The sequence below is a fragment of the Sus scrofa genome, chromosome 13 (assembly GCF_054392235.1).
Source record: "Sus scrofa isolate SSC_HxYL_T2T_F1_AM1 chromosome 13, Sscrofa_HxYL_maternal_Yorkshire_Landrace_v2.0, whole genome shotgun sequence".
NCBI lineage: Eukaryota > Metazoa > Chordata > Mammalia > Artiodactyla > Suidae > Sus > Sus scrofa.
Window position 1 is genome coordinate 48,615,356 of NC_139395.1, and position 252,981 is coordinate 48,868,336.

A 252,981-nucleotide genomic window follows, 5' to 3' on the forward strand; every position below is an offset into this window, starting at 1 on the left:
GATGTGAGGGTCGAATATGTTAATAGCTCTAAAATGCTTATATTTATGCTTGGCATGTCTTGTTCATATTCCCAAGCATCTAGCACAGTGCCTGGTACAGTGAAATTGCTGAATGAGGAATTATTTTTTCTTTTTTGGCTGCACCATGGCATGTGGCGTTCCTGGGCCAGGGATCAGATATGAGCCACAGTTGCAACCTATGACAAAGCTGTGGCAACACCAGATCCTTTAACCCATCGTTCTGGGCTGGGGATTGAACCTGCATCCTTGTGCTGCAGAGACACAGCTGATCCTGCCGTGTCGGATCACAGCAGACACTCCTGAACAAAGAATTTTATGGTGCAACAATTTTGCCAGGACCTCATTAGACATTGGGGTGGATTTTTTTTTAAACCTTCAAGAGATTATAATCTAGTATAAGAACAGTTATATACAAGCAGAACGTTATAAACTATCTTAAGAATAGGATGGCTATTAAAGAAAACAACTGTCACCTTGGAATCTGGTTCAGAGTATCATGGCTTTGGCATCTGGAAGTGGGGGTGGGTTGGAAGTGTGGATGGTGGAAAAAAGACTGAGCTGGCTTTCATGGAATGAGGTGAAATAGGTGAAAGGACGAGGGTGTTTTCCCTGGTATGAGTTCATAATGATGAAGAAGGCCTAGTTCCAGGGATTTTTGATTGTTGTTGTTTGTTTTGTTTGTTTGTTTGTTTTGCTTTTTGGGGCTACATGTGCAGCATATGGAAGTTCCCAGTTAGGGCTTGAATCAGAGCTGCAGCTGCCGGCCTACACCACAGCCACAGCAATGCAGGATCCAAGCCGGGTCTGCGACCTACACGACAGCTCATGGCAATGCCACATCCTTAACCCAATGAACAAGGCCAGGGATCAAACCTGAATCCTCATGGATACTAGTCGGGTTCATTACCACTGAGTCACAATGGGAACTCTTAGTTCTAGTTTCTGATTAATAAGTCACTGAGTCTTAACGTAATCCAGCAGGAAGACCCCATATTTTTAAACTTCGCTTGAAGGAAGCTATGCATGTTACTCACCCTAAGGATTCCTTCCTAACATAATGCATTTTCCGGCAGGTGAGTTAAGGGTAGCATCATCCCCAAAGGTGGCTGTGAGAACATAACATCATCTAAGTTGTTAGGGAAGCTCCTGGAGGGCAAGGAAGCAGTGATGTCACAGAAGGGCAAGGGCATCTTGAGAGGAGGGAGTGGAAGAGGCTTTCATCACCAGGGGAGCCAGCCTTAGCCCTTGTTGCTCCAATGTCAGTGACAGGGGACAATGGTAAATGTGAGTGTTTTCAGTGGTTGTACATTGTGTCTTTTAGGAGAGGAGTGGGAGATAAATAAAAAACTCTCAAGTTTTTGCCCATCTTAACTTGTCTCTTTTTCCTCTCTTTGGTCATCTTCAGGGCTTTCGCCTGAACCTGCTTCAACACTTGAGACCAAATCTGCTCTATTTGTCACAGGGGTAGTCCGAGCCAAGAGGCCAATTGGGGAAAATGCAAGGCTTGGAGCAGGGAGGGATGGGAGTGCTGATGTGACTTCAGGATTTTTATTTATTTATTTATTTTTATTTTAAGTGAGAATTGCAATGATTTTTACTTATTTTATTTTTTATTTTTTGGTCTTTTTGTCTTTTTAGGGCCGCACTTGAGGCATATGGAGGTTTCCAGGCTAGGGGTCCAATCGGACCGCCAGCCTATGCCACAGCCACAGCAACTTGGGATCTGAGCCGTGTTTGCAATCTACACCACAGCTCATGGCAATGCTGGATCCTTAACTCACTGAATGAGGGATTGAACCCACATCCTCATGGATGCTAATGGGATTCACTAACCGCTGAGTCATGATGGGAACACCTGACCTCAGGATTTTGAGAAAAGTGAATCAGTTTTTGAAGCACCAGGTCCTTCAAGATCATAGGATGAAGTCCCCCTACTTGAGGGAACAGAGAGCCTCCAGAGGTTTTCAGCATGCTGCTTTCTAACTATGAGCCTGCTGTTTCCAGATGGTTACCAAAATGCCATCAGCCAGTAAGGAGCTCTTTCCTTACTTCCACGGGATAGTCTAAATGGAAATCCAGGCATTTATACGTGTGACACAGTGATGAGGTTTAAGTCCAAGTGACTGATATCAGAATCTTTCTAGAAAGTCTCTTCAGACAAGGGAGAAGTGTATCAAAGTAAAATTTCTTGCATCTCAGAAGCCAAGGGGCTAAGTAAAAATGGATAATTTGAGGACATGTGAAAGCTTATACTTTTAGAGCACCTTATGCACATCTAAATTCCCATCGATAGTTTGGAATAGACACTTTTATTTTTATAACCTAATTTGCTCCGAAAATAACTGTCATATATCTAGAGGTGTGAAGGACCAGAAGAAAAAGGGAGTGGGAAGGAGAAAGAATTTTTATCCTGTTGATTTTGTGAGGAAAACGAAACCTGCTTTCAGAATTTTTTCGTTTCATCTATGTTCTAGCAGGAGGGAGAGAGGAGGGGGATGAGGAGGAACCCAGGACTGTAGTAGAGAGAGCTGACACAATTCACTCTTCTAAACTGGAGCCCACAAGGCAGTAATTCCAAACTTGAGGGAGGAGAACTTGCATCATTAACCTCCCTCTGAGTGTCAGTGATCAAGAAATCCGTTTCTTTTCCTTGCTTCTTTTCCAGCTTCAGTCAACAGGAAACCTGAAGGGAGGTGGGGGTGGAGGGGGGAAAACTTAGAGTTACAAAGTGCGCATCAATTTCAGCCGTCACTGAGGGCTATGCCCAAACTCTGTAGGGGGCGATACCAGTAGTAGCAGTCATCATTGGCAGCATCAGCAGTGCCCGACCCCTAATGTTGAGCCCCTTATCTCCCCGCCAGGTACTTTGATCATCTATTCGATCCTAACAAGCCTCTGAAGTTATCCCCAAGTAAGGAATGAGGAGGAACCGAGGCTCAACTGAAGCACTGATCAGCTAGCGTGCCTCTCTGGTGGATAGCGGGGTGCAAACTTATCCTGTCGGATCCACCACTAAAATCATTCTCAGGTTTCTTCCCTGAAACTTCCGCGCCTCATTCACTCCTGAAAAAGTTATCTGTAGCATAGACAGCTCTGTTGAGGGAGGAATTGCGGTTCACCCGGTACCGGGAACAGCGGCCTCCGCTAGGCTCTCAGCGGAACTTTCCTGTCGGCGGCGCGTGTTCCCGTCCGGGCGGCCGGGCGCGCGGGCCGGGAAGGGGACGCTTTCTGGCGCGGACCGCCAGCGGAGGCTGCGAGCGCCGCCGCCGGAGAAGACCGACGCTCAGCTAGAGCCAGCCCGTGGCGCCCGGGCCTGGCCAGCTGCTTTCCTCCAACCCCGCCGCCGCTGCTGCAGGCACTGCAAAGGCGGGCACAGCGGAACGCTAGGCCAGTCGGCCCTGCCCGGCCCGGCGCGGCCCGGAGCAGCGGCGCGGGAGGTGAGTGCTGCTGCCTGCCCCTGGCTCCCTGCTTGGGCCGCCGGGACCCGCAACAATGGGGGCCGAGTGGGGAAGCGGCCCGGGCTCCTGGCGCTCAGCGGCCTGGGGTAGCAAGCTGGTCCCGGTGGCCCGGGCCTTGGGACACTGGATCCGACCTGGGAAGCAACAGTGGCCTGAGGCTTGGCAGGGGTCTTGGCCTCTACCCGGGGCCTTGTTGGCTTTGGTATTCAGGGTTTTTGTAGCCGGGAAAGGGAGTCACTGGGGCACGAAGACTTAACTTTAGTGGCGTGCGCTCTTGGCGCCTGATGCAGACGCCCTGGAGGCTGACCGTAGCGGGTGGATGCGGGGGGGCGGGGGTTGCGTTTGGAATTCTAGGGGCTTCAGTGTGCCTGGTCCCTAAGGCGAATGGAGATGCGTCTGTCCCCCCTCCCCCGCCCCGCGCAGGTCTGTGAACTTGGCAGACCGGGGTCTGGCTGGGGAGAAGGGTAGGGTATTGAATGTTTAGCTTCTCTGAGGTAACCGGTGATTATTTCCTGGAAAGGCAGGAGCTCAGTTGGGCACAAGGGAGTTGAGCAAAGAGCTGGATTCTCTAGGGTCCTGATGCTCCTGGCTTTGAGTGGTTCTTCGGCAGGGAACTTGTTACAGGGTGTCACTGTGAGTAGTGTTGGCTACCTTGGCCTTAGGGTGAAGCCAGAATTGTGAATTGGAGAGTATAGAGAAGGGTTGGTAGGCTACTGAGGTTGGAGAATTAGTTTTTTAAGGGCCATGGCGATGGCAGCCTGTGAGTCGAACAAGGGGCCTTTGCAGAGTGGGCTTCCTGATAGAAAATGACCTCTTACTGCGGGGGAGGGGTGACTCAGATCTGCTAGAATTCCTGTCGCTTGCTAGTGGATGTGGCTGACTGTGTTGGTGGCTGGGCACTAAGGTAGATGGAGCTGGAAGGGGTGTTTGGGGCTGAAATGAATTTGTTCCTGAGAGGAAGACAGTGTAGACCATTTCTTCTCACTCCAAGTCAGAATGATAGCTGCCATTGACAGTATTTTAAGTAAAGAATTTCTTTGTGGTATTTGGATTCAAAGCCTTTCTCTGTTCATTTTTTTTTTCTCCTTTGTTTCTGAATTGTGACTTACACTTTCTTTTCAGCATTATGGCTATTGTTTATGATGTTAGGTAAACCTAGACACCATAATATATGTAGATTCTAGGGATTTTCAATCCAATTCTCATAAATTAAATTACTTTAAGCCTCTTTTCACTAATTTCTGTGTCATTGTTTAATGTGAAAACTCTAACAGTTTATGTTGTTAAAAACTAGTTATATCCCTATATCCATGAAGCTTCATTTTCTCCTACTACCATGAAGTCATTACATTGAATCTGTTAAATCTTAGTGACTTTTATTTCAACTCTCCCAGGACATTATCTTCACTGGAAGTGTTGTCTATCTTCACTGAATTTGATATGTACACTGGATGCGTCTGTATCATTAAAACGCAGTGTGCAAACTCCAAACACCTGAACTATGCACCAGAGATCTGTGTTCAGTATTCAGGCAAAAGTTGGTGTGGTCTCTGTAGATGAGATATCAAATCCTATATGAAAAAAAAAAGTGTCCGAATCATTGCACATTTCGAGTTTGTTTAGAGCATTAGGAAGTGTGTTGCTTCATTGGAGTATAGAGTATAAATTTTTAGATTAGATATGAGGTAATACTGGCCATTTCTCTCTGTTGTACTGATAGTTCTGGGGATTGGTTTTTCCCTTAATCATTAAGAAATCACATATTTCCCTTAAACTGTATTCTTTCTCTCTGTATGTCTCTCTGTCTCTTTCTTTTAATTTTTTTATCTTAAATACTTTATTCTTTCATAAACCAATATCTATTGACTTATGCCAGGCACTGTATTGGGCACCACCACAGTGGTGATACTTTTCACGTTTTAATAGTAGTGGTTCATATTTTAGAAATGGCTATAGGTCTATGAAGGAAGAAGTGATTCAGGCATATCAAACTTTTAATCTGTAAAACCATTCAATAAAGTTTTTATAAAGTATTGATTTTGACTAGTGACAATTGATTATCTTCATATATATTTCCCTGGGTAAAATTCGTAATGGTATGTGATTGTTTTTGCATTAGTATTTAAACACACCTGTTTAAGTATGCCTGTAGACACACCCCAAGGTAAACACTTTGTTTCTGTGTGTGTCTTGGTAAGCTGTGTTTCACAAATACTATATATGTGCTTAGGTTCCCCAGGAAGCCTTTCCTTTCCACTGTGGTTTTGGGAGCATGAAGGTGTTGCTTACTCCTTTTGTCTGGTTCACTGTGTGTAAGATGGGAGTGTCTGCTGATGGCTTGGAGTGCTGTCTGCTAGAATAGGAAGAATAAAATTAAGGTAAGACTCAGTCTATTTGAAATTCCTTGCCTCTTAATTTTTACTGCATAAATTATATTTGAATGCTTTTTTTTCTTTAATTGTTAAACTCCATTCTGATCTAGTTAAATGAAATTCTTGCCTTTGCTCTCTCTCTCTCTATTTTGGCCAGAAAAAAAGGAAGAAATTTAAAATCAAGGCATTTAGCTAATAAATTATTTGAAGTATCTCTTAGTATCCATCTGGAAAATCACTTGATCAAATAAAATAAAAACAGCTTTAATTGTTGCTTTGAAGGCAAGGTGATTGCTGAAAAATGTTTTTGACCACCTTTTAGTCAGATGGAGCCACCTCAGAAACTCCTGGAAAGAAGGCTTAGGGTGTTTGATTTCTTTGGAGTCATCCCATTGCTACCTCTTGCTTGCTTTTTGACCTGCATAAGCTCTTAACCTCTCTGCACCTTGTTTTTCAATTTTTTTTTTTTTCAGTGTGTAAAATGGAGCTAATACAACCTTTACAGGTTGTAGTGGGGACTGGTGGTGATGAAGACCTAGTGCTTCATGGGTGGTTAGTAATTGCTGTTAGTAGTAGTGTATATCATTATGTAGAGTGTACTTTACTTTTCTTTCTTTTTTTTTTTTGTCTTTTTGCCATTTCTAGGGCCGCTTCTGCGGCATATGGAATTTCCCAGGCTGGGGTTGAATCGGAGCTATAGCCACCGGCCTACGCCAGAGCCACAGCAATGTGGGATCCGAGCCACATCTGCAACCTACACCACAGCTCACGGTTAACCCACTGAGCAAGGCCAGGGATCGAACCTGCAACCTCGTGGTTCCTAGTTGGATTCGTTAACCACTGCACCACGACGGGAACTCCTAGAGTGTACTTTTCTCAGTAGTATCAGTAATAGGAGTGTGGCTGGCTGCTATTCATGGATGAGAGGTTCAGTTTCCTTGACTTGTAAAGAAGGCAGCCTTCTGTGTGTACCTTTTGGCACAATGGACAGGTGAGAGTATTGTTGAGGTAGTCTACCCAGGACTGGTGGGCAGGAGTCCACATTATAAAGTCCAAGGTGACTCCTGGCACTGGTAGGTTTTTTTTTCCTGGCAGTTTCTATGGGGAAGCCAGGAGGTAACTGTTTGGTATGTCTTTGTTTTGGGAACAGTGGGCATTCCCAGTGACACTGCTAGAGTATGCCAGGCAGCATCATGTATTGTGTGGCCCCTGATGAGGATATTTCTCTAGTTTTTTTTCTGTTGGCATCAGATACCTGACTTTAGTCTTTTTGCCTGGAAGGCTCCAGATGCTGGAGAGATTTGTCATCTTTCTCTAATTTGGGCTAGTTTGATAGAATCTAGCACTCTGTTCAGAAATGTTTCTGATGAACAGAAGGTTCACAGGCTTTGTTATAGAATTGTTCAGTTTTATTTTTTCCCTGTGAGAGGGGAAAAAAAAAGTCAAGAGAAAATAAGTATGAGCCAGACAGAAATGATTCAAAATAACTGGCCCTAAATCTCTTCTAGTCTTAGTCAAATCCCCCCTTCATTCTGGGTGGTTATTAACTCCAGGTAAAAGTATAATATTGGAGTTCTCACTGTGGTGTAGCAGATGAAGAATCTGACTGCAGTGTCTCAGGTTGATACAGAGGTGTGGGCAGATTTGATCCCTGGTCCAGCATAGTAGGTTAAAGAATCCATTGTTGCTGCACTTCTGGCATAGGTCACAGCAGCTGCTCGGATTCAATCCCTGGTCTGAGAACTTCCATATGCTGCAGTTGTGGCCATTAAAAAAAAAAAAAGGGGGTTCCCTGGTGGCCTAGTGGGTTAAGGATCCAGCATTGTTGCTGCTGTGCCTCAGGTCCCTGCTGTGGCATGGGTTCAGTCCCTGACCTGGGAACTTCCTCATGTTCTGGGCATGGCAAAAAAAAAAAAAAAAAAAAAAAAAGTAATATTCCTCTGGCCTCAAAATACATGAACATCTAGATCCTGGTATATCTCTACTTCACCATCTCACAAGGACCTTTATGACTTGGCCTCTTTGGTATCTTTTCTTTTCTTTTTGTCTTTTTAGGGCCACACCCACAGCATATGGAAGTTCCCGGGCTAGGGGTCGAATCGGAGCTGTAGCTGCTACCTACACTACAGGTCATGGCAATGCTGGATCCTTAACCAACTGAGTGAGGCTAGGGATCAAACCTGTATCCTTATGGATACTAGTAAGATTTGTTTCCGCTGAGCTATGGGAACTCTGGTATCTTCTTTTCTAATCTCCCTTCTGCCACTATTCCTGTCACTTGAGGCTGTATAGTGAGTTCTTTGAAGATCCCAGCATGCTCTAGCTATTCCTTCTGCTAATTTTCTTCCCCATTCTAGTGCTCGTTTGACTCTTAGGCTTGAATTTACTAGGAATTCAGGCACCACCATCACTTAAAAGTCTTCCTGAATTCTTTCCAGCTTAAGCTGATTGCCTTTCCTTTGTATGTCCGTTGCAATCTGTGAAAGCTTCTTTCATAATCACTGTACTCTTTGGATTATTTTTTTGTGTTTTTAGTGCCTACATTGTGACCTACTTGAGGGCAGGACCTTGGGTTGTTTAACTTTATATCCCATTACCTAATCATTTCTGACATAGGAGTAGCTATTCAGTAAATATTGAGTGAACAAGTGAATGATCTTTGCATATGAAGTGACATGAAATCATTCCTTGTGGAGCTGGTGGTGTGATGAGTGTTCTGACTTCATGGCTGCAACCGATCCTGGCTGAAGTAGTGCCTCTGCCTTTTTAATTCCAGGTTACTAAAAATGGCATTCAGTTTTGCTGTGAAAACGTGTTGCTTATTCCATACAATTCATGGTTTTAATGCTGGGGAGCTGTTTTTTTTCTTGCAATTTGCTATTTAGGGCTGCACCCATGGCATATGGAGGTTCCCAGGTTAGGGGTTGAATTGGAGCTGTAGCCCTGGCCTACGCCACAGCCACATCCATAGCACCAGATCCTTAACTCACTGAGCAAGACCAGGGATCGAACCCACAACCTCGTGGTTCCTAGTTGGATTTGTTTCCGCTGCACCACGACAGGAACTCCCCAATGCTGGGGAGCTATTACTTGGTTTCTTTGGGTCTGGAAAACGTTTTCTTTGAAAGAGAGTGTGACCATTCTTTGTGGGTATTATCTAGACCTTCCATTGGCCATTTACTGCTCTGAGCACTTTGTCCTCATGTATGAAAACCAGTGAGCAGTCAATTTGGGCTATAAAGTCTCCGGACAATCACTCTCCAGGCTGGGAGTGGGTAATGGCTTTTTATTTTTTAATTTAAATTTTTTTTTTTTTTTTTTTTGTCTTTTTGCCTTTTTAGGGCCCCTCCTGTGGCATATGGAGGTTCCCAGGCTAGGGGTCGAATCGGAGCTGTAGCTGCCGGCCAACACCACAGCTCACAGCAACGCCGGATCCTTAACCCACTGAGCAAGGCCAAGGATCGAACCTGCAACCTCATGGCTCCTAGTCAGATTCGTTACCCATTGAGCCATGATGGGAACTCTGGTAACGGCTTTTTTATTTTTTGTCTTTTTAGGGCTGCACCCATGGCATATGAAGTTCCCAGTCTAGGAGTTGAATCAGAGCTGTAGCTGCCGGCCTACGCCACAGCCACAGCAACACAGGATTCAAGCCACATCTGCACCCTACATCACAGCTCATGGCAACTCCATATCCTTAACCCATTGATCGAGGCGGTGGATACAACCCGTGTGCTCATGGATACTAGTCGGATCTGTTACTACTGAGCCACAATAGGAACTCCTGGGAATGGGTAATGGATTTAATACTAGAATGTTGTGACTTTTGTCAGCTGATGGACCTTTTGAAGACCCAGTTGAGCTCATTGTCACCATATTCAGGATATTAAGATCATTTGCCCAAACTTAATTTAGGAATTTGAACTCAGTGATTATGAAATTATGTATATTAGTTCTTTGTTCAGCCTAATTCTGCACTAACACTGAAACTGATATATTCTTTGTTGGGAAGCTGTGTGTTCCGAATTATCACCCTAGAAGTAATGGAATTGTGCCAATTCATTTAGTTACCCTCTTGGTTCTTCTTAGTGGTAAAATAACTTGAGAATATACTGTCTAAATTACTTTGATTTAATTTTCATGGTTGTTCAGATCACATAGCAATCCCACTGGCCAGGTGTGAGGAACTTTATTGAAACCTACATAATGCAGTTATTCTTTCATGCAGGTGACTGCAGAAAAGGAAAGCATGAAAAGTTAACTGTAGTTAGATTAAAGATAAAAATTGATGTGAGATAAGACAGAAAACTGAGACAAAGTGTAAAGCACTTTAAATGTGGCAACCATCTGTTAAATTGAAGACTTTGTGAGCAGTGTTAAATTTTTTTTTTTTTAATAATCTTCTCTCTTTTATTTATTTATTTATTTATTTTTTGTCTTTTTTTGTTGTTGTTGTTGTTGCTATTTCTTGGGCGGCTCCCGCGGCATATGGAGGTTCCCAGGCTAGGGGTTGAATCGGAGCTGTAGCCACCGGCCTACGCCAGAGCCACAGCAACTCGGGATCCGAGCCGTGTCTGCAACCTACACCACAGCTCACGGCAACGCCGGATCGTTAACCCACTGAGCAAGGGCAGGGACCGAACCCGCAACCTCATGCTTCCTAGTCGGATTCGTTAACCACTGCGCCACGACGGGAACTCCTTTTTTTTTTTTGCTTTTTAGGGCCTCACCCGCGGCATATGAAGGTTCCCAGGCTAGGGGTGGAATCAGAGCTGTAGCTGCGGGCCTACACCACACCCACAGCAATGAGGAATCTGAGCCGAATCTGTGACCTACACCACAGCTCGAAGCAATGCTGGATCTTTAACCCACTGAGCGAGGCCAGGGATCAAACTGGCATCCTCATGGATCCTAGTCAGATTCGTTAATCACTGAGCCATGACAGGAACTTCACAGTGTTGAAATCTTGAAAAGAAGCTGTTATACTATAGGTTAAAAGCAGTAAAAACAGGGACAGTTTCAGCCAGTATAGGCTCATTGAAGGTTCTAGCATCCATTCATGGTTTGATAGTACCATTGATGAAAGTCATATATAGGTAGAATTGAAAAATGTTTGCTTTACTGTAGTATACTTCACATATTATGATATTATAGTTTATAAAACACTTTCGTATGCATTTACTGCATCCTCCCAACAGCCCTATGTGGCAGATATCCCCATTTTATAGATGAAGAAGCAAAGGCCAAGAGGTGAAGTGACTTGCTTTCAAGTGCACAAAGCCAGTAAGAAAAGCTGGGACTTGATGCTAGGTTTTCTAAGTTTAGGACCCTTTTTATTTATTTATTTTATTTTATTTTTTTATTTTATTTAAATTATTTTTTATTTTTTATTTTTTTGGTCTTTTTGCTATTTCTTTGGGTCGCTCCCGAGGCATATGGAGGTTCCCAGGCTAGGTGTCGAATCAGAGCTGTAGCTGCCAGCCTACGCCAGAGCCACAGCAACGTGGGATCCGAGCCGTGTCTGCGACCTACACCACAGCTCACAGCAACATCGGATCCTTAACCCACTGAGCGAGGCCAGGGACCGAACCCACAACCTCATGGTTCCTAGTCAGATTCGTTAACCACTGCACTATGATGGGAACTCCTAGGACCCTTTTTAATGTTCCCAGGAAATAGTGTTAGGGCTTCAGTTTGGGGTGACAGTCTTCCCTACTACAGGCCTCTGGCTGGTAGAGGATATCCATACCCATAAAGAAGGTAGTAGTAGAGCAGCCTAGTAACACTGGAAGGGCTGGATGTGAGGGGAACCAAATGGAGCCCTCACTTTCCTCACAGATCCCTTAGTGGTCATGAAAAACACCCAGAACTAGGTGGGAGATCCTTTTGCACTTGAGGCCAGTGATGCAAATTGTGGTCTTCCTCCTAGTATGATAATGTATAGAAATTGGGAACAGAAGGGAAGTTTGGGAAAGAATCCTCTAGGTGCATTTCTGGATGGAGTTTTGGCTCTTTGTTCTCATTGTGCTTTCCAGTCTGTCTCCTCCATCCCATCTCTCCATCTTTCTCTATTTCACTTTTTTTTTTTGTCTTTTTGCTATTTCTTGGGCCGCTCCCGCGGCATATGGAGGTTCCCAGGCTAGGGGTCAAATCGGAGCTGTAGCCACCGGCCTATGCCAGAGCCACAGCAACGCGGGATCTGAGCCGCCGCGTCTGCAACCTACACCACAGCTCACGGCAACGCCCAGATCCTTAACCCACTGAGCAAGGGCAGGGATTGAACCCGCAACCTCATGCTTCCTAGTCAGATTCGTTAACCACTGCGCCACGACAGGAACTCGTCTTTTTTACTGTTTGATCCACCTCCTACCTTAATTTGGATCTGGTTTGCCATGGTTCACAGTTTCAGTGCTGCCCTCCTCAGGTCTGACAACCTGCTTGACTTTGCATTTTATCTGCTCTGCGAGTTGCCAACCCTGAATTCTCTTTCCTTGCTTCTTTTGCTGCCTCTAGATTGCCCAGTGTTGCTGGGGAGTCAGGAAAATGGACTGCTTTTGTTGTTAGCACTTCCCACTGCCTCACTTGTGTTCTGCTCTCTCTGCCTCTCCAGGTGCTCTTGGGTTGCATTCTCAGGGTCCCAGTTCCCACAGCAGCTGCTTGTATGTTTACCAAGGCTCACTTTTCCCTCAGGCCTTAGACCTGCTGTCCATCTCCCTTATCCTTGACCTGTGACCTCAGTTTAGGACTTGTGCTCCTGATTTTTTTCCCCCTTTCCTGTCATGACACTTTTATCATTCTTGCTTTTGGAAAGTCCTTGACTTTTTTTTTTTTTTCCTTCTGATTATGCAGTTAACATAAGAGGTAAAATTTAGGCATTTTTAAATAAGGAGAGGAACCCATAATCCCCTGTCTCAATGTTAACCACCATTATGAATTTGGTTTATATTTAGCCACACTTTTTTGCACTGTGTATGCTAATAGGTATGTATTTGTGTTTCCGTGTGTGTGTCTGTGAGATAAAGTAATTCCTCTTTTTTATGGAAATAGAATCACAGTATATCTACTTTTCTATAATTTGCTTTTTTTCTTCAATTAATGCTTTTATCTTGGGCATTTCCCCATGTTTAGGGCACATATCTTTTTATTTATTTATTTATATTATGGTTGCAGCCATGGCATATGGAAGTTCCCAGGCCAGGGATTGATTGAATTCAAGCCACAGCTGCAACCCACACCACAGTTCTGGCAGTGATGGATCCTTAAACTCACTGCACTGTGCTGGCGATTGAACCTGCATCTCGGGGCTGCAGAGATGCTGTCCATCCTGTTGCACCACAGTGGGAACTCCTATTGTATCTTTTTAAGTAGTTACAGGTAAGATATATTTGTATCAATTTTCCTAGTCCCCTGGTGAGAGACATTTGTTTCTGTTTCTTTGCAATTACAAGCATCCTTGTGTATATATCTTTGTGTACCTCTTTACATACATTGTATACATCTTTCTGTTCTTTGTATATGTCTTAGGATATATTCTTACAAGTGGAATTTATGCATCAAAGGTTATGCATATTTAAAATTTTACTAACATTTACCACATATCTTTCAAGAGATTATTTCAATTTATATTTCTCCTCTAACACTGAACATTATCAATAACTTTAATCTTTGACAATTGAAACCTAGTTAACTAATTTTTTTTTTTTTTTTTTTTTTTTAATGGCCGCATCTGTAGCATATGGAAGTTCCTGGGCCGGGGGTTGAATCGGAGCTGTAGCTGTGGCCTGTGCTACAGCCATGGCAACACCAGATCCAAGGCACATCTGTGACATATGCTGCAGGTTACAGCAACACTGGATCCTTAACCACTGAGTGAGGCCAGCAATTGAACTTGCATCCTCACAGAGACAGCAGTGGTTCCTTAACCCATTGAGTCACAATGGAAATTCCTAGTTAACTAATTTTTATTTACATTTCCTTATGGAGGGGGATCAGCATCTTTTCATGTTTTTGCTTCATATATAGATTGACCAGTTAATTGATTACTCAGTTATCTTTTTCCAGCACCTTCTGTCCTCCATCCTTCCCCTTTTTGTTTTTACCTATATACAAGGTAGAACTATAGTAACTTTGCTTAGCTCTTGGCCTCTCCTGCTACCATAGCCCTCTCTTTTCTCCACATTTTTACATTAAAAATCAAGTTTTGTAGTTACCATCATGGCTCAGTGGTTAACGAATCCGATTAGGAACCATGAGGTTGTGGGTTCCATCCCTGACCTCACTCAGTGGGTCAAGGATCCGGTGTTGTCATGAGCTGTGGTGTGGCTATGGCGCAGGCCAGCAGGTGTAACTCTGATTAGACTCCTAGCCTGGCTGGGAACCTCCACATGCTGTGGGTGTGGCTCTAAAAAGAAAAAAAAGAAAAAAGAAAAAAAAATCTGTATCTCTTAATCCTTTTCGATCTGGCTTCTGGTCCTGTTTTTCTCCTGAACTCTACATCTGAGGTGAATTCTTTGTTGCCTGAACTCTTCATCTGAGGTGAATTCTTTGTTACCTGAACAAAGATTTTTTTTTCTTGATGTTTGTTCTCCCTTGTATTGACTAATTCCCCATTCCCCATCATCTGTGCAGGGAGGGAAGCTGCATGAGTGGATTTTTTTTTTTTTTTTTGCCACATTCGTGGCATCCAGTTCTGGGGCTAGGGATTGAACCTGTGCCATAGCTGCAACTTAAGTCACAGCAGTAACAATGCTGGATCCTTAACCTGCTGCACCACCCAGGGAACTCTATGAGTGGACTTTTTATTATGGAAAATTTCAAATATAATACAACAGCAGGGAGTATAGTATATGAACCCCATACACTCATCACTCGGTTTCAATAATGACTAATATTTCCCCAGTTTTTTCTTTTCTTATTTATTTATTTATTTGCTTTTTTGGCTTGCACCCCTGGCCTATGGAAGGTCCCAGGCTAGGGGTCAAATCAGAGCTGTAGCCGCTGGCCTACAGCACAGCTGAAGCAACACCAGATTCTTAACCCACTGAGTGAGGCCAGGGGTCAAACCTGTGTCCTCATGGGTTTGTTACCATTTGAGCCATGAAGGGAACTCCAAGACTTGATTTTTTTTTTTTTTTTTTTTTTTTTTTGTCTTTTCTAGGGCCATACCAGCAGCATACGGAGGTTCTCAGGCTAGGGGCTGAATAGGAGCTACAGCTGCCAGACAATGCCAGAACCACAGCAATGCCAGATCCAAGCCACACCTTCGACCTACACCACAGCTCACAGCAACACTGGATCCTTAACCCACTGAGCAAGGCCAGGGATCGAACCCGCAACCTCATGGTTCCTAGTCAGAGTCGTTAACCACTGAGCCACAACGGGAACTCCACGACTTGATTTTTTTTTTTTTTTTTGTCTTTTTGCTATTTCTTGGGCCGCTCCCACGGCACATGGAGGTTCCCAGGCTAGGGGTTGAATCGGAGCTGTAGCCACCGGCCTACGCCAGAGCCACAGCAATGCGGGATCCGAGCCGCGTCTGCAACCTACACCACAGCTCACGGCAACACCGGATCCTTAACCCACTGAGCAAGGGCAGGGACCGAACCCGCAACCTCATGGTTCCTAGTCGGATTCGTTAACCACTGCGCCATGATGGGAACTCCCTCACGACTTGATTTTTAATGTAAAAAAAATCCTACTGTTTAACGTAGGATGTTGAACATCTTTTCATGTGTTTTTTGGTCATCTGTATTTCTTCTTTGGAGAATTGTCTGTTTAGATCTTCTGCCCTTTTTTTGATGGGGTTGTTTGCTTTTTTTGGTATTGAGCTGCAGAAGTTGTTTATAAATTTTGGAGATTAATCCCTTGTCAGTTGCTTCATTTGCAAATATTTTCTCCCATTCTATGGGTTGTCTTTTTGTTTTGTTTAGGGTTTCCTTTGCTGTGCAGAAACTTTTAAGTCTCATTTTTTAATTTTTGTTTTTATTGTCATTACTCTAGGAGGTAGATCTGAGAAGATATTGCTGCTGTTTATGTCAGAGAGTATTTGGCCTATGTTTTCCTCTAAGAGTTTTATAGTATCTGGTCTTATATTTAGGTCTTTAATCCATTTTGAGTTTATTTTTATGTAAGGTGTTAGGAAGTGTTCTAATTTTGTTCTTTTACATGAAGCTGTTCGGTTTTCCCATCACCACTTGTTGAAGGGTCTGTCTTTTCTCTATTGTATATTCTTGCCTCCTTTGTCGTAGATTAGTTGACTGTAGGTGCGTGGGTTTAGTTCTGGGCTTTCTATCCTGTTCCACTGATCCATGTTTCCCTCTTTGTGTCAGTACCATATGGTTTTGATGACTGTAGCTTTGTAGTATAGTCTGAAGCCAGGGAACCTGATTCCTCCAGCTCTGTTTTTCTTTCTTTGGATGGCTCTGGCTATTCTGGGTCTTTTGTGCTTCCAAACAAACTTTAAGATAGTTTGTTCTAGTTCTGTGAAAAATGTCCTTGGTAATTTGATAGGGATTGCATTGAATTCGTATATTGCCTTGGGTAGTATAGTCATTTTGATAATATTGATTCTTATAATCCAGGAGCAGGGTATGTCCTTCTATCTGTTTGTGTCATCTTTGATTTCTTTCATCAGTGTCTTATAGTTTTCAGAGTACAGGTCTTTTGTCTGTTTAGGTAGGTTTATTCCTAAGTATTTATTCTTTTTAATTTGATGGTAAATGGGATTGTTTCCCTAATTTCTCTTTCTGAGCTTTCATTGTTAGTATATAGAAATGCAGTTGATGTCTGTGTATTAATTTTGTATCCTGTGACTTTGCCAGATTCATTGACGAGCTCTTACAGTTCTCTGGTAGTGTCTTTAGGATTTTCTAGATATAGTATCATGTCATCTGCAAATAATGATAGTTTTACTTCTTCCTTTCCAATTTGGATTCCTTTTATTTCTTTTTTTTTCCCTCTGATTGCTGTGGCTAGGACTTCCAAAACTATGTTGAGTAGTAGTGGCGAGAGGGGACATCCTTGTCTTGTTCCTGATCTCAGCAGGAATACCTTCAGCTTTTCACCATTGAGAATGATATTAGTGTATATACACAATGGAATTCTACTCAGCCATAAAAAAGAACAAAATAATGCCTTTTGCAGCAACATGGATGGAACTAGAGGCTCTCATACTGAGTGAAGTAAGTCAGCAAGAGAAAGACAGATACCACATGATATCACTTATATCTGAAATCTAATGTATGGCACAAATGAATGTTTCCACAGAAAAGAAAGTCATGGACTTGGAGAATAGACTTGTGGTTGCCAAGAGGTGGGGAGGGACTGGGATGGATTGGGAGCTTGAGGTTAATGGATGCAGACTATTTCCTTTGGAATAGATTAGCAATGAGATCCTGCTGTGTAGCACTGGGAACTATGTCTGGTCACTTATGATGGAGCATGATAATGTGAGAAAAAAGAATGTATACATGCCTGTGTAACTGGGTCACCATGCTGTAAGTAGAAAAAAAAAATAATGTATTAGGGAAATTAAAAAAAAAAAAAAAGAATGATGTTAGCTGTAGGTCTGTCGTATCTGTACTTTATTATGTTGAGGTAGGTTCCCTCTATGTCCACTTTCTTTCTTTGAGGGTTTTTATTAGAAATGGGAGTTCGATTTTGTCAAAAGTTTTTTCTGCATCTGTTGAGAGGATCGCATGGTTTTTATTCTTCAGTTTGTTAATGTAGTGTATCATACTGATTGATTTGTGGATATTGAAGAATCCTTGCATCCCTGGGATAAATCCCACTTGACCATGATGTGCAATCCTTTTAATGTATTGTTGGATTAGGTTTGCTAGTATTTTGTTGAAGTTTGTTTGTTTGTTTTTGGCCTTGGCTATTTTATTGACCTCAGAGCACCCTTTGGATGCAGTTAAAAACAACAAACATATACAACAAGAACCAGAACTATAGGCGGACTGGTGCCACCTGACTCCAGGAGAATATCCCCAAAGTGGATTTTTACAAAATGCCAGAGGAAGAAATGAGGCAATCTGGTGCTGAGTCCAGGAGTAGCCAGTTGGCAGGAGCAGCTGAAGAAGGGATGGGCAGGTCATGCTCCTTTCTCGTAAGTGCGAGTGCAAACTGCACTGCTTTGGGTGAATGTCAGGATGAGTTTCCCATCAGCTAGTTCCCAAACAAGTGTTGTCTTTTACCCATTCCACTTCTGCACATGGACATGTTTGCCTCCATCCATTGTCACAATAGACTTGACCTTCCTGTCATCTGCTGTTGTCTCATCAAACTCCACTCCATGCTTGAGCTGATCTCTGTGCTCTTGAAGGTGCTTTGTGTTTTTATGGTAATTGTGTCCCCATTCACTTTGATAATTGTGGTAGGCTTGGTCATGTTGGTCACCTGCCTGGTGGCAAAACCCACAACAATTGACTTCATGTAGTCATGGAAATTCTTGCTGTCTAGTAGCTTCCAGGTGCCCATGAAGGCGTCTGCCATGGTGGGGCTGGGCTATGCTGAGAAAGAGATGATAGAACAGGCATGCAAAAATTCCGGGACCCTGTTGAGGACTTTTGCATCTATGTTCATCAGTGATATTGGCCTGTAATTTTCTTTTTTTGTAGTATCTTTGTCTGGTTTTGGTATCAGGGTGAAGGTAGCCTCATAGAATGAGTTTGGGAGTGTTCCTTCCTCTGCAATTTTTTGAAAGAGTTTCAGAAGGATGGGTGTTAACTCTTCTTTAAATGTTTGATAGAATTCGCCTGTAAAGCCATCTGCTTCTGGACTTTTGTTTGTTGGAAGTTTTTTTTTTTTTTTCCAATGAATTTTATTACATTTGTAGTTGTACAGTGATCATCACAACCAAATTTTATAGCATTTCCATTCCCAACCCCCTGTGCATCCCCCCCACCCTCCAACCTGTCTCATTTGGAAAACGTAAGTTTTTCAAAGTCTGTGAGTCAGTATCTGTTCTACAAAGAAGTTCATTGTGTCCTTTTTTTAGATCCCACATGCAAATGATAGCATATGATGTTGGTGTCTCATTGTCTGACTGACTTCATTTAGCATGATAATTTCTAGGTGTTGGAAGTTTTTTAATCACAGTTTCAATTTCAGTGCTTATAATTGGGCCATTCATCTTTTCTATTTCATCTTGGTTTAGTCTTGGAAGATTGTACTTTTCTAAGAATTTGTCCATTTCTTCTAGGTTTTCCGTTTTATTGACATATAGTTGCAGGTAGTAGTCTCTTGTGATCTTTGGTATTTCTGTGATGTCCATTGTAACTTCTCCTTTTTCATTTCTAATTTTATTAATTTGAGTCCTCTTTTTTTTCTTGTTAATTCTGGCTAAGGGTTTATCAATTTTGTTGATCTTTTCAAAGAACCAGCTTTTCATTTCATTGATCTTTCTATGGTTTTCTTTGTTACTATTTCATTGTTTTTTTTTTTTTTTTTTTTGTCTTTTTGCCTTTTCTTGAGCTGCTCCTGTGGCATATGGAGGTTCCCAGGCTAGGGGTCTAATCAGAGCTATTGCTGCCGGCCTACACCAGAGCTACAGCAACGCAGGATCCGAGCCGCATCTGCACCCTATACCACAGCTCATGGCAATGCCAGATCCTTAACCCACTGAGCAAGGCCAGGGATCGAACCTGCAACCTCATGGTTCCTAGTTGGATTTGCTAACCGCTGAGCCATGACAGGAACTCCTATTTCATTGATCTTTTCTATGGTTTTCTTCATTTCTATTTCATTGGTTTCTGCTCTGATCTTTATGATTTCTTTCCTTCTGCTAACTTTAGGTCTTGTCTGTTCTCTCTCTAGCTGCTTTAGATGTAAAGTTAGGTTGTTTATTCGAGCTTTTTCTTGTTTCCCGAGGTGGGCTTGTATTGCTATAAATTTTCCTCTTAGAACTGCTTTTGCTGCATCGTGTAGGTTTTGGAGTGCCGTATCTTTGTTGTCATTTGCTTTTAGGTATTTTTAAAAGTGTTCTCTTTGATTTCTTCAGTGATCCATTTGTTGTTTAGTAGCTTGTTGTTTAGTCTCCATGTGTTTTTATTTATTGCAGGGTTTTTTTTTTGTCTTTTGTCTTTTTAGGGCTGTACCTGCAGCATATGGAGGTTCCCAGGCTAGGGGTTGAATCAGAGCTGTAGATGCTGGCCTACACCACAGCCACAGCAATGTGGGATCCGAGTCATGACTGCGACCTACACTATAGCTCACATCAATGATGGATCCCTAACCCACTGAGGGAGGCCAGGGATTGAACCCAAGTCCTCATGGTTGCTAGTTGGGTTCATTAACTACTGAGCCACTATGGGAACTCCTGAATTTTTTTCTTGTTGTTGATTTCCAGTCATATAGCCTTGTGGTTAGACAAGATGCTTGATATGATTTCAGTTTTCTTAAAGTGACCAAGGCTTGATTTGTGGCCCAGAATGTGATCAATCCTAGAGAATGTTCCATGTGCACTTGAGTAGAATGTGTATTCTGCTGCTTTTGAATGGAATGTCCTATAAGTATGTATTAGGTCCATCTTCATTTAGGTCTAATGCTTCATTTAGGGCCTGTGTTTCCTTATTGATTTTCTGCCTGGATGATCTGTCCCTTGTTGTAAGTGAGGTATTAAAGTCCCCCACTGTTAATTGTGTTATTGTCAATGTCTCCTTTTAAGGTTGTTAATTGCCTTATATATTGAGGTCATCCTATGTTGGGTTCATATATATTTACAATTGCTCTGTCGTCTTCGTGAATTGATCCTTTGGTCATTATGTAATGTCCTTCTTTGTCTCTTATAATGTCCTTTATTTTAAGATCTATTTTGTCTGATATGAGTATTGCTACCTCAGCTTTCTTTTGATTCCGTCTCCTGCTGGTCTCTCCCAGGAATCCAGGCTTCATCCTCCGGCTCTTCCCTCTCATTTGTCCTCAACATAGGGCCAGTTATCTCGTGGCTAGTTCTTCAGTTAATCCTGACTCCTGGCTATTACTGGAACATACCTTTAGCTCTTTTCAGCTTTGTATATGTATTCACATTGTTTCCCCTGAATGTGTGTTCTGGCCAATTGAAATTCTGACCATCTGACTAGACTAAGTTCAGGTGACAGCATTATCCGCATTGGAAGTGAGTCCTCTCTTTTCTGACTCTCATGACTGGCAGTGCATCAGTGACATTTCACAGTATGCCTGGTACTTCAGCTATTTGCACATGTAAGTTTTTCTTACCTTCTAGAGTAATCTCCTTGAGTGTAGGTACCACATTTACACTGTGTGTAATTTTGCATTGTACAGTGTTTAACAGAATTCTTTGTAATAATAGTTTTGCAATAAATATCAATTGAATGAGTGTCTGAGCTAAGGTAGACTTTGCTTCACGAACACTCAAGGGGGAGTTCCCATCGTGGCTCAGTGGTTAACGAATCCGACTAGGAACGATGAGGTTTCGGGTTTGATCCCTGGCCTTGCTCAGTGGGTTAAGGATTCGGCATTGCCGTGAGCTGTGGTGTAGGTTGCAGACGTGGCTCAGATCCCATGTTGCTGTGGCTCTGGTGTAGGCTGGTGGCTACAGCTCCGATTAGACCTCAGGAACGTCCATATGCCACAAAAGTGGCCCTAGAAATGACAAAAAGACAAAAAAAAAAAAAAAAAAGAACACTCAGGTGTTCTAAGGATATGATAACATAGTCAAGAATGAAGAAGGCCTAGCTTGTGAAATGGTACTAAATCAGGTACTAATTCCTTGATCTCAAAATTCAAAGAATCCTTTGCTTTCTTGTCCTGTCTCAGAGTTGGGAAGATACAGTAATACATTTTTTTTTCCCAAAGTGTAACTGGTTATACTACGTATTGCTATCATGGGGTTGATGATCATAAAGATGAATGCCAACATTAACTGAAAGCTAACTTACAGTGTTCTTGTCATGGATCAGTGGTTAATGAGCCTGACTAGTATCCATGAGGAAGCAGGTTTGATCCCTGGCCGTTCTCGGTGGGTTGAGGATCTGGCATTGCTGTGGGCTATGGTGAAGGTTGCAGACATGGCTTGGATCCCAAGTTGCTGTGGCTGTGGTGTAGGCTGGCAGCTATAGCTCCAATTCGACCCCTAGCCTGGGAACCTCCATATGCTTCAGGGGAGGCCCTCAAAAGACAAAAAAAAAAAAAAAAAAAAAAAAAAAGCTAACATCATGTACTGGGCAATGGGATAATTATTTAGTTTATTTTTTCACTTAATTAAAAATAATATTATATGAGATATGTACTGTTGTTCTTCTCATTTTAGATGTGAAGACATCTAGATTTAGATGTAACTTTTTTAGTATCCCTTAGATAAAAAGTGGCAATGCTGGGGCTCTGATCCAGGCCATCTCATCCCAGAGCCTGTATTCTTAACTTGTATGCTGCTTTCGTGTTTAAAATATGTTTACTGCCAGTTGCCTCTTTTATGTTTATTTTCTAGCATTTATTAAATATCTTGCATGGAGTTTTTTTCATTTCTCCCCACAAACCAGCTATCCCTCAATTGTTCTTTCTGATATTGGTGAAGGGTATGCCATAGTTTTTCCAGTCACCCAGACTTCAATCCTCAGAGTCATATATAATTTTTCCCTTTCTTTCCTGTGACTTTTCCTTGGTGATACCTTACCCCTGTTCCATTCTTTCTGGTTTCTTTCCTCTTAACCCAGTCCCTCTGGTCTAGTCTTGGATTGTGACAGGTGATTTTCCTTCCTTCATTTTCTCATTTTTGCAGTCCTTCTGAAAGGGTTGCCTTTTACTCTAGTTAAAAATCTTTCTGTTGTTCCTGATGCTGGGGTTCCTAAAAGCCAGTTTTCAAATAGTGTCATAATAAACTGGGGCTTCTTTTCAAGTATATAAAGTCCTCACAACAATATTAGGAAGTCGATGCTATTGTTGCCATTTTAGAGATGAGAAAACAGACACTCAAAGAGACCGAGTCACTTGCGCAAGATCACTACTATTGGTGGCCTTTTTTTTTTTTTTTTTTTTTTTTTTTTTTCTGTTACTTTTTAGGGTCTCACCTGTGGCATATGGAAGTTCCAGGCTAGGGGTCGAATCAAAGCTACAGCCACTGGCCTGCACCACAGCCGCAGCAACATGGGAGCCAAGCCTTGTCTGTGACTTACACCACAGCTTATGGCAATGCTGGATCCTTAACCCATGAGCAAGGCCAGGGATCAAACCTGCATCTTCATAGATCCTAGTCAGGTTTGTTAACTGCTGAGACACAAAGGGAACTCCTTGGCCTATGCATTTTTAACAAGCCTCCCGATTCTGTTGCCCTGATAGATTTAGAAAACACTAGGCAACCTTCAACCTCTTAGAATCCCTCCCCTAAATACTGTCTTTATCTGTGATCTTGCCTCCATCTAGTGGATCTGACATTTCTGTAGCATTTGAATCCCAATCATTTCCTCCTTGCTGATGTCTTTCCACATAACAAACATACTCTCTAGCTCACTGTGCAGACTCCTTTTCTCCATTCCCTCATGTTTTGACCCCTTCCCCTACTACGTACACTCCTTCAGTATCTTCCATGTTTAAGGCTTCAGCTGTCTGAATGTGGCAAGAATATCCAAATCTGTTTATCTGACCCCAATCCATTTTCTAGCTGTTTCTGGCATTTCACCATTAACATTATTACCTGCTCCATTGTTCAAGCTGGAAACCTGGGCTATGGATAAGAGCTTGGAGTTCGGAGTTAGAAGTCTAGGTTGGAATTGAATTCTACCACTCTCTAGCTGGGTATATTTCGGGCAGGTCATTTAACCTCTCTAAACCTTAGATTCCTTGTTTGTGAAATGGGGACAACATTACTTTCTTCATGGTATTATTGTGAAGATTCAATAAGAGAATATAGAAAAAACAATAATTTGATTACTATCTATGGAGCCGTTCCTGTGTACCAAGTACTGTGATGGTGCTGGGAGGTAGTTGTGAGTAAGGCTGCCCTCATGGGGCTCTGGCTGGCTACTGAAGTTTTATTGTTTTGCCTCCTTAGTCTCTCTTTCTCCCTCTTTTTTTCTTTTTTGGCTATCCCATGACATACAGAGTTCCCAGGCCAGGGATCAGATCCAGAGATCCAAGCCATACTTGCAATCTATGCCAAAACTGTAGCAACATCAGATCCTTAACTCATTGTGCCTGGCCAGGAATCGAACCTGTCTCCCAATGCTCTAGAGACACTGCCCATCCTGTTGCTCCAACAGTGGGAACTCCTTTTTTTCTTTTTTTAATTTTATGGCTGCATCCACTGCATATGGAAGTTCCTGGGCCAGGGATTGAATCTGAGCTTCAGCCATGACTTCCATCGCAACGGCAGCAACACTGGATCCTTAAAGGTGTTCCACTGTGACACTGCATTTCTGCAGTGACCCGAGCCACTGCAATTGGATTCTTAACCCACTATGCCATAGTAGGAACCTTCTTCCTTTTTTCCACTTCTTTTAAAAAAATTATAGTTGATTTACAATGTTGTGCCAATTTCTGCAGTACAGCAAAGGGACTCACTTATATGTATATATACATTCCCTTTCTTATATTCCATCATTCTCTATGACAAAAGACAGGATATAGTTCCCTGTGCTATACAGTAGCACCTCATTGCTTACCCATTTAATAGTTCGAATTTACTAACTCCAAACTCCCAGTCCATCCCACTCCCCCCCCCACTTTGCCCTTGGCAACCATAAGCTTGTCCTCTATGTCTGTGAATCTGTTTCTGTTTTGTAGATAGGTTCATTTGTGTCATATTTTAGATTCCACATGTAAGTGATATCATATGGTTTTTGTCTTTCTCTTTCTGACTTAACTCAGTATGAGAATCTCTAGTTGCATACATGTTGCTGCAAATGGCATTTTTGTTCTTTTTTGTGGCTGAGTAGTATTCCATTGTATATATGTACCACACCTTCCTAATCCATACATCTGTTGATGGCCATTTAGGTTGTTTCCATGTCTTGGCTTTTGTGAATAGTGCTACAGTGAACATATGGGTACATGTATCTTTTTGTTTTGTATTTTGTCCAGGTAGATGCCCAGGAGTGGGATTGCTGGATCATGTGGTAGTTTTGTCTTTTTTTTTTTTTCTCTTTTTGCCATTTCTTGGGCCACTCCCACGGCATATGGAGGTTCGCAGGCTAGGGTTCTAATCAGAGCTGTAGCCACTGGCCTGTGCCAGAGCCACAGCAACTCGGGGATCCGAGCCGCGTCTGCAACCTACACCACAGCTCACGGCAATGCTGGATCCCTAACCCACTGAGCAAGACCAGGGATTGAACCCGCAACTCATCGTTCCTAGTCAGATTCGTTAACCACTGAGCCACGACGGGAACTCCCATATGGTAGTTTTATATTCATTTTTCTGAGGAACCTCCATACTGTTTTCCATGGTGGCTGTACCAATTTACATTCCTAACAGTGTAGGATGGTTCCCTTTTTTCCATAACCTCTCCAGCATTTGTTATTTGTAGACTTATTAATGATAGCCATCCTGACTGGTGTGAAGTTGTTCCTCATTGTAGTTTTGATTTGCAGTTCTCTAATAATTAGTGATGTTGAATATTTTTTCATGTGCTTGCTGGCCATCTATATGTCTTCTTTGGAGAAATATCTAGGTCTTCTGCTCATTTTTTGATTGGGTTGTTTGTTCATTTGTTTGTTGAGTTGTATGGGTTATTTGTATATTATGGAGATTAAGCTCTTATTGGTTGCATCGTTTGCAATTATTTTCTCCCATTCTGTAGGTTGTCTTTTTTTTTTTAATTTTTTATGGTTTCCTTTGCTGTGCAAAAGCTTATGTTTCTTTAGATCCCATTTGTTTAATTTTGTTTTTATTTCTATTTCCTTCAGAGACTGAGCTAAGAAAACATCTGATGGTTTATTTCAGAAAATGTTTTGTACTATGTTCTCTTCTAGCAATTTTATGGTGTCATATCTTGTGTTTAAGTTTTTAGGCAATTTAGGGAGTTCCCATTGTGGGCCAGAGGAAACAAATCTGACTAGTATACATGAGGATGCAGGTTCGATCCCTGGCCTCACTCAGTGGGTCAGGGATCTGGCTTTGCCATGAGCTGTGGTGTAGGATGTAGACTTGGCCTGGATCCTTCACTGCTGTGGCGTAGGCCATCAGCTGTAGCTCTGATTTGACCCCTAGCCTGGGAACTTGTATATGCCACAGGTGTGGCCCTAAAAAGCAAAAAAAAAAAAGTCTTTAAGCCATTTTAGAGTTTATTTTTGTGTATGGTGTGAGGGTGTGTTCTAGTTTCATTAATTTACGTGCAGCTGTCCAGTTTTCCCAGCACCACTTGCTGAAGAGACTCTTTTCCTTATTTTATATGCTTACCTCCTTTGTCAAAAATCAATTGACTGTAGGTGTCTGGGTTTATTTCTGGGCACTCTATTCTGTTCCATTGGTCTGTATGTCTGTTTTTGTACCAGTACCACACTGTCTTAATTACTGTAGCTTTGTAATATTGTCTGAAGTGTGGGAGAGTTATACCTCCTGCTTTGATTATTTCCCCCCCACTGGATTGCTTTGGCAATTCTAGGTCTTTTATGATTCCATATAAATTTTTGGATTATTTGTTCTAATTCTATGAAAAATGTCATGGATAATTTGATAGGGATTGCATAAAATCTGTAGATTGCTTTGGGTAGTATGGCCATTTTAACAATATTAATTCTTCAAATCCAGGAGCATGGGGTATCTTTCCATTTCTTGAATCCTCTTTAGTTTCTTTAAGTTTTATAGTTCTCAGTGTGTAAGTCTTTCACCTCCTTGGTTAGGTTTATTCCTAAGTATTTAATTTTTTAGTGTGCAATTTTAAAAGACATTTTAAAAATATTTCTTTTCTAATATTTCATTGTTAGTGTACAGAAAGGCAATCAATTTCTGAATATTAATCTTGTATCCTACTTTGCTAAATTGGGAACTCCTTTTTTACCGTTTCTTTTTACCTCCTTAGTCTCTAATGTTTCCTTTTTTATCCTTTCTCAGTGCCACTACCATAGTTCAGGGTCTCCTCATCTTTTGTTGAAACTGTTAAAAAAGCTTCCTACCTAATCTCCTTGCTTCCACAGAGCTATGGAGTGTTCTTTTAAAATTGGGAATTCAGGAAGTTTCTTTATAGCACAGTGGATTAAGGATCTGGCTTTGCTGCAGCAATGTGGCACAGTTTTGCTCCCTAGCCTGGGAATTTCCTCATGCTGCAGGTGGAGCCAGAAAAAAAAAACAAAAATTTGAGGAATTCAGATGATGCCACTTCCCTGCCTGAAATCCTTTAGTGGCTACCACTGAGGCAAATGGACTCTGGGGAGGATTGCATGGAGTTAGATACTGAGTCCACTTCTGAGCTCAGTAGTGAAGGGGTCAATGGCATAATAGTTGTGTCCGCCAGAGGTGCAGACACGAAAGTGGTACCAAGTGCCACATATTTGCCAATCCTTGTGTAGGACAAAGGGAGACACCTTAGCAAGTTCCTCAGGACCCTGCTGTATCAAGATCTGGCCTGTCTACTTCTCACCTCTTGCAATCTCCACATTTACTCTCCCCAAAGTCTAATCCTTTGGAACTGTACTTCTGTATATGCCATTCCCTCTCCCTGAATGACTTCATCTGTCTCTTCTTAAGGAAAGCTTTGTTTGTCTTTTGACATTCAGATCTGTTGCCTCCTCTGGAAAGCCTTCACAAGCCTTCCTAGGCAAATTTATTTTCTTCTCTGTCCTCTAGATCCTTTGCTGTCTGTCTTTCTTTCAAAATATAATTCACATACTATAAATTTTCACCATTTTTAAGTGTTCTATTCAGTGCTTTTTAGTATATTCACAAGATTATGCAACCATCACCACTGTATAATTCCAAAACATTTTTTTTCTTTCTTTTTTTATTTTTCTTTTTACATCTGACCTGCAGCATATGGAAATTCCCACCCTAGGGGTCGAATTGGAGCTGCAGCTGCTGGCCTACACCACAGCCACAGCAATGCAGGATCCAAGCTGAGTCTGTGAGCTACATACACCACAGCTCATGGCAACTCAGATCCTTAACCCACTGAGAGAGGCAACCTCAGATCCTAACCCCCATCCTCATGGACACTTTGTTGGATTCTTAACCTGCTAAACCACCACAGGAAATCCCATGTTTTTTTAATACAAAAAAAAAAAAAAACAACTTGTTCTCATTAAACAGTTACTCCCCATTCTCTCTTTCTCCGACTTCCTACTAATCTGCTTTCTATTTCTATGGATTTGCCTGTTCTGGGCATTTCAGATAAATGGAATCAAACAATATGTGGCCTTCTGTGACTGGCTGTTGCACTTAGCATGTTTTCAAGGTTTACTCATGTTGTAGCATGTGTCAGTATTTTATTCCCTTTTATTGTTGGATAACATTTGGATATGCTGCATTTTGTTTATCAAGTCATCAGTTGATAAAAGAAGACCTTTAGTCATAAATTGCACTTATCAAGTTGCTCAAGGTATATATGTTTACATATCTGTGTCATTTGACTGATTGATTCCTAGAGGGCTCCAATCATTACTCTGTGACCAGGGTTCCCTCATCTGTGTATCTTCAGTATCTACCAGTACTTGTCAATAGTAGATGCTTAATCAGTATTTTTTTTAATGGTGATTTTTATTTTTTCCACTATAGCTGGCTTACAGTATTCTGTCAGTTTTCTACTGTACAGCAAGGTGACCCAGTTACACATACATGTATACATTCTTTTTTCCCCACGTTATCATGCTCCATCATAAGTGACCAGATATAGTTCCCAGTGCTATACAGCTGGATCTCATTGCTTATCCACTCCAAAGTTAATCAGTATTTATTGGTGAATCATTTTACGTCCCTTTCCAGAAAACCTGATACTTTCTGCCTTTTCAGTGTTCCTCAGATCCAAGCCATGATTACTGTGTGGAATGTCTTCTCCTTGCCTCCTCACTTGTCTAATTAATTCTGCCTTGCTTCAGGGATTGTCTAAAGGTCTGTCTCCTCCAGGAAGCCTTCCAATAGAATATAATCCTCAGACTCTATTGCTTTTTTCTTTGAACTCCAGTGTATTTGGGGGGTCTATCATTCATTTGGCATTTAATAAATGTAGTCTTACCTGTGTCCTTAACTAGATTGGTAACTAAGCCCAACAACACATAGGATTCCCTTTTTGTACTCCCAGTACAAAGGTGCTCTAATTATGTAATGGGATTATATCAAACATATTACCTTGCTTAAATTCAGTCAAACATTTTGCAAAAGTAAGAAAAAGACAGAAATAATTATTTAAATAGTGAAGTAATTTTTACTTCACCATTTTACTCATCGAGTGAATACCCAGTCATTGGGTGCAGTCAGTGTTGATGTGGTTAATATGATTGACAAAACCAATACATTTAAAGAATTCTTGACCATTGGCAGAAGAGAGATTGTTTGGGTGGTGTGGCAATGAGTTGTTAAGTATTCACCTGGGGACAGGGAAAGGGTGGTGGGGGCCAAAATTTGAGGGCCAGTGAGGAATTGCTGGACTGATCCAAGCAGAAAGACACATGAGGGGTTTAATTTCTTTCTTCTGTCTTTTTTTGTCTTTTTAGGGCCACACCCGCAACATATGGAGGTTCCCAGGCTAGGGGTCGAATCAGAGCTACAGCCACAGTCCTGCATCACAGCCATATCACTGCTGGATCTGAGCCATGTCTGCTACCTATACCATAGCTCATAGTAACACCGGACCCTTAACCCACTGAGTGAGGTCAGGGATCGAACTGGTGTACACCACACCTACAGCAACTTGGGATCCGAGCCATGTCTTCGACCTACACCACAGCTCATGGCAATGCCGGATCCTTAACCTACTGGGTGAGACCAAGGATCGAACCAGCGTTCTCATGGATGCTAGTCAGGTTCATTAACCGCTGAGCCACAACGGAAACTCTGAGGGGTTTAATTTCTGAGAACTATACCGTTTTGGAATTTTTGTTGTGTATATCTATAGGAATACATGCATAAAATGATGCTGTACTTATGGATAATTGAAAACAAGGGTGACTTTGATTGTGGATGGTCTTTTTTCATATGCCGCATTTGGCCCTCATGTGAGCCCTGGCTAAGATGGGGTCCTTTTTTTTTTTTTTTTTTTTTTTGCTTTTTATGGCAGCACCCGTGGCATATGGAGGTTCCCAGGCGGCTAGGGGTCGAATCAGAGCTACAGCCACAGTCCTGCATCACAGCTACATCAATGCTGGATCTGAGCCATGTCTGCGACCTACACCACAACTCATGGTAACACCAGATCCTTAACCCACCGAGAGAGGCCAGGGATCGAAACCGAAACCTCATGGTTCCTAGTCAGATTTGTTTCTGCTGTATCATGATGGGAACTTCTAAAATAGGGTCCTTGTAGTAGATACGCAGAGAACTTTTGTTGGCAGTATGAGAGTTTGCCCTGCTGTTGTCTGGTTGTGGCTACAGATGGCGTAGTCATAGCCTGAAAAGTATGATGCTGCTAATAGGGGATGAGGCTAAACAGGATTTATTCACTGATGGTTTGACTCTAGAGAGAGAATATGTATATAAAATACTGATTTTACAATTATAAAGTTAAATCTATTTATTAAAACAAAAGAATAAAGAAGAAAATACCTTTTTTTTTTTTTTTTGTCTTTTTGCCTTTTCTAGGGCCGCTCCCTCGGCATGTAAGGTTCCCAGGCTAGGAGTCTAATCGGAGCTGTAGCCACTGGCCTATACCAGAGCCACAGCAACGTGGGATCCCAGCTGCGTCTGCAACCTACACCACAGCTCACGGCAATGCCAGATCCTTAACCCACTGAACAAGGCCAGGGATCGAACCCGCAACCTCATGGTTCCTAGTCGGATTCGTTAACCCCTGCGCCACGATGGAAACTCCGGAATCTTGAATCTTAACGTGAATAGAGCATTTAGTGTGTAATGCTTACATAAGTTTTATCTCTGGTATAACGGAGAATATCTTTGTCCTAGATGCTTTGCATTAGTAACTTTGGTGTCTTACATTTGGTAACTTTTGCCTCACCTGACTGCCTCAGATCTTACTGATAAATTCTAGAGCCTTCCTTCCTTTCTTTACTATGGGTTGGCCTTTTAGAGTTATTTTGACACTGTGACATGGAGTGGATACTGTTTTATCCACTCATAGTTTGTAGACTTAGTTTATCCAGTTTTGTCTGGAAAGAATGCCTGTTTTTTGGGCTTGGGGCCAATTTTTACATAACTTTTGGGTAAAACTACAGTATCCCAGCTGCTGTTTCCAGAGATGAGCTCTCTGAAACCAGTTTTATTTGTTTAGAAACCAGATATTACATATTATGGTGGAAGATAATACACACTTTTTGGAAATAAAAACAAGCTCTCCCTTAAGGGCATGGGTTGCATATATGAGAACTAACACTGACTTGCACTGGATGGTCTCAGCTACCAGGGCTTCCAAGTTGGCTGGAGCTGTGATTTAATGAGAGACACTGTAAAATAAGCTTCACATCTATGTAGGATTTCTTTGTGTTAAGTTATTGAGTCTTTATATGTTGCCAGGTCATATACTGCAAGAATGCTCACAGTACCTGAAGTGTAGGTACCATTACCCAAAATGAGGAGAAGGTAAGTAATTTCTTCAGTTAAGTGGTGCCCATTAACTGGGGTCTCTCTGATACCTAAGAGCACCCACTCTATGATGTACCTGCTGCCTCTTCGGGAGTGCTGATAATAAAAGCCAGAATGTGTCATGACATCTGTCTGTAGTCTGGGCTGGTGTCTGAGGAGGAGGTGACAGCAGATCATAGATCCTGGTTAGGGAAATCTGGAAGAGAAGCCTTGTGTGTCTTTTACTCTTTCACCGAAGCTTGAAAAACAGTATTCCATTATCTCTGTTTATTTTATCTCCTAAATAGTTCTCAAATCTGGCCTTTCCTTTGGCTTTTTAACTGGCTATTTCCTGACTCTTCTTATTCCACCCTACACATTTCTTCTAGCAAATATTTCTTCCAGACTATGTTTTGAATATTTAAAATGTGCTGAATACTGAGCCGTGTAACTTTGTAGTACACTTTATATTTATATTCATTCACTACCTCATTGTCTTAATAATTCTTGAAAGTAGGGGTACTTCTGTTTTATGGGTGAGTAAACTCTGGCCCAGAGAGATATACTTGCTCAAATCAAGGTCACAATGAAAAATGAGTTGGGATTTCATTTTGAAATGGCATGTACCTATGCTTTTATCCAATATTCTGTGGTGCAGAGTGATCCTTATAAAAGACACATTTGATCATGTCATTTTGATCTTCCTTGTAGGATAAAATCCATTCTCCTTAGCATATTCAGGGTGTTTCATGATCTTGGTCCTGATGCCTTTCCAGGCTCATTTTCTGCTTTTCCTCCATACTTCCTACTATATGCACTAATAATAAACCTTCTTGGATTTCTTGAAACACATTCTGCTCTTTCTTAGGTCTCAATTATTGTTGACAGAATTCTCTATCTTTGAATTCTTCCTTCCTTTTCTCCAGTCATCTCCAGCATCTCCAACCCCTGCCATTATCTAACTCTGTCCAACTTTTGCTTCAAAACTCACTTTGGGGCTTATTCCTCTTAATGCTTGATCTGACCTGACCTATATTTGTCCCTGGTAGTTGGTAGTTGTTTTAATAAATTTTGTTTAGCTGAGGAGAATTTTTGCAAGTGTGACTCTAAAAAGAGGCATTCTAGAGAAGACCAAAGCTTTGAGAGTGGTGAGCTGTTTTGTCAAATTTAATAACTTGGAGTAGGTAGGTGTTGATTTCTGACATGAGGAAATTGTTAAAAAAAAATACAGCATGGTGTTTTTCCAATTTTGGCACTTGGGTGTATTAGAAATATCTTTATGAAACCATCTTTTCCATCCCTTTAAAAATTGGACCTGTATTACTATTCATTATCTTTGAAGGATAGTGAGACTATCCTAGGAGACTGAATCCTTAGATAATGGCTTTGGTTTCATATAGTGAATGAGCTTTCTAAGTGTTGGTTCTCAGTCATTGTCACTTGTGCTGTTGAATAGAACAGCCTGATTCAAGATCTCAGAGCCTCTTTATGTTAAGGTGAATACACAGAATGTGCATTTTAGTAAAAAACCTCTTGGGTTGAAAGTCATCGTTTTCACACATTTGACCCCCACCCACACCCCATGAGTTTATTGAAAACCACCAGAATCAGCAGTTTGAATGTAGAATACCTTAGCATTTGCTTCATCATTTTGCTGAGAAGGTTTTATTGCTTTTTAACTTTTTTTCTGTGTGCAAGCATTCACTAGTACCTTTAGTAAGTTTTAACTGATTTTAAGTCTACAGATAAATGTAAGTATTGACTTTCTCTGACATTGGAAAAGGCCCAGGTGGGAGGGTTAGTTACTAGGTGGGAGAGTATCAGCTTGTCCTTTGCAAATCATAGTCCTTTTTCTTTCACTGAAGTTCTTCTCATATAATTCTCTAAACATGCTGTAGTTATTTTCAAATCTTCCTTAAAAATTGGTTACTTCCTATTATTTATTCATTTATTTTTGCTTTTTTTTTTTTTTTTTTTTTTTTTTGTCTTTTTGTCTTTTTGTTGTTGTTGTTGTTGTTGCTATTTCTTGGGCCGCTCCCACGGCATATGGAGGTTCCCAGGCTAGGGGTTGAATCAGAGCTGTAGCCACCGGCCTACGCCAGAGCCACAGCAACACGGGATCCGAGCCGTGTCTGCAACCTACACCACAGCTCACGGCAACGCCGGATCGTTAACCCACTGAGCAAGGGCAGGGACCGAACCCGCAACCTCATGGTTACTAGTCGGATTCGTTAACCACTGCACCACGACGGGAACTCCTATTTTTGCTTTTTAAGGCTGCACCCGCGGCATATAGAAATTCCCAGGCTAGGGTCAAATTGGAGCTACAGCAGCCAGCCACAGCCATAGCAATGCCGGATCTGAGCCACGTCTGCAAACCTACACCACAGTTCATGGCAACGCCAGATCCCTGACCCACTGAACAACGTCAGGAATTGAACCTGCATCCTCATGGATACTAGTAGGATTCGTTTCCACTGCGTCACAGTGGGAACTTCCTACTTCTTGTTATTTAGAGGCAGCCCAAGAGAAAACCTTTGGAAAGCAAAATTAAATAATTAATTCAGCTACTAATGGGTTTTTCAGGGTTTTAAGTCATCTGGCTGTAGCATCTTTATCCTAGTGTTAATGCATTGTATAGATATAAGCTTTCTTTTCTTTTCTTTCTTTCTTTTTTTTTTTTTTTTTTTTTTTTTTTTTTGTATTTTTAGGGCTTTGCCTGTGGCATATGGAGGTTCCCAGGCTAGGGATCAAATTGGAGCTGTGGCCACTGGCCTATACCACAGCCACAGCAACTCAGGATCTGAGCCTCGTCTGCGAGCTACACCACAGTTTAGGGCAATGCAGATCCTTAACCCATTGAGCGAGGCCAGGGATAGAACCTGTGTCCTCATGGATGCTAGTCAGATTTGTTTCTGCTGAGCCATGGCAGGAACTCCAAGAAACATCTTTCATTTGAAGATCATGTGTTTGATTCCTTTTTTACAAATCCAAATCCAAATGAGGAAAGCTTTTTTCTTCCCATTTTGTTGATGATAACAGAGACACTGTAGGCAGTATCTAGAGATGAGAACAAAAAGTACGTTTCACTCTAGTACACTATTCAGTCTAGTTGCCAGTCTCAAATGCTTTGGGAAGCCTACAGGTTGCCAGAATTTAGCTTCATGAACATATATAAAGATTGAACCTCCTCATTTTCTCAGATTATTTTCTGTTGAGATTCAGACCTTGTGTTTATAGGGTTGCTTAACACGAGTGCCCATGGGCCCCACTTCTCTTGTTTTTAGGAAAGGAAGCCTTGAGGCAACAGCACTACTGAGGTGACCAGCCTCCCCAAGAGTAGTCCCCTTGTCTAGCACAGGCTAACAAGCAGAGGAGAGCCTTGATGTTGCATCCTGTAAGGATATTCTTCCTTCACAGTATAGGTAGATTATTAGGAGTCTGACCTTGGCTCTTGCACTTTTTGTATGATGAATCTTTTTTGTGTTTGTACTTTTGAATTGTGAGCTAGTCTTCAGTAAGGCTTTATCTGTTGGAATCTTATGTGGTTAAGGTTGAATTATATCTTAAGAGTTTTTTTTTTTTTTTTTTTTTTTCTTTTTTGGCCACCTCACAGCATATGGAGTTCCTGGGCTAGGGATCAGATCCAAGCTACAGTTTTGACCTATACTGTAGTTGCAGCCATGCAGGATCCTTTTAACCCACTGTGCTGCCGGGCCAGGGATTGAGCCTGCAACCTGGCACTGCAGAGACTCTGCCAAATCCAATTGTGCCACAGCGGGAACTTCTCAGACATGTTTTATATTTGCTTCTAGGCAACTAAGATGTATAACTTGCTTGGGACCACTTTAGTTTGGGTTAGTTTCTTGGGCCATGTAGATAAGTGTATATTGGAACCTCAAATTGGTTTGAGGGCAGACTCCTGATTACAGACCTTTCTTTTTTCCTTTGATCTAGATTGACACAGATTTTATGTTCTCTTCTGTGTTGGTAGTTAGATCTTTTTCTAGATCACTCTTTAATGAGAGTATAATTCTTCAGGGTCCAGGCTTTATGTAGAGGTCGTAGCCCCTTCTTTTTAGCTTCCTTGAGCACAAAGCATTGTCTTTTATCCCCACCGCCACTATCCCCTCATGTAAGATTGGCACCTTCCTCTTTCCCAGGACTGCTGTAGTGTCAGCCCTCGAGAATATCTGTGTTTTCAGTTTAGCTTTCATTCTTGATCCTTGGGGATTCCTATTACTTTGTGTGTGTGTGTGTGTGTGTGTGTGTGTGAGAGAGAGAGAGAGAGAGAGAGAGAGAGAGAGAGAGAGAGAGAGCTAGAGAGGGAAAATAACTACATTTTAAATGGATGCTTATTATAATTTTACGCATATTTCTAGGTGATTTTCAGGGTCTCCCCCCTTGCCAAGAGGCCAAGCAAGAAGTCCTTGTGCAACTCATTAGATGTACTTTGTGCACTGTGGTTCTATCTTGTTGGTTTCTTTCTTTTTTTTTCTTTTTGTCTTTTGTCTTTTTAGGGCCACACCAGTGGCATATGGAGGTTCCCAGGCTAGGGGTCTAATCAGAGCTGTTGCTGCCGACCTACACCACAGCCATAGCACTGCCAGATCCGAGCTGTGTCTATGACCTACACTACAGCTCATGGCAACACTGGATCCTTAACCCACTGAGCGAGGCCAGGGATTGAACCCGCAACCTCATGGTTCCTAGTCGGATTCGTTTTACCATGGGGCCACAATGGGAACTCCAAGTCAAAAATCTTAAGTAGAGGCCTGCCTACTATGTCATATCCAAGCTGGTGCAAAAATAACTTAATGAGAAGTTCCCACTGTGGTGCAGTTGTGTTAATGATCTGGCATTATCTCTGTGGAGGCATGGGGTTTGATCCCCTGCCAGTGCAGTGGGTTAAGGATCAATTGTTGCCACAGCTGTGGTATAGATGGTAGTTGTGGCTCAGATTCCACCCCTGGCCTGGGAACTTCCATGTGCCACAGATGTGGCTAAAACAGATTTACAAATAAAATAACAATGATAAGAACTTCATCAAGAGCAGAACTGTCGTAAAACAGAGACATTTGAATGTGAAGAGGCCCACCTGTCAGAATGTTTTTGGTTATGGAAGCCAGTGTTTTCTGTTTTTAGTTAATAGGAGGGATGATGAGGAGATTCTGAAAATAGCTGTGATGTGGGTGTTCAGTAGTTTATCTATTAGCATGGCCTCTAACCCTGGGTTTATAATGCTCTGCAGATGCCACCATTGACTCAGCTGGGCCTTTTGTTCAGCTTCACTGTTACATAACAGTGAGTTGCATCCTCATTCTTGTATGCTGTGGTGAGGAGGCGGGGAGGATTAGCTCCTCATCCTGTCCTTTTTCTGCCACTCACTCCCCTTCCCTTTTGGGGACATTTTTGTTTTGGCTACAGTGCTGGGGCAATGTCCACTTGAGACTAGGTCACATGAATATTTAATGTCTTCTTGTTGACTGAATGGCCAGAAGATTGGAACTTTATTAACCCTCTTTCCCAAATGCAGGCCTGGAGTCTTTGTCCTTGAGATTTGACAGCTGTCTCTAGGTGTTCCACTTTTATTCTTCACTCTCAATCTACTAGATTATTCTTGGATGGTTGGTTGCCAGCTGTTGGCATGTGATTGCTGATGAGGTAGAGGTTTGGGATTTAAATCTAGGGTACAGCCTTAGCCTGGTTAGAGAGAAACCATGCAGCCCCAAACTGTACCATTAGTTGAATTAGGGTGAATGAGTATCTCTGGGTACCAAGGGACCATGTGAGAGAGTGTAGATATGTTTAGGGCAAATGTTTAGTATAATTAGAGGAGGAAGATTCATTGTACATTTCCTGGTGGGATAGTAATGTCATTTTTCATTTTCGTGTTTGGGATATATTTTAACTTATGATTAGATTTGGTTAGGTATTTGGTATTTATTCAAGTGGTACAGGCTTCTTTGGTGTCCAAAAATGAATTTTTGTTGTTTTCATTTTGGAGTCAGATAGTCTTAGGGCTTCTTGCTCTACATCTGAGTTTTTTTCATTGGGGCATATATTTATTATATCACCCCCACAGTGCCTGGCACAGTGTCTTTATCATAGACGGTACCTAAGTTTGGGACCGAAAAAGTTTCTAGCCTTTCTGCCTTTCCCTTTGACCATTCTTTCTTCAGATAACTGTTAGCCACTTTTTTCTTTAAAATATTTCCTCGAGCTTTTAGTTCATCTCAGCCTTCTCCCTTCATCCCCACTATCATGACATTATCTCCTGCCCATAATGTCCCTGTGTATACTATTTTGGTCTCTTCATTATATCACGTCTCCTTTGATATACTGAAGTTTGACCTTGTCTTCATGGAATAGCAACTTTTATCTGAAGAGTAATGGGAGGTACATGGCTGGGTATGCATATACACCACAGGCCATGTTCCAGTCTTTGACAGATGGCCCTTCTTCCCAAGGGTTTGCATCTATTATTTTCTGCTTATGAAAAGGAGGTTCTCCTGCAGGTCCTCTTTTTACTTGTAAAATTTGTAGCCTTAGTAACATCCAGACTCCATATGCTTTCCCCAAGAGACATTATAGGAGTATTCATTTAAAAGAAGAAACCTCTTTTCTACTTTACTATATTGGCTTTAGGTCAAGCACACACTTGCTTTCTTACTTATCTTTGCTAATGTTCTTATGTCACTGTTTTCTGCAGTATTTATGTTCAGTGTTAGACTAGGGAGAAGTATAGCACAAGTTTACATAAGTTAACTCTGATTGGCTCAGTGATATGAATCTTAAACTCCTTATTTCTACAGTTTGAGAGAGAGAGAGAGAGAGAGAGAGAGAGAGAGAGAGAGAGAGAGTGTCTGTGTGTATGTGTATAAGATCCTAAGGAAAGTTCCCCTTGTGGTCTGTGGTAATGAAGCCGACCAGTCCATGATGATGTGGGTTCGATCCCTGGCCCTACTTAGTGGGTTAAGGATCCCCCATTGCCATGAACTGTGGTGTAGGTCACAGACACTGCATAGATCTGGCATTGCTGTGGCCGTGGTGTAGGCTGGCAGCTGCAGCTCTGATTTGACCCCTAGCCTAGGAATATGCTACAGGTGCAGCACTGAAAGAAAAAAAAACAAAAACAAAAACCTAAGATCTGGGCACAGGTTGAATAACCTTGGCCATAAAGTAACAGTGAAATACATAACCTAGATAGAGTACTTAAGTCTTCTTAGAATTCTGTTCAGAACTGGGCCACATCTACACAAACAGGGAGGGCAAGCTAGTGAGTCCAATTTGTACCTGCCTGTGAGGTGCTGTTTGTTTATGACATTGATCAGACCTAGAGCCTTCCAGAGGGAACCCAAGGGAGATTTGTTTCAGAGATTGTTCCAATTCCTGCTGGGCTCAGAGGAAGAGAGAGGAAAGCCTATCCCCAAGCTGTGCATGGGGATGCTGGGAGGCTTAATTAGCCTTTTAACCCTAAGTTATTGTGTCTTAAAGGAAAGGAAGTTTATTACTAATTTGTTATTAATTACCTAAAGAGAAAAGTAAGCTAGATAATTTTTCAAATTTGTACTTTGACGTAAGATTTTTTTTTCTTTATTATTTATTTATTTGCCTTTTCTAGGGCCGCTCCCACGTCATATGGAGGTTCGCAGGCTAGGGTTCTAATCAGAGCTGTATCTGCCAGCCTATACCACAGCCACAGCAACATGGGATCCGAGCCGCGTCTGCAACCTACACCACAGCTCACGGCAACGCTGGATGACATAAGATATTTTTGTACTCAAGTGTTTAAACCTTTGGAGAACCAGGAATAGATGATTTTATTCTCTGTTAACTGTCTTTCAGAAGGTTATTTTTAACTTCTAAATACTTGATTATATTTTTCCTAAAGACATTTTCTTATATAACCACCGAACAGTTCTCAAAATCAGAAAATAATAATTGATACAATACTGTTAGCCAATCCATAGTCCATATTCAGGTGTATCAGCTATTGTCCTCAGCACTGGCTTTTATAGCTGTTATCTTCCCCAGGTCCAGGATCTAATCAGGATCCCGCATTGAATTTATTTATTTTTATTATTTTTTTATTATAGTTGATTTACAATGTTTTGTCAATTTCTGCTGTACAGCACAGTGACCCAGTTATACATGTATGTACATTCTTTTTCTCACATTATCTTCCATCACAAATGATTAGATATAGTTCCCTGTGCTATACAGCAGGATCTTATTGGTTATCCACTCCAGATGCTATAGTTTGCATCTACTAACTTCAAACCACATTGAATTCAGTCTCCTCTAATCTAAAATAGTTCTTAGAGAATTACTTTACATTTATGGTATAAAAAAAAAAAGATTTTGGGGATTGTGTTTGAACGGAACTCCTTAATGTAATTCACTTCTTTCACATTTTAGCAGCTATTAATAGGTTTGGTCATCTAAGGGGGTGTGTTAGCTAAGGGAGGGGCAGTATCTAATAGATGATGGTTAGACTCTATATGTATTTTGAATTGCTTAGATCACTGAATGATCCTTCTTGGTTCTGCTGGTTTTTTTTTTTTTTTTTTTTTTTGTCTAATTCCGTAATCATTTTTTATTATCCACTGAAAATATGGAAAGCAGTGTTGGAAACAGATTTGGTTTATCTGTGGTTGTTTTCTTCTTTTGTGATTTAAGGGGGTGAACCCACTATGGATTCCCACTTAACAAATCCATATGTCATTTAATTACTAATATAAGTCAGCTGGAAATGTGACATTTAGTATTTTAAAGGTACAGGTACAGAGTTCCCTTGTGACGCAGCAGATTAAAGATCCGGTATTGTCACAGCAGTTGCTCAGGTCATAGCTGTGTCATAGTTTCAGTCCCTGGCCTGAGAACTTCCACATGCCATAGGAGCAACCAAAAAAAAAAAAAAAAAAAAAAGGTACAGGTACCAGCTGCATTGAAATAAATGCCACAATTTATTTTTCTATATAAGAAGTCAAGAAATAATTGAGCTTTATATTTTCCATTGTACTTTGCAGATGTAAGTTTTTCCTGTGATTTATCATTTTTTTTAATTCTTTTTTTTTTCTTTTTTTTTGTCTTTTTGCCTTTTCTAGGGCCACTCCCATGGCATATGGAGTTTCCCGGGCTAGGGGTCTAATTGGAGCTGCAGCCACCGGCCTACTCCAGAGCCACAGCAACTTGGGATCTGAGCCGCGTCTGCAACCTACACCACAGCTTACGGCAACGCCAGATCCTTAACCCATTGAACAACGCCAGGGATTGAACCTGCAACCTCATGGTTCCTAGTCTGATTCGTTAACCACTGCACCACGATGGGAACTCCGATTTGTCATTTAAATCCTTGTGGGCACTGGGATGTTCTCCAGCTTCAATAACCAATTACCTGATTCTCTAGATATTAACTGGGTATCCAGCAACTCATTTCTGATACTGATTACGCAGAGTTAGTGCAGACTCTACAGGTTAAGGCCACAGTCCCGGAGTTCCCGTTGTGGCTCAGGGGGTTAAGAATTCAACTAGTATACATGAGGATGCAGGTTCGATCCCTGGCCTCGCTCAGTAGGTTGAGGATCCTGTGTTGCCTCCAGCTGTTGCATAGGTCTCAGATGCATCTCGGATATGGTGTTGTTATGGCTGTGGCATAGGCTGGCAGCTGCGGCTCTGACTTGACCCCTAGCCTGGCAACTTCCATATGCCACAAGTACAGCCCTAACAAAAAAAAAAAAAAAAAAAGGACTGAGTGTCACAAGACTGTCCCTCCTTCAGATGCCCATCTTGAAACCTTGACTACCTATACTTCTGACTAACTGACTATAAATCAGAGATTCACATGAGCCTCTCTTGAGGCTCAAATATTTGTAAGAATGACTTAAAGAACTCAGGAACATACTTATATTTATTGGCTTATTTTATTTATTGTATTTATTTATTTTTGGCCACACCTGTTGGATGGAAGTTCCTGGGCCAGGGATTAAATCCAAGCTGCAGCCTCAGCCTATGCCATAGCTGTAGCAATGCTGGATCCTTAACTCATTTCATTGGGCTGGGGATGTAACTTGTGCCTCCACAGTGACCCAAGCCACTGCAGTTGGATTCTTTACCCACTGCTCCACAGCAAGATCTACTTTACTGGTATATTTTAAAGGATACAACTCAAGAACAGCCAAATGGAAGAGATGCATAGGGCAAAGTATGGGGTGGGGGGTTGTTGTGGAGCTTCAAAGCCCTTTCCAGGTGCCACCCTCCCTGCACCTTGATGTGTTCATTGACCCCAAAGCCCTCTGAAATTCAAGGTTCAGGACTTTTTACTTATAGAGTTTAGTCTCCAGCTTCCTGCCTGTATCTTGGAGCTTGGTGGGTAGGCCTGAAAGTTGCAAGCTTTTAGTCATTTGGTCTTATTGGTGACCAGTCCCATTTTGAGGCTTTCTGGGGACTCCACCCTAATTCACTTCATTAACATAAATTCAGGTCTGGTCACAAGGGGCTTGATTTGAATAACAAAAAGACAGTCCTATTACTTAAACAATTCCAAGGGTTTGGGGAGCTCTGTGCCAGAGACCAGGGGCAAAGACCAAATATATTTTTGTATTGTACCATAGGTACCATAAGGGCTCTACCCCAACTAGCATTACCATTCATTTTAGAATTGTGAGAAGCAGAGCCAGAAGAGTTTACCTATGTTGTTAAGGAGCTAAGGGGCACAGAGTGCCTGAGTGACTGACAAAGCCAAAAGAAGAACTTGAGTAACCATAGAAGTACAAGTATATATGAGTATATATTGTAAAATAGTATCCATTAGAACTTTTATTTATAGTAAATAACAATTCAGGAAAAATCATAGTATATAACCTGTATACTATGTAGGTATAGATAGCTATTTTAGAAGAAATGATTATTGAAAATCTAAAGTGATCAGCATCATCTCAGAATATCCGTGGCTATTTGTATTATAGAAGGATTTATGTAAGGGGACCCCGCTATAGTTTTATTTTTAAAAGCTTTGATTTGTTGAAATGCTACTTACATAGAGCTTTTCAGGATTGTGTCTGGTGGGTAGGTTAACTAGATACAGAAAAGTCTTTACAAAAGTTCATGCTGAATATTTCCAGGGCTATGAAGGATAAACCATCCCTTCTGGGTTTGCAGGCACCCAGACTGAACTCCATGGCTTCATGGTAGATAGAACTCCTAGTGGAGGGAGGAGCTTAGAGGATTTGAGGAAGAGATTGGTAAGAGGAATGAAGATGATCATGGTGGGGCGTTAGAGGGATGGGAAGCTGAGCCCGATTTGGCTTCTTTCCAAGCCTCTTCAGTCTCACCATCTAGTGATAAGCCTGACCTGCCTTTAGGCTGATCTGGACTTAGAGCTGGCTTATCCTCTAGGAAGCTTAGGGAAAGTGGTCCATCCATGTAAAGTGGGCCCTTATCTCTGTAATCCCCATTTTAAGAATTTAGAGCTGTGTGGAAAGAGATACAGGGTTCACAGTTGAATGGTAACATTTTTTTTAGCCAGATTTGCTTTTATTCTTGCCTTATCTTCTGTATTTAGAGATTCAAGGATGCTTTTTTTTTTTTTTTAACCATCTTCAGATTACATAGATTTGTTTTAACATATGTGAGGTGTGGGGCGAGTGGTGGGGGGCGATTTTTTTCAGAGCCCAGATTTCTCTGGGGAGCAGTGGCTATGTCACACAGGCTTCTATAGCCAAAGCTGTCATCCCTGCTTAAGCTCAAGTCTTCCTAGCTCAATTGTTTGTTCTCTCTCTCTCTCCTCCCTGTCTCTCCCCCTTTCCCTCCCATCCTCTCCTTTACTCCCTCACTCCCTCCTTTTTTTTTTTCAGCTGACTCCATGAGAATGAAATGAATCTTTCATTTGCTCCCCTCAGCAGTGGCCTTCTAGAGCTTTACTCCTACTTATTCAAAACTCCTGGGACTGACTCTGCAGGGATGTACTACTACTCAGTGACCTCTTGGATGGAGGGCCTAAGCCAGAGGAATTTTTTGAGGGTGAGGGAGGTGGGGTACAGAAGGAACTTCAGCCCTTGGCCATTTTAAAGGCGATGTGGATAGCAGAAATTCAGTGGTAAAAGTGAAAATTTGACTTTACAAATGTAGTTTTAACTTCAGTCATTGAGAAAGTTTGCCCTTGATGGTTATTTACATTTATAAAATAACCTGTGTGTATATCATTTATGTATCAGCTTAAATTTGTAGTTTTTAAAATTTGAATGTAGTATGGAACTGTTCAAATGTTTTATGATGTCCATGTAATGCGGTCCTCTGCTTGCTACATTTTTAAAATGCCAAGTTTTCTTTCTTTGTGATATCTGAAAATCTGGGGGGAAGGGCCGCAGATCTTAGAGTCTTATTATCTTAGGATAGCAATTCTCAAACTTTTTGGTCTTAGGATCCTTTTATACTATTAAAAATTATTGAAGACTCCAAAGAGCTTTGTGTGTATGGGATGTATTGGTCAATATTTGCTGCATTAGAAATTAAAACTGAGAAATAAAGATATTAATTCATTAAAAATAATAAAATAATTATGTTAACATAAATAACTTTTTAAATGAAAAATAAATATATTTTCCAAAACAAAAAAATTAGAAGAGTAGAATTGCTTTATACATTTGAAAATTTGAAAATGAGTTAAGTAGAGACAGCTGGATTCTCAGATCTGGTTCTGCATTTAGTCTCTTGTGACATTGTTTTGTTATTGACATATTGTTGAAGTACATGAAGAATGTAATTAGAAAAGGGAGGAGTGTTTTAACATCCTTTTCAGATAAGTGTGGGTATTCTTTGGTACTATACCAAAACTCTAGTGATAGTTTCTTCAAGGTTAATTGTTACATAGATTTTGATAGAATATCCAGGAACTTTTTGTTTCTCTTACATTAAAATCCATTGGTCTATCTTGCACTTTGAATGGCTCTTAACCCATGCGTGATTTTGACTTTTTGCTCCCTCAAAAGGGTCTTGAGTCCCTGCTATGGTGCAGTGGGTTAAGGATCAGGCATTTTCTCTGCATTGGGAGCTGGGTTGCTGCTGCAGCTCAGATTTTATCAGCTCAGATTTGATCTCTGGCCTGGAACTTTCATATGCCGTGGTGCAGCTGAAAAAGGATAAAGAAAAGGGTCTTGAGAACCCCCAGGTATTCCTGATCACCTTTTAAGAACTGCTGTCTAGAATCTGGAAGAGGGGAGTTCCCATTGTGGCACAGTGGAAATGAATCCAACTAGTAACCATGAGGATGAGTGTTCGATCGCTGGCCTTGTTTAGTGGGTTAAGGATCCAGCATTGCTGTCAGCTGTGATATAGGTCACAGATGTGGCTTGGATCCTGAGTTACTGTGGCTGTGGCATAGCTGCAGCTGCAGCTCCAATTTGACCCCTAGCCTGGGAACTTCCATGCTGTAGATTCAGCTTCTAAAAGCAAAAAAGTAATAAGAAAAAAAAAAAGAATTTGGAAGGGATCGTGAAGATGAAATCCGGAGGAAGCTGAGGGAGACCTGATATGCTGAAGGCGATGTAGCTAGCTTCCCATAGAGCTGTGACTAGAATTTAGGTTTCTTGACTGATTTCTTTAAATGTGGCTCCAATGCCTCTGCAGTACTGGGTTTCTGGGCCTGGCCTCACTGCATTGCCTTTTGGGAGAGTTATCTCTTGTAGCCCTGCTCCTTGGAGTCTTGAATGTGTTGGTTCACCCTTCCTTCCTTTTCTTAAGTTCCTAATTCCCAAAATTCTCATTAGATTTCCAGATAAAATATTTTGAGCTCTGTCAGTTTAGCTATGTGGCTGCTTCATGTGTATTAAATGTATTAAGTAACTGAAAGACAATCAAAAGGCATTTGGGCTACATGGAAGTTTGAAGTACACAGTCAGGTCTTTATCTTGCATTGGGAAAATGAAATTACTTTAGAGATCCACAGTCAATCTCTCACAGCAGACTTGAGAATCTTGTGGGTACCCAGTGAGTAGTACGTATGAACTGAACTTTTTTTTCCTCTTTGAATTATGTAAATTATTTGACTAATGGTTCTTTGAAGAGGTGTTGCTTAGTTTTGGGCTGAATGTTTTCTTGCTCTTAAAACTTTCCTCCCCTTGTAAATTAGCATAAATGCACAGTTTTATTTATAAAACTTTTTTTTTTTTTTTTTGGCCACACCAACGGCATGTGGAAGTTCTCCAGCTAGGAATCAAACCCATGGCACAGCAGCAACCCTAGCCACTGCAATGACAATGCTGTATCCTTAATCTGCTGCTTCACAAAAGAACTTCAGTGGTTTTTTAATATTCTTTTTTTTTCTTTTTAGGGCCACACCCTTGGCATATGGAAGTTCCCAGGCTAGGGGTCGAATAGGAGCTGCAGCTGCTGGCCTACACCACAGCCACAGAAACTCAGGATCCCAGCCACATCTGTGACCTACACCACAGCTCACAGCAATGCCAGATCTTTGACCCCCTGATCAAGGCCAGGTATCAAACCTGCATCCTCATGGATACTAGTCAAATTCGTTTCTGCTGTACTGCAATGGGAACTCCCTCTTATATTCTTAATGGACAAAAGGTGTGCATGCCACTAACTGTTGAATTTCTTTGAGATCATTTGAGTAAATTTAATATTATTCAAGGTCGCCAAAATTAATGAGAACATGGCAATTTGGGATGAATTATTTTATTTCAAAGATGGGATCAGGATGCTGCTAAGGTGCACAAGGGCATCTCTGAAATTGTACCGCATGCCCTGCATTGGTGAGCAGTATGTGCTTGCTTTTTTTTGATTTCAGGGTGAACTCTCCACACATGGTCTGCTTTGTGAACAAAGGCTTTGTATGTGTGTATGTTTGTATGTGTCTCTGTGTGTTTATTTCCCCCTGTATATCCCCACCAGGGTATGTCCAGCATGATTAGTTCTGTTGATTCTTGGCCAGACAACACACTACAGACAGGTGTCATTGTCTTTGAATTCAGCAGGGCAGAAGAATCTTTTCCTTTACTCTCAAGATTTCCATGAGGAGATCAGCTGGGATTGGCTGTGTGTTTCTTCATAATTACAACCTCTTTTTAGCAAAACCAATATATTAAACTATAGACATTAACATCTTACTTACGGATTGAATATTTGCCTTTCAGAGTGGTTCTCTTTGGAATTCCTTTAAATAGCTAGTTCTCCAGTTTCATTAAAATAGAATTTGATTCCCAGAATTTGCTTTGTAGAAATAGAGTTCCCTCTTAAGGTGCAGCACATCCATAGTCACTCTCCTCGTTTCTCTGTGTCTTAGAGGCAGGGCTTGTCTTAACTGGAGGTTGAAGCAGTGTTTCACATGGGATGAAGAACAAATGAGGAGGTGCATTTTTTTTCCTTATCCATGTTTTTCTCATGTCCGTCTAACAGTTCTACTGAGAGCTGATTTCTTGAAGCAGGGTTGCCTTCCCTTCTGGGAGGCTGTGCCCATATGGAAGTGTCTATGGGGGTGGGGTGGAGCCCCTCAAAGACCAAGTATAATTGACTGTGCTGCTGCCCCTCAAGATCAGCTTTTCCCCTGCCATTTTTCCACTTGTGGCTTTTTCGAAGGTGATCAGTAGCAGCAAAACCTGCCCTTTATGTAGTTAATATGGATCTAAAGAGCTGAGAAAAAATTTCATTTTGTTATCTCTGTAAAGAAATTTAGTGGCTCCTAGAAGAGAGGGAAAGAGAAAAACAATATTTGATGGGACTTAAGAAATCAACCACTTTCCAGTTTCTTCTCTATTATGGGCATCTGGTCTATGTACTATTTTAAAGTGTACTCTGTTTTTATTTGTTTTTTATCTTTTTTTTTTTTTAGGGCCGCACTCACAGCATATGGAAGTTCTCAGGCAAGGTGTCGAATCAGAGCTGTATCCGCTGGGCTACACCAGAGCCATAGCAATGCAGGATCTTAGCCGTGCCTGCAGCCTACATGACAGCTCATGGCAGTGCTGGATCCCCTACCCACTGATCGAGGCCAGGAATTGAACCCATGTTCTCATGGATACTAGTCAAATTTGTTTCTGCTGCACCACAATGGGAGCTCCCTGGACCACTGTCTTTCATATTCTAATAATATGTATGATTCTTAAATGTATAAGTGATATTTGCTTCTGCCTGTCTGAGTTTGTTTTGAAGATGTCTGTTAACTGGGAATTGACAGGAGGACTTTTGTTGTTAATTGTTTACATCTAAGTGATTGCCATTTTTCCACCACCACACAATTTCTTCTCTAAAATGATTGGCATTCATTTATGTAAAGGTACTTGCTAATTAAAAATTGTTCCTAAAAGCCACTTCAGAGAGTTCCCATTTGGCTCAGCAGTTACGAACTCGACTAGTATCCATGAGGACTTGGGTTCTAGTCCAATGGCCTCACTCAGTGGGTTAAGGATCCAGTGTTGCCGTGAGCTGTGGTGTAGACGTGGCTCGGATCTGGTGTTGCTGTGTCTGTGGTGTAGGCCAGCAGCTACAGCTTTGATTCGACCCCTAGCCTGGGAACTTCCGTATACCGCAGGTACAGCTCTAAAAAGACCAAAAAAAAAAAAAAGAAAAAGAAAGAAAAAAAAAGCCACTTCATAGTCTGCCAGGCACACTGTAAATAAAATAGTTGTTTCAAGCAGTCTAGGATAAACTGGGATTTTGCTGATTGTGAACACTGACTTCCAAATACAGAGTAGTTGCTGATTAATGATCATTATACTAATGTTTAGAAATAAATTTCACTTCTAAACCTGCTAATATTTAATTGTGTTACTACTTTCTTTCTAAAACCTAATGAACTAAAAGCATAATGAAACCAAAAACACCTCTGACTCAACCCAGCCAAAAGCCAGATTGGAACTTGAACCTGTGGTGTTTTGTTTTGTTTTGTTTTGTTTTGTTTTTTTGCTTTTCAGGGTCATACCCGCAGCATATGGAGGTTCCCAGGCTAGGGATTGAATCAGAATTACAGCTGCCAGCTTACACCACAGCCACAGCAACACAGGCTCTGAGCTGTGTCAGAGACCTACACCACAGCTCATGGCAACACCAGATCCTTAACCCACCAAGTGAGGCCAGGGATCAAACCCACAACCTCATGGTTCCTAGTCAGATCCATTTCTGCTGTGCCACAATGGGAACTCCCATGGTTTTTAATTAGAATCATTCACCTGGTGTCTGGACTTACTGAGGTTCAGGTTCTTTGTGTCTCAGTGCAGAAGGAATCCAGCGAGAGACACAGTGATAGGCAAGAAATAGATTTATTAAGTTAGGATGCTCGTGAGAGATACAGCTGGCAGGCAAAGAAACTCTGCCCTGGGGAGTAGGTTGGCTACATTTTTATAAATTCAAGGAAAAGTGGATTCCTTCTTCCTCTTCCTTTGTATGGAGTAGACGTTCAGACTCATATCATTAGCTCCTCCTTCACATCCAGTAAGAGAGTATTTGACCCTTTGAGGTCAAACTAGAATTGTCATGATGCTTATTCAGATCAGCAGAAGGATGATAGCATATGCCAAAATATGTTGAATCCCCTCAGGTTTCTGTATAATGAGGGTCTCCTACTTTGGAATGTTATCTTTCCTTTAAATTCCAGTCCGTAGTCCTAAGGATCATTATCTTGCTGAACTTGATTGCAGGCCTTGTTTTATCTATCACTTAATGACTTGAGGCATATCTCATGCTTTTATTTATGGTTTTATAGTTAAGCAAGGCTGCTTCATTCTGATGGCTTTCTTGAGGGATTATTAACTTATAGTGGTCTCCCAAAATTTCCTAGGTTTCCCTCTCTATCTATGATCCCCTATTAGGACTTTGACAACTCCCTGCTTAACTATCCTACTTGATCCCCATCAATAGGATTCCCTCAGAGATTTGCAATCTTCTTTGTCAGTGAATGGTTGCTCAGCTTTAGGTATATGAATGTGTATTTGAGGATCACTTTTCTTCCCTGTACCTTAATGACCTTTGTAAATGCTTTTGGAAGTGTATTATTAATGCACAGATTTAAATTTTGTTACTAAATCATTTCACAGTTGTTCTTTGATTTAGTTGCCTTGAGAGGCTGAGTATATGACCCATCAGGACACATTCATAATCGCTGTGGGTTTTTAACCAAGCAGTCTTAAATTCTAGTTTTCCAAAACTCTAAAGGATCCAGAGTGCTTTGTTTTGTTTCTGTTTCTGTTTGAGAGAACATAGAAGTTCTGTTTCAAATTGTGTTTAGACCTTAATAAGAGATTTCAATTCTGGAATAGTATTTGTGTTGAATAATTAGAGACTTGGGTTTCCCTGTTTTTTTGGGGAGGGGGGAGAAATGGGAGGAATTTTAGGATGACCTGGTTCTTCTTCTTTTTTTTTTTTTTTTAATGATTTTTTTCCCATTATAGCTGGTTTACAGTGTTCTGTCAATTTTCTACTGTACAGAAAGGTGATCCAGCCACACATACATACATACATTCTTTTTTCTCACATTATCATACTCCATCATAAGTGACTAGATATAGTTCCCAATGCTACACAGCAGGATCTCATTTCTTATCCATTCCATGACCTGATTCTTGATGTGGTTATTGACAGCAACTTGTCTTAAAGATTATTTATCTTTGCCCCCTTCCTCTACATTTTATTGTAAAAAAAAATATGAAATATACCAAAAAATTGAAAGAATTGGTGAATCTAAATGTTAATATTTTGTTATATTTGCTTTATTATAGAGCAGTCCATCTAGCTTTATCTTATTTTTTCTTTCCTCTCAAGAAGAAATGACCTTGCTGATAGTAAAATGGAGAGGAAGAGAGACAGATGTGTGTAGTGCCTGACACAGAGTAGACATAATAGAGCAGGTTAGCAAGAGAGGGAGTAAATGTGATTGAATTAATGATTTGAATAGGACATGCTTCTAGCTCCAGGATACAAAGAAACAATTCCCAGCTAAATCCCTGCCTAGGGCCCTCTGTTGGGTCAGGAGGTGAGAAACCAAAGTAGGCAAACCACTTTGCCTAGTCGGTCATAGGAAGCCTTCAGTGAAGATCAGCTTGGTCAGCATGGCTACTGGCATTCAGAAGAGGGAATAGGATCCCAGAAGTCTAGGGCAGTTGACAAAGGCTCCTTGGAAGAAATGGAGCTGAAAGTGGGCCAAGAGGTAGGGCAGAGCCTGAGAGCAGAGATGTTGGCAAAGGGCAGGGCAGATTCTGAGCCACAAGGAACCTGAGGCCTGAGACTTCTTCCTACATGCTTGGGAGGTATGACAGTGTGATGAGCAGTCAGTTGCCTAGAAGCCCTTTATTTAGTTGATTGGAGAATAGACCATTTTCCTTGTAGTGCTCCAAGTCAGGGTCCACTCCTTTTTCCCTGAGCACTCCCAATTACTTCCACTCCAGGGCCACCTTTGCTACTTACTCTGCATGGACACAGTCCTTCCAAATGATGTCTGTGTGGCTCCCTCTTGCTTTTGGTCTCTGCTCCCCCTGCCCCCATAGAAAAGAGTAGCTCCTTGTGGCACACACCAGTCTCCTAGCACCCTCTAGCATGCTTTTTTATGCTTTCTACTGTGCCCCCAAAGCCTGTGATTTTATATATATATATATATATATATATATATATATACATATATATATATAAAATTATAGAAATATAAATATTATTGTATTTGTATAATAGTCATATGACCTACTAGGCAAAGTAATTTGCCTTCTTTGGTTTATTGACCCAACAGCAAGCCTCTAAGGGCAGGATTTATGTAGAGAGGGGGAGTGTTAGTTGGTACTCAGGAAACATTCATGAAGGAATGAACAAATGGTAATTCTGAGGTGCATAGTATGTTTGGTCAAGAAAATTTCTTAAAGTGACCATACAAGTAGCTAAGAGAAACTTGAGCTGGGCAGAGTCACCAAAATATGTCTAGGACCAGCACACTTGTGGAAAAGATTGAATTTGGGTTTGGTTAGCTGACCTGCTTAGAAAAGCTTCAGAAAATTCATCCTTGATATTTTTTTTCTCTTTGAAAACTTCATGCTCCTAAGTGAATCTTTGAATGATTCTAATGTCTTTTGTCCTCTTCCTAGGACCTCTGCAGTGGACCATGAGACGGTAATGTCCACTGAGGACTTCTGGGAGCCATGTCAGACGAATCCGCCTCAGGGAGCGATCCAGACCTGGACCCAGACGTGGAGCTGGAGGATGCGGAAGAGGAGGAGGAGGAGGAGGAGGAGGTGGCAGTGGAGGAGCATGGCAGGGATGATGAGGAAGACCTGCTGGATGGTGAGTAACTCCAGTGAGTGACAGAGGTTGCCTTATCTTTCTTCTAATGGAATTTTTGGTGAGAGGGCTTGGTGTTTGCCGTTGGATTTCTTACGTGATCCATTGTGAGAAGGCAAATACTGGGAACATAGCAACAGTGAACTCATATACTCTTCTCCAGGAAGTGGATTGCTGTTCCTCTACATAAGCCTCTCTTGAGTGCTGAAAGGACCTTTAGCATTCAGCTCGTCTTTGATGATGTGCAGACTTAGTTAGGTCCACAGAGTGTGCAGACTTAGGTCCACAGATTTGAGAATGGAGCATATACTTGTTTAAGTTGTGGAGGCAGTTAGTGGCAGAGCCCCTGTGGTGAGTCTTTATGTGTGGTTATGGACCCATCAGGTGGCCAGAGGTAGGTGTGGGGGTAACTGTGAGTGGTCTGTGAGTTTCCTAAATTACATTCATAATTCTGCTTCAGTGGACATGAGGAAATTATCTAGGTAGAGATTCTTAGATAGGTTCACAACTCCAGAAATCTTATTGCCTCTTCTGCAGTGCTGCTCTGCCTTCCAGCCAGTTCCAGTGACTATAAATTGCTCCTACTGGAAGAGAACTGCCCTTCTATAGCTGTTAGACCTCTTCTGGACTCCTATTTGGTTTGCTTGGCTCACTCTTACTTTGCTCCTACTTGTTGACGTGTCATTGGACTTTTTTTTTTCATCTTTTGTCCAGTGTTATGTCATCTGGCCAGCCACAGAGCTTCTCACTTAACTCTAGCCTTTCACAGGATAGGATTTAGTTGTTTGTAAGCTTTCTGTTGACTTAGGAATAAAATTTTTGTCTTTTGTTGTTGTTGTTTGGCTGTACCAATGGCAGACAGAAGTTTGATTGAACCTGAGCCAATAGGGGTGACGAAGCCAAATTCTTAAACTGCTAATCTACCAGGGAACTCTAATTTTTGTCTTTTTATAAAAATTTTATACCTGAACATTGTATTAGATCATACTTGCTTGGATCTGCTGGTAACCTAGGAAGACGTGCTCCTACCATTCTCCAGATTGTAAGAGAATGAACATCTGTCTTCTTTCTTGCTGATGTTACTATCTTCAGTTCTTATTCATCGTAACAGCCGCCATATGGTTCAATAATAAATTTTCTGTCATTTATACTGTCTAGAAGTCTCTACTGCATTTCTAGTTCACCACTGACACTTTTTCCCCTCTGACATTATTATAAAAGTTATCCACTGCTACCCTGTTCACTTGGAGTCTCCCCACAGCTAGGTCTGTAGTTCCTGTCGATAAAGTAGAATGAGTGGAAATAATGATGTAAGGGTATATCGTCAGACTGTCTTGTTTGCCTCTCATGGTTCTTAAGATGGCATTAGAGTCCCTAGGTTTTCAGACTCCCCTAGAACTCTCATCAAGTTTAGATTGAGTTTTAGATGCTGCTGGTGAGTATGATGGAGATATGCACACTGTCTTCCCTCTTGGCTTCTTATAATCCTTTGCTCCTTGTTACATTTTTATTTTTTATTTGTTTATTTATTTACTTTTTAGGGCCACATATGCAGCATATGGACATTCCCAGGCTAGGGGTCGAATCAGAGTTGCTGGCCTATGCCATAGCCACAGCAACACAGGATCCAAGCTGCGTCTGCAACCTACACCACAGCTCACAGCAACACTAGATCCTTCACCCACTGAGCAAGGCCAGGGATCCAGCCTGCATCCTCATGGATACTAGTCAGGTTCATTAGAACTGAGCCACAATAGAACTCCTCCTTGTCAGATTTTTAGAAGTGGCAAGAATTTAATTGTGATTTGTCTCAGAATAGTATAGCTATATACAATTGGAGGTTTTTTTTTTTGTTTTTTTTTTTTTGTCTTTTTGCCTTTTCTAGGGCCGCTTCCCGCGGCATATGGAGGTTCCCAGGCCAGGGGTCTAATTGGAGCTGTAGCCACCGGCCTACGCCAGAGCCATAGCAACTTGGGATCTGAGCCGTGTCTGCAACCTACACCACAGCTCACAGCAATGTCGGATCCTTAACCCGTTGAACAAGGCCAGGGATCAAACCCGCAACCTCATGGTTCCTAGTCAGTCAGATTCGTTAACCACTGCACCACACGGGAACTCCACAATTGGAGTTTTTTAAAAAGATATTTATACAGTCCTTGATGAAATAACTTTTTAAAAATTTGAAATGATTTATTTTTATTGCTTGTGAATTTCAGAGTGCTAAAAAAAAGTTTCCCATAGGTACTGCCTCCTTCTCTTGCTCTCTTAGGGTGTCCAACCTCTTGGAATTTGATTTAAGTACCATTATTATATTTCACTCTAGTGTTAGATTCTACACTACCTCCCCACCTTTGCCCCCCTGAAATAAAGGTGATACTTCTGTTACTTATGGCAACTCTGCCACTGATTCAGTTCTTACAGCTTTCTTGGTCCTCTCATCTTGAACACTCTCTGCAGTTTTGCTCAAACGTCCAAGTCCTGCCTATGTCTTCAGTCTTGCCTTTGCTGCCTTGGCCTGCTGGTTTTCTCACAGTTGTGATGGTAGAGGAGCCAGCTATTCTAAAATTAGGAATAGCTATGAATAGTCTAGTCTTAGCTGATACAGTGTGATGTGCCCCTTTTGTTTTCTTAGAATAGTGGTTCTCAACCTGGGATGATTTTGCCTCCCAGCGGATAATTTACAACGTCTGAAGACGTTTTTGGTTGTCATGACTCCTGGGAAGTGGAGTGGGGACAATTGCTTCTGGCATCCTGTGGGTAGAAACCAACGATCCTGCCAAACATCTTACTTTGCATAGGACAACTTCCTCCTATACACATTTATCTGGCCCAAAATGTTAGTAGTGCTGAGGTTGACATACCTTTTCAAAAAGGAAACTTTCTATTTGAAGTTTTATCTCTATTGGATAACATTACTTCACTTGTATAGTGCTTCCTTATAGTTTACACAAACATCTGAACAATCTTTTTTTTTTTTTTTTTTGCTTTTTAGGGCCGCATCTGCGGCATATGGAGGTACCCAGGCTAGGGGTCCAGTCGGAGCCGTAGCTACCCACCTACACCAGAGCCACAGCAATGCCAGATCCGAGCTGCATCTGCAACCTACACCACAGCTCAAGGCAATGCCAGATACTTAACCTACTGAGCGAGGCCAGGGATCGAACCCGAAACCTCATGGTTCCTAGTCAGATTTGTTTACCACTGAGCCAGAGCAGGAACTCCCATCTGAACAATCTTATTAAAACTTTTCAAATAAATGTCTTTTGGCCTTGGTGATTCCCTATTTTGTGTTTGTTTTCTTTAAAAAAATTTTTTTTATGGCCACACATAAAAATACAGAAGTTCCTGGGCCAGGAATTGAATCTGAGCCACAGCTGCCTCAACACCAGATCCTTTAACCCTGTGCTGGGCCAGGTATCGAACTTGTACCTCTGCAGTGACCCATGCTGCTGCGGTCAGGTTCTTAACCCACTTTGTCACAGTGGGAACTCTTTTTTGGGCCACGCCCCTGGCATATGGAAGTTCCTGGGCCAGGGATCAAACCCACACCACAGCAGTGACCTGAGCTGCTGCTGTGACAGTGCCAGATCCTTAACCTGCTATGCCACAAGGGGACTGCCATGTTTGTTTTCTTTGTAATTTCTACTTTATAATATTCTACTTTTTGATCTCTTTTGTATTACTTTCAAACTTCTTAAGAATATGCTTAGCCTATTTTAGCCTTTTTTCCCTATAGCATTTAAAGCCATACATTTTCCTTTAAGTACTTCTTTATCTCTGTCCCCTCACAAGCATGTTTTTTTGTGGCCACACCTGCGGCATGTGGAAGTTCCCAGGCCAGGCATCAAGTTTGCACCATAGTAGCAACCCAAACCACTGCAGTGACAATACTGGATCCTTAACCCGCTGTGCCACAAGAGAACTCCCCCATCATGAGCATTTTGAAATGCTTTGCCTTACTTGATTATGTTAGTAATCCTATGTGTTAGGTAGGGCAGATGCCTTTTACAGATGAGAAAACTAAGGCTCAGAAAGGAAAGTGCCTTACTCAATGTAATTTAATAAGAAAGTGGCAAAGCTTGGCCTTTGGTTTCCAAGGTGGTTCTCCTTTTTCAAACCCATGCTGCTTCTGAGACCATAGATTCATATTGTTCCCTTGCTTGTGATCTGTTTGCTTTCTTTTTTGTCTTTTGAGGGCCGCACCCATGGCATATGGAGGTTCCCAGGCTGGGGGTCTAATCAGAGCTGTTGCCCCCGGCCTGTGCCAGAGCCACAGCAATGCCAGATCTGAGCCACTTCTGTGACCTACACCACAGCTCACAGCAATGCCGGATCCTTAACCCACTGAGCGAGGCCAGGGATCAAACCCTCAACCTCATGGTTCCCAGTCGAATTCGTTTCTGCTGCGCCCGATGGGAACTCCTGTTTGCTTTCCTTCTTAATTTGTTCTTTGAGGGAAGAAGTTGTTTGGTGATATTGAGCAGGGATGAGAGGACAGGTAGAACTAATTGCATGAATAAAGGCAAAGTAGAATGGAAGTATGGCATATGCTAGAGAATGATGCGCTCTCTTGCTTGATGTAGAAGTGAACACATTGGGAGAGTGACCAGAGTGTGCTAGACTAGTAGCCTGTGGTCAGATCATAAAGGAGTTCAGAATTTGTTTTATAGGCAGCATGAAATTGATGGAGGTTTTTACTTAGCATTCATTAGGCCTTGTATTTTAGGAATGTTATTCTAGCAGTGTACAGCAGAGATGGCCTGTAGCTAGGGGAGACCAGTTAGGTCTGTGGTAGAGCATAATGGGAAGGGTTAATTAAGATTTGAACTGAGTCAGTTGATCTGAACAGGAGGAATAAATAGATTTGTTGCAGTAGAATTTATAGGACTTGATGACTTATTGGATATGTGGGGTAGGTTGAAGGTATAATTGGTAAAGCCTGGGAAGGTGATGAAACCTTTGCAAAGGTGGAAAAAACAGAATAGGGAGTGGATGGGGAGTTTAAGATGTTTTTAGCTTTGCTGCATTAAGTTGGGTTATTGTTTCCCTTTTGATACTGATTGACTTGTGAGATACGAGTCAGAGAATTGTCTATGATAAGACATGGAGGCTTTGGCTTTGGGGACCATGACTTTGTTTTCAAAAAATTAGGAAGAAAATAGTGCTTTTTGTTTATACCATGTTAGGGGATCCCTGGCATGTTGTCAAACATTTTGTCTTTTTTTTTTTTTTTAAGGGCCACATATGGAAATTCCCGGGCTTTGGGTCAAATTAGAGCTGCAGCTGCTGACCTGAGCCACAGACACAGCAGTGTCAGATCTGAGCCACATCTGAGACCTATGCCACAGCTCATGGCAGTGCTGGATCCTTAACCCACTGAGTGAGGCCAAGGATCCAACACATGTTCTCATGGATACCACTCGGGTTCATTACTGCTGAGCCACAATGGCAACTCCGCTGTGAAACATTTTGGATTGGTGTTTCATTCCCCTGCTTTTCTTTTCTGTATTCTTTTGGAATGGTGGGGAAAGTTGGATATCAGCCCCTTTGGGGTCTGTTATTATTCGAGGCAGAGGTTCAAAACATGGCGTCTCTGGGAGATTCCACTGTGGCACAGTACGTTAAGGATCTGGCATAGTCTCTGCAATGGCTTAGGCTGCTGCTGAGATGTGGGTTGAAATCCTGGCCTAGTGCAATGGATTAAGGGTCTGTGGTGTAGGTCACAGCTGTGGCTCAGATTCAATCCCTGGCCCAGGAACTTTCATATGCCTCTAGTGCGGCAAAACAAAACAAAACTTTGTATCTCTGGAAATTGGCTTTCTCTATGCAATTTTTTTTTTTTTTTTTTTTTTTCTTTTTAGGGCTGCACTTGTGGCATATGGAGATTCCCAGGCTAGAGGTCTAATCGGAGGTGTAGCCACCAGCCTACACCACAGCCACAGCAACGCCAGATCTGAGCCTCGTCTGTGACCTACACCACAGCTCACTACAACACCGATCCTTAACCCATTGAGTGAGGCCAGGGATCAAACCCACAACCTCATGGTTCCTAGTCAGATTTGTTTCTGCTGAGTCATGGTGGGAACTCCCAATGTTTCTTTTCGTTTTTTTTTTTTTTTTTTTTTTTTTTTTAAATTGGCTTATTATTTTCTTTTAGCTCAGCATCAGGTCTTAATTTTTGCTTCAAAGAAAACATTTAGATGAAGAGAACTTGTAGAATAATCTAGCCTTTACAAAAAAAAAGGTTGTTTTCAGTTACTTTTAAATGTATGTTCCAATGAATGTGAAAGTATGGCCTGGCTGCAGCATGTCACAGCGTCTTATGTTTTCATGTTTGCAGAAAGATTTTCTTGTATCTTGCTTGTTCATTGATATATTTGTTTTTCTTAGTGTCATTCACTCTTTAAGTCTACAGTAGATTCTTTCTTTCATGTTCTTGGCAACTGTAGGTGCTAGAGTGTCTAGACCAAGGGATGTTTCCAAGGGTTGGTCTGTCTGTCTCTAAAAATGGCAAAAATTCTAACATCATTTCCCCAAGGTTTTTTTCTTATCCCCTTGCAGCAAGGAGACATGGGAGAAAAATGGAAACCTGGGCCTAAATAAACACTAAAGGTTGGGGGTGAGGGAAATTCTTAGAATTTAATATGTTTGTTAAACAAGAATTCCATGTGTTTCTTTTTTTCCTTTTTTTTTTGTTTTTGTTTTGTTTTTTTTAAGGCCATACCCATGTCATATGGAAGTTCTCAGGCTAGGGGTCGAATCGGAGCTACAGCTGCAGACCTATGCCACAGCCACAGCACACCAGATCCGAGCTGCATCTTCAACCTACACCATAGCTCACAGCAATGCCAGATCCTTAACCCACTGATCAAGGCCTCTTGGATACTAGTCAGATTCGTTTCCGCCGAGCCACAGTGGGAACACCAGAACTTCATGTGCTTCTTATTAACATTAATCTGGATTAATGAATTTAATTCCTGGTTTCACTCCAAAAATTTCAGTTGTTCTCCAGGTGTACAATAATAATCTTAGTTAATAATGAGATTTCCCCCACCCCCTCACCTCCACTGCTTCTTTTAGGCTACCGTTTTTCTTAGGGAGTATTTGCAAGGAAAAGCCAGATGCCCCACTTCTTTTCCTCTGGTATTTTTTACTTCATTACCTGTGTTGGTTTCACTGATATTTTCCTGGTTCTCCAGCAGGGGTACTGGGCCCACCGCACTTTTCTTCTGAGAGTCCTCTGTTCATCCAAGCCGTTTGGCCATTGTAGACAGCCTTGTTCAGCTAAGACAAGAATAGAGTTTTTCTAAAGAAATTTTACTGTAAAACAAACTGAAGCCCCAGTCAGAAACTACAGACTTAAACAACTTACTGGTTATTCTGAGAATAATTGTTTACCAAAGGGTTTTATTTCCAAACTTAGTTCCTTAGCTTGTCATAGGGATACTGGGAGTTTATGAAGCTTCAAGACAAACATGACACTTGTTAGAGTGTCAGCTTTATTGGAAAATTGGTGGAGTAGTATCAGGGCTTTGGGGGTTTCATACTTTAGTAAGGATTTAAAATTTTTTTTTTGTAATGAAAATTAAGACATAAGAAATCAGAGCTCACATGAATTTTTAAGACAAAATAAGATTTTCTTTAAATAAATTTCAGAGTAGAGTTTGAATGCTTTGGATGGTGCCCTATGAGCCCTGAAGTGATAAGAACATTTTCTGAGGGAATTAAGGACTCCTCAGTGGAAAAGTATAAGAAACCCTGGTTTAAGTTAATTAAGATTTGGACACTGACTTGATGGGCACATCTCTTTAGAACAAATAGACCTTTTTTTTCATTTTTTTTTTTTGTCTATTTTACATGGCATATCAGGATACTAGGATCCTAGAATTGCAGCTAGATATATGGCATGCTTTTTCCCTTTTGGATCCTGCTTTATAGCCATCCTGTTGACAGAAAGCTAGCTTCCTTGATGTCAATTTTGGCTCTAGACTGAGTCTTCCCTCAGACTACTGGGTAAGGAAAGCTGGTCTCCTTCCTAATCCCTGGATCTCTTATTTTCCTGTAGGGAGTTTGGCTTTTTTTTTTTTTTTTTTTTTTTTTGTCTTTTTGTCTTTTGTCTTTTGTTGTTGCTGTTGTTGCTATTTCTTGGGCTGCTCCCGCGGCATATGGAGGTTCCCAGGCTAGGGGTTGAATCGGAGCTGTAGCCACCAGCCTACGCCAGAGCCACAGCAACGCGGGATCCGAGCCGCGTCTGCAACCTACACCACAGCTCACGGCAACGCCGGATCGTTAACCCACTGAGCAAGGGCAGGGACCGAACCCGCAACCTCATGGTTCCTAGTCGGATTCGTTAACCACTGCGCCACGACGGGAACTCCGGAGTTTGGCTTTTGTTATTTCTCTGACCCCCTTTCATTAGCTTGCAGTATAAAGAATTAGGGGTAAAGTGTTCTAGGCAGGACCCTGGGGCTTTTGTTATTTCTCTGACCCCCTTTCATTAGCTTGCAGTATAAAGAATTAGGGGTAAAGTGTTCTAGGCAGGACCCTGGGGTGGGAACAGCTTTGCTTGTTTGGAATCAAGAAGGTTGAGCCCTTCCGTGGTGGCTGGAGCTCAGAGAGCAAAGGGCAGAGTAGTCTGGGATAAGACAGACAGGGGCTTGAACATATAATATGAGGCCAGTGGTGGCAGTTTGAGGTATATCTGGAACCCTGGGTTTATTTGCCTGAGTTCTGACAGCTGCTATTTCAGACTTTCACTGTGAGTTCTAACATACCAGTAAGTAGCAGCAGTCTGCAGGAGAAGATATGCTCTCTAAGCCATTGGAAGTGGAATAAGTGTAGGGGAGCCTCCAGAGGCAGAATGGGTGGCTTTTGTTTTATGAAGAATTGCATCTGGGAGGATTAGAATTAGCAGTCTAATGGGAATCTTAGCCAGTGTGCCCTCCCTCCTGTGAAAGCCCCCAAGGACCTTCACAAGACAGCATAGGTTATGGAGATTGTAGTTGTCACCATTTATTATGGTTTTTTGGTCACATTAGACATCTGTATTTTGAGCCTAGATGTCTTCCTCTTCTAAGAATAGTTTTAAATATATGTTATGAACACTGAGATTGCCTAATGTCCTAGATCCTTCATTTGAGAGTGTGTCTGGAGTTTGGATAGTATTTCAAAATGTGTAATGCCGAACTGCTTGTTTACTTTACCATTTAAAATAACTTTCTGATTATGAATAGTATGTATTTTGTTTGTTTGTTTGTTTTTTGGTCATGGTGTGCAGCAGCTTGAATGGGGTCTCAATTCCCAGGCCAGCAATTGAGCCTGGGCTACAGCAGTGAAAGTGCCAAATCCTAACCATTAGCCCATGAAAGAATTCCTTATGTGCTTATTAAATAAATTTTGGAAATACAAAACATTATAAAGAATGTAAAAATTACCTCTGATTCTATCAGCCAAAAATAGCAGGAGTGTTGATATTTTGTTTTTCTAGTTATCTTGCTATTGAAATGTATATTTTTACGAAACTGGAATCTCATGCTGTATCTTTTTTGCAGATGTCATTTAAAAATTTTCAAAATCAGAATTATTTTATAATTCAATGGTGTTTCATTTATTTTTACTTTTCTAAGTTTCTATTTTTTATTTTTTTAATTTTTATTTATTATTTATTTTTGTATTTTGTATTTTTATTTTTTGCATTTTAGGGCCGCACCTGTGGCATATGGAGGTTCCCAGGCAAGGGGTCTAATCAGAGCTACAACTGCCGGCCTACACCACAGCCACAGCAAGGCCACATCCAAGCCACGTCTTCGACCTACACCACAGCTCATGGCAACGCCGGATCCTTAACCCAGGTATCAAACTCTCAACCTCATGGTTCCTAGTCAGATTCATTTCCGCTGCACCAGGACAGGAACGCCTCTTTTTATTTTTAAAAAATAAAAGTAAAAAGAAAAGTTATTACCAGAGAGGGAAGGAGAGGTGAATTGGTGGAGCACAGAGGATTTTAGGGTAGTGAAACTTCTCTGGATGGTACTATAATTATGGATACATGTCATTATACCTTTGTCCAAACCCATAGAATGTACAATACCAAGAGTGAGCCCTGATGTAAACTGTGGACTCTGGATGATAATAATGTGTCAGTGTAGGTTCATTCATTATAACAAAGGTACCACTCCGGTGGGGAAGGTTGATAATGGAAGAGGCTGTGCATGTGTAGAGGCAAGGGGTATATGGGAAATCTTTGCACCTTTCTCTTAATTTTGCTGTGAACCTAAAACTATGGGAATATCCATTGCTTACAGTCTTTCACACTGTTTTCAGCTTCCATTTATCATTCTTGCCTGACTCAGTTATTAAAAAGGTGGCTGCAAAACGATGATCTCCCCCCCCGCCCCCGATTTTGTATTTCTTCTATGTTTATTTACATTTGGGGGGTAAAAATGAGCTTTCCCTCCCCCCCTTTACTTCTTCTTTTTTTAATCAGTAAGGTCTTAGATTCTCTTAAAAAATTCTTGTGATGGAATCCATTCCTATTATTTGTTTTGATGCTCAAAATGTCCCAGATTTGGGAAGCAATATTTTTTTGGATCCATCTCCTAAAGTAAAGGAAATAAAAGCAAAAATAAACAAATGGGACCTAATTAAACTTAAAAGTTTCTGTACAACAAAGGAAACCATTGACAAAATGAAAAGACAACCTGCTGAATAGAAAATATTTGCAAATAATATGACCAATAAGGGATTGATATCCAACATATATAAACAGCTCATATAAGGTAACATAAAAAAAGATTAAAAGCTAGAAGAGGAGTTCCCACTGCGGCACAGTGGATTAAGAATCCAACTGCAGCACATCAGGGTGCTGCAGAAGTGCAGGTTCAAATCCTGGCCTGGCACAGTGATTTAAAGGATCTGGTGTTGCTGCAACTGTGGTGTAGGTCGCAGCTGTGGCTCAGATTTAGTCCGTGACCTGGAACTTCCATATGCCATGAGTGTGGCCATTTAAAAAGAAAGAAAGAAAGAAAAAAGAACTGAATAGACATTTTTCCAGAGAGGAAATGCAGATGACCAAGAGGCACATGAAAATATGCTCAATATTGCTGATCATTAGGGAAAGCAAATTAAAACCACAGTGAAATATCACCTCATACCTGTCAGAATGGCTATCATCAAAAAGTACACAAATAACATTTGTAAACAAATAAATTTTTTTTCTTTTTAGGCCTGCACTTGAGATATATGGAAGTTCCCAGGCTAGGGATCAAATTGGAGCTGCAGCTGCAGGCCCACACCACAGCCATGACAACACTAGATCTGAACCACATCTGCAACCTATGCTGCAGTTTGTGGTAGCACTGAATCCTTTACTTACTGAGCAAGGCTAAGGATTGAACCCACATCCTCACGGATACTAATCGATTTCTTAACCTGCTAAGCCAAAGCAGGAACTCCTAAGTTTTTTTTTTTTTTGGTTTTTTTTTTTTAAGTATACAAATAACAAATGTTGAAGAGGATGTGGGATTGGTGGGAATGTAAATTGGTGCAACAGGAGCTCCTGCTGTGGCACAGTGGGTTAAGGATCTGAATGTAGTGGCTTGGGTCACTGCAGAGGTTCAGGTGTGATCCCCAGCGCAGTGCAGGATTAAGGATCTGGTGTTGCTGCAACTGCCTCATAGGTTGCTTCTGTAGCTCAGATTTGGTACCTGGCCCAGGAGCTTGCATATGCCAGGGGTGTGGCTGAAAAAGAATAAATAAATAAATAGGAAAACAGTATGGACTTTTCTAAAACTAGAACTACCATGACTCAACAATTCCACCCCTAGAATATCCAAAAAGAAAACAAAAACAATGACTAGAAAAGATACATACACCCCAATGTTCATAGCAGCATTATTTACAATTGCCAAGACACAGAAATAACCTAAGCATCCAGCAACTGATGAGTGGATAAAGAATGGTGTGTATACACACACACACACACACACACAGAGTTGAATGCTACTCAGCTATAAAAAAGAATGAAATGGGAGTTCCCGTCATGGCTCAGTGGTTAACAAACCTGACTAGTATCCACGAGGACGCGGGTTCGATCCCTGGCCTTGCTCAGTGGGTTAAGGATCCAGTGGTGCTGTGAGCTGTGGTGTAGGTCGAAGATGTGACAGTTGGCTGTAACTCCAATTTGACCCCTAGCCTGGAAACCTCCATATGCTGTGGGTGTGGCCCTCAAAAGCAGGAAAAAAAAAAAAAAAAAAAGAATGAAATTTTGCTATTGCAGCAACATGGATGGACTTGGAGGGTATTAGGCTAAGTGAATAAGTCAGAGAAATACAAATACTGTATGATATCACTTATATGTGGAGTCTAAAATATACAACAAACTAGTGAATATAACAAAAAAGAAGCAGACTCAGTATAAAGAACAAAGTAGTGGTTACCAGTGGAGGGAGGGGCAATATGGGGTGGGAAAGTGGAAGGTACAAACTATTGGTTGTGAGATAGGCTCAAGGATATATTGTACAACATGGGGGATGTGGCCAATATTTTTTAATAACTATAAATGGAAAGCAACCTTTAAAAATCTTATAAAAATTTAAAACATAAAAAAGAAATTCTTGGAGTTCCTGTCATGGCTCAGTGGAAACAAATCAGACTAGTATCCATGCAGATGCAGGTTCAATCCCTGGCCTTGCTCAGTGGGTTAAGGATCCAGCGTTGCTGTGAGCTGTGTTGTAGGTTGCAGATGCAGCTCAGATCTGGAGTTGCTGTGGCTGTGGTGTAGGTTGGTGGCTATAGCTCTGATTCCACCCCTAGCTGGGAACATCCATATGCTGTGGTGCAGCCCTAAAAAGACAAAAAGACAAAAAACAAACAAACAAAAAAACATTAAAAAATTGTCCCAGATTTGGCTATTGAGAGCCCTTTCCAGCTGACTTTGTATTCCTTTGACATGACCCCTACAATTTGTAGGGTGGGACTTCCTTTTTTTTCCTGGCACAACATTATGTTCCAGACCCAGTTTTTATTTTCTCTGTTTCAGCCTTGGAACTGACCTTTTCTCCAAGGAGTCCTTGTTTCTTTTAGAGGGGAATGGTATTTAGAAAGCAAGATCTGGGCTATATATGTGCTCACAACTACTGAGTACTATATCATTGTTGTTGTTATTACAAATAAAGCCACTATGAACATTTATGTATAAACCTTTGTATTGATATGTGCTTTTATTTTGCTTGGATTATGGTTCTGTCATCTCTATTGGCTATTCAAATCATGAGGGATGATGGAATCAGATAGAACTAAGAATAGAACATGGTTATGTTTTGCCAGAGACCTCCCTTTATATGAACCATTAACATCCAGTAAATTAGATTATTCATCTGTCTATGAATCCAAGTGACTATTATCAAGTCCACAGACCAGTGTTTATTTACTTCTTTAGACTATCAGAAGTATACTTTGTCTCATGCATTGTTCAAATCAAGGTCTTATTAGAAAGGTACCTAATAGAATCTATTCTGGGTCAAAGTTGCTTAAAAAGCTGTGTAGCCCAGTGAGTATTAGTGCCTAACAGAATGGCAGGTCTCAAAGAGAGCATAGAGCATCAGGGAAGCAATACCAGTGTTTGAGAGTGGTAAGGGAAAGGGATGCATTCAATCATTCAATAATATTTACTAAGAATCTACTCTTTTGCTAGACATTGTCACGGCATTAGGAATATAGCAAAGAGTAAAAATGCCTCTCCTCATGGGATTTTCATTTCAGTGGGTAGAGACAGATGATAAATAAGTACATAAACAGTATGTAAGAAATTGTTAAGTGCTATGAAGAAAGGGGAACTGGGTAAAGTATGAGTGTGGGATGATACTTTTTATGTGGAATGGTCAAGAAAGACTTCACTTTGATTAGGTGACTTTTTTTGTTTGTTTTGTTTTGTTTTGTTTTGTTTTTTGTCTTTTTGCTATTTCTTGGGCCGCTCCTGCGGCATATGGAGGTTCCCAGGCTAGGGGTCGAATCAGAGCTGTAGCTGCCGGCCTACTCCAGAGCCACAGCAACACGGGATCCGAGCCGCGTCTGCAACCTACACCACAGCTCACGGCAACGCCGGATCATTAACTCACTGAGCAAGGGCAGGGATCGAACCCGCAACCTCATGGTTCCTAGTTGGATTCGTTAACCACTGCGCCACCACGGGAACTCCTGATTAGGTGACTTTTGAGTTGAATCGTGGAGGAAATAAGGGAGCTAGCCTGGTGGTTGTCCAGGGAAAGAGTGTCCCAGGCAGATAGGATAGCAAGAGCAAAGAGCCAAAGGCAGGAACTTTCTTGGTGTGTGGCGAGAACAGCAAGGAGCCAGGGTAGCTAAAGCAGAGTGTACCAGGATGAGGGTAGTAGAAGAGAGGCCATGGGGTCTGACTGTGTGGGGCCTTTTCTGTGACATGGGAGCCACTGGAGGGTATGAACAGAGGAATGGCACAATCTGCCTTAGGTTTTAAAAGATCACTCTGCCTGATATGTAAGGAATAGGCGGTGAGGGAGATAAGGGCAAAAGCAGGCAGACCAATTAGGAGGATATTGAAAAATTCTAGGCAGGAGGGTTGGTGGATTGAAAGAAGTGGTAGAAGTAGTTGGCTTCTGGATATGTTTTGAAGACAGAGCCAATAGAATTTTTTGATGAAGTGGATACAGACTGTGTCTGAGTAAGAGGGCCAGTAAGGATGGATTTCAAGGTTTGCTTTTGGGGAGTGGGGGGCGGGGGGCAGGAGGCCATGCCCCCAGCATGTGGAAGTTTTGGGCCAGGGAACAACAGTGACAATGCTGGATCCTTAACCTGCTATGCCATCTAGGGACTCCCAGATTCCAAGGTTTTTACTGAGCATTGAAGATGCCATTTTCTAATTTTGGGGAGATTAGGTTAGGGGATAGGTACAGACTGGGGATAGACAGGAGTTAAGTTTTTGAAACGTGTTAAATTTGACATGTCTTATATCTCCAAATTGAGATGTCCAGAGGGCAGTTGATCTATTGATTTGAAGTTCAGAGGAGAACCTTTGCTTTGGAGATTGAAAAGAAGGCTATGTCTGTGTGTGAATGATACTTAAATCACAGGACAGGAAGAAATTATTCCAGGAATAAGAGAAGTAAAAGAAAAGTGGTTTGAGCAACTAAGCACTGGGAATCAGAATTAGGGAGGGAATAAGGATGATCTAGGGAAGAGAACTGAGCAGAAATGACCACTGAGAAACAGACTGAGAAGAAATGACCACTTCCATAGAGAAAAGTGCTATGGAAGCCAGATAGAAAAAAAAAAAAAAAATTGTTTCAAGGAGGAAGTGATCAACTGTGTTAGTTAAAGGTTACCAGTAGTCCTGGTAGTATGAAAACTAAGAATCAATCGTTGAATTTAGCATTGTGGGGGTCTGTGATGCCTTTGATGATCAGTTTTAGTGTAGTGATAGAGGATCAGACAGGAATGGGTGGAGAACAGGTTTTATCTTTTTAACTTCTTGCTCGTGGGACTGATAGGGAGAAATTGATGATGCAGGAGAGGTTGGGGACAGGCCATACTAGCTAAAGCCAAGCTGTAACTGTGACCTGGCAAAGCCTTTGACTCAGCACTTCAGTGTATGATAGAGAGAGAAACACCCCTCAAGCAAGGCAACTATCCTCATCTAAACTTTTGTGGTCTTGGGCAAGTCCTTACTGAGCCTTTGGATTCTCTTCCACAAAATGAAAAGTCTGCAACCTGAATTCTAGATCTGTTGTTCTCTTGTTCTAGATGGAGACAGGGAAGAATGGGCATGTTTTTAGGATTAAAAAGGAATTGCCAACACAAAGAAAAGGGTTATGAGTCAGCCTTGTGACCATGTGACTGAATGCACTAAGACAGACAAGACAGTGTTAATAGCATTCTATTGCCTTTCACTGTTTTGTTGTTCTCAACATAGATGACCAGCAGCATTCCTTCAATTATAGCTTCAAGCCAGATCTTTTTATTCTTTTTTTTTTTTTTTTTTTTTTTTTTGTCTTTTTGCCTTTTCTGGGGCCACTCCTGTGGCATATGGAGGTTCCCAGGCTAGGGGTCTAATCGGAGCTGTAGCTGCTGGCCTACACCACAGCTCACAGCAACGCTGGATCGTTAACCCACTGAGCAAGGCCAGGGATCGAACCCACAACCTCATGGTTCCTAGTTGGATTTGTTAACCACTGAGCCATGACAGGAACTCCAGATCTTTTTATTCTGTATTTCTATTTTCCTTTTCCTTGTCCCCATAAATTTGTATCACCTTTTCCTGAGACAACTTGAATATCTGTTGTTGGGCTGATTTTCCAGAAGAGCCTGTGTCAGAGTTTATGGGTGACCTCCTTGTTAGAAATGAAGTAGTGCTGATTTTGGTACTCATTCCTATCCTTGTTTTTTGTGTGCTAGGCTTAGAGACCAAAGGGGCAGAGAGTTTGGGTGTGCTGGAAGAAGATTGTTTTGTAAACCTGCATCAAGAAAGCATGTCAGGGAGTTCCCGTCGTGGCTCAGGGGTTAATGAACCCAACTAGTATCCATGAGGATGCCGATTTGATCCCTGGCCTCACTCAGGAGGTTAAGGATCTAGCGTTGTCGTGAGCTGTGGTGTAGGTCGCAGATGCAGCTTGGATCCTGCATTGCAATGGCTGTGATGTAAGGTGACAGCTACAGCTCCGATTCAACCCCTAGCCTGGGAACCTCCACATGCCGTGTGTGAGGCCCTAAAAAGACAAAAAAAAAAAAAAAAAAAAAAAAAAAAAAAGTATCTCATATGTAGCAAAACCTCTACTAAGTAGAGACAAAAGGTTTATGGGGAAGGAGTAATTGCTATGAAAAAAAAAAAAAAGAAGAAGAAGAAAGCATGTCAGATATTGACCCAGTTGTTCAGAGTGACTTTGTAGGATCTTTAATATTCCTTCCCACGAGTCCAAGGGGTGGGAGCATCTGACTGTGGTTTTAATTTGCATTTCCCTGATTACTTCAGATGTTGAGCTCTTTTCCAGGCTTATGATCATTTTCACTTTGCAGAGTGCCTGAACGCATGTTTTTGACCATTTTTCTTTCTTCCACAAATTTCTTATTGATTTATAGAAGTTTTTTACATCTGGACATAAATCTTTTGGACACACACATCTTTCTCATGTATATTGCTTGATTTGTCACTCCTTAATTGTGTATTTTTGGCAATTTTATAGTCTTTTTAAAATTATATTTTTGATGGTCCATCGATGTTTAGATTTTAATGAAGTCCAAAATTAAAACTTTTTCTCTTTTATGTTTAGTGCTTTTTGTGCTTTAAGAAATAATTGTTTACTCCAAGGTCATGAAGGTAACCTCCTGTTATCTTTTAGAAGCTTTAATGTTTTACCTTCACATTTAGGTTTAGGATCCATCTGGAATTGATTTCTGTTTGGTGAGGGGTCAAGTTTTATCCCCCACCTCTCCCAGTACGATTACCTAATTGATTCAGTACTCTGCATTACGTTTTTTTTTCTTTTTTCTTTTTGCATTACATTTTTGTTTTACCCTTTGTTGTAAACCAAAGCACAGTACATATGTGGCTCTGTCTGTAAACTCTGTCTTCTTCCCTTATAACTTTCAGGGAAATGTGGATGGGTGGGAGATTGTGTAGTATGGTGACTAAGAGCGTGAACTCTGGAACCAGATCAACTTCCTGGGTTCAAATCCTGTCTTTACTATTTATAACTTTGTGAGGCAGTTTTTCTCACCATCGGGAATATTTGCAGTATTGCTACTTAATAGGGCTGTTTCAAGTACTGAATAAGTAATATTTGTAACACAAATAAATTTAGCTGAAGGATAACAGGCATTGCTGGTGGGCTGAGCCCCAGTGCTTCTGGGAGCAGAGCTAGTGACTGGAGCAATTTTAGGTGGACTTTGGCATGACTGCTGATGGAGAAGGGTCCATATCTTGCAGGGCTCACCACTGACCTATGCTGGGACTGTAGCTACTCCCCAGTTGCTGTGCCTGCCTTGACTTCAGAGTTACCCAGGAACCCATCCTGAAGGAAGTTCTTTTTTTTTTTTTTTGTCTTTTTGCTATTTCTTTGGGCCGCTTCCACGGCATATGGAGGTTCCCAGGCTAGGGGTCTAATCGGAGCTGTAGCCACCGGCCTACGCCAGAGCCAGAGCAACGCAGGATCCGAGCCACATCTGCAACCTACACTACAGCTCATGGCAACGCCGGATCGTTAACCCACTGAGCAAGGGCAGGGACCGAACCTGCAACCTCATGGTTCCTAGTCCCGCCACGACGGGAACTCCCCTGAAGGGAAGTTCTTTCAGTATTTTTTGAGTCATCTTCTGAAGTCTTCAAATAATCTTTGGTCCAATTTAGAATACAGAAGCAGGATGTGCCAGGTTTGAATGAAGCTCCATAAACAGCATACCAAGAGAGAGAGCAGCAGCTATTAACTTTTTGTCCACAGCTATATTGACAGGCACTGCAGCTGAGCAGTTGGGCATATGCTGAAATAAAAAGGCAGAAACCTAGAGAAGGCTTTCTGGAGGCTAATCTTTAAGCAGAGACCCCCCCAAAGAGAGTATGAGTTATGTGGGAAAAGAATCTGAAAAAGAGGAGTTCCCGTCGTGGCTCAGTGGTTAACGAATCCGACTAGGAACCATGAGGTTGTGGGTTTGGTCCCTGACCTTGCTCAGTGGGTTAAGGATTCGGCATTGCCGTGAGCTGTGGTGTAGGTTGCAGACGTGGCTCGGATCCCACGTTGCTGTGGCTCTGGTGTAGGCCGGTGGCTACAGCTCCGATTCGACCCCTAGCCTGGGAACCTCCATATGCCGTGGGAGCGGCCCAAGAAATCGCAAAAAGACAAAAAAAAAAAAAAAAAAAAAAAAAAAGAATCTGAAAAAGAATGGATATGTTTATATATAACTGATTCACTTTGCTGTACACCTGAAGCTAACACAACATTGTATGTCAACTATTCTTTAATAAAATTTAAACAAGGAGAGAGAGTATGGGTTAGAATTAAATCGTTAAAATCAAAACACAGCAATTCAGCCAAGGCCCAGAGACCCTGAGGGCACAGTGCCTTTGAGGCTAGAAAGCAAGGGGTAGAGGGTGTGTGGATGCAGGTGGTTGGAGGGAAGTACTTGGTGGTCAGAGGGAAGACTGCACACTAGCAATCAGAAAAGGCCTTAAGCATTTTAGATTTTATCCTAAGGGCAGAATGGACAGTTTTAAAGTATTTTAGAAGATTATGGGTGGTGGAGACTGTGGAGTGATCAGATTCAGAAAACTTAACTCCTCTGCACCATGGATTTGAGGGGGAGTAATCAGAAGGCAGGGAGACCCGTGGAGGCTCATGCTGGAAGCCAGGCCAGGTAGTACAGTAGCGTAGAGAAGGAGAGTGGGATATTTAGGTATCTTCTTCAAGCACAGAATTTGTGATTGAACGTGAGGAGAGGAGAGAAGGCAAGGTTGACGGGTTTTTTTTCCTTAATGGTGACCATATATGGTAGAGGTCTGTGGAGTTGCTACCCTGTGGGGTGTAAGGTCCTGGGAGAGCCACTGCTGAATGCTCTTACAGTTTAGAGATTTTATACTTATGTTCCAGCCACTCTTTTGTTTGTTTTGTTTTTTAATTGAAGTATAGTTGATTTACACTGTTTCAGGTATATAGCAAAGTCATTCAGTTTTGTGTGTGTGTGTGTGTGTGTGTGTGTTTGGCAGCAGCTTGCAGTGGCTTGATGTGGAATCTCAGTTCCCAGACCAGGGATTTAACCTGGGCCACAGCAGTGAAAGCACAAAATCCTAACCACTAGATCACCAAGGAACTTCCTCCAGCCATTCCTTTTTTATAAATTTTGTTGAACTTTAGGTGACTTAAATTTTGTTTTGTTAGTTTCACGTGTACAGCAAAGTTAATCAGCCATACCCATACATAATATATTCCATTCTTTTTCAGATTCAGATTCACAGAGCACTGAACAGACCTCTATGAGCTACATAGCAGGTCTCTGTCACAATTGATTTTTGTATTTAGTATTGTGCACATGCCAGTGCCAACCTATCAATCCACCCCTTCCCCCAGTGTTTCCCCTATGGTAAACACAAGTCTGGCCTTGAAATCTTTGAGTCTACCTCTGCCCTGTGAACAAGTTCTTCTGCATCACTTTTTATTAGACTCTACATTCTAGTGATCTCACATGATATCCATCTCTCTCCATCTGACCCATGCTACCCAGCATGACAATCTCTAGGTCCATCCAAGTTGTTGCAAATGGCATCATTTCATTCCCCTTTATGGCCAAGTATATTCTATTGTATATATGCACCACCTCTTCTTCTCTTCTTTCTCTCTCTTTTTTTTTTTTTTTTTTTGTCTTTTGTCTTTTGTCTACCCGTAGTGGCATATGGAGGTTCCCAGGCTAGGGGTCAAGTTGGAGCTGTAGATGCTGGCCTATGCTGCAGTCTGAGCAACTCGGGATCCGAGGGGATCTATGACCTACACCACAGCTTGAGGCAACACCAGATCCTTAACCCCCTGAGCGAGGCCAGGGATTGAACCTACATCCTCATGGATCCTCGTCGGGTTCTTAACCACTGAGCCACGACCGGAACTCCGCACCACATCTTCTTTATCCAATCCTCTGTCAATGGACATTGAGGCTGCCTTCATGTCATGGCTACTGCAAACAGTGCTTCAGTGAACACTGGGGTGCATGTATCCCCTTGAACTATCAACCAATCTTTTAAACAGGAGGCAGGAGTTCCCTTCATGCTCAATGATTAACGAACCTGAGGTCTATGGACTAGGATTCATGAAGACGCAGGTTTGATCCCTGGCCTCAGTGGGTTAAGGATCCGTTGTTGCTGTGAGCTTGGTGTAGGTCGTAGACGCAGCTTGGATCCCGAGTTACCCACAGCTGTAGCTCTGATTCAACCCGTAGCCTGAGAACTTCATACCCCGCAAGTGCACCCCTAAAAAGCAAAAAAAAAAAAAAAAAAAAAAAAATCGGGAACCAAAGCTGCCATGTGCTCCCAGATAGATGCATATTTTCTTTGCATTTTCTGTGGCCCTAAGGAAAGGACTCGTTGTTTTATTTCTAATATGGTCAGTCAAAGAGGGCTTTACCTTGCTTTTGTCTGGCCACAGTTGACTCTCCAGCCTTTTGCGTTCATAGAGTTAACATTTAAAGTTTAAGTTAATGAAACAGTTCAGGAAGTCAGTGACATGCCATAGTTTATTGTTTTGCCAGGGCATGACTTTAAATGATGCTTTCTGGGGTATGGGAACTGATAATTGAGCCCTGCCCACCACAGCATCTGCTTCTCAACCTACCCTGTTATCTGTTCTCAAATCAGAAATTCTTATCATCAACAGTCTGAAGGTATCATTTAAATGTTTCAGTTATATTTGAACGCTTTTTTTTTTTTTTTTTTTTTTTTTTTTTTGTCTTTCTGCCATTTCTTGGGTGGGCTGCTCCAGCGGCATGTGGAGGTTCCCAGGCTAGGGGTCCAATCGGAGCTGTAGCCACTGGCCTATGCCACAGCTACAGCAACGCAGGATCCAGCCACATCTGCAACCTACACCACAGCTCACGGCAACACCGGATCCCTAACCCACTGAGCAAGGCCAGGGATCGAACCCAAAACCTCATGGTTCCTAGTTGGATTCGTTAACCACTGAGCCACGACGGGAACTCCTATTTGAACGCTTTTAGTGAAAGAAATTTTTTGCCCGAGTAGTATTCTCTAATTTGGGGATTTTAGGTGTTCCCATCATGGTGCAGTGGAAACTAATCTTACTAGGAACCATGAGGTTGCAGGTTCAATTCCTGGCCTTGATCAGTGGGTTGAGGATCCAACATTGCTGTGAGCTGTGGTGAGCTGTGGTGCAGCCCTAAAAAAGACAAAAGACAAAAAAAAAATCGGGGGACTTTGTAAAGGTATCTTCCCTCTTGCCTCCTGTGCTTTCACAGCATGATGTCTGCTATGAGGTCTGATGCTATGCTTATGAAACCCCTTTGTTCACAACTACTGGTGCCGTACCCCTTTTCTCAACTTACTGAATCCTTCTAGAAAGTGTGTGTGTGTGTGTGTGTTGTGATTAATAGCCTCAGTGCTTCAAAGTGTTCATCAGTAGAATGGAAAAATAAACTGAGTTATATTGAGTCTCCACTCCCCCCTCCACAGAGTTTACTAGCATAACCTTTTGCTTATTCGTACTATTTATTCATAGTTTTACTGTTTTCTGCTTTCTTAGGTTAATAGATTCAACAATAATAATACATTTTGGAGGATTATCACCTTAGCGGGTGTACCCAGGCCCTCTCTCAAAGCAAAGCGGTAGAATGAACTGTTGGGTGTTCTCTTTGACCATTCCCTCTTAAAAGGAACAGTACTTGTGCCCTCCTTGCTTCCTCTTGTTTGTTGTGGACACCCTTGTATGAGACCCAGTGGAGTTTACATGTTAATGGGAAGATCCGTGTATTATTCTGTGCTTCTGCAACCATTTAAAATGGATTTCCAGAGGGGGAGTGGGGCTTTACCTGCCTGAGCTCCAGAGGGAAGAAAGCTTCCCCAGAAGCTGCAAGCAGGTTTGGTCTCATCATTCCTCTTTTAAAATTTTGAGTTTTCTGGTACAGGGATGCTGTTAATTCTAAGCCCTTAGGTTCACTGGAGATGCCTTCTAGCCTCCTTGAGAGAGGCTGCCAGTTGGAGCCCTCAAGAAGGAAACCCAGCGTGGATTGACATGGCCCTTAAACCAGCTCGAGCCCTAGAACCTCTCTCTGATGTTATATAACATCAAGCAGCTGCAGCATCCAGAATCACTTTATTCCCTGCAGTGCTAAATGGCAGGTGGAGGAAGCACTGGCCCTTTAGTGATTCTGAAGTTTCCAGGAATAATTTGATTGCGTCTTTAATTCTATTTTTATTTTTCCCATATTTGGATCACTCATGCTTTGGGAAACAAGCAAGAAACCATTTTGTTACCTCTGTCTTCCCATTCATATCCCTAGCCACTTCCTTCCTCCCTCCCTTCCTTCCTTGTAATTGGATTTAAAATGTTGTGCCAATTTCTGCTGTACAGCACCTAGCCTATTTCTTTTTGGCTGTCCCACGGCATATGGATTTCCTGGGCCAGGGATCAGATCTGAGCTGCAGTTGCAACCTAAGCCACAGCTGTGGCAATGCTGGATCCTTAACCCACTGTGCCAGGCCAGGGATCGAACCCACATCCCAGTGCTCCCAAGACACTACTGATCCCATTGCGCCACAGTAGGAACTCCTTTTTTTTTTTAAGGAGACTTTCTTGATTTACAATATTATATTAGTTTCACGTGTACAGCATAGTGATTTAAAAATGTCATAGGTTATAGTTACTATAAAATATTGTTTGTATTCCCTGTGCTGTACAATATATCCTTGTAGTTTATTTAATCCATAACAGTTTGTACCTCTTAATCCCTCCCCCTATCTTCCCCTCCCCGCTTCCTTCTCCTCACTAGTAGCCACAGTTTTGTTCTCTGTATCTCTGGGTCTGCTTCTTTTTTGTTATATTCACTAGCATATTTTTTAGATTCCACATGTAAGTGATAAAACGTGATAGTTGTCTTTTTTCTATCTTATTTCACCAAGCATCATACCCTCCAGGTCCATATATGTTTTTGCAAATGGCAAATTTTCACTCTTTTTTATGCCTAGCCCATTTCTTTAAAAAAAAAAAAAAAAGTTCCTAGAGAATGGAGAGAGTCTTGGAGAATTCTTGAGGAAAGAGTGACCAGCGTATTGTTGCTTGAGGCCTTGGGTGGAGTTTGGAAGAAAGGGATGTCCCTGCTGGAAACTGGCTACAGGTTGCTAGATGCCATGGTCACCAGGTGCCTTAGTGGTGTGTTGCTCCTCGAAGGACTGCAGCCATCTCCAGAGAGGAGTTGTCTCTCTCCACCTTCTGTTCCCTGGGCAGCAGTAGAGTTTCTCTTCCTTAATGTGTGGTGCTGACTAGCTTTGGAGTTGCTTCTGAAATTCTGGGGGATGGAAGGAATGGGGAAAATCAAGCTGAGTAGGTGATTCAGCCTTAATGTTTGACATAAATACATGGGTTAAGGACATCAGTGGGTTTTTTCTTATGGCTGATGGAATAATAAAGTCGAGTGATTGGAAAAAATGGGGAAATACTTCAAAAACCAGCTCAAATTTCTGAAGTAATGATGTCAGTTTTGCTCTTTGTGGTCATGTTGTTTTTCATATTTAATTATTCATATTTGTCAGCATTATATTCTAGATATACTAATCCTTTGTTATCTATATTGTTAATAGTATCTAGGCTGCAGCTTATCTCTTAACATTATTCACATTGTTCTTTTTTATTAAAAAAATCTGTAATTTCATTGTAGTCAGTTTAAGCAGTCTTTCCAATTGTTTGATAGTCTTTTTCATGAGTGAAAAAGCAAGAGGATATAGGAGAGGCATATTTTAAAGATTGGAATACGGTTTTCATCAGCATCTTTGGGTTTAATTTAAATTAAAAAAAATTTTTTGGCTGCAAACCTGCCATGTGACAGTTCCTGGGTCAGAGATCAGACCCATGCTGCAGTTGTGGCCTGCCCCATAGCTGCAGCACTTATCCTTAACCTGCTGTGCCACATGGGAACTTCTAAATAATTTTTTTTTTTTTTTTTTTTTTTTTTTTTTTTTTTTTTTTTTGGCAGCGCCTGTGACATGTAGAAGTTTCTGGCCCAGGGATCAAACCTGAGCCACAACAGCAGCTTGAACTGCTGCAGTGACAACACCCAATCCTACTGAGCCACAAGGGAATGCTTGGATTTTTAAAATTTTGATTTTGTGAAATTATTCTAGACATTACTTTGTCTTTAAGGTTTTAGTAGAGCCAAGCACTTGCTTTACATTTTTTCATAAGTCTTTCAATCTTATTCAGAAATTAAACTAGAATCCTTCAAGGTATCAACTTTTGTCTTTCTACCTTTGCTCAGAAGTTCCTGCTTGTGTGGCTGATTTGCTGAGAACTTGGTAATTCTTGCCTGTGGTTGGCCAAAAATCTTTACCATCATGCTGAGCAGAGTTAAAATTAAATCTCTCTGCAGCATAGGGCTAGAATTTCAGATGGGCTTACAAATGACTTTTTTTTTTTTCATTTGTTTGTTTTTCGGCCTTAATTGTGCTAAAAGCACTGGTTCTCTACAGGGAGTGATTTTGCCCCCAAGGAGACATTTGGCAATGTTTATAGAGACATTTTTGGTTGTCACAATTGGGAAGACGCTACTAGAATCTAGTAGCTACAGGGTGGGAAATGCTGCTAAACATCCTATAATAAAGGATTTTCCGGGCCCAAATGCCAGCGTTGCTGAGATTGAGAACTCCTGTGCAGTCTTGGTATCTTTTACAAACAATTTGCCGTTGTTCCCCTCCCCCTCGAGAGCTAAGTGGAAAGGCTGGCCATTTCTTTTTTTCATGTCTTAGGTTATTTCATGAGTTAGAGTGATATTGGTCCCCTTGCTCTTAGATCTCATTTTAAAAGATATGTTTAATTTAGAATCCACTGGTACCTTTTAGTATTAGTGCTATGAAGATTTATTTCTTCCCAAGGAGCAACTATGATGAGAATTTTTTTCCCCCTCAAACTGGCTTCCACGACTATTTTGGAGGTGAATCACATTTTGGTTTGCATGAGTTTTTTTTGTTTTTGTTTTTGTTTTTTTCAGCTTTTTAGGGCCACACCCGTGGCATATGGAAGTTCCCAGGCTAGGGGTCAAATTGGAGCTACAGCTCTTTCTGCAGCTCTTTTTCATCAGGGTTTATTACAGGTTATTAAATATAGTTCCTATGCTTACAGTAGGACCTTGTTGTTTATCCATTATATGTATAATAGTTTGCATCTGCACCCAAATTCCTAATCCAAACCTCCCATGCTCACTCATCTCCCTTGTCAACCACAAATCTGTTCTGTATGTCTGTGAGTCTGTCTGTTTCCCAGAAAAGTTCAATTATGTCATGCTTTAGATTCCACACATAAGTGATATCACATGGTATTTATTTTTGTCTGACTTGACTTAGTATGATAATCTCTAGTTCATCCATGTTGCTGCAAATGGCATTATTTCATTCTTTTTCATGTCTGAGTAATATTCTGAGAAGATTCACACCATGTCTTCTTTATCCATTTATCTGTCAGTGGACCTTTAGGTTGTTTCCATGTCTTTGCTGTTGTAAAATAGAGCTTCTATGAGCATAGGGATGCATGTAGCTTTTCAAATTATAGGTTTGTCCAGATACATATCCAGGAGCTACATTGCTAGATCATATGGCAACTCTATTTTTATTTTTTTTTGAGGAACCTCCATACTATTTTCCATAGTAGCTGCACCGGTTTACATGCCTACCAACAGTGTATGTGAACTCCCTTTTCTCCTCGCCTTTGCCAGTGTTTGTTATTTGTAGACTTTTTAATGATGGTCATTTTTAATGGTGTGAGGTGGTATCTCTTTGTCTTACTCCTTTCTTTGGGTTTAGTTTTCTGCTTTTTTTTTTTTTTTTCATCTTTTTAGGGCTGCATGTGCAGCATACAGATTCCCAGGCTAAGGGTCTAATCAAGCCGCAGCTGGTGGCCTACACCACAGCCATAGCATCACGGGATCCAAGCTGCATCTGCAACCTACATCACAGCTCCCTGCCACGCCAGATCCTTAACCCACTGAGCATGGCCAGGGATTGAACCCATGTCCTTAAGGATACTAGTTGGGTTTGTTACCACTGAGCCACATTGGGAACTCCTCCTGTTCTTAATTTTTTGAGAAGTTTTATGATTTTCACTCTCAGTTATTTTTTGACATATTAATTTAAGACTATGAATTTTTCTTTAAGAATAACTTTAGCAATATCACACAATTTTAAAAATCAATTTTATGGGAGTTCCCATTGCGGCTTAGCAGAAACGAATCTGCCTAGTATCCATGAGGATGCAGGTTCGAGCCCTGGCCTTGCTCAGTGGGTTAAGGATCCAGCATTGCTAGGAGCTCTGGTGTAGATCAAAGACAAGGCTCAGATCTGGCATTGCTGTGGCTTTGGTGTAGGCTGGCAGCTGCAGCTCCAATTCTACCTCTAACCTGGGAACTTCCATAGGCCACACATGTGGCCCTTAACAAAAAAGGATTTATTTATTATATAATTTATGTACAGTGAAATTAAAATATGCTACCTATGCAGATCAATGACTCTTGACCGATCTATATACCCTGTTATCATCACCCTGATCAAGACAGCAAAAATATCTCTCATACCACTTTGTAGTCAATTTTCCAGGCAACCACTAAACTGATTTCTGTCATTATAGGTTAACTTGGCCTGTTACAGAATTTTATATAAATAAAATTATGCATAACATATTGTTTTGATTTGGCCTCTTGCTTGGCATAATGTCTATGAGATTCATTTGTTGTTGCATGTGTCCATAGTTTGTTCCTTTTATATTACTGAGTAGTATTCCAGTTGCATGAATATATTACCCCTTATTTATATGTCCATCATATGTTAATGGACATTTAATCTTATGAAGAAGGCTTCTTTGAACATTCCTATAAAGTTGATTTTTTATTTGCTTTTTAGGGCCACACCTGTGGCATGTGAAAATTCCCTGGCTAGGGGTTGAATTGGAACAGTTGCCAGCCTACACCACAGCCACAGCAATGAGGGATCCTTAACCCACTGAGTGAGGCCAGAGATTGAACCCAAATCCTCATAGATACTAGTGGGGCTTGTTACCACTGAGCCACAATGGAAACTTCCAGTTTTTTTTTAATTAGAGATATGTTTTCATTTCTTTTAGATACAATACCAGTAAGTGAATTATTGGGTCATGTGGTAGGTATATGTTTAACTTTATAAGAAACTGCCAAAGTGTTTTTCAACATGATTGTACCACTTCACACTCCTGTCAATAGTGCATGAGAGTTCCAGGTGCCCCATATCCTTGTCATCATTTGGTATTGCCAGTCTATTAATTTTAGCCACTATAGTTTATTCATCTTGTCTGGAATCTTAGTCCTTCAATTCCTGGTTGTCTCAGCATCTCTTCAATTCCTTCAAAAGGTTTTATTGTTGTTGGTAGTTTGTTTAAATTTACTAAAACATTTCTAGGTGTTTTTGGTGCAAGCTTTGATTTGCTGCAAGCTATTTCATCTCAGCTGGAAGTAGAAGCACCAAGCCAACCTAAAAATATATATACGGAATTCCCCTTGTGGCTCAGTGGAAATGAACCTGACTAGTGTCCATGAGGATGTGGGTTTGATCCCTGGCCCTGCTCAGTGAGTTAAGGATCCAGTGTTGCCACAAACCGTGATGTAGGACAAGGCTCAGATCTGGTGTGGTTGTGGCTTTGGCTATGGCATAGGCCAGTGGCTATAGCTCCGATTTGACCCAGCCTGGGAACCTCCATAATGCCTCAGGTATGGCCCTAAAAAAAAGGACAAAAAAAAAAAAAAAAAAAAAAAAAGAAATATCAAACATAATAAAAAAAATTAGAGCCATAGTGTTTAAAAATGGTAAAATGAACTGTGTCCCAGTGCTCTTTTCAATTGCTATGAATACAGGGCTTGTCTTGCTTCATCTGTTTCCCCGGCCTTAGGTTATTTGGATGTGCTAGTTCCTTAACATTGTACAAATTTATCTGTAAAAACTTCAGAGGGAGTTCCCGTCATGGCGCAGTGGTTAACGAATCCGACTAGGAACCATGAGATTGCGGGTTCGGTCCCTGCCCTTGCTCAGTGGGTTAACGATCCGGCGTTGCCATGAGCTGTGGTGTAGGTTGCAGACGCGGCTCGGATCCCGCGTTGCTGTGGCTCTGGCGTAGGCCTGTGGCTACAGCTCCAATTCAACCCCTAGCCTGGGAACCTCCATATGCTGCGGGAGCGGCCCAAGAAATAGCAACAACAACAAAAAGACAAAAAAAAAAAAAAAAAAAAAAAAAAAAAACTTCAGAGTGTATCTACTGTATTGCCTAACATGTAAAGTACCTGAAAAACAACAAAGCAAAATAAACACCATGCTATTATCACACCTAAATTTTTATTTTATTTTTTTATTTATTTATTTTTGTCTTTTGTATTTTTGGGGCCACACCCCATGACATCATGGAGGTTCCCAGGCTAGGGATTGAATCAGAGCTGTAGCCCCTGGCCTACGCCACAGCCATAGCAACGCAGAATTCGAGCCCATGTCTGTTACCTACATCCACAGCTCACAGCAACACCAGATCCTTAACCCGCTGAGCGAGGCCAGGGATCAAACCTGCGTCCTCATGGACACTAGTCAGATGCATTTCCGCTGAGCCATGACAAGAACTCCACACACCTAAATTTTTAAAAACAGTAATCCCTGATATTATAAATATGCAGATAATCCCTGATTATCTTAAATTATTTTTATGTTAATTTATTAAAATACCTACTATGTCCACCTTTAGTTGATTTGTCTTTTAAATCTTTCTAATATATAAGCTTTTTAAATAAGAAGAAATAATAATTATAAATAAATAATTTTAAAAATATAAGCTATGGTAGAACCTATCTCCTTTTTTTTTTTTTTTTTTTTTTTTCTTCATTTTTGGCCACCCCAAGGCATTTGGAGTTCCTTAGCCAGGGATCAGATCCCAGTCACAACTGTGACCTAAGCCACAGATGCAGAAATGCTGGATCTTTAATCCACTGTGCCAGGCCACGGATCGAACCTTCGTCCCTGTGCTCCCAAGATGCCACTGATCCCATTGCACCATGGTGGGAACTCTTTTCTGAGACCTATACAACAAACAGCTCATAGCAACACCTCATAGCAAGCAACGCTGGATCGTTAACCCACTGAGCAAGGCCTAGGATCAAACCTGCAACCTCATGGTTCCTAGTCCAGATTCATTTCCGCTACACCACGACAGGAACTCCCATAGTGGGAACTCTTAACCTACCTCTCTTTTGTTTTCTTTTTTCTTTGCAACTCATTCATAGAAGAAAAATATTCACTTGTTCTGGGTTTTGCACATTTCTAGATTTTGCTACTTGCATCACCGTGGTCTTATTTATCAAGTTTAATGAGGTCCTTTGTCCCTGTATTTTTGCAAACTGTGAGTGAGATATCAAGGTGTGCTCAGATTCATGTTCAGTGTTTTGACACACACACATCATAGGTTGTGGTGTATATATCCTATCATGTGATGTCAGGAGGTACCTGGTAAGACTTGGAGTCCATCGATCTTTGTTTATACAGATGTGATTGAGCAGGAAAATATGGAATAGCTGGAGGAAAGGACCCTGGACCCTTTGTACTTTACACTGTCTAATGAATGAAATGTAGGGTTTTTTTTTTTTTTCAAAGCTCTTCATCTGCCTATCATATTTGTTGTGTTGTAACTCATTCCTCGAAGCTTATGTCAGTGTTTGTTGGTGTTTATATAACTCTGGTGATTACTGCTCACAGCTGGTTTCCATGAAGGAGAAAGTTCAGAAGTATTTGTCACCAGATCTGACTCCATGATTCTGAGCTTGGGTGGTAATGGTCACTGAATTAAAACATGCCGATAACACTTTTCCTTTGTCAAAGCACATGTCTCTACCTCCTTCTTGAATCTTTTATATTTTTTCCTCAGTTGTTTTATATTCTAAAATTTTGGGATGGGCTATTTTTTGAAGTTAAATTAATTGTTTTGGTTAGGTTGTAAATTCACATGGTTCAATATTCAGAAGGTACAAAAGAGCACAGTGAGGAGTTCCCATCGTGGAGCAGCGGTTAGCGAATCCAACTGGGAACCATGAGATTGCGGGTTCGATCCCTGGCCCTGCTCAGTTGGTTGAGGATCTGGCATTGCCGTGAGCTGTGGTGTGGGTTGCAGACACGACTCGGATCCCAAGTTTCTGCGGCTCTGGCGTAGGCCCGCAGCTGCAGCTCCGATCCGACCCCTAGTCTGGGAACCTCCATGTGCCTCAGGAGCGGCCCAAGAAATGGCAAAAAGACAAAAAAAAAAAAAAAAAAAAAAAAAGCACAGTGAAAAGTTATATTTTGATTTAGGGAAAATTTATTAATTTTGAAATAATTTTATTAAGAATAGTTTAAGATGTGGTATGTATCATACAACATTATGTAAAAACCAGAAACTTCACCGTAAGCAACAAGAAACAGTAAGGAAGCACTTGTAAAACACTAACTTACATGACAACATACTTTAAATATTAGCACATCCATTATCTAAAGCCCCTTTAATAAGCAAACAGTAGTTGTTGAACACAGAAACTAAGGATTCATTCAAAGAATGCTAAGTTGTAAGGAGCTAGTTTAGACTTGTGTCCTGTATATAGGAAAGGGGAAACCTGTGTCTGAACTCACTTTTCATGAGAATTGTATTTGCTATGTCTGATTCTTTAATAATTGCTGCTGTGCTTGGCTATATTCAACCCATGCCAGACAGAAGTTCACATCCAGACTTCACAAGCTGGAATATTTGATATTGAATTTGTGACATTGAAAGACTGTCAGGTTCTGTTCTTCCTCTTCCCAGGAACAGCCCACTCTGCAAGGTAGAAACTGGAAGAAATAAATAGTTGTCAACAAGTTCTTACTGTCCAACAGATCGAGTTCAAAGCCTTTGACTTGACATTCATAGCCTGCCCTCTATACTTTTCAGTCCTGTCTGCCTACTTTCTAACCTTGCCTCCAGCTGTTCCTCCAAGTGGTTACCAAAAAAATTTGCTTGTGAGGAGTTCTTGTTGTGGTGCAGTGGAAACGAATCTGACTAGGAACCATGAGGTTTCTGGTTTGATCCCTGGCCTCGCTCACTGGGTTAAGGATCCGGTGTTGCTGTGAGCTATGGTGTAGGTTGCAGATGCAGCCAAATCTGGTGTTGCTGTGGCTCTGATGTAGGCTGGCAGCTACAGCTCAGATTCAACCCCTAGCCTGGGAACCTCCATATGCTGCACTTTCGGCCCTAAAAGGACAAAAGACAATCAATCAATCACTCAATCAATAAATGCATGCATGCTTGTGAAATAGAAAGACAATAGAAGGCCTTAAGGCCAGGAGAACATCAGAGGTCATTATCAGAACCAGGTCAGAAGACCTAGCAAAATAACAGATTGAAGTGTGCCCACCCAGCCCCGAGTTGCTGTGTAGGTCAGCTGCAGTTGTTGGTGGAAGTGGCCAAGTTAGCAGTGGATCATACCTCCCCTCTTATGGAGTCTGCTGTCTAACCACCTGTTCCTTTGGGAGGAGTAGTTTGATGGCCTCCCTTTTTAGGAGGGAAGAAGTCATGGCTCTGAGTTAGGAGGAAGGTGTCAGTAATACTCTGTGACAATGGCATGGGAGTATTAGCTCTTTGGAAGGATGGGAGACCTGAAGGAATGATGGTCTTTAAGAAAACTAAGAGTTGCCGAGCTTTTCTCTTTTTTTGGTCTTTTTGTCTTTTTAGGGCTGCACCCGCGGCATATGGAAGTTCCCAAGCTAGGGTGGAATCAGAGCTGTAGCTGCCAGCCTACGCCACAGCCACAGCAACGCCAGGCCCGAGCTGCATCTGTGACCTACACCATAGCTCATGGCAACACCGGATCCTTAACCCACTGAGCGAGGTCAGGGATCAAACACCCAACCTTAGGGTACCTAGTTGGATTGTTTCCGCTTCACCCAACGGGAACTTCTAAGCTTTTCTTCTTGTAGTGCTTCAAATGGAAATGGAAGAGTACTGTTTAAGGCGGGTAGTGAATGTGGGAGGATAGCTAGTCAGACTTGCAGTTCCACTTTGGAGCTTCCATTCTGTTCCTCATGTTTGGCTGGACACAGGAGCAGTGGTACCTTGCTTTCTCAGCAGGTGAAATATGTCCACGAGCTAAGGCTCATATTGCATTCTCAGTGCCCACTTGCCGCCCTGGACTCTGTTGCCTTTAGGGGATCTTTTATAATTGTGAGAGGATTGTGATGTTTCAATCTCTTGTTCGTGTTAATGATATTACAGCGTCCTATCAGGAACTTTCTTTGGTGCCTTCCTTGGCCTTATCCCTTTTGCTCTTCAAAAAGTAAAGGTTATACCTAAAACTTTTACTGGGTTCTAATGTAAGGGCCAGGAAGATGCTTCCAGTGCTGCTGCAGGAGAGCAAATCAACCTGGACATTCACTTTTGAGTGTGTGTGCATGCGTTCCCACTCTTGTACATTGGACCCCCAACTTTTACAATGGACAGCTTAGCTTCCCCCCTCCCCTAAACTCTAGGCAATGGGACATAGAATGCTAGGAAGAAAAGGCCTTTGGAAGTAGTCCTTCTTAGAACAGGGGTTGATGTCTGTGCTAGAATCTTGAGTCTGCACTTAACTTTTCCTTGGACAACAGTCTCCTGGAAAGAGACTGGGCAGTGGTTGTTGGGTTGGAAGGGCACTCCTGCTGCTGTTTGCTTAATTTGTTTTAGTCAGTATTGAACTGTATGTGCTTTCCTAATCATTCCACCTTGTTTAGAGTCTAATAGACACTTTTGCTTATGTTCCTCTGTTTAGAATGTTCTTTCTTTTCTTTTTCTTTTTTTTTGCTTTTAGGGCTGCACCTGCAGCATATGGAGGTTCCCAGGCTAGGGGTCGAATCAGAGCTACAGTGGCCAGCCTACACCACAGCCACAGCAACGCTGGATCAGTAACCCACTGAGTGAGGCCAGGGATGGAACCCTCAACCTCATAGTCCCTAGTTAGATTCGTTTCTGCTGTGCCATGATAGGAACGTTCTTTTCTTCCTTTAATATCTGCTGTCTACTCATTCTGTTAGGCACCTAGCAGAATGCCTAAGGTGTTAGTTTCACCTTTCCCCAAAACCAGCAATAGGGAAGGCTGGATTAGATGTCCTTTCCCTAAGTGTTATAGCTATTAGGCACTCCATTGTATACGTGTTTTCCCACATGGACCATTCCATTGTGCCTTGGCACAGGACCTGGTACATAGTGAATACTTGAATGTATGTTAGGCTAAACTAAAAGCGGAGGACAGGAGAAGAAAAAGTGGTTAATTTGTGGCAGTCTCAAGTGAAAAGGTTTAGAATGTGGAGTGTGTGTGTATAAGGAACATTCATTTTGTAAAAATAAAATGCAGTTCACATTGGTCATTTCTGCTTCTCCCTTTTCTTCTCTTTTTTTTCTCATCTTTTCTCTTCTCTCCTTTTCTTTTCTTTTCTCTTCTCGTGGCTACACCCATGGTATATGGAAGTTCCCAGGCCAGTGATTGAATCTGAGCTACTGAGGTAGGGTTCTCAATCCACTGCGCTGGGCCGGTGATTGAATCTGAGCCACTGAAGTAGGGTTCTTTTTTTTTTTTTTTTTTTTTTTGTCTTTTGTCTTTTTGCCTTTTCTAGGGCTACTTCTGCAGCATATGGAGGTTCCCAGGCTAGAGGTCGAATCGAAGCTGTAGCCGCTGGCCTACGCCAGGGCCACAGTAACTCGGGATCCGAGCTGCTTCTGCAGCCTATGCCACAGCTCATGGCAATGCTGGATCCTTAACCCACTGAGCAAGACCAGGGATCGAACCTGCAACCTCATGGTTCTGAAGTAGGGTTCTTAACCCACTGTGCAACAGCAGGAACTCCTGAAATCTTTTTTTTTTTTTTTTTTTTTTACTGTAACAATATTTTTATTTTTTATTTTTATTTTTTTAAATAATTTTTTTTTATTTTCCCACTGTACAGCAAGGGGGTCAGGTTATCCTTACATGTATACATTACAATTACATTTTTTCCCCCACCCTTTCTTCTGTTGCATCATGAGTATCTAGACAAAGTTCTCAATGCTATTCAGCAGGATCTCCTTGTAAATCTATTCTAAGTTGTGTCTGATAAGCCCAAGCTCCCGATCCCTCCCACTCCCTCCCCCTCCCATCAGGCAACCACAAGTCTCTTCTCCAAGTCCATGATTTTCTTTTCTGAGGAGATGTTCATTTGTGCTGGATATTAGATTCCAGTTATAAGTGATATCATATGGTATTTGTCTTTGTCTTTCTGGCTCATTTCACTCAGGATGAGATTCTCTAGTTCCATCCATGTTGCTGCAAATGGCATTATGTCATTCTTTTTTATGGCTGAGTAGGATTCCATTGTGTATATATACCACACCTTCCGAATCCAATCCTCTGTCAATGGACATTTGGGTTGTTTCCACGTCCTGGCTATTGTGAATAGTGCTGCAATGAACATGCGGGTGCACGTGTCTCTTTTAAGTAGAGTTTTGTCCGGATATATGCCCAAGAGTGGGATTGCGGGGTCATATGGAAGTTCTATGGATAGATTTCTAAGGTATCTCCAAACTGTTCTCCATAGTGGCTGTGCCAGTTTACATTCCCACCAAGAGTGCAGGAGGGTTCCCTTTTCTCCACAGCCCCTCCAGCACTTGTTATTTGTGGATTTATTAATGATGGCCATTCTGACTGGTGTGAGGTGATATCTCATGGTAGTTTTGATTTGCATTTCTCTTATAATCAGTGATGTTGAGCATTTTTTCATGTGTTTGTTGGCCATCTGTATATCTTCTTTGGAGAAATGTCTATTCAGGTCTTTTGCCCATTTTTCCATTGATTGATTGGTTTTTTTGCTGTTGGGTTGTATAAGTTGTTTATATATTCTAGAGATTAAGCCCTTGTCCGTTGCATCATTTGAAACTGTTTTCTCCCATTCTGTAAGTTGTCTTTTTGTTTTCTTTTGGGTTTCCTTTGCTGTGCAAAAGCTTTTCAGTTTGATGAGGTCCCATGGGTTTATTTTTGCTCTAATTTCTATTGCTTTGGGAGACTGACCTGAGAAAATATTCATGATGTTGATGTCAGAGAGTGTTTTGCCTATGTTTTCTTCTAGGAGTTTGATGGTGTCCTGTCTTATATTTAAGTCTTTCAGCCATTTGGAGTTTATTTTTGTGCATGGTGTGAGGGTGTGTTCTAGTTTCATTGCTTTGCATGTTGCTGTCCAGGTTTCCCAGCAATGCTTGCTGAATAGACTTTCTTTTTCCCATTTTATGTTCTTGCCTCCTTTGTCAAAGATTAATTGACCATAGGTGTCAGGGTTTATTTCCGGGTTCTCTATTCTGTTCCATTGGTCTGTCTGTCTGTTTTGGTACCATTACCACACTGTTTTGATGACTGTGGCTTTGTAGTATTTCTTGAAGTCTGGGAGAGTTATGCCTCCTGCTTGGTTTTTGTTTCTCAGGATTGCTTTGGCGATTCTGGGTCTTTTGTTTTTCCATATAAATGTTTGGATTGTTTGTTCTAGTTCTGTGAAAAATGTCATGGGTCATTTGATAGGGATTGCATTGAATCTGTAGATTGCTTTGGGTAGGATGGCCATTTTTGCAATATTGATTTTCCCAATCCAGGAACATGGAATATCTTTCCATTTCTTTACATCTTCTTTGATTTCTTTGATTAAAGTTTTATAGTTCTCGGCATATAGGTCCTTTACCTCCTTGGTCAGGTGTATTCCAAGGTATTTGATTTTGTGAGGTGCAATTTTAAAAGGTATCGTATTTTTGTATTCCTTTTCTAATAGTTCATTGCTGGTATACAGAAATGCAACTGACTTCTGAATGTTAATCTTATATCCTGCTACTTTGCTGAATTTATTAATCAGTTCAAGTAGTTTTGGGGTTGAGTCCTTAGGGTTTTCTATGTATAGTATCATGTCATCTGCATATAGTAACAGTTTTATCTCTTCTCTTCCTATATGGATGCCTTTTATTTCTTTTGTTTGTCTAATTGCTGTGGCTAGGACTTCCAAAACTATGTTGAAGAGCAGTGGTGAGAGTGGGCATCCCTGTCTTGGAACTCCTGAAATCTTAATTCTGATCCATTCTGATATATAATTGAAGTTCAGGTTCTCCACACAAATCAATACTGCTACCCAATATGGCTGACCAAGCCCCACAGCTTTGTGTGCTCCTGGACTGTTGAATGTGGTTGGGAGAATGGAGTTCGGCCAACCAGGGTTTAAAGAATAACATTTTCCATGAGAGAGCTGTTTACATCCTCATTTTACAAATGTGGGAACTATGGCTCAGAGAAGTGGAACCCATGAACATAGAACTAGTAAGTGACAGAGCCGGTATTCAACACCAAGATTGCCTGACTACAAAGCTTTTTAACTGTCTGCTCCTGTTTTCCTGCTTATTTCCTATATACCCATAGGTAAACATTTTTAACCTTTTAAGGTTTCAGTTTATCATATTTAGAATGAGGGGAGAAAAAACTCACCTTGTAGTTATTGTAAGAAAGAAGAAACCAAACCCATTCTTTGTAACTGGAATAGTGGTAGTCACAGTAAAAGTAGCAGCTGTTTTTCATATCATTTACTATGTGTCAGGCATCATCCTAGTGCTTTATTTAGCCTATCTCATGTAATCACTACCACAACCCTCTCAGGTTGAGGAATAACACTACAAATGTTATTTTATAATTGAGGAACAGAAAGGTTATAAGGGCAGAACTGACTTTCACACCGCACAATCTGACTTCAGTGTCTGTACTGAACCCCTAAGCTCTGTTACCTCTTGAGACATTAGTTTCCAACTCCATGCTGTTCTAGAATCTAGCATCAATATGAAAGAGACCACAAGGAACCCAGAATGGTAATGGGGCGGGAGGGGCTACACCAAGCCATGGAAGGTGAGCAGTAACAGAATATCTGCGACAGTCATGTTCTCAGTGATGAGATGACCCTTTGGTATTTTTTGGTGGTTGAGTTTATAGGATGATGATCTGTGATATGTTTTTCTTTCAGCTTGGTAGTATCAGCTTACTGGTTCATTCACTGAGCCCTGGTCTCCCTTTACCAAAGTCTACAGGGTTGAATGTTTCTTCCTGACTCCATACTGGTATTTTTTTAAAATGTTGACTGTATAAATGAGAAAAAAGGGACAACTCTCCGTTACAGAAAAATTTCAGATAATTAAATGTGGAAGCAAAAGAGAGAAATAGAAAACCACCATTAGAACACCACAGCAATAATTACTCTAGGTAAAACCCACTGATGAATGTTGAAATTAGTAGATGAAACTTTTAAGCATTCTCCAAGCGTCAAGTACCCTCTCCCCCAAACATTTTTTTGTATGTGGTTTTAACATATATCCAGAAATTCTTCGGTGTCTCTCATTCTAGGAAATGGAACTTAATTCTCTTCTCCCTGAATGTGTGCCAGGCTTAGTGGTCGGCCTCTTGTGAATAAAATACGGAAAGGGAAGATAGTGATTTTATAGTGGAGAGATATTGCAGACATCATTTCAAGGTTAATGTCACCAGTAACAAATCATGTTGATACCGTGTACCCTGATAAGATGTGATGAGAAGGGTGCCTCACCTCTGTGGTATTTTTTTCCTAAAAACCATATCCCAATCCAGTTATCAAGATTGGGGGACAGTCTTCAAAACACCTGGCCAGTACTCTTCAAAAATGTATCAATGTCACAAAAGACACTGGAATTGCTACGATCTAGGGAAGACAGAAAAAATATGAAAGCTAAATGCAATATGATATCCTGAATAGGATCCTATAAGAGAAAAAAGACTTTAGTGGAAAACTGATAAATCCAAAATAACACACAAAAATAATTCCACAAAAACACCAATCTTCCTGAGTCCTTCCTTCCTGAGGATCAAGTGACACTGACCAGAGCACCTCAATTTCGCCATTTCTGTTCTAGTTTTTCTCTTACCTTTGGGAAAGACCTTTTGGTTGTGTAGTACTTGTATCTGGGAGGCTCTGGTGAACTTGGGGACAGGTCTGTGTGCTTTCAAAGCCTGCCCATCCAGCAAACAGAATGCTACTCAGCACATGAAGTTGAAGCATGTGTATATGGACTTTCCTACCCCAACCCCAGTCCTTGCTGGTGGTTGATATCACGATGGCACTCCCTCTGCCAGGAATCTTTTCCCTTTTTCCTCCTGTCCCAAAAGAAAAACCTTTAGACATTTTGTTCATCTTTTAAGTTCTCACAGTTTACCTCCCATGTAATTCCTTGTGTGATCATCCCACGAAGCAGTACATTTCATATTCCTGTGGCCCTAACATAATTATTCTTGGTTTAGCTAATTACCTCTGGCTGAAAAATGATATTTTAAACTTTTAAGTTCTTTTGGTCAGTTGGCCTGCCCCTCGTGTAGTATTTAGCCCATCTTGTCTTTTATATCTAGAAAACAAACTCCTCGAAGGAAAGAGTCTTATAAATATTCCTTGAAGCATCAAGAATGCATGTTGTAAGCTCTCCTTAAATGGTGAGTTGAGTGAGTGAGCATGTTAAACACTAAAGGGAGGAGCGTTCTCCCCGTTGGCAGAAGAGACTTGCTTAGAGTTACGCAAGTGAGTGTGAGCTGCATTTGGAACCAAGTTGTCCCTTTCTGAGTAGTCTGAGGCCATGACACTTCCTCACTCTGATTATAGCACTAAATTATATCAGGAGTAATGGCTTTCCTTTCTTGTGAGCCTACTTAGAACCAGGCTTGGTTCTAAGCATGCACACTATTTAGTCCTCACAACAGCTCTGAAGTGCGGGCATTACTGTCCTCATTTTATAGATACATCCATTGAGGTTCAGAGAGATGTAACTTGCCTTATTAGATCTCCAGCTAGTAAGTTACTGTGTTGAGATTTGAACCCTTTCAAGTCTGGCATCAAAACCCACATTTCCTCTAGTAAAGTTTGGTCCCTGACACCTCTTTCCCATTGTCTTTTCAGACCCATCCCTGGAAGACATGTGTGGCACTGAGTGTGCCCAGCTGGGGGAAGATGGGCAGCGGCCACCGCGGTGCACTTCAACTACCTCATCTCAGTCTGAGCCTTCAGAGCAGCTTAGGCGCCACCAAGGCAAGAGCCTAGCCTCCGAGGACCCCAAAAAGAAGAGAGCTCAGAAGCCCTCCCACATGCGGAGAAACATACGGTGAGCTGTGCTCTGGGGAAGAGGAGAAGGGAGGGATTAGAAGCATTATCTTCAATGCGGGTTGTCAGTAGCAGAAGGACTGGTTTGAGGAGAGTCCTGTTTCTTTAGAAGAAAAGTGTAAGCTGGGTGCCCCAATTAATGGTAAAGATGAAGGTGTTCCCACTGTGGAACTTTACCTTGCCCATTGCATGGATGTAGTGGGACTGATGTGGTTTCTCCTCCCACTTCAGCTCTCTGACCTCAGCAATGATGGTTTCTCTCTTCCGCTTGACATTATATCGCTCAAATCTCAAGTGAACCCAAGTGTTCTGTCTTATTTTAATGTTTAGAAAGCTGCTCCGGGAGGATCAATTGGAGCCAGTTACCAAAGCGGCACAACAGGAAGAATTGGAAAGGAGGAAACGCCTGGAGCAGCAGAGGAAGGATTACGCAGCCCCCATTCCCACCGTTCCCCTGGAGTTTCTTCCCGGTAAGCAGTGGACATGGCAGGAATAATCCTGTGCTACAGGGAGTTGAGGCCCTCAGTACCCACAGTGGTCAAGGACAGATCTGGAATAAGACCATGGCCTCTCAAGAATCCTTTCAAGTCGTTCAGTTTTTAGAAGGATCTCATTTAAAACGTTAAGATGGGGAGTTCCTGTCGTGGCACAGTGGTTAACGAATCTGACTAGGAACCATGAGGTTGCGGGTTCAATCCATGGCCTTGCCCAGTGGGTTAAGGATCCAGCATTGCCGTGAGCTGTGGTGTGGGTCGCAGATGCGGCTCGGATCCTGCGTTGCTGTGGCTCTAGTGTAGGCTGGTGGCTACAGCTCCAATTAGACCCCTAGCCTGCGAACCTCCATATGCAGTGGGAGCTGCCCTGGAAAAGGCAAAGAGACAAAAATAAATAAATAAATAAATAAATAAAATGTTAAGATGGGTAAAGAAGTACCTCCTCAAATTGCTCTTATTTAGATTCCCCCCCCCCATAACTTTGGATCTTAAAATATCAAGGGATTAGGACCTTTTCTAGTCCTCAGGTTCCTTTTTTAGTAGGATGTAAGAGCCAATAGAGAAAAGGGAATTTGGAAAGAGGTCTGGGGTTTTTGAGATGTTTTCTACTTCTCTCCTCAGGGGATAGTTCCCCTGAGAACCACAAAGAAGGATGGCACATCATTTTGGAAAATATGTTTGAGCTAAATGTGGTTTTGACATTCCCTTCTATCTTTTTTCTCCCTAGAGGAAATTGTCCTAAGAGCAAGTGATGGTCCCCAATTGCCTCCCCGGGTCTTGACCCAAGAGGTCATTTGTTTGGACAGTAGCAGTGGCAGTGAGGATGAAAAAAGCAGTCGAGATGGTAAGATCAAGCCAGAGGTTCCCCTCCTTCCTCCTTTCCCAGTGTTCACCGTGAGAGATTGGCTATACCTTTGAAAAGAAAAGAGTTCAGTCCATCTTCATTCAGTTTGTGGTCATGGTCTGACTCTGGAAAATTTCTTTGAGTTTTCTTGGTAAATATGTTTTCCCTTTATCTTAACTTGATGTTGGAAGTGAAAAATAATAAAAATCAAAATTTTGGAGTTCCCATTGTGGCTCAGTGGGTTAAGAACCTGATTAGTATCCAGGGGATGTGGGTTCGATCCTTGGCCTTGCTCAATGGGTGCAGTGTAGGTCGCAGATGCAGCTTGGATCCTGAGTTGCTGTGGCTGTAGTGTAGGCAGGCAGCTGTAGCTCGGATTCGACCCCTAGCCTGGGAGCTTCTGAATGCCACACATGTAGCCCTAGAAAGAAAAAAAATTTTTTTTAGTAAGTGATAACAAGTTCTAAATTTGTTTCCATGCCCTCTTGCTTCAACAACTGGCAGTAAATTATGTCTTCTCCCTGAGTTTTGGTTTTTGTGTTGTTTTGTTGGCTGTCTCAGAGGTGATTGAACTGAGCTCTGGAGAGGAGGACACTCTACACATCGTGGACAGCAGTGAGTCTGTCAGTGAGGAGGATGAGGAAGAGGAGAAGGGTGGCACCCATGTGAATGATGTCTTAAATCAGCGCGATGCTCTGGGGCGGGTCCTCGTCAACCTGAACCACCCTCCGGAGGAGGAGAACGTCTTCCTGGCCCCACAGTTGGCACGGGCAGTGAAACCTCATCAGGTACAGCAAACCTAGACTCTCCTCTTTGTCTTCTTTCAGCTTTCTTGCTGTGGACATTACCTGCTGGTGGTTGTTAGCATCACAGTTTGTAAAGTACTTGTTTGGTACTGGCAATAGCTATTGGAAAGGCCTGATTCTTCCTCCTAGTAGTTGATGCTTCAGGATTCCTGATGGATGGGAAGGGACAAGCCTCCAGTTTGCCCTATCATGTAGAATGTGCTGATCTCTTGGTTTATAATCTTGAGCCTCCTCCTATGAGATCTGCAAGATTGATTGAGATGTTCCCTGGAGAGCAGCACTTTAAGAAGTCGTGGCTCCAGGAGAGAAGGGACTTTATGATAGAAGGGATCAGAGTAGTTTGTGTTGACCCAGAACCTAGAACCAGGACCAGTGAGTGAAAGAGCCATGAAGCCTAAGGCTGACTCAGCATAAGAACTCTACCAATAAGAACTGCTCCCTGTGGAATGGGCTGCCTTGAGATAAGCCTCAGGCCAAGGCTGAGTGAAAGATCCTGTCAGGAATTTGGTACTGAAGATTCTCACCTCAGATGGGCAGCTGTACTAGGTGAATGCTTTTCTGTGTTTTCTCCAAGAAGCATGTCACTGGCCAGTAAACTAGTCAGGGGACAGGGAAACTTCTGTAGCCATCTACACCAGCTCTCTGGTATAGTATCTGCTCAATTATTTCATTTTGGCTAATTCCAGAGTAAGTAGTAAAACTAGACTCCTGGTCTTTCCCAGCCAAAGATAACTGTCTCTTTGTTCCCTGTCAGATTGGTGGGATCCGGTTCCTATATGATAACCTGGTTGAGTCCCTGGAGAGGTTTAAGACCAGTAGTGGCTTTGGCTGTATCCTGGCCCACAGCATGGGTTTGGGGAAAACTTTACAAGTGATCTCTTTCATCGACGTCCTCTTCCGCCACACGCCAGCCAAAACTGTCCTTGCCATTGTGCCGGTAAGAATTTGGGAAGGCACTGCTTAGTCATCCCTCTGCAAAGCTCTGGGAGTAATGCCTTACTGGGTGCTAAAAAGCTTGATGAACTCAGCTCTGAGCTTGTCCTCTAAGACTCTCTTTTTGGACTTGACTTTCTGACAGGTTAATACTCTTCAGAATTGGCTGGCAGAGTTCAACATGTGGCTCCCAGCTCCTGAAGCCCTTCCAGCTGACAACAAGCCTGAAGAAATCCAGCCTCGGTTCTTTAAAGTTCACATCTTGAATGATGAGCACAAGTAGGTGGCCTGCCCTCTCTTCTATGTCCCTTTCTTTTTAGACTTCTTTCCAGGATCTAGATGTCAGGGCAGTCTGTCTGGGTATGTGCCTTGTCCTCCCAGATTCCTTTTGGTTTCTTGATGTGTCCTTCTCTTTCTTCTTGCTAGTCATTTTTTCTCTACCTTGTTTTTCGGTAAAGTCAGAATTAGGTAGCCTGGGAAATTTCTTGTGTTCTGCTTGAAAATGCTTTCATATCCTGAAAAATCTTTGTGCATGGTCACATTTTCCCATGTATATAGTAATATAATAAAAATGAAACTTTCCATCTTCTAACTTGTCACGTTTTATGTTTATCTTTTCTTAGAAACCTAGTCATCAGTCTCTTAAGTACCAACCTATAGTTGACTTTAAACAGTACAACTTCCAAGCATTGAAAGGTGCAAACCTTTTTTTTGTTTCAGATTTAAATAAAATTATTTATATTTCCATTCTCTAAATTCCACCTGATTTCCAAAAATCTAAAGCTTTTTCTTGATCCAGGCCAGTTAGCCATGTTACCCTTTCCTCTCACTGATATGTGTAATTGAGAAGGTAGGTTTTCTTTTTTGAAGAGCCTGTCTTTGTTTGATGTTTGGTCACACACATCAAAATGAGGAGACTCCAGACAGACAAAATCCCCTTAGAAAAGGAAAAGGCCCCACAGGTGGCTGAGTGGCCCCACAGGTAGCTGATCACCTGCTCTTCTTTCCTAGATTTCAGGCCTGTTATTCCATATGCACTTAATGAAATACAGCAAGGGCACAAGTTGCTTAGGAGTAGAAGGAATGTGCTCAGTGTCATCTGGTCTCTATTGTTCTTTTTCCTTTACCATGTATCCTTGTTTCTTTACTCACCAGGGCCTGGGCTGGTGGAGTGCAAAATACTGCCCTTGCTTTTACTACTTTGTATTTATTATGGGAATAACGAAATTCTCCCTCAAATGTAATGTTGTAGTCATACATGTATATCCAAGGGAGTTGTCACTTTTGCTTGCCTTGTGCCATTGAATTTCTGTTTTTTGCTCTTTAACCATCATCAGTGACCTAGTTCATCCCAGTGCAATTTGTATTTCTAGGATAGTCGAAAAGTCCTCGGGCAGCTGGCCAGGCATGTGATGCTGCAACCTGAAGTCTTTAGCAATCAGGACTTCTGAATGTACATCAACATAGCTGTGATTGTAGAGATCATTTCCGAGAAGCAGGGGAAGCAATATTTTCTTTCTGTTCACTCTTGCAGGACAATGGCAGCTCGTGCTAAAGTGATGGCTGATTGGGTGTCAGAGGGTGGGGTGCTGCTGATGGGGTACGAAATGTACAGACTCCTCACCCTGAAGAAATCCTTTACCACAAGTAGACCGAAGAAAACCAAGAAACGTTCTCACCCAGTTATCATTGATTTGGATGAGGAAGATCGGCAGCAGGAGTTTCGGAGAGGTAGGCAGCCTCTCTGGGTCCTCCTAGGGGTGATTCAGGGGTAAAGAAATAGTGTCTGCTGTAGCACCTAGTCAAATGGGAAGCATTATTATTATTATTATTATTATTATTATTATTATTATTGTTGTTGTTGTTGTTTTTTTAGGGCTGCTCCCACGGCATATGGAGGTTTCCAGGCTAGGGGTCCAATTAGAACTGTAGCCACCGGCCTACACCACAGCCACAGCAACACAGGATCCAAGCTTCATCTGCAACCTACACCACAACTCACGGCAATGCCAGATCCTTAACCCACTAAGAGAGGCCAGAGATTGAACCTGCGTCCTCAAGTATGCTGGTCAGGTTCTCTAACCACTGACCCACGACGGGAACTCCAAGAAGCATTATTAATGTGAGTTGTATTGTCAGGAACCAGAAATCCTGGTCCCTGAGATGGATGGGATGACCTACACTGACTCTCAGAAGGTACTGCTATCTCTGTAGGCAGTGGAATTCTGGTGAGGCCAGGCCTCAAACCAGCTTGGGAAAGACTCCCCTGTGCCTTTCACAGAACAGAGTAATTTCTCCATTTACCAGTTCCTGGAGATATTCTGAGATAGCATTAAGAAAATATTTATGAAGTTTTTAAATCACTAATATACAGAGTAGTAATAATATTGTTTGTGAATTTATAAAAGAAGAATTTGTCCCAGTTTTCTTTTTTCTTTTTTTTTTTTTTTTTCGTGAAAGCCATTCTTCTCATAGTTCTTATTCTTTCCCTTTTCTAAGGAGCTTTTGTCTATCTGGAGAAGAAAATTTTTTTAGGGTTCAGAGACTTTTTCATTTTATAGGTCTCTTCTCCTATGATATTATGTTTATTCTAGATTTGCTTCTGTGTTAGAGCTGAGATGAATTTGTCTTTTAGCAATGAGTAACTCCAGGAAGACCTTGTCCTTTAGCTAGTTCCCTCCAGCCAGCCCTCAGAGGGTGCCAAGACAATGGTGAGAGCAGATAGAAGTGTGTGGATTATTCCCATCCATATCATCCAAACTCATGTGGGTTTTTTTTTTTTTTTTTAGGTCTGCACCTGCGGCATGTGAAGGTTCCTGGGCTAGGGATTGAATCAGAGCTGCAGCTGCCAGCCTATACCACAGCCACAGCCACAGCAGCCTATACCACAGCTCATTGCAATGCCAGATCCTTAACCCACTGAGCGAGGCCAGGGATTCAACCCACAACTTCATGGTTCCTAGTCGGACTCGTTTCCGCTGCGCCATGATGGGAACTCCCAAACTAATTTTTAGTCTTAGGCTGGTTCTCTGTAAACTCATACTCCCTGCTGCCTAGTTAGTGTAAGCCCTAGGAATCCAGTTTTACTCTTAGCCTAAAGGGAAAAAAAATAAAGAAAGGAAAGAGGGAAAAGGGATATTTACCACAAGAGTCAACAGGCCAGGTTAACATGTCACACAGATGCGCAGGTGCTTGGATGGCTGGCTCCCTTTCACCAATGGGGGCTGACTCTTGCTTTCCTGCTTCCTTCATTTCTTCTGTCTCCTCCAGGGTGCACCCCTACTTCTCATATTGTTGACTAAGAGCAGGCCCTCTCACCCTCTTACTCCGGATCCTCTTCCCTCCCTAGAGTTTGAGAAGGCCTTATGCCGTCCTGGTCCTGATGTGGTGATCTGTGACGAGGGACACCGCATCAAAAACTGCCAGGCCAGCACCTCACAGGCCCTGAAGAACATTCGCTCTCGCCGCCGGGTGGTGCTGACCGGGTACCCCCTACAGAACAACCTCATCGAGTACTGGTGCATGGTGGACTTTGTGCGCCCAGACTTCCTTGGCACCCGGCAAGAGTTCAGCAACATGTTTGAGCGCCCCATCCTGAATGGACAATGTATCGACAGCACGCCTCAGGATGTCCGCCTCATGCGGTACCGGAGTCACGTCCTGCACAGCCTCCTGGAGGGCTTTGTGCAGAGGTGAGCCAGCCTCCAAGCTCGGTTTTCTGAATCCTTGGAGCTCCCTGATGAAACTGGCATACAAAGGCTTTTCTTGAAGGGGAATGGTTGTTACAATGGGTTGGGGTAGGGGGCTTTCTAGTAGGGCTATAGTAAAACTTCCCTTTTTCTGGATAGCTTGCAAATGGTGGATATGCAGTACTTCACTCTCTGAAAGTTTGACCCAGAATTGCTTCTCCCAGAAGTTAATCTTGGAAGTTACTAGGGATACCTGCCTCACTTGTTAAGAGAAGCAGGAGATAGCTACCATTCTAATGACTTGAGTGAAAGAATAAAGTGGTAGTTCTATGGGGTATGGCCTCGCCAGCTTCAGCATCTTAGAAGATTAGGCTAGTCTAAAGCATCCCCTTGTTTTTCTTTGTTAATGGGGCACGTGTGCAGAAAGCTCAGAGAAGCAGTCCTGGATCAGGGTAAGCATCTGGAGTTCCCCTGGTCTCCCATTCAGTGATTTGGGGCGGATCACTGGCTCTTTGCCTTAATTTTTATCTTGAATGAGTTTCTTGGTTGCTGCTGAACCAATCTTCATTATTGCAAGGCTGCTGTGAATGTCGAGATCCTAAAGAAGGAGGTATAGCAGAAATGCAGGGTTGTGTTTTTATCCTGCACTGACCCCTCCTGGCCACAATGCCTTGTCAATTCTGATTTGTATCTTTGTAGGAGAGGCCACACTGTGCTGAAGATTCATCTCCCTGCCAAGGAAGAAAATGTGATCCTGGTGCGACTCTCCAAGATCCAGCGCGATTTATATACGCAGTTCATGGACCGCTTCCGCGACTGTGGTAGCAGTGGCTGGCTGGGGTTGAACCCCCTCAAGGCCTTCTGTGTGTGCTGCAAGGTGTGTTGAAGCCTTGGGGAATACTGAGATACAGACCAAGGATGCACGTGATCCCGAGGGAGTTATTTCTGTTGGGAGTACCTGATAAAAGAAAATAAAGTGAGAGGGGCCCCCTCAGTTCACTGCATTGGGGACTCTGAGGTCATTCCTGAGAGTGCCACTCATAGATTATAATATGAATGGTGCCCATTGCAATTGTGCAACTCAGCTGCACAACTCGTTATAGGAAACTTGAGAAATCACTTCCCTTTACACTGATTTTTGTTTGTTTGTTTGTTTGTTTTTGGCTGAGCCCATGGCATATGGAAATTCCCAGGCCAGGGATCAAACCTGTGTCACAGCAGTGACCCAAGCTGCTGCAGTGACAGCATCGGATCCTTAACTCACTGAGCCATAAGAGAATTCTTTGCTATTTTTTTTTTTTTATTTGATAAATGGAGTGATGGAAGAACATTGTGGGGCAGAGTTTTTGACAGTGTGATTAGAATTCAAGAAATATATAGCTTAGAAAAGTTATTAGGGGTACCTTACATTTGATTCTATATTTAATCAGATCAAGATCTCTTTCATTCTGATAGTGCTTGAACTGGTTAGGGGACAGGAAGGCTGGGGTATCTTTAACACTAAGCCTCATGAGCAAGTTAATGAACCCTCATGTGTCTTTGGCCAGATGCTGTTTGTTGCCTCTCAAGGGACCTGTTTCTTTGACAGCTCTCAGCCAACCTGTTGGATATTATTCCTGACTGATTACTGCTTTAATAAATCTGGGCATAGATGGGGTTTCAAAATATTTCTTTTATAGCCACAGTCCTAGATGAGGTCCAGGGAGCTAAAGCAGACATAATCTGTGAAGATACTGTAGTGCCAGCGTACACCTCCCTCCACCCCTTACCCCTTTCTCCTGCAATTCTCAACTCCTGCCAGGAATAGTCCATGAAATGACTTATAACTGATCATCTATAAATTAGATATATTTGTCCATAGGGAGGTTGGTCTGTTTCATAGTTTCATACAGTAGTTGGCTGTAGCCATAGGGAGAAATAGTAATGTTCTTGTTCCTCTTTAAATAAGAATGCAGAGTTCCTGTTGTGACTCAGTGGTAGCAAACCTGACTAGGATCAATGAGGATGTAGGTTCAATCCCTGGCCTCACTCAGAGTTAAGGATCCTGTGCTGCAGCGAGCTGAAGCTCCGATTGGACCCTAGCCTGGGAACCTCCATATACTGCACTAAAGAGATTAAAAAAAAAGAAAAAAAAAAATCCTTCTGAGTCAGAGGCCAAAAAGTAAAATGAATAAATCTTTAAAAAAAAATAAATCAATAAATAAGAATGCTAGGGTTGCAACGCAGCCTTTCTGGTTGTGTACCAAATATACTGGCATGGTGTGAATTCTCCCATTCATGTATTGTAGCAATCAGAGTTGGTTATTGAAAAGTGATGTATATAGGCTCTTTGGCTATGAGGGTTTTGGGGAGACTTTAATTTTTGATATGACAGTGTGTGTTGTGGAAGATGAGTGTTTGAACAAATGCATGGTTCCAAACTCCCTAAGACACCCTTAGATTGTTCTCTACCCTGTGCTACTTCTCCTTTAACTTGAACTTCAGATCTGGAATCACCCCGATGTGCTCTATGAAGCCCTTCAGAAGGAGAGTTTGGCCAATGAGCAGGACTTAGACGTGGAAGAGCTTGGTTCAGCAGGAACAAGTGCCCGCTGCCCATCACAGGGAACAAAAAGCAAGGGAGAGGATAGTACCTTGGCCTCTGCAGTGGGAGAGGCGACAAATACCAAGTTCCTACAGGGGGTTGGCTTTAACCCTTTCCAGGAGCGAGGCAACAACATTGTCACATATGAGTGGGTGAGTCAAGCTGGTCCTTCTGTGGCCATAAATCACTGCTAAGAGAGGATGGTGCAAAAGCCTTAGTGGGGAGTGGGTGGTGTGTGCTCAGTGCAGTATCCTGCCAAGGTCTTTGGAGGGAACTATAAAGGTTGCCTGTGAACTGCTGCCTTGGAGGGAGAGAATTGTATTTCTAGTGATCTGACCATGGACCTGTTCCAAGCCGCTTCATTTCTCCCCTACAGGCCAAGGACCTTTTGACTAATTATCAGACAGGTGTCTTGGAGAACTCTCCCAAGATGGTACTGCTTTTCCACCTGATTGAGGAGAGTGTGAAGCTTGGTGACAAGATCCTCGTGTTCAGGTAGGAAGAGAAATTCCCGAGTGTGTGTCTTTGGTAAAGGGTGACACAGTCCCCACGGAGTGAGACCATCTGGGTCACCCCAGCCTCCTTTTCTCTCTCCATGCTTCTGCAACCAGTGCTTCTTATGAGGACCTTCTTGTGTTTCATCTCTCTCAGAGTTTCTTTCTTTGTCCAATGCAGTTTCTCTCAGGGAACAGTTTGAAAACCTAGGCTAACATCCGAAATCATAGTCTAATTCTTCTAATTGTGACCCAGGCCAAATTTTGAACAGCCTGTGGCCTTTTTGTACAGCCTGAGAGGTAGTTTTTACCTTTGAAAAGAGTTTTTTTTGTTTGTTTGTTCGTTTAGTTGATTTTTGGTTTCTTAAAAGAAGCACATGTGGCAGAGACTGTGTGTGGTCTGCAAAGCTTAAAAATATTTACTATCTATCTGGCCCTTTATAGAAAGCATTTGCTGACTCCTGGTCTAATCTGCTGCTGTGCCTCCCCAGCAATTTTTTTTTTTTAAGCTTTTTATAGAAGGCCAAGTAAGTGATGTGATTTGTTTCAGAGTCACATTCTCAGTCTCGTCAGAGCTTTAAGTCCCATCAAGGCCTCACTCTTCAGCGAAACAGACATAAAATAGTTCACTTCTCCTTTGTTCTGACTAGATTACGTGCCAGTGAGAGCTAAGTGACAGGAGGCTGGCTTGGGAGTCTCAGAGTGAGGGTTTCCATGTGTGACATACTTGGAGAGGAAAGCGGTGATTCTAACTTGGGAGAGTCTAGTGTTCCATTGGTTTATGGACTGGCTCTCCGCATAACCTGGAAGCAGCTGAGTGACCTTTCTCCTTAGTAAGATCCATAATATTGCCTACAGCCTATAATTAGCTCTGATATGTACTCATGCAGTGTTGGCTTTTAATGCAGATGCTATTTGTTACTATACACTGAGCTAAATCCCAGAATTTTTCAATTGAAGAAGTAGTAGGAGGGAGTTCCCATCATGGTGCAGAGGAAACAAATCCGACTAGGAGCCATGAGGTGGCTGGCTTGATCCCTGGCCTCACTCAGTGGGTTGAGGATCCGGCATTGCCGTGAGCTGTGGTGTGGGTCGCAGACTCGTCTCGGATCTGGCATTGCTGTGGCTGTGGCATGGGCTGGCAGCTACAGCTCTGATTAGACTCCTAGCCTGGGAACCTCCATGTGCCGGGTGTGGCCCTAAAAAGATAAAAGACAAAAGACAAAAAAAGAAAAAAAAAAAAAAAGTAGTAGGTTAGAGAATTTTTTGGTGGGGTGGTGGTGATAAGTGTGTGGATGATTCTACTCTCTCATGAGCTAGGGAGAATACCTTTAGTGGTTCTTTGTGGGGTACCATTTTAGGATTAGGGTATTGGAGCTCCTGCTGTCAGAATGGAGCCTGTTGGGGTGGGCCTATTGGGGGACAGAATTCCCTGGGGTCTGGGAGCCTTCTGAACGAAATGTGTCCCTTTCAGCCAGAGCCTTTCCACCTTGGCTCTAATCGAGGAGTTCCTAGGGAAACGAGAAGTGCCCTGTCTACCTGGTGCTGAGGGTCAAGGAGTACAGAAGTGGGTTCGAAACGTCAGCTACTTCCGTGAGTTCATTGCGTCTTTATTCCTGAAACCTTAGCAAGGTCTGCCTATGGGTTTCCTTTCCCTTGCTCTCTTTCTCTTTTCCACTCCTTTCTCTATCAAATCCATAAGAATATCTGATTAGCTAAGGAGCAGAGATTCTGAGATCAAGCTGCTGTGTGTGAAGCATTATACTGGGGCTGGGGAGCTTAGACCAGATGGGGGAGTACAGAGATGTAGAAGTCATATGCCTTGTCATCATCTGAAATGCAGCAACTCAAGGACAGATTCAAAGTAGCACTGATTCTCCATGGTGAGGACAATTGGAGAAGACTTCCTAAATGAGGTGGAACGTGCACTAGTCTTGCAGAGATGGGGAGAATTTTAATATACAGAGCTAGTGTGGTTTGAAGATTATTCTAGGCAGAAGGAGCAAAGTGAACACAAGCCTAGATCATGTATTCTCAGTGGGGGAGGTAAGTGTCCTTAAGGGGTCAAAATCAGTTCTTGAGGATATGAAAAAAACTTAACTTTTTAAAAGGATTAAAGCACAAATGTGCATACAGTAAATAAATACATAGTATATCTGTGGTATTAAAATTTTATGGGAGGCATGATAAATGGGGGAAAAAATGTATAAAAAGTCTCCTTACAGTGGTGGCAGTGAGAAGAAAAGAAATGTTGATATTAGGTACTTACATTACTTCTCAAATATTGATATTGACTAGATATAGATATTTGGGCCAGATAATTGCTTGTTGTAGGGGGCTATCCTATGCATTGCAGGATCCCTGAGTTCTACACACTAGATGGCAGTAGCATCCACACAGTTAGAATAACCCAAAATGTCTCCAGATATTGCCAAGTGTTCCTTGTGGGGTAGAGGGGTAGGGAAATCACCCTTGTTGAGAAGCCCTGGTCTAAGGGAAGGATTTAGAGAAATAGAGATTGAGAGGGTGCTGACGAGATCCCAGTACAGGATGTATGTAGCCTGAAGCCCTTTGTTGGCTATAGGCTTGCCCAGTGAGTCAGTGCTGAGCTGTGCTCAGAAATTGTGGGAACTCAGGTTGGAAAGGTAGGTTGGGGTACTGATTGATTGGGCCTCTAATACCAGACAATTAAACTAATGCTTCCTACCATGGTAATTCATTTCTCCATGTGGTATTTCATACCCTTAGCTTTACCCTTTTCTCTGCTTTACTCCAGGTAACAAATGTAGTCCCTTCTCCTTTATACATGCTTCTCAGCTGAAGCTTATTTTCTTTTCTTTTTTTTTTTTGGATCATATTTTTATTGAAGCTTATTTTTTCTCTTTTGAGCTTCCCTCTTTTCACTCATATGCCCCATCTCACTGCTCCAGATCTATTTCTTTTATGTCTCCTTCTAGCAACTTCTTAGCCTTAGGAGCTTGTTAACAATGCAGATTCCTGGTGGAGGAACATCATCCACATCAAAACATGAAACTTTTGGTCCTTTAGTACTCACTAGTATTCATAGGACTGAGAAGAATCTTCTTGAGCAAGTGTTTACCAAGCTTCCTTAACAAGGGTGATTCTTATGCACTCTGAGGTCTAGGAACCCTGGCCTTAGAATTGACCCAAGATGCTAAAGAGAAGAACACAGTTTATAGTCTTTGTTGCACAAATGAATCACCTGGGGGTATTTTAAAATTATAGATGCCTGGGTCTCATGGTAGGTACCCACGGAATGTTCAGGGTGTGGAATCTGAGCGCTGTTTTGTGTTTGTTTTGTTTTTAAGACACATTTTCCCAGTGATTTTGCTGTGTACCCCTGCCCTTATCTGTCCATTTCTTGTGTTTTTCCTTTTGTCCTAGGACTAGATGGTAGCACCCCTGCTTTTGAGAGGGAACGCCTCATTAATCAGTTCAATGATCCCAGCAACCTCACCACCTGGCTGTTCCTTCTCTCCACAAGGTGAGTGGATCCTGAGAGGGGAGGGAGATCAGAGGGCTGTGTTCAGGGCGTATGGCTACATGGGAAGGTGCTACAAAAGCTCATCCAAATTCTATCAGAAGAGATATCCTTAGGTTTGTGTCTTTGAGGTCAGAGAGGGGACCCCAAAAGGAAGTTGTATTAGAAGGACAGTTATGATAGTGTCATGAATTTCTGTGAGAATTTCATTCGCAATGGTCATAATTAACTTTTCTCTCAGGACTGTTTTGAGGCTTAGACTATGTGATGAATGTGAAAGTGCTTTAAAAAGTAGCAAGTGTGGGAGTTCCCTGGTGGCCATGTGGGTTAAGGATCTGGCATTGTCACTGCTGTAGTGCAATTCAGTCCCTGGACTGGGAACTTCTGCATGCCATGGACATGGCCAAAAAAAAAAACAAAAGTAGAAAGTGCTACCTTTTTTTCCCCCCGCTATAAAAGGCTGATGGCATTATTTGTCTTGTGCCAAGCACCTTGAAGGCTGTGCTTTCTCCTGCCAGCAAAATGCCCTTGAATAGGGTATGAACCAGCCATTCTCCTAAGCTGTTTGACTAAACACATCAGAAACATCAGTATGCATGTCCCCTCACCAAGTGACATCATTCATTGCAGAGGGGTGGAGAGTGGATTTTCTTTCTGAGGTGGTAGGCATTTCCATGTTGAACTTTCAGGGCATACTTTTTAGTGCTTGAGCAATGTGTTGTTCATCAGCAGAATCTTCCAATATGTTTTGCTTAGGATAAAGAGAATAACATTGTGGTAGGAGTCAGAGGGTAAAACCGATTTTGAGAACCATCTTTAAAATTAAAAGTTGTGTAATTATTGGCTTGTGTTTTAAAGAGCTGGATGCTTGGGTGTAAATCTGATTGGTGCCAACCGAGTGGTGGTGTTTGATGCTTCCTGGAACCCTTGCCATGATGCTCAGGCAGTATGTCGGGTATACCGTTATGGCCAGAAAAAGCCCTGTCACATCTATCGCCTTGTGGCTGATTTCACCCTTGAAAAGAAGATCTATGACCGTCAGATTTCCAAGCAGGGCATGTCAGGTAGGCCATTTTCCAGGCTCAGAAGAGGCACATTTATACAGGCTACCATTCTTATTGTTTCAAGGGTGGAGGAGAGGGAAAGGAAATGGGAACACAGGCAGGCCTTCACTCATAGAAAGCCAGCAGTTCCTTCCATTTCATTCTGATTCAAACAATTGCTTAAGAGGGAATTTACCTTAAATTGTTGAAGATGGGTTTACTGATAAGAGCTCAGCTGGTTATGCAGCTTTCTCTTAAGATATTTTTGTTTCATGAGGGCCTCAGACCTGGTCTTGGACTTTTAAATATAGGGTAGCCTGAGGTGGTTTATTAGTGACAAGTATGCCACCCACAACCTCTCTCCTCTCTGCCAGTCTTTGTAGCTGTGCTTTTATAGTCTTCTTTGCCATGAACTGACTTCATCCATGTCTTCTCCCTTCTAGATCGGGTGGTGGATGACCTCAATCCGATGCTGAACTTTACTCGGAAAGAGGTGGAGAACCTACTGCACTTTGTTGAGAAGGAGCCAGCTCCCCAAGCGTCCTTGAACATAAAGGGGATCAAGGAACCAGTCCTGCAACTTGCCTGTCTGAAGTACCCTCACCTCATCACCAAGGTAAGACCCTCCTATGCATGCATCCAGGACTGCACTCTCCACTGAGGAAGGGTTGCTGGGCAAGCTTGTTTCCTTCATCCAAAATTTTGTTTCATGCAGGTGATTTGAATTCAACGATTTCTTTTCCGTGCCCCATACAGTCCCCCTCCCCTCTCCCAACCACCCATCCCTATCATAGTCTTGTCCATAGGAGTGCTGAGCTCAGCCACGAGAATAATTTGGCCAGTGTGAGTTTTCCTAGCAGAAAGAGAGGGGAGAAGTTCTAAAAATGTAGTTTGTTAATTCTCTGAACTCTCCCATCCCTTTTTTTTTTTTTTTTTTTAAAACGGCCGTGCTTGTGGCATATGGAAGTTCCTGGGCTAGGGGTTGAATCAGAGCTGCAGCTGCTGGCCTACACCACAGCCACAACAATGCTGGATCCCAGCCGAATCTGTGACCTACGCTACAGCTAGTGGCAATGTTGGATCCTTAACCCACTGAGTGAGGCCAGGGGTCGAACCCACATCCTCACAGAGACACAACAGGAATTCTTTTTTTTTTTTTTTTTTATGTCTTTTTGTCATTTCTTGGGCCGCTCCCTTGGCATATGGAGTTTCCCAGGCTAGGGGTCTAATCGGAGCTGTAGCTGCCAGCCCACGCCAGAGCCACAGCAACGCAGGATCTGAGCTGCGTCTGCGACCTACACCACAGCTCACGGCAACGCCGGATCGTTAACCCACTGAGCAAGGGCAGGGATCAAACCTCATGGTTCCTAGTCGGATTCGTTAACCACTGCACCACGACAGGAACTCCACAACAGGAATTCTTAACTCCCTGAGCCACAACAGGAATTCCTCTCCCATTCTTTTGATACGGCATGCAGACTTAGGCTGTCTAAAGCTGGTGGTAGATTAGAGTTGTGAATTTATACTCTTGGCCGAAAGACAATAAACTTGCCTCTGTGTCTGTGAGGAGGCTCTTTACTAAGTGCTGGAGAAAGCCAGCCCTTTCTTGGTTTTAAAGTAAGGCATATTGTGTATCAGTCACATTGCCATAAAGACTGGTAATTAAATCAATGTCCTCCTGTGTCCCCAGGAGCCTTTTGAGCATGAGTCATTGCTCCTTAACCGAAAGGATCACAAGCTGACCAAGGCTGAGAAAAAAGCAGCAAAGAAAAGCTACGAGGAAGACAAACGTACATCGGTCCCCTACACCCGCCCATCATATGCACAGTATTACCCTGCCAGTGACCAGAGCCTGACCAGCATCCCCGCCTTCAGTCAGAGGAACTGGTGAGTCACTGAAAAGGGAGAGGGGAGAAAGGTCTGCTGCTGGGCCAGGCCTAAACCTTTCAACTGGTTCCTTTTTTAAACAAAGGGAGAGCCTGCAACTTGTTCTTTGGCTGCTGTGAACTGACAGGTTCTGCTCTTGGATGACATGCTGAAGCAGTTCAGCAGCCCTGGGTGCTATAAGGGGCTCTGGTTAGAAGAGTGAGCTGTTGGTCTTGCGACTCGGGAGAGTCCTTCAGGACTCCCAAGGAGGTGCAGCTTCTCATAACACAGATGCACAGCTCTCCCACCCAGCTCTCTCCTATCTGTAGCCCCTTAGTCCTAGACCTTGCTTATGGAAGTTCACGAGGGAAGGCCAGCTCTTCCATGAGTCTTAAATTGTACTCAGGGAATGCTGCTGTTCCTCAGGGGATTTCATTCTGTGTCTGTGCCATATTCCTGAGCAAGAAATCTTTGAGTACAACTTTCAAGATGAAAGCCAATTGCTAAGCAGGGAGAGAGGCTCTTTGTAGGAAATTACAAAATAATTGTCTATGCTTTTTTTTTTCATGACAAGACAAATTACTTCATAGCCGTTATCAGATCAGCTTCCTGATTGCCTAGTTTGCATTTTTACATTGTTTGATTATCTTGAATGAAGGAAAATTATTTTATTTGAGGGGGCAGATTTAAGATTTTTTTCTTTTGAAGATTTCATGTTTTAAAAAAAAAAAAAAAAAAACTTGCCAAATGAGCTTCTAAAGGAACTGAAGCCATGTACGATTTTGTATAAGACTAATTTTTGCTGAGTAAATTTGCTACTTTTTATAAGATGCTTTCAAGTAGAAAATTACTATCTTTCAAAGACTTCAGACTTTATTTCTGTGTCATTTTTCAAGATATTGTTGCCTGAGAATGTTTTCCTCTCTTGTCCTCAACCCCTTTTTTCTCTTTTCTGGGCTTTTCCTTATAACACAAGAATGAACTAATTATGAACCCAGTGGGAGAAAAGCCTTATAGGGGGAAGATGCGACAAATGGGCTGGGCTGTGAGGAGATGTGAGCTCCTTTTCAGGCCCTGTGGGAGGCATCAGCCTCTCACAGTATTTGATGAGCCATCCCGTGATCCTGCTGATTTCTTATCCTGTCTGGGTACATGGAGGGGGGCTTCCCACCCAAATTCCTAGCCTTAGCACCTTCAGAGTATAGGGCTTCAGCTAGATTCCTGTTACCCTTCTAACGCCTTATCTCCCTCTTGGCATATCGGGTTAAGGATCCGATGTCATCACTGCAGTGGCTCAGGTCACTGCTGTGGTGTAGGTTTGATCCCTGGCCCGGGAAGTTCTACATGTTGTGGGTGCGGCAAACAAGCAAAACAAAAAAGAGTCCTGTTGACATCTAAGCAGGGCCCCCATCTCCTGCAAAGCTACCATGAGCAGATATTAAAGAAATGCCTCCCCAAACCCTGGTGAGCTTACTGTGCAGTCTGGCCTGACTGGGAATGTGGGCATTCACAGAGCCCCAGGGGTTTCCCAAAAGGGACCTTACAGCAACCTGAGAACAGTGTGATTGAGGAGTCATGCAGACCTACTCTGACAGCAGAGTGGTGTACAAGTGTGTCTTTTATGTGCCATTCTTCAGTCAGATGAGAAATAACATACCAATCCAGGAGGGTCTGTTTCCTAGGACTAAAGACCAAAGATGCAGACATCAGAAAGCTTACAGACAGGGACTTAATTTCAGAAACCTTAAATCAGGAGTGGCTTTCTCAAGGTGCCAACATTCAGTTGAAAGGAAGGTAAAGAGTGTAGAATTTGTCGTTTGACCATGGCATAACATTTTGGCATGCATATTGGGTAGTAAGATTTGCGTGACTGGTACTCAGTCTGGCCATGGCCATGTACCATTTAGAAGACCAACTTCTGTGCACAGCATTTTGCCTGCTGGTGCTTTTGTGGTGGCTGTGACTAGAGGGGCACTTTGGGGACTGGCCTGAGGAGAAGCCCAATGAAAAGTAATGTAGAGGAGAGAGAGGCGTATGCATTACTTTTTGAAACTTGAGATTTCAGAGAGTAATGGTTAAAGTTGGGCAGATGGCCTTAAGATCACCAGAACATGTGGCATCACATGGCCCTTTTTCCTTGAGTAAGTGGGAAAATTTCATCCATTTGTCTTCAAATTGGTATGCAGTATATTCTGAAGAATTTTACCCCCCTTACTGCATCTTTGCCTCCTAGCTTCCAAGGATGAATTCCTAATGTATATAGACAGACAGTCCAAATTCTAGAGGAGCAAATGTCACCTCACATTTCCAAAAAGATACTGTTCCACTGGCATCTGATTCTTCTTAGACTCTGAGAGGCTTTATGCCTCACTGTCTGTCTCCTCTCTGCCTCAGCCCTGCCTCTAGTCTCCTTTTGTTTTCAGGGGGGTTTTGTTTTTGTTTTTGTTTGTTTGTTTCTTAGGGCTGCACCCGTGGCATATGGAGATTCCCAGACTAGGGGTCAAATCGGAGCTGTAGCTGCCAGCCTACACCACAGCCACAGCAACGCCAGATCCAAGCTGCATTTGCGACCTATACCATAGCTCACAGTAATGCCAGATCCTTAACCCTCTGGCGAAGCCAGGGATCGAACCTGAGTCCTCATGGATGCTAGTCAGATTCGTTTCCACTGAGCCACGATGGGAACTCCTAGTCTCCTTTTGAATTTACCATACACTGCAGGTTCTTCTGATCCTTCTTTTAGCAGCATGAGGCTATAGGATGGGGAAGTCTGGAAGGGCTCAGCAGTCTTTGCAGAAAGGTAAGTTGGGCTGTTCTGGCAAACTCTCTCAGGGTGCTTGTCTTTCTCTCCTAGGCAGCCGACACTGAAGAGTGACGAGAAGCCTGTGGCCAGTGTTCGTCCTGTACAGTCCACCCCCATCCCCATGATGCCCCGGCATGTCCCACTGGGAGGCAGTGTAAGCGCTGCCTCCAGCACAAATCCAGCTATGAACTTCCCAATCAACTACCTGCAACGCGCGGGAGTCCTTGTGCAGAAGGTGGTCACCACAACAGGTTGGGAGCTCCTGGGTTCTCTTCCAGGGCTGCTGGTCCGTTTAAAAATTACTTTGCGGGAGTTCCCATCGCAGTGCAGCGGAAACGAATCCGACTAAGAACCATGAGGTGGTGGGTTCGATCCCTGGCCTTGATCAGTGGGTTAAGGATCTGACATTGCCGTGAACTATGGTGTGGGTTGCAGACGCGGCTCAGATCTGGTGTTGCTGTGACTTTGGCGCAGGCCAGCAGCAGCAGGTCTGATTAGACCCCTAGCCTGGGAACCTCCATATGCCACAGGTGTGGCCCTAAAAAGACCAAAAATAAAATAAACTAACTAAATAAATAAAAATTTATTTGGTCATTCAGGAAGTATTTATTAAACAATGTTTGCATTCTAGGCCATATAACATTGGCACTCCAGGTAAAAACAGAGAAGGCAGCAGTCTTAAAGGATTTTCATTCTAATGAAATATCTTAACAACACAGAAGTTCCTGGATTTCCCATTGCGGTGCAGAGGAAACGAATCCAACTTGTATCCATGAGGATGAGGGTTCAATCCCTGGCCTCACTCAGTGGGTTGGAGATCCGGTGTTGCCATTAGCTGTGGTGTAGGTCACAGACATGGCTCGGATCTGACGTGGCTGTGGCTGTGGCTGGCACCTGTAGCTCTGATTTGACCCCTAGCCTGGGAACCTCCATATGCCGTGGGTGCGGCCCTAAAAAAAAAAAAAAGGAAAGTACTCTTCATTCTTTACTTAAGTGTGGAGTAATGTCAGCAAGGAAGAAAATGAGGCCTCTTTTGGAGCCTAAAGTGAAATGGAGCAGATACATGCAAATAGTTTATAGAAGAGAAAAGGAGGAAAAAAAACTATTTGAATTAAAACTTTCTAAACAAAAAACTCTTTATTTTTTAAATTAAATCAGGAAAAATTGATCAGAAAGATGATCACATTTCTAAAAAGTTTCTTGTGTTCACAGTGTTTTTTGTTTAGACAGTTGTGAGAGATCCTGCTTGCTTCACCTTCCTTGGTTGTGACCTCTACTCCACTGAGACCCTTTAGGAAAACCACTTAGGGAGACACTTTAGGAATGTGGACTTTGCGTCTTCTTTTCCTTCTTCAGTCAGGTCCCATGTAATCTAAATCTGAGGTCTGTGTCTTCACTAGATATTGTTATTCCTGGACTCAACAGCTCCACAGATGTACAGGCAAGAATTAATGCTGGTGAAAGCATCCACATCATCCGTGGAACAAAAGGTGAGAGCCTGACCAAGGGGCTCATCCCCTAACTTGGGTTGAGAGTGGTGGACTAGCAAACAGAACAAATACATATGACTTGAGATAGAGAGGGGATAGGAATCATGCTATAAGAGTGTCACATGCAGAAGAAATGAGAAAAATGACATTTCTGGGAGCTTAGCTGAGTTGAAATGGGCCCAAAGGATATTGTCAGTGACTTAAAAGAAAGGCATTAGGGTCCCTGCATTTCTATATTTTGCCATTGTTTTTATGGAGAATCTTGGGGTGGATTTGGATAGACAAATGGTTTTCTGTTGGTCTCAGCCTATCGATAATACTGGCCAAGAATGCCTGGGACATTCATCGGGTCCTTTACTGCTTGTACATTTCCCAGAGACGTTTCCCCAGAGCCAGTGTTGTAGCTGGACCAGTCCTCATGGTTTTTATTATGACTGCAAGATGCACCCCAGCAACAACCATCAGAGAACTTTTGAAAAACAAGGTTGATTACCCACAGGTCCTATAGTGGGGGCACACAGGAAGGTTGTGGGTAGAGAGAGAGTGTGCGAAGCTGGATCTCTATCTTTATTAGGGACCAAAAGTAGGGTGGCTAGAGTTTCACAGGCTCACTCTTTAATGGTATTTAAAACAGAGTGAGAGTTAGGGGGTAGGAAGAGAAAAGCAGGGCTCTTCACCCTCAAGCCACATAGGGAACTCCCATATTTTCAACCATTTTCAATTGGTTGGAAAAAAAAAATAGTATTTTGTGACCTGTGAAAACTATATGAAATTTACATGTCAGTGTCCATAAATAAATATCTTTGGAGTACAGCCACACCCAGCTGTCAGGCTATAGCAACAGAGAGACTTTATGGCTCACAAAGCCAAAAATATTTACTAACTGACCCTTGAAGAAAAGTTTGTCGACCTCTGAACTAGAGGTAGCCATGATACCAAGAAATAGATCAAAAGACATGCCCAAGACCAAGAGAAGTTTGACTAGTGTTGTGTGGGAATAGAGTGCCCATCTTGGGAGTTCCCATCGTGGCTCAGTGGTTAATGAGCCAGACTAGGATCTGTGAGGATGCGGGTTCGATCCCTGGCCTCGCTTAATTGTTGCTGTGAGCTGTGATGTAGGGTGCAGACTTGGCTCGGAACTATCATTGCTGTGGCGCTGTGGCGTAGGCCAGCAGCTTTGATGCCTAGCTTGGGAATTCACATATGCCACAAGTGCTGCCCCAAAAAGCTTAAAAAAAAAAAAGAAGAAGAAGAAGAAGCCCATCTTGAATTATTCCTACCGAGGGAGGGTATTGAGGCAGTAAGGCTCCTTCCTCCCAGATCAAGAGGAGGACCGAGGCCAGAAGAAAAGGCCTTATTGGCATTTCTTTTTCACAGAGAGTTGGCACTTACTCTCTTTCACAGAGCACCCTGTTTGTTTCTTCCATTGCATTTAACCTTTTCTGATATTTTCTAGTATAATTGTCTGTCTTCCCTTCCAGAGTTAAGCTCCACGAGACAGGTCCCTTTTCTTTCTTGTGTACTTCAGTATCTAGAACAGTGTCTGGTTAGATGGTAGTAATGCAGTCAGTATTTGTGAAATAAATGAGTAATATTGGGTTCACAACTCAGCCGCCCCACTGCTCATTTCAGGGGTATTGAGAGAAGATGTGAGATTTAATTTTATAGCTGTTTCTGAGCCCACAGGGCCTAGACCTGGTGTTTCCCAGAGTTAGGTGTATTGCATGTCTGCTCCTAAGAGCCTTCCTCATGTTTCCTCTTAGGAACATATATCCGCACGAGTGATGGAAGAATCTTTGCTGTCCGGGCAACTGGCAAACCAAAAGCCCCTGAGGATGGTCGGATGGCTGCCTCAGGTATAGTGGCTTCTACTTTTACTTTTTTTTTTTTTCTTTTTAGGGCTGCACACTTGCGGCATATGGGAGTTCCCAGGCTAGGGGTGGAATGGGAGCTACAGCTGCCATCCTACACCACAGCCACAGTAATGCCAGATCCAAGCCTTGTCTGTGACCTGCACCAGGACAGGAACTCCACTTTTTTTTTTTTTTTTTTTTTTTAATTTGGTTTGGCTTGTAATTATTTGTTGAGTAGATAATGTGTACGTGGTTCACAATCAAAGGGTACCAAAGAGGGTAAAGTGAAAACTTAAATTTTTCCTCCCTCATACTTCCAGCTATCCATTGTTCCTTCCTGGAGGTGCTACTCTTGGGGTTTTTTTTGTTGTTGTTTTTAATAGATATCCTATACATATATATGGTACAAGATCATGTATGTGCATGTGTGTGCCTGTATATTTTATATATATATTTTTAAAATTGTGTGTGTGTGTATATATTTGTACTTTTAAAACAAATGCTAATTTTAATATATTGTTTGCTCTTTTCTTTATTCACTAGTATATCTCAGTGCTTGTTGCTTATCCTTTCTTTAAATATTCCAGAGAAGGTTTGTATGAGATGCCGTTGGATATGTTTAACACAGTGCATTACTGAGTCTCTTATCTCTGGACGTTTAGATTGTTTTACTCTACCATTATAGGACTGGTTCACAGTCATACATGTGTATCTATGGGATAAATTCCTAGAAATTGGATTTCCAGGTCAAAGAGAATAGGTGTGGAACATTAACAGTGTTAGGAACTCTTACAAAATTCCCCTCTATGAGAGTTGTTCTCATTTATCTTCCCACCTTGAGGTATGAGAGCTGGACTGCTCTTATTCTCAGCCTTTTTTTTTTTTTTTGTCTTTTTGCCTTTTCTAGGGCCACACCCGTGGCATATGGAGGTTCCTGGGCTAGGAGTCGAATCGGAGCTACAGCTGCTGGCCTACGCCACAGCCACAGCAACGCGGGATCCGAGCCACGTCTGCAACCTACACCACAGCCCACGGCAACACTGGATCCTCAACCCACTGAGCAAGGCCAGGGATCGAACACGCAACCTCATGATTCTTAGTTGGATTCATTAACCACTGAGCCACGACGGGAACTCCTATTCTCAGCTTTTATGATGGAAATTATCAGACATGCACACAAACTGAAAGAACATCACTGTGAGCAGCCACAAACCCTGCACCTAGATCCAGTGATGCTCATCATTCTTATGAACTTCTTTTTCTTTCCCTTCCTATTTCCTAAATATTTTAGCACACATTTGCTAAGATTAAGGATTCTCCTCCTCCCAGTCACAACATCATTATCATACTAAAAAAAGTAACAATTCTATAATATTTCCTGCTATCCAGGCCATATTCAGATTTCCCAATTCCTAATCATCTTTCATAGCCATAGATTTTATTTTGTTTTTAACCAGGGATGGACTGCTTTTTAAACTTCATTTTCCTCTTTTTTTCCCATCATGGTCACTGGCTATCTTTGCCCCCAGAAAGAGTTTAACCAAAAGAATGATCTTTTATGGAGTTCCCATTCTGGCTCAGTGGGTTAGGAACCCGACTAGTATCTATGAGGATGCAGGTTTGATCCCTGGCCTTACTCAGTGGGTTAAGGATCTGGTGTTGCTGCAAGCTGTGCCGTGGATCGCTTGCGGCTCAGATCCAGCGTTGCTGTAGCTGTGGCATATGCCGACAGCTGCAGCTCTGATTCGACCTCTAGCCTGGGAACTTCCATATGCCACAGGTGCATGCCTAAATAGAAACAAAACAAAGAAAAAGAATGATCTTTTAGCATTTCATATCCATTTTATAGGATTCACTTTGGTGGAGTTTCATAGGGAACTGAGCTACAGAGAAGTTACGTGTCTTTCCATGGATAGACTTGCTTCCTAGATCAGAGGACTTCTTTCTTTGACTAAAAAAAGTTGATTGGTGATGTTTGCACATCAAACTATTTAAATTTGAGGGGACCATAGAATACGATTTTTCTAAATGAAATCTTTTCTTATACCCTCCTTTTCTCCCTGGCCATTCTGGTTCTCAGTTACCTACATTTTGTTTCAGGTTCCCAGGGGCCTTCTCTCGAGTCCACAAGCAACGGCAGACACAGTGCCTCATCACCCAAAGCCCCCGACCCTGAGGGGCTGGCCAGGCCCGTCTCTCCAGACAGCCCGGAAATCATCAGTGAGCTCCAGCAGTATGCAGATGTGGCTGCTGCCCGGGAATCCCGTCAGAGCTCCCCAAGCTCCAATGCCACCCTGCCTGGCCCCCCGGCTCAACTTGTGGACAGCAGTACTGTTCCTGGGACAGCTCTCGGGACTGAGCCTCGACATGGGGGTCATTGCCTCAATAGTTCCCTCTTGGGGACTGGCCAGCCCTGTGGTGACAGGCACCCAGTGTTGGACTTAAGGGGCCACAAACGAAAGTTGGCCACACCACCTGCTGCCCAGGAGTCAACCCGCCGGCGGTCCAGGAAGGGCCATCTGCCAGCCCCCGTGCAGCCGTATGAACACGGGTATCCAGTTTCTGGCGGGTTTGCCATGCCACCCGTCTCCTTAAACCATAACCTCACCCCACCCTTCACCTCCCAGGCTGGGGAGAACACCCTGTTTATGGGCACTACCCCCTCCTACTACCAGCTGTCCAATTTGCTGGCAGATGCCCGCCTGGTATTTCCAGTGACTACTGACCCTCTGGTGCCAGCAGGCCCCGTCAGTTCCTCTTCCACGGCTACCTCAGTCACTGCCAGCAACCCCTCCTTCATGCTCAACCCCTCTGTACCAGGGATACTACCCAGCTACTCACTCCCATTCTCACAGCCACTCCTGTCCGAGCCGAGGATGTTTGCGCCTTTTCCTTCCCCTGTCTTGTCCAGCAACCTTTCACGGGGCATGTCTGTCTACCCAGGCTACATGTCCCCACATGCAGGCTACCCAGCTGGCGGCCTTCTCCGGTCCCAGGTGCCTCCTTTTGACTCTCATGAGGTTGCTGAGGTGGGGTTTAGCTCCAACGAAGATGAGGATAAGGACGATGATGTGATAGAGGTCACTGGGAAATAGCTGGGGAGCCCCTCTCCACCTCACTCAGGGCCCCCAGCAGGTTGCCCACCAAGATGGAAGGCAGCAATCTGGGCTTTCTGAGAATGGCGCACTTGGCAGGAGGGAAAAGGAGGAGAACAAAGAGGGGTGGTTGACCATAGGTAGCAGGGCTCTGTTGCTGTTTAATGAAAGAGGAAAAAAAAAAAAATCCAACAGAGCAGCAATAGTGGGAAATCAGGGACCTAAAACAGGAATGGAGGGGCAGGGCAGCCTGCCTCTCTTCCTGCCTGCCTTGCTAATACTGTCTGCTTGCTTGCTTGCCCATCTGAGTGTAGAAGCTCACATCCCATTTCTGTCTGTGGGAACATTCTCTCCCAAGAGAACTGCCTTACTGGGTGACTTAGCTTGGCCTGGAGAGGGGAAGGGAGGGAGGGGTGGGTAAGAGAAGAAGGGTGGGCAGACTGAGATTCCATGTGATGTGGAATCTTTTTAGGGGGTGGGAAAGAAGCAGACCAGGTATGTGTGTTTGTGCGTGTATGTGTTTATGTATGTATGTATGTGTATGTAACAGATCAGGGGTGAAGGTGGGTGGGAAGGGAGGGAGGGAGGGACTAAGGGGGAAACTAAGAAATGAATTTATCTTTTGTAAAATGGAAATCAGAGTGTGGTGGTTCATGGCAACTATTAGCATAAACACCAGGGTGAGCCCAGGAGAAGAGCCATGGAAACCACAAGTTTCCTTCCAGTTGGGTGAAGAAAAGGCCCAGCTAACCCAAGTCCCTGGTTTTCAGAGCCACATTTGTTTTAGAATTGGGGGAAATTATGAGAGAAAATGGGCATTACCAAGCTCTGTCTCTTTCCCCAGTGGCTGTCTCTAAGCAGATCTCCCTTTCCAGGGCATGAGATTATCTGTGTGCAGAAGCTGGGAGAAGCACTGTGGTGTGTGAATGAGAGGTCATGGAGTTGTGGCCAGAAAAGACATTCTTCACAAGGATGGAACTGAGTTCAAGCTGCCTGTTCTGGTGGCTTTTCTTTCCTTTCCTTCCCCATTAGAGAGCTCCATGTTAATTTATTTCTTATGGGCAATTATTTATTATTTGGACTCTTCATGTGTTTTAGTTCTTTTTGGGGGGTGGGTGGGAGGGGAGGTTAGGGTAAGGAGGGTAAGAGATGGGAAGAGAAATGTTAAGATATCTCACACCCCATAGCTGCTGGTGAATAAATCCTGGGTAGATGATGAATTGACCAAGGAATGAGAGTTAGTCTTGACAAAGGTTTACACTAAACAACTATGTTTTCAGGAAATGGCCTCTCAGGATGATCAGGAAATCCTGTGACTGGATAGTTAGTAGGGGTGAGACTCATTCCACAGTTATCAGAACTTAGGATCATGGATTTGCAATGGGGAGGTAAGCGACCCCAAATTTGGAGCTGTGTCCTCCTGGGGTAAACTTGGAGGCAGTCTCTGTATGCTGAATAGTGAAGCTATGTATAGGTGGCGCTGGGTTGAGGAAACAGACTTTTGATTTCCTGCTGGGAAATGTCTTGGCCTCCTCAGCCTGTCAGATAATCAATGTGGGTCTGGTGTCTCCTCCCTCCATCCTTCTTTTTGAAGGAATGTGGAGGAGGCATTCCTCTGTAGGCCTTAAATCATCTAAAAAGAATATATCAATCATTCTGGGTCTCCCCTTTCTTGTTGCCAGTGCTGGGCACAGAGGGGCATCTAGTCTTTAAGCATAAACAATGGCTGTCTTCCTATTGGTTCCCCCACTACTGAGACCTTGCTGGGCAGTTCTTTATGATGAACAAACCCTGTCTGACTTTAGAGCTTTACCACCTACCCATGGGTCCCTCTTCACTGGGCAGCTGTTACACCTGCCTCTTTTCAGCCCTTGGAGACAGGTTAGCCAGCTCACCCCTTGTAGTAGCTGCTTCTTCAACTCTTCTGACCAGCCATTTCCATGGTTGGAGGGCCTTAGAGCAATCTGGGGTATTATCCCCAAAGAAGAGACAAGGATATGGCTGGTGTGTGTGTGTGTGTGTGTGTGTGTCTATGTGTCTGTGTGTGCGTGTGTGTGCGTGCTGTTCACTTACACCAAAAGTGGAACTTAAGGAGCTTGCTTTCTGTTTTCATAAGCACCCTGTCAAACACTTAACTCTCCTACTCATAGAAGCCTTAGATCTACAATTTAGCTATGCAAATTATTTTAATAATTTAAAAAAGCAGTTCCAACCAGTGCTTTCTCTTTCAGATGCATCCCAAGAATGAATGGTAAATGGATTAAGTTGGAGTGGGCTTTCAGGTTGAGGCTGGTGCAATAGGAGTAAGCTAGCCTGGATCTCCAATTTGCAGAGCCCACTCACAACCTGGGCTACCACTGATGCTTCTAAGGCCCCAGAGCACTGGGATCCCAGAGAGAGAGAGAAAGAGAAAGAGAGAGAGAGAGAGAGAGAGAGAGTGTGTGTGTGTGTGTGTGTGTGTGTGTGTGTTTAGGGAAGGAGAGGTATTTCTGTGTTCACCTCTAGGAATTCACAGTAGCAGGCTCTGAGAATCCAAAAACTATCCCAGCAAGGAACTGAAACCAGTCACTGGAGGGGTGGCCTTCTGAAGGTATCAGGAAATGAATGGGTGTTCTGAGAGGCAATTTGTGCTTGTTCTCTACCCACTGGTTCCTTGGGCTGGTCTTGCTTCAATTCAGGAGAGGCCATAGTTTTGTGAGTCTGATCTGGCTAGACAATGTGTACAGCTTATATTGTGTAAGGGGGTAAGGGTTGGATCATGGAAAATTAGATTCTACTGGTTCCATGGTTTGTTTGGGGGTTGTTTGTTTTAATGAGCCTGGAAACATTTCTCTGACCTTTCTGCTCTCTGTTTTTGTGTGCTGGTAGGTAAGCGTGCATGCACACCAAACATGAGCATATATGTGAGGAAAGCAGAAAATGTCTGAGAACCTAAGAACCATGTTCTATAGTTTTTTTCATCAGAAACACTTGGTGGTGCCTTCCACCAAACACACAGGCCTGAGTAAGGAAAGGATGGTGATATGAAAGAGGGCAAAAGATTAGGCCTAGGTATTTTCCTTCACTGTTGTCTTACACAGAATGTTTTCAAGAGCTGGATTAGCCTAAATCCTCAGCCTAGAAAGTATTTAATGATTCAGGATTATCATTTGTAGTAATGTTTGATTTCCTTTTCTCAGTATCTTTTTAGATAAAAATTCAACAGAGATAAATTAGCCATTTATGTGAGAAGTGACCATGTTGGATTCAGAGCTGTTTCTTCAGATTAAATATCTGCAAAATTCTCCGCCCCCCCCCCCCTTGAGTTCTGCTTCTTAAGATAGAATCTTAAGCATCTTCTGACTTAAGGATAACTCTGGTCTTTGGAACTCTCTTCCCTAGGAACTAGTGCATGGAATCTCTATATACTTGTGATTCACAATATGAAAATTTCCCGCTCCAGGGAATGAAGCAAATAGTTGGGGTAACAGTTTGCTGATAGGTTGAAACAGTCAACCAAACTTCAGCAGTCTGGGTGGGACTGTCACTCCCAAAGCTGTTAGCAGAGCAAGGCTCTCTGCTTCAGTCTGTTCCTGCCTGGCATTGCTCTGGAACTAAGTCCTCAACCCATGGGGAAGTTCTTCTGGGGCTTTACATTCCTCGTCCCCATTTTTCCTGGCCATGACCCTCTCAAGCTTCCCGGTTCCCTGTGATTCCACAGAAGACCAGCTTCTCCTTTCTGAGCCATTGCCTCCTCTGCACCCAACTCAGTAGCTCTTCACCCACCAAAATTCCTGAGAGAAGAGCTCCTTCCCCCAGTGGACCCCCAGGAGACTTACTGGCCCTCTGCTGACTGTTCCCAAGAAATCCACACCTTGAGGTCTGTCTGAGAATACTGTGCTCTCCACTCACCTTCAGACTCCCCTCCTACTGACTCTTTGCCCTATGTGTTCTGCCGTAACCCTTAATGTCTGTTCTGTGCCACTGGCTTGGTCCTAGGCCTTTAATGAATACCTGACTTACGATGAACTTCCTGAGCAGGCAGTATCCAACTTCTTTGCTCTTCAGGGACCTGAGTCTACTCCTTTTCTCTCGAGGGTCTATTTGATACAGTAATCTAGTGCACTGGGAAGAGGTGGCTAGGCAGGCTGCAGAGTCTAGTGCCTGGGGCTGGGGGAGATTTAGGTACTCTCTGTTACCACTACTGGGAAAATATTCAGAAGAGAGGGGACCTCATACTGTGACCTGACCCAGGACCGTCCTCCCCTGGAAGAGAGCTCAGCCCAGGTTTTGTGTGGGTGTGTGGGTGTGTGGGTGTGTGTGTGTGTGTGTGTGTGCGTGCGGCAGTGTATGTGTGTGGCAGTGTATGTGTGCACAGGTATTCTTATGTGCACGTGGTGTAAACTGACTTATCTGGTTGTGTTACTCAGGGTGGGCTGGGGACTCATGGGAAGAATCCCCTCAGCCTGCCCAAGACTGTTTTTTTTCCTGTACCCTCTCCAGAGGGGTCAGGGGAAGGGGGTCCAGGTGGGTAGAGGGGGTTGCAATGGATAACCACTAAGGCCACACTGTTGCCAGGAGGAGTGGGGGGAGATGAGGTGGCCCCAGGGACCTGGCACCTGGCTTTGGTTTTCCGTCTTCTTTCCTCAGGACGCCCCCTGAGGCTTGGGACCTGCGCCTGGCTTTGAGGAGCATCTGTAGCTGGGTGCTCCAGCTGCTGGTGTGATCATGGGCTTCCCTCCTCTCTCAGCAGGGCAGGTGCTCCTGCCCCAGAGACTGGGCAACTGGCTGTTTCTATGACGTATTTATTTTTACTTGTGTTTCATGTCACTTTTTTAAAAAAGCAAACAGAACAATTGTAAGTCAGTATAACTGCCTATCAGTTTTCTTTATTTCTCTTTTTGTAAAATAAAATTTAAACTGAAGAAGGCAGTGTTGTTTGATCAAGGAACTGTCTGAGCAGCTGTTTGGCTGGGTGGTGGTAAAAGGAATATAATTTAGAGCATAGTGGATGCTGGATGGTACCTGTGGGGGTAGGGGGTGGGAATAAAAGGCAGATTGCTGGCAGGCTTTTTATGCAGTGGGGTTCACTTTTTTGCCTTTGCCTGCCTGAAGAGGACTACATTTCCTGGCTTTAGAGGGAACAGTGAGGCTGACTCAGAGTAGCCTGAAGCTAGCTCATCCCTCAGTTGTGGCAGGTTCTGCAGGGGCAGCCCTAACTAGGCTGTGAGTACCCAGGGATTGGGCACAGCATCAGTGCCTTCAGAGGGTGGGAGACGGCTGGTGGCAGGGTTTGCAGAGTATCTTACACTACCTGTACTTTCTCCATTTGTCACCTGAGTTAGAAGATCTAACCAGTGCCTCAGAGAGAACTAATGAGGGCTTTGGAACATGAAGAGGTAGAGGAAGGAAGGGATGGTCTATGCTTTAGTTACCCAAGTTTGGTCCTTTTAAGGGGAGGAGCCTGGGGAAAACATTCTCTGGAAATGTACTAAGGGAGAACTAAAGAGCTTCTGTGGGAGTTCTTTTGTCAGGGGAAGTCAGGAGGAGGCAGAGACCAAGTCTAGGCTCATGAGAGGAGAATATGTGCTATTTGGATATAGGACTGAAGAGTGCATGATGCAGATGGCTAGGTGGTCAGCTCTGCTCAGACTTGATACAAGGGGGAGAGCAAAGTGCCTGGGCTATTGCCTGGTGGCTAGCAGAGGCCATGCAGGGGTCCTCCCAAGCGGGCGGGAGGTGGCAGTGCTTGTTGGCAGCTGCCTGAAATAAAGCCTGGGAGGCCACTGGCCTACAGCCCCAGTCACAGGCCAGCTATTTTAACACTACAGAGGTGCTAAAGCTCCTAAGGCACATTTAGAACTCGGATGTGAGGCTATGGAGTTCCCTAACCAAGCTAAAGGAAGTAAGCAGAGAACCAGATGAGGAAAGGGTATGGGAGTTCCTGTCGTGACTCAGCAGTTAACGAACCTGACTAGTATCCATGAGGACATGAGTTCAATCCCTGGCCTCCCTCAGTGGGTTAAGGATCCGGCGTTGCTGTGGCTGTGGTGTAGGCTGGCAGCTGTAGTTTTGATTTGACCCCTAGCCTGGGAACCTCCACATGCCATGGGTGCGGCCCTAAAAAAAGAAGGAAAAAAAAATTTGGAAAGGGTAGCTCCAGACAACAGTTTCCTGGATGAAGCTGATCATCTTCAGCTTCTGAGAAGCAGAGGCTGTCTGTCTCTGAAAGCACTGGCCCGTCCTTGTCTCAGGGAATGACACAAGTGCATAGTTCACTTGCCTGAAGCACCTAAAGGATTTGGTCATGTTCCTGATATTCATCAGCAAAACAGCTGCCAAACCTCCAGCCCAGCTCTGAGTGCCTCTGAGGGGTCAGCTACCCATTCTTCTGGTTGGTCTAGAACCCTATGGATGAAGTTCAATTTTCCCTGCCTATGGAGAGAATAATGTGAAGCAGAAGGAAAGGCAACCAGCTACAACTGCCGCTTTGTGGCCAGTCTGTCCTTGGCTAGTACAGTAGGGGGATCCATAAAAAGAAGATTCACCTCCCAAACATCAATCCTCCGTGTGAGGAGCACCAAGGTAGCTTTTGGCCCATACCATCTTGTGGCGAAACTTATGAGCATAGTTGCCCCCTCCCCCACTCTTTCTACTGCAAGATCGGCCTCTCAGGAGGGCGAGATTTTATGTTTGGGGCCCTAAGAGAGTGCTTTGTTGTTTGTTGATCCTCAGTAATACAAGCTGAAGATTGAACCTGTCTTCAAGGAACAAACAATTGACTTGGGGGTTACCTAGAATGTGTTAAACTGGAACAGCAGACTAGCCTCGCCCAGCCGCGTCTAGGGCACTGAGGGAGGAGCGTGGAAGGCGGGCGTCCCCCAGTTGGTTCCAGGAAGGCGGGGCCTTGGTTTTGTTCACTTGGCGTCCTCAGACCTTAGCAAGGAGCCGTGCTTCATAAACGCTGGATGGGTGAATGATCACCCCCCCAACTCCCTCTTCCCCGCCTCCTCCTCACCCCCCTAAAAATCCCAGAGCACAGGGATGGACCGCTGGAGGCAGGAAGCTGATATTTGCGTTGTCTGGAGATTCCCTAAGCCTCAGATGTGAGACGGGAGCAAGTGGACCTGCCTTGCTCGGTTCCCAGGTCTGTTGCGAAGCCTCAGTGAGAGAAAATGGCAGTAATTAGGGTGGTACGAATGCCAGACTTCTACTGCCATGCTGCGCTTCCCAAACTAATTCAAACGGTCCTCTGAGGTGCCATTTTTTGGGACCAGACTGGCTCTCTACCACGGGCCTCTAGGCCGACTTACCCCCTTCACTGCTAGGGTCGGACAGTCGTGGTGCTCTCCACAACCCAGAAGCTAAGGGGCTGTTGACTTCATCCTCTGCAACCCAGTAGTTTGTGGGAAGCAGGAAGGTACCTGGTGGGCTCGGCTCCTAACGGCCACAGGCCAAGGCGCGTGTTTGTCGCCACGGATACGGGTGCGGCAGGCCTCCGCCCTTTGGGTCCCGCACGCACGCGCCCACGGCCACGTTCTGCCTCGAGAGGGGGCGGAGCGAGCGTGCGCGGCGGGCGCGCAGGCTTCGCGACGCAGCCCCGAGCCGCGTGCGCGAATCGGCTTCCGAGGCTGGGGGCCGCTGAGGTGAGGGCCGGGCGGGGGAGGTATCCCCGCCCGGGCGGCCCCACGCGCGCCCAGGGCCTGGCACCTCCGCCTGGGCGCGAGCTCAGGGCCTTCCGTGTCCCCACCGTGATCCTTGCGGCCCAGCATTTCTTTGCATCTCGTCTCTCCCACAGCTGGCCCTGGTCGGGTCCAAGGGCCCAAACGCGACCTTGGATCAGCCTACTATCCCCGGCTGCTCTCCATCTTAGCTTCGGGTGCAGGGCAGGCCCAGAGGCTGGGGAGCTGGGGGCGGGCGAGGGGGTAGGGGGCTCGATGACGAAGGCCAGAACCGCGCTTTAACTCCGCCCCCTTCTCCCTAGGCTGCGGCTCACCGCGGTGTTGTAAACTTTAGCTTCCTATAAGTTGCGGAGGTGCCTGGGGCCTCCAGAAGTTGTGGCTGAAAAGAAGAGGGCTGGGTAAATAGGTGAGGCGAGGGTGAGCGGGGTCTGGAAGCCCAGAGTAAAGAGTGGACGCGACGACCCTTCCACCCCGCGAGGCCTCTCGGACCCCAAGTATTCCTGCTCCCGGCAGACACCGAAGTTTTGCCTGCGGCGGGCCCTTTAAGGACCGGGCCGACAGCCACGGCGTTCGTGAGCGACCTCAGGAAGCCAACGCTGGCAGCCCTCCCAGACGCTTACCTAGTGCCTCCTGACCCTAGCAGAAACTGAGGCCCGAGAAGGGTCAAGGCCTGCCTAGGGGCAGCGGAAGGGGCTGTATCAGGCCAGGATCGGTGGCTGGAGCCTTCCAGGAAGAGGGCTCTCCAAGAATAGGGGCATGAGCAGGGCTCTAGTGAAGAGCTGACATTTGTGAGGCGGAGTTTGGCTTTTGATTTCCCAGAGGGATCCGAGGACTTAATGGAGGTTCAACCTTGTGGTGAGGAGAGAGTTCTTGTAGAGGCTCCTGTGAGTCTTCCCTGAGAAGATACCAGTCAGGGCAGGGTTTTGGCTCAGTGGTTATTTTCTTTCTGCCCCCAGCCCTGGAGCACTCGAAGCATTTGGTCCCTGCTGCGCTGGATGCCATGAGTTGCTAAAATTGAGCCTGGCTTTAGAGGTGAGCTTCCCCAGCCTTTCTGCCCTTTCTCTTGAGTATGGGGAAATTTCCATTGCCCCGGCTCCCCCTAACTGAAGCTCTTCGGGCCCCCAAGTACATTTCTCTTCTTTTCTGAGCGGTTTAGGTGAAAGGAAGAAAAAGGTGGGAAATAAGCTTTTTTGAGGAAACAAGGAGTGTGCATCTGAGAGGGTAGGGGTTAGGTCAGAGTGAGAGCTGCTCACTCACTCCCAAGACAAGTGGAAGACTTAGATGCTGAGAGCTTCCATCTGAGAGCCTTGGATTCAGAGATGTCCAGCATGGATGAAATGCTTGGGCTTCTCTGGAAGCCCTCTTACCAGGGAGGAGAGAGAAAGCGGACATGGGGGCCTGGAATCAGAGTACCTGGATCCCTATTGCCCGCATTTTATCATTTTATCCAGGTGGTTCTCTTTAGTACCTTTGTGACCTTGGGCAAATCTCTAATCACTTGTCTTCTGATCCATTCCTATTTGGGATTTTTTTGTTTGTCTTTTTAGGGCTGCACTCAGGGCGTATGGAAGTTCCCAGGCACGGGTCAAATTGGAGCTGTAGCTGCTGGCCTACACCACAGCCACGGCAGCGCTGGATCCGAGCTGCATCTGCAACCTACGCCACAGCTCATGGCAATGCAAGATCCTTAACTCATTGAGCAAGGCCAGGGATTGAACCCTCTTCCTCATGGATACTAGTTGGGTTCATTACCCCGAGCCACAACGGGAACTCCAATACCTACTTGGTTCTGAGGCTTAATGAAGTAGCTGTGTTTTAAGATTTAGACAGGGCTTGGCATATAGTAAGTACTCAGTGAAAGATTTATTATCAAAGGAAACAGGAGTAAAACTAACTAAGATGAGTAGACAGAGGATGTGTCCAACAAAAGCACAACTGTGGGACAGGAAAACAGAAGAGTGAGAAAACCAGTGTGAGGCACCTTAACATCATGATGCCAGAGATTTAGAATTTGCCTTTTTGTGAGACAAACACTTGTGGGCACATTGGCTTCAAAGACAATTTTTCAGCAAAAAAATGTTGATACTCAGAACCCACAGGGAACAAATTATTCCATAGGCTAAATGTAGACTTTCAGCTCCTAAACCTTTTAAATTTTAAATACTTGGGGTAGGAATGTTTCTCCAGTGGGTCAAATGCTTCCATTCCTCTTTAAATAGTCTTCTCTGTGGTGTGACTTGGGCAACTCATGTTAAGCCCTCTGTATAAGAGGGTGAGGCTTCTGCCCCCAAGTTTCATGGAGGGCTGAGGGGTCTACCTTGAGTAGCTCACACACCAACCTATGTGTTGTGTCTCTAAACCTGCTCTTGGATAGCTTCTCTGCTTCTATTTCCCCCCCCCGCCACACACACACACTCTGAAGCGTCTCTATTGCTTAACAAAAGGAATGGGGAAAGGCCAGTGAGGAGGAAGGAGAGTTGGCAGATAAATGACATACACAAGGAAAAAAGACACCCCACTCCCCCCCACCCCAGATTGCCTTTCTGTGAACTACCTAGTACAAGAGGTCAGATGGAAAGATTCAAACCGGCAAAACTAAATTCCAAACACCCAGAAATGGGAGTTCCCGTCGTGGCTTAGTGGAAACGAATCTGACTAGCATCCATGAGGACACAGGTTTGATCCCTGACCTCGCTCAGTGGGTCAAGGATCCGGCGGTGCAGTGAGTTGTGGTGTAGGTCACATGCAGCTTGGATCCCTCATTGCTGTGGCTGTGGCATAGGCTGGAAGCTACAGCTCCGATTAGACCCCTAGCCTGGGAACCTCCATGTGCCACAGATGTGGCCCTAGAAAAAACAAAAAACAAAAACAAAAAACACCCAGAGATATTGGGGAGGAGGGATCAGGCAGCAAGTGAACCCCATATGTGGCCCCCCCGCCCCATGGGATGAAATGCTCTCATTCCTTCCTGTTGTGTCTCCACTTCTAGCAGTCTTTTCCTCCTCCTCAATGCTGTTTTTGGGGTTTTTTCTTTTTTCTTTTTCCGGACCATACTTGGGGCACATGGAGGTTCCCAGGCTAGGGGTTGAATTGGAGCTGTGGCTGACAGCCTATTCCACAGCCACAGCCACAGCAATGCGGGATCCGAGCGGCATCTGTGGCCTACACCACAGATCATGGCAACACCAGATCCTTAACCCACTGAGCGAGGCCAGGGATCGGACCCGCATCCTTATGGATACCAGTCAGATTTGTTTCCACTGAGCCACAATGGGAACTCCCCTCCATGTAGTTTCTAATCTATGTGCTTGAAAAGTGGGATAAAGCTTGTTAGCACTGATAGCTCACTGCAAGTCTGGGAAGTGTAGTGCTGGACTTGTTCTGCCTAATTAGGATATTTTGTTCTGGTCTCTCCTTGTATTCTGAATGGGTGAGCTTATTGGATAGCAATATACCAAGGGCCAGATATGGTTAACAAAGGAGAGTTTCCTATGAGTGTTTCTTCCTGTGGCGTGTTTCCCCCCTAAAGTCTTGTTCCTCATAGTTTCCCTGTTTTTAAATAAGTGTTCTGGAGTTCCTGTCATGGCACAGTGGAAACTAATCTGACTAGGAACCATGAGATTATGCGTTCGATCCCTGGCCTCACTCAGTGGGTTAAGGATCCGGCGTTGCCATGATCTGTGGTATAGTTCGCAGATGTGGCTCGTATCTGGTGTTGTGTATCCGGCTGTGGCGTAGGCCAGCAGCTACAGCTCCGATCAGACCCCCACCCTGGGAACCTCCATATGCCACGGGTGCGGCCCTAAAAAGACAAAAATAAATAAATAAATAAGTGTTAAGTGTTTGGACCCTGTACTTGCCTGTCCTCACTCTCAGTGGCCCGTGAGGGTTGGGGGTGCTGGGCAGGCAGTGTGGCTCACTTGCGGTAAGGGAGAGGCAATGTGGAGAAAATGCAGGCTGGCTGACATTTTGGCCCATCAGGAGAGGCTGGTCAGGGCTAGGAGTATGTCCTTGGCTGACTCACTCCTGTGCCTCTCTATGACTCAGTTTCCCCAGGTGCGACTAAAGTTGCCAGCCGATGGAGCTACTCTGAGAGCCTCAACAATTGTGATTAAGAAATAAAGAGGCTTGTGACTTCAATCATCTTTTGTAGCTCCCTTCTAGGTCAGTCTATGTGTAAACAACCCTGGCTCCTCCCTCACCTGGGTCAGAGCACCCAAGGCAGGGCCAAGGTTGGGCCAGAACTGGCTGGCGAGCAGGTGGGCACGTTGGTCAGAGCAGGCTACCAGCCTTTCCTCTCTTCTCTCTCCTTTGCAGCTGCCTTGTGGTACGGCGTGTGGGGCACAGAGCCATGTCGGACCTCCTTCTCCTGGGCCTGATTGGGGCCCTGACTCTGCTGCTGCTGCTGACACTGCTGGCCTTTGCTGGGTACTCAGGGCTGCTGGCTGGGGTGGCAGTGAGTGCTGGCTCACCTCCCATCCGCAACGTCACCATGGCCTACAAGTTCCACATGGGCCCCTACAGTGAGACTGGGCGGCTTTTCACGGAGAGCTGCAGTGTCTCCCCCAAGCTCCGCTCCATTGCTGTCTACTATGACAACCCCCACATGGTAAGGAGCCTCCTGTACCCTGGTTGGGGTTCTGCCCCATGGGCAGATGTGGGCCAGGGCTTGTTGCGCAAGGGGTGTTTTGGTTTCTGGGGAAGAGATGGGAAAATCTTTGAGCTGGCTATGCAGACCACCTCCACTCTGAGCTTAAAGCTCCTTACAGATTTAGTCTGGACTTCTGATCCAGGCATCCATAGGCTTGCTGGCTTTCTATTTGCCCAGGTCTGGTGCCCTTGGCTGATGGCTATCTGTGGATTTTTGAGTGTGGGGGGCCACACCACTCTGAGTCCCTTGCCTCTGCTGGGGCTTTAGTTTGTTGCTTTCTCTTCTTGCTGTCCCTCCCTCTTCCAGCCTCGTTTGAGGCCAGCACTCTAAGACCAGGCCATTCAGATGCTGCCCTCTCTTTGGGGTCATATTTCTGTGCCTTTTCTCTTTTACTTCTCTTGCTGAAAGAAGGTGGAATCCCATCTCACCGTCCATTTTGGTGGCCCCCAGCCCAGTGATGTGGCATTTCTTTGGACATCAAGTGCCTGGTTGGGAGAGGGCCTGGAGGGCAAGTGGAGCCAGGTGAGCTGTCCAGAATGTCCAAGATGCTGGGGTCAGAGACTAACCCGGCATCACTGGCACTCTGTGGGCGTATGACTGTACTTATAGCCTATGGTGAGTCAAGACTCACCAATGTGGCCATGCTGCCCACAGCTGCATGGGTTGGCAGCCCTGCCAAGGGTTCTTCAGCCTCAGTTCTGAGCCATGGCAAACCAGGCATTGGAAATCCCCATCTCTGCTTTCCTTGCCTGGAGAGCTCAAATGGGCAAGGCCTGTAGCTTGCACACTGTCTGCTGCCCAGGCCTCGCTGGAGTACTCAGTTGGAACAAAGATGTGCTAACTCCCTCTCTTGTGCCAGGTTCTGTTTGGCGCCTGCACTCTGGAGATGAACAGACCTGGCCCTGCCCTCAGGAAGCTTACTGTGTTTGGCAAGTCAGTCCTATACAAATGAGTCGCCAACAAGGCACTATGCTCAGTGCACGCAGAGCTTTGAGCTGTGGGTTTTGGGAGTGTGCCTCAAGTCTAATGGGGAGGCTCAGAGAGGAAATCTTCTGTCATGAGTAGAATTTTGCTCTGCTGGGAAGGGCCTCCTGGCTTAGGGAACCGCAATGGCACGGCCCTGCAGACATGGGATTGCAGGGGAAGTGTGGCCAGTGGAGAAAGGTTTAGAAGGGTTTGCTGGGTCAGCTGGTGGGAGCTATAGCAGGTTGGGAGAAAAGGTACTGCATCATTTGCCATCCATAATTTAGGAAGCTAACTGGATGGCACCTGGAGGAGGGAAAGAGATGAGGCAGGGGGTCTTTGGGGAGATTGGACTGGGCCTGGGTGAGAAGTGACCCAACCTGGTTGAGGGAAGAGTAGACATTGCGGTTTCAAAGTCACATGGCTGGGAGATGGCAGTCACTAAGTGAGAATCAAGAGCACTGTGGGAAGATCCTAGCCCAGATGGTAGACCCCCACCCTTGCAAGGGTCTATTGTGTAAGTCCTGCCCCTCCTATATGCTCCTCGACCCCTGCCTCTTCTCCTATACCCAACCCAATTGGAACCCTCTGCGAGAGGGATGAGGGTCCTGACAGTTGGCTCTCTCCTCATTGGCCTTTCCTGTTCTAGAAGCAGTATGTTGCTTCTTGGATTGGAGGTGCTAATTCCAGGATGGGAAAAGACCAAGACAGTGGGGTGTCTTGGGGTATATGCTGGAGGCTAGCCCAGGGAAGAGTGAGACAGAAGAGTCTTAGCTTGGGGAATTCTCTCCATGACCTGGCCCAGCCACCTCCAAGTAGCCCACTGTATAGCTCTCCTGGAGGTGTGGTAGGCCCTCTCAGGTGGGTCTTGGGTGTCCAGGGTTGGCTGGGAATAGCTTGACTTGGGTACTAGTCTGGGGGCCCATGGCCTGAGAGTACAGCCTTCAGGTCAACAATCCTGGGTTCTGATTGTCTCACCACTGTCTGCTATGTGATCTTGGGCATATCACAAACCCTCTCTGAGCCTCCATTTCCTCATCTGCAGAGTAATGTTAAAATACTTGCTCAGGAGTTCCTGTCGTGGCGCAGTGGTTAACGAATCCGACTGGGAACCATGAGGTTGCGGGTTCGGTCCCTGCCCTTGCTCAGTGGGTTAACGATCCGGCGTTGCTGTGAGCTGTGGTGTAGGTTGCAGACGCGGCTCGGATCCTGCGTTGCTGTGGCTCTGGCGTAGGCCGGTGGCTACAGCTCCGATTCAACCCCTAGCCTGGGAACCTCCATATGCCGCGGGAGCGGCCCAAGAAATAGCAACAACAACAACAAAAGACCAAAAAAAAAAAAAAAAAAAAAATACTTGCTCATAAGTAAACTGGCAAGAATTAAGTGACATAGGTGAGGCATTTACCCCAGTACCTGGCCCTCAACAGAAGTGCAACTACAAAAAAATAGTTGGGAAAAAACCCTCATGCTAATAATTGAGTGTGATAAGGGGTTGTTAAGCCGGGCACTCGTAACCCAGGCCTAGACCTTTGGCCTGGCTGTGACTATCTGGGTGACAAAGGGGATGAACAGGTCAGAGATGCCCCTCTGATTCTGTCCATTCCAGTCATGGATCACTTTGGAAGAAACCTGTGTCCTTTTTCAGAGCTGGGTCACACCCTGACACCTGGTATGGCTCAGGAATGTTTACTCCCCACCTACTCTGGGAGCTGGGCAGAGATCCTAAAAAGTTTAGGGAACCCTGGACCCCCAGGCTTCAGCTGCTCATGGCTATCACAGACTCTGGGTTCACACTGTTCCTTGGAGAAGACCAAGGAACAGTTAGCAGGAGTTGCGGTACTATCTCACACGGTTTACTCCTGCTTTTTTATTTTCATGTAACAAATATTTGAGCACCTGGTCTGTGCAATTCTGCCCTGAGCACTGGTGCACTGTGGAGACCAAGGGGCCCAGCCCTCAGGACCTCTCAGTGGGGCCCAGGGAGCTGTCAGGGAAGCCTGAGGGACAGGCCTCATCTGGTCCTGACCATAGCCAAGAAGCCAAGCCTTCTACTTGCTAGCCATCTCCCATAGCAGTGCCCAGCATGGGGCCTTGCATATTGTGGTTCACAGAAGGACGGGACAAGATACAGGCTAAGCTGTTGAGCGTCCCATCCCTACTCCACTCTCCTCAACGCAGCACAACAGGAGCCAGAACCTGCTTCTCTGAGTGTGGGAGGAAGTGAGGCTATTTCAGGCTCTGTGAGTCGGGCAGTGGGTGACCAAGTGAGAGGTGGCCACCTGCTGTGGGTGCTGCCTACCCGTATAAAGTATGGACTGACAGGTCCCTAGCCATGCCCCTTTCAGGCCTCAGCTGGACAGAGAGAGGCTGGCTCTTGAGAAAAGCCTGATGAGGCTCACCTGGTCTGGCTCTGGGCCCAGGAAGTGACACAGGAAAAGACACTACTGGGGCAAAGTTGTAGTGGTTGCTGCGGACCCTCCCTTTCCTATGAGACGCTGCTTGAGCACATGTATCTTAAAGATACATATATATGTTATGTAGGTCAGTTAGCCAGCCGGCCCTATATCCCGGAGTTCTATATGGGAGGATCCTGTAAGATCTGGGCAAGTGGTTCTTGTGGGGCAGGAAGGAAGATTTCTTTCTCTCTCCCTCAAGGCCTTGGTGGAAAGGAAGGACCATGTGGCAGAAAGTTGACAGACTTTGCCAGAGGTGTCCCTCTCCTCTCCAGGGTGCAGCATTCATGGAGTATGACCATTTCCTCTTCTAAGTACCAAGGAGGGGGGTGAGTTCCAGAGTCAGTCAAGGATCTGTCCCCACCTCTCCACCTGCCTCCCTCAGTGGGTGCCTTCCTGTATGTGCACGTGCACACGCACACACACTCACACTTACGTATATCTGGGGGGGTTGGGGCCTGGTCTCTCTGGGATCCTAGGGTCTTAGGAAGGAGCTGGAGAGGACCCTGAGTGCCTCATTTGACCCTGACCAGTTCTGGCCTGTGAACAGGCCCTAGTAGCTGGGCTGCTGTCACTGTGCCCATGGGCCTGACCTGTCTGCCAGCCTGGCCCTCTGCCTCCTGCTACCCCCTCTGCTGCCACTGCCTCCTCTGCTGTGTTTGGAGCTTAAGTAACACCCATCTGCCTGCTTGGCTGAGGCATGTGGTGTGGCAGCCTGTTCAGTTTACCTGACTGAGGCTTAGGAGTAGGGGGGGGCAGCAGGCAACTGGTGGTGCTTAGAATCTGCCTTTAGTAAGCTAGACCACATAGAAGCTTTGTTTTTTCCCCTAGTCCACTGAGAGTTGGCCTGGGGTCACCAAGTCAGCAGAGGCTGAACCCAGGAAGAGTTTTCTGTCTTTGGCCTGTGCCATACTTCTCCTTCAGTGTCTGAGGTTGGCACCCCATGCTCTCCCTGGAGGCAGTGGGGTCATGTGGATCCAGTGAAGGGGTAGGGTGAGGGAGTAGGATTTCCCAGGATTGAGCCCTCAACAAGGGTGATGGGAATATGGGCTGAGTGGCTAATTCCTGAAGGCCCAGGCTGTCCCAAACCCCAGGTACCCCATGATGATTTTCTGCCAGATGGAGTCCAGGCTTTTGCTTGTAGCAGGTTAACTACAAGGTAGCTGTGGAAAGGTGAGGCCTTTTCTGCCCAACAGAGCTGCCTTTGGAAAGGAGAAAGGGTAAGATGTGGGAGGAAAAAGGGCTTTTGACTTGTCCTGAGTTTGAATAAAGGCTCTGCTGCTGACTAGCGTGTGACACTGAGAAAGTCACTTGGTCTGAGAACCCCTGATTCAGGGTTTTTGTTTTTCAGGGAACTAGATAATAATGATAAGGTCAAGTACTTAACTCCTAATAGGTGCTTAGCACTCTCGGCCTTCCCCCTTCTAACCTCCTGCATGTTGCCTGGGCCATGTGAAGAGGTGCAGTGTGGAGAGAAGCCATTGTGCAGGCATTTCCTAGCCAAAGCCTATTTCTTGGGCTCCTGGGTTGGCTGTGGGTTGTGTGGTGCAGCTCTGAAGCTGGTCTGCCTAGGTTTGAATCCTGATTCCAACACTGCTTTGCTGGGTGACCTTGGCTGAAGAGCTTTGCTTTCTGGGTCTCAGGAACAGTGCCTTTTGGAGTTAATGAGCTGATGCATGGAAGGCAACACCTGAGGCCAGTGGCAGAGCACCTTGTCAGATTCCAGATGTTGTTGTTAGGATTATCTTGGGCATGAAAAGAGGAAGGCCCTGAAAGACTTCTGGGTGGTAGCTCTCAGAAAGCCCCTGGACCCTCTTTGGAGGCTGACATCCTACTGACTCCCCTCCCCTCAAGCCTGAAGTGCGAGTCCTGTCCTCTAACCCAGCTGTCTCAGTCACCCTCACCCATGTCCTGACTAGTGCCAGCCCCGCTGTGCATCTGGGTCCCAGCTGCTCAAGGAAGTTGGACCTGTGGGGCTTTTGTTGACCTGTAGCACACAGATGGGTGAATGAGCTGTGGCTGCTTTGTCCTGCTGGGGGGCACCAGTGCAAGTGAAGGGCCTTGCTCCCACTTCTTTCATTACCTTGGGCAGCTTTGGACTGTGTAGGCTGGCCAGGGATTGTAGGTTCTAAGCAGAACTACTGTCTTCTCACAATGCTCAGACTCAAGAGGCACCACAGCCTGAAGGAGATGCTCTGGTATCTCTTTCCTAGCACTTTTACTCTGAGGGTGGATTCTGGATGGGCCTGCCTTACCCAAATTGGTGCTAGGTCTGGCCACTGACTTGTCTGTCTCCCTGGTGTGGTTCCTTTCTGTGGCTAGTTCTCGTCCAGCTCTTGTTCTGGGCTTAGATGCCCAGAGAAAGGACTGATATAGAGAGGAAGGGGAGAAGGCAGTTAGAACTGGAGGCCCTTGCTGATCTTCTATAGTCAGACCCAAATAAAGACATTTAATGAGCCAAGAGGCATGCATGGGTGGAGTTTCTAACCATCAGGACACTCCTACCTTCTGGGCCCTTGACAGCCTCAGTGGGCTGTTCCCCTGGAGGTAGGCTGTTCCTCCTCATAGGAGCCCAGGAAAGCCTTCCCCTGCTCTGAGACCCACCTTGCCACTTACCAGTTTTTCTTAGAGCCTCTCTCATCTCTTTGTTGCTGGTGCCTGGTTTAACTGCCTCCCTGCTTCTGCTTGGTATGGGGCTGCTTAGCAGGAGGTGGGCTTACTAGGTGACCTCCTAGGCTGCCCCTTAGCCATTTGGGCAGGGGAGGGGGCAGGAAGTGTCCTCACTTGTAAAACTGAAAACTTATTCAGGCAGGCAGTAAGTACCTGTGCCCCCTCCCCCTCCCCCTCTAGGATCTCAGGAGCTCTGTCTTCTTATTAGCTGCTTTCCTCCCCTGTGACAGGAATTCTTCCTTTTTCAAGATGGAGGGAGAGGAGGTTTGCTCATGGTGCAGACCCATGTGTGCATGTGTATGCATGCTTGCATATACTATCGCTGAGGAACCTTTCGTGTGCACAGGATTCTGGCCCTTTCTGGCCTGGAGTGGTGGAGAGACCACCATTTACAGTGTAGCGTAAGACGTGCTCCCTTTGATGGGCATTTTGAAATTAGAAAGGAGGGGCTACTTGAAGGATGGTTTCCCAGGCAGAAGAGACTCTGGAGTAGGGTTAGGAGGACATTCCAGGCAGAGGAAGTCGCCTACGCAAAGGGAGGAAGCATGAGAGGATATGGCATGTTTGGGGAGCTGCAAATAGTTCCGTGTGGGCATGTTTAGGAGGTGTGAGGGGAGAGAAGGCTGGCAAGGCCTCTTGGCCAGTGCCTGGATTTGTCTCTCCCTCTGTGATGCAGATGCTTTAGTTGGTGCTTGCCTACCTGGGTCCTGACCCCTACTTAGGCCTGGGGATGCAGAAAAGAAATGCCAGGTGAGTGTATGGACAAATCCAGGCAGTGTTGTGTGGGCCACTCTGAGACAGTTTTGCATGCTGGACTCTGGAGTTTCATCTTAGAGGTCAGTTGGGATCCATTGAGAGGTTCCAAGCAGGATGATCACAGGTGTTCTGGTGCCTTTAGGGGACTGAGGAGGATGTGAAGCTGGGAGTTCCATGAGGGCTGCTGAAGTGATGAAACCCTGCAACTCATACCCCAGCAAGCTAGGGGTTGGGGAGATGCTTATCAAGTGGCCCACCCGTTTCTCTATTTAACCTGTATTGGATGTTTCTTATATATAACATAGGTCACTAGAATTAGGAACCAGAAGATGGACTTTGCTCTAAGGCACTGTCTCTTGGTCTGTCAGCAGGGGGCCTCCGGCCTTTCTGGCCTTCCTCAAAACTTGGGTGTGAATGGGATAGTTGCACCATCTAGAGACAAGATTTGGTACTGCAGCAATCTCTTCCAATGCCTCTGGGTGGGGTGGGAAGTGTCTGGCTGAGAGAAGTGAGACTGCCAGATAGACTTTCTGTGAGCAAAAGTTTACAGTGTTTGGGTATGTGGAGGGTGCTACTGAGCCACCCTGATAGCTCTCCTAGAGGGTGTTTGGACCTGAAGGATGGCCTGGGAGGAGCTGCATGTTAGAGGTTTGGGTAGATGGGCATTCTGGGCCAGTGGTTACTTGTTTGGACTGTGTCATAGCTACTAATAACTGACAACAATTATGGAGCGCTTGCTGGATCATGCTAAGCCCTCATGTGCAGCATCTCATTTAATACAATTCTGTAAGTTGCTGTAAAGGAACTGGGGCTTCGGGAAACCAAGGGGCTCATCTAGAACACAAGACTCAAGATTCACACCCAGGCCTGCCTCTCTCCAGAAGTTGTGATCTGACCACTATACCATATTGCCTGAACTGTGCTTAATGACATAGGGTTCAAAAGACTAGGAAAGGCACCAGAGCAGCAGAGATCAGGGGGTGACCTCCATGGACTAGGCAGAAGTGGCCATTTGCCCAAGTTTCAGGCAAAGTGAGACTCCAAGAACAAGGCTGAATTGGCCAAAGTAGAGAGTCAGAGCAGAGCTGAGAAATCTCTAGGGGGTTGTTGACAGGGTTTGGAAAGGGCCAGTGGGAGGGCCAAGATAGGTAAAAATAACTTTATAGTGCTGGGGAGGTAGGCTGAGGAGAGAAGCAAGTGGAGGTGGAAAGAATTTAAATTGAGGGGTCAGTAGGGCCTGAGTAGGGCCTTTAGATCAAGAAAAACCTGAGATGAAGAAAATAAGGTCTGTGGTAAGTCTCTTGGATTTAGAATCAGATACCCCAGGGCATGGTACAGATTCAGAGGTAAGATAAACTGGAGCCCCTTGGTGCCCAGAGGAGAAGAAAGTGCTGGACCTTGCAGGCCTGGAATCAGGCCTAGGAAGTGTTGGAGACTCTCATAGGAGCCTCTACCTGGCTGGGGTTTGTGGGAGTCAGGGGAGGGAGGGAAGCTACGGAGGAAAGCATAGTGCAGTGAAGTGTAGGTACTAGGAGCCCAGAGGGCCTTGGAGGGGAACTGGTAGTCTCAGCCAAGAAGGGGTTTGGGAAGTGGGGCAAGGTTTGGATGGGGTGTGGGTTGGAGAGACGGTCTGGAGGCCCAAGTGATGGTGGCTGGCCCTGCCTAAGAGCCCGGGGGAGAGGATCTTACAGTGTTTCTTCAGCAGTCCAGTGTTCACTGTGATTCTGATTCCTGACTAGCACTTCCTGTGGCTGTTCCACAAGCCAGCAGAGGCCTGGCCTGTGCCATGGAGGAATACATGAAGGGATGGATGAGTCCTGCAGCAGGGATGCCACAGGCTGAGGCCATGGATGGATTTCAGCAGGAAAATGATCATCTCCATAATAGCGCCTGGGGTTGTGTGGCTCTGTGCAGCTGGTGGTTCTCTTGAGGCCCAAGCTGGCACAGAAGCCAGGAAGCAAGAGGTCTATGCCCAACCCTGACACTCCTGCTCTGCCTCCCCAGGTGCCCCCTGAGAAATGCCGCTGTGCGGTGGGCAGCATTCTGAGTGAAGGTGAGGAGTCACCCTCCCCAGAGCTCATCCGACTGTATCAGAAATTTGGCTTCAAGATATTCTCCTTCCCGACACCCAGCCATGTGGTGACAGCCACTTTCCCCTACACCACCACCCTGTCCATCTGGCTGGCTACCCGCCGTGTCCATCCTGCCCTGGATGCCTACATCAAGGTGAGGCACAAGTCTGGTTTGTGTATCAGGAGCAGCTAGTCCTTTGGGAGGGAGCTGGGGCAGCCTGCCTAGCCCGGAAGTGGGGGAGTGGTTTGGGGAGGGCAGCACCTAGTAGAGCAGTTACCTATGGAGCTAGGAAGATGGGCAGAGGCTGTTCGTATTTCTTCCATACACCCAAGGCCTCATGGCCCCCAAGCATCTCCCAGGAGCATGGGGAATTTGTTCAGCAACCTAGCCTTGTCAGTTCAGCTCTGACTCAGACCAGAGACACCGTTAATACTCAGCCCCGACTCCAGGCCACCCTGTCCCCATCCTGCTAGAGGCCTGCAGAACAAGGGCCCTGAGACAGACTTTCCCTGTTGTAAATTCCTCCTCCTCTAAAACATTTTGTACACTTGGGTGCTAGGGAAATGACCTCAATTTGGGGTTGGAAGCAGATGTTTATTCATTTATTCAGCTTGTATTTATTTATTTATTTTTCACTACATAACATAAACATTCTAATTCACCAGGAAGATATAACCACTCTAAGTTTTGATACATCTAAGAAAATAGAGACTATAAGTGTATAAATAATACATATATCAGATTGGTAAAACTATAAAGAGAAATTGATAAAGTTATCATGATGGCAGATTTTAACACAGCTTTTTCAACTATAGAAAGGCAGATAAGTATTAGAGCAATAGAAAATTTAAACATATAATCTAATATCAGCTTAGATTTATTGAACGCCTGTGCCAAGTGCTATGCTGGACATGATTTGAGATATTGGTGCGTGAAATAGGCATTTCTAGTGAGGTGGTGGAGATAGTTTATAATCTCAGACAAAAAATCCTATGCGTGCTAGAAAAGAACAGGGTGAGAAAAGGTAGGGAACCGGTTGGACAGAGTGGTCAGAAACAGCCTCTTGGAGGAGGTAACCTCTCGGAATCCTAAGAGTCCTTGGAGCGGGGGTAAGAATGTTCTATGCAGAGCCGGAGTGAGGAGCATGGGTTTGATGTAAAGACAATGGGAAGTTACTGCAGAGTTCCAGCCAGGAGAGTGCCAGGATCTAAGCTGTGCCTGTGCAAGATGGGTTATGCCTTCCCTGGGCAGGTGGGACTGGATCATGGCTCGTGGGGGCGGGGTGCAAGTACTTAGAGGCTGTCATGAATCCTGCTGTGCATGGCAGCATCTTGAGCGGGGGCAATGGTGGTAGAGATGCAGGCAAGGGCAGAGAGTTAACAATTTGTTTTGGAAGTAGAACTGATGGATTTGTGGATGTGTTGGATGGTGGGAAGGGAAAAGATTAGGAGGAGTCACAGGTTTAGGTCCCCTCTGGCCGGGGCAGGTGTGAGAGTGTGTAGTGGTGCTTTCCACTGAGGTGTGGAGGGCTGAGGGGGGTACTGGTTTGGGGCGGGGTGGTGGGGGCAACAAGCTCTGTGGGCTGTGTCAGAGGATCTGCTTGATGAGCGACAACCGAGTTGGCAGTGGTATGTGTGGTCTAGAGTTGAGAGAGGATTGGGCTGGAGGATGACATAAGCCTATTGACAGTATTTTCCCTGAAAGGCCAGGTGTGGCTGGGGTCAGGGGATGGGAGAAAAAAGTTGGCAGGAATATGAACTTAGCAGTTTTGGAAGAACCTGCAGCTTACTCTCCAAAGCATCTTGGGAAAAGGGACAGGGCCTTGGTGATGGAAATGGGAGCCCAGAGATGTCCTGGTTAAGGAGGTATAAGAGTCTGGTGTCAGGGCTGGGGAATGAATAAATGGAGCTCTGAGTCACCAGCTATGGCCTGCATGGGCAGAAAGAAGAAGGGAAGAAACAGGAGGGCTGTCGTGGTAGGGCAGGGGCATGGGGAGAATGGCAGAGGATTTTCTTTGTGAGCTGGAGGGTGGCATCCAGAAGGGTGCTGAGGGTGGTGTTGGTCTGGAGACTAAGGGGCAGGGTGAGACAGGAAGCAGGAGAGCTAGTTGATAGTGAGGGCAGGAAGGGAGACATCAGTGCCCTCAGTCTGCTGAGCATGTCATCCAAGGAAGGGCTGGTGTGTGGTGTCTCCAGTCCTGTCTGTGATATCCTCAGCTTCAAGGGCCGGTCTAGAGGAGCACCCCAGAAAAAGACTTTCTGGGTTCCAGACCTCAGAACAGGACACGTGGCATGTGGTGTGGTGGCGAGCAACCCAGCCACCAAAGCCTTTTCTTGGCTTCAGGGATTTATTTTTAGATACCTTTGTCCAAATTTCCCGGCCCCTGACAGCTTCACAAGTTGCCTGGTTTGACGTCACCTCTTTGATGAAAGCTCTTCCTCCTACCTCCTCCTCCTGTGGGAGCCTGTCAGCTGTGCTCTGGGCTTGGTTTTCCTGGGGTTGGGGCAAGAGCAGGGGGTGTACCATCCTCTCTCCTGCCTGAGATGAGGAAGCCATGGGTGAGGGCAGAGCAAGGGGCTTCTCAGGGATGCCTGTGAGGCATGCTGTGTGGGCTTGACCAGCAGCTGGGAGAATGAGAGAGGTGCCAGGCTGCCCACAGAGCAGGCACAGCCGAGGTGCTCTGCTGGTTTCCGTGGGTGGAGGTTACCTCTGCGTCTATGCTTAGCCTGATCTTTCATCCTAGGAAACAGAACCAGGTGAAAGACGAGGAACGTGTTGGTTCTGTTTGTTGGTCTTAGCCTGCAGTGGACGGGGGATGGCCCTGTGCCTGTCTCAGCATAGGAAACAGAGAGAAGAGAATATGAGGCTCGCTCTCACACCTGCCCTCTTCCCCATTGCCCTGGGCCTAGAGAAAAGCAGCTGCTAATGAGACTCTGGGTGCTTCTAACTGCTTTTAATCGTGTGGGGGGGAAACACACGTTACGTACATGTGCGCAAGGGCTTTTTCTCCGCCTTACTCACTCACCTCTGGATCTGAAGGTAGGTCTGCTGTGGAGTTGCTTCAGACACAGTGATTAGCAGCCCATGGACTTTCTATTTCAGGAGGGATGAGGGAGGCCAGCAGCCAAGGGGAGGGGAGGGAGGGCTTGGCAGGCTCACCTGCCTCCCCAGAGGCTTCAGCGAGGGGTGGAGGGGAGTGATCTCAGAGCTTTGGATGAGGGAGATGGAGAGCAGCTACTGTTCTGACAGTTGCACATGTGTCTGAGCCTGGGACAGGATTGGTCTCATGGGACAGCAAGAGTCCTAGGGGAGGGAGTGGTCTCTCTGAGGAACCGAAGAGAAGCATTTGTCAGGCCTCTGTGGGGGTTCTGGAAGGATGGCTGGATCCTGGGTTTGTCGTCTGTGTGGCAGCTCCTGGCTCTCTGGCCAGGCTTCCCCAGCTTGGTAGCCAGGCACACTGAGCTGTAGGGGCTGGTACTCTGACTTTACTCCTCCACATAAACCACTGGGGCCCCTAGGCTGAGCACTCTGGGCCAGCATGTGTGTGAAGAGTCCCTGGGTTCTATGTGACTATTAGTCTATGTGGAAGTGCCCCAGTTTTGCCAGGCCACTCCACCAGAGTCTAAGGAGTTAGACTCCAGGGCAGGAGGAGACCCACCCTGAGCCCCAGGAAGGAGTTTCTTCTGGCAGCCACAAGAAGGAAATGAGCAACTTTGAAATTGCAAGGCTGCAGAGGAGGTAGAGCTCAGATGTCAACCCAGGGCAACAGGCAAAGGCCTCTCAATTCACCACAGGGCAGGACCAGTCTTAATGATCTCCAGGGAAGGCTTGAGGCACATGGAGCAGACCAGAGGTGAGTGTGAGGTCTGGGGCCCCATGAGTAGAATTGTATGTGAAGTCCCTGAGGTCTGTACTTGGCTCATGTCTGTGCAATTGGCAAGGTCACTAAGTGTTAGACAGGCCAGCCAAGCCCTTGGTGCCTGACTTCTTCCCAATAAGATCTGTGATCTTTTCCAGAAACCCCTTTCCCCAAGGCCTGTGCTTTCCTACCACTTTCAGGGGAGGATCCTTGTGATGTTTGGGCTTCTCCTGAGTTTAGGGAGACAGCATTGCCTGTGCGGAGGCTGGTTGGCTGGGAAATCCAGACAGGCCCTGGAAGTCGGGTAATGGCTCTTTCTTCATAGAACTGGAGAGGAGTGGTAGGCAGGGCAGGTTATAGTGAGCCAGTGGGAGAGTTTTGGAACAACTGGGTTGATGGGATAGTCCTACCAGAGACAGTCATGGGCAGGGAGCCCAGATCTTAGTTCTCAGACTGATCTGGAGCAGGAGCCTAGGAGCTGTGCTGTGGTGCCCTCCTGGCTGGCAGCCAGAGGTAGGGGCCTGCACTCAGACCCTTACCTGCTTGGAATGGAATAGCTCTGCCTTGGGGTTTTCAGATCAGAGGACCTTGTGAGCTTTTGTTTGGAGGAGAATATTTGAGACTTAATGGGTTTGAAAAGCTCTGTCCCAAGAGCGGTCCACAATTGGGCAGATGCCTCCTCCGCCCCAGCCAGCTGCATGTGTGTTCCAGATCCCAAGGATACTGTGGCAGTTGCAGTGTGAGTGGATCAGAAAGGCGCCAGGACTCATCCCTTGTGTAGGCAGGGGCTGGGGTTCCCAGAAGAGGCAGTTGTTTCTTGGGGAGCTGGAAGCTGGACCTGGAGGAAGCCCTGGGGAGGGTTAGGGTGAACATCTCTGGAATGAACTTCCAAGTGGGGGGGGGAGCTGATAGGCTGACTGTGGGGGAACAGCCAGCTGGAAACTAAGGAGCAGGGGCCTCAGTGGGGTGCCTGCAAAGTGGGTCAGCTTGTTGAGTTGTGGGCAGGGAGGAGGCTCCCAGTAATGTGGTCAGAGTCTGGGTCTCATCTAATGACTCAGAATCTCCCATGTTTATTTCCCCTTAACCTGTCCCCGTGACTTTGAGGGAATCAGTGGTGGGGTGGGTTGAGTCCACACTGAGGCCAGAACACCAGTAGGGAGCAGCATGGCCCTGGCAGTGGGAATCCAGGTAAGGAAGCCCCAGTGGGATATGAAATTTGGGGTCATCTCTCTCCCTGCCCATCACCTTTACTGAGCTATGTGGGAGAGTTCGTGAGGATTATTTTTAATAAGGGTGGCCCTCCTGGTATCTCAACTCAGTCGCTTAGCAGTTATTTTCTGGGGCCTCTTTTGTGTGGCATTGTTTGGGTCCTGGGGGAACCAGCCAGAAGGCAGGCATGGGGTCCTAATTAAAGCCAACATCCCCATTGTTTTACCAATAGGGACATGGAGGCCTGGGGAGGGAAGGTTACCCAAGGTCAAGGCATGAAGCAGTGGCTGATTCCAGACTAGGTCCCCTGGGCTGAGGATCATTGGTGGCTACATGCCGGTTTCTACTCCAGCCTGTCCATGAGTGGGGCTGGGCCCAAGAGGCTGAAGACTTGTCATGAACTTGGAGTGCCCTGAGGATAGTGCACAGAGTCGGCCTGGGACTATAGCACTGGGGCCCAACACCCGCCTGACCCTCTGTTTCTAGCCTTGGTGGGCAGAGTCAAGGGCTAAGGCTGTCAATCTGAGAGGCTACTGGGGGAACAAGAAGCAAAGGGCAGAAAGATCCTGGCTGCCTATTTGCCCAGCAGGCACTCATTAAGGAAGACCTTGGCAGCTGTTCCAGGCATAGGAAGCAGCTGCTGCATGTGCTTATTGGGCCTCATGCCCTCATCCTCAGTGAGATGCAGGCAGCTCCATTCCCACGTTTCCTTCACTGGGGCTCCAGGGCCAGCCCACCTGCCAGTGCTGCTACCTGATAATTGGCCTGCCCCAGCCCAGGAAGGAGGGTGCTCTCAGCAGCACCAGGACCTGAAGTCTTTCTTCCCAGAGCTCTTTCCTCCCATCATCTCTCCCAGCCACAGGGCTTAGCCATGCCTAGAGTGAGTGAGGCGAGGAGGGGAGAGATGGATTCACTGGGAAAGGAAAAGCAACCTTTGCAGAGGGTGGAGTTTGGGCTGACCCTTGAAGGATGGGTAGTGTTTTCCGGGTAGGAAGCAAGTCAGACAGAAGCACTGACTTGAGCATAGCTTGTGTGTCCACTGTGGCTGGAGTATAGGGGAAGAGCAAGAATTTGGGCCCAAGAGATGAGGCTGGGTCCTGAAGGCTCTCAGGACCCACTGATGTGTGGGAACAGATGAGTAATAGCATCCAGGCTGGCTTTAGATGCTGGGACATGGAGACTTGAGTACTGGGACATGGAGAGGGAGAGCCTGAGGCCACAGTCAAACTTCAAGCTAACAGAAATGCACGCATACCCTGGCTCCGCCTAGGAAGTTGCCACTGGATGTTGAGGTGTGAGGGGACCCACACAGGAGGCTAAGCCTCTCCTTTCTTCTGACCTGGGCCCTGGAACCCATTCCTCAGCCTCTCTGGTTTCACCCCTCCCTGCTCCCCTACCCCCAGAATGAAAGACAAAGCCAGCCTTTGCTGGGGCGGGCGTGGGAGCCACCACTCTTGAAATACCAGCTCAGATATGGTAGCTTGGCAGCCCTGCAGGACCCTGGAGGCTGAGGCTTGTCTGGATGGTGCTGTGGGCTTGGGCTGTCACCAATCCCGAGAGCCTTCTTCTCCAGGCAGATAGGCCTTACCAAGGAATAATTCTTTTGCTCTTCTCCAGAGAGCTTGGGATTCCAGGAACAAGGAAGAAGGAGAGATTCTAAGGAGAGAGATCCCTCCAGAGCAGAATAGCTTAGAACCCTCAGTTAAACAGAGGCCACCTGTCCTCTTAGGCAGATGGGAAATCTAAGGCTCCAGAGGGAAGGTCTTCCCTGAAGGGCAAGTGGAGGTGCCAGTCAGAGATGAGAAATTCAGAGTGTTCTTCTCCTCCCCTACCGTCTCTCTTTCCTCTACCTCTCTGTCCCCACTTGCCCACCTGTCCTTCCCTCTGGCACTTTCTGATTCCTCTGGCTGCCAAGTGCTTGGCTTCATGGCTCCATCTGCACCAAGCAGCCTTCCTGCTGCTGCATAATCAATCAGCAACATTTTTGTCGGTTTGTGAGCCGTACTGGAGTCAAGGTCCTTGACTGTACAGATGCTGCAGACAGCGGCAGGATCCTGGAGAGGGATAGGCTGTGGAGCCTGCCATGGCAGCAGCAGCATCTGGGAAGCTGTGGTTCCTCTTCCATATTTGGAAATGAGAGTGGTACGATCCAAGGTGTGAACCCCAGAACTCCCAAGAGGGGTAATCACCCCCACACTCACCAGCCTTCTGGTGCTGCTTCATGATGGCCCAAAAGGCCAGAGCAGAGCTGAGCTGGGTTTGAGTATTGGCCACTTGGGCCCTGGGGAAAGCCCCGGTATGGCTGTGGGTGAGGGGCTTCCTGGTCTACCCAAGTACCGGGGTGTTTAAAGGCCTGGGTCCCCTGTGCCTGCTTAGAGAGAACTGCCCTCCCCTGCTTTTCAGTGCCCTAACCCACCCTAGTCTCATTGCTGCAGAGGCCCTCCTCATGGGCTGCCCAGGAAGCCAGGGCCTGGGTGTGCAGGAATATGAGCAGAGGTGTAAATTGTGTGGCAAGCTGCCGGCTCTGAGGTGAAAATGAAAAGTCTTCAGGCAGCGGCAGCAGCAGGCACAGCAGGCTGGGGTGCCAGGCACAGCACCCCGCCTCCCTGCCTCACTCTCACACCTTCCCCTTTATGCAGTCTTCCCCAGGCTCCCGCCTAGGCCTGACTCCTCTGCCATTTAGAAGGGAACTCCCGATACCATCTTGGGCTAGACTCCACCTCAAGAGGGCCTTCCTCTCTTGCTTTTATTATTTCTTCTAACTAGCTGACTAGTGCACAGAAAAATCAGCTGTACTTTTGTTAATTTTGTGAGCTTAATGTTCATGGTAGTTTCTCCATTGATTCTCTTTGGGTTTTTCCAGCGTACAATTGTCTTGTCTTTAAGTAATGGGGTTTGCATTTATCTTTTCCAGTTGTTACTTTCATCTATTCCAATCTCTTTATTTTAAGTTGGAGAGATTGAGATACAGGGAGAAGCCACCCATTTGTCAATAGCTAGGCCAAAGCTCTAGGCTCCTGCCTGGAACTCTCTGTGCCACTTCCTGCCCCCTCTGTCCTGTCCCTGGCAGCCCCATCTCATTCCTTGTCTTCTTTGCATCTAATTTTCAGAGCTCTGGGCCCTCTTGTTCCAAGGGGGGAGGGTGTTCACCAACCCTTCTGCAGGCTGTCTTTGCTGGCACTGCAAGGTCTCCAGAGCTGTCTCTTCCCACCCCACAGACAGGTGTGGCTTCTGGGACAGAGGTTGTTGGGAGGCCCATTGGGGATAAAAAGGGGCTAGAGAGAGGGAAGTTGATGGAAGTTTCTGGGCAGAATAATAATAATGTGCTACATTCCAGCCATAGCCCCTGCTGTGCCTCCCCCATCACTTTGCACATGCAGCGCAGACCGACTGCCTAAGGGGCCTCCAGGGTCTGAGCCCCCACTCGCAGGGACTGCTGTTTGCAGGCGGGTACACTTCAGTGTCTATGTAATTAAAAATGAGCATGCCTCACTTCACCCAGTGAAGAGATGCCACCACCTCGGGTGGGATACAACAGCTGTTTGCTGGCTGTGTGACTGTCCAGCGTGGCATGGAGGGACAGATAGGAGTGGGCCACTCTGAGTGAACAGAAAGGCCTAGGGCCCTGAGTGAATCGGAAGTAAAGGGCCAGGATTGGGTGGAGATCGATGGAGCAGACCTCATCCCTTTTGCTTTTTTAGGGCCCTACCGGGGGCATATGGAGGTTCCCAGGCTAGGGGTCAAATTGGAGCTGTAGCTGCCAACCTACGGCACAGCCACAGCAACTTGGAATCTGAGCTGTGTCTGCGACCTACACCACAGCTCACAGCGTCGCTGGATCCTTAACCCACTGATCGAGGCCAGGGTTCAAACCCGCATCCTCATGGATACTAGTCAGATTCATTTCCACTGTGCCACAACAGGAACTCCTCTTATCCCTTTTTGGGCCTAAAGCTTGTGTAGAAGATATGTGACCCAGTTTTTGGCCTGCACCCATTGCTTTGTGCTTTGAGGGATTTGAGCCACCTAGCTCCAAGCAAACCCAGGCTCTCAGCAGCCTGGGAATAGGGATCCGCCTTCAGTATATCCCTGTGCCCGACCTCTTTAGCACACCACACCTTCTCCACCCCTAGCCCAGGCCAGGGCACAGGTTGATGCTCTGAGGGCAGAACTGCAAATGAGGGTAGTTCAGGTCCTCTTTCTTTCTTCTCTCCTCCCCCTGCTCCCCAATTCAGTAAGAACCCCCCGGTGGGGCATTGTGGGTCCTCTGGGGAAACCTTGGCCCAGCTGCCAATCCAGCCCCTTTGCAGGAGCCCTGAGTTGCATGGGCCACATGTTTGCTCCAGGACAGCAGCTCAACTTGAGGTGGGAAAGGGGTGTGTGCTGCTCCTTTCCTGTTTGCCAGCACCTCTGGAGGAGAGGGGAATGGGCTAATGTTGGTGCAGGGGTGGTGGGGGATGTGCTGGTGACTGAGGTCTCCTGGAAACCCTGCATTATGGGTGGTTTCCCAGGTCCCTCTTGTTTCTGACTGTGGACCATCTGAGTGTAAGAGAAGCCTTGGGGATGTGTCTGAGGGACTGGAACAACAGAATCCAGTGTCTGGCATGATTAGCTGACATCTTCCTGTCAGGTAGGGAAAATTATAGACATCTGCATCTGTCCCATCTTGGAGCAGGGCTTTGTGATTCCCTTGATTCCGTATGTGGGAGTGAGCTGCCCTGGCTTGTGGCCTTATCAGTTAGCCAGTGGCTTCAGTGGCCAGAGCAGATTGCCCTGTCCTGGTGATGCTTCTTCAAGCCTCTGGCTGTCTGGGCTGTGGGAGGGGATATGCCCAGGGCTGGGAGGACTTGAGGCCCCTTTCCCCAGAAGTACCAGCCCATTGTGGCTTTACCCTGGTGTCCTTGGCAGTCTGTTCTCCAAGGGCTCCCTGGAGCTTGCCGAGGGAGAGGCAGCTGGCCTTGCCTTCCTCTGATGATTTTCCAATATTTAGTAGCTCGTCGACATGCTGCTTGGTCCACAGCTCCTGCTATGCAGCAAGGATCTGAGACCTGGCCCATGGCTATCCTCTCTTCCCTCAGAGGCTACACCTGGCTGGGAGGGAAAGCATTCGTCCTCTCTGCCTCATTACTTAGGGACAGGGCATGTGGCTAGTCCTGCCCCTACCCTCCATCCCAGCCCCCACTGGACTTATCTTTGGTAAGTGGTCAGAGCATGGGGAGAGGGCTCAAGGAAAGGCTACAGGGACAGTTATGAGCCCTTACCCTACATAATGGGCCTGGGTTGTAAGTTTCTGCTTTTGCCTTCTTCCTGCCCCATCTCTGCCCCTGAGTCTGAATTTTGACAGGATCCGTCATGTGTTAAAATGATTTGGGGCTGAGCTGTCAATGAGATTTTAATTAGCTCTATTCCTCTCTCCAGCAGGGAGGGCCAGGGCTCCCCAGATGACGGGGCTAGGACTGGGCTGGCCTTGGGTATGAGGCTGCCCCTCCAGGGGCCTGGGGACAGGCTTGGGCAGCTGGCACTCCTTGAGTGGGGTGCTGTGAGGAGGGAGGGCCAAGCAGGGAAGGAAGGGCTGGGTAGCCCCAGGCCACAGTTTTCTATCCCTCCTCTCTCTCCCCTGTTCCTCTGTTCTCCCGGATGGCTTTGAGATGAAGGCGATGGCAAGGATAGAGGATGTAGTTTCCATGGCAACGGGGCTGTCCACAGCCAGGCAACTTCAGAGCTGGGCTCTCTGGAGGAGGCAGATGCGCAGAGCAGCCACAGTACAGCCTCCCGCCTGCCAATGAGGGGGCTGGCAAAGCAGGTGGCAAGGGTGACTGCCTGGTCCTACCCACCCTGATGCCTGGCCTAGAGGAGAGAGTGGAAAGGGCACTGTACCCTCTTATCATCCCTGTTACTTCCAGAAGGAAAGCTAGGCAGGTGGCTTGAGTGTTGGTGAGGGTTGGGGTATGGCCCCATTGTACCTGGAATTTGGGGGTAGGCATAGTCTCTGGTTCCTGGAAGCATTCTCAAAAACCAGCTAGCCTTTGAGAGATGGGCCTCCAGGTAGCTGATGGCCACTCATTGGCTTCCTTTTGTATCATTTGAATGCCAAGAGCATGGTATGCTGGTGAAGGCCATGCCCTGATTGGTTTCAGAGGGCCTTTTCTTTCCTCTCACAGTCAGGGAAGGACCTGGACCTTCTTTAGGGATCCTCTCTGACCCCAGCCTTAGTGATGTGACACAATTCACTGAGTGGGGCTCAGGTTTGGCACATGCTTACCCTCAAGTGCTGACATTAGAGGGGCCCCAGAGCCTAGTGGTTCCTCATTCCTGGAGTCGTGTTCTTGTTTACCCACCTCCTAAAGACCAGCGTGGGGGTGGGCGTGTGGGCAGGTAGAAACACAGAGGCAGCCATTGGTGTGTTCAGAGATGGGAGGAGCTGGATGCATGGACTCATGAGATGGCCTGAAGAGCATCCAGGTTGGTGAAAAAGGTCAGACTCAAACTATTAAAAATAATGACTTTCTGGAGTTACAGCCATGGTGTAACAGGATCGGTGGCATCTTGGGAGCACTGAGACGTGGGTTCAATTCCTGGCCCAGCACAGTGGGCTGAGGATCCGGTGTTGCTGCAGCTGCAGCTTGGGTCATGACTGAGACTCGGCTCTGACCCCTGGCCTGGAAACTCCATATGCCTCAGGGTGGCCAAAAAAAAGGGAAAAAAAAATGACTTTCCAACTACAACAATGTTGTAAATCAACTAAACTAAAAAACATTTTTAAATGATTTTCCTTTACTGCCCCTGGAGGTGTCAGGGCTAGGGTGTCCCACTCTGTGTTTGAGCACACAAAGACTTAGGACAAAAGGCCTTCCCTGGGTCACCTGTGGAGTCAGAGGCTAGACCTTGGGCCAGGACATCCACCCCCCCATGCAGCTGGCTGAGGGCCTTGGCTGGATAAACCTTCCCTCCCTCTCTCTCCCAGGAGCTCATTTTTACCCCTCTTCATTTGCTTCAGTTGGAGGGGGGTTCCTCAACTCTATGCTTGGCCAGGCAGGCGGACAAGTGGAGTCCTGGAGTGGCTTCTCCCCACCAGGCAATAAGTCTCTCATTACTGCTAAGTGGAAGGCTCATTTCAGAGCTCATGGTGAGAGCCAGGCGGGTGCTATAAATAGCTGTGTTGTGAAGGTTGGCGGGTGAGCAGTGACAGAGCAGAGGCCTTGTAGTCATCTTAGTGGATAACTGTGCTCCATTGCAGGAGGGGGGGCAGGCTCAGGAGCAAGATGCATTTGACCCCTCTTCTGGTTTTTTTCACTGTCTCAGGGCAGCTCTGGTGTGTGTCTGTGCCCTTTCCACACATGCTAGGGGTTGTGGAGCTCTGTGTTCTATGTCCAGGCAGAGGAGAGAAGTATGCCTATCTCTGCTTTGGACCCTGTGAGCTGACAATTCAGCCCACCAGGAAGTCGGGCAATCTTCACTGTTAGACCTATTTGTCCTGTCTGCTTCTCCAGCCTAGGGTCTGCCTCCTCCCCTTTCACTGAAACTCTGGCCCCGGGTGTGAGAAGATGTGAGAACCAACCACATCTGATTGTCTCGGAGGTTGGCATAGACCTGAACCAGTAGGGGGATGGGCGTAGGAGAGGGGTTTAGCTAGCCTGGAGCTCCTGTCCAAGATTTGTTAGTAACATGTCTGCAAGGGCAGGGAATAGAGATCAAGAAGCACTGGTCTCTACTGATATTGGTGGCTCAGTCAGCATTGTCCAGTGCAGAGAGGAGGTCAGGTCCTGGGGATCCTGAGATGAAAAGTCTGGCAGGTCAGACCTTGACTTGGCTTGGGTGCTTGGGGCCATGGATTGTGGGTTCTATGAGACCACTGCTTTCTGGACTAGCTTTTTGTTCTCAAAATTAGCAGTCCTAGACTCCTGGGTTCTTTTAACACCTGTCCTAGGACTCCCAGGTCCTCAGACCACTGCCCCTTGGAGTGTGGGTCCCTGCCTTTAGGATGCTGAATGTATCCCTCCCTCAGCAGGGATTTGGAGCTTGGGGGAGATTGGGGCAGGAGGCTGAGCCGGCCAGTTCCCTGGCAGGGAATAAGAATGGACAGTTTCTGGAGCCACTCAGGGACAGATGGGTCAGAGGCTGCCCAGGGTTCATTCCACCTTTCTTCACATTCTGACAAGGAGCGGAAGCTGTGTGCCCACCCACGGCTGGAGATCTACCAGCAAGACCAGATCTACTTCATGTGCCCGCTGGCACGGCAGGGAGACTTCTATGTGCCTGAGGTGAAGGAGACAGAGCGGAGAAGCCGGGGGCCTGTGGAGGCCAGCGACACTCAGGTGGATAGCACAGGTATGGAGGGTTGGGGAATGAGGGTGGGGATCTGGCTCAGTTTTACTGTGGGCATCCAGGCAAACTCGGCAGATATGGAAGGGACCCACCTACCTATAGGCAGAGTTGCCTGTTTCTAGACACGCCGATCTGATCCATGTGGGTGTGGATTCACACATGTTTCCCCTGGCAGCACAAAGACCCTCCTCAGATGCTGTTTAGATGCAGCAGGAGTACCCTTGGAAATAGATCACAGACAGCTGGATGCTTGTGGGAGGGGGCTGAGGCTGCTTAGGAAAGGTGTCACTTGGGTGGGGCTCATCAGGAAGTGAGACTGGCACTGGATCTAGACGGTAAAGAGGGGAACAAGGTGTCCCCTAATATGAGGCCGAGCCCAGAGCCAGCTGCTTTCTTCCTGCCAGTGAGGAACCAGAGAGCATGCAGAGGGGAGCCAGGGAGCCAGGAGGTCAGTGCCCTGCCCTTCCGTCAGAGCCAGCCTTCATAGCCCAGGTCCAGGCCAGCAGGTTGCTGGCCTGCTCTCAGCCCACCCACCTACCATGACCTTTTGTGACCCTGGACTGTCCCCATGGACAAGGGGACCTGCTGGTAACATTCCAGCTGGTCCTAGAGGGTCCAAGGCTTAGCCAGAGCTTGTGACTCTGGAGGTCCATGACTTGTGGGAGTGGTACAGGGCTGGGAGGAGAGTAACTCTTTACCTCCTGTTTTAGGAGACTCCCTTTGTGCATCCAATCTTCAACAGCCAAGGTCACCCTGATAGACATGTGTTGGCAAGGGCGGGGGGTGGGTACTGAAAGGCAGTCTTCACTCCCTAGGGGCCATGTCCAACACAGTTAACTTCATCTGCCACTTAATTACCTCCATGGGGCACTGCTCCCACCCGCCTGACAGTGCCTGGCAGACACTCTTCAGTGCCCCTACTGTGGACACAGCACATGGCACAAGGTCAGCAGGCCAGGCAGTCCCCAGGGCAGGAAGGGGAGTGCCTTGACCTTCTTTCAACCTCTTTCTGCTGCCTGCTTCCCCCTCCTTGGCCCACCCACCCAGTTCCCTTCAAAACACCACCTGCCAGGGGTGTTGAAGGACTGCTTGGCACCAGATACAGCTGGCTGCAGCCTAGCTCCCACGCCATCAGCTCCTCGGCCTGCCCTCCCCACCAGCCTGCCCGCCCACTCCCTGGAGTATGGGCCGAGGGGTCTGCCCACCTCTGACAGGGTCTGCCTTGACACCTGGGGTGGACTGTGGGTGTCTGCCTGCCAGGTGCATGCTGCTTGCACAGCAGTGTGTGGTGAGCGCCTGACTGCCCAAGGCTTGGCCTGTCCTGCCTGCCTCCCTGCTGTGGCCCCCGCTTGGGCAGGGAGGTGAAAGGGGGTGATTAGCTGCCTTGTGCCTGTTATTACATTGATGTATTATTTAGCTCCAGAGAGGTGATGAATATTTGATCTCCTTGCACTGGCTGTGAGCAGTGGAGGAGGGATGGATTGCCACTGAATGAAGGTGGCAGCATCATTCTCTACCCCAGCAGCCTTGGGGACTTAGGTGCCACCCTGCCTTGCCTGGCCTCTTCTGCCCTGAAACACAGGCCCAGGACTCTGAGACTTCCTCCTATGCAGACCTTGGTGGGGCTGGAGGTTTGCCACTTCCCTGCCTTTGCCAGAAGTGTCTGCATGTGTCCAGGGACTATCTTCATTCCAGCACGCTAGGCCCTTTCCTGAAGGGACACCCTTGGGCTCCTTCCTTTTATCACTCCTAGCTGGGAACTGGGAGAGGGAGGAGGAAGCCAGCTGGCAAGTAGGCAGGTTCCCATACCTGGGTCCCAAGAGAGCTCTTGGGTGGGAGGGTGGATAGAACTTAATGGGGCCAGGGAGCAATTACCCCTTTCCTTTGCTCCTTTCAAGCCTGCAGCCTCTGGAGCACCAGTCATCATTTAAGGAGAGAAAGTAGGGCTGGAGTCCTGTCCCTGGATTACAGGGAACCACCCATAACTCAGGCAGTAGTCCTGGTTCACTGTTGAATACCTCCAGCCTGGAAGCCAACACTGAGGCTCCAGCAAGAAGAGGGCCCCAGGCCAGCAGCCTGGCACTTGCAGGGCTCATCTCACCTCTGCCAGAAGGGCCCAGAGTTCATCTTCTTGGGGCCATAGGGGTTGGGGGAGCAGACCCCAAACCCCCCCACCCTCACTCTGGGCCCCAGCTGAGGCTCAATGAAAGTTCCAGGCCAAGTCCAAATGCCAAGCAGTCCCCAGCTGTGCTGAGCTCAGGGCTTCATCATCATGGAGCCAGGATCTGAGGAAGCTGGCCCACCCCTCACCTTATGTGATGTTTGATGGCTGCCCCCGTCCCCCTCACACAGGAAGGGAGGCACATCCCCCTTCTCTCAATCTGGATTCCTGCACACATTGGGCCTGAGCTCTTTGTCCCTCCTTGCCACCCCCAACTGCTGTCAGTGCCTCTGATCTGCAGTGTTGGGGGATGAATTGAGGGGCTGCTTCCGAACCAGGCAGATGAACCTGCCTGAAAGACATGTTAGGGGTAGGAGGAGTAGGTTGGGAGGGGTCTCAGGGCTCTCCAGCTGCTGATGGTTGGGGGTGGGTAAGGGCTCCTCTGGGGTGATCCAGGCATAGAGGAAGAAAGCCCTTAAAGTGCTTAAAGTCCCAGCACCCTCCTCCCACTCAACTGGTTGAGGATTTCTCAGGACTTCTCCATCCTACTCCTCCCCCGGTTTCCTCCTCAGATTGCGGTTCGGTGTGGGCCAGAGGCAGGGGCCAGCCAATTCCCTGGATGTGGGCACTCCTTGGGGAGCCCTACATAGGGCGAGAGGGACAGGAGAGTGGGCCTCCTGGTCCCTTCTATCTTTGAGCCTTATGGGGAGTGTTCTACATCTGGCCTAGGAAAAACCTCTCTCCAAGCCTGGAATGGGGAGTGGAGGAGGGGACTCTATTTGGGTCTCCTTGTTCTTCCCTCAGCTCCTTATCTTGGGGCTGAGTGGTCCTTAGTGGACTGTTGGGGACCAGCGAGCAGCAGGCTTTGTGGAAGCGCAGGAAGCTGAGGGTAGGGAGAGGAGTGCATTGCAGGCTGCCCTCCCTCCCTGTTCTTTCCCTCTGCCCTATCAGTGCAGCCCCAGTCAGGGCAGAGGGCAGAGAGCAGCCAAAATGAGCCTCTTGAGCCATGAGTAGCTTTATTATTCATGAGCGCACTGTGTATGCTGACTTGCTGGGCTGGTGGTAGAGCCTCAATCCTCTCCCTGGAGGAGAAGGTGGGGGTCCTAACTAACCTGTGCTTCCTCTTCCTGATCCAGGAGCTGATACCATGAGTGACTCAAGTTCTGTAAGCCTGGAAGTGGGTCCTGGCAGCCGGGAGACTTCAGCGGCCACACTGTCCCCTGGGGTGAGCAGCCGTGGCTGGGACGACGGTGACACCCACAGTGAGCATAGTTACAGCGAGTCAGGCGCCAGTGGCTCATCCTTTGAGGAGCTGGACTTGGAGGGTGAGGGACCCTTAGGGGAGCCAAAGCTGAGTCCTGATGCCGAGCCCCTGGGGGCTTCCAAGTGGCCCCGGGAGCCCAGTACTCCTGAGAAGGGCGAGGAGTAACCTGCAGCCTGCGCCTTCCTATGGTGCATTGCTAAGGAACTGAGCAGACTCTTGAGCCCTCTTCCTCCTCCACCTCCTGGGCTCAGGCTGGGGCCAGGGGTCTCAGGGAGGCCTGAATTCTGCTACCCTGGGCCTCTAGCTAAGCCTTCTCCTCACTGCCCTCTCGGCTACCAGAGCCAAAGGAGCCGGGACTGTTGTCTGCACTCAGCCCTTGAACACAGGGTGCTACCCTTGTTACATCTCTTTTTCAGATTCATGTTGAAGCTTCCAGGACCCAGAATAAAGCAAATGATTTTCTTTGTTTCACTGGATTTGTACTACGCACTTGTTCCAACTTGGGGAGCCCTGTGCAGCTAGGCCAGGAGTAGGCAGGAGCATCCTCAACCTGAGGAGAGGAGGGAACTTGGCCAGGTACCCTGGGGTAGGGGGAATTGGAGGCCATTCACTCCCTGCTCTGAGACCCGGATTGACAGCTGCTCCTCATTGCAACAGCCGCAGAGGCTTCCTCCAGGCTGGAGAGCAGGCAGATCAGGACAAGGGGTCTGAAAACTAGCATGGGGTGCCCTCCCGGGCTCAGGAGTGCGGAGCTCATGGCCTGCCTTTGCTTCCAAGGGATGCTTTTGTGTCTGTGGCTAGAGTGTGCATGTGCTCACACTGTTATCTGCTCAGCTGGTGAGGATGTCCCCGCTCTGCCTGCCAGTGCCTGCATGCCTGCATGTGTGCATGTGCACGTGCACATGCCTTTGATAATTTGTATGTAACCACGGATGGGTCAGGTGATGGTGATCCTCAGTGAGTCTGTGCCCAAGTGGGCATCAGGGTGTGATGGTGGCTGGGCATGACTACTCATGTAGACAGCTTTGTGGCTGTGTGCACGTGTTGCTGTGCCTAGTGTCTAACTGTATGTGGTTGTATTATAGGGATGTGAGGCTGGCTACCTGGAAGGGTCGCTCTGGGGGCTTTGTCCAAATATAGCTATCTGTGTGTAGCTATGTATTTGTGTACAGCTTTATGTGTGTGGTTGTGGTTCATGTGTAAAGCTGTTTTTCTGTGTCCATGTGTAAAGCTTTAAGTCTGTGGACATGTCTATATGTACAGCTACATATGTGTCCATGTGTATAGCTGTGTGTGTGGTTTTGCATTCTGCTGTTTGTATGGCCTTATTCACATGTATAGCTCTGCATGTAAGACTGGGTGTCTGTCTTTGTGTGCACAGCTGGAAGTGGTGGCTGCATAGCTGGGTGTGTAACTACACATCTGTGTGCTGCCTCTGGACTGCAGCTCATTTGCTGCAGGCCAAGTAATGGGCCACTCAGGCTTGCGCTGCATTGAAAGCCCCATGTCTCTTGTGAGGCTGCCTTGGTGAGTGGACTGGGATTGTTGTGCAGCTCCCCTCACCTCAGCACCTTACTGCTCTCAACCCCTCTGCTCCAGGGGCCCAGCCCATCACTCGCTTACCCTAGGGAGAAGTTGCTCTGTAGCTGCCAGAGTGGGTGAGAGCACCAGGAGCCTGAAGACAGCATGTCTGTCTCACCAGCCCTGTCTGACAGCTCTGAACCCTCATCCTGCTGCCACCTTGCCTCCTATTAGTGATGGAGTTTGAGTTTGTTGGGGTTCGATGTGTTGGTCTGTTTCACAGCTGTGCTCTTTCCCAAGCAGTAGGGCATTAGGCTTCTGTGTCCAGAGGAAAAGCCTTACCTTCCTTGATGAAAACCCTCTGTGCTCCCCTTCCCCAATGACCAAACTCACATGTAGGTGTGTGTACCAGAGGGACCTGGGCTTAGTGTGTGCTCACTTGCTCATGTGTCTGAGCTAGCCTTGCCTCTACTGACACCTGTGGAAGAAAGGCCTGCACCAGGGGAACATGTGTAGAGATGCTGTGCCCCTTAGCACTTCGTGTTTGTGTGCTATGGCTCTGGGACTAATTCTGGGTGCAGGCTCCCTCCCCAAATCCTTCAGCACAGTCTGGTATTGCAGATTACCCACCACTACCTCCCCAGGGGCATTCTTCCCCACCCTGCAACAGAAGGGAAAAAGAGTCAAGAACATCTCCTCAGAGCTGTCCTCCCTCTGCTTAGGCTCCAGCTCTCATTCCCTCCTACGCAGCAGCCAGTTTCAGGAGCCTCTTCCCCAGCCCCCTTCCCTCCCAGATCCCCCTGCCAGCCCCAGCTTGTCCCTCAGGGTTGACTGTTATCCCTGGTCCTATAGGCCCCCCCTCCCCATGTTGCTGTCTCTTTTCCTTTGCACATGAGACTGGAGGTTAGTGGAGGGGTGGGGGAAAGTCACTGCTTTGTTTGTGGGGGGCAGGGGGAGTAATATCTCTAAAGGTCATCTGCAGGAGGGAAGAAAAGGTCCCACCCTCCTCGGACCTCACCCTCCCCACCCCATTTTTTCCTCCTAGTGACTCAGGCCCTAGCTTTCACTTGGTGCTGAAGACACATGCCCTCACGCCAGGCCTGGCATGTGGACTGACTGCAGTGCATGGGTGGGCAGAATGGATGTGAGGACAGGCCATCCACCTGTCTCCCACGTGCCCCTTTACTTACCTCCAGTGACAGCCCACAACTCTAGAACCAACTCGGCTGCTCTCAGAGATGGAAGCCCATAGCACTGTGTGCACCTCCGGGGCTCAATGACCTTCCCAGCCCCTTGCCCTATGCCCGCTGCTTTCTGGGACGCAGTCTGACTTGAGCAGAGGGGGCCAAAAGGCACCTGCTCCAGCACAGAGCGCGAGCACCCAGAGATTCAGCACCACGCGGTGGACAGCTCCGGGCTGGTGGTCCTGAAGTAGAGGGGAGGCTGAAGGAGTCCGAAAGGAGGCGGAGGCCAGGTTGGGCGCGGGAGATCTGGAGGAGGAATGGAGGAGGGGCTGGGGGCGGGCCGGGGCCGGGGGCGGGGCGGGCTGCGATTGAAAGCGCCAGTTGAGCGGGCGGCATAGAGCACAGAGCCGCGGAGCTAGCAAGCGAGCGAGGGAGCTATCGGGAGCTGGAAACCCGCGCCCCCGGCTCCTCTCCGTTTCTCGCCGTGCCAGAGCCAGGTGCGCAAGGTAGGATAAGCCGGGTGGTGCCGCAGCCGCCGCAGACCTTATCGATCCTGACCCCACGTCCGGGAGTCCCTGGGGCCCTCGAGCTCAGGGGCTAGCTAGAGCGTCCAGACCGTGCTCACCAGGAGCTGCGAAAAGCGGGAAGAGAGCCCCCCGTGTTCCGCTTTTCTTCCCCAAAGAACGCACACCCTGCATCTAGCTCCCTCATTCCTTCTGCCCCTCCGTCCTTTGGTCAGTGTTTCTATCTGTGCCTCTGTCTTTGTCTCAGCCTCTCAGGCTCCATCGCTCCCTCCCCGAATTTTGTGGTCCAGGCCCCCAGCTGCCCTCTTTTAGGATTCTCTCCCCCTTTAGGGTTCCGTCCCTGTTAGAGCTCTGGTCCTAGGTGCCCCCGTGGGAAGCTCATGGTCTTGACCTGTTTGGGCCTCAGCCCCCATCTGGGTCCCTGTGTTGGTCTTCATGCTTGCCTCTCTCCTGTTTGTCTGCTTGAGCTGCTTCTTTCTGGGTATCCACAGGATCACAGTCCCCCTGGCCTGGCCTGGTCCCAGTGGGAGATTAACCCTGGGGAGTTGAGGGGGCAAAATGAAGAGCCCAGTCTCTGTGGACAGGGCCTGGGGTCCTTGAACTAGTTCTGCCCTTCTTCAGGCTCAGTTTCCCTCTCCTAGCCTTCCCAAGCCTGTGTGATTTTGAGATCCTATGTGAGATGGGTGCCTGGGAGGGCAGCTGGAGCACAAATGATGAGGTGCAGAGTGGGAAAGGGAGACAGGGTCTCTGAGGGCCAGGACCAGGGTAAACAGGGCCCTGAGGTTGAGGATGGGGAAACTAGAGATCGTGATTTTTCTCTGCTTGATTCTGAGCTGAGGAGAAAACAAAAGCAAAAAGTCTCAAACGTCATTCAACATAGAGCTAAAATGTCCAAAAAGTCTCACCTTGAGCTGTTTTGTAATCTTGACCAGACAAACTGCCCCCAACCCATGATACACACATACAGTCTCATCTACTTTCCCTATTGATTTTAGGATCTGTGGCCACTTCACTGTCCCTCCCTGGGTCCAGCCTCTCTACCTTGCTTAACTTCCAGGGCCTAGAGACTATTACTTCCTCAGTCATGGAGCTCTGGGGATGGCTTTTTAAGAACCAGAGGCCAAGGACACCCCCCCCCCCCGCCGCCTTGGGTGCTCACCAGGGCTCCAGTTTCCCTAGTGGTCATAGACTAACTACCCTTTAGAGGGTCTTCCTTCCCTCTTCCCTGGTGGGTTCTCCACCAGCAATAGCTCCTCTCTGGAAACCTAAGGCTCAGGGTGGGGACTGGACCCCTAAGTTTGTCACTGTGACCTGCTGCAAAGCTGTTGACTTTGGGGTCCCAGGAGGTTTGTGCAGGGTGTTGGACATTCTTCTAAGTCTCCTGTTTTCTCTTTGGGCCTCTACTCTCTGCAGCCCTGCATCTCTGCTAAATTTGGGATGGGCACAGAGCCCATCTCCAGTCCCATATCAGAGCAGGCCTGTGAGACAGGCCCAAGGGTATGTCCCAGGAGTTTAGTCTAATTAGGAAAACCACCTCTCCATGGCTCCTTAGCCCCAGGGAAAGGAGTTTAGGGGAGGCAGAGTCAGAAGGGGTAGCCACCCTCGGGTTCCACTTCTCCCCTACCTGTTTGTCTGTCTTTCTTTCTCTGCAGGAGCTGGGTCTCTCCTCATCCTCTTCCTGTCTGTCCTTTCCTGGTCCTTTTCCAATTCTCTTTGCCTTTGCTGCTTCTACCTTCATCTCCTGGAGGCCCAGGTCTGCTGGACCCATCCATCCCCTTTGGGGCCATGGGATCACTGCTTGGGCTCCTGGCTCTCCTGCTGCTGTGGGGTGCTGTGGCTGAGGGCCCAGCCAAGAAGGTGCTGACCCTGGAGGGGGACCTGGTTCTGGGTGGGCTGTTTCCTGTACATCAGAAGGGCAGCCTGGCAGAGGAGTGTGGTCCTGTCAATGAACATCGCGGCATCCAGCGCCTAGAGGCCATGCTTTTTGCACTAGATCGTATCAACCGAGACCCGAGCCTACTGCCAGGTGTGCGCCTGGGGGCACACATACTCGACAGTTGCTCCAAGGACACACATGCTCTGGAGCAGGCACTTGACTTCGTGCGTGCCTCACTCAGCCGTGGTGCCGATGGCTCACGCCACATTTGCCCCGACGGCTCTTATGCCACCCATGGTGATGCTCCCACTGCCATCACTGGTGTCATTGGCGGCTCCTACAGTGATGTCTCCATCCAGGTATGTGGGGGCTGTTTAATTGGGGGTTGGGGAGGGAGGCCAGAGGTGGGGGCCTGGAATTCCTGCCGGTTAGGGACTCTGAACTATGATGGATTGGAAGAAGGACTGGAAATTTCCTTTGAGTAGCTTTTTATAGAGACTAAGAAAGTGCTCCTATGACATATTTGAGGTCAATTTATAGAGATTTTTGTGGAAGGAAAACATCTCACTTCCAACACACACACAAACATCACCACCACTCCTACCACCCCCAACCCCAACCCCCACACACCTGATGTTAAACAGCCCTAAGAAGCTTAATACGCCTTTTGAGTCAGAACTCCAGGTTTGAATCCTGGCTCCCTCACTTACTGTGTGACTCTGGGCACTATTTGTTGCTTCTGTGTCTCAGTTTCATCCTTATAAAATGGGTCTCATGGTATTTATCACTCTTGGGGCGTGGTAGAAATTTAATGAGGTGATATACGCAAAGCATGTATCAGGTGGCCTGACCAGTCATAAGGACGTAATCAGTATTAGCTATTACTGTTGTTAAGCCTTTTTATAGATGAGGAAACTGAGGCTTGGAGAGAGGCAAACCACAAGTTAAGCTCATAAAGTAGAGACATGACCCTAAGGCTCTCTGCCAAGGGCCTCCGGGACTGTCAGTTCATTTCTCCATGGATTGGAAAGGAGTGGAAGATGGAAGCCAAAAGCAGCACAGAGAAGAGAAATGGGTGGGGGGCCCAGAAGGAAGAAAAGCAAGATGTGTGTGGAGATGAGAGGGAAGATACCCAAAGGTCTTAAAGGGGTGCAAGATCTAAAGAGGTGAGAAGGGGAGGGGACCAGGCTCTCCTTCCTGCTCTCTCATAAGGGGTCAGCAGAGAAGGTATCAGCTAATGTCTCTTGGCATGCCTGGCTGCTTTAACCCAGGTGGGATCTTCTCTGCTCCTGACTGGGTCCTGCCTCTTGCCCGGACACTTAACCTGCCTGGTGCCCAGCATAGGCTGCTGGAAGGTATTGCCAGAACTGGGATCAGGGTTAGGGGTTGCAAGGAGGGCCTTGTCTGGGGCCTCAGCTTCTTTTTGGAGGTCAGCAGAGGGCATTGTCATCAGAAGCAGGGCGAGGACCCCTGACCAGGAATGCCTGTTTAGGAGAAAGGAAGCAGGAGTCTGAACCATGGAGGCAGCTTCTGGCCTAGGGTGGGGGAGTTCTGCTCATCCCCCTATTTCAGGGACTTCATTACCAGTCCTGTTGTCCCAGCTACTGGAGGTGGTCAGTAGTAGCTTGGACAGGTGTGACTGTGGCAGCACCTACATTCACAGCCCTGGATTGGGAGCAGGGATGGGTAGGCAGCCTTCCACCTACTGATGTCTTCAGAGGCATCTGGGTTGCTTTCCCAGCACGCCACCTCCACTATTCTTTTCAGGGCCCCATGCATTCATCTCCAGGAACCCAGTTATCTCCCTCTGACCCCAAGCTGCCGTCTCCCGCACCAGGGCCCACACCTCAGCATCAATCTTCTTTTTGCTTGTCTGGGTCAAAACAAGGCTCAGCCCTTTATCCTTAGGCTGTACATACCTGTTAATGATTCCTCTGCATTCCTGCCCCTTTTCTTTTGCCCAAATCACTATCATCTTCCAGATGCCAGGCACTGTGGTTTCACATGCATCGTTATTTTTATTTGCTCAGCAACCTTGTTAGGCAGGAATGAGAACCTAAGGCTCAGGGAGGTTTGCTAACTTGCCCAGGGGCACGGGAAGTACAGAGACAGCATTGGCATTGTCAGAGGGAGAGCTCATGTCCCAGTGGCAAATACGGGATCTAACTCCCTCTTGTGGAACCTGGGTCTTCTCTATCACCTACTCACCATCCCACTGCATCCTTGGCTGGACCCCACTCTTAAGGGCAGGTCCCAGGGGTCTGGGTGGGAGATGGGCTGCCAGGCAGGCAGTGGTAGGCAGGAAGCCTCATTTATTTTAGGCTCAGGAATCCAATTCTTGGGCTTCAGGGCTATGGAGCCCTCAAATCTGGGTCTTCCTTCCTGGGGGAGACTTTTCCTTCTTTCTCCATCGTCCCATTGGGATTGACTCGGGAAGGGTTACCTGCCAGAAACAAGTGGAGAACTTAAGAGTCCTGAGCATCCAAGATGCCATCTAGTGCCTCCTGCCTGAGCAGCCAGTTGCCAACCTCTCTCAACCCAGGACTAGAGCCTTCCCTTAGCTCTCTCCTTTTGCTACTGCCATGTGTCTGAAGTGAGACAGTAGAGAGGGTCAAGTATGGCACTGGACCCTGGTGCCTCTGCCCTGGGTCTTCTCTTTCTCAGCCCTTGGGAAGGGATAGAAAAATTCCTGTCCTCTGGAGGAAGACACAGCAAGGCAGGATATAGGCCTTTTGGGAGACAGATGCCTCAGAGCTATACAGGCACTTGATCCTGAGGTCTGATAGCTGTGGGGAACATATCTGTCTCTGGCATTTGACTTGGTCTCTATCTTTGCCCTCTCTACCCCTTCCCCAGGTGGCCAACCTCCTGCGCCTATTTCAGATCCCCCAGATCAGCTATGCCTCCACCAGTGCCAAGCTGAGTGACAAGTCCCGCTATGACTACTTCGCCCGTACAGTGCCCCCTGACTTCTTCCAAGCCAAAGCCATGGCTGAGATTCTCCGCTTCTTCAACTGGACCTATGTGTCCACTGTGGCATCTGAGGGTGACTATGGTGAAACAGGCATCGAAGCCTTTGAGCTAGAGGCCCGTGCCCGCAACATCTGTGTGGCCACCTCGGAGAAGGTGGGCCGAGCCATGAGCCGTGCGGCCTTTGAGGGAGTGGTACGATCTCTGCTGCAGAAGCCCAGTGCCCGAGTGGCTGTCTTGTTCACCCGTTCTGAGGATGCCCGTGAGCTCCTTGCTGCCACCCAACGCCTCAATGCCAGCTTCACCTGGGTAGCCAGTGATGGCTGGGGGGCCCTGGAGAGTGTGGTGGCAGGCAGCGAGGGTGCTGCTGAAGGCGCCATCACCATAGAGCTGGCTTCCTACCCCATTAGTGACTTTGCCTCCTACTTCCGGAGTCTGGACCCCTGGAACAACAGTCGGAACCCCTGGTTCCGCGAGTTCTGGGAGCAGAGGTTCCGCTGCAGCTTCCGGCAGCGAGACTGTGCATCCCACTCCCTGAAAGCTGTGCCCTTTGAGCAAGAGTCAAAGATCATGTTTGTGGTCAATGCAGTGTATGCCATGGCCCACGCACTGCACAATATGCATCGTGCCCTCTGCCCCAATACCACCCACCTCTGTGATGCAATGCGGCCTGTCAATGGGCGCCGCCTCTACAAAGACTTCGTGCTCAACGTCAAATTTGATGGTAAGTGCTAGCCAATGTCCATCAGGCTGCTGGCTCTCAGGGCCCTCAGGTTCTAGTACATGGCTAAGAAAGCATAGCCAACAGCAAGTAAGGAACTTACCCAGGACAAGAACAGCTAGGTAGAGAGGACCAAAAGGAGCCAGGACTGAGGGTCCACCTTCTGAGATCCTTCCAGAGAGTAGATTTTTGGCCTGATCCTGTGCTGTGAGGGTCTTTGGTTTCTGTTTGGACTTTACCCTCAATCTCTTGTCTCTTTATCTCACAGGGAATAGGGATTGGGAGACCTCAAGTCCATTGTCAGGCAGCAAAATATCAGTGAGAGTCAGAATAAAGGTACATCAGGATGACATTATTTCCTAGGAAAATTTCTATTCCAAATCTTGATTTTCCACTCAAGGTGGCCACAGTCTCTTCAAACCAAAAGGTTTTTTTTTGTGTGTGTGGGTTTTTTTTTTTTTTGTATTTTTAGGGCTGCATGTATGGCATATGGAAGTTCCCAGGCTAGGGATTGAATCAGAGCTGCAGCTGCCAGCCTACACCTCAGCCACAGCAACGCGGGATCCGAGCCACATCTGTGACTTATACCACAGCTCATGGCAATGCTATATCCTTAACCCACTGAATGAAGCCAGGTATCGAAACTGTATCCTCATGGATACTAGTTGTGTTCATAATGTGCTGAGCCAGAATGGGAACTCCCAAAAGTTATTTTAATAAAAGTTCCAGCTTCAAGGAAAATAAAGGCCTCAGAATCATCGCCGTGTTTCAGGAAGAATCACTGTGGGAACAGTGGGAGAGGGGGCCAGGGCTGACAAAGCTTGGAGCACTGGCCCAGGAATAAGACCAATAGTAATTCCAATAAGATTGACATTCAGAGTTTTGGGTGGGGTTAGTGTTGCATTTGGATCTGGTTGAGTTGACAGTAGAGCAAGGATAAAATTAGCCCACTGGGCTAGGTGAAATTTATGGTAGGGTTCATGTTCTTGAGGATTTTGAGGCTGGGTAGAAAGAGCAGGCGTTGTAGCATTCACCATGGGGCCTTAAGGACATCATCCACTAACTTGAACTCCATTTCTCAGTGGGACCTGAGAGGATGGGGGTCCTGCCTCCTGAGTCTGGCTGGGAGAAGGGAGGTTCACAGATGGATAGAAGTGGGCAGTAATCTGTGAGCTGCCTGCCAAGCACATTCTGAACATCAGTGGTTCCAGGTGACTGCTGAGATTAGGATTCAGCTCGTACTGGGATCAGTGTTAGGATTGATGAAGGGCTGGAGCTGGAGTTGTCATTGATAGGATTAAGTGGGACCGGGACTGGACCTGAAGTCAAGTTCAGTTTTGGGGGTGTCTCAATGTTAAGTTTGGGGAAAGGGCTGTGGTGTGTCTGGGAACTGGGTTGGAGCGTCTAAAGCTGGGTTTGGGGAGTCCTAGTTGGGGGCTGTTGTGGGCCTTAGGTTTGTGGGCCTGGATTTTAAGATTGGGATTCTAGTTGGAGCTTTGGGTTGAGGTTTGTTGTAGCCTCTCATGAAGTAAAACAGCTGGGGTTAGGCTGGCTTTAGTGCTAGGGTGAGGATCAGAAGAATGAAGACTGGCCTCAGCTCCGGGGCTTGGGTTCCATGTTAGGTGGGGGTTGAGGTCACTTTAGGATGACCCATCAATAACCCTCTCTTCCTTTCCTCCCGTACCGCAGCCCCATTCCGCCCAGCTGACACACACAGTGAGGTCCGCTTTGACCGCTTTGGTGATGGCATTGGTCGCTACAACATCTTCACCTACCTGCGGGCCGGCAGTGGGCGCTATCGCTACCAGAAGGTGGGCTACTGGGCAGAAGGCCTAACCTTGGATACCAGCCTCATCCCATGGGCCTCACCCTCAGCTGGGCCCCTGCCTGCCTCTCGCTGCAGTGAGCCCTGCCTCCAGAATGAGGTGAAGAGCGTGCAGCCTGGGGAGGTCTGCTGCTGGCTCTGCATCCCCTGCCAGCCCTACGAGTACCGGCTGGATGAGTTCACCTGTGCTGACTGTGGCCTGGGCTACTGGCCCAATGCCAGCCTGACTGGCTGCTTCGAGCTGCCGCAGGAGTATATCCACTGGGGTGATGCCTGGGCCTTGGGACCTGTCACCATTGCCTGCCTGGGCGCCCTGGCCACCCTCTTTGTGCTGGGTGTCTTCGTGCGGCACAATGCCACCCCAGTGGTCAAAGCCTCCGGCCGGGAGCTCTGCTACATCCTGCTGGGTGGCGTCTTCCTCTGCTACTGCATGACCTTCGTCTTCATTGCCAAGCCATCCACAGCAGTGTGCACCCTACGCCGCCTAGGTTTGGGCACTGCATTCTCAGTCTGCTACTCAGCCCTGCTCACCAAGACCAACCGCATTGCACGTATCTTTGGTGGGGCCCGAGAGGGAGCCCAGAGGCCACGCTTCATCAGCCCTGCCTCTCAGGTGGCCATCTGCCTAGCCCTTATCTCAGGCCAGCTGCTCATCGTGGCCACCTGGCTAGTAGTGGAGGCACCAGGCACGGGCAAGGAGACAGCCCCTGAGCGGCGGGAGGTGGTGACATTGCGCTGTAACCACCGAGATGCTAGCATGTTGGGCTCACTGGCCTATAATGTACTCCTCATTGCGCTCTGCACGCTCTACGCCTTCAAGACTCGCAAGTGCCCAGAGAACTTCAATGAGGCCAAGTTCATTGGCTTCACCATGTACACCACCTGCATCATCTGGCTGGCCTTTCTGCCCATCTTCTATGTCACCTCCAGTGACTACCGGGTGAGCTACCAGCAAGGAGGCGGGGAAGGAGGGCAGAGCCAGACACAGGACCCTCTGTTTCCTGGTATCATTTAATCTTCTTATAACTTTGAGGCTTCAACAGGTTTAGTGCTCACCCAAGGCACACAGCTTGTGGTGGCCCAGTTGGGACTGGATCCCAGAGGAATGTGGAAAAGCTGAGTGGGGCCTGGGGAAATGGCTATGGAGGTGGAGGAATTAGAGCTGAGAAGAGATTTTAGGGCTCAGAGATCATCTCCTAACCCTGCAGGAGGTGGAGGTGTGGAAATAAGTCCAAATGAGCAGAGGCTCTACCCTGCTCTACTGAGGAGCTGGTTGCAGAAGAGGTGACCTAGTCTCTGCTCTTGTGGAATTCCTGCACCAGCAGGGTGATTGACCAAAGAGCTGCTGACTGGTTTAGGTTGACAAAGGTCCCAGTGAGAATACAGAAAAGGGAAGTGTGTAGGTGGTGGTGGTAATGGGGTGTGTGTGTGTGTGTGTGTGTGTGTGTGTGTGTAGGGAGTTGGGGAGGGCTTCTTGGAAGAGGAGTCCTTGAACTGGACTCTACAACATAGGAAAGTTGGAATAGATAGGGTGGAGGAGGTAGCAGAGGACAGCCAAAACATGCTGATTGGAGTGGAGGGTCTGCATTGTACCCCTATCCCTGAGTTGAGGTGGGGAGGCATACACAGTGGAAAGGTAGGCAGAAGTGAGAGGGAAGCAGGAATGAGAATTGCAGGGCTATCGAGCCAGCGGCCCCAGAGGGTACCATGCTCTGATGCCCTTTGGAGCTGTGCAGTATGGCATGGTGCCCTCAGAGCTTTGCAACCCTAGGGTTGAGAAATGAAACTAGAATGAGCAGGAAAGGTGAAGCAGAGAAGGGGAGGAATCTGGGGTTAGGGTTCAGAAAGGTCAAAGCAGGTGAAAACTGTACCCTAGTTGGTGACTTCTAAGCAAAATCCCAACTGGCACTGAGTGCTCAATGGGTCTTCTCAGCTTCTAGGGGCAATGGCTGCTTTAGATGGGGTGGTTGGAGAAGGCCTCTCTGAGAAGGTAACAGGTTAGCTGAGCTCTGAATACTAAGAAGATAATCTTTGTTAATCCTCATGACTCAGGAGTAAACTCCATGGCTCTCCCCATTTTACAGATGAAGAATCGGAGACTCAGGGAGGTTCAATCCCTTGCCTAAGTTCACTCAGCTTGGGAATATAGAGCAGGGTCTGAACTGACAATCTTAACAATTAAAGGAGCAGGAAAATCGAGGCAAGAGCCCCTGCAAAGGCCCTTTCCCTCAGGATGGAGGTATGGTGGGCAGTGCTGGGGGCCAGGGACGGCTGGGCTTGGCTGCTCTTGCACCTGCTGGACCACCTGCCTGGGCGGTGGAGGCCAGAGCTGGGGAGGGAATCTGCACTGACTCAGCCTGCACTTGCATATGATTTGCATTTGCATGCCAATCATAAGTTGCTCAGGACTCACTCTGGAGGTACACACACAGTTCTCACACATGCAGGCAGACATTCACACATACCTGCACACATGCATGCAGACGCACAAATGCGTATCCATCCACTCACACACATGCATATGCTGGCATGCTTGGTATATATCCACACCTTCCCAGCTACACACATCCCTGTACATGTATCCTATACTTGCACGCACATTTGTACTCTCTCCACCCCCTGCATACATAGTGCCACACAGATACATGTGCGCTCACACACATGTACTCTACACCTGTACCCCTCACACATACACACACACCTGCACATGCACTCCTATGCATCCATGCCCCCCTGCATGCTCACCCCCACAGCTAGAACTGAGTTCTTCCTGGGAAGATGCTGCACTGGGGCTGATGCTGGGACTGTGACCAACCTTCCTAAAAATCCTTTGGGGTTTGGCAAACAGACCAAGGTCCAGTGTTGGATGCTTTTGGCCTCCCCTACTCCCTACCCCACTGCCCGGGCAGGGTTCCTAGGGCCAGGCCCAGGCCTTTGGGATGGACTCATCTTGACCTCTCCCATCACAGGTACAGACCACCACCATGTGTGTGTCAGTCAGCCTCAGTGGCTCCGTGGTGCTTGGTTGTCTCTTCGCACCCAAGCTGCACATCATCCTCTTCCAGCCACAGAAGAACGTGGTTAGCCACCGTGCACCCACCAGTCGCTTTGGCAGTGCAGCTGCCAGAGCCAGCTCCAGCCTTGGCCAAGGTCAGAATCTCTCTGCCCTAAGCACCCCTCTCCATCTGTGCCCCCCTCTCCCCACCTCAGCTCCTCAGTATGGGGTCTGCTCCCTGGGTTGCTGAGGTGTTGCTGAGATTCCTTGGCTGGGGATGGAGTGCCCTGGATGAGGTGAAAGGAGTAGATGGGCTGGTGGTGGTGAGCTGCACCCCCAGTATAAGGGAACTTGGGGCTGGCCCCAACCTCCAACTTCCTTTCCCTAGGGTCTGGCTCCCAGTTTGTCCCCACTGTTTGCAATGGCCGAGAGGTGGTGGACTCAACAACATCGTCGCTTTGAGGATCCCCACAGTCCTGCCCTGACATGGCTGCTCCCCAGAACCTGGTGCAGACCCATGTCCAGGGCCAGGAGGAAGATGGCTGGAGCACTGCAATAACGCCATCCCTATGCCTGTCCCCATTGCCACTTACCAACCTACTTACTCCAGCCCTTCAGGATCAGAGGTCAGGGTCCTTGGCCTGGGATCCTCTAATGACCACCAACTGCCCTTGCAGCTGTGTTCCCACCTTGCCAGGCCTGGGACTCAGAAGGGAGCAAGCCAGGGTCTACTCTGCCCTGGAACAGTGTGGCTGAGGACTGCAGGCCCCGATCCCCAATCAGTAAAGGTGCTTCCAGCCGTGCCCCTCCCTCCTTCTAGGGCCTTTAAAATTTTTATATAAGTTATTCTGGGATGGGGAGGGGGTAATCATGGGGGCCATCCATCCCCCTGCAGAGTAGTTTGTCCTGTGGTTTATTTTGTATTATCTGTAAATAAAGTGTCTTTATTTAAAAAAAAATTACTCTTTGTCTCTAATCCAGGGAGGTCACTCACCCCTGCCACAGTCTTTTAACCTTCATTTTGCCAGTTTTATTCACTCTGCTCTGTGTCTATGCTAGGACCCTGTGGCCACAAAATAGACCCAGTCACGACTGGAGGAGAGACAGAAAATTAATAAGCCATCCTTCCTTGAAAGGAGCTACTTCAGATTGGCCAAGGCACTTACTTGGGTGATGGGAAGAGGTTTAAATGGACACAAGGTCATCTGGCAGTCTAGGGGAGGACCTGGATGATATGGGTAATGGGGCAGGAGGGGCAGCTGACTGTGATCCTTGGGAACTGTGGGCTTTCCACAGGCTGGCTTGCCTGGCACTAGGAAGAGCTGTTGATCAGCTGAACCCAGCTGAACATTAGGGGTAGAAGGGACCAAGAGGAGGCACCAGCTAGAGCATTGCCTGCACGCATGGGTGAACAAAGCCAGAAAGTGCATGAAGAAAGAGGAGGTGAGCAGAGGCTGGGCAGTTGGAGAGGCTGTCTGCTGTCAGCTCGGGTGAGAAGTGGGAGAGGAAGGCCTTTCTCCCATCCCTGGAGGAGCTCTGCCAGCCATGGGATTGTGGTGCCTCAGCACCCTAGGGCAGCACCTGTGTTTGCAGTCTTCGGCTCACCAGCAGAGGGCGCTGAGGCACAGACTTGGCTACAGGGCTGAGCCAGGCAACTTAGGGGGCAGTGGGCACCAACCACGGGCAGTGGGCACCAACCACAACAGAAGCACAAGAACCTGACTGGGGCTGAGGAGGTCTCAGACGTGATATCTCAGAGGGACAAGGTCCTGCTTTTTATTTTTTATTTTTGTCTTTTGCCATTTCTTGGGCTGCTGCTGTGGCATATGGAGGTTCCCAGGGGGGCGAATCGGAGCTGGAGCCGCCAGCCTACGCCAGAGCCACAGCAACACAGGATCTGAGCCACATCTGCAACCTATCTATACCACAGCTCACGGCAATGCTGTATCCTTAACCCACTGAGCAAGGCCAGGGATAGAACCCGTAACCTCATGGTTCCTAGTCGGATTCGTTAACCACTGCGCCATGATGGGAACTCCAACATTTGCTATTTTTAAGTGGATTCATTTGCATCTATAGGCTGGTAAGGCTGTGCAAATTTGAGTTAATAATTTAAAAAATGAAGACAGAGAACTGGGAGTTCCCGTTCCGCTGAGCCACGATAGGAACTCCCTGGACATCTTATTTTCATTTGCTAATTTTTGCACCTCTACTGGTGTGTCTCTGCTCTGGATCCCCGGCCTTGAATGACCCAGGCCTGGATGCCCCTCCCCCCCAGTGTCCAGGCATCAGAGCGCTATGCCCCATGGGAACTGTAGTGCTGTTCCCTGCTTCCAGAGTGACCTTTCTGGGTCTTTCTGCCAAATTGGATCCAAGGAACATTTGCCCACCCTCCCAGCCACTGGTCAGACCAAGACATGGCTCTGATCCCCTTGCAACTGAAAAGCAGTTCTTCTTCCACATCAGTGGTCACCTGAGGTTCCTCCCATTTGATGATGAATGTCTTCTCAGGAGCCTTGATAGGTTCTGGGTCCAGTCAATCAACCATTGCCATGACTGGTGTAGGGGAATTTCCTTGCTCCCTTAGGAGTTGGGGGCATTCCATCCTCCAGTGGCCCATCTTCTTACAAAATGGACATGGTATCTTGGGTGGAAGCTGGCATCTGTTTCATAGGCATTACTTGCTTCAGTGTTTGGGACTCCTACAGCTAAAACAGGCCCCCTTTCCTTCTGGGAGTACTTTGGAGGTGACCAGGAGGTGATCATGATGGCTGATAAAAGCCTGACTTGCCACTCTTCCTTTCTTAAGTCAAGCTGTTCCTTTCTTCCTCATCCTGGTTTCTAAAGACATTGAGGGCCATATCAATCAGAAGATTGAGAGGGGCTTGGGGCCCCAAGGCAAGCATTGAAGCTTCTGACAGATGTCAAGGATTGATTGACTAATGAAGTGGGTTGCAAATACTGTGTGTCCCTTGAAAGTTGTTTGGATCTAAATTTGAATACTTTCTGAGGTCATCTACCAATCTGAAATAGGCCTGGATTTTCATCTTGGCCTTGGGTGATCTCTTTAACCTTATTATAATTAACAGCTTTAATTATGCATCATTTCATCCCTTCAATGAGGCAAAGGAGGATGTATTCCCTTCTAGTGAAACCAGGCTCACATGGCTGATAGCCCCAATTGGGATCCATTAGAGGCACTACTGTTATGCCCACAGGGTATTGATGAGGTTGGGAAATGTGTAATCCATCAGCATATATTTGAGTCTGCCCAAATACAGGTCTTTTCCTCAGTGGTGCAGTTGTGAGAAAGGATAATATTTAGTTTCTGCCAGGTAAGGTCAGAGGAGAGAGTCAGTTCCTGGAATTCTTTTTTTTTTTTTTTTTTTTTTTTTTTTGGTCTTCTGTCCTTTTAGGGCCACACCCAGGGTTTAGAGAGGTTCCCAGGCTAGGGGTCTAATTGGAACTGTTGTTGCCGGCCTTCACCAGAACCACAGCAACTCTGGATTGGAGCTGCATCTGCGACCTACACCGAAGCTCAGGGCAATGCAGGATCCTTAACCCACTGAGCAAGGCCAGAGATCCTACTGGCAACCTCAGGGTTCCTAGTGGGATTTGTTTCTGATGTGCCACGATGGGAACTCCAGTTCCTGGAATTCTTCAGTGAACTGGCTAGGGTCCTCGAAGACTCTGCCCCAAGCAAGTTGAGGTCAAAGAAAAAGGGATGTGGGAGTTCCCCTTGTGGCTCAGGGGAAAGGAACCCAACTAGTATCCATGAGGATGCAGTTTCAAACCCTCGCCCTGCTCAGTGGGTTAAGGATCCCACATTGCTCGAGCTGTGGTGTAGGTCACAGATGGCAGCTGGGATCTGGCATTGCTGTAGCTGTGGTGTAGCCCATCGGCTACAGCTCTGATTGACCCCTAGCCTGGGAAAATCCATATGCTGCACCTGGGGTCTTTAAAAAAAAGGGGGGACATGGACCCTGATAATTCCTTGAGGCCTGCCTACTACTTTCTGAAGGGGGTGAAGAAACTCTGCCTGCATATCTGGTATCCAATCCAAGGGTAAAGAGATTTATAGGCAGGTGAAGGGCGAAGAAGGTGAAAGGACGTTGGGGCTTGGGTCTGCTCTCTGGGGCTTGTGTTCCTGTAGGGGTGCCACTAGAGAGGGCTTTTCATACAGACGGCCCTGAGAGGACACTCCCAATCGTGGAACTCAAAGGAGGCAAGCGGTGCGGTGAACACAGCTTTACAGAGGGGTCAGAGGAGAGTGGGGAGCTTATATCCCGGAGGTTGGCCACGTGCGTGCGCATCCCAACGCGCGTGAGTGGCCCCGCCCCAAAGGGCAAAGCGGCCGTGGGGGCGGGGCAGACGCGGGGCTCCCTGTGGACTGGCGGCCAGACATGGCGACCAGGCGGTGAATGACGGCGGTGGGGTCGAGGTCCCACCACCGTGGGCCCCCACCGCGAGGCGCGGGACCGGTCCTTCAACACTCAGGCCGCTTGTGGTGCAAGGGAGCTCACGAAGAGACTGCAGCACGGCGGCGGCGGCAACTCTTACTGTCGAAGTAAGGCTGCGTTTTTTATTTCCACACAGTTGAACCTGGTGACAGTTCATTAAATGGTGCATGAGGCAAACCTAGAGGGCAGGGTTCCTATGGTTGGGGGTCCCTAGCTGCCTGTGAGAATAGCCGGAAAGTTCCTGACGTGCCCTGTGCAGTGAGGGGTGGAGGACCTAGCCGGGCGGTTGGAAAATGCCTAGCAGGTTTCTTTTCCCCCATTTCCAGTGAAGAAAGGCAACAAAGTAAGAGTGGAAAGTAAGAATGACATAGGGATGCAGAGGCGGGACAAAGATAGTCGGGCGTAGGTGGACCAATACTAAACCTATAAGGGTGGGCGGGAAGGGCACCGGGTTATGCTTTTAACTGTGGCCTAAAAACGCAGCGTGGAAGTTGCCTCGAGGTGAGTGGGCAGACCCGTCCTCTTTCTAGTCCGTTCCCTGACCCACTCATCCTCTGGCTGCAGATTTCTGTGGCAAATTGCAGGTAGCCCTCGGCCTGCCTGGATGGGCCCCACGAAGTGTGAGTCAGGATGGTTCAGGCCGCTCGGCTCACTGCGCCGCCTGGCGTGGAGTAGAGGGCAGGGGGCCCTCTGCAGAAGCACACCCTTGAGAGGATGTCGCAACCCAAGAGGTTGGCGATGTATTGAGTAAAGGTGTGGGGGACAAAAAATTTACCTGAGGGGATGACACAGAGCCAGGAAAAAGATTCAAGTTCTTCCACGTGGCAGAAGGTATGGGGGAACCTTACCCCAGGACTAGTCAGGCCAGAGCTCTCTCTCCATTCCTCCCACCCCACACCCTGGCTGTTCTCACCTCCTCTCCTGGTGTGGGGTGTTATGGGAGGTGTAAGGGAAAAGGGGTCACTGAATGTCTCAACAGTTCTGAAAACATGTATCCACCTCAGCCTCCTGCAAAAAAAGGAAGGGTGCTTACCATTCCCACCTCTGTGGGCTATCAGCAGGAAACATGAGGTGTTCTCAGTCTGGGGGAGAGGGGGTAGAACTGGGGGAAGCAGGGGAAGGACAGAGGTGGGGAGTTCAAGTGAAAAGGGTGGGTTTGGGGGGAAAGGTAGAGACTTGGTGTGGAGGGAGCAAGAGGAAGAAAGTAGAACATGGAAGCTTCAAAGTAAAACCTGAGGACTCTTGGCAATATGTCATTTTTTGGTTTGTTTGTTTTTTGTTTTTTAAAGAAAATTGACGTTATTCTTTCTCTGAAAATGGTATATGCTCCCCATAAGCAGAAAAGTACAGAAGGAAAATAAAAGTATTACTTTGTTTCATCATTCAAATATAACCATCATTAACATTTCTGGTACAGCATCCTAGACATATTTCTATGCATTTTTTACAGATAGAATGAGAGATAGAAATACTTTCATAAAAATGGGATCATGCCATATGTTTATTTTTTTAGTGAAGATTTAATTTTACTTGATTCTAATTGAAGAAGATGAATCTGAAGTGAAACTGAAGTAACTCTTGAATTTCGCATATTTCTTCACCACTGCAAGATGCCTGAATATTTCCCCCCTGAAAGATCTCTGTACATTTAAGAAAAGAAACAGTGACATTTAGAGGTAAACATTCCTTTAGTCTCAGAATTGGAGGAGAGTTTGACCCGTGGTCAGCCTACTTACTACATGAAGAGGAGGAGGGTGGGCTAGCCCTTCCTGAAACACACTGCACCTGGTGCAGGGGTTGCTGACCGTCTAATCTGCCACTGATGCACTGCCAACCCAAAGATGGGAGTGAGGCTGACACCCACTGATGTTAGGTGGCTGGCAAGGCATTTCAGCAGAGGGACCCAGGTGCTGCAGCTTCTCTGTGCTGCGGTGGTCCTCACACACATTATTGGTTCCCACCCCTCAAGCTTCATGGCCTGAGAGGCTGTGTCTGAGTCTCACAGAGCCCTGGGACATTGGGGTCCCTATTCTGGATCCTTTCCTCAAGTGAAATAAACTTGGCACTTGGATAGCTTCTTTGTTTCAATTTGAAACTCACCCTGGTGGTCTTGAAGCATTGTGATTTTTTTTATTAACCACATTTTTATTGTAAATCATATTGGCTAACGATTGATTCCTTGGTGGTTTTGATTTTTGGCTTAGCCAGCAGCATGTGGAAGTTCTTGGGCCAGGAATTGAACCTGTGCCACAGCAACCACAACGCCAGATCCTTTACTTGCTGAGCTACCAGGGAACTCCCACATTAATTCCTTGTAGATAAATTGAGAACGTTGCTCATTTTTTTTTAGTTTACATTTCTTTTATTGTAAATGAGACTTTTATCTCTTCAAAAGTTTTCTCTTTTTTGTGAACCATCTCTCCATACCTTTATTTTTTTTTACTTTATTTTTTTATTGCTCAATGAATTTTATTACATTTATAGTTCTACAATAATCATCACAACCAAATTTTATAGCATTTCCATCTGAAACCCTCAGTGCAACCCCTCGTACCTCCCAACCTGTCTCATTTGGAAACCATAAGTTTTTCAAAGTCTATGAGTCAGTATCTGGAGAACATTGCACATTAATTAATTAGTGGTTTATATACTGTATTAAACTTCTAATTAGAGCATTAGTTAGTTTACACTGTCGATTTTCATTGTGTTTAAATTCCTGTTTTGTAGCATTAATTTACTTATTTAATATTCATCCTATATCTAATATGTACACAAGTCACCACCAGTCCTTTTATATCAGGTTTTTCATTACTCAATTTTAAGTTTTGATTTACTTTTAGATGTTGGAATTTTCTTTTTAAAAAAAGTTTTATTGAAGTATAATTAATTTGCAAGGCTGTGATAATTTCTGCTGTTCAGCAAAGTGACCCAGTCATAGATATACACACATCCATTCTCACTGATTATTTTCCCACATAGATTATCACAGAATACTGGGTAAAGTTCTCTGTGCTATACAGCAGGTCCCTAGTGGCCAATCATTGCATATACATCAGTGTACATATGCCAATCCCAAAGCCCCAGTCCATCCCTCCCACTCCCCACCTGTCCCCTTTGGTAACCATAAGTTTTGCAAAGTCTGTGACTCTATTTCTGTTCTGCAAATAAGTTCATTTGTATCCTTTTTTTCAGATTCCACATATAGGTGATATCATATGATGTTTGTTTGTCTGACTAACTTAATTTAGTATGATAGTTTCTAGGTCCGTCCATGTTGCTGCAAATGGCATTATTTCATTTTTTATAGCTGAGTAATATTCCTTTGTGTCATTGTACCTTATCTTTATCCATTCCTCTTTTGATGGACATTTAGGTTGCTTCCTTGTCTTGATTATCAGAAATAGTGCTACAGTGAACACTGGGGTGCATGTATCCTTTCAAATTATGGTTTTCTCTGAATAGATGCCCAGGAATGAGATTGCTGGATTGTATGGTAGTTCTATTTTTAGTTCTTTGAGGAATCTCCATATTGTTTTCCATAGTGGTTGCACCAATGTACATTCCCACCAACAGTGTAAGAGTGTTGCAGGATTCTCATACAGGGAGACAGGACACCGAGGCTTTTTGCCAGGAAGCAGCATTTATTCATGTCAGCACTGGCTCAGCGGATTCATATCCAAAGGCTGAGCCCCAAATGCAGCAGGGCGCTGTCTTATATACTCGCCGTTATTTTTTTTCTTTTTCACTTTGGTCCCTTTGTCCCCCTTATAAGGTAACATACATTCTGTAAATTCTGATTGGATGGTCTATGCTACAAAGTTGCACATGGATACAGATTATGTCATACTGCCACAAAGTTACTCATGCGTGTGCAATGGCTGATTGTGCATATTGTCTTCCCTTTGTTCTGGGAGGGCCCCTACCACATACCCCTCTTTGATGCTCAGACCCCCTGCTTTGGGTTCAAAGAGCATCATCTTAGTTTAGGGGTTTATATTTCCATAGCATCATTACATGTGTGCTGTTTTTCTTTGACCATGGCCTCAATGAGGCTGGAGAGAGACCTCATAACTGGGGGGCTAGACAGGGTAGGATCAAGCAAGCCCCCCAAATTAAAAACACAACACTTATGAGGGTTTCAAATCCCCTGAAAGTTGAAAACCATCCCCAAACAAATTTTTTAACAACAGCCTGTAGATGCAGTTTAACATGTAGAGTGGAGTACAGTATCCATAAGACCCGTCCTTTGCCTAGGTGGCTGGACCATAGTAATGGATATACATTAAGGGGGCCATTTGTTATCTTTTCAGTTGCCAGTTTGTAGGGCATACTGTTTTCTCTGGGTCTCCCAGTCTTCATACACTTGGACTCCCAAATGTTCCCCTTTGGTGAGTGAGAGCAAGAAGAAAGATGAGCGGATCAACCCCAACACATAAGATCCTGACCAGTTTGGGGGAAGTACAGTATAGGCTGCTCTCTCACACATCCAGTATAGTCCACCTAGGGCCCGCCATTCAATGTCCATGTCGACCTCATCCCAGGCCTTTTGTCACTTTTCCATCTGGCTGGAGCAGTCTTTGACAACCCTGTGGCAAAGATCAGGGCAGGGATCACAATAACAGCTGTAAGTAGTGGCATTGCATCACAGTAAGAGAACCGAAATGGGAAGCAAAAACAGTCTATTTATCCCGTCAGGTAGCGGATCCCTCAAGCTTCTGCCATGCGCAGATTAGTCAGCTTCTGAAGTGACTAAAGCAGTGCTGCAGTCCTTAAGGGTCTCTGGGGTTGCAGTCTGTATCCTCTGGATGGTCAGCTTACATGGTGTTGATGGTTCAGAAGTGTATTCCCAGCCTTGGGAAGCTGGTTTTACTCTGCTGTGGTGAATCCAAGGAGCCACTTCTGCCACCTTTATTGCAGTAGGGGTGGATAAAATTACATTAAATGGGCCCCTCCAAAGATGTTTTAATGGCTGGATATTCCATTCTTTTACCCATACAGCATCCCCTGGTTTGAAGGGGTTGATGTCTGTGGTTAGGCTTACAGGTAACTGTTCCCTAACCCACTGAAGGATGGTGGCCAGGGTGGAACATAGCACCTGCTTCTTCTGTTGCCTTAGGGTGAGATTTCCTAATTCCTTTAGGTACCACCCCCCCCCCTTATACCCTTAATGAGAGGAGGGGGCTGCCCGTAGAGGATTTCATAAGGGGAAAACTCTGTTCACTTACTGGGACTGGACCTTGCTAAGAAGCAAGGCTATTGGCAAGAGCTGGTCCCAGTGTAAGTGAATCTCCTGGCACAGTTTGCTTAATTGCAGTTTCAGAGTCCAATTCATCTGTTCCACCTCCCCGGAGCTTTGGGACAGATAGGCCATGTGAAACTTCCAGGTGATCTTCAACCCCTTTGCCACCAATTGCACCATCTCAGCCACAGATGCTGGTCCGTTCTCCAATCCAATGGTGATTGGTATCCCAAATCAGGGAATGTTTTCCTTTAGGAGAAATCAGGCAACTTCATGTGCCTTTTCTGTATGAGTATGGAAGGCCTCTACCCAGCCTGAGAATGTACATACAAAGTCTAACAGATATTTGTAGCCTCAGACTCTGGGAAGCTCAGTGAAGTCCACAACCATATTTTCAATCAGGGCCCCTCCAACACTCTATATTCCAGGGGTGGCTCTAGGTCCCTGATGCAGGTTATTTTGGGCACGCATTTCACATTGTTCACATACTACCTGGGCTATGCTGGAAAGCTGAGGGATGTAGAAGTATCAGCCCAATGTGGTCTTGAGAGCCATTCAGCCAATGTGAGTCTCCTGGTGAAATTGTTTGACAAAGGCTGGGACTAGCACCTCAGGAATTGCTATTCCATTGTCTTCAGATTTCCCTCATCTCCTTGGGAGATAGATTCCATTTTCAGTTTTAAACCAGGTATTTTCATGTCATGAGTAGTTAGGGTCCCATTCTGCCAATGGACTAGGGAACACTGTGGCGGTCAGAGCCGCTGGTTCTATTGTCCCCTTGGAGGCTGCAGGTGTTGCTTCTTGGCCTGCTTTATGGTTTCCCTGAGTGACTGTGGTGTTTCCCCCTTGAAGTCCCCAACAGAGTATGACTGCCACCTTTCCAGGGACCCACACAGTGTCCAAGATTTCAAGAATTTCTTTGCCATATTTCATGTCCTTTCCTCCTGAGTTGATTAGGCCCTTTTCTTTATATAAAGCCCCATGTACATGGAAGGTGGTGAAGGCATATTTGGAGTCAGAATATATATTGACATGTATTCCTGCTGCTAGTTGGAGGGCTCACCTTAGCACGATGAACTCTGCCTTTTGCGCGAAGTCCCTTTTGGTAGAGTTTTTGCTTCAGTGGTGGAATGTAAGTTCACCACGGAATACACAGCAAGGCATTCTCCCTCTTTTACAAAATTGTTACCGTTGGTGAAGTATTCAGCATCTGGGTCTTTGAGGGGCTAGTCTCTTAAATCTGGTCGGCTGGAAAATACCTCATCCATGACTTTAACACAATCATGATCTGGCTGGCCTGGCCTGGCCCGACAGGTAGTAGGGTTGCAGGGTTTAGGTTCCTCACTACCTTTAGGCATATGTGCAGGTTTTTGCATAGCATCCCCTGATATTTGACCATCCAGGAATTAGCCAGTATTGTCCCTTATACTCCATTAATGTTAGTATCAAGTGTGGCACTCAGACTGTTAATTCTTGTCCCTTAGTCAGTTTATCAGCTTCTGACACTAAGAGAGCTGTGGCTGCAAGCACTCGCAGGCAGGGTGGCCATCCTTGGGCAACAGAGTCAAGTTACTTGGAAAGGTATACCACTGGGCTATGCCATGACCCTAACACTTGAGTTAAGACCACTACTGTGACACCAGTGTGCTCATGCACATACAAGAAGGGCTTGGCCACATCCAGGAGCCTTAGGCCAGGTGCATTGGTGTGGGCCCACTTAATTTCTTCAAAGGCCTTTTGTTGCACTCATCCCCACAACAGAGGTTCTCATTCTCTCCCCCCTTTGTGGCCTCATAAAGGGGATTTGCCAAAATGGAGAAGTTGGGTATACAGATTCTACAGAAACCTGTGGCCCCAAGGAATTCTTGAACCTCGCATCAGGTGGATGGAACTAGGATTGAGCAGACAGCCTGTTTTCTTTCTGGGTTGAGTTGATGTTGTCCCTCGGATAGGTGAAAACCAAGATATTTGACTTTTTCTTGACAGATTTGGGCTTTCTTCCTTGAAACTTTGCAGCAAGGCCAGAGAATTCCATACTTTGGAGCCTTTCTAGGTGCCTTTGAATTCCCATCTGGGCTTTATGAGGGATGAAATATTGCTTTTGTGGAATGAATCCTGCCCCTATAGGGTCAGGGCTGTTTGGCCATGGGAGGTGAATGTTATCTGGGCCTGTAGCTTTCCCAATAAGTCCTGACCCATCAAAGTCATGGGACAGTCAGGGAAGTATGGAAATTTGTGAATGACTTCATGTCCCCCCAAAGCGCATCATCTAGGCAGCAGGAAGAGGTGCCATGTTTGGTTGCCTATGGCCCCTACGATGGTGGCTTGCCTCTGCGAGAGTGGGCACACAGGTTGAGTTATCACTGAGTGTTCTGCCCCAGTATCTATCATGAAGTCAATGGAATAGCACCCATATTCATTCGGACCATAGGCTCTTGGGGACCTAGCAAAATAGAGCTTGGTTGGTCCTAGTCCTCCTCATAGTCTCCCATAGTGGCCAGCCCTATAAAGTCATTTTCAGGAGCCCCACATGGCTGCTGGGCTGGCTGACATCCACCCCAGACCATTTGGCCTCTTCCCCTCTGCTTGGGGCCTGATTGGGAATCATCTGACAATTGAGGGGCACTCATTTTTCCAATGGCCTTTCTGACGACATTGGTTCTGTCCCAGTTTTGGCCCTGGGTGAGATCGTCCTCCTCTTTGCCCCCCTTTCTGGCCTCAGCCTCGGCCCCAGCCCTAGCCCTGTGGGGCACCTTCCATTTGCTTCACCAAGGCAGTGACCCGTAGGCTCTCCTTTTTTTTGCATTTTTTTGTTTTCAGCATTTAGTGCCTCCTGGTCACAGCTGACAAACACTATGGTTGCTATCTCTAGAAACTAACTAGCATTCATGCCTGCAAAGCCCTCTAACTTCTGGAGCTTGCATTAGATGTCCCCTTGTGCCTCGCTCATGAAGGCTGCATTGACTGTCCACTGGTTTTCAGCTGCTCCTGGGTCAAAGGGGGTATAAAGGTAGAATGCCTCACATAGCCTCTCATAGCATTAGCTTGGGCTCTCATTGGGCCCCTGGAATACCTCTGAGGTTTTGTTCATGTTCATGGCCCTTTTCCCACTTTGTTTCATGTCACTTAGGAGAGTCTCATGGTAGCATATAGGTTGTGGAAGTCCCCCATCAACATTAGGGTCCCACTGGGGGTCCTCCCCAGGGAAATGGTCTGGGGTGTAAGCCTGGGCATCTAATGTTTGCACCAGGGCATTTTCCTCTAGCCATTTTAGAGATGCCTGAGTAATTCAGTGCCATTTGTCAGTGTTAAACAGAGTCAGAAGAAGCTGATGGCAGTCAGTCCAGGTGGGCTTGTGGTTCTGGATGATGGATTGCATTTGATTAATCATCGCCTGAAGCTTCTCTGTGTAGGAGGGGGTATGATTTTTCCAATTTAGGCCAGTGGTGGTGAAGGGTTGGTATACAAAAACACACTGGCCTCCTTGAATTTGGCCTTCTTGATCAAAATAAACAGGCTCTCTGGTCTTTCTCAGTGGCATCTGCAGGGCCCCGTGGTACTGTTGTGGAGAGGGGCTACCCCGGCTGGCCTGATTTTCCAGTTACCTTGGGGCCAGAGTATATGGGGTTAACACTGGAGGCTTGGGAGAAGCAGTGACTGGTGGCATCATGGGTGAGTCAGGGGAGGGGGTGCTCTCAGGGGACGCAGCAGTCTCCAGCATGGCCCTGGCTATTGGAAGTGCAGGAGGCAGTGGAGGGTACTTCCTCTGGTTCCCCAGATAAAATGGGTTTCTTGGGTTCTGGTCGGCATTTTGAGGAAGCCATCATTTGAGCCAACATAATTTTATGGGTTTTTCTTAGGCTTTTAGCCAAGGTGGCCGATAGAGGACTATGTCCTGCCAGCAGTCAATCCAAGGGAATTGGTTAGGGTGCCCTGGGTTCCCCATGATGACTCTAAACACCTTACTAACTAGTTCTTTATCTAGTGACCCCTCGGAGTGCCAACCCACCCCAAATGAAGGCCAATATAGCTCACAAATCATTCAGAGTTTTCTGGGAGTCAACTTAATACCATAATCTCCTGAATATCCCCTCTTGAAAATTTTTATCATACACTCTGAGGGAGTGTGTTTGTTCTGTTTTCCACCCATTTCCTCCCCCTAAAAGATGACAGTCATACAAGAAGGGAAAGGGAAGCAGTAAACAATCGCTTCATCTGTCTCTGGCCGCTCTTGCAGGGGAGGTATTTCAGGCACCTCTTAGCATTGGTAGAACTATATAAACCCCAACATCAGGACCTCTCTGAAGAGGGCCACCGTTAAGCCATATGAGGATCGCCACAGAACCACAGATCAGGACTCAACACTTGCTTCAGCCTGTCTGGTTGAGTCGGAACTCTCCCATCATCCCTTTCATTCACTCACATTCACACAATGTTTCCAACCCACCACCCAGCATCTTATTGTTGGGGTTTTGTCTCCCATGAGACTACTCAGGTGACTCAGGGAGGTGATCACGCTCCCCTTCTGCCTCTTAGGGGCAGGCTTACCAAATTGAACCCGAGTTCTTACCAGTCTGATGGACGGGGCTCCCTTGGCTGGTTCTTGGGCCTTACTGGGTTCTGTTGTGCTCCTGGGGTCCTTGCCCAGGCATATCAGGAGGTCTAGTCCCCTAAAGATCAATCAGTCCATTGGGCACCAGGCAAGGTCACCTCTCCCAGCATCTCAGGGCTCAAACCCCGGTGACAAGGGAAGTGAAATCACCGTCACTGTATCCCAGATGAACCCCCAAGAAATTGCACGGGATTCTTATACAGGGAGACAAGACACTGAGGCTTTTTACCAGAAAAGTCATGTCAGCACTGGCTCAGCAGATTCATATCCAAAGGCTGAGCCCCAAATACAGCAGGGCGCTGTCTAATATACTCTCCATTATTTTTTTTTTCCTTTGTCGCCCTTATAAGGTAACATACATTCTGTAAATTCTGATTGGATGGTCTATGCTACAAAGTTGCACATGGATACAGATTATGTCATAGTGCCACAAAGTTGCTCATGCATGCACAGACACTGATTGTGCACATTGTCTTCCCTTTGTTCTGGGAGGGCCCCTACCACAAGAGAGTTCCCTTTTCCCCACACCCTCTCCAGCATTTATTATTTGTAGGCTTTTTTTTTTTTTTTTTTTTGGTCTTTTTTAGGGCCACACCTGCGGCATATGGTTTCCAGGCTAGGGGTCCAATCAGAGCTATAGCTGCTGACCTATGCCACAGCAACAGCACTGGGGAATCCATGCCGTGTCTGTGTCCTACACCACAGCTCAAAGCTATAGGAGATGTTTGTATATTTTAGAAATTAATCCCTTGTCAGTTGCTTCATTTGCAAATATTTTCTCCCATTCTGTGTGTTGTCTTTTTGTTTTGTTTATGGTTTCCTGTGCTGTGCAAAAACTTTTAAGTTTAATTAGGTCCTATTTATTTACTTTTGCTTTTATTGTCATTACTCTAGGAGGTGGATCTGAGAAGATGTTGCTGTGGTTTATGTCAGAGAGTGTTCAGCCTGTGTTTAAGAGGTTTGTAGTATCTGGTCTTACATTTAGGTCTTCAATCCATTTTGAGTCTATTTTTGGGTATGGTGTTAGAGAATGTTCTTTTTTTTTTAACCTTTTATTTATTTATTTATTTCTACTGTAGAGCATGGTTACCCAGTTACACATACATGTATACATTCTTTTTTCTCACATTATCATGCTCCATCATAAGTGACTGGACATAATTCCCAGTGCTACACAGCAGGATCTCATTGGTAATCCATTCTGAAGGCAATAGTCTCTATCTATTAACCCCAAGCTCCCAGTCCATCCCACTCCCTCCCCCTCCCCCTTGGCAACCGCAAGTCTTTTCTCCAAGTCCATGATTTACTTTTTTGTAGAAAGGTTCCTTTGTGCCATATATTAGATTCCAGACATAAGTGATATCATATGGTATTTGTCTTTCTCTTTCTGACTTACTTCACTCAGTATGAGAGTCTCTAGTTCCATCCATGTTGTTGCAAATGACATTATTTTGTTCTTTTTTATGGCTGAGTAGTATTCCATTCTGTAAATATACCACATCTTCCTAATCCAGTCATCTGTGATGGACATTTGTGTTGATTCCATGTCTTGGCTATTGTGAATAGAGCTGTAATGAACATGCGGGTGCATGTGTCTTTTTTAAGGAAAGTTTTGTCTAGATATATGCCCAAGAGTGGGATTGCTGGGTCATATGGTAGTTCTATGTATAGATTTCTAAGGTACCTCCATACTGTTCTCCATAGTGGTTGTACCAGTTTACATTCCCACCAACAGTGCAGGAGGGTTCCCTTTTCTCCACACCCCCTCCAGCATTTGTCATTTGTGGACTTATTAATGATGGCCATTCTGACTGGTGTGAGGTGGTATCTCATGGTAGTTTTGATTTGCATTTCTCTAATAATCAGTGATGTTGAGCATTGTTTCAAGTGCTTGTTGGCCATCTATATATCTTCCTTGGAGAAGTGTCTCTTCAGGTCTTTTGCCCATTTTTCAGTTGGGTTGTTGGCTTTTTTGCTGTTAAGTTGTATAAGTTGTTTGTGTATTTTAGAGATTAGGCACTTGTCAGTTTCATCATTTGTTCTAATTTCATTCTTTTGCATGTAGCTGTCCAGTTTTCCAAGCACCACTTATTGAAGAGACTAGTTTTCTTAACTAGTTTTTATTTTCCCTGAAAAGCTCATGGTCCCTTTGAGTTCTTTTATATATGACAATGCCCTTTCCCCCTCTTTCCATGTTTGTGATTACAAAGATTAGATTTTTTATTCCAGTTTTATTGAGGTATAATTGACATACAGCACTGTAAAAGTTTAAGGTGTACAGCACAATGATTTGACTTATCTACATCATGAAATGATTATCAATAAGTTTAGTGACCATCTGTCATCTCATACAAATATAAAATTAAATAGAAAAGATTTTTCTTATGATGAGAACTCTTTAAGACTTATTCTCTTAACTTTCACATATAACATATGGCAGTATTAATTACATCTTGTGTAGTATATTATATCCTGTGTTGTATATTACATCTCTAGTGCTTATTTAATACCTTAAAACTGGGAAATTCAGCGCCCTGTCCCCCTTTATCTTCCACTTCTTATTACCACAAATCATCTCTTTTTCTTTGAGTTTGTTTGTTTTAGAAATATAATTGACCTACAACACTGTGTTAGTTTATGCTACACAACAGGGATTTTGTATTTCTATATATCTCAAAATGATCACCATGATAAGTCTAGTTACAGTATATCACCATACAAAGATATTACATAGTTATTGACCATATTCCCCATACTGTACATTTCCTACAGGTGACTCATTTATTTTGCAACCAGAAGTTTATTTGTGTTAATTTCCCTCACCTATTTCTTTCCTCTCCTATTTCCTCTCCTCTGGGAACTATCTGTTGTTCTCTGTATCTGTAGCTATGTTTCAATTTTGCTATGTTTGTTCATTTGTTTTTTGGATTTTGCATATTTGTGGAATTGTACAGTATTCATCTTTTTCTGTCTGATTTATTTCACTTAGTGTAATACAGGCTAGGTTCATCCTTGCTGTTTCAGATGGCAAGATTTTGTTCTTTTTTATGGCTGAGTGATATATATACATATATATATATATATATATATATATATATATATATGTGAACGATGTTGAGCATCTTCGTGTGCCTATTGGCCATCTGTATGTCTTCTTTGGAAAAATGTCTATTTAGATCCTCTGCCCATTTTTTAATTGGGTTTTTTTAATGTTAAGTTATATGAATTCTTTGTATATTTTGAATATTAACCCTTTTCAGATATATTGTTTGCAATTATCTGCTCTCATTCAGTAGGTGGCATTTTTGTTTTGTTAATAGTTTTCTTTGCTGTGCAAAAGCTTTTTCATTTGTGTAGTCCCATTTGCTTATTTTGTTGTTGTTATTTCCCTTGCCTGAGGAGACACATCCAAAAAAATATTAAGACCAATGTCAAAGAGCTTACAGCCTATGTTTTCTTTTACAAGTTTATGGTTTCATGTCTTAAATTTACATCTTTAATCCATTTTGAATTTTTTTTTTGCATGGTATGAGGGAATAGTCCAGTTTGATTCTCTTCAAGTAGCTATCCAGTTTTCCCAGCAGCATTTATTGAAGAGAATGTCTTTTCCCCATTACCATCTTTGTCGTAGATTAATACCCATATAATTATTCATAATGAACCCATGTAAGTGTGAGTTCATTTCTGGGCTCACTGTCTATTCTGTTCCTTTGATCTATGTGTATGTTTTTGTGCCAGTACCATATTGTTTTGATGACTATAGTTTTGTAGTATAGTTTCAAATCAGAGACCGTGATACCTCCAGCTCTGTTCTTTCTCAGGATTATTTTGGACATTTAGGGACTTTTGTGTTTCCACATAAAATATATTCTTTTCCCCATATAGGTTGTTATAAATTATTGAGTAGATTTCCCTGTGCTATGCAGTAGGTTCTTGTTAATTATTTTTTTTACAGTAGTGTGTATATGTGATTTTCATCTGCCCCATTCTTCCCTCCCCGCTAGGATTTCCCCTTTGGTAACCATAAGATATTTTTTTCTTTTTAGGGTCACACCTGTGGCATATGGAGTTTCCCAGGCTAGGGGTCCAATCGGAGCTGTAGCCACTGGCCTACACCACAGCCACTGCAATGCCAGATCCCAGCTGCATCTGCGACCTACACCACAGCTCATGGCAATGCCAGATCCTTAATCCACTGAGCAAGGCCAGGGATTGAACCTGCATCCTCATGGATGCTAGTCAGATTCATTTCTGCTGAGCCACGATGGGAACTCCATAAGATTGGTTCTGAAATGAGTTTGTTTTATAATTAAGTTCTTTTTGTGTCATTTTTATTAGATTCCACTTATAAGTAATACCATATAATATTTGTCTCTCTCTGTCTGACTTACTTCACTCAGTATGGTAATCTCCAAGTCCATCCATGTTGTTGCAAATGGCAGTATTTCATTCTTTTTTATGGCTGGGTAACTTTCCATTGTATATATGTATCACATCTTCTTTATCTTTTTCTCTTCTGATGGACATTTAGGTTGCTTCTGTGTCTTAGCTATTGTAAATAGTGCTGCAATGAACATTGGAGTGCATTATCTTTTTGATTTATGGTTTTCTCCAGATATATGCCCAGATCCATACAAATTTTAAAATTATTTGTTCTATTTCTATGAAGAATTCCATTAGCATATTTATAGGGATTATATCAAATCTGTATATTGCTTTGGGTCATGTTAACAGTGTTAATTCTTCCAATTGATGAACACAATACATCTTTCCATCTGTTTGGATCAACCTCAGTTCATTTAATAGCCTCTTTTAGTTTTCCAAGCACAGATCTTTTACCTCCTTAGTTAAGATTTATTCCTAAGTATTTTATTCTTTTTGATGTAATTGTAAATGGGACTGTTTTCTTGATTTTTTAAATTTCCCTTTCTGATAATTCGTTGTAAGTGTGTAGAGACGCAATTGACTCCTGGGTCAGAGGGTCCAATGAGAGGCTTATATAACTCTCTTCTTGGGCAGAACCTCTAAAATTATAGTTGTCCTCCTATTTATGGATTGCCCTTCTAGGGATATGGGTCTTGACCATTCCACATCTCTGTCCCTCCTACCTATCTCATTGTGGTTCCTTCTTTATATCTTTGGCTGTATATCTTTTCTTCTAGTCTTCTGGTTTTTCTCATCAGTAGTTTCTCTGTAAATAGTTGTAATTTCGGTATGCCCATGAGCTCAGGGTCTTCCTACTCTGCCATCTTGGCTACTCCCCCCATGAAAGATTTCAAAGACTAGGTTTTATTTGTTTATTTTACCAATTTTTGTTGTTTTTTGTTGGTGGTGGTGGGGTTTTTTTGGCTGTGGCATGCAGAGATTTCATGTGGGATCTCAGTTCCCAGACTGGGGGTGAACTTAGGCCTCAACAGTGAAAGCACTGAATCCTAACCATTAGACCACCAGGGAACTCCCTAGTTTATTTTTACCAAATTTTATTTTATTTTTCATTTTCAAAGTTTTATCAAAGTATAGTTGGTTTGCAATGGTGTGATAATTTCTGCTGTACAACAAATTGATTAAGTTGTACATATATATACATCCATTCTTTTTCAGATTCTTTTTCCATATAGATTATCACCAAATATTTTTACCATTTTTTTTTTTATGGCCACACCTGTGGCATATGAAAGTTCCTGGGCTGAGGGTCAAATTGGAGCTGTAGCCAAAGGCTACGCCACAGCTACAGCAACAGCAACACTGGATCTGAGCAGCATCTGTGCCCTATGCTGCAACTTGCAGCAACAGCAGATCCTTAGCCCACTGCATGAGGCCAAGGATCACACCTGTGTCCTCATGGACACTATATTGGGTTCTTAATCTGATGAGTCACAATGGGAACTCTATTTTTACTAAATTTTAATATACTTTATTCTTAATAAAAAGATCCCCAGGGTTCCAATGATTACTTTCCCCTTTTTATTATTAAAAATTTTATATGTAAAAAAGTGTGAATGAATGAATCCATTAGCTACCTTTTAGAATTATCAACTTCTACCTTTTTAAAAAAGATGTATTCTTATATTTAAATACTGGGATTTCCCTTTGTGGCTCAGTGAAAATGAACCCAATTAGTATCCATGAGGACATGGGTTTGTATCCTGGCCCTGCTCAGTGGGTTAAAGATCCAGCGTTGCCATGAGCTGTGGTGTAGGTTGCAGATGCACCTCAGATGTGGCGTTGCTGTGGCTGTGGTATGGGCCAGCAGCCGCAGCTCTGATTAGACCCCCTAGCCTGGGAACCTCCATGTGCCACGGGTACAGCCCTAAAAAGACAAAAACAAAATTGATTATGAAACAATGCTTTCATAATTCACAAAAATAAACTTGTAAAAAGAGGTCAAAATGGATAAACATAACAAAATAAGGAGAAATGTTCAATGAGAACCTAAAGTGTGAAATGAAAGAAAAGCATTACATTTTAGGTTTAGATTTTATATTGGTAGATGAGCTTATATACGTTTTTAAAAAATTAAGAATGACCACTAAAAGAATGTAAATAATTTGGTTGTATTTTTCGTATATGCTCCTTTTTTCCTCCCTCCTCCTGCAGGATTTTTAAAATGTAAATTAAGGATATTCTTAATCTTTTAAATTATAACAATATACAACATTTACTGAGCATTTATTGTGTTCTAGAATTTATTATTATATATATGTTATTGAGCATGTTGTGCATAGGTTGTTTCATTCTGCCCTATAGATATATTAGGTACATTTTATTAATATACCCATTATACAGATGTGAAATACATTTTTATTAAAAAATGCACCCAGTTCAGAGGTAAATCTCATAAACTTTCTCATAAAGTGAACAGACCTTATAACCATCACCCAGGTTAGTGATCGGAGTGTTTGCCTCCTGACTTTTCACTTGTATAAAGATTAGTTTTAATATTTTGAGACCCACACAAAAATTTTTTTAATTTTATATTATTTTGTCTTTATTATTATTTTAATAAGTTTTTGAATGTATGAGAAAATTGTCATGATAGTACAGAGATTCCCACATGCTCCACATTCAGATTTCTCTACTACTAACAATTTACATTAGTAAATTAGTAACAAATAGTACAATTTTTACAACTAATGGACAAATACTCATATATATTATTATTATTAACTAAAATCCATAGTTTAATCAGATTTCCAGGTATCCCTTTCTTGTTCCAGGATCACATCCAGGACACTGCATTATATTTAGTTGTCGAGTCTCCTTAAGCTCTATTGGAGGAGGTCATCTAGAAGGCGTGATGCTATTTGACCCTTGAGCTGGACCTGGGTAACTGGAGGCTCCTCACCCCCTCCCTGTCTTTGGAATGCATGTTCTGCCTGCTATTTCCACAGTGGGAGCCATTTCAAGGATGCAGCCTTGATAGAGTTTGTTGACTACCTCTGCATGGTATAAGTGACTAAACCCTGTTAAGGCCTCTGTATAAACTTTTCAGATTCTGGCCAGTGGGTGCAAAGGTTTCCTTGTCTGCAGCTGCCCACTTTGCAATTAAGGTCCCTTGCTTATTAAACCTGCCACTTCCTAAAATGGAATGATCCGTGTCTTTCTTAGGTCTATCCTTACCCTCTGTGTTTAGGGCCGATTTGTGAACCAACAGACTCCTTTTTTTTTTTTTTTTTTGGTCTTTTTGTCTTTTTAGGGCTGCATCTGCAGCATATGGAAGTTCCCAGGCTGGGGGTCAAATTAGAGCTGCAGCTGCCTGCCTATACCACAGCCATGGCAGTGCAGGGTCCAAGCCGCATCTTTGACCTACACCAGAGATCATGGCAACACTGAATCCTTAACCCACTAAGCAAGGCCGGGGCTCGAACCCGCGTCCTCATGGATTCTAGTTGGGTTCGTTACTGCTGAGCCATGATGGGAACTCCATGGGCTCCTCTTTAAAAAAAAAAAAATGCAGTTCCTGTCATGGCTCAGCAGAAACGAATCTGACTAGTATCCATGAGGAATCAGGTTCTATCCCTGACCTCGCTTAGTGGGTTAAGGATCTGGCATTGCTGTGAGCTGTGGTGTAGGTTGCAGACACGGCTCAGATCTGGCAATGCTATGGCTGTGGTGTAGGCCAGTGGCTATAGCTCCGATTGGACCCCTAGCCTGGGAACCTCCATTTGCTGCAGGTGCGGCCCTAAAAAGACAAAAAAATAAAAATTTAAAAAAATTTTTTTTAAATTAAAAATAAAATAAAATTTTATCTTTCTTCTCCAGCTCTATTGAGATATACTTGATATACATCACTGTATAAGTTTGAGGTGTACAGCATAATGGTTTGACTTACATATATTGTGAAATGATTACTGCAGTAGGTTTAGTTAACATCCGTCATCTCATATAGACACAATAAAAAGAAAAAAATGTTTCCTTGTGATGAGAACTCTTAGGATTTACTGTCTTAACAACTGTCATATATCATACAGCAGTGTCAACTCTAGTCATCATGTTGTATGTTATATCCCTAGTTCTTAATTATCTTATAACTGGAAGTTTGTACCTTTTGACCACCTTCCTCATGGTCCACACTCTTTCCTTCAGAATTTGGTGGACAATTCTCTATTGTCTTCCTGCTTTGAGTATTGCTGTAGAGAAGTCTGACACCTGTCTGATTTTGAAACAAATATTGATAAGTGTTTTACATATATAAAATGCATGGATTTTTAAGGGTACAAGTCTATGGATTTTGATGACTGTGTACACCCATGTAAACATCACCCAAATCTAGATTTCCCATTACTCCTGAAAGTTCCCTCAAGCCCCTTTCCAGTAACTACCACCTTCTCCCAGAGACAACTATTGTTCTAATTTTGATCATCCTAGACTAGTTTTCCTTGTTCTGGAACTTTATATAAATGGAATCATACCATATACACTCTTGTGTCTGAATTTTTTTCTTTCAGTCTGTTTACCATCATGTTCATTTTGCTGTGAGAACTAGATTTTTTTTTATGGCTGCACCTACAGCATATGGAAGTTCCCCATCCAGGAAGTGAATCCAAGCCACAGGTGCAACCTATGCCACAGCTGCAGCAATGCTGGATCCTTTAACCCCCTGTGCAGGGCTGGGGATGGAACCTGCTCCTCTGCAGCAGTCTGAGCTGCTAGAGTCAGATTCTTAACCCACTGCACCACAGTGGGAACTCTAAGATCTTTGTACCTTTTTATTACTGAGTAATATTCCATTGTACAAATACATCATAATTTGGTTATCCATTCTCCTGTTGTTGTATATTTTGGATTGAGTACAGTTTTTAAAAACATATATGTGTGTATGTATATATGTGTGTTTGTATGTATGTGTGTGTCTATATATAGAGATGCACTCATATGTATTCTACACACTATGAACACTTCATTCCACTCTAGAGAATTCCTAAGAGTAGAATGGCTGAGTCATATGGTAAGTTTTGGGTTTTTTTTTTTAAGTCTTTATTAGAAATTCCAAATGGTTTTCTCAACTAATTGTATCATTTTACAGCAATAAATGAGAGTTCCAGATACTCCACCTCCTTGCCACCTGTCAGTCTTTAACTCTTACTGGGTGTCTAATGGTATCTTATTGTGGTTTTAATTTGTATTTCTCTAGCAACTTAGTATACTAAACATCTCAGGTACTTTTTTGGCATTCATGTATCTCCTTTTTTGAAGTTATTTGTTCAAGATTTTTGCCCACTTTTTATTGGGTTATTTTTTAATATTGATTTGTTAAAATTTTTTATATATTTATGGTGAGTCCTTTATCAGGTAAATGTATTGTGAATCTTTTCCCTACTTTGTAGCTTTTCTTTTAATTATCTTGCTCTATAAATGAATAAAGACTTAAATTTGGGTGAAGTACAATTTATTAGTTTTTTTTTAATGGTTAGTGCTTTTTGTGTCCTGTCCAGAAATTCTATGCTTACTCAAGGTTTGTGAAAGTTTTCTCCTATTATTTTGGTCTACTTTTTTATGTCAAACCTTGGGTGGAGGTGGTGGGGAAGCGAGGGTTATATTTTCTTTTGGATGATAAATTGTATTGGAAATATAAGAGTTTATTGAAAAAAAGCAAAATTAATATAACATAAACTAATTTTAAAGTGAACAACTCAATGACATTTAGTAAATTCATAATGTTGCACAACCAGCATTTCTATGTAGTTCTAAAACATTTTCATCACCTCCAAAAAAAATCTCTGTACCCATTAAGCAGTTACTATCCATTTCTCCCTCCTCCAGCCCCTGGCAAAACCACTTGTCAATCTGCTTTATATCTCTCTTGATTTACCTATCCTGGATAATGCATATAAATGGAATCATGCAGGGGAGTTCCCGTCATGGCTCAGCGGTTAACAAACCCAACTAACATGCATGAGGACATGGGTTTGATCCCTGGCCTTGCTCAGTGGGTTAAGGATCCGGCATTGCTGTGAGCTGTGGTGTAAGGTCACTGACACAGCTCGGATCTGGTATTGCTGTGGCTGTGGTGTCAGCTAGCGGCTACAGCTCTGATTGGACCCCTAGCTTGGGAACCTTCATATGCCATGGGTGCAGCCCTAAAAGACAAAAAGACAAAAATTAAAAAAAAAATGTTCATCACCTCCAAAAAATTCCTTTTCGTGGCTGAATGATATTCCATTATATGTATATACCACATTTTGCTTATCTGTTCATCCACTGATGAACATCTGGCTTTTTTTCTACTTTTGTTTATCACAAATAGTGCTTATGTAAATATTCATTACAAGTATTTATTTGAATACCTGCTCTCAATTCCTGTGGATTTTGTGCCTAGGATTGAAAATGCTGAATCATATGAAATTCTATGTTTAATATTTTGAGGAACCACAGCTGAATCATTTTTACATTCCCACTAGCAACATATGAGAGTTTGAAATTCTTCACATTCTCTCCAATACTTATTCTGGTTTTTTTTGTTTTTTGTTTTTTTATCTTTTTGTCCTTCTAGGGCCACACCTGTGGCACATGGAAGTTCCCAGGCTAGGGGTCTAATCGGAGCTGTAGCCCCCGGCCTACACCACAGCCACAGCAATACCAGATCCGAGCCTCATCTGCAACATACACCACAGCTCACGGCAACATTGGATTCTTAACCCACCGAGCAAGGCCAGGGATTGAACCCCAACCTCATGGGTCCTAGTCTGATTTGTTTCCACTATGGAAACTCCACTTGTTCTGTTTTTAATTGTCTTCCTAATGGGTGTGAAGTGGTATGTCATTGTAGTTTTGATTTGCATTTCTCTAATGAGTAATGGTATTGAGCATCTTTTCATATGCCTGTTGGCCATTTACATAACTTCTTAGGAGAAATGTCTATTCAAGTCATTTGCCCTTTTTAAAATTGGCTTGTTTGCATTTCTGTTATTGAGTTATAAGAGTCCTTTATATATTCTGGATACTAGATCCTTATCAGATATATGTTCTGCAAATATTTTGTATTTGCAAGTTTTATTTTTGCCTTCCTGACGATGACCTTCGCTACACAAAATTTTTAAAATTTTTTTATGGGTGCACCTGTAACACATAGAAGTTCCCAGGCCAGGGATTGAACCCATGCCTCCAAAGCAACCTGAGCCACTACAACTGGATTCTTAACCCACTGTGACACATGGTGGGAACTCCAAAGGTTTTTTTTTTTTTTTCTTTTTAGGGCTGCACCTACAGTATATGGAAGCTTCTGGGCTAAGGGTCAAATTGGAGCTGCAGCTGCCAGCGTATATACCACAGGTATGGCAATGCAGGATCCAAGCTGCATCTGTGACCTATGCTGCAACTTGTGGCAATGCCAGATCCTTAACCTACTGAGCAAGGCCAGGGATCAAACCCGCATCCTCATGAATACTAGTCAGGTTCTTAACCTGCTGAGCCACAATGGGAACTCCTCCAAAGGTTTTTAATTTTAATGAAGTAATTTATCTGTTTATTCTTTTTTGCTCATGTTTTTGGTATCATATCTAAGAATCCATAACCAAATCCAAGCTCATAAAGATTTACCCCTTTGTCTTCTTACAAGAGTTTTATGGTTTTAGTTTTTATTTTTTTAATTTTAAAAAAATTTTTATTGTTATTTTTTTCTATTTTTTATTTTATTTTATATTTTTATTATACTCAAATGAATTTATCACATTTGTAGTTGTATAATGATCATAACAATCCAATTTCACAGGATTTCCATCCCATAAGCCAAGCCCATCCCCCACCCTCCAAACTGCCTCCTGTGGAGACCAAAAGTTTTTCAATGTGTGTGAGTCAGCATCTGTTCTGCAAAGAAGTTCAGTCTGTCCTTTTTTCAGATTCCACGTCAGTGAAAACATTTGATGTTGGTATCTCATTGTCTGACTGACTTCACTTAGCTTGATAATTTCTAGGTCCATCTGTGTTGCTAAAAATGCCGGTATTTCATTCCTTTTAATGGCTGAGTAATATTCCATGATGTTTGTGTACCACCTCTTCTTGATCCAGTCCTCTGTCAATGGACATTTAGGTTGTTTCCATGTTTTGGCTATTGAAAATAGTGCTGCAATGAACATTGGAGTGCATGTGTCTTTGCGCGTCATGGTTTTCTCTGGATAGATGCCCAGGAGTGGGATTGCTGGATCAAATGGGAGTTCTCTTTTTAGTTTTCTGAGGAATCTCCATACTGTTTTCCACAGTGGTTGCACCAATTTACAATCCCACCAACAGTGTCATAGAGTTCCTTTTTCTCCACCCCCTCTCCAGCACTTATTGTTTGTAGACTTTTTGATGATGGCCATTCTCGCTGGTGTAAGGTGGTACCTCACAGTGGTTTTGATTTGCATTTCTCTAATGATGAGTGATGTTGAACATCTTTTCATGTGTTTTTTAGCCACCCATATATCTTCTTTGGAGAACTGTCTGTTTAGATCTTCTGCCCATTTTTTGATGGAGTTGTTTGGTTTTTTTTTTTTTTTTTTGGTATCAAGCAGTAAGAGGCGTTTATAAATTTTGGAGATTAATCCCTTGTCAGTCGATTCATTTGCAAAGATTTTCTCCCATTCTGTGGGTTGTCTTTTTGTTCTGTTGAGGGTTTCCTTTGCTGTGCAGAAACTTTTAAGTTCAATTAGGTCCCATTTGTTTATTTTTGTTTTTACCATAAATACTCTAAGAGGTGGATCTGAGAAGATGTTGCTGTCATTTATGTCAGAGAGTGTTTGGCCTATGTTTTCCTCTAAGAGTGTTATAGTGTCTGGTCTTACATTTAGGTCTTTAATCCATTGGAGTTTATTTTTGTGTATGGTGTTAGGGAGTGTTCCATGTGGCCATCCAGTTTTGCCAGCACCACTTATTGAAAAAGCTGTCCTTTCTCCATTGTATATTCTTGCCTCCTTTGTCATAGATTAGTTGCCTGTAGGTGCGTGGGTTTAATTCTGGGCTTTCTATCCTGTTCCACTGATCTATATTTCTGTCTTTGTGCCGGTACCATATGGTTTCCAGGAATGTTGCTTTGTAGTATAGTCTGAAGTCCAGGAGCCTGATTCCTCTAGCTCCATTTTTCTTTTTCAGGATGTCTTTGGCTATTCTGGGTCTTCTGTGCTTCCAAACAAACTTTAAAATATTTTGTTCAAGCTCTGTGAAAAATGTCCTTGGTACTTTGATAGGGATTGCATTGAATCTGTAGATTGTCTTGGGTAGTATATCCATTTTGATAATGTTGATTCTTCCAATCCAAGAGCATGGTATGTCTTTCCATCTATTTGTGTCATCTTTGATTTCTTTCATCAGTGTCTTACAGTTTTCAGAGTGCAGGTCTTTTGTCTCTTTAGGTAGGTTTACTCCTAGGGATTTTATTCTTTTGGATGCGATGATAAACGGAATTGCTTCCCTAATTTCTCTTTCTGATCTTTCATTGTTAGTATATGGGAATGCCATCAATTTCTGTGTATTAATTTTGTATCCTGCGACTTTGCCAAATTCATGGATGAGCTCTAACAGTTTTCTGGTCAAGTCTTTAGGATTCTCTAGGTATAGTATCATGTCATCTGCACATAGTGATAGTTTTACTTCTTCCTTTCCAATTTGGATTCCTTTTTTCTCTTTTACTTCTCTGACGACCGTGGCTAGGACTTCCAAAATTATGTTGAAGAGTAGTGGTGTCTTGTTCCTGATCTCAGCGGGAATTCTTTCAGCTTTTCACCACTGAGAATGATGTTAGCTGTGGGTCTGTCATATATGGCCTTTATTATGTTGAGGGAGGTTCCCTCTATGCCCACTTTCTGAAGGGTTTTTATCAGAAATGGGTGTTGGATTTTGTCAAAGGCTTTTTCTGTGTCTATTGAGAGGATCATGTGGTTTTTATTCTTCAGTTTGTTAATGTGGTGTATCACACTGATGGATTTGTGGCTATTGAAGAACACCTGCATTCCTGGGATAGATCCCACTTGATCATGATGTACAATCCTTTTAATGTATCGTTGGATGTGGTTTGCTAGTATTTGGTTGAGGATTTCTGCATCAATGTTCATCAGTGAAACTGGCCTGTAGTTTTCTTTTCTTGTGGTATCTGTGTCTGGTTTTGGTATCAAGGTGATGGTGGCCTCACAGAATGAGTTTGGGAGTTTCCCTTCCTCTGCAATTTTTTGAAATAGTTTCAGAAGGATAGATGTTAGCTCTCTCTAAATGTTTGACCAAATTTGCCTGTGAAGCCATCTGGTCCTGGACTTTTGTTTGTTGGAGGTTTTTCAATCACAGTTTCAATTTTGACTCTTGTGATCGGTCCCTTCACCTTATCTATTTCATCTTGGTTTAGTCTTGGAAGATTGTACCTTTCTAAGAATTTGTCCATTTCTTCTAGGTTTTCTGTTTTATTGGCGTATAGTTGCATATCGTAGTCTCTCATGATCCTTTGTATTTTTGTGATGTCTGTTGTTACTCCTTTTTCGTTTCTAATTTTATTGATTTGAGTCCTCTTTCTTTTTTTCTTGAAACGTCTGGCTAAGGGTTTATCAATTTTCTCGATCTTTTCAAAGAACCAGCTTTTCGTTTCACTGATCTCTTCTATGGTTTTCTTCATTTCTATTTCATTGATTTCTGCTCTGATCTTTACGATTTCTTTCCTTCTACTAACTTTAGGTCTTGCCTGTTCTCTCTCTAGCTGCTTTAGATGTACAGTTAGCTTGTTTATTTGAGCTTTTTCTTGTTTCCCGAGGTGGGCTTGTATTGCTATAAACTTTCCTCTTAGAACGGCTTTTGCTGCATCCCATAGGTTTTGGAGTGCCGTATCTTTGTTGTCATTTGCTTCTAGGTATTTTTAAATTTCCTCTTTGATTTCTTCAGTGGTCCATTGGTTGTTTCGTAGCATGTTGTTTAGTCTCCACGTGTTTGTGTTTTCTGCAGTTTTTTTCTTGTTGTTGATTTCTAGTGGTATAGCGTTGTGGTTGGAAAAGATGCTTGATATGACTTCAGGTTTCCTAAAGTTACCGAGGTTTGGTTTGTAGCCCAGGATGTGATCAATCTTAGGGAATGCTGCATGTGCACTTGAGGAGAAAGCGTATTCTGTTGCTTTTGGACGGAATGTTCTCTAAGTCTCTATTAAGTCCATCTGGTCTAATGCTTCATTCAGGGCCTGTGTTTCCTTGTTGATTTTCTGTCTGGATGATCTGTCCATTGCTGTAAGTGGGGTGTTAAAGCCCCCCACTATCATTGTGTTATTGTTGATTTGTCCTTTTAAGGTTGTTAGCAGTTGCCTTATATATTGTGGTGAACCCATGTTGGGTGCGTAGATATTTAAAATTGTTATATGTTCTTCTTGGATTGATCCTTTGATCATTATGTAGTGACCTTCCTTGTCCCTTAAAATATTCTTCATTTTAAAGTCCATTTTGTCTGATATGAGTATTGCTCCTCCAGCTTTCTTTTGATTCCCGTTCACATGGAATATTTTCTTCCATCCTCTCACTTTCAATTTGTATGTGTCCCTAGAAGTGAAGTGGGTCTCTTGAAGACAGCATATATATGGATCTTGTTTTTGTATCCATTCAGCCAGTCTATGTCTTTTGGTTGGGGCGTTTAGTCCATTAACACTTAAGGTAATTATTGATATGTATGTTCTTATTGCGGTTTTATTAATTGCTTTGGATTTATTTATTTATTTATTTATTTTGTCTTTTTGCTATTTCTTGGGCCACGCCTGCGGCGTATGGAGGTTCCCAGGCTAGGGGTCCAGCCTACGCCAGAGCCACAGCAATGCGGGATCCGAGCCGCGTCTGCAACCTACACCACAGCTCACAGCAACGCCGGATCGTTAACCCACTGAGCAAGGGCAGGGACCAAACCCACAACCTCATGGTTCCTAGTCGGATTTGTTAACCACTGTGCCACAATGGGAACTCCCTGGATTTGTTTTTGTTGCTCTTTTTTCTTCCCTTCTTCTCTTGTTCTCTCCTCTTCTGGCTTGTTGACTATCTTTAGTGTTGTACTTGCACTGATTTTTCTTATTTGTTTGTGTATCAATTGTAGATTTTTGGTTTGCAGTTATTCTGAAGTTTTGATATGAGTCTATAATATATATATATATGAGATCATTTTAAGTTGTTGATCTCCTAGTTGCAAGTTAACCTCCAGTGTCCTGCATTTGTACCCACGTCTTCTCATGATTTCTGATTTTGGTGGTATAATTGTGTGTGGATGATTTTGTATCTTTACTGTATATATACCTTTATTGGTGAGCCTTGTCATTTGTGGTATTTTTGTTTCCTGTTGCTGCTTTTTCTTTTCTGCCTAGAGAAGTTCCTTTAGTATTTGTTGTAAGGCTGGTTTAGTATTGCTGAATTCTCTTAGCTTTTGCTTATCTGTGAAGCTTTTGATTTCTCCTTCAAATCTGAATGAGCGCCTTGCTGGGTAGAGTAATCTTGGCTGGAGGTTTTTTCCTTTCATCACTTAAGTGTATCATGCCACTCCCTTCTGGCCTGCAGAGTTTCTGCTGAAAAATCTGCTGATAACTTTATCGGGGTTCCCTTGTATGTTATTTGTTCCTTTTCCTTAGCTGCTTTCAAGATTTTCTCTTTGTCTTTCATTTTGGTCAGTTTGATTAATATGTGTCCTGGGGTGTTCCTCCTTGGGTTTATTTTATATGGTACTTGTTGCACTTCCCAGATTTGAGTGAGTGGTTCCTTTCCCATGTTAGGGAAGTTTTCGGCTATTAGCTCTTCGAGTATCTTTTCTGTCCCTTTCTCTCTCTCTTCTCCTCTGGCACCCCTATAATACGGATGTTGGTGTGTTTAACATTGTCCCAGAGTTCTCTGAGACTCTCTTCATTTGTTTCCAAACTTTGTTCTCTTTTCTGTTCCACATCCATAATTTCTACTAATCTGTCCTCCACCTCGTTTATTCATTCTTCTGCCTCCTGTATTCTGCTGTTAGCTGCTTCTAGTGAATTTTTTATTTGTTACTGTATTTTGCATCTCTTCTTAAGTTTTACATCTTGTATCTCCTTGGTCAGTGTTTCCTGTGTTATCCATCTTTGCCTCCAGTTTATTTCCAATGTCTTGCATCATCTTCAGCATCAACAGTCTAAAGTCTTTTTCCTGGAGGCTGAGAATCTCCTGATCACTCAGCTGATTTTCTGGGGGGTTTTCTTTCTCCCTCATCTGAGTTATAGTTCTCTGCCTTTTCATTTTTATAGGTTTTTGGTGTGGTGACCTTTTTACAGATACTAGAGTTGTAGCCTCTCTTACTTCTGATGTCTGCCCCCCTGTGGCTGAAGTCCATATGGGGGCTTGCTGCAGGCTTCCTGATGGGAGGGACTGAGGCCTGTCCACTGGTGGGTGGAGCTGATCCTGATCCCTCTGGTGGGTGGGGCTTTGTCTCTGGATCGGATTAGAGGTGGGGCTGTGTGCCTGGGGGGTCTTTAGGCAGCCTGTTTACTGAGGGGCAGGGCTGTGATCCCACCTGGGTGGTTGTTTGCCCTGAGGCTTCTCAGCACTGACTGAAGGGTGGGGCCAGATTTTCCCAAAATGGCCACCTCCAGAGAAAGGCACACTGCTGAATATTCCCCAGAGCTTTGCCCCCAGTGTCCTTCCCCCACAACAAGCCACATTCACCCCTGTTTTCCCAGGAGGTCCTCCAAGAACTGCAGTCAGGTTTGACCCAGATTCCTATGGCGACTTTGCTTTGCCCTGGGACTTAGTGCATGTGAAAGTCTGTGTGTACCTTTTAAGAATGGGGTCTCCGTTTCCCCCAGTCCCATGGAGCTCCTGTGCACAAGCCCCACTGGCCTTTAATGCCAGATGCTCTGGGGGCTCTTTCTCCCAGTGCCAGATCCGCACATGTGGGAGTCTGATGTGGGGCTCAGAATTCTCACTCCTGTAAGTGAGTCTCTGTGAACCAGTTAGTTTCCAGTCTGTGAGGCTTCCCACCCAGGAGGTATGGGGTTGCTTATATCATGAAATTGCCCCTCCTACCTCTGGATGTAGCCTCCTCTTTGTCTTCTGGAGTAGGATATCTTTTTAAGGTTTCCGGTCCATTTGGTTGAAGGATGCTCAGGCTTTAGTTGTGAATTTTGTTGTTTTTTAGGAGAGAAGTTGAGCTCCAGTCCTTCTATTCAGCCATCTTAATCCCATCTCTAATGCAACCCTGGTTCTTGAGGCGCATCTTCTCAGGGGCACAGTCCAGCTTGAGGCAGCAGTGGCTGGGTGGGGCATGGCAGGAGGGAGAATGTCAGCAGAGTCGCACCTGCACTCACCCTGCACTCACTGCACTGGTACTCCCTTGCTTGCTGGCCCACCCAGGGCGGGCACAACTGTTTTTTTGTTGTTGTTGTTGTTATTTCTTTGGGTCATTGATCCATTTTAATTTTTATATTTGGTGGTAGGAATCCAACTTAATTTTTTGCATATGGATATCCAGGTGTCCCTGCACCATGTCTATCCTTATGTCAGTACTACTGTTTTTATTACAGTAGTTTTGTAGTATATTTTGAAATTGGAAAATGTGAGCCCTCCACATTTGTTCTTATTTTTTCAAGACTGTTTTGGCTATTCAGGGTTCATTGCAATTCCAAAAGAATTTGAAAATCTGTGTTTTCATTTCTGTGAATAAGACCATTGGGAGTTTTGGTAGGAATTGCAATGGGTTTGTAGACCACTTTGTGGAGTACAGTTGTCCCTTGGTATTTGCAGGGGATTGGTTCCAAGACCTCCTGTGGATACTAAAATCCAGAGATGCTCAAGTCTTTTATATAAAATGGCAAAGTATAGTCCACCTCCATATCTGTGGATTTGTATTCTGTGGATAGGTTGAGCTAACTGTATTGCCATCTTAGCAAAAATTATTAAGTCCTCAAACTCGTGAACACAAGGTATTTAACCATTTATTTGAGCCTTCTATAATTTCTTTCAGCAACATTTTGTAGTTTCCATGTACAAGCCTTTCACCTCCCTGAGTGAATTTATTGTTATTCTTTTTGATACTATTGTGAATTGTGGAATTGTTGTCTTAATTTTCTTTTCAGATTGTCCATCGCTTATGTATAATACCATGGCTGGTTTTTGTGTGTTGATCTTGTATCTGCAGCTTTGCTGAATTCATTTATTAGCTCTGATAGTTTTTTTAAAATGATTTGGGATACTCAGAGAAGCATGTCATCTGTGAACAGAGAGAGGTAGGATCATGTCATCTGTGAACAGAGATAACTGTACTCTTTTCTTTCCAATTTAGGTGCTCTTTTTTTTTTTTTTTTTTTTTTTTTTTCTTTTTCGGCTTTTTTTTTAGAGCCGCACCTGTGACATATGGAAGTTCCCAGGCTAGGGGTCAAATTGGAGCTACAGCTGACACCCTATGCCACAGCCACAGCAACATGGAATCTGAGCCACATCTGTGACGTACATACACCACAGGGCAGAGCAACTCCAGATCCTTAACCCACTGAATGAGGCCAGTATCAAACCTGCATCCTCATGGATACTAGTTGGGTTTGTAACCTGCTGAGCTGCAATGGGAACTCCCCCAATTTAGATGGTCTTAATTTCTTTTTTTCTTACCTAATTGTTGGTTAGAACTTCAGTACAGTGTTGAAAAACAGTGAAAGTGGGTATTCCTGTCTTATTCCTAATCTTGGAGGGGAACACTATTATTAGTCTTTTATCTTTGAGTGAAAACGTTAGCTGGGTTTTTCTCATAAGTGCTCTTTATTGTGTTGAGGATCTTTCATTTTTTGTTTTCTGAGTGTTTTTACCTGAAATGTTGGATTTTGTCAGAAGCTTTCATCACATCATTTAAGAGGATCATGTGATTTTCCCCTTTGTTCTATTAATGTGCTGTATTACTTTGTGTGGGTTTTGTATGTTGAACCTTAAATTCTCAGAATAAATCCCACTTGGTCATGGCGTGTAGTCCTTCTAATATACTATATTAATATTTAAATTTTATTATTTTGGTGAGGATTTTACCTCTATATTCATAAGAGATATTGATATGCAGTTTTCTTTTCTCGTAGTATACCTTTCTGGCTTTGATATGAGGATAGTAGTGGCCTCATAGAAGATTAAAGAAATGTTCTCTCTCCTCTTTTCTGAAAGAGTTTGAATAGGATTGATATTAATTCTTCTTTAACTGTTTGTTTAGAATTCAATAGCAAAGCCACTTGATCCTAAACTTTTCTTGTTGAGAAATTTTTGATTAGTGATTCAACCTCTTATAGGTCTATTCAGATTTTCTATTTCTTCTTGGGTCACTTTTCATAATTTGTATGTCTTAGGGAATTTGCCCATTTCATGCATGTTATACATTTCATTGGGATACAGTTGTTCCTAGTATTCTCTTAAAATTCTTTTAAAAACCACCATATTGAGGCATGATTGATATACAGAAAGCTGTACATATTTAATATATACAACTTGATGAATTTGGAGATAAGTATACTCCCATAAGATCACCAAAATCAAGGTCATAAACATGTCCATCAAATCCAAAAGATTCCTCCCATCCCTTTATTTATTAAAGTAAATAATTTTTTCTTCTGCGATAAGGGCCCTTAACATAAGAATTACTTTCCTAGCAAGTTTTAAGTATACAATACACTGTTGTTAATTATAGGCTCTATGCTGTACAGTATACCTCTGGAGTTTACTCAGACACTTATCCATTTCCCCCTCCTCCCAGCCTTGGGAATCATTATTCTACTCTCCATGAGTTTGACTATTTTTTTCTTCTTCTTCTTTTTTTTTTTTTTCTTTTTTCTTTTTTCTTTTTAGGGCTGCACTAGTGACATATGGAGGTTCCCAGGCTAGGGCTGAATAGGAGACACAGCTCCTGGCCTACACCACAGACATAGCAACACCAGATCCAAACCAAGTCTGCGACCTGTACAACAGCTCACGGCATGCCAGACCCTTAACCCACTGAGCGAGGCCAGGGATTGAACCTGCAACCTCATGGTTCCTAGTCTGATTTGTTTCCTCTGTGCCATGATGGGAACTCTGAATTTGACTATTTTAGATTCCCCATAAAGGTGGGGTCATGCAGTATCCTTCTGTGCCTTGCATATTTAACCTGGCATAATGTGTTCCAGGTCCATCCATGTTGTTGCAAACTGGCAGGATTTCACTCTTTTTTATGCCTGAATAATAATGTTACAAAGAATGCATATGTTTGTGCACATATTTTCTTTTTTTTTTTCTTTTTGGCCTCACTGGCAGCATATGGAATTTCCCTGGCTAGGGATCGAATTTGAGCCACAGCTGCAGCAACACCAGATCCTTAACCCACTTCACGGGGCCGGGGATCAAACCCATACCACCACATAGAAAATGCCGGATTCTTAACCCACTGTGACAGAGTGAGAACTACACACATTTTCCTAATATATATCACATTTTCTTTATCCATTCATTTGTTGATGAATATTTAGGCTTTGTCCATATCTCAGTGTTGTGAATAAAGCTCCAATGAATATGAGAGTGCAGATAGCTTTTTGAGATCCTGGCTTCAATTTAGATTATATACCTAGAAGTGGGATTTGTAGATCAAATGGTAATTCTACTTTTAATTTTTTGAGGAAACTTCATAGTGTTTTCCATAGTGGCTGCACCAATTTATATTTCCACCAATAGCACACGAGGGTTCCCTTTTCTTTAAATATTTACCATAATTTGTCATCTTGTGTTTTTGATAATAGCTATTCTAGCAGATGTGGGATGATGTCTTATCATGATTTTGATTTGTATCTCTAGGGGCCATATGCAGCAATATCCAGCACATCAGGGTACTTCCTCACTGGGCCCGTACCTTCCTGGATATTCTTGCTCTCTTTGTGCCCTTTTCTATCAGAGAGAGAATTTCTTGCCATCCGTCTTAGCTCCAGGGTCTCTCTGGAGCAGCCTAGATTCTTTAACAGTCAGCCCCTCCTCAGAGTATAGGGGTGTTAACAGAAAACCTTTAACAGAAAAGGTTACCCAAATGGTAACCTTTCTCCCCCAAGGGCATATCACCTTTTTCTTTAAGTTTTGGCTTCCTTTTCTTTCTACTTTTTGCATGATAGAGCTGGAGGACACCATATGAGTTAAAGGAATTTCCTTCTGCCCACCTTCATGATTTTAGGTCAAATCCCTTCCCTCTGGATTCTATCCATGTAGTGACCCTCCTTCTCTTTTAAGGATAACCCTGCTGATCCTAGCCCAAGCCCTGTGGCTTCCTATGTGCTGCTACCTATTCACCCAGGAGACTTTGGGCCTTTGTTATTTTTTTCCCCAACTTCTCTTTTCTTGATTCTTACCCTTTAGCTCTTATTCTCTTACCAGATCTTCCATATACAGCTCCTTCTAATCCCTGGTCTTATCCTTCTCTCCCATTCCTTGTTCACACTTTGCTGATTCTTCTTCCTACCATTCATTCTCCATCTCTCATCCAGAAACAACCTTCCCCCTAGTCTGGAAAGGGAAGGATGAGAGGGAGCAAGAGAACAGTATTGAGCTCTAGATATGGAAGACTCTGGATCCAACAAAAAGACCAAATTCTCTGCCCTGGGATATCAAGCATTCATATTTAAATAGCTAAGATCTGGAGTTTCCATTATAGCTGAGTGGTAAAGAACCTAACTAGGATCCATGAGGATGCAGGTTCGATCCCTGGCCTTGCTCAGTGGGTTGAGGATCCAGCATTGCTGTGAGCTGTGCTGTAGGTCACAGACATGGCTCAGATCCCAGGTTGCTGTGGCTGTGGCATAGGCTGGTAGCTATAGCTCCAATTCGACCCCTAACCTGGGAACTTTCATATGCCACAGGTGCAGCCCTAAAAAGAAAAATGGCTAAGGTCCTATTTATCTCTGTGGAGCTTCCATGTATCTTTTGCTTCTATTTCAATAAATACACTTACCTACTTCTGCTGTTGCAGGACTATGTCTTCAATGTTTTCAATTCTAATACATTGGCCACTTTTCTGTTATTATTACATAGATGAGTAGAGGATATGGCTTTTTAGTCCTTGTGGCTTCCTATCCTATCTCAGGACTTAAGAAGGCACATGCTACCCCAAGTCTTGTGGAAACCACCAGAGTGGATCTGGCCTCTGGATGACAGCCAACACTCGTGTGGTTGCTGAAAGTCCTGGCACTGGTGGGAAGGGAGGGAGAGGTGAGTTACAAGATCATAATCATAACTGTGACATACATACCACACAGACGTATCTTCTATAGCAAGGGCCAAGGAGCAGGGTGTAACATCTGTCCACTTCATTTCCATCAGAGACAGAGCAGAGCTCAGGATAAAAATACAGGGTCTTTGGAGTTCCCATCGTGGCTCAGTGGTTAAAGAATCTGACTAGGAACCATGAGGTTGAGGGTTCGATCCCTGCCCTTGCTCAGTGGGTTAAGGATCTGGCATTGCCATGAGCTGTGGTATAGGTTGCCGATGTGGCTCGGATCCCGTGTTGCTGTGTCTCTGGCGTAGGCTGGTGGCTACAGCTCCGATTGGACCCCTAGCCTGGGAACCTCCACATGCTGCAGGAGTGCCCCCCCCCCCAAAAAAAAATACAAGGTCTTTGAATCCCATCCACACCAACGGCCTCTCCTCTCGTAGTCCATCTATAATCCCCCCTGATATCACCTACTTAGGAGAGCAGGGATATTGGTGCCACATTTCCTCTCTCAGGCTCAAGACTTTCCTCTCCTCTCTTGCTCTAGGTTTCACAACTTACATCTGTTCCTTTATTCTTCTTTTGCTACCAGTATCTCTGAGTCCTTATTTCTGCACAGTAAATTCATGACTTTTCGTTTGCTACATCAGGGGTCCCCAAGGGCATTCTCAGATTTAGTGATTCCCCAGGACTCATAGGATTCCACATATAGAGGTACCTGTGGCTAAGATTTATTCCCATAAAATGATACAGACAAAATCAGCAAAGGAAAGAGATAAAGTAGGTGAAGTCTAGAGGAAACCAGATGCGGGCTTCTAAGTACTCTCCTATTAAAGTTACACAGGAAGTGCTTAATTCCTTCACCTATGACTTGTGACAACACATATGTCAGAGAGGAAAACTGGAGGAGCCTAGGGCTTTTATTGAGGTTCAGTCACATAGGTACCTCTGGATCGCATGTACCAAAATTTCATAGTCCCGTAAGGAAAGCAAATATTCAGCATAAACTACATTGCTTGTACAGTTTAGATGTAGTAAATGACCTTAGCAATTGGGGAATTGAGGGAACACTCTAAAAATCTGAATTTCTTGACACTAGCAAATGGCTAACTTTTCAAGCATACTTTCCTGAGGATAGTATTTTCAGGCCTCCTATTAACTCTCTTTTGCATAACTTGGAATAAAAAATAGCAACATAGGGGATATGTCAGACTTACAGTGTTCATAGAGCATATATCTCAAGACCTGGGTTATTAGTCCCTTTGGTATTAGCAGGACCCAAGACTTCTACTTGCTTAACTAATCACCTTATGGATAGTGTTTCCATTGCCTTCCAGAGGGAGGGAGACTGTGCCAAGAGCATATGCAACTCAGCTAGTTCAGGTAGAGGGACAGTCCTGTAAGGACTTCTTTGCTGACCAAGTTCTCCTGGACTTTTATGTGCTCAACTATGGATCTACCATGATATTACATCATGGTTTTGATGAAATAGTCTTAGGAGATTTTTACTATTTCCATCAGTTTCGAGGAGTGTCTCAAAAGCTAGTATGCATGACAGGGAATCATTTCAGTATCAAGGAGAAAGTGGATATGTTCTGGAGATCAAAGTAGTGGAATCGTAGAAAGATCAGCATTCCAGAGACTTGAACTGGATGGGGCACTTCTCTAGAACTTGGAACTTTGTGGACCTGACCTCTTGGGCTCCTGCAGGTTTTTCTTCCTCTGTTACCTTCTCCTCCTATCAACTCAGTAGTATCCTCATCTTCTCTTTATGGACCTTCTCTATTTCTTAGCTTTGATTTTCCCGGAATGTTCATGGAATCTAAGACATGTGAAGCTGCAGCAAATGTTGTTCAATGATTTGCCCCTATATTTACAGTGAAATTCTAACTCATGGGTATCACACAGGTCCAGATCTTCCTTATTAAGCAGAGGGTTTTTTTTTTTGTGCTATACCATCTCATAATGGGTCAGATTTTATGGGCTCTGATCAACATGAGAAATATATAGCACAGAGTATAGATACTGTGGGATATTTCTATCCATAGGGTCTGTGAACTAAGATATGTCTATTAAAAAGGGTTATGGCCAAATTTGGTTTGAAAATTATGTTAGGCTATTAGGTTTCCAGCAATCTAGTGACCTAGGAATCCTGATCAATCTCCATGCCGAAAACAAGTTAAAATGTTGAATAAAAATTTTAAAACTTTATTTATTTTTCGTGTGTTGTCACATTGCTTCTCAGCAAAGTTTTATTTACTGAGCACTTATTATGGGTTGATTAGTTTCACTGCAGCTGCTGTCCCCAGATAAAAACTTTATTTTAAAAGCATTAATATTATAGAAAGATGGAAAAGAACACTGAGACTCAAAACCAAATCAAGATGGAAATTCAGAGAGGTAACGGGTTGTACAGTTGCCTTTTTGTCTTGAGGTCATTTGCCAAACCAGGTGATTTTTGAGCTCTGGTTGCCATAACAGCACAGGGGTCAAGAGACAAGAAGACATACCCAAGGTGTAAAGTCCTCTCCCTTATATCTGGGACCCCCAAATACTGTCCCCCCTGCAACCCTTGAACATGGCAGAAAACATAGATTTTTTTGGTACTGTATAGAGGAGGAAAAATAGTTCCTGGGGATTTATAACCAAAGGCATCTCTCTTACAGGTTTTCAGCCAAAATTCACACTACATAGATTATCCAAAAACACGCAAGCTAGATTTTAGTTTGCAGTCCTTCTGGACTAATTGTGTGCCCAAGCATCTGAGAAAAGCCACAAAGTCCTCTCTGGAGGATTATTCATTATATTAATCCCAGGAATCAAGTAATTCTCACAAATAAAATGAGCAGATCACATTTTTTAAACCCTACTAAACATGCAAGGAAAGAAGGTACCATGAGAGTGAGAACTAGCAGGAATAGATCTACAAGGGCTTAAGATGCTGATACTGCCAAGCCCAGAAATAAAAGTAACTATATGCAATTTTTTTTTTGTTGTTGTTGTTGTTATTTTAGGGCCATGCCTGCAACATATAGAAGTTCCCAGGCTAAGGGTCAAATCAGAGCTACAGCTGTTGGCCTATACCACAGCCACAGCAATATGAGATCTGAGCCGTGTCTGTGACCTATACCACAATTCATGGCAATGCTGGATCCTTAACCCACTGAGTGAGGTCAGGGATTGAACCCACATCCTCATGGATACTAGCTGGGTTTGTAGCCCTCTGAGCCACAACAGGAACTTCCTATATGCAATATTTTGAAATAAGTGAAAGACCAAAAAAAAATTCATCGGAAAACAAGAAATTATACATAATAATCAGGCAAATTTAGAAACAAACCAAATAAAACTTATAGAAATGAAAAAATACAGTAACTGGAATAAAAATGAATAACAGGATTTATGGTTTCCAGTTCATCATGTAAGGATTTTAAAAGTCTTCACTCCATCCAGCAACAAGCAAAAACTGAACAAACTGAAAAATCAGCAACTCTTCTTACTCTGTCAGAGAAGTGAGGTCACAGGGCAAACCATTGCCCCTCAAATTGGAGGTACAGATAGGTGGATACAGAGAATCACAAATTACCAGAGCAGAAACCTCCATGGGAATTAGTGTGAGGGTAGGAAAACCTGAAGTATAATTGAGGGATTGCTGGCAGTTCAGTGTGGACAAGCATGAGAGATAAAAATACCAGAAAGTCCTAGCCATAGAGGGGCCCTCACATTTTGTGAGTTTAATCTCCATAAGCCCACCAGGTCCTCACAGTGACTATCGGAGGAATATACCCTTGTGCTCTGACAGGGGGAGGGGAAATAAATCATTTTGAGGTATGCAAGAACATTCTCTTCCCCTTAACAAGGCCTGCCCTCAGGAGAAACTGTTTTACCAGACCCTAAGCTGCTGGCATTACATCACAAGGGGAAAGAGAAATATTTAATTCTGGTTGGCTCTGCCTACTACATGCTTTATATTACTATACATGCCTTTTTTTTTTTTTTTACCACTACATACTAATGCTTTGAAGAAAAATTCACAACCCCAGTCCCCCCACCCAATCTGTTCTAAGCAAGGAGGGAAAAAACTGAGAAGCACTCCTGAAGTTTACTTTCTAGTGGCAGAGCATCACCAAAAGACTGGGATATAGTCACAGAACTATAGAATGCTTTACCTCCCTCCACACCTTTCTACTACATTACTAAAGTTCTGTTTGCTACAACTCCTTTTACCTAATACATCACATCCATCTTTCAACAAAAAATTACAATGCACATGAAAAGGCAAAAAACAGCTTGAAGAGACTAAATGAGTATCAGAACCAGAGTCAGATATGGCAGGAATGTTGGAATTATCAGGCCAAGAATTTTAAAAAATATATTATTAATATGATATTAGCTTTAATGGAAAAAGTAGATGACATCCAAAAACAGATGGATAATGAAAACAGATGAAAATTCTAAAAAAGAATGAAAAAAGAAATGCTAGAGATTTTTAAAGTTTTAACAGAAATGAAGAATGCCTGTGATGGATTCATTAGTAGACTGGACATGGCTGAGGAAAGTTTCAGAGCTTAGGAAATGACAAAAGACTTCTCAAACTAAAAAGCAAAGAGGAAGAGTCTGAAAAAAAATTCAAAAATGGTGGACAACTACAAAAGATGTAAGATATGCCTAATGGGAATGCCAGAAGGAGAAGGAACTGAAGCATATTTGAAGCAATAATGTCTAATAATTGCCCCAAACTAATGTCACATAGCACGTTAATTAATGTCATCATTATAGATACCATGGTCATTAAAAACACAGTAAAAGAATACATTGAACAACTCTAAGCTGGCAAATTTGAACTTGGATGAAACAAACGAACTCCTTTAAAGACCCAATCTGCCAAAATACAAAGAGGAAGAAATGGACAATCTGAGTAGGTCCATATCTATTAACCAAACTGAATCAATGATTAATACCAAACACTTACAGAAATTATTATCAGTTCTCTACAGTTTCTTCTAGAAGATGGAAATGGATTAAATACTTCGTAACTCATTCTACGAGGCCAGCATTATCCTAATGCCAAAGTCATATAAAGACATTACAAGAAAGGAAAACTATAGATCAACATTTCTCCCAAATGTAGATATAAAAATCCTCAACAAAACATTAGTAAATCAAATCTTACAAAGTATAAAAGTAATTATACATCACAATTAAGCGCGATGTATTTCAGCTATGCAAGCCTGGTTCAAATTTTAAAATCCATTTGTATAGTTCAACAGGATAAGGAAAAAAACACATGATCATATCAAGATGTGGAAAATAGTTTGACGAAACCCAGTATTCATGATTAAAAACCCTCAGCAAGGTAAGAATGGAGGGGAACTTCTTCAGCTAGACAAAGAACAGCTACAAAAGAACCCACATCTAACAACATACTTAATCAAACTCAAAGCTTTTCTGCTAAGATCAGGACCAAGATTACTGCTTTTCAACATATTTAGCTGATACAATGAGACAAGAAAAGGTATACAAACTGGGAAGGAAAAAATAAAACTGTTTTGTTCTCGGATGACATCATCTATGTAGAAAATCTGAAAGAATGAATGCAAAAGCTCTTAGAACTAAACGATTATAGGAAGGTTGAAGATACAAAGTTAAAATGCAAAAGTAATTGCTTCCCTACTTAAAAGCTATTTTTTTTGTGTGTCTTTTTAGGGCCGCACCTGCAGCATATGGAGCTTCCATGAGCCTACGCCACAGCCACAGCCACGCCAGATCCTTAACCCATTGAGCGAGGCCAGGGATCAAACCTGTGTCCTCATGGATGCCAGTAGGGTTCATTAACCACTGAGCCATGACAGGAACTCCCATAAAAGCAATTTTAAAAGGGGCATTTGACATTAAAAGAACATTACCATTTACACAGCATCCACCCAAATGAAAAGCAATGTAAATCTTACCAAAGATCTATATGAGGAAAACTATAAAACTCTGATGAAGATATAAAATCAGAACTGAATAAATGGAGAGATATTCCTTGTGTATGAATAGAAAGACACAATATTGTCAAGAGATTACCTCTTCCCAATTTGGTCTAGAGATTCAACCCAATTCCAAGAAAAATCCCAGGAAGTTGTTTTGTTAATATCTACAAATTTATTATAAATTTGCATAGAGAGTCAAAACACTCAGAATAGCCAACACAATATTATCTTTGTCTATTCATCTGTCAGTGAACACTTTGGTTGCCTCCATGTCTAGGCTAGTGTGAACAATGCCGCAATGAATATGGGGGTGCAGATATCTCTTTGAGATGATGATTTTATTTCTTTCCCAAATATATCCACAAGTGGGATTTCTGGATCACATGGTAGTTCTATTTTTAATATTTTGCAGAAACTGCATATTGTTTTCCATTGTGGCTATACCAGTTTACCTTCCCACCAACAGTGTGCAAGGGCTCCCTCTTTTCCACATCCTCACCTTATAATTTCTTGTCTTTTTGATAGTAGGCATTCTGATAGGTTTGAGGTGATACCTCATTGTGGTTTTGATTTGCATTTCCCTGATGACTGGCACTGCTGAGCACTTTTTCTTGTCCTTGTTGACCATTTGTATGTTTTTTTTTTAAAATGTCTATCAAGTCCTTAGTCCATTTTTATTTATTTATTTATTTTTATTTTCCCACTGTACAGCAAGGGGGTCAGGTTATCCTTACATGTATACATTGCTATTACAGTTTTTCCCTCACCCTTTCTTCTGTTGCAACATGAGTATCTAGACATAGTTCCCAATGCTATTCAGCAGGATTTCCTTGTAAATCTATTCTAGGTTGTGTCTGATAAGCCCAAGCTCCCGATCCCTCCCATTAGTCCATTTTTAAATCGAGTTATTTGGTTTTTATGCTGTTGAGTTGTTTGAGATCCTTATTTTTTTTATTCTTTGGATTCTTGGTAAGGGTTCTTTTCTGTACCTTTTACTGGTAATTTTTTTTAATGAGAAGAAGTGCTTAATTTTAATCATGAATTTTTTCTTCATTGAATTAATCAGTTACAACAATGGATCTTTTAGTGTTGAATCATCATTGCTTTCTTGGGGAAACCCCTATTTTGTCATTATGTATATATATTTAAATATTGATGCTTATAATTTGCTAATATTCTATGTAGGGTTTTAATATCTGTATTTATTTAGGCACTGGTCTTAATTTACCTCTCTTATAATACACGTGTCTAGTTTGGGTTTGCTTGTTTTTTTGGCCATGCCCATGGCATGTGGAAGTTCCCAGGAAAGGGAATGAACCACGCCACCACAGTGACAATGCTGGGTCCTTAACCACTGTGCTACTAAGAAACTCCTGTCTAGATTTTTTTTAAGAGGTGTTTTTTTTTTTTTTTTACTTTATTAAAGTGCAATTGGCAAAGTTGTACATGTTGATAATTTGACATGTAAATACATTATGAAAGATCCTTCCCATCTAGTTAATGAACATATTTATATATCTATGTCTGCATATGATAAGAACATTTAAGTCATACTCCCAGCAAATTTCAGTTTATATAATACAGTTATCAGCTATAGTCACCATGTTATACATTAGATTCTCAGAATACTTGTCTGGTTTTGTTACCAACGCTATGCCAGCACTATAAAGAAGCTAGGTAACTTTCTGTTCTTTCTGTACCTTGAAATAGTTTATATTACTTGGAATGATCTGCTCTTTTATATTTTGCAGAACTTCCTGGTGGCAAAGACTGCCCATTGCCCTCAGTACTCATTTTACCCTTTAAATGTAGGAATGTGTGTGTGTGTTTTCTTTAAGCACTCCATTCTGTCATTCTACCAGGACTTTCTTACAGCCACAAGTCACCTGAAGAGGCAGTTAGGAGAATGGTTAAGAGCCTGGGCCCTGGAGTCAGATGCCTACATCTGAGTTCTGGTCCTTCATCCTTTTGCCCCTCTGAGCATTTATTCTTCAGCTTCCTCCTTCCAGCTTCATCTGTTACCACTCTCCTCCTACTCTCCCTTTTCCAGAACTGTGGTCCTCCCTTATCCTCTGATGGCCCTTATTTCATCCTGTTCACAATTGCAAGCTTTTTTGGTAAAGTTCATTGCTTTCTTTTCATTTTTCTTAGATCTTAGGAGAGAGGAGAGTAAATGTGTTTTTAAACAGCTAGAAGTTCTCTTCTGCTTTATCTTTTTCTCTTGTTTTAGTTTCAGGCTCCAGCTTTCTTTTATTGTAGATGTGTCCATTATAAACAACATACTGTTGGGTATTTTAAAAAAACCTAATGTGAGATTCTATTAATGGATCAATTTTACCCATTTCTGTTTAATACATACTTATTGCCATCTTTGGGTTTTCTACCATGATTTGTGTGTGTGTGTGTCTTTTGTCCTTTTAAGGCCACACCAGCAGCATATGGAGGTTCCCAGGCTAGGGGTCTAATCGGAGCTATAGCTGCCAGCCTGTGCCATAGCCACAGCAACGCCAGATCCAAGCCGCATCTGCGACCTACACCAACAGCTCACAGCAACCCCAGATCCTTAACCCACTGAGCAAGGCCAAGGATCAAACCCACAACCCCATGGTTCATAGTCGGATTCATTTCCACTGTGCCACGACGGGAATTCCTCTACCGTGATTTCTTATTAATTTTTTCTATCTCATGTTGCTTTTGAATTGATTGAGATTTCTTCTTCATGTTTTTCCTCTAATGTTTTAGGAGTCCTGGCTGAGGCTGCTGGTTGCACCGACACCCCCTCTCTTCTGTCTTATAAACAGAACGCTAAGGTGTGGCACATTGATTTGTTCACCAATATTCTCATTCCCCTCTCCTTTCAGGCGTGTTGCAAGATTGTGTTTTCCTTCTTGAAGGTAAACCAGCTGCATGGTTGTTGAGACAATAAAATAGGAGCAGAAGTGAAGTATAACACTTTCTAAGTGGAAGACTGCAACACTGTTGCTCTCCTCTCCAGCCCTTCTTTCCCCTCCTCTGAGGAGTGCAATCCCAGGAGCTCACATCCACGTGGAAGTGGTGTAAGAGTGGACCAAGGTGGAAGGCTGAGCAAAGCCATGGAAGGACACAGCAAGGAGTGTTGCCTGGAGCCCAGCAGATTTGTGTGAGTGAGAAATACATTTCAGTTAAGCCATTGAGATATGAAAGTTTGTATCACAATAGAATCTAGTTTCTGGACACACTTGGTGACAATAGGTGTCCTTGTAGCAGGGAGGGTCTGGTGACAATTCTAGCCAATGAGATATAAATGGAGGGGGCTGGGTGAATGAGCCTTCTAGAAAAGGCCTTTAAAAGAAATAAAGTCAGCTGGCATAAGGGTTTCTCTTTTTGTTCTCCCTCTTCTCTCCTGAAATGTAGAATAATGGCCAGAACTCTAGGAGTTAGCCTAGAGTAAGAGGACCAGTCCCATCCCAGGGATGCAGTATGGAAACAGAGAAGGTGAGACCTCTTGAAATCAAACCTTACCTTGGCCTTCCCAGTGCTGGGCTTCTCATTCCCTTTCTATGGCTTTTGTTTACGCCACTGGTTTTCAGGTTTCTGTTCCTAAGAGCCCAGTACAATTCCTAATGGTTATGGAAGCTATATAAATAATTTCTATTCTTCTCTTATTTATACTAAAATTATTTTTTTCTGTTCTTATTGTGGACATGTTCAAGCATATCCAAAATTAGCATTGTTGTCATACAGCTTCAGCAATTATCAACTCATAGCCAGTCATCTTTCATTGATACCTGCCACTTTCCCATCCTGGCTTGGTCTTGCCTGCTGTCTTGGAAACCATGTTGTCTTCAGCCCACCCCCAGTAGATGACCCTACTGTGTCCCCCACCCACATACTTAATTCTACCTTCTGTGATGCCCATGGCCCCTGCCTTGGCCTTGGCAGGGGAGGTCCCCACACTCTGTGGCTTCTTATCTCTGTCCTGGGCCTCTTTGGGACCACTAGTCCTTTTGCACATCTTGCCTCCCCCATCTTGGGGTCTAGGAACTCTTGGCTACTTTCCTAGCCCCATAGGGAATATATGGGGTTCAGTGGGGGCAGCCCTCAGACCCACTGCTTTGGTACCTTCCCTGGCTTTTACTAGTTTTTACCTCTGAATCATGTGGCCTCCCTGGGTTATGTTCTCAGATTCCCCTATGCCTACTGACATGACATGAAGGGAGGGGCTGAGGGCAGGATCTGGCAGCAACCTGCAGCAGTACCTAAGCCCCCTCATGTTCTTCTGTCTAAGGGCCACGAATGGGCTTTTATCTCTTCCTGTGTGGCTGGAACTTTCTCTACCTGTCCTGTGCCCCACCCCTTCTCACTGTCAGAATCTGTGGTCACTCTCTTTAGGATCATACTCTAAGTTCTTTGTGCATTTGATATGAAAGCCCAGGAGTTCCCGTCATGGTGCAGTGGTTAACGAATCCGACTAGGAACCATGAGGTTGCGGGTTCGGTCCCTGCCCTTGCTCAGTGGGTTAACGATCCGGCGTTGCCATGAGCTGTTATGTAGGTTGCAGACACGGCTCGGATCCCGCATTGCTGTGGCTCTGGCGTAGGCTGGTGGCAATGGCTCCGATTCAACCCCTAGCCTGGGAACCTCCATATGCCGCAGGGGCGGCCCAAGAAATAGCAAAAAGACAAAAAAAAAAAAAAAAAAAAAAAAAAAAAAAAAAAAAAGCCCAGCTTGGAAGTACTCAGAAAATAATTTTTCATCTCATTCTAATTCTTTTACATAATAGGTGCTTGCTTCCAGACTACTTACTTGTGGTGGATTTGAATAAACTTGATTTTTAGAAAAAAAGCTGAACAAAGACCTCTTTACACCCAGCAACATCCACATCCACCTGGCAAGATGGGAGTGGGGGCGGGGGGCGGAGGGCGGCAGGGTTAGAACCAATGCACTCCGGTAATGTGTATGGATGTGTGTGAATGATCAATGGGATGTTGGTCAGCCCACTAAAGCTTCCAGGCAAGCATAGGAGTGGCTGAGGGGCATCTTATTTTGAGTCTGACATGTGGGACAGAGAAAGGCAGAAAATAAGGCAGGATGGAGACCCAGGAGCGGTGGGATCAGAGAGGTTGGTGATGCATCAGGTGAGGGGCTTCAGAGCAAGGGGTGGGCATCCTGGAGGCTAGACGTCACCTGAGAATCATTTTCCAGAGCTGGAGGGGACCTATAGGAGATGGGCCTTAACTTATCGAGCTACCTTCTTAGGGGCTTAGGAGGCTGGGCCAGTGTGAAGTTCAGTATATTTCTTTGGGTTTTTGTTGTTTGCTTGCTTTGGTGGATATTTCTTGGTTGATCAGGCTGGGCCACTTAGCTTTTGGGGCCACCTTGTCACCTGGGAGAAGAGCCAGAGCAGGGATCCAAGTCCTCCAGAGTGCTCTTAGGCCCACGCCTGCCCCAAAGCTGCAAGCATACTCCTCCCATCCTCACATCTAGTGTTTCATTGAGTTCTCAGGGAGGGTTCCTTAAGCAGCTCAATTCTCAGTGATGGTGGGAAAGAGAAGGGAGGGTCTGTGAGGTTCTGAGAGGTCTGTCTCTCAGTAGTCCCACCTGTGGCCTCTTCCCTGCTGAGGAGGGAAGGATGGCTCCACCAGTCTAGGCAACACTAACCACAGACCTTACTACTAAAAGGAGCTTCTCTCTTGACTTCTGTCCTATGCCTCATTTACTTCCTTTTCCTGGGGTTCTCTGCTGCCCAACTCCTACAGGGATAGACCATCCATAGCTTCTCAAGACCCCTGACCTTTGAAGGGACTCTTGCAGGAGGTGGTGAAGACTTTGGATGAAACTTGGCCTTCTTGGGCTAGCCCCAGAGTTTCCATTACTCACACCTGTGTGGTGCCATCTTCTTGGGATCCTATCTACCTGAGACAGGGGTCCCAGCCTACTTTCCTTTAATGGCCTCTCTCCATCTCAGGCCCCAGCTCAGAGGAGGGGCTGTGTCTTCCTGCTTTCAAAAGTTTTTGACCCACAGTAGCTCTGCCTCTAGAACTCTGTTTTACTTCACATTCTTAGCTCATCAGAGAGCAGAAAGCCTTGACGACATTGAACACACTGAGTATTCAGCTTGGAATTCTTCATAACCATCTCTAGCCGGGACCACACAGGCTGAGTGAGGGGGTGTATAACCTAGGCTGGAAAGGGCTTAACTCACTGGTTTCCAAATTCTGGCTGCACACTGAATTTCAATGCCCAGGCCTCTCCCCAACCCAATTAAAGGGAGTATGGCAGGGGTGGCGGGGAGGTCAGGTATCAGCATTTTGTGTATGTTTTAGGGGATTCCAATGCTCAGTGTAGGTTGTGAATCAGAGAGTTAAGCTCTTGGCAGCACAGGTCTTAAACACCTCTCACTGCAGGGCTGGGTGACTACCATGCTAGTCATGTAGAATTCACATTGTGTTCATCTTGCCAACCTAATGAGTTTCCTACCGCTTATTGCTGCCAGGGAGGAGATAGCTGTGCCCAAAGCTCCTAAAAGGGGTATCTTGGAAGAGTGAGGTCCCCAGCTGCATCCTTATCACCTTCAGCTACTGGAGGTGATAGCTTTCCAACTAAACCCTGAATCCTCACATCTGTCACAGCTGTTCCGGAAACACCTTGCCCAGAATCCCAAACACACACACACCACACACACACACACGCAAGGGGGCCTGGGGTGAGGGTGCGAGGCCCATGAAGACCTCTGACTTTTTTTTTTTAATCTGCATCAAATAGACATTGATAATTTTTTTCTGTATTATTATTTTTTAATAGTTATTTCCCCAATACATTTTTTTCTACTGTACAGCATGGTGACCCAGTTACACATACATATACACTGACTTCTTTATACCTTCCCGGCTGGGCCTCCCATCCCTTGTGCAAGACTACCCATCACAAAATCCTGGGGAGGATCATGGACCTCAGACTTCTGGGTTGCAGATTCAAAGACAGTAGGGGACCTTGGGCGTGGATGACAAAGCAGAGACTGTGAGAGATCATGTATAGAGATGGCCAAGCCATAAATGCTAAGACTCAGCAAAGCAGAGACCCATCAGCACTCACTTGAGGCAGGCCCAGCAGAGGGTGTGGAAGCTTGTGGAAGGGTTGAGGGAGAGAGGGGATCTTGAGGGAAGGCTGGCACAGCTGCTTCTGAGGATGTGGTTAGATTTAGAGGCTGCATCCCCAAGCCAATGACCTGCCATAGCAGAGGAACAGCCCTCCCCCCTGCCCACTCCTAGTCCTTCTCCGCTTGTTTACCCACACCAATCCCTAGGCTCTCTCTCCCCTCCCCAATCCCACGCTTGTTTCTTCCAGGAAGTGGCCAGCAGAGGGGAAGGAAGCCTTGTCTCTCAGCCCCCAGGGAGGAAGGCAGAAGGCACAGCTGCAGCATCTCAGCTCCTGCCCTGGCCTTCCCCAGGGACTGGCTCTGTCTGGCTGTCCCCCATTGAGGCACAGCTCCTGTCCTGCTGTTGCTCAGCTGAGGCACCCTGTTCCTCCTGGCTCTGTGCCAAGCTCTGCATTCACCCTGAGGGCCCTGCCAATCACAGGCCTGTGGAAGCCTGGCCTTCCCAGCTGGCTCTGACTGTAGCCAGACTCTCTGGTGCCCTACCCTGAACAGAGATGCCTGGACAGGGGCTATAGAAAAATAAAGCCCAATGCCTATCTCTGCTTGTGCAGAGAGCTAGGGTCAGGCTGGTTGAGGTGTCAGAGCCTGACCTGGGCCCTGGAGTTTCTTTGGGGTACAGGATTGGTCAGGTATGCATTAGGAGCAAAGGCCTAGTGTGGGTTGTTCTGGGACAGGTTTTAGACTACGCCAGGAAGTCTTTTTTTTTTTTTTTTTTTTTTTTTTTGATGGAAGGCAGGAAGATAACAGGCTGATCTCTTTTCTCTGGGTCTAGTTTCCAAAGGGCAAGACCAAGGTCAGTAAATGTCTTTATTGGAAGAGAGATCCAGTCTCCTTGGCTCTGCCAGCACCCTATGTCATGAGGATTTCGATGTCCAGCTCCAGCCGGCTGGCTCTGACCTCATAGCGGCCCCGGATCAGGCCTCGGGTTTGGCTGGCATGCCAGCGCCAGTGAGACTGGATGATGCAGGCTGCTTGGCGTGCCTGGAGAAACCGTCTGCGGGCCTGCCACATTCGAACCTGTGCCTGCACCTTCACCACTGCCCACTCCTGGCAGGTGTAGAGTCTTAGTGCCAGGCGCCGTCTTTGCTCCAGCATCTTGGCCTGCATCGACCTCCACCAGCACTGGATGACCCAGGCCCTGAGTGCTGCATGCAGTAACGTCCGGCGTACCATGTTGCCACGCCACCATGACTGAATCGTTATGGCTGCCTTCTCTAACTGATCGGGGAAGGAAGAACATGGAGATGCTCAGTGGGGTACCCTCCCATTCCTAACCCCACCTCTGGTGCTGGGAGGAAAAGGGGCCTGGCCCAGGTAGCCCTGGCCTCTCATTTCTGGGCCCCGTCCATCTTATTTCCAAACCCCTACTCACCTTTAGACACTCCTCATTGTCCGCTGGGCAGATCTCTCCTGTGTGGGCCTCACTCACATTTTGTGTGTCCATGACCCTGGTCTTTAGAGTCCACTCATCTATCAGTTAGGCCACCCTGGTCTTTAGCCCCGCCCTCAACTGTTAGGCACCCCCATCATTAGACTCCGCCCACCTGCACCCAAGTCTCCCTTCATCAGGTGCTGTCCGTCTACATTTTTCAGCCACATCTCTTTTTCCTCTTATTTTGCTTGTATCTCCTTATGGTTTGACCAGTGACTACCTTATTTATTGATTCTCATTGTTTTGGGGGCCCTGCCATTATCTCTTGCTTTCAGTTTATTTCTCTGACTGATATCATTAAGTCTTGCTTCTACACCTTCCAGTCACTTATTTCTGTTCCTGCTGGTGGCAGTGAAGAGCAAGATTCACTCAGCTTTCCTTCGAGTAAGAAATTTAGCTTAGGAATGCTCATCACCAGTGTGGATTCCTGCAGGTTTAAGTGTCAGAGCCTTTGAGAGAGACCTGAGCAGTATGTTCATGGGCTAGCATGTTTTTTGTAAAATTTATTAAAGCAAGATATTTGGGCTGAAATTGGAGAGGACCTCTGTCTCCCCCTCTTTGACCACCCCCACCCTGGTCACTCTTTCGTTGTTGGGTGCTGTGGAAAGGCTGCAGTTTCTTTTGGACTGTGACTAAGGAGAAGTTGTGTTGGGATATACTTAGTATCAGTTAATGGGTTGGATTGACGTGATTAAATTCTCCACAGACATTCTGCTAGAAATGGTTTCCAGGTGTTCTCCTACCACTTACCACATCAATTCACCTGTGTCGAAGTATAAAGATGTGGGGACAGAAGTGCTGCTCTGCTGATATCAGCATGCCCTACAGTGCCTGGCACCAGAAGTATATGGGTAGGGTAGGGAAAGTTAGGTTTGAAAGGTATGGAGACAAAAGCTGTCTAGAAAATTCATACTGTTATCAGGCATGTAAAACCATAAGTGGAAGATTCTGTTCTTATTGATGCCTGATTAAAACTGAAGGTCTGTCTTGTCAGAAATATATCTGATAATGCAGTGGGACAGTTATAAACATTCCAAACTTTTTTCATTTGTTGGTATAAATTTTGTGAAATAGAATTTATCAGAATTCCTATGATCATAGGGAACCAACCAGAACTGCTACGAACAGTGTGTATGTTGGCATGAAAAATCATCTTTTATGCATCTCGAGTTTCAATAATAAACAGGTTTCTATAGAAAATAATATTGTAAAATTGAAGTAATCAAAGGTTATACAGCAAAAAAAAATGTAGGAAATATAGAGATAGGTCAGCTAACTAATTTATACATTGTTATGTTTGTGGTATTTGCCAACTTTTAAAAATGTGTAATTTGTTGCAATTTCTTGTCTGAAATATTCCCAAGCCCAATTTTAAGTCTGTAATTTTGTATTCTTTTTCTTAAAGTAGGCCTTCTAAATTATATAAGCTTCAGATCTCCCAAAACCTGAATCTGTCCTCCTGTACTGTAAGAATGCAACTGTGTGGCCTGGGCTCCTGGGAACTCACAGAGAGTTTCTAGGATTCAGAGTTAGGACTGGAACTGCAGAGGCAGATGATGCAGAGATTCTGTGAGTCCTTTGGGATTTGGAAGGCCGTTCTGGCTCTGGCTTTAGCAGGCATGTTATTGCTTATTTTTCTGCATGAGGGCTTGTTGGGTGCCCACTGTTTGTGGGGCCAGGCACTGTGGCTCTCTTTTACGTGTGTTCCAGACCTCATACCATCACTTGTACTAATTGCCATGGCACTGTCCTTTGGCGTGTCTTCTAGGGTCTGACCCTATGGTCAAGCAAGCAGCCTCTTTGCATCACGTTAAAAGGTCCCCAAGAATAGACGCTATTACTTCTTTTAATGTCTGTCAGTCTGGGTGAGCAGAAAGCTGGTATTAGCTATCTGAAAAGGCCTCTATCACTGCATTAAATTATTGGTCCTGGCGACAGGCATCTACCTCCAACCCAATCTCCTCAATTCTGCAGAAGGGATCACTTAGAAGGGGGCTGTGGTTGTGGCCAGCACTCTGAGGCTCGATCCATCCAGGCTGGATTGCCATGGTCAAAACACTAGATCCCACTGTAACCTGTGGATCCTTCCCCTACCCTACTTTGGACTGGCTGTTTGTGGCTAGACTATCCTGGCTTTGTATCCTTCTTAAGAGTCCCTGGAAAAACCTACCAGCCTCTTTTATGTTCACACTTTTGCAGTTATTCACAAAGTGGCAGCAGATGAGGCCAAAGGGAAAGATGCACTTTCCAGGTCCTACAAAGTGTTCACAGACCATGCACCTTGGTCTCTATTTCCTCACTGCCCCCCATCTCCAGCTTCCGCTTCTCTTCTTGCTTAATCTTTTCTCTCCATTTATAAATATAGTTTGTCTGTTTCTAAAATTTCAGATAAAGCAGAGATGTATAAGATAGAAAATAAATTTTCCTTGAAACTCACCCCAGGGCTATTCTTTAGACCTTATACCGTGCACAGACTTTTAAATTTTTTATTAAAAATTATTTATTTTTTAATTGAAGTATAGTCGATTTACAATGTTCGTTTCTGGTGTACAGCAGAGTGATTCAGTTATCTGTCTATGTGTCTATTTATATTCTTTGTCAGATTATTTTCTATTATTGTTTAATTAATTAATTTATTTATTTTTAGGACCCTACCCATGGTACATGGAAGTTCACAGGCTAGGGGTTAACTCAGAGCTGCAGCTGCCGGCCTACACCACAGCCACAGCAGCACCAGATCCGAGCTGTCCTACACCATAGCTCCTGGCAATGCCAGATCCTCAACCAACTGAGTGAGGCCAGGGATTGAACCCATGACCTCATGGATACCAGTCAGGTTTGCCACCACTGAGCCACCATGGGAACCCGTAAATAATTTATTTTTAATTCATATATTTTTTTAAAGTTTCCCTTGATTATCAGTATTTCCTGCCGTCCATTATTACTGTTCCCAGCTTGGAGGGTATCCTGGACATTTAGCTATGCATTTATAGACACAATACCATCATCTACCTAAAGAAATATAAAACTTTGTGTTTCTGTGTATCTTTTTAAGTTAATTGAGGTAAAATCATATAACATAAAATTGACCATTTGAACCATTTTAAAGCACACAATTCACTTGCTTTTAGTGAATTGTGTTGTACAACCATTGCTATTCAGCCCAGTTTCTAATTTCATCTAATTTTAATTATAGTTTCATCATCCCAAAATTAGAAACCTTGTGCCCATTAAGTTGTCACTTCCCATTATCTTTCCTTCATCCCGCACCCTGGCAACTGTGGATCTGCTTTTAGTCTCTATGGACTTGTCTACTTGGAACATTTCATGGAAATAGAATCATATACTATACGGCCTTTTGTGTCTATCTTCTTTCACTTAGCATGTTTTCAGGGTTCATCCATATTGTGGAATGTATCAGTACTTTATTCCTTTTCATGGCTAAATAATACTCCATTGTATAGATATATACCACTATCTATTTGTTTATAAGTTGACAAATAGTTGAATTGTTTTCATGCTTTGGTTATTGTGAATAGTACTGTTATGAGCATTTTTGTACAGGTATTTGTTTGAACACCTGTTTTTAATTCTTTTAGGTATATACCTAGGAGTGGAATTGCTGGGTTACCTGGTAATTATGGGTTTCATTTTTTGAGGAACTACTAAACTATTTTCCACAGCAGCTATACCATTTTACATTCCTACCGATCTCCACTTCTCCATTCTGTTATTTTCCACTTATTTTTTATTATAGCCATCCTAGTGTGAAGTGGTATCTTATTGTGGTTATGATTTGCATATCCCCAAGAGTAATGATGTTGAGCATCTTTTCATGTGCTTTTTGGGCATTTGTATATCTTTCTTTGGAGAAATGTCTATTCAAGTACATTTTCTACTTTTTTTCCTTTTTCCTTTTTTGGCTGCACCCACATATGGAAATTCCCAGGCCAGAGATCAAATCTGAGTTGGAGCTGCAGTGTACACCACAGCCACAGCAACGCTGGATTCTTAACCTACTGCCAGGGTGGGGAGAAAACCAGTGCCTCCACAAAGACAAGCTGGATCATTAACACTTTGCCTCATGGCAGGGACTCCCCATTTCCTACTTTTTAATTGGCTCATTTGTCTTTTTTGTTGTTAAAAGAGTCTTTTATACATTCTGGATAATAGATCCTTATCAGATATATGATCTGAAAATATTTTCTCCCATTCGGCAAGTTGTCTTCACTTTTTTTTGTAATATTCTTTGCACAAAAGTTTTATATTTTGATGAAACCCAATTATTTATTTTTCTTCTGTTCCTTGTGCTTTGGCATCATAGCTAAGAATCCATTGCCAAACCCAAGGTTATAAGGATTTACACTTGTGTTTTTTATTCTAAGAGTTTTGTAGTTTTATCTCTTACATTTAGGACTTTAGTTGGTTATGAGTTAGTATTTGTATATATTGTGAGGTTAAGAGTCTACCTTCATTCTTTTGCATAGGCCTATCTAGCTTCCCAGCACCATTTATTGAAGAAATTATTCTTTTCCCCAAGTCTTAGTACTCTTGTTGAAAATCAGTTGAACATAGATATATAGGTTTATTTCCAGCCTCTCAGTTTTAATCCACTGATTTATATGTTTATCCTTATGCCAGTACACTGTCTTAATAACTGTATTTTTGTAGTAAGTTTTGAAATCAAGATGTTTGAGTCCTCCAACTTTAATTTTTTAAAGATCGTTTTGGCTATCCTGGGATCCTTGCAATTCCATATCTATGTCAAGATTAGCTTATCTATTTCTGCAACAACAACAACAAAGTGGAGGGAATTTTGATAGGATTCCATTGAATCTGTAAATCAGTTTGGGAGTATTAAGTCTTATGACCCATAAACACAGAGTATCTTTCCTTATATTTAGGTCTCCTTTAATTTATTCCATTAATTTTTTTATAGTTTTAAGCGTCCAACCTGCTTGGTTAATTATTTTCCTAAGTAATTTATTCTTTTTGATACTACTATAAATAGAATTATTTTCTTAATTTCATTATTAAATTTTCCATCGCTATTGTATAGAAATACAAATGATTTTGTATAGAAATAAAAACGTTTGTCTTATATGTTGCAACTTTGCTTAATTTATTTATTTTTTTCTTTTTTTTAGTCTTTTTGTCTTTTGAGGGCTGCACCTATGGCACATGGAGGTTCCCAGGCTAGGGGTCTAATCGGAGCTGTAGCTGCTGGCCTATATCACAGCCACAGCAACACCAGATCTGAGCCGCGTCTGCAACCTACACCACAACTCACGGCAGCACCAGATCCTTAGCCCACTGATGGAAGCCAGGGATCGAACCTGCAACCTCGTGGTTCCTAGTCGGATGCATTAACCACTGAGCCACGACAGGAACTCCTGTTTGCTATTTTTTTTAATCAGGAATTTTATTAAATGCTTTTCTTGGAGTTCCCTTTGTGGCTCAGCAGTTACCGAACCCAACTAGGATACTTGAGGATGTGGTTTCAATCCCTGGCCTCGGTCAGTGGATTAAGAATCTGGCTTTGCCCTAAGCTGTCATGTAGGTCACAGACCCAGCTCAGATCCTGAGTTGCTGTGCCCTTTGGCTGTGGTATAGGCTGGCAGCTGTAGCTCTGGTTCGACCCCTAGCCTGGGGAGTTACATATACTGCAAGTACAGCCCTAAAAAAAAAATGCTTTTCTGCCTGGGAATCTCCACATGCCATGGGAGCGGCCCAAGAAATAGCAAAAAGACAAAAAAAAAAAAAAAAAAAAAAAAAAGCTTTTCTTTTTCAGATGTAGAGAGGATTACCTGTTTTCCTCTTTGATCTGTTAATATTGTGAATTACACCAGTAAATTTTTTTACTATGGAAATTTCCTCACAATGGTGGGCCTTGGCCATATTTAAGACTACCTGGCACCTAGGCCCCTTCCCTGTGTTTAAGGACTACCCTTCTTATCTGTCTTGGTGGGAGACAGCTTGCCTCTAATTACAGAGCTGTAACTGCCAATTTCTTTCTTTCCCAGCTTCCCTGGCTGCTGGACAAACAAGTGACAGGTTTAGCCAATCCCACTAGGGATTTTCTTTTTTTTTTTTTTTTTGGCTCTTTAGGGCCTCACCCACGGCATATGAAGGTTCCCAGGCTAGGGGTCAAATTGGAGCTATAGCTGCTGGCCTATGCCACAGCCACAACAACCAGGATCTGAGCCACGTCTGTGACCTACACCACAGCTCATGGCAACAACAGATCTTTAACCCACTGAGCAGGGCCTGGGATCAAACCCTCAACCTCATGGTTCCTAGTCAGATTCGTTTCTGCTGTGACACGATGGGAACGCCCCACTAGGAATTTTCAACTTGCAGCTTGGGATCCAGAGAACCAGGAGAGTATCTTTTGTGCCTATGGTGGAGTCTTCATCAGGCTGGTTCTAGGGTTTGATGTTTTCTATGGTTCTGGATATGTAGTTTTTCTTTGTTCTATTTCTGACCCTAGTCTTCAGGCTTCCTGAAAATCTGGTGAGCTAATAAATATTGTTTTAGAATTTTTATTTTCTGCTCAAATAAATATGAATCAGCTTGTGTTGTTTATAGTTCAGGACAATGATCAGTACACTTGAATTCATGGGATAAATTCTACTCATTTAAGTCCTATTTAAACTCATGATTGGATTCAGTTTGTTAATATTTGCACCTGGGTTCACAAGCCCAGAATATCTATAATTTTCTCCTGCAGACCCAATCTGATTTTAATGTCAAGTGGATGCTAACTTTTGGGAGTATTGCTGTATAAAAAAATTCCCAGAGTAGAATTGCTGGATCATGGGGTCTGTGCATTTTTAGTTTTGATGGATTTTGTCAAATTGTTATTCACAGACATTTTGCCAATTTACGTTCTAGCCAACAACATAAGATACTGCCTATTTCTCTTCACACTTACTAGTCAAAGGACCTGTTATCATCTTTTTTTTTTTTTTTAACATGTGAGTTGACCATCTTTGCATATGTTCAGAATTCTTTTCCCACTGTTTGCTTTTCTATGAACTGTCTGTTCCCACCCTTTCCTTGGGTGATTGTTTTTCTTTTTTTTTTTTTAAATTTGGGGTGATTCCTGGTTTAACCTTTTGTACTACAGTGATCTGCTGGTCTGGAGTTTAAGCTCAGTTCCCTCTGATGTTGATTTTAATGGTTTCTAAAACTGGAAAAGGCTCTCACAAAGACCTACAGCTTGGAGAGAAGTTAGCATTTTTGGTTCTGCCTCCTAATTCCACGTACTTTCCAATTGTATCCAACAATTATGCAAAGATTTTATTGAAATCTGGCTTTTAAAAGTCTATATTTCCTTTAATTTAAAAAAATTTGAGGGTAGTTGATTTACAATGTTGTGTTCACTTCTACTGTACAGGAAGTGATTCAGTGATTCACATTCTTGTTCATATTATTTTCCATTTTGGTTTATCACAGGATGTTGAATTTAGTTCCCTGTTCTACACAGTAGGACCTTGTTGTTTATCCATCCTATATGTAGTAGTTTGCCTCTGCTAATCCCAAATTCCTAATCCTTTCCCTTACTCCCTTTGTCTGTTCTTTATGTCAGTGAGTCTGTTTCTGTTTCATAGATAAGTTCATCTGTCATATTTCAAATTCCACATATACGTGATATCTTATGGTATTTGTCTTTCTCTTTCTGACTTATTTCACTTAATGTGATCATCTCTAGGTCCATCCATGTTGCTGCAATGGCATTATTTCAGTCTTTTTTATGGCTTGGTAGTATCCCATTGTATATGTATATACCCCATCTTCTTTATCCCATTCATCTGTTGATGGACATTTAGTTCGCTTCCATGTCTTGCTGCTGTGAACACAGGGGTGCATGTATCTTTCTGAATTATAGTTTTGCCTGTATATATGTCCAGAAGTGGGATTGCAGAATCATGTGGCAACTCTATTTTTAGTTTTTTGAGGAACCTTCATAGTATTTTCCATAGTGGTTGTACCAATTTACATTCCCACCAACAGTCTAAGAGGGTTCTCTTTTCTCCACATCCTCTCCAGCATTTGTTATTTGTACTTCTTAATTATGGCCATTCTGACCAATGTGAGGTGGTACCTCATCATAGTTTTTATTAGCATTTATCTAATAGTGATGTTGAGCACCTTATCACGTACCTCTGGACATCTCTATGTTGTCTTTGGAGAAATGTCCCTTTCGGTCTTCTGCCCATTTTTGATTAGGTTGTCTTTTTTTTGTTAGTGAGTTGTATGAGCAGTTCATACATTTTGGAAATTAATCCCTTGTCAGTCACATTATTTGCAAATATTTTCTCCCAGTCTTCTTATTTTGTTTATGGTTTCCTTTGCTGTGCAAAACTTGTAAATTTGATTAGGTCCCATTTGTTTATTTGTGTTTTTGTTTCTATTGCATTGGGAGATTGACTTAAGAAAACATTGGTATGGTTTATGTCAGTGAATGTTTTGCCTATGTTCTATTCTAAGAGTTTTATGGTGTCAGATGTCTTATATTTAAGTCCAAAAATCTATATTTTGGAATTCCCATTGTGGCTCAGTGGTAACAAACCCAACTACGATCCATGAGGATGCATGTTTGATCCCTGGCCTCATTCTGTGGGTTAAGGATCCGGTGTTGCCGTGAGCTGTGGTGTAGATGCAGATATGGCTCGGATCTAGCATTGCTGTGGCTGTGGCATAGGCTGGCAGCTAAAGCTCTGATTTGATCCCTAGCCTGGGAACTTTCATATGCTGCAGGTGCAGCCCTAAAATAACCCAAAAAATTAATTAATTAAAAAATAAAAATGACTTTTTGTCTTTTTTTTTTTTTTTTTTTTACCGCACTCGAATCATATGAAATTTCTCAGACTAGGAGTTGAATCAGAGCTACAGCTGCCAGCCTACACCACAGCCACAGCAACACAGGATCTGAGCCACGTCTTCAACACAGCTCATGGCCACGCTGTATCCTTAACCCACTGAGAGAGGCCAGGGATTGAAACTGCGTCCTCATGGATGCTAGTAAAATTCCTTTCTACTGAGCCACGATGGGAACTCCAAAAATAAATTTAAAAAAGTACAAAAAACATGGGGAGAAAATCACATTTATTTAAAAAGTAAAATAAAAACTCCTAGTATTTGCTAATGACAGTCAGCTATTCTACAGACAAATCAGAAGGTATTACATTTGAATATTTTTAACAAATGGATCCAAAATCAATACAGTACTGGGGAATAAGTAACTGACAAATAGATGAATAAATTATATTTCCAAAGTTTTAAGTGTTAATCTATGAGAGTTTTTTATGGGTAAACCACTTTCCTTTTCATAGCAAAAGCACATGAAGAAAAAAAGTTTCAAAACATATTCCAAGGAGTTCCTATTGTGGCTCAGCAGAAACGAATCTGACTGGTATCCATGAGGACTCAGGTTCGATCCCTGGCCTTACTCAAAGAGTTAAAGATCTGGCATTGCTGTGGCTGTGGTATAGGCCATCGGCTACAGCTCCTATTCGACCCCTAGCTTGGAAACCCCCATATACCGTGGGTGCAGCCCTAAAAAGACAAAAAAAGAAGAAAGTGTGTAAAACTTTTTCTAAAAGCATTTTCCTTGGTATTGTATTTTGGCTGATCAGGAGCTCCCTCTAGAGGCAGGAAAAATATCAGTAGTCGAGTTTCTTTTTGTTTCACTAAAATACTGTTTTAATAAATGAATTCAGCAAGGTAGTGGGACTCAAAATTGAAGACAAGAATCAGTTGCATTTCAGAGTTCCAGCTGTGGTGCAGCAGAAAAGAATCTAAGATTAATTGTCCATAGGTGTGTGGGTTTATTTCTGGACTTTCTATTCTGTTTCACTGATCTGTGTGTCTATTTCTGTTCTAGTAACACACTATTTTGATTACTACAGCTTTGTAGTATTGTTTAAAGTTTGGGAGGGTTCCTCCCAGAACTTCCTGCTTTGTTTTTTTTTTTCCTCAGGATTACTTTGGCAATTCTGGGTCTTTCATGGTTCCATACAAATTTTAGGATTATTTCTTCTAGTTCTATGAAAAATGTCATGATTAATTTGATAGAGATCACATTAAATCTGTAGTTTTCTTTGAGTAGTATGGCCATTTTAGCAGTATCAATTCTTCAATCCAAGAGCATGGGATATTTTTCCATTTCTTTGAATAATCTGCAATTTCCTTTATTAGTGTTTTGTAATTCTCAGCATATAAGTATCACCTCCTTGGTAAGGTTTATCCCTAAGGTATTTTATTTTATTTTTTTGTGAAATTGTAAAAGGGATTATTTGTTTACATTCCCTTTCTGATATTTCATTGTTTGCAAAAAGAAATAGAACAGATTTTCATATGTTATCTTTGTATCCTGCTACTTGGCTGAATTTGTTAATCAGTTCTAGTAGTTTTTGTATGGAGTCTAGGTTTTCTATATGTAATATCATGCCATCTGCATATAATGACAATTTTACACTCTTCTCTGCCTTTTTTTTTTTTTTTTTTTTGGCTGCCTCTTGGCATGTGGAATTCCCAGGCCAGGGATCAGATCTGAGCCACAGTTGCAACCTACACTGCAGCTGTGGCAATGCCAGATCCTTTAACCCAGAGATCAACCCTGCAAACTTGTGCTGCAGAGATACCACTGATCCCGTTGTGCCACAGTGGGAACTCCATCTTCCCTACCAATTTGAATACGTTTTATTTCTTTTGTCTGACTGCTGTGGCTAGGACTTCTAATACTATGTTGAAGAGAAATAGTGAGAATGGGCATTCTTGTCTTATTCAGATTTAGTAGGAAAGATTTTAGCTTTTCACCACTGAGTATTACGTTGGCTATGGAAAGAATTTTAGAACAGAAAAACACAACAACTATTAGAAATTCAGTGGGTGAGTTTAACAAAAGATAATACAAGAAGGAAGAAAGAATTAATAAACTAAAAAAAATAGATCAAGAGAAAATATATACAATAAAGCACAGAGGCAATAAAGAAATACAAAAGAGAGTATTGGAGACACTGGGAATACAGTGAAAAGGTCAGCTATATAATTAGATTCTCATCCCAGAAGAAGAGGATAGAGAATGAGGCAAAAGCCGCATATGACGAGATAGCAGCTGAGAACTTTCCAAAACTGAGAAAAGATAGAGAATCATAATTTTCAAGAAGCTCGGGTATGAAAAATTAAAAAGAGAGCCATACATAGGCACATACTTGTAAGGCTGGTGAAAGCCAAAGACCAAGAGAAACTCTCAAAAAGATAGAGAACAAGGAGTTCCCATTGTGATTCAGTGAGCTAAGACCTGACTAGTATCCATGAGGATGTGGGTTCAATCCCTGGCCTCTCTCAGTGGGTTAAGGATCAGGAGTTGCCACAAGCTGAGGCATAGATCACAGATGTGGCTTGGATCTGGCATTGCTGTGGCTGTAGCATAGACCTGCCACACAGCTCTGATTTGACCCCTAGCCTAGGAACTTCCGTATGCTAAGGGTGTGCCCCTAAAAAGAAAAAAATGAGAGAACAAGATTACTTCAAAAAAGCAGCAATTAGGAGTTTTCTCACTGCTCAGTGAGTTAAGGATCCTGCATTGTCACTGCTGTGGTGTGGGTTTGATCCCTGATCTGGGAACTTCTGCATGCCCCCAGTGAGGCCAAAAAAAAAAAAACCCAAACAAAAAAAAGTAACAGAAGTTCCTTCCCATTGTGGCTCAGCAGATTAAGAACCTAACATTTTATCTGTGAGGATTCGGGTTCAATCCCTGGCCTCGATCAGAGGGTGAAGGATCTGACATTGCTGCAAGCTGTGGCTTAGAGTGCAGATGCAGCTCGAATTCAGGGATTCAGCGTTGCTGTGGCTGTAGCATAGGCTGGCAGCTGCAGCTTTGATTTGACCCCAGACTCCAGGCACTTCCATATGCTGCAGATGCGTCCCTAAAAAGAAAAAAAAATTGACTCCTTAGCTGAGTCCTTAACAGAAAATTGGAATAAAGACAGTAAAATTATGTTATTAAAGTATTGAAAGAAAATAAATAATAACTGCTGATCTACCTGTTGAAACCATCATTCAATATGAAGAAAATACAGAGCTTTTAAGGAAAAAACAGAAAATTGATTGCCAGAAGACCAACACTAAAATAAATACTTAAAAGTATTCTTTAGGCAGAAGGAAAATGAGCCTAGATGGCCGGCAGAGACGCAAGACCACTGAAAATAGAAAATACTAGGGAAATCTAAATGTGGACTGTGCAAAACAGTAATTATTTAACCTGGGAAGAGAATTAACCCAAGTTAAAATGTTCTTAAGTCCTTGAATTGTCTTAGAAGAGATAAAAGTACTAAATTTATATTATACTTTGATAAGTTAAGGGTACATATTGTTTTCCCTAAGGTTGCTCTGTTTAATGTGGTAGCCAGTAACCACATGCAACTATTGACACTTAGAAATGTGACTAGTCCTAATTGAGAAGTGCTATAAATTTAGTGTATACACCAGATTTCAAAGTCTTAGTGCAAAGAGAAAATAATACCATTAATAAATGTGCAGAATGTCAGGCCATCCTGTGTGTGGATGCCCTCCTTATCTGCTGGGTATGATGCACACTACAGGGCTGACTTTGGATCCCTATATGGACTCTTCCTAACCCTGTCTGTATCCCATGCTTGGTAGACCTTTTCTGCCAACACCTTCCTCATCTTCTTGGGATCCATGCCCTCCTCTGTGCTATGGGAGCTCTCTTCTCAAGCCCCCCCAGCTACACCTGTGTTGCATTGCCCGGCCTGATGCCTTTCAGACTGAAATGTTCAGCAGAGAAAGGGAGAGAATAGAAGGGAAGATTAAGAAGAAACTAAGCTTACATTTTTTATTTAACAAAATAGAGACATACTATGTGCAGAGGAAATTCTTAGTCACTGGCTAAAATCTGCTTCAGTGTTTTCACCCCAAACCTCAAGGAGACATGACCACAAAGAAAACTCAGAAAATGTCCATGGGAAAATGGATTAAAATATTTGAGCACATGGAGATCCCTTGTGGTATAGCGGGTTAAAGATCTGGTGCTGTCACTGCTTAAGCCTGGGTTGGATCCTTGGCCTGGGAATTTCTGCATGCCATGGTATGGCCAAACAATCCGCAACAGCAGACACACCTGAGTTTTTTTCACAAAAGGAGATGAGAAATTAAATATGAAGTGGTAGAAAAAAATATAGTGGGGAGAGAACCCCCACCTCTGATAATTGTGTACTAAGTAATTAGGATTAATCCTTTAACTAGAATAACTGGAAAAGCTGACCAAAATACATTTTAGATTTCTACTTGAAGGAATTGAAAAGTAATGCTGTAGTCAAAATTGTTGGGCCATGATCTAAACTCAGAAATCCAGAGATGGAAGCTCAACATCTTTATTTTCAGATGGTTCCCATGCCTTCCCTGTCCCATGCAATGTACCCACCACTTCCCCCATCCTCCAACTTAAATCTTCACTACTTTCATTCCATTAACCTACCACTGACACCCTAAGCCTCAAATGGCAGCCTCCACTTCTCTGCATGCTTCCCATAGCCCATACTGGCCTCTCCCATACTCACCCTCCACACTCTGAATATGCTCCTCAGTGGCCCTTGGAACTGTGATTTTAAGAGTGAATCAGGGCCTCTTAATAACCCCCAAACCTTGGTCAGGGGTCTCTCTGCTCAGCATTGACCTCGTGGCTCCACATGGGTCTTCTGAAGCCAGAAGTGGGCAGAGGTGGGCTCTGCTTGCTCAGCTAACCCTCCTGCATCTACTAACTGTGACCTTGAAACTCTCAGGTGATGACGACGACAGGGGAGTGCTTGAGGCCACTAGAGTCTGAGATGAGTGCCCAGGATGGTCCTGGGGGCTTCGTAGATTTTCTGACCTCTGTAGGTTTGACTCTCCCAGGAAGTTAATAACTGAGGTATCTGGCAGATGGACCAGACACAGGGGACCCAGCCACAGTGAAGGAGTTTACTCTGTATCCCCTAGTACACTATCGCCAAAGATGATTGTTGTTATATTTTTATAGTGTGTAACTCCCTAAACCTCTCCTTTTTAAAATACTGCCTTTATGACACATACATATAGATACTATGTAGATAAGGACCATATTGCTCTTCAGTTTGTATTACTTACACCTTCATGTCAGTACATAGAGAACGAACTCATTCTTTTTTTTTTTTTTTTTTTTGTCTTTTTGCTATTTCTTTGGGCCGCTCCCGCGGCATATGGAGGTTCCCAGGCTAGGGGTTGAATCGGAGCTGTAGCCACTAGCCTACGCCAGAGCCACAGCAACGCGGGATCCGAGCCGCGTCTGCAACCTACACCACAGCTCACGGCAACGCCGGATCGTTAACCCACTGAGCAAGGGCAGGGACCGAACCCGCAACCTCATGGTTCCTAGTCGGATTCGTTAACCACTGCGCCACGACAGGAACTCCTGAACTCATTCTTTGTGGTCTTATTACGTACTTCTTAATAGATGATCTAGGTGAGTTTTCACAATTCTACATTCCCCAGTAAGCACCACGCAAAACAAGATACAGCCTATTTCTCTTTAATATCTTCGTGTTGTTTGCAAGCAATATATCTTATACCTCTACTCTAGATACAACCTCTGTTCTGAACCATTTAACCTATAGTTTAATTTTGCTTGTTCCAAAATTTTGTATAGATGGAATCATCCTATAAGTAGTCTTTTATGTCTGGCTTCTTTGTGGTTTGGGGGGTTGTATTTTTTAATTAAAGTACAATTGATTTATAATGTTTCTTTGATTTCTCTTGTACAGCAAAGTGACCCAGTCATACACTGTTCCCTGTGCTGTACAGTAGAACTCCATTCCCCATCCATTCCCATAGTAACAGTTTGCATCCACCAACCGCAAACTCCCCATCTATCCCACTCCCTCCCCCCTCCTCCCTGGCAAATACAAGTCTGCTCTCCATGATCATGATCTATCTCTGTTTTGTAGATAGGATTGTTTTTGCCATATTTTAGATTCCACATATAAGTAATATCATATGGTATTTGTTTTTCTCTTTCTGACTTACTTTGCCTAGTATGAGAATCTCTAGTTGCATCCATGTTGCTGCAAAAGGCATTATTTTGTCCTTTTTATGGCTGAGTAGTATTCCATTGTATGTATTACCACATCTTCCTAATCCATTCATCTGTCGATGGACATTTAGGTTGTTGCCATGTCTTGGCTATTATGAATAGTGCTGCAATGAATATAGGGTGTGTATCTTTTTGAGTGGAAGTTTTGTTTGGATATATGCCCAGGAGTGGGGTTGCTGGATCATATGGTAGTTCTATATTCAGTTTTCTGAGGACCCTCCATACTGCTTTCCATAGTGATTGTACCAATTTACATTCCCACCAACAGTGTGGGAGGGTTCCCTTTTGTCCACACCGGCTCTAGCATTTGTTATTTGTCAATCTTTTATATTTAAAAAAACTTTTAAATATAGTTGCTTTACAGTGTTGTGCCTCTGTGGCTTCTTTGATATAGCATGTTTTCAAGATTCACTTATGTTATTTTGTTTCAGTAATTTGTTCATTTTTTTTACTGTGTATTATTTCATTATATGAGTATACTACAATTGCATTGTCTAGTCAACTTTGCTGAACATTTTGGTTGTTTCCAATTTTGACCAATTTGAATAAATTTACTGTGGACATTCATGCACAAATCTTTTGAAGAGAGATGTTTCCATTTCTCTTATGTAAATATTAGGAGTAGAATTGCTAAGTTATAGGGTAGAGATATGCTTAACTTTATTAGAAACTGCCAAACCATTTTTCAAAGTATTTCTACAATTTGATATGTTCACAACAGCAGTGTATAATGTTGTCATTATTTTTTGTTAAGTCCACACTTGCAGCATTTGGGAGTCCCTGGGCCAGGCATCAAATCTGAGCTGCAGCTGAAGCTGCAGCAACACAGGATGCTTTAACCCACTGCATGAGACTGAGGTTCAAACCCATGTCTCCGCAATGGAACCAAGCCACTGCATTCAGATTTGTAACCTGCTGCAGCACAGCAGTAACTCCCTAATGTTGTCAGTACTTTTTTTTAGCCATTCTTTAGGATGTCTAGAAAATATCTCATGGTGATTCTAATTTTATTTCTGTCATGACTAATGATGCTGGGCATCATTTCATGAGCTTCTTAGCCATTTGTAGTTCTTTTGTGAAGCACTTGTTTGAGATTTAGCTCCAAACTCATTCTTTCTAATTCTTGTTTCCATTGTTTGATCAAACTTAAATCCATGAAATTGAATTCCCTATTGATGAGTTTATTTATATTATCTCAAATTAAAATGATGGAAGATAATATGAGAAAAAGAATGTATATGTGTGTATGACTGGGTCACTTTGCTGTACAGCAGAAATCAATAGAACATTATAAATCAACTATACTTTAATACAAATTTTTAAAATAAATTATCTAAAATTTATGCTTTTTAACCACTAGCCTGAAATGACAAACCTTATACAATTTTGTGCCAGTGAACCAGTCATTTCAGTATCCTGCCATTTTAACAAAATTTTGGTCAATTATAACAGAAAGAATGGACAGGACTTCCACATTTTCTCCAAAAAGGACTCCATGGTTGGGAACCATCCTGGTGTCACAGGTGCCCTTATGACATCATTTCTCTCTTCCCTCCTCCCGTCCTCCTGCCAGAGCTGTGGCTGGAAGAGGACAGACCTGAGAGCAATGGGGACATCTACCTCTTAACTATGGGAAATATAGGGGATCACAGACCTGAGGGGATTTGAACAAGCTATTTCCAAGTCATGGGCATTCGATGCTGTGTAAGAAAGAACCAATCTACCCAAACTTTCCGGCAGGGAAGGTGGGATTCCACAGTTAATTAAGGATGCCAGTCCCATATTTAGGGTCTGCAGGCAAGGCAGGGAGTTAAGCATGTGGTAGACTCAGCACAGAGTTTAGAGAGAACAACCTACCCATACCTTTCCTCTCTAAACTCTGATTACAGAAAGATGGCCACGTATGTCAAATCGTAATAGAAGATGAAGATGAAACCACACTAATAAGAGAGAAAGAAAAAGAGAAGAAAGAGAAGAAACAAAGGCCACCAACACCACCTCCAACACCTCCACCAAAGCCACCAAAGCCACCAAAGCCACCAAAGCCACCAAAGGTAGGTCCATTGAGGGGAACCCAACCTGCAACATGTCCAATCACAGTCACCTGGGAGTGATGGCTTGTCTTCTCTGTGGCCCATGGCATGGGATGGTCAGGGATTTTTGTCATCCAAAGCGGGGTACATCTGTGAGTGAAAGGTAGCGCTATGAAAATTAATGCTCAGGAACAACAATCATAAACTAAGAATGTCCCAGGCCAACCAGGATGAGTGGTTGTCCTATCCACAGCTGGAACGAATAGAAATGGACTCATCTTTGGTTGTCCTGTTGTCCTAGTTCCTTCATGGTCTGAAAAGGTGGGTGTGAGTGAGACATGGAGACGTGGTTGTAGGGAGAAGGAACTCTGACAAACGGGAGTCAAAGCATGCCACTGGTTTGAGGAGTGGGTGGTGAGGGCTGTTTTGGGGATGCATAGTCAAGTACAGGGAAACCCAAGTCTGGAATTGTGTGCGAAGTGTGTGTGTGTGTGTGTGTGTGTGTGTGTGTGTGTGTGTGTTTCCGTGAGTGCATGTGTGTGGATGTTAACTGAAGTTCAAGGTGTGAGAAGCCAAACAGGTGAGAGTGAGGAATACCAGAGAAAGACTCCAAACTGTGTAGAGAAGGCACACTTCTAATACTATGACGTGCTGGAGGGAGCCAGCAGGTGGCGCATTGGAGCTGGAGTCAAGCATGAAAAGAGGGCAAAGCCTGACCCTTCTTCAGCCTGCGGGCGAGGTCTGCAGGGAGGGCTGTGCGTCCCAGGTAGGTGGTCAGGCCCAAGTGGAACATAGTAATCCTCTGACCCACAGATCGTGATGTTCTTGTTCTAGACTGGCCACCCAGGTCCAAGTAACCAGGTGACAGCTAGGGCAGGTGCACCTCGTGTTACAGCTGAGGATCCTGAGACTCGGAGGTCAGCGTGATGTGTCTGCTCATGAAGAGTGGTAGAGACCCCTCGTCTGGTCTTTTTGCTCTAGCCTGTGGCCTGCCCAGTGCTGAGGAAGTTCTGAGAAAGGGGCCATTGTTGACAAAGGGTCAGGACCCCTTTCCTGACTCACGCCAGGGCTGAGAAGGGTTGCGAATGTTTCCTGAGTGACCCTTCTTTTTCCTTGCAGCCCCCACCCCCAGTGAAAAAGCCACCCCCTGACAATCACTTGAAAGCAGTAAAGATCCAGGCCTGGTGGCGGGGCACCTTGGTGCGTAGGACGCTGCTGCATGCTGCACTAAGAGCGAGTATCATTCAGTACTGGTGGAAGCAGAAGCTGGCAGAGCTGCTGGAGAAGAGACGGCGGGCTGCACTGGAGTATTATGCCCGGCAAAACTGGGCAGCAGTCAGACTCCAGTCTTGGGTCCGCATGTGGCGTATCCACCTTCGTTACTGCCGTTTGCTTAATGCTGCCCGCATCATCCAGGTCTACTGGCGCTGGCATAATTGCCATACCCGTGGCTTTTTCAGGGGCAGCTATGAAATCACAGCAAGCCAGCTCAGACTTGAGCTTGAGATCTTTCTGGGGTCACAGGTCTGTCGGATTACAGACTGCATCCCCTTCCCAATAAAGAATTGACCAGGTCGACTCCAACACTGAGTCATGACAGGCACTCCAACACTCTGTCAGACAAGCTCCACGAGGTCCTTGTCTCGGCAAAGGGTCAAGGTATATGGTGGCAGATGTTGGGCTCCTCACAGGTCAGCTCTGTGGGAGCGGCAGGAGTTGTCTGCAGTCCCATGTGGAGGAGGATTTTAGGAGCCAGGTGCTAGATCAGCAGAGTCTGTGCTTGATTAGTAATGTCTGCCATGGGGAGGTGAGATGGCATTGCAGGGCCACCGAGTCAGCCAGCACCAGGGAAACTGCTTTGTAGCGAGGTCTGTGTTTATGGTGCCCCCCGCCCCTTATAGCCGCACAGCGTGGAGCCCTGTGCCATCTGATGCTCTTAGTCGTTCAGTGGCTTCTCATTCAATTTAGAACCATTCCCAAGCCCTCCCTCCGGGGTCTACATAAGCCTGCACGGTCTGGCCTTGGCCATCTCACCCTGTCGCCAGGGTCCCCCCTGGCAGCTCTGCTAATATCAAATAGACCAGCAGCCTCCCATCGCAGCTCTTTGCCCTTGCTGCCTCCTCTCCTTGGATTGTCTTCTTGCAAGGAGAGCTCTCGCTCCATTCAGGTTTGTCTCTGCTCTCTGTTCCTTCCAAGGAGGCCTTCTTTGGTTTGACCACCCAAATGAGACAGCTTTTCCCGCCGCCCCCTTCTGTGTGCTCTGGCTCCTGGCTCTGCTTTCCAGCTTCAGTCCTCATCCCCGCAGTGGTTATCTTACCCCCTTTTCTGTTTTCTGTTCCCCCAGGAGAGGTGAGCTTCAGGAGAGGAGGGACTCTGGGTTCAGTGCTGTGTTCCCAGGACCTAGAACAGCGGGGTCTCGCTCCCTCTCGGTATGCTTTTGTCTGTACATTTTTATTGTCTGTATGTTGTGACATTTTGACATCATTTTTAAAAACCCCTTGCTGGCTCGGGTGGACTCCCCCTCCCAGTGCTGGCCAAGTCTTTGAGATGGCAAAGCACTCAGCCTGGAGCCGGCCTTTGATGTGCAAACTAACCAATCCAGAGCCTTACCTGCTCTCTCAGGCCTGTACACCCCAGAGGGCAGTATTCCTGGGCCTCACTCATCCCAGCTGGGCATCTGGGGGACAGCCCTATAATTTAGAGCCCGCCCAAGTTACTCAAACTAGCCAATGCTAAACTGCCTTGCCTTTCCCACTCCAAGAAAGACCATGGCAAAAGTTCTTTTCTCACCCCTGTCTTCTGCCACTTGCCCAAATCTGATGCGTCCCTTGTGACCCTGTGTGGTATGAGGTGACCTCTTCTCTAAGATCTTGTAAGTATGATGCTTGTCTCCTGTGCCTCTCCTGTTCTCTTGTGGCTCCCCCTGAACATCACAGGAAAGGACATAAAATATATAGAGAGATGGGGTATAATTGATGTGAAATTCACATAACCATTTTAGATTAATCACATAATATTTTGGGGGCTGTGCTCACACTATGCAGAAATTCCCAGTTCCTGGCATCAAACCCTTGCCATGAAGCAGCCTGAGCCTCAGCAGTGACAATGCCAGATCCTTAACTCACTGAACCTCCAGGGAACTAATCCCATAATCACGTAATATTAACCATTAACATAAGAGTAACAATTCAGGAGTTCCCATCGTGGTTCAGTGGGTTAAGAACCTGACATAGTCTCCATCAAGATGTGGATTTGATCTCTCAGTGGGTTGAGGTTCCAGCATTGCCGCAAGCTGTGTCGTAGGCTGCAGATGTGGCCTTGGATCTGGTCATGCTGTGGCTGTGGCATAGGCCGGCAGCTGTGGCTCTGATTCCACCCCGGCCCAGAAGCTTCCATATGCCACAGGTGTGGCCCTAAAAGAAAAAATAAAAGAGTAATGATTCAGGAGTTCCCATCATGGCTCAGTGGAAGCAAATCTACCTAGTATCCATGAGGATGCAGGTTCATTCCCTGGCCTCACTCGTGGGTTAAGGATCTGGCATTGCTGTGAGCTGTGGCGTAGGTTGCAGACACATTTTGGATCTGGCGTTGCTCTGCCTGTAGCCTAGGCCAGCAGCTACAGCTCCGATTTGACTCCTAACCTGGGAGCCCCTAGTGTGGCCCTAAAAAAAAGACAACAACAACAAAAAAGAATTATGAAACCAGAGTTTTGGGGGACACCTCATGGAAATAACTTGCTGAGAATGGAGCCAGCACAGAGGAAAGTAGGGCCAAAAGATGGAAAGAGAGGGACTAAGTCCTAGAGATTCCTTTGGGCTTCTGGATCCAGAAGTGTCTGAAGCTACCTCCCACTATACTATGGAAATTCTTGTTGTTGTGAATCAGTAAACCTCCATTTTCTCTAAAGTCGTTTTGCTATGACAAACAACAAAAGAGCAGGAGAACTCAGCAGATAATAAACCCTTAAAGGAGATTGAATTATATATAAGTTGCTTTTCAGGAAGAAGTTTTCAAAAATTGGTTTTTGAATGAGAAACTTGGCAGAAGGTATACCTAGGACATTCTCGACAATAAACATGGAATTTTCCCTCATTTAATACACCCAGAAGACCGCAACATGCTTTTTGCTTTTGTTTTGTTTTGTTTTGTTTTTTTGCTTTTTAGGGCCTCACCTGGGGCATATGGAGATTCCCAGGCTAGGGGTTGAATCAGAGCTACAGCTTCAGGCCTACGCCACAGCCATAACAGCACCAGATCCCCCACCCACTGAGCGAGGCCAGGAGTCGAACCAGCATCCTCATGGATACTAGTCTAATTCATTTCGGCTGTGCCACAACAGGAACTCCCAAAACCACAACATTCTTATAAGACTGTGTCGTGAGGTTGAAAAGGAAAGTGCTCTGGATTAATGCATCAATCAGCTAATCATATAGAATTAGACTGATCTGAGTGTGAATCTGACCATGAATTGGTCACCTGTAAGCCAAATGTGGAGTTTTATATTTGCCCAGTTCAAGTTAGCAGGAGGAAGCCATGGTTAATCATCAGCCATTTATAAAACAACTGCTGAGGAATAGATGAACCTGCCAGGCCCTTCTCTTGCCCTCTACTCCACTTATGCAAAGCATGTGTGTGGCAGCCTTCACTCCAGGATTGAAACCACCACTCTCAAATGGGACCTGAACCCTCAGTCTTCCAACTGAAGCTGCACAACATGTCTCAGGATTTAATGAAGTTCAAGTTCTTCATGTCTTAGCACAGAAGGAATTCGGCGAGAGCCAAAGTGATAGGTGAGAATTAGATTTATTAGTATCCTTTGTAAAGATGTTGCAGGAATATGGGGTACAAGAGGGTGGTCATGTCCCAGTCTCAGGAGGGTTCCAAGTGAGGATCCTTGGCTTTCTGAATGTAGGAAAGAATTCAAGAGCAAGCTGAGGTAAAGTAAAAGCAGAGATACACATTCCATAGAGAGAACGTGGTGCATTTCAAAAGGTAAAAGCATCCCTGGAAAAAACACTCCACAGGCAGAATGCAGGCTATTTCAGAAGATGAGAGCAGATGTGAAATATGGGGTAGTTAGTTTTTATGAACTGGGTGATTTCGTAGGCTAACAAGTAGGAGGATTATTCCAACTATTTTAGAGGAGTGGGAATTCCCAGGAATTGAGCCATCACCCACTTTTTGGTCTTTTATGGTCAGCCTGAGAACTGTCATGGCACCTGTCATTTAGCATGCTCACTAAATTCATGTCTCAGCTCACTACGTTACAGTGAGCATATGAGTCTCAAGGTCCATTAGAAGTCAAATATTGCCATCATTTTGGGCATAACTAGTTCTAATCAGTTTGTGTCCTATCTTCAAAGGCTATATTACTTTTGAAGGTTGTGCCCTGCCCTTTTCCCTCCTATCTCAGGATAACCTCTGAGCTCTGCCCCCTAACGAAAATGAGCAATCTTCCCATGAAGAGATCCTATTGTGGGCATTGGACCTAAGAGAGAGAAATAGGGCAGTGTTTTTCAGACTTCAGCATACATCCCGATCATGTGGGAGGTCCCATTAAAGCAGATTGCTGGGCCTCACCCAACATTTCTAATTCAGTATTATGTTCTCAAGAAAGAATATTTCGCTACAGTTTTATGAAATTCCACTATGCAAATCAGTGGGGTAGAGTTTTACTATGTGGTGGCTGTAAGTGAAAGCAGAACCAAAGTAACGGTGGTATAAACAAATGGAGGTTTATTTCTCTTTCCCATAGAAGTTCAGAAACAGGTGTTCTGGGCCTGGTATGGCCCCGCAGACTAAGAAATTCTGGCCCCATCCTTCTTGTTACTCTGATACCTATGGCCTCTCTTCCCAAAATCACTTCATGATCTAAAATGGCAGCTCAAGATCAGTAATTATATCCGCAGTCTCACTTGCAAGGACAAAAGAGAACATGAAAGGCATGCTGCTTTTCTCTTTATGGGCGCATCTTTGAAGTTAAATATGCGGCTTCTGTCCATAGCTCAAAAGGACATAAAAGAAGACCCGAATAAATAGGAAAAATACTATAAAGTCACTGATAAAATGGCTTAACATTGTAAAGTCGTCCGTTATCGCTCAGTTAATCTGTAAATTAAACTTAATTCCCATTAAAAATCTCATCAGGAGTTTTTGGGAAATTAGCAAACAGACAAAAATCATATTGAAGAATAAATATCCACAATTAATACAATTTTGAAAAAGGCTGGGAAATGATCAGTCACATTAAAATACATTACAGGAGTTCCCGTCGTGGCGCAGTGGTTAACGTATCCGACTAGGAACCATGAGGTTGCGGGTTCGGTCCCTGCCCTTGCTCAGTGGGTTAATGATCCGGCGTTGCCGTGAGCTGTGGTGTAGGTTGCAGACACGGCTCGGATCCCACGTTGCTGTGGCTCTGGCGTAGGCCAGTAGCTACAGCTCCGATTAGACCCCTAGCCTGGGAACCTCCATATGCCGCGGGAGCGGCCCAAGAAATAGCAAAAAAGACAAAAAAAAAAAAAAAAAAAAAAAAAAAAAATACATTACAAACTAGTGTGGAATTAACTCACTAGCTATTAAGAATCTAAGGTGAGGGAGTTCCTGCCATGGCTCAGTGGTTAACAAATCTCACTAGGAACCATGAGGTTGTGGGTTCAATCCCTGGCCTTGCTCAGTGGGTTGAGGATCCGGTGTTGCTGTGAGCTGTGGTGTAGGTCGCAGATGCAGCTCGGATCTAGCGTTGCTGTAGCTCTGGCATAGGTTGGCAGCTGTAGCTCTGATTAGACCCCTAGCTTGGGAACCTCCATATGCCATAAGTGCGGCCCTACAAAGACAAAGAGACAAAAAAAAAAACAAAAAGAAAAAACAAAAAACAAAAAACTAAGGTGAGGATTAAACATTTAAGGATTTGTTGAAATTCCATCTTCACTCCATTCCCCCCCTTCATGTATAACATGCAGTAGCCCCTCATTCACCCTAACGAGAGAGAGGTTTATTTTCTGGATAATTTAAAGCAAAGAGCATCTGGACTCAGGGATTTCAGGCATGGCTGAAGGCAGAGGTGAGTGCCATACTAAAATGGAGGGATTTATTGGAAGTGTATAGTCTGGACAGTGAGACCTCCAGCCCTCTGTGCCAGCTCAGCTCCTTGAAAGCCTGCAATCAGTTTTGTTTTTCATTTTGTCTTGTTTTTAGGGCCACACTCGTGGCATACGGAAGTTCCCAGGTTAGGGGTCAAATTGAAGCTGTAGCCATTGGCCTATGCCACAGTCATAGCAATGCCAGATCTGAGCCATGTCTGTGACCTACACCACAGCTCATGGCAACACCAGATCCTTAACCCACTGAGTGAGACCCGGGATTGAACCTGCATCCTCATGGATGCTAGTCAGATTCGTTTCTGCTGTGCGAAGGGAACTCCAAGTTTCATTTTTCTACTCTCATTCAAGGTTGTGGGATTCTTCTCTGGGGAATCAGCCCATTATTTCTACACAAATGCTGAATAACAATCTGCCACAAGCCTCAATGGCATGCAAAAATAAGCATGTTGACTTTAGCTGTTTTCAGTGGGGGTGGCCTGACTAGGAAAGCTCTGTTTCTGTTATCTGAAGGAGGAGCCCTTCCAGGGCCCAGGGCCCAAAAATGGGCTCTTATCTAACAGTCAGAAATGACTTGCCCAAGGAGACATGCACACTGACAAAGCAAAAGACTATTGTGAAGGAACGTGCAGGTGAAGAATAGCAGGGTAAGGAAACCCAGGGGAACTACTCTACCACATGGCTTGCAGTCTCAGGTTTTGTGGTAATGAGGTTAATTTCCTCTAGTCAATCACCTTGCTTGTGCCCATATTTATTATTATTATTATTATTATTATTATTATTTTGGTACTATGCCAGTACAATATTATTTTTTAAATAGTCACTTTATTTTTAATTTTTTTTCTTTTAGCATTTTTATTTTTTATTACTCAATGAATTTTATTACATTTATAGTTGTACAACAGTCATCACAACCAAATTTTATAGCATTTCCATCCCAAACCCTCAGCATATCCTCCCACCCCCCAACCTGTCTCATTTGGAAACTAAGTTTTTCAAAGTCTGTGAGTCAGTATCTGTTCTACAAAGTTCATTGTGTCCTTTTTTTTTTATATTCCACATGTAAGCGACTGACTTCACTTAGCATGATAATTTCTAGGTCCATCCATGTTGCTAAAAATGCCGTTACTTATTTCCTTTTACTGGCTGAGTATATTCCATTGTGTATACACACCGCATCTTCTTGATCCACTCCTCTGTCAATGGACATTTAGGTTGTTTCCATGTCTTGGCTCTTGTACATAGTGCTGCAATGAACATTGGAGTACATGTGTCTTTTTGAGTCATGGTTTTCTCTGGATAGATGTCCAGGAGTGGGAATGCCAGATCAAATGGTAATTCTGTTTTTAGTTTTCTGAGGAATCTTCATACTGTTTTCCACAGTGGTTGCACCAATTTACATTCCCACCAACAGTGTAATAGGGTTCCCTGTGCTCACATTTTGATCTGACTCAGGGTCCTTCCTGGAGGCATGCATATCTCTCAGCCAAGATGGATTCCAGTGTGAGGGTTTGGGGGAAGTTGTTAGAACATATTGGCTGGCGTCTCCTTCTTCCTTTTGGACCCTCCTGAATTTTCCCAGTTAGTCTGTTTTTGGAGGTGGTTTTAATTTTATGGCCACACCTGCAGCATATGTAAGTTCTCTGACCAAGGATTGAATTTGAGCCACAGCTGTGACCTACACCCCAGCTGTGGCAATGCTGGATCCTTTAATCCACTGCTCCAGGCCAAGAATCGAACCCACACCTACACAGTGACCCAAGTAGCTGCAGTGGGATTCTTAACCCACTGAAACAGTAGAAACATCATCTCCCAGTTTATTTTTGGCAGCAGCACTGTGTTCCTTATTAGGATCTCCTTTTGTGAGATAACTCATTTAAGCAGTTATTATTGTGCCTGGCCAAAGTGGGTGGTTTCAGTCAGTGGTTCTCTAACATTTCTCATCTTCTTCCTCATACCAACAGTCTTCCTGGGCATTTTCTTGTCTCATGGCAATGGCAGAAGAACAAGAGGGCAAACATAAATGGGTGAAGCCTTTCAAAGCCAAAGCCAAACTTGTATGTCCTCATTCCACCTATTCTACTGGCCAAAGCAAGTCACACAGCCAAACCCAAAGCATAGGAAGATAGATTTTGTTCCCTTATGGAAAGAAACTTCAAAGTCCTGTGGCAAAAGTTGTGAATATAAGGCTACTAAAGCAATATACCACAAGATCCAAAGAATAAAACAAGTCAATACTGATGTTTGAAGCAAAATTCAACTCTGCCTTATTAGCCTATACTGAAATGGCACCCGTAAAGTAAATCATGCATGCTGAGCTTCCTTTTGACATTATAGTTCTCCTCTTACACATAAATAGGCAATATTAACATAAATTCTTAACATTTACATAAAGCTTCTAACGTGAAAGTTTGAGCCAAAAGCAAAAACAATAAAAGGCTTAAAGAAATAGAGGCAATACTGGGAACAGATGGAAAAAGTTAAAAGAAAAAAACCTAACAACTATAACTAATATTCTAGACTGATAAGAGATGATAAATAAATGAAACAAGAATAGCGTGCCATTAGAGAAAAGAATATTTGGGAGATGGGAGTAAGATGGCAGAATAGAAGGACTGGAGCTCAACTTCTCTCCTAAAAAACAACAAAATTCACAACTAAAGGCTGAGCAATCTTCATCCAAATGGACCAGAAACCTTCAAAAGAGATATCCTACTCCAGAAGACAAAGAGGAGGCCACATCCAGAGGTAGGAGGGGCAATTTCATGATATAAGCAACCCCATACCTCCTGGGTGGGAAGCCCCACAGACTGGAAACTAACTGATTCACAGAGACTCACCTACAGGAGTGAGAGTTCTGAGCCCCACATCAGACTCCCACATGTGCGGATCTGGCACTGGGAGAAAGAGCCCCCAGAGCATCTGGCATTGAAGGCCAGTGGGGCTTGTGCACAGGAGCTCCATGGGACTGGGGGAAACGGAGACCCCATTCTTAAAAGGTACACACAGACTTTCACGTGCACTAAGTCCCAGGGCAAAGCAAAGTCGCCATAGGAATCTGGGTCAAACCTGACTGCAGTTCTTGGAGGACCTCCTGGGAAAACAGGGGTGAATGTGGCTTGTTGTGGGGGAAGGACACTGGGGGCAAAGCTCTGGGGAATATTCAGCAGTGTGCCTTTCTCTGGAGGTGGCCATTTTGGGAAAATCTGGCCCCACCCATCAGTCAGTGGTGAGAAGCCCCAGGGCAAACAACAATCCAGGTGGGATCACAGCCCCGCCCCTCAGTAAACAGGCTGCCTAAAGTCCCCCCAGGCACACAGCCCCACCTCTAATCCGATCCAGAGACAAAGCCCCACCCACCAGAGGGATCAGGATCAGCTCCACCCACCAGTGGGCAGGCCTCAGCCCCTCCCATCAGGAAGCCTGCAGCAAGCCCCCATATGGACTTCAGCCACAGGGGGGCAGACATCAGAAGTAAGAGAGGCTACAACTCTAGTATCTGTAAAAAGGTCACCACACCAAAAACCTATAAAAATGAAAAGGCAGAGAACTATAACTCAGATGAGGGAGAAAGAAAACCCCCCAGAAAATCAGCTGAGTGATCAGGAGATTCTCAGCCTCCAGGAAAAAGACTTTAGACTGTTGATGCTGAAGATGATGCAAGACATTGGAAATAAACTGGAGGCAAAGATGGATAACACAGGAAACACTGACCAAGGAGATACAAGATGTAAAACTTAAGAAGAGATGCAAAATACAGTAACAAATAAAAAATTCACTAGAAGCAGCTAACAGCAGAATACAGGAGGCAGAAGAATGAATAAGCGAGGTGGAGGACAGATTAGTAGAAATTATGGATGTGGAACAGAAAAGAGAACAAAGTTTGGAAACAAATGAAGAGAGTCTCAGAGAACTCTGGGACAATGTTAAACACACCAACATCCGTATTATAGGGGTGCCAGAAGGAGAAGAGAGAGAGAAAGGGACAGAAAAGATACTCGAAGAGCTAATAGCCGAAAACTTCCCTAACATGGGAAAGGAACCACTCACTCAAATCTGGGAAGTGCAACAAGTACCATATAAAATAAACCCAAGGAGGAACACCCCAGGACACATATTAATCAAACTGACCAAAATGAAAGACAAAGAGAAAATCTTGAAAGCAGCTAAGGAAAAGGAACAAATAACATACAAGGGAACCCCGATAAAGTTATCAGCAGATTTTTCAGCAGAAACTCTGCAGGCCAGAAGGGAGTGGCATGATACACTTAAGTGATGAAAGGAAAAAACCTCCAGCCAAGATTACTCTACCCAGCAAGGCGCTCATTCAGATTTGAAGGAGAAATCAAAAGCTTCACAGATAAGCAAAAGCTAAGAGAATTCAGCAATACTAAACCAGCCTTACAACAAATACTAAAGGAACTTCTCTAGGCAGAAAAGAAAAAGCAGCAACAGGAAACAAAAATACCACAAATGACAAGGCTCACCAATAAAGGTATATATACAGTAAAGATACAAAATCATCCACACACAATTATACCACCAAAATCAGAAATCATGAGAAGACGTGGGTACAAGTGCAGGACACTGAAGGTTAACTTGCAACTAGGAGATCAACAACTTAAAATGATCTCATATATATATATATATATATATAGACTCATATCAAAACTTCAGAAAAACTGCAAACCAAAAATCTACAATTGATACACAAACAAATAAGAAAAATCAGTGCAAGTACAACACTAAAGATAGTCAACAAACCAGAAGAGGAGAGAACAAGAGAAGAAGGGAAGAAAAAAGAGCAACAAAAACAAATCCAGGGAGTTCCCATTGTGGCACAGTGGTTAACAAATCCGACTAGGAACCATGAGGTTGTGGGTTTGGTCCCTGCCCTTGCTCAGTGGGTTAACGATCCGGCGTTGCTGTGAGCTGTGGTGTAGGTTGCAGACGCGGCTCGGATCCCGCGTTGCTGTGGCTCTGGCGTAGGCCGGTGGCTACAGCTCCGATTCGACCCCTAGCCTGGGAACCTCCATATGCCGCAGGAGTGGCCCAAGAAATAGCAAAAAGACAAAATAAATAAATAAATAAATAAATAAATCCAAAGCAATTAATAAAACCGCAATAAGAACATACATATCAATAATTACCTTAAGTGTTAATGGACTAAACGCCCCAACCAAAAGACATAGACTGGCTGAATGGATACAAAAACAAGATCCATATATATGCTGTCTTCAAAAGACCCACTTCACTTCTAGGGACACATACAAATTGAAAGTGAGAGGATGGAAGAAAATATTCCATGTGAACGGGAATCAAAAGAAAGCTGGAGGAGCAATACTCATATCAGACAAAATGGACTTTAAAATGAAGAATATTTTAAGGGACAAGGAAGGTCACTACATAATGATCAAAGGATCAATCCAAGAAGAACATATAACAATTTTAAATATCTATGTACCCAACATGGGTTCACCACAATATATAAGGCAACTGCTAACAACCTTAAAAGGACAAATCAACAATAACACAATGATAGTGGGGGGCTTTAACACCCCACTTACAGCAATGGACAGATCATCCAGACAGAAAATCAACAAGGAAACACAGGCCCTGAATGAAGCATTAGACCAGATGGACTTAATAGAGACTTAGAGGACATTCCGTCCAAAAGCAACAGAATACGCTTTCTCCTCAAGTGCACATGCAGCATTCCCTAAGATTGATCACATCCTGGGCTACAAACCAAACCTCGGTAACTTTAGGAAACCTGAAGTCATATCAAGCATCTTTTCCAACCACAACGCTATACCACTAGAAATCAACAACAAGAAAAAAACTGCAGAAAACACAAACACATGGAGACTAAACAACATGCTACGAAACAACCAATGGACCACTGAAGAAATCAATCTAGGATTCTGTACTAAGCAAAACCATCCATCACATTTGAATGTTTTGTTTTTTTCCTTTTTACAGCTGAACCTGCGACATACGGAAACTCCCAGGCTAGGGGTCGAATCAGAGCTGCAGGCCTACACCACAGCCACAGCAATGCTGTATCTGACCTACATCTGCCACTTGTACTGCAGCCTGCAGCAACACCAGATCCTTAACCCACTGAGTGAGACCAGGGATCGAACCTGCATCCTCAAGGAGGATGAAAGACAAAGTCTGTGTCAAGATTGGAGCCCACCCTTAACCTGCATCCTTGGGTTCTTAACCTGCTGAACCACAACAAAAGCACCTTGAGTGTAGAATAAAGTCACTTTCTGGAGTTCCCGTCGTGGCTCATGGTTAACGAATCCGACTAGGAACAATGATCCCTGGCCTTGCTCAGTGGGTTAAGGATCCGGCATTGCCAGGAGCTGTGGTGTAGGTTGCAGACTTGGCTTGGATCCCGTGTTGCTGTGGCTCTGGTGTAGGCCAGCGGCTACAGCTCCAATTTGACCCCTAGCCTGGGAACCTCCATATGCCACGGGAGTGGCCCAAGAAATGGCAAAAAGACCAAAGAAAAAAAAAGAATAAAGTCACTTTCAGATTACAACTTAGGTACATGCTTCTTTTTTTAGGAAACTAAGGGAGGATGTGCACTATCAAAATGAGGAACTTAGTCCCAGAAAGAGGGAGAAACGGTGTGCAGGATCATGTTCCTATTACTTGTCAAAGACCTCAGCGTAAAACATAAATAAGAAGCTATCAGATTAGATGGAAGCACAGTTATAAAGGGGAAAATGAATGAACAGATATCTGTGCAATGTAAGACACCATGGGAAAAGTTAACAGGCAGATGATGCCTAGAAAAGGATATTTGGAACATTTCTGTCCAGCAGAGGATTATCCAAGGAAGTCATACAAGAGAATGCTGGAAATCCAATAGAAAAATAGGCCAAGGACAGGACCAGGCAGTTACACAGAGATGCCAAATAGCCAAGATGCAATAATCATGCAAGGTAAAAGAGGTAGAGCAATACTATGACTCCATGCTGTTCCAAGGACTTTCCCTGCATGAGTCCTCACAGCAGCTCTATGATGGAAGAGCAGTGCCTTCTCTTCACTTTACCCTGAAGGAAACAGAAAGAAGGTGAAAGACCAAGTTCACAAAGGGTCTGTGTCAAGATTGGAGCACCCTTAAGCCTACTCTGCTCAAGTCTCTAGTGAGAGAAATGCAAAGTAAAAACAACAAGGGGATAACACTTTACATCTTTCAGTTTGAGAAAAATTAGTATGTGATTTTCAGAGGTTAGACTGGGGCTGCTACAGTGGAGGCAGTTTGTCAGGATTTGGTGGTATAGAGGAGCCACCTGCTATGACTCAGCCAGCCATCCCCTATGCATCCCTGGAGAAGACCTCCCACAGCTGCTCCTCAAAGCAATTGACTGCTGCCAGGAATAATTGGAGGTCAC

General features: G+C 44.4%; 5 protein-coding genes and 1 pseudogene across 28 annotated transcripts; 4 read left to right on the plus strand and 2 right to left on the minus strand.

Moving 5' to 3' along the window:
- Nucleotides 1–3,270: 3,270 nt before the first annotated feature.
- Nucleotides 3,271–122,059, plus strand: RAD54L2 (RAD54 like 2). 6 transcript variants are annotated; one of them, XR_014823187.1, is made up of 23 exons: nucleotides 3,271–3,458; nucleotides 5,710–5,857; nucleotides 51,548–51,743; nucleotides 91,459–91,660; nucleotides 91,990–92,129; nucleotides 92,881–92,997; nucleotides 93,559–93,785; nucleotides 94,558–94,740; nucleotides 94,882–95,015; nucleotides 96,271–96,467; nucleotides 98,086–98,428; nucleotides 99,125–99,302; nucleotides 100,910–101,161; nucleotides 101,386–101,504; nucleotides 102,978–103,096; nucleotides 104,909–105,008; nucleotides 105,864–106,069; nucleotides 106,492–106,664; nucleotides 107,739–107,935; nucleotides 110,769–111,205; nucleotides 111,618–112,207; nucleotides 113,971–114,063; nucleotides 116,161–116,929. XR_014823187.1 is itself a non-coding variant. In XM_084988451.1 (23 exons), the coding sequence occupies exons 10-23, from the start codon at nucleotides 96,435–96,437 to the stop codon at nucleotides 117,153–117,155; spliced, it is 3,177 nt and encodes a 1,058-aa protein (XP_084844577.1). In that variant the 5' UTR covers nucleotides 3,271–3,458; nucleotides 5,710–5,857; nucleotides 51,548–51,743; nucleotides 91,459–91,660; nucleotides 91,990–92,129; nucleotides 92,881–92,997; nucleotides 93,559–93,785; nucleotides 94,558–94,740; nucleotides 94,882–95,015; nucleotides 96,271–96,434; the 3' UTR covers nucleotides 117,156–122,059. The 6 variants fall into 6 exon arrangements, 4 of the variants coding, with proteins under 4 accessions (XP_084844577.1, XP_020924510.1, XP_020924513.1 ...); XM_084988451.1 differs by having other exon boundaries at nucleotides 98,007–98,428; nucleotides 110,769–110,968; nucleotides 112,118–112,207; nucleotides 116,161–122,059; XM_021068851.2 differs by having other exon boundaries at nucleotides 110,769–110,968; nucleotides 112,118–112,207; nucleotides 116,161–122,059.
- Nucleotides 17,937–18,346, minus strand: LOC100519736 (fatty acid-binding protein, heart pseudogene; annotated as a pseudogene).
- Nucleotides 122,060–124,043: 1,984 nt separating the features above from the next.
- Nucleotides 124,044–155,771, plus strand: TEX264 (testis expressed 264, ER-phagy receptor). Of its 11 annotated transcripts, XM_084988461.1 has the most exons (8): nucleotides 124,748–125,013; nucleotides 125,119–125,222; nucleotides 125,773–125,848; nucleotides 129,134–129,425; nucleotides 138,314–138,535; nucleotides 151,610–151,778; nucleotides 155,073–155,161; nucleotides 155,617–155,748. In XM_084988461.1, exons 4-8 carry the CDS (start codon nucleotides 129,168–129,170, stop codon nucleotides 155,731–155,733), a joined length of 855 nt encoding a protein of 284 aa, XP_084844587.1. In that variant the 5' UTR covers nucleotides 124,748–125,013; nucleotides 125,119–125,222; nucleotides 125,773–125,848; nucleotides 129,134–129,167; the 3' UTR covers nucleotides 155,734–155,748. The 11 variants fall into 11 exon arrangements, with proteins under 11 accessions (XP_020924521.1, XP_084844587.1, XP_084844586.1 ...); XM_084988460.1 differs by having other exon boundaries at nucleotides 124,748–125,671; nucleotides 155,617–155,771; XM_084988458.1 differs by lacking the exon at nucleotides 125,119–125,222 and having other exon boundaries at nucleotides 124,748–124,780; nucleotides 155,617–155,771.
- A 2,531-nt stretch (nucleotides 155,772–158,302) lies between these two features.
- GRM2 (glutamate metabotropic receptor 2) lies at nucleotides 158,303–169,775 on the plus strand. Of its 5 annotated transcripts, XR_002337548.2 has the most exons (7): nucleotides 158,303–158,411; nucleotides 160,082–160,664; nucleotides 163,162–163,999; nucleotides 165,686–166,761; nucleotides 167,906–168,060; nucleotides 168,791–168,971; nucleotides 169,205–169,775. XR_002337548.2 is itself a non-coding variant. In XM_021068855.2 (6 exons), the coding sequence occupies exons 2-6, from the start codon at nucleotides 160,215–160,217 to the stop codon at nucleotides 169,276–169,278; spliced, it is 2,619 nt and encodes an 872-aa protein (XP_020924514.1). In that variant the 5' UTR covers nucleotides 158,303–158,411; nucleotides 160,082–160,214; the 3' UTR covers nucleotides 169,279–169,775. The 5 variants fall into 5 exon arrangements, 4 of the variants coding, with proteins under 4 accessions (XP_020924514.1, XP_084844580.1, XP_084844579.1 ...); XM_021068855.2 differs by lacking the exon at nucleotides 167,906–168,060; XM_084988454.1 differs by lacking the exon at nucleotides 167,906–168,060 and having other exon boundaries at nucleotides 165,686–165,807.
- A 3,410-nt stretch (nucleotides 169,776–173,185) lies between these two features.
- LOC100738931 (IQ domain-containing protein F5) lies at nucleotides 173,186–240,056 on the plus strand. 5 transcript variants are annotated; one of them, XM_084988464.1, is made up of 6 exons: nucleotides 173,186–173,383; nucleotides 184,022–184,085; nucleotides 215,595–215,872; nucleotides 216,127–216,207; nucleotides 238,329–238,493; nucleotides 239,592–240,056. In XM_084988464.1, exons 4-6 carry the CDS (start codon nucleotides 216,193–216,195, stop codon nucleotides 240,039–240,041), a joined length of 630 nt encoding a protein of 209 aa, XP_084844590.1. In that variant the 5' UTR covers nucleotides 173,186–173,383; nucleotides 184,022–184,085; nucleotides 215,595–215,872; nucleotides 216,127–216,192; the 3' UTR covers nucleotides 240,042–240,056. The 5 variants fall into 5 exon arrangements, with proteins under 5 accessions (XP_084844590.1, XP_084844591.1, XP_084844588.1 ...); XM_084988465.1 differs by lacking the exon at nucleotides 184,022–184,085 and having other exon boundaries at nucleotides 215,595–215,627; nucleotides 215,729–215,872; XM_084988462.1 differs by lacking the exon at nucleotides 184,022–184,085.
- Nucleotides 220,665–224,079, minus strand: IQCF6 (IQ motif containing F6). The gene is made up of 2 exons (XM_084988469.1): nucleotides 221,244–224,079; nucleotides 220,665–221,089 (listed from the first exon to the last, which is right to left on the minus strand). The coding sequence occupies exons 1-2, from the start codon at nucleotides 221,313–221,315 to the stop codon at nucleotides 220,721–220,723; spliced, it is 441 nt and encodes a 146-aa protein (XP_084844595.1). The 5' UTR covers nucleotides 221,316–224,079; the 3' UTR covers nucleotides 220,665–220,720.
- Nucleotides 240,057–252,981: the final 12,925 nt, after the last annotated feature.

Bases quoted from the DNA above. Each gene is read 5' to 3' on its own strand.
- LOC100738931 (XM_021068865.2), top strand. The intron at 238,494-239,591 runs GTAGGTCCATTG...TTTTCCTTGCAG, and splicing joins AGCCACCAAAGCCACCAAAG to CCCCCACCCCCAGTGAAAAA.
- IQCF6 (XM_084988469.1), bottom strand. From the start codon at position 221,315: ATGGACACACAAAATGTGAGTGAGGCCCACACAGGAGAGATCTGCCCA. The intron at 221,090-221,243 runs GTGAGTAGGGGT...TTCCCCGATCAG, and splicing joins ACAATGAGGAGTGTCTAAAG to TTAGAGAAGGCAGCCATAAC.
- GRM2 (XM_021068855.2), top strand. From the start codon at position 160,215: ATGGGATCACTGCTTGGGCTCCTGGCTCTCCTGCTGCTGTGGGGTGCT. The intron at 164,000-165,685 runs GTAAGTGCTAGC...CCCGTACCGCAG, and splicing joins GCTCAACGTCAAATTTGATG to CCCCATTCCGCCCAGCTGAC. The intron at 168,972-169,204 runs GTCAGAATCTCT...TCCTTTCCCTAG, and splicing joins CAGCTCCAGCCTTGGCCAAG to GGTCTGGCTCCCAGTTTGTC.
- RAD54L2 (XM_021068851.2), top strand. From the start codon at position 51,602: ATGTCAGACGAATCCGCCTCAGGGAGCGATCCAGACCTGGACCCAGAC. The intron at 94,741-94,881 runs GTAAGAATTTGG...ACTTTCTGACAG, and splicing joins CTGTCCTTGCCATTGTGCCG to GTTAATACTCTTCAGAATTG. The intron at 99,303-100,909 runs GTGTGTTGAAGC...CTTGAACTTCAG, and splicing joins CCTTCTGTGTGTGCTGCAAG to ATCTGGAATCACCCCGATGT.
- TEX264 (XM_021068862.2), top strand. From the start codon at position 129,168: ATGTCGGACCTCCTTCTCCTGGGCCTGATTGGGGCCCTGACTCTGCTG. The intron at 138,536-151,609 runs GTGAGGCACAAG...CATTCTGACAAG, and splicing joins CCCTGGATGCCTACATCAAG to GAGCGGAAGCTGTGTGCCCA. The intron at 151,779-155,072 runs GTATGGAGGGTT...TTCCTGATCCAG, and splicing joins CACTCAGGTGGATAGCACAG to GAGCTGATACCATGAGTGAC.